The sequence below is a fragment of the Eubalaena glacialis genome, chromosome 3 (genome assembly GCF_028564815.1).
Source record: "Eubalaena glacialis isolate mEubGla1 chromosome 3, mEubGla1.1.hap2.+ XY, whole genome shotgun sequence".
NCBI lineage: Eukaryota > Metazoa > Chordata > Mammalia > Artiodactyla > Balaenidae > Eubalaena > Eubalaena glacialis.
Genome location: NC_083718.1, coordinates 22,797,879 through 23,032,221, shown reverse-complemented (window position 1 = coordinate 23,032,221; position 234,343 = coordinate 22,797,879). Strand labels below are relative to the sequence as shown.

General features: G+C 40.0%; 3 protein-coding genes and 1 pseudogene across 6 annotated transcripts; 2 read left to right on the top strand and 2 right to left on the bottom strand.

Moving 5' to 3' along the window:
- The first annotated feature begins 17,720 nt into the window (after window positions 1–17,720).
- On the top strand, window positions 17,721–18,486 carry LOC133087746 (large ribosomal subunit protein uL30-like; annotated as a pseudogene).
- A 13,660-nt stretch (window positions 18,487–32,146) lies between these two features.
- LOC133086920 (serine/arginine repetitive matrix protein 3-like) lies at window positions 32,147–141,951 on the bottom strand. Its single transcript, XM_061183671.1, has 3 exons — window positions 141,632–141,951; window positions 141,196–141,521; window positions 32,147–32,495 (listed from the first exon to the last, which is right to left on the bottom strand). Exons 1-3 carry the CDS (start codon window positions 141,949–141,951, stop codon window positions 32,467–32,469), a joined length of 675 nt encoding a protein of 224 aa, XP_061039654.1. The 3' UTR covers window positions 32,147–32,466.
- WDR26 (WD repeat domain 26) lies at window positions 141,274–183,340 on the top strand. Of its 2 annotated transcripts, none has more exons than XM_061187339.1 (14): window positions 141,274–142,374; window positions 144,227–144,326; window positions 144,427–144,483; window positions 150,134–150,270; window positions 152,621–152,718; window positions 154,443–154,599; window positions 159,807–159,945; window positions 165,449–165,589; window positions 169,313–169,432; window positions 171,311–171,456; window positions 171,764–171,842; window positions 172,112–172,241; window positions 175,809–175,994; window positions 178,678–183,340. In XM_061187339.1, exons 1-14 carry the CDS (start codon window positions 141,950–141,952, stop codon window positions 178,701–178,703), a joined length of 1,941 nt encoding a protein of 646 aa, XP_061043322.1. In that variant the 5' UTR covers window positions 141,274–141,949; the 3' UTR covers window positions 178,704–183,340. The 2 variants fall into 2 exon arrangements, with proteins under 2 accessions (XP_061043322.1, XP_061043320.1); XM_061187337.1 differs by having other exon boundaries at window positions 144,427–144,531.
- A 7,651-nt stretch (window positions 183,341–190,991) lies between these two features.
- Window positions 190,992–207,746, bottom strand: CNIH4 (cornichon family AMPA receptor auxiliary protein 4). 3 transcript variants are annotated; one of them, XM_061185347.1, is made up of 5 exons: window positions 207,631–207,746; window positions 204,127–204,195; window positions 198,611–198,723; window positions 194,288–194,428; window positions 190,992–191,185 (listed from the first exon to the last, which is right to left on the bottom strand). In XM_061185347.1, the coding sequence occupies exons 1-5, from the start codon at window positions 207,697–207,699 to the stop codon at window positions 191,158–191,160; spliced, it is 420 nt and encodes a 139-aa protein (XP_061041330.1). In that variant the 5' UTR covers window positions 207,700–207,746; the 3' UTR covers window positions 190,992–191,157. The 3 variants fall into 3 exon arrangements, with proteins under 3 accessions (XP_061041330.1, XP_061041331.1, XP_061041333.1); XM_061185348.1 differs by lacking the exon at window positions 204,127–204,195 and having other exon boundaries at window positions 207,660–207,725; XM_061185350.1 differs by lacking the exon at window positions 190,992–191,185 and having other exon boundaries at window positions 194,288–194,381.
- Window positions 207,747–234,343: the final 26,597 nt, after the last annotated feature.

The following is a 234,343-nucleotide window of genomic DNA, read 5'->3' as shown; positions in this document are numbered from 1 at the left end:
ATTGAAGGATACGAATGAACAGCCAGATCAAGAGATACATAGGACAAAATCTGAAAGGGTCCTGAACACAGTAACGTCTGTCCCCATGGAGTTTGGGATGCACCACCTACAGTGATGGATTCTGGTTCAGCAACCTGGAAGCTCTCCAAATCTTGTCCTCTTAGACTGTTGTGGAGGCTTCATTACGCAAGCATGATGGATTAAATCATTGGTAACAGAGTCAACCTCCATCCCCTCGCCCCTTCCCAGAAATCAGGGAGTGGGACTAAAAGTTCCAACCCTCCATTCATGGTTGATTCCCCGCACAACTAGCCCCCATCCTTATGTGCTTTCCAAAAGTCACGCCATTAACATAAACCCAGTTGTGGTGGAAAGGGGCTTGTTATGAATAACGAGACACGATTTCACCTTTCTGGCTCTGACGTGATTTCAGGAACTGAGGACAAGAGACCAAATATTATCACAAAAGATGCTCCCATTGCTCATCACTCAGGACATTTCAGGGGTTTGGGAAGCAGTGAGCTAAGATGGTGGACATTTGAATGACCAAATATATTGATATATTTCTTATAAATCATAATATCCTGCCAACCTACATTGTTTCAGCTACTGTAGACATTGAAAAGCCAATTACTTGATTTTTTTCCTAGCCACTGTGCAGGTAGGAGTGGCCATGTGACACAGCTTGAACCTGTGAGATATATACTTCTTTTTACCTGGAATGCAAACCTGATGCCTGGAGGCACACCAGCCATCTTGTGATCATGAGAAGGAAATCAACACATTAAGAATGGAGAAGCCAAGATGGAGAGAAGAGGAAGAATTCAAGGTATGTGTCAGATTTAGAGGAAAATTGCATGTTGGAAGTAAGGGAAAAAAAGAGGAATTGTCATCACCATATTTTAATATGTTTACTCATGTATCTCTTTTATACACTGTCAGCTCCTTGAGGTCAGAACCTGGTTCTTTAAATATCCCTTGCACATAGCACAATGTTTTGTATAATGGGTATATGCTGAATGAATGAGTAAATGCATGCATACATGTATACAAGAATACAAGTAGAAATAAATTACCTTAAGTTATTCTTTTCCTACTTAAAATTTACAAGTCCTAAAAAAAAAAAAAAAAAAGGAATGGAGAAGCCAAAAAGACAGAGGGAGGAAATACCATTGACATCATAACTGGGCCACCGCACCAGCCCTGAACTTCCTATTCCCTCTCACTGGTATAACTGCAGTGATTGTGATACTCTTGAAAGATTTCTGTTCCAATTGGTAAGTAGTATTAAAGTTGCTGCAGCAAACAGGAAAATTAATAAATAATTAAAAATTCTAAATTAAACTCATTCATTTGGGCCAGTTGTCATAGGATGTCACAAGGATCATTGATAAACGGGCCTCTCGGATGCTTATTTATCACAGAGCACACCATGCTATTGACATCCTGGTTTATCACTATACTGAAATCATGTGGTTGCCACTGATTCTAAATAGCTGTTACTTTAGTTGTATTTGTGCATTGTAATGCTTGTGTAAGTGGTAAATGTAGTGTTTCGATATTTATAAACTTAAGAATTTATAAATAAAATATTAAAAACAAACTCACAGAATAAAGAGAAAATCAACATGGATACATTTATTAATGTTCCATTTAAATATCATACAACTCAATCTTCTGAGTCTGCAAAGAACAAGCAATATTAATAATGAAGTATAGCCTAGAATACTTACTATGTGGAAATCCAAACGACCTGAACATTTTTACACTCTGCAAGAATCAGTGCAAATTCACACAATACTTTTTATTTCTTTAATGCAAAATAATTAGATTATTTTAACAAAAATATAAGTGTCTCATCAGTGCTAGGGATATAAACATGGGATGCAAATGGTGCTCTGAGTTGACTGTTAAAAGATTTAGATATTCATCAGAGTGGCAATCACATTTTGCCAAAGCTCATGGTTCAATAAAAGAAAATTGTAATTATCAATGAGAAAAACAATCAAAAGATCAGTTTCACACAATAATGTATTTGAAAGAACAAAATCTTCTAAGTTTAACAAAATGTTGATTAAATGATTAAAAATATTAAGAAAGTACCTTTTAAAAGGTTAACACTAGCCAGCATGTGCTTAAACACAATCAAGCATTTCCAAACATGAAATATTCAATAGCCATTTTAAAAAGGATAGTACCTATATAAGAATACATTACATTCTAGATTTATGTTCCCACTTGTTGGAAAACATATATCTACTGAAATGAGAAAACAACTTATTTTAAAAGTTATAAATCAAAAGAGTAAAATATTCACTTTCTATGAACCTTCAACTGTTTCATATAAAAGCATATTAAAATTTTATTTTAAAATGAGAAATTTTAAATTTTGTTGATCTTGTGGAGTTGGAAGGAATAATACTTGAAATAATGACCAAACTTTATTGTCAATGTTTAAGAAAAATGGTGTCAATGAGATATATTTTCATGGAAACTTTTTGTTCAGACAGTGCTAGTGCCTGTATGTTAGGGAGAAAGTCTGGTATTTCAGCCAAAATTTTAGAAATGTTTTTAAATGTTTTTAATTTGGCACTAAGTCACTGTATTCAATTACCCCTGGATGATGTAATGAAAGATGTAAAGTCAACAATTCACTGTAAATTTTTTTCTTGAAGCTTTGTATTTATTATTGTATTAGTCTGCTCCAGCTGCCATAACAAAATATCACAGACTGGGTGGCTTAAACAACAGAAATTTATTTTCTCACAGTTCTGGAAGCTAGAGGTTCAAGATCCAAGTACTGGAAAGTTTAGTTTCTGGTGAGAGCTCTCTCTCTGGCTTGCAGATGATCACCCTCTCACCATGTCTTCACATGACCTTTCTTCTGTGCACACACAGATGGGGAGGGAGAGGAAGAGGGAAAGGAATCTGTGTCTCTTCCTCTTCTTATAAAGACACCACTCCTATTGGATTAAGGACCCACCATTATGACCTCACTTAATTTTCATTACCTCCTTATAGTCCCGATCTCCAAACATTGGGGGTTAACGGCTTCAACATATGAATTAGTGGGGGACACAGTTCAGTCCACAACAATACCATACGTCAAATAAACAAAGAGAATTAAATAATATCTCTGATGATCTGGGAACTGAGGCTAAAACTGAAAGAATTTTTGATATCAATGAACAGTTTGTAATGCTGTAATGCAAAAAGAATTTAGAAAAAAATTTTATTGAAGTATAGTTGACATACAATATGATATTATTTTCAGGTGTACAACATGATGATTCAACAATTATATACACTGTGAATTGATCACCATGATGTCTAGTAACCATCTGTCACCAAAGTTATTTTGATATTATTGACTACATTCCCTGTGCTGTATATACATCACCCTGACTTGTTATTTTATAACTGGAAGCTTGTATCTCTTAATCCCCTTCATCGATTTCACCCAACATCCCCCAACACCCTCCCCTCTGGCAACCACCAGTTTGTTCTCTGTATCTATGAGTCCGTTTCTGTTTTGTTTTCATGTTTGTTAGTTTTGTTTTTCAGATTCCACATATAAGTGATATCATACAGTATTTGTCTTTGTCTGACTTATTTCACTTAGCATAATAACCCCAAGTCTGTCTGTCCATGTTGTCACAAATGGCAAAATTTTGTTCTTTTTATAGCTGAGAAGTGTTCCATTGCGTGTATATATATATATATATGTGTGTGTGTATATATATATATATATATATATATATATATATACACACACACATATATATATATATATGTCACATCTTCTTTTCCCATTCATCTGTTGATGGACACTTAGGTTGCTTCCATATCTTGGCTATTGTAAATAATGCTGCAAAGAATACAGGGGTGCATATATCTTTTCAAATTAGTGGTTTCATTTTCTTGATGTAAATATCCAGAAGTGGAATTGTTGGATCTTATGGTAGTTTTATTTTTAATTTTTGAAGGAGCCTCTATACTGTTTTCAATATTGGCTGCACCAATTTACATCCCCACCAACAGTGTATGAGGGTTCCCCTTTCTCCACATGCTCACTAACACATTTTTTTTTTTGCTGTCTTTTGATAATAGCCATTCTGACAGGTGTGAGGTGATATCTCACTGTGCTTTTGATTTGCATTTCCCTGATGATTAGTGATGTTGAGCCTCTTTTCATGTGTCTGTTGGCCATAAGTACATCTTCCCTGGAGAAATGTCTATTCAGGTCCTCTGCCCATTTTTTAATCTGACTGTTTTTTGGGGTTTTTTGTTTTCTTTCTTTTTTTTTTTTTTTTTTTGCTATTAAGTTGTGTGAGTTCTTCATATATATTCTGTGAGTCCCTATTGGATAAGTCACTTGCAAATGTCTTCTTCCATTCAGTAGGTTGCCTTTTGTTTTGTTGATGGTTTCCTTCACTGGGCAAATGCTTTTTTGTTTTATTAGGTCCCACTTGTTTATTTTGCTTCTGTTGCCCTTGCCTGAGGAGACAGATACAAAAAAAATATTGCTGAAACTGATGTCAAAGAGCATACTGTCTATGTTTTCTTCTAGGAGTTGTATAGTTTCAGGTTTTACATTTAATTCTTTAATCCATTTTGAGTTTATGTATGTGGTGTGAGAAAACAGACCAGTCTGATTCTTTTGCATGTAGCTGTCCAGTTTTCCCAACATTATTTATTGAAAAGTCTGTCTCTTCCCCACTGTATATTCCTGGCTCCTTTGTCATAAATTAATTGATCATACAAGCATGGGTTTATTTCTGGGCTCTTTATTCTGGTCCGTTGATCTATGTATCTGTTTTTGTGCCAGTGCCAGACTGTTTTGATTACTATAGCTTTGTAGTATAGTTTGAAATCAGGGAGCATGATTCCTCCAGTTTTGTTCTTCTTTCTTAAGGTTGTTTCGACTATTCGGGTTTTGGGGATTCCACAGAAATTTTAGGATTATTTGTTCCAGTTTTGTGAAAAATGCCATTGGTATTTTGATAGGAATTACACTGAAGCTATAGATTGCTTTGGATATTACAGACCTTTTAACAATATTAATTCTTCCAATCATGAGTACAGTATATCTTTCCATTTATTTGTGTCATCTTCAATTAATTTCATAAATGTCTTATAGTTTTCAGAGAAAAGGTCTTTCACCTCCTTGGTTAGATTTATTCCTAGGTATTCTATTCTTGTTTATGCAGGTGTAAATGGGATTGTTTTCTTAATTTCTCTTTCAGATAATTCATTGTTAGTGTATAGAAATGTGACAGATTTCTTTGAATTTGTTTGTTTTGTATACTGAAACTTTACTGAATTCATTTATTAGTTTGAGTAGTTTTTTGGTGGTCTTTAGAGTTTTCTATATATAATGTGTATTACTACTATAAAAAATAGTGACAGTTTTGCTTCCTCCTTTCCAATTTCTTGTCTGATTGCTGTGGCTAGGATTTCCAATACTATGTTAAATAAAAGTGGTGATAGTGGGCAACTTTGTCTTGTTCTTGATCTTAGAGAAAAATCTTTCAGCTTTTCATCGTTGAGAATGATGCTAGCAGTAGGTTTGTCATATATCGCCTTTATTATGTTGAGGTATGTTCCCTCTATACCCGCTTTGTTGAGAGTTTTTACCATAAATTTTGAATATTATCAAATGCTTATTCTGCAGCTATTGAGATGATCATATGATTTTTAATCCTTCCTTTTGTTAATGTAGTGTATCATGTTGATTGATTTATGGATACTAAACCATGTTTGCATCCCTGGAGTAAATCCCTCTTGATCATGGTGTATTATTCTTTTCATGTATTGTTTAATTCAGTTTGTTAATATTTTATGGAGGATTTTTGTATCTATGTTTATCAGGGATATTGGCCTGTAATTTTCTTTTTTGGTAGTGTCTTTATCTGGTTTTAGTATCAGGGTAATGCTGGCCTTCTAGAATGAGTTTTGAAACATCCTTCCCCTTCAATTTTTTTTGGAATAGTTTGAGAAGGATAGGTGTTAGCTCTTCTTTAAATGATGGGTAGAATTCACCTGTGAAGCCATCTGGTCCTGAACTTTTGTTTGTTAGGAGTTTTTGATGCAACTTCATAACTAGTTATCAGTCTATTCAGATTTTCTATTTCTTCCTGATTCAAACTTGGAAGACTGTGTGTTCTAGGAATTTATCCATTTCTTCCAGGTTGTCCAATTTGTTGGCATACAATTCTTCATAGTAATCTCATGATCCTTTGTATTTCTGTGGTGTCGGTAGTAACTTCTCTTTCATTTCTGATTTTATTTACTTGAGCCATCTCTCTTTTTTCTTGATGAGTCTGGCTAAAGTTTATCAATTTTATTTCTCTTTTCAAAGAACCAGCTCTTAGTTTCACTGAAATTTTCTTCTGTTTTTATCTCTATTTCATTTTTCTTCCAGTTTTATTGAGATATACTTAACATACAGCCCTATATAACTTTAAGGTGTATATCATAATGATTTGATTTACATAATCATAATCCACAATAAGTTTAGTGAACATTCATCATCTCATATAGGTACAAAATAAAACAATTTTTTTCCTTGTGATGAGAACTCTTAGGATTTTCTCTCTCATCAATTTTTTTTTTTTTTTTTTTGGCTGCATTGGGTCTTTGTTGCTGCGCTTGGGCTTTCTCTCTAGTTGCACCAAGCAGGGGCTACTCTTCATTGTGGTGCATGGGTTTCTCATTGCAGTGGCTTCTCTTGTTGTGGAGCATGGGCTCTAGGGCGCGCAGGCTTCAGTAGTTGTGGTACGCGGGCTCAGTAGTTGTGGCTCGCAGGCTTTAGAGCACAGGCTCAGTAGTTGTGGCACACGGGCTTAGTTGCTCCGTGGCTTGTGGGATCTTCCCGGACCAGGGATCGAACCTGTGTCCCCTGCATTGGCAGGCAGATTCTTAACAACTGCGCCACCATGGAAGTCCCTCTCTCATCAATTTTCATATAAAACATAGAGCAGTGTTAATGACGTTAAGCATATTGTACATTTATCTTATAAATGTTGTTGTTATCTTATAACAATGTTATATAATGTTGTACAGTTATCTTATTTATCTTATCACTGGAAGTTTGTACCTTTTGACCACCTAGTCTCTATTTCATTTACTTCCACTCTGATCTTTATTATTTCCTTACTTCTGCTAACTTTGGGCTTTGTTTGTCATTCTTTTTCTAGTTCCTTTAGGTGTAGGGTTAATTTGTTTACTTGAGATTTTTCTTGTTTCCTAAGGTAGACCTGTACCACTATAAACTTACATCTTAGAACTGCTTTTGCTGCATCCCATAGATTCTGGAACACTGTGTTTCCATTTTCGTTTGTCTCAGAGCATTTTTTTATTTTCTCTTTGATTTCTTTGTTAACCTATTTGTTGTTTAGTAGCATGTTGTGTAGTCTCCACATGTTTGTGTTTTTTCCAGTTTTCTTCTTGTAATTCATTTCTAGTTTCATATCATGCTTGATATGATTACTTTTTTAAAAAAATAAATTAATTAATTTTAAAAAAAGAATAAGATTTCAGGCATTTCACATTTTCTTGTGCAGTGACTAATCATAAATGTTAAATACTCTTTGCATTGATGACATTTATTAACCAATTTGTCATTGATGTCCTTGAGGTTGTGTGTTGAGTTTATAATATCTTCATTGATGCCTGTAAATTGTGTCAAATCAGCAAAGAATTTCAGCCTTCTCCCAGTGTGTTCATACAGTTCCCTCCTTTTCATTAATTGGTTTATCAAACAATCCAAGAGCCTATTCATTAGTTCTGTTCAAATGAATCTCTCCACCTTCATGAACTACTGCTTTTGCTTGATCTGAAAAAATGTAGAGACCGTTAAGTGTAAGCAGTGCTGCTTTCCTTCTGGAGGCTCTGAGAATCCGTTTCCTTGCCTTCTCCAGCTTCTAGAGGCCACCTACAGTCCTTGGCTCATGGCCCCTTCCTCCATGTTCAAAATCAGCAGCTTAGCATCTTTTCAGCTCTCTGACCTCTGCTTCCAACCTTGCATCTTCTCTAACTTTGACCCTCCTGCCTCATTTTTTTTTTAATTTTATTTTATTTATTTTTTTATACAGCAGGTTCTTATTAGTTATCCATTTTATACATATTAGTGTATATATGTCAATCCCAATCTCCCAAGCTTGATATGATTTCAATCTTAAATGTATTGAGACTTTCTTTGTGGTCTAATATGTGATCTATCTTAGAGAATGCTGCATGTACAATTGAAAAGAATGTGTATTCTTCTCTTTTGAGGTGGAATGTTCTATATGTATCTATTAAGCCCGTATACTCTAATGTGTTGTTTAAGGCCAATGTTTCCTTATTGATTTTCTGTCTGGATGATCTATCCATTGATGTAAGTGGGATGTTAAAGTCCCCTACTACTATTGCATTACTCTCAACATCTCCCTTTATGTCTGTTAATATTTGCTTTATGTATTTATATGCTGCTATGTTGGGTGCATATATTTCACAAGTGTTATATCTTCTTGTATATCTTCTTGTTGAATTGATCCCTTTATCATTATGTTAAGTGCCTTTTTTTCTCTTGTTACAGTATTTGTTTTAAAGACTATTTTGTCTGACATAAGTATTGCTACCCCAGCTTTCTTTTCAACCATTTGCATGGAATATCTTTTTCCATCCCTTCACTTTCAGTCTGTGTTTCTTTATATCTGATATAAAGAACATTATGAGGCTCATCTTCCCAGTGCAGGACACCTGGGCTAGGGAGCCCAACGTGGGGCTCAGTCCCCTCCTCCTCAGGGCCTCTGTGGTTATGATCATCCTTACCACCTGTGGGTCACCACAGCATGGGTGCAGGTTCAGACTAGACTGCAACTCTGCCCCTCCTGCCTGTCTTGATTTGGCCTTTTCTTTATATCCTTAGTTGTAGAAAATCTGTTCTGCTAGTCTTCAGGTCATTCTCAAAGATAATTGTTCTATATGTAGTTGTAGTTTTGCTGTGTCCATGAGAGGAGGTGTGCTCAGGATCTTCCTGCTCTGCCATCTTGATCCCACCCCTGGAGAATTTAGAAATTTTATATTCATTTTAATGTAACTTATAAAATGGGAGCAAACATTTTGAAAAAAATTAGAGAATTAGCCTTAATAAACAATATTCTAATAGTGATATCCACCCTTTCTGTGGCTTTATAAGAAATAAGTGTTTCTGTTAAATCAATTTAATTCAACAATTAATAAAAGTAATTAAGCCTATGAGGATAAGTAAAGGAAACACTAGTGAAACAAAGAAATATGATATACCACTTGAAACAAAACAAATTATAAATTCTAAGAAGGCTGTTTAAATATCTAGTGAATTATATAAAGTGAGTGATGACAAAAGTAAGATGCATGATGAATTTTTAAGTTGTTTCTATTTGTTAAATGGTGCCATTTTGCCAAATGATGTTTGCAAAGCTCCATGGATTGAAAGTAATAAAAATCCGTTTGACTCATTAAATATGATGTTCCATGAGGACAGGGAGGCCCAGCCAGCCCCCAGCTCTCTCCATACATGTGGAGAGGCCATCTTGGCTCTTTCAACCCCAAACCCTTGGGTTAAATGCAGTCAGCACCACATGGAGCAGAGACAGCGCCCAGCTGAGCCCAGCCCAGGGCTGAGTCATGAGCAAATAAAGAGCGGCTATTATTTTAAGCAACTAAGTTTGGGGACTGTTTGTTATGCAGGGATAGATCACTTCAAACGTTCTTTATTCACCAAGTAACTTTTTAATTTGGTGTCCACTGTGGATAGAACTCATGGCTTCTAGAAAGGGGAAGTGTATAATGAAGCAAACTCCCTTATAGCTTAGATAAGATATGCCTCCAGATACTATACCTCCATTTGCTCAGATTCCTACAGCCACCCAAGCCCCCTTCCAGACAAGCAGGGGCACAAAAGGCTCTGGGATCTGGGCCAAGCTTGGGCTCCCGGGGTCAGCTGTTCTCAGGCTGCAGAGTACTTACCACCCTGTTTGTTTAGAGGGGGTTTTTTTGTTGTTAAAGCATACATAAGATCTACCATTCTAACCATTTTTAAGTGTTCATTTCTGTGAAATTGAGTACATTCACATGTTGTACAACCATCACCACTATCCATCTCCAGAAATTGTTTTATCTTCCCCAAGTGAAACTCCACCCCCCACTGAACAATAACTCCCCATTCTCCCCTCCCCCAGCCCTGGCAACCACCATTCTACTTTCTGTCTCTATGAATTTGACTAGTCTAGATACTTCATATAGGTGGAAAACCATGCTGTCTTATAAATTCAACTTTTTAAATTTTATTTTATTGAAGTATAGTTGATTTACAATGTGTTAGTTTCTGCTGGACAGCAAAGTGATTCAGCTATATATGTGTGTGTGTATATATATATATATATATATATATATATATATATATATATACACACACACATATATAGGTGTATATATATATATATACACACACATATAGTCTTTAATTCAACTCTTTACATGTTGAATCTCTATCTTCTTCTATAAACTGGGAGATCCTTGACATTAAGACTCTTTATTATTCTTCTTTGACTCACCATTACCCCTCCCAGTGTCTGGCATATAATAGATGTCCAGTAAGTGTTCAAGAAATGGATGTGTACAGATGGATGGATGGATGGATGCAGTTATCGGTCTGAGTGGTATGGTAGTTGACTTAAACTAATCTGCCCCACTGATGATGAGCAACCTGCAGATGGACCATATCTACCTCTTACTTATTTACCTAAGAGCACTTACTACTCTGCAGGCCCAATAAACATGGCACAATCCATGCCTGTAAGGAACTCAGAATCTAACAGAGATGCACAGAGCCATCTATGATGAGAACCTCAACAGAGGAGTGCAAATACTTGTAGAGGCTCCTAGGACAAGGCTTCGGACATAGAATGTGTTCAGTAGGAGTATTTTTCACTGAATTGAATCAGATGACAAACTAGTCGGGAAGCTTTGAGCTTAAATTCCCACTTGCAAGCTGTGTGACTTTAGGCAAATTACTTACTTCATCTCTCCACACCCTGCAGATGTGTTTCAGTACTGACATGAACACCAGGTATAAGCCAGCTTGGCCTGTGCAGACAGGACCCAGCCTTTCACAGAAGCCACATTTTCACCAAAGAATGGTGGGGAGAGGGACAGAGGGGGACCAGGGAGGGACTTGAACCCCAAAACTGACCATTTCAGAGAGTCCGGGGGTTAGGTAAGCAGAGGAATGGGATGCCGCTTCCTGCTTATGTTCTGAACTCGTCTAAATGTCATCTTCCTGCCAACGCTGCCTTTATGGAAATTGTGATTTTGCTATTATTAGCAATGTAAAACAGGCACTGTAAACAGATCGCAGACAATGAGCCTTTGTTAGAAACACCCCATTTAGTTCTGGGCCCTGGCTCCTTCCACACCTGGATATATAACATCTATTTTAACAATACCACTTAAGAGGCAGCTGTTGTGTCAGGGGAAATTGTCTTACTTAGAAACTGTAGAGCTTTCAGGAAGAGGTTAATGGTACATGCTGGAGTCTGGCCCTTTATCCTCTTAAAGCACAGAAGTGGATGCCTCCACATACACGGCAGGCGTTATTATTAACATGGTAAGTCTGTGCTGCCATTACTTTTTTTCTGTTTGCTAATTCAGAGAGGAGACTTGAGGGTCTGAGCATTTCTGTCGGTTGTGAAATATATTCCCATGCTTCCCACGTGCTGTGAGCAGGCATGCCATCCTTAATAACAATTTCAGGAGTCCTGCAGAAAATCTGAGGCTACTAAGTTTAGCCCCACAGCTTATGAGTCTGTAACTCACAAGATTAATGTTGAATCTAATTTTGTGGAGTCTGAATATTACTGCCATGATTTCCTTTCCTTTCTTTGACGTGCTCTGAGAGTTCCATCTCTTCTCCTTGAGCTTTTCCACACCTCTGTGCTCTACTGGCATTTCTGTTTTTAAAAGCTGTGAGTCACCACAGACTTAGAGAACAAACTTATGGTTAGCAGGGGGAAAGCGTGGGGGGAAGGGATAGTTAGGGAGTTTGGGATTGACATGTACACACTGCTATATTTAAAATGGATAGGGACTTCCCTGGTGGTGCAGTGGTTAAGAATCCGCCTGCCAATGCAGGGGACACAGGTTCAATCCCTGGTCTGGGAAGATCCCACATGCTCTGGAGCAACTAAGCCTGTGCACCAAAACTATGGAAGCCCACGTGCCCTAGAGCCCATGAGCCACAACTACTGAGCCCACGTGCTGCAACTACTGAAGCCCGCATGCCTAGAGCCCGTGCTCTGCAACAAGAGAAGCCACCACAGTGAGAAGAGTGCGCACCGCCACAAAGAGTAGCCCCCACTCACTGCAACTAGAGAAACCCCACGTGCAGCAACGAAGACCCAATGAAGCCAAAAAAATTGTTTTAAATAAAAATAAAATGAAATAAAATTGGTAACCAACAAGGACCTACTGTATAGCACAGGACACTCTGCTCAATGTTATGTGGCAGCCTGGATGGGAGGGAAGTTGGGGGAGAATGGATACACGTATATGTATGGCTGAGTCGCTTTGCAGTGCATCTGAAACTATCACAACATTATTAATCGGCTATACTCCAATATTAAATAAAAAGTTTAAAAAACTAAAATAAAACACACACACACAAATAAATAAAATAAAATAATTTCATGGGGAACAAAAAAGCTGAGTCAGTTATTCCATTTTCTCAGTTCTTGTAAAGATTATCTGAAATTGTTATAAAGATCAGAGTGTCTGTATACATACATGCACACACACACACACACACACACACACATGCATTTGGAATGAAGGAAGTTCTGTCACATTTGGACAAAACAAGTCCTTGAAGCGTCACCTGAATGAGCACCAGATGTCATGATGACCCCACCATTTAACAACAGCAACCGTTTATGTGTTCTGCGAAAGTATTGATAAATAGTGGTTATTAAGAATCCTGGAAAGGGACCTTCAAGACGGTGGAGGAGTAAGATGTGGATATCACCTTCCTCCCCACAAATACATCAAAAATACATCTACATGTGGAACAACTCCTACAGAACACCTACTGAATGCTGGCAGAAGACCTCAGACTTCCCAAAATGCAAGAAACTCCCCACATATCTGGGTAGGGCAAAAGAAAAAAGAAAAAACAGAGACAAAAGAATAGGGATGGGACCTGCACCTCAGGGAGACAGCTGTGAAAGAGGAAAAGTTTCCACACACTAGGAAGCCCCTTCAGTGGCGGAGACGGAGGGGTGGGTCGGGGGGAAGCTTCGGAGCCACAGAGGAGAGCACAGCAACAGGGGTGCAGAGGGCAAAGCGGAGAGATTCCCGCACAGAGGATCAGTGCCGACCAGCACTCACCAGCCTGAGAGGCTTGTCTGCTCACCCGACGGGGCGGATGGGGGCTGGGAGCTGAGGCTCGGGCTTCGGAGGTCAGATCCTAGGGAGAGGACTGGGGTTGGCTGCGTGAACACAGCCTGAAGGGGGCTAGTGCGCCACAGCTAGCCAGGAGGGAGCTTGGGAAGAAGTCTGGAACTGTCTAAGAGGCAAGAGACCATTGTTTTGGGGTGCGCAAGGAGAGGGGATTCAGAGCACCGCCTAAATGAGCTCCAGAGATGGGTGCAAGCCGCAGCAGCACGGCTATCAGTGCAGACACCAGACACAGGCATGAAACACTAAGGCTGCTGCTGCAGCCACCAAGAAGCCTGTGTGCAAGCACAGTTCACTATCCACACCTCCTCTCCCAGGAGCCTGTGCAGCCCACCACTGCCAGGGTCCCATGATCCAGGGACAACTTCACTGGGAGAACACATGGCACGCCTCAAGCTGTTGCAATGTCACACCAGCCTCTGCTGCTGCAGGCTCACCCCGCATCCATACCCCTCCCTCCTCCCGGCCTGAGTGAGCCAGAGCCCCCTAATCAGCTGCTCCTTTAACCCCGTCTTGTCTGAGTGAAGAACAGATGCCCTCAGGCGACCTACATGCAGAGGTGGGGCCAAATCCAAAGCTGAACGCCAGGAGCTGTGCGAACAAAGAAAAGAAAGGGAAATCTCTCCCAGCAGGTTCAGGAGCAGCAGATTAAATCTCCACAATCAGCTTGATGTACCCTGCATCTGTGGAATACCTGAATAGACAACGAATCATCCCAAATTGAGGCAATGGACTTTGGGAGCAACTATAGACTTGGGGTTTGCTTTCTGCATCTAATTTGTTTCTGGTTTTATGTTTATCTTAGTTTAGTATTTAGAGCTTATTATCATTGGTAGATTTGTTTATTGATTTGTTTGCTCTCTTCCTTTTCTTTTAATATATATATATATTTTTTCCTTTTTCTCTTTTTGTGAGTGTCTCTGTATATGCTTCTTTGTGTGATTTGTCTGTATACCATTGCTTTTACCATTTGTCTTAGGGTTCTGTCTGTCCGTTTTATTGTTTTGTTTTGTACAGTTTTTAGCACTTATTATCATTGGTGGATTTGTTTTTTAGTTTGGTTGCTCTTTTCTTTATTTATTTTTAATTACATTTTTATTTTTAATAATATTTTTTATTTTAATAACTTTATTATCTTTTTTTTTCTTTCTTTTTTTTTCTCCCTTTTCTTCTGAGATGAGTGACTGACAGAGTCTTGGTGCTCCGGCCAGGTGTGAGGCCTGAGTCTCTGAGGTGGGAGAGCTGAGTTCAGGACCTTGGTCCACCAGAGAACTCCCAGCCCCATGTAATATCAAATGGCAAAAGCTCTCCCAGAGATCTCCATCTCAACGTTAAGACCCAGCTCCACTCAACGACAAGCGAGCTACAGTGCTGGACACGCTATGCCAAACAACAAGCAAGACAGGAACACAACCCCACCCATTAGCAGAAAGGCTGCGTAAAATCATAAAAAGTTCACAGACACCACAAAACATGCCCCCAGACGCAGTCCTGCCCACCAGAAAGACAAGATCGAGCCTCATCCACCAGAACACAGGCACCAGTCCCCTCCACCAGGAAACGTACACGACCCACTGAACCAACCTTAGCCACTGGGGCAGACACCAAAAACAACGGGAACAATGAACCTGCAGCCTGCGAAAAGGAGACCCCAAACACAGTAAGTTAAGCAAAAAGAGAAGACAGAGAAATACACAGCAGATGAAGGAGAAGGTAAAAACCCACCAGACCAAACAAATGAAGAGGAAGTAGGCAGTCTACCTGAAAAAGAATTCAGAGTAATGATAGTAAAGATGATCCAAAATCTTGGAAATAGAATGGAGAAAATACAAGAAACGTTCAACAAGGACCTCAAAGAACTAAACAGCAAACAAACAATGATGAACAACACAATAAATGAAATTACAAATTCTCTAGAAGGAATCAATAGCAGAATAACTGAGGCAGAAGAACAGACAAGTAACCTGGAAGATAAAACAGTGGAAGTAACTACTGCAGAGCAGAATAAAGAAAAAAGAAGGAAAAGAATTGAGGATAGTCTCAGAGACCTCTGGGAACATTAAACACACCAACATTCGGTTATAGGGGTCCCAGAAGAAGAAGAGAAAAAAAAAAGGGACTGAGAAAATATTTGAAGAGCTTATAGTTGAAAACTTCCCTAATATGGGAAAGGAAATAGTCAATCAAGTCCAGGAAGCACAGAGAGTCCCATACAGGATAAATCCAAGGAGAAACACGCCAAGACACATATTAATCAAACTATCAAAAATTAAATACAAAGGAAAAATATTAAAAGCAGCAAGGGAAAAGCAACAAATAACCTACAAGGGAATCCCCCTAAGGTCAACAGCTGATCTTTCAGCGGAAACTCTACAAGCCAGAAGGGAGTGGCAGGACATATTGAAACTGATGAAAGGGAAAAACCTACAACCAAGATTACTCAACCCAGCAAGGATCTCATTCAGAATCGACGGAGAAATTAAAACCTTTACAGACAAGTAAAAGCTAAGAGAATTCAGCACCACCAAACCAGCTTTACAACAAATGCTAAAAGAACTACTCTAGGCCGGAAACACGAGAGAAGGAAAAGACCTACAATAACAAACCCAAAACAATTAAGAAAACGGTAATAGGAACATACATATTGATAATTACCTTAAATGTAAATGGATTAAATGCTCCCACCAAAAGACATAGATTGGTTAATGGATACAAAAACAAGACCTGTATATATGCTGTCTACGAGAGACCCACTTCAGATCTAGGGACACATACAGACTGAAAGTGAAGGGATGGAAAAAGATATTCCATGCAAATGGAAATCAAAAGAAAGCTGGAGTAGCAATTCTCATATCAGACAAAATAGACTTTAAAATAAAGACTATTACAAGAGACAAAGGAGGACACTACATAATGATCTAAATGTCCATCGACAGATGAATGGATAAAGAAGATGTGGCACATATATACAATGGAATATTACTCAGCCATAGAAAGAAACAAAATTGAGTTATTTGTAGTGAGTTGGATGGACCTAGAGTCTGTCATACAGAGTGAAGTAAGTCAGAAAGAGAAAGACAAATACTGTATGCTAACACATATATATGGAATCTAAAAAAAAAAAAAAAAGGTACTGATGAACCTAGTTGCAGGGCAACTAGATTGACATAGAGAATGGACTTGATGATATGGGGTGGGAGGGCGAAGCTGGGGCAAAGTGAGAGTAACATCGACATATATACACTACCGAATGTAAAATAGTTGGCTGGTGGGAAAAAGCAGCATAGCACAGGGGGATCGGCTCGGTGCTTTGTGATGACCTAGAGGGGTCGGATAGGGAGGATGGGAGGGAGGCTCAACAGGGAGGGGATATGGGGACATGTGTATGCATATGGCTGATTCACTTTTTTGTGCAACAGAAACTCACACAGTATTGTGAAGCAATTATACTCCATAAAAAAATAAAAAATCGTATTCAGTTTCTTCCCAAGAAACCAGTACCCTGTATAAAAACATTGTGTGTCAACAGTTTACTTTGATGCAGAGCAAAGAATGGGGCACTGGTGTGATTCTTCACAAATCTTAGCTTGGCCACCAAGCAATATTACCCACCATCCTGAGAAATTTCTTACTTTCCCACCATGTCAAACATTTGGAGTTAATGCTGCAAATCAACAAACGAATTTTTAGAATTAGACATAGAGAACAATGAGATATAATTGAGAAGCCAGTACTTCACCTTTTTGGTCAAATGAATTCTGACAGGGTGCCAAGATAATTCAATGGAGAAAGAATAGTCTTTCAACATATGGTGCTAGGACAACTGGACTGCCACCAGCAAGAGAATGAAGGTAGACTCCTTCCTCACACCATATACAAAAATCAACTCTAAGGATCATAAACCTAATTGTAAGAGTTAAAACCATAAGACTCTTAAAAGAAAACAAACCTGCAAATACCTTCATGACCTTGGATTAGGCAATAATTTCTTAGGGATGACACCAAAAGCACAAGTAAGAAAAGAAAAAAATAAATTGGACTTCATCAAAATTAAGACTTTTTATGCTTTAACAGACACCATCAAGAAAATGTAAGGACAACCCACCAAATGGGAGAAATATTTGCAAATCATATATCTAAAGGACTTGTATCTAGACTGTATAAAGAATTTTTATAACTCAATAATTTAAAAAAATGAATAACCCAATTTAAAAACGGGCAGCTCTTTCCCAGCTGTTACCATGGAGGGTGCAGAAGAGAAGAAAAAGAAGGTTTGTGCTGTGCCAGAAAACTTTAAGAAAAAGTGAAAGAATTTTGCAGAGCTTAAGATCAAGTGCCTGAGAAAGAAGTCTGCCCAAAAGATGCTTCGAAAGGCAGGGAGGAAGCTTATCTATGAAAAAGCTAAGCACCATCCGAAGGAATACAGGCAGATGTACAGAACCGAAATTCGAATGGCTAGGATGGCAAGAAAAGCCAGCAACTTCTATGTACCTGCAGAACCCAAACTGGCATTTGTCATCAGGATCAGAGGTGTCAATGGTGTAAGCCCAAAGGTTCAAAAAGTGTTGCAGCTTCTTAGCCTCCATCAGATCTTCAATGGTACCTTTGTGAAGCTCAATGGCACCTTTGTGAATTCTCAGCATGTTAATTAACATGCTGAGAATTGTGGAACCATACACTGCGTGGGGGTACCCAAACCTGAAGTCAGTAAACGAACTCATCTGCAAGCGTGGTTATGGCAAAGTCAACAAGAAGCGAAGTGCCCTGACAGATAATGCATTGGTTGCTCCATCTCTTGGCAAATATGGCATCATCTGCAGGAAGGATCTGATTCATGAGATCTATACCATTGGAAAACATTTCAAAGAATCAGACAACTTGCTGTGGCCCTTTAAATTGTCTTCTCCACAAAGCAGAATGAAGAAAAAGACCACCCATTTTGTAGAAGGTGAAGATGCTGGCAACAGGGAAGACTAGATCAACAGGCTTATTAGAAGGATGAACTAAGGTATCTACCGTGATTATTTTTGTAATCTGGTCAGTTAATAAACAGTGACTGCTTTCAAACTGGAAAAAAATAAATAAAAATGGGCAAAGGATCTGAACAGACCTTTCTCCAAAAAATGGCTAATAATCTCATGAAAAAGTGCTCAGTGACATTATCCATCAGGGAAACACCAATCAAAACCACAGTGAGATGGCACTTCACATCCTGTCAAAAAGTAGATAATCACAAGTGTTGTGGAGGATATGGAGAAAATGGAACCCACATGCATTGCAGGTGGCAATGTAAAATGTTGCGTCTGCTGTGGGAAACACTCTGGCAGTTCTTCAAAAGGTTAAATGTACAGTTACCATAGGACACAGCAATTCTAATCCTAAGAATATACCTGAGAGAAATAAAAACATATGTCCACATAGAAACCTGTACACAGATGTTTACAGCAGCAGCATTCATAATAGCCAAAAAATGGAAACAACCCAAATGTCCATCAGCTGATGACTGGATAAATAAAATGTGGTATATCCATGTAATGTAATGTTATTTGACAATGAAAAGGAATGAACTTTTCCTATATAGCACTGATACATATTATAAACTGGAGAAACCTTGAAAACATTATGTTAAGTGAAAAGAGCCAGTCACAAAAGGCCACATATTATATCATTTCATTTCAATGGAATATCCAGAATGGGCAAATCTATAAAGATAGGAAATAGATTAGAGATTGACAGGGGAATTCCCTGGTGGTCCAGTGGTTGGGACTCTGCACTTTCACTGCCAGGGCCCGGGTTTGATCCCTGGTCGGGGAACTAAGATCCTGCAGGCCACACGGCATGGCCAAAAAGAAAAAAAAAAAAAGATTAGTGATTGACTAGGGGTGGGAGGTGGGGGGGAAATGGGAAGTGACTACTGGTGGGTGTGAAATTTCTTTTTGGGTTGATGAAAATGAAAAGTTGATTGTGATGGTTGCACAACTCTGTGACTACACTAAAGCCTATTGAACTGTATATTTTAAATGAGTGAATGATATTTCTATAAAGCTGTTTAAAAAGAAAAAAAAATTCTTAGGAATAAATTTAGCCAAGGCAGCAAAAGACTTGTATATTGAAAACTACAAAACATTGCTGAGAGATGTAAATGAACAGAAAGACATCCTGTGTTCATGGATTGGAAGAGTTAACATTATTAAGTGACATTGCTATCTAAAGCAATCTACAGATTCGATGCAATCCCTATTAAAATTTCAATGGTGTGTATTGCATTGTATTGTTTTGTTTTGTTTTGCTTCTTGAAGAAATAGAAAAATTCAACCTAAAATTTATATGGAATCTCAAGGGACCCCAAATAGCCAAATAAATCCTGAAAAAGAGGAACAAAGTTGGAGAATTCACGCTTCTTGATTTCAAAACCAACTACAAAGTTCTAGTAAGAAAACTGGTTATCCACATGCAAAAGAACGAAACTGGACTCTGATCTTACATCATATACAAAAATTAACTCAAGAAGGATCAAAGAGCTAACTTAAGCACTAAAAATACAGAAATCTTAGGAAAAATCATGGGAAATCTTCAAGACATTTGACTTGATAATGATCTTGGATATGACACCAAAGTCACAGGCAACTAAAGAAAACATAATTAAGTTGGACTTTATGAAAATTAAAGACTTTTGTGCCTCAAGGGAGAGTGAAAAAAACACCATAAAATATTTGCAAATTATATATCTGATAAGGGATTAATATCCAGAATATGTAAAGAACTCCTAAAACTCAACAACAGCAAAAACCCAATTAAAAAATGGGCAAAAGATTTGAATAGACATTTCTCTAAAGAAAATATACAAATGGCCAATAAGCACATGAGAAGATATTCAACATCACCAGTCACTAGGGAAATGCAAATCAAAACCACGAGATACCACTTTAAACCCATTAGGATGACTACCATAAAAAATGGAAAATGACCAGTGTTGATGAGGATATGGAGGAATTGGTGGTGCACGCATTGCTCGTGGAAATGTAAGATGGTGGAGATGCTGTGGAAAACAGTTTGTGGTTCCTCAGAAAGTTAAACATAGAATTACTGTATGATCCAGCAATTCCAATTCTGAGCATACACCCCAAAGAACTGAAAACAAGGACTCAAATAAATACTTGTATACCAATGTTCATAGCAGCATTGTTCACAAATAAGCCAAAGGGTGGAAACAACCCAACTCATCTGTCTACCCACAGATGAGTGGATAAACAAAAGGTGGAATATACATACAATGGAATGTTATTCAGCCATAAAAAGAAATGAAATTCTTACGAATGCTACATGGATGAACCTTGAAAACACCATGCTAAATGAAATAAGCCTGAAACAAAAGTACAAATATTGTATGATTCTACTTATCTGAAACACCTAGAATAGGCAAATTCATAGAAACAGAAAGTAGAATAGTGGTTACCAGGAGCTTTGGGGGCATGTGGAGTGAGTAGTTATTGTTTAATGGGTACAGAATTTCTGTTTGGGATGATAGAAGAAAAAGATCTGGATATATATAGTGGTGATGATTTAAAAAAAAAAAAGATAGTGGTGATGGTTACACAACACTGTGAATGTACTTAATGACACCAAATTGTAAAATTAAAAAGGGTTAAAATGGTAAATTTTATTGTATGTATATTTTACCACAAAGCGGGGCGGGGTGGGGGGGTGGAAGGGGGACATCATTACCATCCTGACAGTTCTTGTTACTGTCTTTTTCTAAATTAAAAAGAAAGTTTCCTGGGCTTCCCTGGTGGCGCAGTGGTTGAGAATCTGCCTGCCAATGCAGGGGACGTGGGTTCGAGCCCTGGTCTGGGAAGATCCCACATGCCACGGAGCAACTAGGCCCGTGAGCCACAATTACTGAGCCTGCGCGTCTGGAGCCTGTGCTCCGCAACAAGAGAGGCCGCGATAATGAGAGGCCCGCGCACCACGATGAAGAGTGGCCCCCACTTGCCGCAACTAGAGAAAGCCCTTGCACAGAAACGAAGACCCAACACAGCCATAAATAAATAAATAAATAAATAAATAAATAAACCAAAAAAAAAAAAAAAAAAAGTTTCCCTAATAATCCTATTTCTTGGGACTTCACTGGTGGTCCAGTGGTTAAGAATCTGCCTTCCAATGCAGGGGACACAGGTTCGATCCCTGATCCAGGAACTAAGATCCCACATGCCGCAGGGCAACTAAGCCCACGCACCACAACTACTGAGCCCGTGCGCCACAACAAGAGAGAGAAGCCCAAGTGCCGCAACGAAGAGCCCGCACACTGCAACAAAAGATCCTGCATGCCACAAGGAAGATCCCACATGCTGCAACTAAGACCCGAAGCAGCCAAAATTTTTTAATTAATTAATTAATTAATTTAAAAAAATAATAATCTTATTTCTCTACATCCTTCCTTTTTTAAAGGTTAGTGTTTGTGTAAAAGACAATTTGCATAAAGAAGTTTAATATTCACTATTAACCATGTTATAAATTTTAGAGGAGTTAAAATTTTTGCTTCAATAAGGGACATTAAAAAAAAAAAAAAACTTTCTGTGGGTTAATATTCAACTGGCCAGTATTGCAATACCTAGTTTTTACCTTATTTAAGTGATCTTGGACAAGTTACTTGAACTCTTCAATCTTCAGTTTCCCCACCTGTGAGTAGGTAGAATACTTCCCCCACAGGATTTCTATAAAAATTCAGTTATGTCAGAGTTTTTTGTGGAATTTGACAGACTAATCCTGAAGTTTCCAGAAAAGTGTAAAGGACCAAGACTAGCCAAGACGCACTTGAAGAAGAACAAGAAAATGAGTCTTGCCCTATCAAATATCAAGAATTATTATAAAGCTCTAGGAATGAGATAGTGGAGACACAGGGGTTACAAACTGAACAATGAAATAAAATAGAAGTTCCAAAAACAGAGCCAGATGTATATATATAAACTTATGACAAGGCTGCCATTGCTTATCAGTGAGGAAATTCATGGTTATAGGGACTACTGTCTATCTCCATGGGAAAAGAAAGACATATTGCCCTATTTCACACCAAACACAAAAATCAATTCCAATGGATAAAGAAGATGTGATGTGTATATATATGTATGTATGTATACAATGGAATACTACTCAGCCATAAAAAAGAATGAAATTATGTGATGTACTGTTTTGAAAATGATGATTTTTTTTCTTTTTTTATTTTTAAACATCTTTATTGAAGTATAATTGCTTTACAATGGTGTGTTAGTTTCTGCTTTATAACAAAGTGAATCAGTTATACATATACATATGTTCCCATATCTCTTCCCTCTTGCATCTCCCTCCCTCCCACCCTCCCTCTCCCACCCCTCTAGGTGGTCACAAAGCACCGAGCTGATCTCCCTGTGCTATGCAGCTGCTTCCCACTAGCTATCTATTTTACATTTGGTAGTGTATATATGTCCATGACACTCTCTCACCCTGTCACATCTCACCCCTCCCCCTCCCCATATCCTCAAGTCCATTCTCTAGTAGGTCTGTGTCTTTATTCCGAAAATGATGATTTATTCACTGAAGCAACAGCTTCAGGATCTCTATTTGCAATAATTTACAAATACTTTCTAATTAAGATATTTCACTTAAAAAATGAAATTTTGCCATTTTCAACAACATGGATGGACTTGGACTTGGAGGGTATTATGCTTAATGAAATAAGTCAGACAGAGAAAGACAAATACTGTATGTGATCACTTACATGTGGAATCTTAAAAAACACAATAAACTAGTGAATATAACAAAAAAGAAACACACTCACAGACACAGAGAACAAACTAGTGGTTACCAGAAGGGAGAGGGAAGCGGGGAGGGGCAAGATAGGGGTAGGGGATTAAGAGATACAGACTACTATGTATAAAATAAATAAGCTACAAGGATATATTGTACAACTCAGGGAATATAGCCAATATTTTATGATAACTATAAATGGAATGTAACCTTTAAAAATTGTGAATCACTGTGTTGTACACTTGAAACATATAATATTGTAAATCAACTATATCTCAATTTTTTAAAAAAATCAATTCCAGGTAGACTAGAGACTTAAATGTGAATGGCCAAACTATGAAATTTTTAGAAGACAATACAGGCCATATGTTCATAACCTTGACTGCACAGAAATGGCACAAAAAGCATAAAGCATATAAGGGAAAGTTTGGTAAATTGGACTAAGCTAAAATTAAGAATGCCTGTTCACCAAAAGACAATGTAAAGAAAATGAAAAGAGAAGCTATTAGTTGCAACACATAGTTGAGGTAATGTCTTGGTCCCTTCAGGCTGTGTAACAAAATACCACAGACTGGGTGGCTTACAAAAAATAGAAATTTATTTCTCACAGTTCTTGAGGCTGAAAAGTCCAAGACTAAGGTCCCTGTAGACTCAGTGTCTGGTAGGAGTCTACTTCCTAGTCCTAGACAGCCATTGTCTCCCTGTATCCTCACATGATGTAAAGGACAGGGGCTCTCTCTCTGACCTCTCTTTAATCCCGTTCATGAGGGTTCCACCCTCATGACCTACTCACCTCCCAAAGGCCCCACCTCCAATCACCATCACACTGAGGACTAGGTTTCAACCTCTGAATTTTGAAGGGACACAAACATTCAGTCTATAGCAGGTAGTACCTAAAATATGCAAAGAATTCCTACAAATCTATAATAAAAAGATACAGATCCCAATAGAAAAGGGTTGGCAAAAGATCTGAACTAGCTCTTTGCAGAAGAAGAAATATAAATAGCCATAGCCAAATGAAAATGTGCTCAACCTCATTCATAATCAGAGAAAAACAAAATTAAAACCACAACGAGATACCGTTTCACACCTACCAGACTGGCAAAAGTTAAAAGGAGAATGGCTACATCTGGGGAAGGAGGAGGATGCTTCCAGGGGAAGCACACAGGGGATTTCAAAGGTAAAGCTGAACACAGGTGTTTGCTCTACTATAGTTCTTTACACATAACATGTATTTTATGAATACTCTTTGAAGCTACTCAGTATTTAAGCAGAACAATTAAATGAGATGATGACTCAGTAAAATACACAGCACAGTGGCTGGCAGGTGCCCATTCTTCTAATTCTTGTTTCACTGTAAATATTTGAGAACAAATTTGAACAAAACTAAATAGCGGCTTTCTCGCAACTCCAGTACTTGTTGGTAGATTGAAGAAGACTACAGGATCAGATTTCAGATCTATTCAAAGAGGAACAAACAAGTCTTCCCACTCCCGGTCCCCCATCTTACAATCTCGTTATTTATTCCAATTTTACTGAAAATGAACATCTAAAAGTGTTTCATCCTTTCTCCCATCTCTTTAGATCTCTTTCTGACTAGAAAATAGTCCTTTTGTGAAATCATTATGAGAGAAGCCACAGCCCAGTGGTGGAATAAATGAAAATCGAGGCACAGTGGATGCCTGCAAGCCAGCGCACTGTCTCAACCTGGCCCTCCACATCACTACACGGTATATAACAGGCAGGAAAGGAGAAAAGCTAAAGGCTTGCGCCATGCCTGCTCTTGGATTATACTGCGGCTCACATGTTTTAAATCCCTAAATCATTTTGAAAATATCTGTCATGCAAAAGAGCCCCAAACCAAAGAGAGCTGCAGGTAATAGCAACATTTTAGTAATGAAGCCTCTGACATTGGTCTTCTCCCCACAGTTTTGCTTTTCTCCTTCTGTAACCTTGAAGCAGCTTGGAAAAACAAACAAACAAACAACATAAACAAGGTTTCATTATTTCATCCAAACAGACTTCAGACAAATGGCATCCAGGTATGACATAGAGACCAGGAATAGGATTTCTAAGTTAATGAAAATCAGGAGGAACAAAAAAACCAAGCCAGGCCAGGACTGTGTTTTCACTGGCGGTCTGGAAGAGGGGGTGAGTGAACCAGCGAGAGGAAGAAAGGAAGGGGAGCTGGCCAGACGGCAGCTGGGTGAGGGAAGCAGATGACAACCAAGACGGTTCGTCCCTTCGCTTCATCCCTGAGAGCCTAGTGCATGCCAGGCTTTGTGCTCGGAAACTTCAGCACAGTCCTGCCTCGTGGAGAACACAGCAGGAGAAAGAGAGGAGAAATGAGTAATAAACGGCATAAGAGGAGAAGCAGGGGCTGCCATGGGAGCACACGGCCCCAGGCTTGCAGGCTCCGCCTTCCCAGGGGGATCACCTCTAGCCTTGGGCTCTAAAGAGGAGCACGAGTTAGCCCGACACAGTGGGGTGGGGGCCCGGTGAGAAGCAAGGGGAGAAAGCCCCAAGCGGGGGGGCTGCGGGTGTGGAGACTTCGGAAGCAAGCAGAGTATCCAGAAGGCTCACTGAATAGATTAGAGGGCCTGGAGCAAAGAATACAAGAAGGGCAGAGCTAGGTTCACGCTCTCCCTGGGGTAAGGCCCACTGGACAAGCCCAGGAAATGTACAGCCTTAGCCCTTAAGAGCAGATGGCATGATCCATACACCTCACCTCTACGGCACTCTGGCAACAATAACACACTTGGCTGCAGGTAAGATGCAGGTCGGGAGGTCTGGCTGGGATATGACAGTGACTCAGGGAATGCAGTTGGACAATACACACTGAAACCACAATTACAAGACTGGTTGAAAATTTCTGCAAGAAAAAAATATTTGCAGTGTGGACCTTCCCATACACACACTCAGGTCTACGACTCCTGGAAACTCCCCTGCTGTATTTCAAGAGAAGCCTCCAAGCATTCAAAGTCTATGTTGGGAAACGGGTAAGAGTTTGACAGCCTGCCTGTTGGTCTTGAGAACACCTCTGCTGAATTGAAGAAACTGGACTTTTTTCATTTCGAAATCTGCTCACACACAGCCTTAGGGGCATTTGTAAAGTGAGACTGAAGAGGACTAGGAAGTGGGGCGATGTCTGCCCATCACACGCTTAGGCCTAAACTATCCCACCCCCCCATCCCCGCTCCCCACCAGCTCTTCTAGTACCGCAGCTGCTGCAGGATCTCTTAGCCAGAGACCTGTCAGGAGTCAATTGAGCTGTATCCATCCAGGTATTGCAATACATTTGTTTCAACTATAATTACTCCTCCTGGCAGACAGAGGCATCCTGGTGTGAGACAGAGCAGGCCAGAGCCACCCAGGCGCATGGACCAGGCAGCAGGCAGAGTGCAGTGAGGTAGCTCTGCCATCTGGTGCGTAGAAGAAAGGGCCTGAGGCTCACACCTCCACCCACAGCCTCTAAAGTCCAGACTTCCCATAGCAAACCCAGTGGTAACGCCTCCATTCAATTCTATTCAGCCCGTCCAGTCCCATGGGTCCATTTTTTGACTCCTCATCCTCTTCCAATTAGCCCTTGACATTCATTTTGACCTGATCTCACCAGCATAAAAATGCTGGGTTGTTAGGGCCAGGGGTTGAGAGTGGAAAGCAGAGAAAATTAATCGTGTAATTTGTCTCAAGGTCTCTACAAGCCCTGGTGACAGCCTTACCTCTTCTATCCAGACATGGTCCTGATGGAGATAATAATGGATTATTTTCCTAAAAATAATTATTGTTATGGTTAAAGCTAAATTGCTCTCTATTTTTGTCATCTTAGAAAACAAATGATATGTTCCAAACGCCAGTGTGACTGTTTCTTCTACCCCTTTTTGCCACCAGTGCCTTGCATGTAGCAGGCATTTATAAAAAATGTTTATCGATGCTATATGATGGATAATTAGCACCAGAGCCTGCTGGTTTGGAAAAGGAACTTTCAGGAAACCGAAGATCTAGAAGCACAGAAATGGACGAACCCACATAGCGCACACCTCAACACGTGACTGCTCAAAGGAGCCCACCCTATCGAATCAAACATCAACATGATTCACGTCACAAGGACCCTTTCAACATGGGGACCTATTCCTCCCCAGGATCCCCTTGTGGAAAAAAACATGTATTTACCTTATAGATTTTGTTGGAGATTCTGTCCTCTCTCTGGGAAGATATTTGGAGACATCACTCAGCAGGAGAGACTTGGAGGGACCAGATGGCTGGTAAATGAGAGGCTATTCTCAATCCAGGGCCAACAGGAAAGCAGAAAACCAGAGCTCAAATTTAGATTGAAACCTGGTACCCAACAGTATAAAGTTAGAAACTCCCTTGAACCATCTGGCACTTTTAAATAAATACCTGTCTGTCCAATCCTAGAATGGAAAGGAAACTCAAAGTCTAGCTTTCTTCCCAGAGACAGCCTCTGTACTACCGGTAGTGCCTAGCAGCCACAGGAGTTGCTTAAGATGGAGTAGCTGACTGAGGCTACATCAACGACTGCCAGTCTTAAGGATCTTAGAGTTCTTTGGAATCTTTCTGATTCCACATGTCTTTCATGCTTCTCTTCTCTCCACCTAATTCTTTTTTTCATTATCCTACCTGAGGCTAGAACACACACACACAGACACACACACACACACACACACACACTGTGCAACCCTATCTAAATGTTTTAATACATTATTGTCCTGCTGCCAATCCACTCATAATGGTCTTTCCTTCTCATTGACACTTTCCACTTTCCATCATGTCTCTCTCCCCTTCTTGACAATGACCCCTAAAAACCAGCATTTCACCTTCCTGTGTGAAGTCACCATCCCTGAGTATTATGAAATATGGGGTCTCCCGGCCAAATCAATGTATATCTCAGACCCTCCACCCCCATCTCCAACCACCACATGGCCTTAAGATCCCTCCCACCATACATGTTAGCCATGAGCTAACACTACCTTGACCTTTTACCTGGACTAGAAATGGCCTGACCTGATCAATTTCTTCAGTTGAATCTTCAGCCCTTGGAAAAAGAAGTGAAGAAAGAGTCTGGATCAGGAGGGCGGACAGTAAAGACCACAGGAAACAACGGGAGACAAATAGGACCTCCCTTACTTGTTTCCCTCTTCTCCCCTATTGTTAAAGAGTAAGTAAATGAGATAAAGTGCAAATGCACTCAGTAAACACAGTTAAACTCAATACAAATGTAATTTAACATTGCTATTAATTTTTTTAATCACAAAAAAATCCCTTCATTAGCATGGAGCTAATCTCATGGATGGTTCCCTCAAATAAGCTCCACCTCCATGACACAATGCTTTAGTCTCAGTCATAGTCATCTTCAGCTCCACCCCCTCCCCTGCCCTCCACATTGTCGGTACAGTTTCCATTCACTCTTTTTTCAGAAAATCCTTCAACCCAGTCTCTTCATCTGCTCTCTTTTGCCCTGAACTCAGCCCAGCTTTTTGTCATCTTGACACTAAAGTATGACTCCCTCTCACTCTAGGATCTGCCCACTCTGTGTCATTTCAGGTGCTCCAAGAAACAGATGCCAAAACAGGATTAGACATGCAAGATATTGACTGGAGAGAGGGCCAGTGGGGAGTTGCATGTGAAGGATAAAGAGGGAGGGAGCGGCGGAGGAGGGAGAGCCTTTGGACCACTGTGCAGGTCTGACACCTGTGAGAGGTGGAAGGAAGACGGGGTAGCACTCTGACCACAGTGCAGCCCTGAGAAAATCTCAGTTGACCAATGGGTAGCCTCCAAGCAAAGGTCCCCATTAGTGGAACCCCACATGGGACAGAAATGAGGCTTTAGTACCCTCTCTGTGCTCAGTCACTGACAGAAGTCAGCTCAAGAGAAGCGTGACCTCAGCATAAATAGCAAAGGGAGAAAGAGAGTCTTCTCAATAAAGGTACTGGGTCAGTTGGATATACATAAGGAAAAAAATTGAAAGTTCCTCTGACACCATTCACAAAAATTAATGCTGGGTGGATTTTAGACCTAAATGTGAATGAAAAAAAAGACCAAAAATGTGAAAGACAAAAAAAATTTAAGCTTTTAAAAAATAATACAAGAGAATGCATTTATGACCAAGAAAGGAAACCTACAAACTATATAGGAAAAGAAGGATTAATTTGAATACATTAAAATTAAGAACCTTTATTTATCAACATTAAGAACTTCTGTTTTGGAAGGCAGAAGAGAATGAAAAGACAAACCAGAGCAGGAGAAGGTAGCTTTAACACGTGTAACTGATAAGGGGCTCATAACCAGACTATAAATAAAACTACTAAAGTCAATTAAAATTTTTAAAAAGCAGCAGAGAACCCAGTAGAAAAAAATGGCCAAAGACTTGAACAGGTGTTACACAAAAGAGGATATCCCAATAGCCAATAAACTTATGAACAGTTTCCTAATATCATTAATCACGAGGGGAATATACATTAAAACCACAATGAGACATCACTAAACACTCACCTGAATGCTTAAAACTAAAAAGACTAATAACGCCAAGTGCTGGAGAGAATGTGGAACAGCAGAAGTTCCCAGGTGTTACTGGGAAGGGTGTATAAAATGGTTCAGTCACTTTGGAAAACTGTTTGCAATAGAGACTACTAAGCTCACCCTGTGACCCAAAAATTCCACTTGTAGGTCTGGAAGTACCTAGAAGTGGCATTACATATGCATAAAATGCACACCAAAAGACATGTACAAGAATGTTCATGGCAGCATCATTATCATGAGGCAAATGTCCACCATGAGTAAAATGGATAAATAAATTGTGGTCTATTCATTCCACGGCATACCATAGTGAAAATTAATATATCAAAGCTACACCTGACAATATGGATGAATTTCACAAATACAGTGCAGAGTGAAACCTACTCTAGGATTATACAAATTCAAAAACAAGTGAAACTAAAATTTGGTGTTTAGGGATTCATACTTATGTGGTAAAACTACTGAAAAAAATAAAAAAGCAAAGACATGATAACCATCAAAGTCAATATGGTGGTTACCTTCAGGGAGGTTGGGGGGGGGTAATTGGAAGAGGTATGCATGAGGTTTTGAGATGCTAGCAATGCTCTACTTCTGACCTGAGTATTTGATGTATAATAATTTTTAAAACCTTATTATTATCTTTCATGCATTTTTCTTAATTTTGTTATATTTCATAGCTTTAAAAAATGTTTCTTTTACAATAAAAAATAAGAAAATTTTACAAAAGAGGAGCAATATAGATAGGCCTAGCTCCTGCCCCTGAAAGCGTAAACCTGATTATCTGGCAGGGACTGTGTGAAAACCCTAACAAAGCGTAAGAAATAGAAGACCAATCACAAGTTAATTTCATAAGATGACAAAGCATTGTCCCCCCCCCTTTTTTTTAATAAAAGAAGTAGAAAACAGAAGGTGTTATTAACAGAAACATCCTTGGAAGCAAAACTGCATAGAACACCAACTGTCTGCCTAGCACCCCAACCATATAGAGAGAGTCGAGGTGACTCTGCCTCTCCTCCTATCAGATAAGGGATCCCTCTCTTCACCTGGCTGGCAGTTTGAACTGCAAGGAAGGACAACACCATGACTCGTACAAGCAAAAAGTGACTGATGGCTCATTTTCCCAAGGTACTTTTGGAGCCACCTTGCAAAGGGTACTTTCAGTACTCTGATAATTAATGGATAAGCTTGCAGGCACTTTTTCATTCAAAGACATTTATTTCTTAATTAAAATGACATGCAAATGTTAACATTTATTAATTACTTTACTAGTTCACAGCAGTGTAATTAACTGACTTTAAAAGCTGAAAATGATACTTCCATTTTTCAGAAATTGCAGCATTGGGTTGAAATGAAAATGTGAAGTAAGAAAAGTTGTTCTTGGGCCTTCCTCAGCTCCTTTCACAGTCTCCCCCCAACATCTCACCCCTGTGACCATTTACAAAGTGGGCCATAATGATTAGGATGTCTGATTCCCAAAGCCAGTTCGTAGCCACTGTGCTATTCCAGATTACCAGATAGAATACATAGTAAAGCAGAGAGGCACCATTACAAAGCTAAGAGCAAGTGATACAAAAAGACAGAAGAACCTAGCTATAGGCATGGCGGTTTCTCCCTTCATGATTCCAGGAAAGAAAGTGAATGCCCCATGACTGCAGGCAACGAACTGGAAGAATTGAATGAAGGAGCACTTTGTGACAACATCAACTGTGCCTGCTGTAAGGTACATCCACTCTTCCTATCAATCTCAGCTGAGTCCCTGTAAAACACCACCAGCAGCCAAAGAGTAACGCATCTGGGGCAGGAGGGGCCTTAGAGCCAACCACCTGGAGTTGGGGGTCAGTTATTCTGCCTACTTACGGTCAGCTGTAGGGAACAAGCAGATGTGGAGTATGGCCAGGAACATGGATGAATGGAAATGTTCATTAGGCCCCATAGCCACAGTGCTGGGTCTACAAGTCCATTCAAGGGCAAGGGAAAGGTTTAGGACTGTAAAAAAAAAAAAAAAAAAACTCTCTCTCTCTCTCTCTCTCTCTCTATATATATACACACACACACACACACACACACACACATATCTCACTCAAAACTATGAAAAGAACACTGGAAGACCACAATCAATAAATATTTAATTAAATGCCTAAAAAATGTAATATTATGTCAACTTCATTTATTAAATTAATATTCATAAAAATTTCATTACACTTAAAAACAATCTATAGGTTAGGCTTTCTTTCTTCACAAGAATTCCAAGTATGAATGAGAAATCATAGCCAATTGTGAATTAAGTAAATTGTTCATAGCCTGATTACTTCAAAGGCAAAATTATTTCTTAAAGGTCTTCCAAATATTTACAGACAAAAAAAAATTACATTTCATGTAGCATTTTATTTTTTTAAATGATATAGGATAGAGCCTCCAAAGGAAAGAGTTCCTAGGATCTTTAAACAGACCTGGCCAGTGTTGTCCTGAATCTGCAAAGAAGGACCATTAAAGGCATCACCGAATCCAAGTTCTTCACACAATGACTGAAATGTTGTCGGTGCTCATTAAACCCTAATTACATTTGGAGGGAACACTTTCCATGATTATGAGCACAGGATCTGGAGTCAGACTGCTCCGGTTCAAATCTTTGCTTCATACTTCACTGCGTGTCCTGAGGGAAGTGGCTCAACCTCTCTGAGCCTCATTTTCCTCATCTGTAAAACAAGGAGCACGATAGAACCCACTTTAAAAAATTGGGAGAATTAACTGCATTAATACTTGTAAAGCACTTATAACTGTGCCTGGCATATAGTAAATGTTGACTAAATGTTATTTATTCACAGAAGTGTGGATCTGCCATGAGAACCCCATCCCAGTGTTTAATCATTTTCATGTTGTTCCAAGGTGAGTGTGTACAAAAGCAGGCAGAGACACTTCTTCAACCACGTTTCTCCCAGACAAGGTCAGGGCATGTTTCCAGGCAGAACACTAGTGGATGTTCAGGGCCAGGGGACAGATAGGAATTGAGCAGAGAGCTAGAAATCCAGGGCACAAACAGGACTTTCACAATGGAGTCCCTTGCCCTGTTGTCTCTGAAATGCTTTTCTGGCCCCTTTGCAGTGGATTATTTATGCCTACGAGAGAAAAAGGAGAAATTTTGCAAAACTACATGTTTAATTAATCCTCAACAAACTGCGTAGTTGACCTGCGGCAAATGGATGCTTCCTACAGAGGTATCAATTATTTGAATGCAAATTAAGTATTTTATAGACCCTTAGAAGATCAAGATAATTATTTATAAACATCCATTTTATTAGGAGGGAAAGGAAGAGAGAGAGAGGAAGCAAGGAAGGAAGGGAGGAGGGGAGGGAGGGAGGGAAAGAAGTGGAAGAAGAAAAGAAGAAAAAGATGGAAGGAAGGAAAGAAGAAAGGAAGGGAGGGATGAAGGGAGGAAGGAAGGAAGGAAAAAAAAAAAAACCTAGAACCAAAGGATTTGTAGTATGAACTCATTTGTAAAAAGAAGAAAGAAAAGAAATCCAAACCCCATTTTTGTATGTTACATTTGTAAATGCATAGAAAAAGGACTGAAAGAATGCACATCCAATCATTGGCAATGCTACCTCTGAGAGGGGAGCAGATTTTTGGCAGGGGTTGTGGTGGGAGGACAATGGGAGCAGAGGGTACTAACAGCCTGGAGAGATGCCCACAAGCTAAAGAGAGCAAAACCTGGTGAATGAGCTGGGTCCCCCAAACCTCGAACTAACTCACAATATGGCCATCCTGCACTGGAGGTCTCCCAACCATATTTGGCTGTGGGAGTGAACAGCAAGGAATTCTTGCCAGGGGAGAAGAAACCCAATCTGCATCTTACAGGCTAAGAAGCATCACCAGGCAAAGATGGCTGGAAACAAGCCAACTAGGTGGGCTAGAGGCCCACCTGGCTAGAAGGGCCAAATAAGCTCATGAGAGTCCCCATAAAGCAAGCACACTTTTCACATCTCTCTCCAGCTGAGTATCTAAGATGGTACAAATCCCAGGACAGTCTGTACTCCACTTACCCGTGCATTCCAGACGTGTAATATTTGTGGGCTGGAAAAGCCTCAGCATCTCTGTCATCAAGGATGTGTCTGTCCTGTAACAGCTGGGTGAGCTAGTGTCTCAGCCACCCGCTCCTACTCTAATCCCAATGGTCTTCCTACAGGTACACCTTGAACGCTCATTCAGCATCACTATGTGCTAAGCATTTGTATGGTCAGGCCACTCAAGATGACTGTTCTCTTGGTCTCTGTACATCCCCTGCCCGACCGGTCCCTGCTTCACCTGCACCCTACTCACATGACTGACCTTCCCTCCGAATCATAAAGCTTAATCAGTAACTGCCCACATGCCTGCCCCCCCAGCCCAGCTAGTGATTGTTCTAATCTTTAGATCAGAACAGCCCCACTACGATAGTTGATCAAAGGGAAAACATCTGCCCAGGTCATCAACCCGAGGGGCAGTGAGGGATGTGCCCCTCTGCTGGTTTCCCTGGTAACTGATGAGCCAAACTGACATCAATTCCCACTACAACTGGTTAGCCTCCTTCTCCACCACAGCCCCCCACCCCCAAGTAGCCAAGACTGCTACCAGGTCCTGCCTGCTGTCTGCCATACACGGTCGCTCCAGGACCTTGCTTCAGACATTTAAAGATTCCCTATCCAATAAAACACTGATATCTCTGTTGCCGTCTCTAGGCTCTTCCTTTGGTCTTGCAGCTGGGCAATTACAAGGCTTGCAGGCCTGTGGGGTGCAGCCCAACAGCACTATATTCAGAGCTGAATAAGACACAGTCCCACCCCTGAGAGGGACAAAGCAGTAAATGGGCAATTATGGTTCAGTGGTTTTAGGGCTACAATATCAGGAAGCGCAGGGTAGTGTCGGAATGCGTAACAAGCACACCTGACCCAGCACACCTGGAGTGGAAGAGGTAAGTCAGGAGGTGATTACCCCTGGGCAGAGCCTTGAAAAGGGGTGAACAAGGGGAAGGGCCAGAGCTGATGTGGATGAATGAGGATGCGTGTCCATGCTCCCGCATCCCCCTCTGCCAGCATTCCTGAGGCCAGACCTCACTGACGGCCGGTGAGATTACAGTCTCTTTGCCATGCACAGTGGGCATTATCTCACTGTTCTTTGGCATCGGAATCCTTTGAGTTTCATCTGAACACTGTTTCATATAGGAACCTGGGCAGAACTGATTAGTCCCTAACAGAAGCCTGTTACTCCACTCCACCAAGAAACTGTAGCTGAAATAATTGGGTTCTAGGCTGCATTTAGAATGGGCAATAACTAAGTAATGCTGCTCAGATATACTCTGAGCAGTCATCATAATTAGTCTACTCACAAAACTTGGACTTTTATGCTCAATTTACATGTCTTGGCATTTTCATGTGTATTTTCCTTCTTGAACCACTAGCTCCCTTTCCTTCCCACTCGCTCACGTCTATCTTCCCCTGTGGCTTGGGTCGCCCATGCCTTGTAATATTAAGTGGACTCAAATAGGTTTCCAAATCCCCTTTTTTTAAGAACACATGGGGCATCAGTCTAGATCTGGGCATTCATATGGCAAAGAACAGAAGGAAATCAGGGAATCTATCTTTTTATTCCAATTGATAAGTATCGATTGAACACCTTCTCTGTATAAGATGTTGTGCTAAATACCGAGTAGAATTCAAATACATATAGGACATCTCTCAAGATAGGGACAGTTGGGAACAATAAGACCATTATTACAAAAGGAAACAAGCAGAACAAGGCAGGAACAAGTAACAAATAACAGGCAGGCATTCCGAGAAAGACGAGATCGTTGTCAGAGAGGCAACTGCCAAGTTCCTCCAAAACTGAAAGAGTAAAACTAACACTCAGCTCTTAATGGATGAGATTTGACATGTACCAAAAAAATATCTTAAAGATAAAGCATTGCTAGGACCAAACACTGTATAAACAAGCAAATTCTTGTGGTATTGTTACAGATCCAAAGTTGAAGCAGATAAAATGGTATAAATACGGAAGGCATCAAATTAGCAATGAAACAGACTAAACAAAAGTCAGAGGTAACTGTGGGCACTCACCCAAGATATCTAGGAAAGGAGATGCCTTGGCCCACAGATCCTGTGTACACACCATGGGGACAAATTTACAGTGGAGATAAGTGCTCTGAACCTGATGTCTTTAAATATTTTAAAAGCGCAACTCACACCCACAACTATCTTGCTGTGATTACACAAGAACCTAGAAGCTTTGGAAAAAATTTGACCTGCTGCGTAAACTTCCCTATTGAGACACAATACACTGACCAGAGAATATAAGTATCTTGGTCTTGAAAGGAGTTAAATTTTTCACTATAAATGAACAAAATAGCATACTAGATTTCTTATGAATCTCTCATGAAATTGGTCAATATGAGTCCACTTGGAGAGACTGATCCATTCTAGGTGTGCTTAGCCTAAAAGCTAAAAATATAAGCAAGTGCAAATTCACCAAGGTAAATGGCACAAGTACTCTGCCTTCGACAGTGGACTTCACAGTCAAAATAATGAACTTATGCAGGGAGAAGCCAAAGTATTAAAAAAAACTAGTGATGATCTGAATTCAGTTAAACATAGAAAAGAATCTTAAGTGGTAAATACAGTTACAAAACATGATGAAATCGTTATAAATCTTGAAAGAAGAGTTACACAATTTTAAAATAATAATCATTTGATGATAACATATTGGGGGGAAAAATTTCAGAATGTGCCAAAAACAGGAGATACAAGGGGGAGGTGCTACGCGAGTGCAAATGTTTTCACATTTCATTGGGAGAGTTAAGATGCTGATTCATTTTTGGAGTTGACAGACTAGGACATGTAAGTTTAGATATATTACTTAAAGATAAAAAGGTAACTGTAGATAATTTGACTTCCAGTTCCAGCTAAGATGGAGTAAAAGAGACCAGATTTATTTATTTTTTTCTGCTTGAACCAACCAGAAAAAAACAGACAAAATATGTTTTATAAAATGGTTTTCAAGAAACTGGACATCAGGCAACTAAGGACAGTGATCCCTGAGAGACAGAAAACAAACGTGAGTCCTACATTGGCGCACCTTATTGTCTTAAGAGAGTGCCCAGGCTGTGGCTCAGAAATGAGAAAGGGAAAACCAGGCAGAGCCCCATGGTCTCCCTGAGTTGAGGACACAAATATGGCCATACAGGAAGGCCAAGGTAGCTAGTGTCCACAGGACAAAGTACCAAAGATGAAAGAGCTGCACAGAAAAGAGAGTTTAAGAGACCCGCAGAGGGTCCTCTTCCAACCTTCAGCTGTGAGAAAAAACTAAGACTGGGAAAAGAATCACAAAAAAGTCTTAGAAAGAACAATCCCTAGACAATGACAGGAATAGTTCCTGCTCTTACCAGCCAGAGTGAAAACCCTCATGATTCACAGTGCCTCAGTATACAGAAGGGTTTTGTGTCAGTACTGGGGGGAAATTATCCCTAGATTAAATGCTGCTCTGGTCCCACCTAACAAATATTAAAAGCACATCTCAAAACAAAGTTCAATAATATTTAAAGGAAACATGAAAGTATCCAGGACCCAACAAGGCAAAATTCAGTGTCTGGTATCCAGTCAAAAATTACCAGGCATGCAAAGAAGCAGGAAAACACAATCCATAACAAGGAGAAAAATCAATCAACTGAAACTGATCCAGAAATGACAAAGATGATAGAATTAGTGAACATGGATATCAAAACACTTGCTATAAGTGTATTTTATATGATCAAAAAATTAAAGGGAATTTTAAACTTGTTAAATATAGACATGGAAGACATTAAAGATTGAATGTCTATAAATGAAAATTACAATGTCTAAGATTAAAAATACCCTAGATGACAAAATAAATGAGTCATGAGTATGAAATATACACTGTGGGGAATATAGTCAATAACTATGTAATATCTTTTTTTTTTTTAAAGCATAAGCAGGTTCTTTTTTTTTTTTTTATGGCTGGGTTGTGTCTTCATTGTTGTGCGCGGGCTTTCTCTAGTTGCGGCGAGCAGGGGCTACTCTTTGTCGCGGCACGTGGGCTTCTCATTGCAGTGGCTTCTCTTGTTGCGGAGCACGGGATTTGGCATGCAGGCTTCAGTAGTTGTGGCAGGCAGGCTCAGTAGTTGTGGCTCACGGGCTCAGTAGTTGTGGCTCACGGGCTCAGTAGTTGTGGTGCACAGGCTTAGTTGCTCCGCGGCATGTGGGATCTTCCCAGACCAGGGATCGATCCCTTGTCCCCTGCATTGGCAGGCGGATTCTTAACCACTGCACCACCAGAGAAGTCCCTATGTAATATCTTTGTATGGCGACATATTATAACCAGACTTACTGTGGTGATCAGTTTGAAATGTATAGAAATATCAAATCACTATGTTGTGTAACAGGAACTAACATAGTGTTGTAGGTCAATTATACTTTAAACACAAACAAACAAATAAACAAACTCATAGAAAAAGTGATCAGATTTATGGTTACCAGAGGTAGGGGTTGGGGGTAGAAAGAATTAGGTGAACGCAGTCAAAAGGGACACACTTACAGTTATAAGATAAATAAGTACTAGGGAGTTAACATACAACATGATAAATATAATTAACACTGTGGTATATTACATATGAAAGTTGTTAAGAGTATAAATCCTAGGAGTCCTCATCACAAGAAAAAAAATTTTTTTCTGTTTCTTTAATTTTGTTTCTATTTGAGATGGTAGATGTTCACTAAACTTATTGTGGTCATCACTTCATGATGTATGTAAATCATATCATTATGTTGTACACCTTAAACTTAAGCACTGTATGTCAATTATATCTTAATAAAACTGGAAGAAGAAAAATACCCTGGATGGGATTTACAGTAAATTAGAAATTGCAGAAGAAAAGATTCATGAACATGAAGTACCTGTAGTACAACTTCAAGCAGCCAAATAACTAGAATCCAAAAATAGAGGAGAGGGAGGGACAGAAAAAGTATTTTTAAAATGTTTTCCAAATTTGTTGAAAACTTCATAAACCCCACAGACCCAAGAAACTCAATGAATACCAAGCACAAGAATATATTGCGCTTTCGGTTTGAGAAAAACTTCCATAAAAGAGATATCCAAATATGCAAGAAGGAAGGAAAGGTTGGTGGTGTGATGTCATAGGCGGAATTGTGTTCCCCCAAAATTCATGTGTTGAAATCCTAACCTCTAGTACCTCAGAATGTGACTGTATCTAGAGTGAGGATCTTTAAAGAGGTAATTAAGTTAAAAAGAGGTCATATGGGTGAGCCCTAACTCAATATGGCTGGTATCCTTCTAAGAAGAGGAAATCTGGACACAGATATATGCACACATGGACCAAGGCGTGACCACGTGGGGACACAGTGAGAAGGGGGCCATCTGCAAGCCAAAAAGAGAGGCCTCAGAAGAAACCAACCCTGCTGGCACCCTGGTCTTGGACTTCAGCCTCCAGAATTGTAGGAAAATACGTTTCTATTGTTTAAGCCACTCAGTCTATGGTACTTTGTTATGGCAGCCTTAGCAGACTAATGCATGTTGTAGAAGCCAAATATTAGCCTTACAGAGGCCCATTGTTCAAGCTGATTCAGGGGAAGTTGCTCCCTGCTTCGCACCTTCATCCAACGCCACAGGGCCCTTACCCTCCTCTGTTCCCCTCTCCCCCCAGCCTGGGACTTTCTGATGTCTGTTCTTACATCTATTGCTGTTATGCCCTCCCTGATAGCACCTAGTTTCCCAACCTGGCCCCTAAACTTAATGCCACCTGAGATCTTCAAGGCCTGATGCTGGACTAAGAGGAAGGACACACAGACTTGAAAGTTGACCCTGAGTGGCAGGGAGTCTGGAGGGACTGAAATGCTCTGGAGTGTCACATCGTTGTGAAATGTGCATTTTTTTTTAAAAAAGGGTGATAAGAACCCTTCTAAACAGCAAACTTTCTTACTAATCGTCTCACAGTTCACTGTGGGGTTTGAAATATTATGATGGATGGAACTGAATTAAGACTAGAGGAGAGAGGATGATGAAGTATGAGCAGTAAAGTGTGGGTGTTTGGAGCTCTTCATTTATTCCATAAACGTTTATGAGTGTCTATTATATGTAGGCGCTGCAGACACTGGAGAGCAAAACTCACATAGGGCCTGCCTTCCAGAATCATCTATCAGGGAAAACAGAAACTGATATAAATACATACAAATATGAAATATACATACACATCTATGTACATATGCAATATAATATACAATAACAAACTATAGGAAATTCTTTGAGGGTTACGTCCAGAAAGTTTTGCAAGTGAGCACAGCTTGGTCTGCTGTGGTCTGGGTGGGCAAGGAAGGCTTGCCCGGGAGTGACCCTTGAGCTTGGGCCATGTAGAAGCTGTGGTCTCTCAGCTAACATTCACCCTGTTCCACTTCCTCTCCACTTCCAGGACCAGAAGCCTGAGGCTACATTTTCCAGACTCCCTTGCCAGCTGGTTCTGCCAGTGGGAATCACTGGGAGGAGACTGGAAAGTAGATGAAAGGTCTGGTGGCAGCGGCAGCAAGGGCAACAGAAACAGTGACAGCAGTGACGAAAGCAACAGTGGTAGCGGCGGCAGCAGTGACAGGAGTGAGGGAGGGCTCCTGGGTTCCTGCTCCGGCAGCCGGTTCCAGAGTGGCAGCCCCAGCAGCACGGCAGTCGTGGGCTTGGGTAACAGCGTGTTCTCTTTGTGCACCCAGCCCTAGAGGTGGAGCGCCTTCCTCAAATGACCAACTCAGCCTCCCCCTTTTTGCTCTGTCACTGCTCCAAGGCCTTTGTTACCAATTTCCTGGGTGAAATTCCCTCCATTTAAAAAACAAAGAGTAGTTTTTTGCTTCCCCAGCTAAACTCACGCTCAGCTCCTAAAATAGCCCCAGGAAACTGACTCAAAGATGGGAACCTGGATTGGTTATCTGAGCTGACTTGGCTTGAATGCAGTGATTACCTCAATGCCAGTGGGAAATGGAATACTGGTCTCCATGGTACACAGTGGCAAACTGTTACTTAAATTATCACCACTGGCTGCTTGGGATGAAGTGCTTATAGGAGGCTAGGCTTGCGGAGACCCGTGGCTATAATTGACCATTTGGGTGGGAATGATGAACGTAAAGGCTCTGGATGGGCTGGCTGCTTCTGAACACACTGGTGAGTTCGCAGAAGAAAAAAAAAAAAATGACAAGCTCAGGGCTTTACTATCTCAGCTAATGTCAAGGTTAGAGAACCATAAAGTTTCTATAACAGCAAAAGAGAACCTCTTGTCTTATAGCCACAGAGCCAATCTAGCTAAAACATTAGACCTCAGATTTGATCCTGTAGGTAGCAAAATCACAATGAACAGATTCACCGGATCTCTTATGTGACCTATGAGTCTATAATCAATCAACCAATCAAGTCACTGTTCTAGGTCTTGGGTACAGAGGTGAACAAGACCAACAGCACTTTCACCCTCAGAGAAGTCCAGGCAAAGATCTGGAGGAAAGGCTTTCTAGGCAGAGGGAACAGCAAGTGCAAGGCCCTGAAATGGAGCCAGCTTGGGGTGTATGAGGGACAGAAAAAAGGCCATTGTGGCTGGAGTGCACTGAATGTGGAGGAAAGTAGCAGGAGATGGGGCTGGAGAGGCAGCAGGGGTCAAGGCTGGCAAGGCCACAGTGAAGATGTATTTTATTCTGCTTTAGTAAAAGTCATGTGGAAGTGCTAAGCAGATAGAATACAGCAATACAATTCTGACACCAACCCCCAGGGTCAGCAGAGACACCATAGCCCCCAAGAAGACTGGCATTACTTCAGATGCCAGCCACAAGTTCAAGGGTCCCGAGGCCACCCACACTTCTGAATAGCTGGCTAAAAATTCAGGGGCTTCTATGACTCCCTCAGGTTCAATAATTCACTAGAACAACTGACAGAAATCAGGAAAGTACTAGACTTACACTTGAAGTTTTATTATAAAAGATACAAATCAGGACCAGCCAAATGAAGAGACACACAGAGTGTGGTCTGGGAGCGTCCCCAGGGAATCAGGATGTGTCACCCTCCCAGCACTTGGATGTGTTTACCAACCAGAGATGCTCATCTAAGCCTTGGTGTCCAGAGCTTCACGGTCCAAATGACTCCCAACCTGAGCCAACTCATTAGCATAAATGATCAAGACCCACCATGAATAACAACAGCATTTCTATCACTTGGGAAATTTTAAGGGTTTTTAGAAGCTCCATGCCAGGAACCTGGGACAAAGATCAAAGAAATTCTTCATTATACAACAGCAGCAGAGTGTCATAATCTGAGTTAAATTTTAGAAAGATCGTTGCAGCTGCTATATTGTCCTGTAAGAGACAAGACAGGACACGGAGCCTAGGGTGGCATTCCAACCAGATGGTCTCTGGGCAGACACCTTGGCTGTCTCTGACTGCCTAGTCTCCCCTGGTCCCTGTTCATTTTCCAAACCTGGCCCTCCAGCCTTCCCATTGATTCTAGGAGCTACATAATATCCTTGAAATAAATATTTTCTGCTGAAGTAAACTAGAGTTGGTTTCTGTTGTTTTCTACCAAGAACGCTAAGTGTTGCATACTCTCTCTTTCTACCATTAGGTTTCCATAGTCTCTCTTCCACAAAAGAGGATGTGGTTGACCCTCAGCTCCTGAGTTTACATGTTCCAGATCTAAACACTCAGACTGGGTTTCAGTTTCATTTCCAAACTCCCGGGAGAGAGAATCTGACCATTTCATCTGGGGTCAGATATACTCTCTTAGTCCAATCAAGGGTAACTTGGAAGGCTGGGCCAGGTAGTTCAAACATCACTACTAAGGTCTCATGTGCCTAAAATTATTATAAGTAGAATTAGATCCCCCAAACATTGTTTCCTACATGTAGGTGGAATTTAGATAGCCAGGGGAGGAAAAAGTATGAATTGCAAGAAGGAAAATATGAGCTGATGATACATAGAAGCTGGAATGGTTGTGGCATTTTCAAAGAACAGGAAAGATTCTGGCCAGATCACAGCAGAGAGATCTGATGGGAAGTGGAGGAGGCGTGGGCTTGGCTATGAAGGGGGAGGCCCTATTATGGAGAATCTGGACACCTGGCAGAAAAGTTTCCACTTGTGAAGAAAATGGGAAGCCACGGAATTCTTCTTGGCTGAAGAAAGGTCTGATAAAAGTATTATCTAAACAGTGGTAGCAAGTTGGATCTGAGATAATGGTTATGGAGAGTGAGAGATAGATACAATTTTTTAAAAAGAGAATACAGTAGTTTACTCTATGGAAAATGAAAGAGAAATAAATCACCATTGTAAAATCCAAAGTTGTTAGTGAGAGAGAGCAGTAAATCTCAAAGTTACAAACAACCGATGTATGAATGTCCCATAAAAAAGAATAGCCAGTGGCATGCTGTGTCCTTTCTGTGCTTGTCCCTGCCTTTCAGGAGGTAATAGCATGGCAGGGAACCATCAAATCGAATGAATAGCTCTTTTCTTCTTTAAGGGGGGAAAAAAAAACAAAACCTTTCATTTTTGCTGACTCAGCTCAATTTACCGATATGGGAAATTTTTCATATGCACACATACTCTTTTTAAGAGCCTCTTCTCCTTCTTTCCTCTCATGTAATTTTTCGTTCAGTTACCTCAGGAAAATGTCCCTCCCTTTTGTCCCCTTTTTCTTCCATTTGTGAGTCAAAGAAAAATGACCCTCATCATGAATGATAAGTTTAAAGTAGTGCTAGTGATACATTCATATGAGGAAAAAGGAAGGCCCTACATTTGGAAGTGAAATGTAATGTCATCAAGAACCAATAGCATCAAATTAGAAAGCCTGGGAAAGAGCCCAAATTTCCCTTCAGACTCTCCACTACAATACCAATCTATATTTTCATCCTCCTTTAATGAAATCTATTTTTCCACAGGCATTATCATTTAGTAAAGAGGAAAACCTTTCTTAATCAATTTCAAGGATGAGAGATTAAATTACTTACATAAATGCTAATATTGCAGTGCAAATATGTTTTACTAATTTTCCTTGCAAATATACAATATGGCATCAATATTCTAAGCTTAAATGGCTTTAGTGGGCCAGCCTGGGTACCTAGTTGCATTTATAATGGCATTTTAGGAGAAAATGCACTATATCTTCAAACAAACAGATTTCAAGTTGATTTCTGGAAATCTAGATTTTGAAAGTTGAACACTGCTTAACTCAACAAAAGATTCTAATGGGAAATATGAAGTTATATAATTATTTTAAGTATAGTAATGGAGAATACCAACATGCATGTTTAATGAACGTGACTTTCTTTTCTCACCATTTGATGTTTTGGTAGGCAGCCCATTCTTCATTTGTTGTTCTTAAGCTGTCGTGATGAATTCCGCTAGCTCACAGAGTGAAAAGAACATGAGCTGGAGGTATGAGTTTTGCTGCATGAGTTTTCTAAATATATTCATTAATGCTCCTTAAATTAGCCTCAAAGCTGGGTGTCTCTCTCAATTTAGAGCATCTTCCCACTTGCTTTAGCACCATCACTATCTCACTTTTATTGTCCGTATAGCCAGATGCAGCTGCATTTATTTACATTTTTTAAATGAATGAAACTCTTAACTTGTTGACATATTGGAGAGTCTAAAAATGTCCCATTTAAAGTCATCCTCACAACTACATCCGCATGGGTGGCAGTTGAATTAGCCCCACTTTGTAGCAGAGTTGATTTTCAAGAGAAATGTTTACGTGAAAATGAAGGGTTTCAATAGCCTTATTATTGGGTGACACAGAAGAAACTATTTTCATTGCATTTCAAGTTTCCAACTGAAATTTCAAGTCAAGGCCGTGAGACAAAAACCACAGGAACAAAATGAAATGGGAGTACAGCTGCGTTTCCGTTTCAGACTTCCCAGAGGCTACTTCTTCAGTGACTAAACCATCTTCTTTTGAACTTTTGGCTCCGGCGAAGAAAGATCAGGAATTCTGAAGCTATGATACAGCCTTCAAAATCAGCCTCTCAATGACCCACATTGTAGGATTTGAATAGTATTCATTCAATTGCTAACATTTATCGAGAGGCCACTATGTGTGAAGCTCTGTGGGATGGAGTCACAGGGATACAGAATGGAATAAAATTCAGTGGCTGCTCTTGAGAAGCATACAGTCTGGAGGGAAGGCAACTAGCCCGTGCTCCGCAACAAGAGATGTCACCGCAATGAGAAGCCCGCGCACTGCAACAAAGAGTAGCCCCCCATGGCGGCAACTAGAGAAAGCCCGCGTGCAGCGACAAAGACCCAACTCAGCCAAAAATAAATAAATAAATAAATTTAAAGGAAAAAAAAAAAGAAGAAGAAGTATAGAAGAGAAATAAGCAAAATACTGGGGAAAGATGAAGTCAGGAATGATTAATTCCAACTAGGGGGCTCACGGAAAGCTATGTGGAGACCTGGATTTGAATGGAAGCAAGGAGGAGTCCACAGACAGTATAAGTAAAAACATAGAGGTTTGCATGGCAAGTTCAGGGAAGGGTGGGGAGTGCAGTGTGACATGTGTAGGGGCAGAGACAGGCACAGTGGGTGAGGAAGCTGGAAAGACAGGTCGGGCCTCAATCGTGGAGGGCCTTAAAGCCACAGCCAGGAACTGAACCAGATACTTTGGGCAAGAAAGAGCCACTGAAGATATTGAGGGGGTAGAACTGTCTGACCTGTTTATAGGAAGATGACTCATGTGACAATGAAGAAAATGGGCTGGAAATTTGATATGTCAAGAAGCGATTGAAATAATCCAGAGAAAGGTTAGTAAGTACTTAAATTAGAGCAGAACCATCGTATTGGGTTGGGAAGGAAGCTCAAGGGAAGAAAGGACAGGACTTGGCAATTGATTATTTGGGTGTCAAGGGAGAATGGATTCTAGAGAGAATGGAAGAACAAACAATGGAAGATGACTGAGGTTTCCGCCCAAGTGACAACAAGGGTAGAAGTCCCAAGAGTCATGATAGGTAAATATGGCAAGAGAAGCAGTATGGTGGAAAGTGTGGTGTTAAATTAAATGTGGTCATTTTTAGTTACTGATGAGAAATGCATGTGAAGATATCCAGAAGACCACTGGAAATTTGCATTCACCGTAAGAAATTCAGCAGTGGATATAAGTGAGACCACCTCAGAAAGGGAAGCTGAGCAAGAAGAGAAAAGATGGGAAGATAAAACTTTGACGAAAGCTACATTTAAAGAGTAAGCAAAGAAGGAACCAGGAAAAATCACAGAGAAGGCATCATCCAAGATGCAGTTAAAGAGCCAGAGAATGTTCTTCTTGGGAGCTAAAGAAGGGGGAAGATGGAGGCATGGGATTTGAAATACCCTCAGTTGAAAGCTCTTTGAGATTGCTACCTATTGTTGCTATGGCCACACCAAAAAAATTAAACAGGTCTCTCCTTAGGAATGGAAGTATGGCCCCGGCTCTCCTCTGTATACCTGCTCATGAGATAATCAGAAGCATCTCCTCTTGGCCAGTCAGTTAGGTACTGAAAACTACCAAGTCACTGAGACTCTCGTAGGATGAATTAAACAGGGAACAAATCCAGGAGTTCGACAAAGCTGAAGTTGCAAACTTTTCCATCTCAATTGACTGATTTCTGTTCTTAGATCTGCCCTACTTTATAACCCAAAAGTCCTCTACTTTTAGTTGAGGGAATGAAGTCCCCTTTGTTTATTACAGGTGAAAATGGCAATGAGTAGTCATACGCAATCCATCAGGTTAGCTGAAATTGTTCAGGCATCTCCCTGTACCCTCAACTAGATGGTTATTATAGTGATTGTTGTTATACACTGTATATGTACAGTGCTTCATAGCTAAAGAGGACTTTTCCATCCATTGACTCACTTGCTTTCCACCACAACGTGGTAAGAAAGATACTACTTTGTTCTCTCCGTTTCTCACACTCAGAAATCCCTTGCACTGATTTCTCTCGGGATTGCATTCAGGTCATCTTTCCACGTCTTTCTCTAGCTCGTTCTCTCCATTAACTGGAATCCACCTCACCTTCTTTCCCTTAGCACATGATTTGTTTCTTTCTAACCTCACCCCTAGTCAGAATTTTCCTTCTGGCAATCCTTGCCTCCAAGCTAACAATCCACCATTACCTGTCCCATTTTTGTTAGGTTTCTCTCCCTCCCTCTCTGCCCCATCACCCTTGAGGTTTAAAAGAATCTGCATTAGAACCTAGCATTCAGAGACAGCTACTTCTCACATAAAAATAGGTGCCACCAAAATGCAAATAGGCTCGAAAGGGGGACTTGCATACCAGGCATATCCTTGGACAAGTGGATCAAAGCCGGGGAGGGGCCGGCTGCTGACAGCTGACTCCCTGCCCCATCTGGCATTGTCAGTGCACAGTCCCCACACTCACCCCCTCCTGGGAACCTCACTCTACCCTGCTTCACCTTTCTTTGTAGCCCAGGAAGACCGACATTTATAGGCTGCATCCCCAGGCTCTCTTGCCCTCCAGCTTCCGGTTGGGTGAAGCTAATAGATATCAGAAGATGGGAGAAGAGGACGAGCAGGAATTTATCCCTCTGGCTCCCTCCCTGCCATGCAGATCCTGCTAGGCAGCCACCTCCTATGGCCACAGCTACTGCTGTCCCTGGCTCTGGTGACTGTCCCTCCCCTGCCTCCGTCAGGCTAAGGGGTGGTAACGGCACCCTCTGTTACGAGCCCCAGTTGGTAGGAGTCATCCTTCACCATCCCTGTTAGTTCCCTTACCCCTGCCCACCTCTGTGTTTCCCTTCATTAAACTCTCCTCAATTACCACATTTGAGGGTGACCTGCCAGACAAGGTCCCTTTACAGAGCGTGCGGTTCTCAGCAACTCCCCACACACCCCACGATACCATCAACAACTGCAAATACCTTAGTAATAATTAACCCAACAGGGTACAAGGACCTAGAGAAAGGAAACTTAAGACAGATAAACGTTGGTGAAAGAAATAATGTATTCATTTCCTAGGGTTGCCATAATAAAGGAATACAAACTAAGTGGCTTAGACCAATAGAAATTTATTCTCTCACAGCTCTGGAAGCTAGAAGTCCGAAATCAAGGTGTCAGCAGGACCATGCTTCCTCTAAAGGAAGGGGAGAATACTTCCTTGCCTCTTCCAGGTTCCGGAACTGACAATCCCTGACTTTCCTTGGCTTGACCTGGAGTCCTTTAGTCTCTGCATCTGTCATCACATGGCCTTCTCTTTTAGTCCCTCTTTTAGACACACGTGTGTCTCTGTCTTCACGTGGCCTTCTCTTTTAGTCCCTGTCCAAATTTCCCTCTTCTATAAGGATGCCAGTCATATTGAATTATGGCCCACCCTAATGGCCTCATTTTAACTTGATTACATCTGCAAAGACCCTATTTCTAAATAAGGTCCCATTCTGAGGTCCTGGGAGTTAGGATTTCAATGTCTCTTTTTAGGGGACACAATTTAACCTATAACAGATGGGGTTCAGAAGCACAGGCTGCTAGGTGTCTATGAATGCCTCGCGTGTCTAAAGAGGCTGAACCTGCAAAGCACGCTGCCTACAGCCGATTAGTACCTGCCAGCACAGCACTTGTGCCCACCTACAGGGCCCAGCATGGTGGATTTGAGAAGAAACCAGCCTCCTAGATTTCTTCATTGCAGATTCAGTCCTACTGGTGAGCCAAAATATCAGCCCCTCTGATGAAGCTGTGAAAAGGTGAGAAATGTAATGGATCATGTTTCTGATAGACTTGAGGAAGCTCAGGGGGAAGATGCTGTCTATGGCGTTGATATATAATCATAGAGGCTATATTTAGACTCTTTGATTATAGAAAATGATGCTCGTCTTAACACTAGCTTTTTCCATGTTTGCTTTCCTGAGTCCATTACTGCCACTTTCAAAGACATTAACCCGAGAAAAATAATCTCTGTTCGGAGACCACAGATTTGCTTCTTGGGTGTTCCAAGCTGGCAAATGGTATTTTTAACAGTCATTTTTTACAGAATCAAGGGACAAAAATGTGGTGACATCTTTAGATAAATTGAAAATCTAAAATTCTTAAATCTCAAACTATAAGCTATAATTCTCCATTGTCTGGCCCTATAAAATCAAATCAGCATTTCAATCAACAAGCTTCGCCACCCTTGATAAAGCATTGTCCAAACTCCTCCATTTCAGATCAACAGTAGTCTCACGAAGCTAGGTACACATCTTATATCCAATCACATGTCATTCTTTTCATTTACTTATTCAGCAAATAATAATTAGTCAGCTATTATTTGCTTAGCAGGTGTTATGGGTTGAACTGTGTTGTCCAGAAAGATATGTTGAGGTTCTAACTGTACCAATACCTGTAAGGTAACTGTACCCAGTACCTGTAAATGTGACCTTATTAGGAAATAGGATCTTTGCAGGTGGAATAGAGTTAAGATGAGGTCATACTCTCACAGACATCGAAAACAATGTATGGTTACCAAAGGGGAAGGTGGGGAGAGGGATAAATTAGGAATTTGGAATTAACAAATACACACTACTATATATAAAATAGATAAACAACAAGGACCTACTGTATAGCAAGGGGAACTATATTCAATATCTTGTAATAACCTATAATGGAAAAGAATCTGAAAAAGAATAAATATATATATATTTATATTTATAACTGAATCACTTTGCTCTACACCTGAAACATTGTAAATCAACTATACTTCAAAAAAAAATTTTTTAAAGTAAAAAAAAATGATGAAGTCATCCTGAATTAGTGTGGACCCTAATCCGATATGACTGGTGTCCTTATAAGAAGAGGAGAAGAGACACTGAGACAGACAAAACAGGGAGAACACATGTGATGACAAGGCAGAGACTGGAGTGATACACCTACAAAGCAAGGAATGTCAAGGATTGCTGGTAACGAAAAATGCTAAGAGAAAGGCATGGAACAGATTCTCCCCTGAATCCTTCAGACAGAGAATGGCACCATCGACACCTTGACTCTGGACTTCTAGCATTCAAAACTGTGAGAGAATAAATTTCTGTTCTTTTAAGCTACGCAGTTTTGGGGAATTTGTTAGGGCAGTGGTGTTATTCTTATTCTTATTCTTGTTCTTCTTCTTCTTGGCTGAAGTATTTCAAGTTTATTCTCCCAAACTAGAATATAGGCCCACAGAGCAGGGATCTTGGTCTTTTTTATTCTGCAGCCCAAGTACTAGAATACTCCTAGGCACATCATGGTCAATAAATGTTTGTAGAATAAAGGATACCTTCTCTTCTCTCCCTACCTTTTCCCCAAGTAGACTTCATCCACTCTCTTGGTTTCACTTATGCCAAACCCTCTCCCATCTGCCTCTGTACCCTAGACTTTCTCCTAAGCTCTGGCTGCCCACCTGCCCATCAATCATTTGGATGTCACATAGCCACCTCAAACTCACCAAGTCCAAACCTCATACAGATATTTGTCATACACAGTATAGCTACAATAATACTTTGAAAATTCAAATCTGATCATGTCACACTCCTGCTAAAAATCCTTCAATTGTTTCCCATAACTTTTAGGATAAAGATAGGAGTTTTTACATTCCCTTCATAACCTTGTCCCAGCTCACTTTCATTGGTCTATATCCTTCTCTTTACTCATTCCAGCTGGACTGACGTTCTTTCAATTCTTCAAAAGTGTCTCATTCCACATGACCTAGAACTCTGTTTAGCTAATTCTACTCTTGGCTTGAACATCACTCTCTCTTGGAAGCCTTACCAGATACGCCAAGTTTGGATCTTCCTGTCTCAGACCCCGTATTGTATAAAGGTGCACGGTGCACCTCTTCATAGCATTCAGTAGGGTGAATAATGACTTCTTTAATACTTGTCTTCCCTGTGAGGCTCTAGGCTGCCTGAGGGCAGGATCCACATCTGCCTCATTCCCCACTGTACCCCCCAGAGCCTAGATCAGTGCTTGGCATAGAGTAAATATTTAGTCAATGCATGGAGAAACTAGCGTGGTTACAACTGAAGTACAATATGCTCTCATTCTCCCACCATCCTGAATCTCTCCTTGATATCTGCAAATCAACATGATAGGAAGAGAGAAAGATGCCCTAAGCTCTGAGCCACCAATTCCATGCTAGAAAGTCTGCCATATCCAGTTAGCCAGGGGAGAGTTCATTTTAAGCCCAAGAGGTAAAGGAGGAGAAGAATGGAAAGATGGAAAGAATGCTGCGTTTACAGGAAGAAATGAAGGGTTAAAAATCCCGGTTCTGATTCTTATTAGCGGTATGGTTTTGAATGCATCTCACCCTCTGAGCTTCACTCTCTTCATCTGTAACGCACGGATAAAAATCCCTACTTCATAGGCTTGCTGTATTAAATGAGATACAGTTTATGCAAATCTTTCATAAACTCTAAAACCTATAACCTACGAATGTTTTTAATACTGATAACTGTAACTTGTGAATAATTATGTTGCAACAACCAAATGCAATTTGAGACTTGATTTATGCAACTTAATTTACTCCATTTCATTAAAATAACTGGACAATCACTCAAGAATAGGGGCACATATCAACTTCAAAAACAAAATACAATGACATATAAATAATTATTTATATAAACCAGACTTTGCATCATATTCTCTAGCTCCCTCGAGCCTTCGTCCTGGAAACTCTATGCTCTGGAGGACTGCAGAGGAGGCGTTTGGCAGGAGCTTCACCTGAGTCCCAGGCTTCACAGAAGTGCAGACTCCACTGCCCCCGAAGAGGAACAGTTTTCCTCGCCTCCACAGCATGATTTGAGGACAGCACACAGCACACACTCAGCAAGGCCAAGCTGACTCCCCTCCGTGGATCTTCATGCAGAAATTTAGGATCTCTAACCCCTCATTTTGCCCATCACACCTGGTAAGGCATGAAGGCAGAGTCCATTATCAGAAAGAAGTCTTACTTTTAGCAGGTTAGGCATATCTATAGAGTCAAAAGGATTCTTTATTTTCACCATGGAATCCCCCCAGAGAACTCCTCGATGGGCATTGGAAAGTAATCTTCCCTCTCTGTCTCTCTATGTCTGACCCCATAGTTCCCTCTGTCTTCCTCCACCAACTGTCCCCCCAGTAGCATCTGAGCTTCACCTTGGAGGGGCAGCATAAGTCACTGAGTGAATCTGGTGGAGACCCAGGTCCTTCTGATTATTCAGAGGGGCACATCTCCAAGACAACAATTTCTTCTTGCTAATGCTGACCACTTTAATAGCATTCCCACCTCACATCAAAATCCCTGGACTGAGAAGATGGAATAATACAATTGCACACCTACCCACTGCCCATACCTGAATTCACTTCTTCTGCCACACTGTCTTTTGCATGCAGTCTTCCCTGCAAATATGCTGATAAATAAATACACCAGCAGATGGACAGATTTATGTATCAAAGTGAAAAAACTCGGTTTCTCTGTGCCAATGAACAATTGGATCCCAGCGTAACACAAAGAAAGAACAAAGCAGAACAGTCACTCTGAACTACAAAAAGCTGGTGACCAATATTCATGAAGCCTGTGACAAATCAGACTCATCCTGCATTCCATCTCAGGTGGGTGCAGTGAGAGCCGCCTGGGAGATACTTCCCTGGAAGATATTCCCCTGCAGCTTCCATCTGCTGTCCCCCCAAATGATACACACGCTGTGCAATAAGAGATGTCATCCGTCTGTCTTCTTTAGGCACGTGGGCAAGGGCTTGCCGGAAGACGGCCAAGTTCCTCAAAATTCCCCACACTTAATTATCAGTCCCACCATTAGCTTCCTGGATGACCATAACCAAGTTGGGCAGTCTCTAAAATATGGGATGTTTGTGATACGACCCACATGTGACATTATCAAATACATTATTATCATTTATAGGCTTCAGCTCATTTTTTTTATTTTTTTATTATTTACTTTTTTATAGAGAGGTTCTTATTAGCTATCTATTTTATACATATTAGTGTATATATGTCAATCCCAATCTCCCAATTCATCCCACCACCACCCCCTATTTTTAGAAACAATTGTGTCTTCATATTCTGATCATAAAATATATACTCATGTAGAAAAATAATACACAATCATTATAAAGCATTTGGAAATACAAAAGAAGAAAACCCAAATCACATCATTCCATGACCTAAGGGAAACCACTATTAACACTGGGCATTTCCTCTTAATTTTGTGTGTGTGTTAAGTATGTAGATGCAGATATAGAAAAATGTATATATGTGTGTGTACATACATATATATATAATTTTGTACATACAAACTTTATGTATTTGAACTTGTTTTTATCGCTTAACATTATATCAAGGTTAATTTTCTATGACTTTAAAAGTCTTTTTAGAAATCACTTTGCCTGAAATTTATATAACATTCCATCAGAGACTTTTTGTAAAATCATGTTGTGCTATAAATACAGAGTGGAGTTACTGGTAACGAAGTGTTCATCAAAGAGAACCTGCTATCAGCGATTCTTTGACCAGCACCAGCCCCTATCTTACTCAGTATTTATCAGCACAACCCCTGTTTTAGGGCCTGCTGCCTTACCAACAACCATTAGGCAAATTTCACAATTTTAGTCAACAGCCATTTCACTGCTGCTTTTGTGAAATGAAGAAGTCACGTCTCCTGCAGTAAGAAACAGTACTTTCTCTCTCTCTGTCAGGAGCAAAAAATTATCTTAGGAGCTCACAAGATTCCTTGAACAGATGGGTGGTAAGTAGAAGCCACTGTTGGCAACGTCCATCAGCCCAAGGATTGGCCGCAGGCTGGAGTCCCCTCCCCACACTTCCCCAAGTCAGCACAAGCCCCCAGTGGGCAGGCCTGTGCTGGATTCCGCTTCATTTCCCCCCAGGCACATACCCCACAGGCACCAACATGGAGTGAGCAGTCAGACTGATCAAGCTTTTTTCAGCACCTACTTTTGGTCTACATGGTGCCAGATGCTGGGGAGGAGTTGTGACTTCAAATTTGGTGGGATGATAAGATGCAAACATTCTTTTTTTTTTTCCATAATTTTTTAAATTGAAGTATAGTTGATGTACAATGTTGTGTTAGTTTCAGCTGTACAGCACAGTGATTCAGTTATATATATATATATTCTTTTTCAGATTCTTTTCCCTTATAGGTTATTGCAAAATATTAAGTATAGTTCCCTGTGCTATACAGTAGGTCCTTGTTGGTTATCTATTTTATATATATGTATATAATCCCATCCTAATCCATCCCTGCCCCCCCCTTTCCCCTTTGGTAACCATAAGTTTGTTTTCTATGTCTGTGATCTATTTCTGTTTTGTAAATAAGTTCATTTGAAGATACAGTCATTCTTAATAGAAAAAGCAGGAGAGAGACCTTCAAGATGGCAGAGGAGTAAGACATGGAGATCACCTTCCTCCCCACAAATACAGCAGAAATACAACTACATGTGGAACAACTCCTACAGAACACCTACTGAATGCTGGCAGAAGACCTCAGACTTCCCAAAAGGCAAGAAACTCCCCACGTACCTGGATAGGGCAAAAGGAAAAAGAAAAAACAGAGACAAAGAATAGGGATGGGACCTGCACCAGTGGGAGGGAGCTGTGAAGGAGAAAAAGTTTCCACACACTAGGAAGCCCCTTCATGGGTGGAGACTGCAGGGGGGCGGAGGGGGGGAACTTCGGAGCCACGGAGGAGAGCACAGCAACAGGGGTGTGGAGGGCAAAGCGGAGAGATTCCCGCACAGAGGATCGGTGCCGACCAGCACTCACCAGCCCAAGAGGCTTGTCTACTCACCTGCCAGGGCAGGCGGGGGCTGGGAGCTGAGGCTCCGGCTTCTTTGGAGGTCAGATCCCAGGGAAAGGACTGGGGTTGGCTGCGTGAACACAGCCTGAAGGGGGCTAGTGCACCACAGCTAGCCGGGAGGGAGTCCGGGAAAAAGTCTGGACCTGCCTAAGAGGCAAGAGACAATTGTTTTGGGGTGCACGAGGAGAGGGGATTCAGACCACTGCCTAAACGAGCTCCAGAGACGGGCACGAACCGTGGCTATCAGCTTGGACCCCAGAGATGGGCATGAGACACTAAGGCTGCGGCTGCAGCCACCAAGAAGCCTGTGTGCAAGCACAGGTCACTCTCCACACCTCCCCTCCCAGGAGCCTGTGCAGCCCGCCACTGCCAGGGGCCGTGATCCAGGGACAACTTCCCCGGGAGAACACACAGCACGCCTCAGGCTGGTGCAACGTCACGCCGGCCTCTGCCGCCGCAGGCTCCGCCGCATCCGTACCCCTCCCTCAGCTGCTCCTTTAACTCCTTCCTGTCTGAGCGAAGAACAGACACCCTCAGGTGACCTACACGCAGAGGCGGGGCCAAATCCAAAGCTGAACCCCAGGAGCTATGCGAACAGAGTAAGGGAAATCTCTCCCAGCAGCCTCAGGAGCAGCGGTTTAAATCTCCACAATCAACCTGATGTACCCTGCATCTGTGGAATACCTGAATAGACAACGAATCATCCCACAATTGAGGCAGTGGACTTTGGGAGCAACTGTAGACTTGGGGTTCGCTTTCGGCATCTAATTTGTTTCTGGTTTTATGTTTATCTTAGTTTAGTATTTAGAGTTTATTATCATTGGTAGATTTGTTTATTGATTTGCGTGCTTTATTCCCCTTTTTTTTAATATACATATATAGATATATTTCTTTTTCCTTTTTCTCTCTTTGTCAGTGTGTATGCGTATGCTTCTTTATGTGATTTTGTCTGTATAGATTTGCTTTTACCATTTGTCCTAGGGTTCTCCCTGTCCGTTTTGGGTTTTTTTTTTTTTTTTTTTTTTGTATAGTTTTTAGCGCTTGTTATCATTGGTGGATTTATTTTTTGGTTTGCTTCTTCTCTTCTTTCTTTCTTTTTTTTTCCCTTTTATTTTTAATTTTTAACTTTTTTTATTGTTTATTTTAATAACTTTATTTTGTTCTTTCTTCATTCCTTCCTTCCTTTCTTCCTTTCTTTCTTTCTTCCTTTCTTCCTCTCTCCGTCCCTTTCTTTCTTTCTTTTCTTCCTTTCCTTCTTTTTCTTTCTTTCTTTCTCTCTGTCTTCCTTCCTTCCTTCCTTTCTTTCCTTCTTTCCTTCGTTCTTTTTCTTTCTTTCTTTCTTCCTTCCTTCCTTTCTTTCTTTCCTTCTTTCCTTCTTTCTTTCTTTCTTTTTCTTCCTACCTTTCTTTCTTTCTTTCTTTCTTTCTTTCTTTCTTTCTTTCTTCCTTTCTTCCTCTCTCTGTCCCTTTCTTTCTTTCTTTTCTTCCTTTCCTTCTTTTTCTTTCTATCTTTCTCTCTCTTCCTTCCTTCCTTCCTTCCTTTCTTTCTTTCCTTCTTTCCTTCTTTCTTTCTTTCTTTTTCTTCCTACCTTTCTTTCTTTCTTTCTTTCTTCTTTCCTCCCTCCTTCCCTCCCTCCCTTCCTTCCTTCCTTCCTTCCTTCTCCTTTTTCTTTTGAGCCATGTGGCTGACAGGGTCTCGGTGCTCCGGCCGGGTGTCAGGCCTGTGCCTCTGAGGTGTGAGAGCCAAGTTCAGGACACTGATAGACCAGAGACCACCCAGCTGCACATAATATCAAACGGCAAAACTCTCCCAGATATCTCCATCTCAGCGCTAAGACACAGCTCCACTCAACGACCAGAAAGCTACAGTGCTGGACACGCTATGCCAAACAACTAGCAAGACAGTAACACGACCCCACCCATTAGCAGAGAGGCTGCCTAAAATCATAATAAGGTCACAGACACCCCAAAACACACCACCGGACGCGTTCCTGCCCACCAGAAAGACGAGATCCAGCCTCATCCACCAGAACACAGACACCAGTCCCCTCCACCAGGAAGCCTACACAACCCACTGAACCAAACATAGCCACTGGGGGCAGACACCAAAAACAATGGTAACTACGAACCTGCAGCCTGCAAAAAGGAGACCCCAAACACAGTAAGCTAAGCAAAATGAGGAGACAGAGAAGCACACAGTAGATGAAGGAGCAAGGTAAAAACCCACCAGACCAAACAAATGAAGAGGAAATAGGCATTCTACCTGAAAAAGAATTCAGAGTAATGATAGTAAAGATGATCCAAAATCTTGGAAATAGATTGGACAAAATACAAGAAACATTCAACAAGGACCTACAAGAACTAAAGAGCAAACAATGATGAACAACACAATAAACGAAATTAAAAATTCTCTAGGGCTTCCCTGGTGGTGCAGTGGTTGATAATCTGCCTGCCAATGCAGGGGACACGGGTTTGAGCCCTGGTCTGGGAAGATCCCACATGCCGCGGAGCGACTAGGCCCGTGAGCCACAATTGCTGAGCCTGTGCGTCTGGAGCCTGTGCTCCGCAACAAGAGTGGCCGCACTAGTGAGAGGCCCGCGCACCGTGATGAAGAGTGGCCCCCGCTTGCCGCGACTGGAGAAGGCCCTCGCACAGAGACGAAGACCCAACACAGCCATAAATAAATAAATAAATAAATAATATTAAAAAAAAAATTCTCTAGAAAGAATCAATAGCAGAATAACTGAGGCAGAAGAACGGATAAGTGACCTGGAAGATAAAACAGTGGAAATAACTACTGCAGAGTAGAATAAAGAAAAAAGAATGAAAAGAATTTAGGACAGTCTTAGAGACCTCTGGGACAACACTAAATGCACCAACATTTGAATTATAGGGGTCCCAGAAGAAGAAGAGAAAAAGAAAGGGACTGAGAAAATATTTGAAGAGATTTTAGTTGAAAACTTCCCTAACATGGGAAAGGAAATAGTCAATCAAGTCCAGGAAGCACAGGGAGTCCCATACAGGGTAAATCCAAGGAGAAACACGTCAAGACACATATTAATCAAACTATCAAAAATTAAATACAAAGGAAAAATATTAAAAGGAGCAAGAGAAAAGCAACAAATAACATATAAGGGAATCTCCATAAGGTCAACAGATGATCTTTCAGCAGAAACTCTGCAAGCCAGAAGGGAGTGGCAGCACATATTTAAAGTGATGAAAGGGAAAAACCTACAACCAAGATTACTCTACCCAGCAAGGATCTCATTCAGATTCGATGGAGAAATTAAAACCTTTACAGACAAGCAAAAGCTAAGAGAATTCAGCACCACCAAACCAGCTTTACAGCAAATGCTAAAGGAACTTCTCTCGGCAGGAAACACAAGAGAAGGAAAAGACCTACAATAACAAACCCAAAACAATTAAGAAAATGGTAATAGGAACATACATATTGATAATTACCTAAAATGTAAATGGATTAAATGCTGCCACCAAAAAGACACAGACTGGCTGAATGGATACAAAAACGAGACCCGTATACATGCTGTCTACAAGAGACCCACTTCAGACTTAGGGACACATACAGACTGAAAGTGAAGGGATGGAAAAAGATATTCCATGCAAATGGAAATCAAAAGAAAGCTGGAGTAGCAATTCTCATATCAGACAAAATAGACTTTAAAATAAAGACTATTACAAGAGACAAAGACAGACACTACATAATGATCAAGGGATCAATCCAAGAAGAAGATATAACAATTGTAAATATTTTTGCATGAAACATAGGAGCACCTCAATACATAAGACAAATGCTAACATCCATAAAAGGGGAAATCGACAGTAACACAATCATAGTAGGGGACTTTAACACCCCACTTTCACCAATGGACAGATCATCCAAAATGAAAATAAATAAGGAAACACAAGCTTTAAATGATACATTAAACAAGATGGACTTAATTGATATTTATAGGACAAAAACAACAGAATACACTTTCTTCTCAAGTGCTCATGGAACATTCGCCAGGATAGATCATATCTTGGATCACAAATCAAGCCTTGGTAAATTTAAGAAAATTGAAATGGTATCAAGTGTCTTTTCTGACCACAAGGCTATGAGACTAGATATCAATTACAGGAAAAAATCTGTAAAAAATACAAACACGTGGAGGCTAAAGAATTCACTACTAAATAACCAAGAGATCACTGAAGAAATCACAGAGGAAATCAAAAATTACCTAGAAACAAATGACAATGAAAAAATGACGACCCAAAACCTATGGGATGCAGCAAAAGCAGTTCTAAGAGGGAAGTTTATAGCAATACAATCCTACCTCAAGAAACAAGAAACATCTCAAATAAACAACCTAACCTTACACCTAAAGCAATTAGAGAAAGAAGAACAAAAAAAACCCAAAGTTAGCAGAAGGAAAGAAATCATAAAGATCAGATCAGAAAAATGAAAAAGAAATGAAGGAAACCATAGCAAAGATCAATAAAACTAAAAGCTGGTTCTTTGAGAAGATAAACAAAATTGATAAATCATTAGCCAGACTCATCAAGAAAAAAAGAGAGAAGACTCAAATCAATAGGATTAGAAATGAAAAAGGAGAAGTAACAACTGACACTGCAGAAATACAAAGGATCATGAGAGATTACTACAAGCAACTCTATGCCAATAAAATGGACAACTTGGAAGAAATGGACAAATTCTTAGAAAAGCACACCCTTCTGAGACTGAACCAGGAAGAAATAGAAAATATAAACAGACCAATCACAAGCACTGAAATTGAGACTGTGATTAAAAATCTTCCAACAAACAAAAGCCCAGGACCAGATGGCTTCACAGGCAAATTCTATCAAACATTTAGAGAAGAGCTAACACCTATCCTTCTCAAACTCTTCCAAAATATAGCAGAGGGAGGAACACTCCCAAACTCATTCTACGAGGCCACCATCACCCTGATACCAAAACCAGACAAAGATGTCACAAAAAAGAAAACTACAGGCCAGTATCACTGATGAACAGAGATGCAAAAATCCTCAACAAAATACTAGCAAACAGAATCCAACAGCACATTAAAAAGATCATACACCATGATCAAGTGGGGTTTATACCAGGAATGCAAGCATTCTTCAATATACACAAATCAATCAATGTGGTAAACCATCTTAACAAATTGAAGGAGAAAAACCATATGATCATCTCAATAGATGCAGAAAAAGCTTTGACAAAATTCAACACCCATTTATGATAAAAACACTCCACAAAGTAGGCACAGAGGGAACTTACCTCAACATAATAAAGGCCATATATGACAAACCCACAGCCAACATCGTTCTCAATGGTGAAAAACTGAAACCATTACCACTAAGATCAGGAACAAGGCAAGGTTGTCCACTCTCACTGCTATTATTCAACATAGTTTTGGAAGTTTTAGCCACAGCAATCAGAGAAGAAAAAGAAATAAAAGGAATGCAAATCAGAAAAGAAGAAGTAAAGCTGTCACTGTTTGCAGATGACATGATACTATACATGAAGAATCCTAAAGATGCTACCAGAAAACTACCAGAGCTAATCAATGAATTTGGTAAAGTAGCAGGATACAAAATTAATGCACAGAAATCTCTTGCATTCCTATACACTAATGATGAAAAATCTGAAAGAGAAATTAAGGAAACACTCCCATTTACCACTGCAACAAAAAGAATAAAATACCTAGGAATCAACCTACCTAAGGAGACAAAAGACCTCTATGCAGAAAACTATAAGACTTTCATGAAAGAAATTAAAGATGATACAAACAGATGGAGAGATATACCAAGTTCTTGGATTGTAAGAATCAACATTGTGAAAATGACTATACTACCCAAAGCAATCTACAGATTCAATGCAATCCCTATCAAACTACCAATGGCATTTTTCACAGAACTAGAACAAAAAATTTCACAATTTGTATGGAAACACAAAAGACCCCGAATACCCAAAGCAGTCTTGAGGGGAAAAAAACGGAGCTGGAGGAATCAGGCTCCCTGACTTCAGACTATACTACAAAGCTACAGTAATCAAGACAGTATGGTACTGGAACAAAAACAGAAATATAGATCAACGGAACAGGATAGAAAGCCCAGAGATAAACCCACACACATATAGTCACCTTATTTTTGATAAAGGAGGCAAGAATATACAATGGAGAAAAGACAGCCTCTTCAATAAGTGGTGCTGGGAGAACTGGACAGCTACATGTAAAAGAATGAAATTAGAACACTCCCTAACACCATACACAAAAATAAAAAAATGGATTACAGACCTAAATGTAAGGCCAGACACTATCAAACTCTTAGAGGAAAACATAGGCAGAACACTCTAAGACATAAATCACAGCAAGATCCTTTTTGACCCACCTCCTAGAGAAATGGAAATAAAAACACAAATAAACAAATGGGACCTAATGAAACTTAAAAGCTTTTGCACAGCAAAGGAAACCATAAACAAGATCAAAAGACAACCTCAGAATGGGAGAAAATATTTGCAAATGAAGCAACTGACAAAGGAATAATCTCCAAAATTTACAAGCAGCTCATGCAGCTCAATATCAAACAAACAAACAACTCAATCCAAAAATGGGCAGAAGACTTAAATAGACATTTCTCCAAAGATATACAGATTGCCAACAAACACATGAAAGGCTGCTCAACATCACTAATCACTAGAGAAATGCAAATCAAAACTACCATGAGGTATCACCTCACACCAGTCAGAATGGCCATCATCAAAAAATCTACAAACAATAAATGCTGGAGAGGGTGTGGAGAAAAAGGAACCCTCTTGCACTGTTGGTGGGAATGTAAATTGATATAGCTACTATGGAGAACAGTATGGAGGTTCCTTAAAAAACTAAAAATAGAACTACCATACGACCCAGCAATCCCACTACTGGGCATATACCCTGATAAAACCAGAATTCAAAAAGAGTCATGTACCCCAATGTTCATTGCAGCTCTATTTACAATAGCCAGGACATGGAAGCAACCTAAGTGTCCATCCACAGATGAATGGATAAAGAAGCTGTGGCACATATATACAATGGAATATTACTCAGCCATAAAAAGAAACGAAATTGAGTTATTTGTCGTGAGGTGGATGGGCCTAGAGACTGTCATATAGAGTGAAGTAAGTCAGAAAGAGAAAAACAAATACCATATGCTAACACATATATATGGAATCTAAAAAAAAAAAAATGGTTCTGAAGAACCTAGGGGCAGGACAGGAATAAAGACGCAGACGTAGAGAATGGACTTGAGGACATGGGGAGGGGGAAGGGGAAGCTGGGATGAAGTGAGAGAGTGGCATGGACATATATACACCACCAAATGTAAGATAGATAGCTAGTGGGAAGCAGCATCATAGCACAGGGAGATCAGCTCGGTGCTTTGTGACCACCTAGAGGGGTGGGATAGGGAGGGTGGGAGGGAGAGGCAAAAGGGAGGAGATATGGGGATATATGTATATGTATAGCTGATTCACTTTTGTTATAAAGCAGAAACTAACACAACATTGTAAAGCAATTATACTCCAATAAAGATGTTAAAAAATAAATAAATAAATAAGAAAAAGCATGAGTGGTAAATGTGGGCAAGTGAATCTGCTGTTCCGACACCCTGACCTCTGACCAGAGCACCCTGTGGTGTTAGACATGGGCCCATCAGCTGAAGTGGAGAACGATAGGGATACCTGAGTGCCCTCCAGGCCTCTGGTGATACCTTAGTGGCAGCACGGAGCTTAGGCAGATGCTTCAAAATAGCCTTGAGCAGCACAAACCCCATCCCCCAGGACATGGCCGGCCTCCCCAGTGTCTCCTCAGAGCATCCCTGCCTCAGGCCTTCCCTGTCTTGCCAGTTCCTGATTCTTGTTTGATGCTTTCTGGCTCCTATTCTGATACCTCTTCTACTCAGCCTTTGGTTCCTTCCACTCGTACTTCCGGGAACCATCATTCCTTAATCTCACTGCTTTACCCCCTTGTTCCTCAGTCCACAGATCCCTGAGCCTGCGCACCACTGGTCTTGCTATATCCCATGTCATCCTAGGTCTAATGGTCATGGCTGATACACCTACCGGCCTCCACCCCTCTAACATGGGTGGGACATGCTGCTGGCACGTGTGCATGTGTGGAGCAGAACATGCCACCATCATTGTGACATACATGCGTCGATGGACTGACTCAGCTGAAGTTCACAACGGGATACCCAGACTGTGGGGGGCTGGACGTCATTCACCTGGGAGGAGGGGAGAAAGGGGGATTCATAGTACCAAGCAGTGTGCTTGTGATGTGCCGAAGGACAAGTCCTCTTAGGCCTTGGATGCCAAACCAAAGAAACAGAGGAATATATTCAACTAGGTCTTCCCTTTACTGCGTTAATTCCTGAAAGATAGCTGTTTCAGTAAAAGCCACTGCCTCCCTTTTAGTTAAGGAAAGCTGCAGGGCACCAAACATACCCAAAGCACACAGAGGTGTTTATGCATTTCCCATAGCTGATTGTGACTACAGGATTCTCAGTTGCAAGTTTCAGAAACCCAATCACATGGTCTCACGCAAAATATGACATATTTGTGGCTCATGCAATGAAAAGTTACGGGAGGGTAATTGTCATCAGACCTGGATGAGGCCGTAAAACTTGGTCTCTCTCCATCTCCTGCCCTGTTTTCATCTTTATTGGCTACATTTAGGCAGACACTTCCCATGCAATGCAGGACAGCCCCCAACAGCTCCAGGCTCACACCAGTGCAAAGGGAACTTTTCTCTCCCAGGAGATTCTTAAAAGTTCAGAAATTGAATCTCATGGCTTGGGCTCCTGGCCTCTGTCACTGGTTGATCTCCAGATCAACCACTATGGCCAAGAGAAAGGAATAGACTGCATGGTCTGAGAATTGGGAAAAGGACAGTTCTTCAAAAGAAAATCTTGTTATTATCATAGAAAGAGGAAATTGACACTGGAAGGCAAAATAACAAATGTACTCTACAATCTATCCCTACCCTCTCGTTATCTTTATACAACTTTCTTTCCATTTGTACAATTTCTATAATCTATATTCTATATAATATAATCTATATCTTTAACATAATATAACCAAGCCACATACGTCCAAAAATTAAATCACTCCCTCTCCAGTCATAAACAATCCAAAATTATGTCCTGTTCTTGTACCCAGCTCCAAGACCAGGGTCTCTGGGTCATGTGGACTCCTCTCAATGAGGTCCGGATATAGCACCTAGAGTTTGACATCCTTCGGACTAAAAGATAGACGTAAACACTCCCAACATATACAGCAGTGTTCTTGCCTACAAGAGTGAAGAGGAAATAGGATAATACAATAGAATGTCTCATTTGGAAATGAGAAGGGGAAACAGATGCCATGATCAGCAGCCCTCTTCCTACACTGTGTTCTGCTGGACAAAAAGAGAAAGGACTCGTGCGCTAGCAGCGAGTGGGGTCCTTACCAGCCCGTCTGACAACCACAGTTCTGCTCTCTGAGAGGATCCCCTCTGCCCATCGTCCTCCATTCCCATCTGAGGAGGGACACTGGGGAGGATCTTTTAGGACCCGCTTCCAGATGGCGCAGGTTGGGGAATCCAGGCTTGCCCCAGGGCTGAGCAATCGCAAGCCCTGTTAGCCGTGCTGAGAGTTCTCTGGCAAAATAACTCCCTCAGAAGGGCACTACTTAGTACTCTTTCAGTCAATTTGCATTTGGCCATTTCATGGGATATTAACCGAAGCAAGAGATAGTGTCCTTAATCTAGACTCTGGCCTGGGAGTTTGGTTTCTTAGCAGCAGCTTGAGGGCTCTACCCTCCTTCTCAGCTTAATGGCCTCCATTTTCTCCTCTGCATCAGTGAAATTCAAAACTGGAGCCTCGGATGGGAAGGCTCAGCTAATCTGCTTCTTGCCCTGCAGCTCAGGGGATAATTATTATTTTAATGAATCATTGATTTGCACTCTCACAACCATCTCTCTTCTTCCATAGTCTATGATTAGAAGATTTTTTTAATGTTATTGACAGATAGAGAAGTATTGAAATCACACATGAATTATCACAAAGTGAGCACACCAGTGTAACCAGTGCCAGGTCAAGAAATAGGACAACATCAGGACCCTTGAAAGCCCAACCAGACCCCCTCCCCTTCTCCCTAGGGTCTCCATTCACTTCATTTCTTTTTATTTATTTATTTATTTATTTATTATTATTATTTTTTTTTTGGCTGCATTGGGTTTTCGTTGCTGCACGCAGGCTTTCTTCAGTTGCAGCGAGCCGGGGGTACTCTTCGTTGCAGTGCACAGGCTTCTCATTGCGGTGGCTTCTCTTGTTGCGGAGCACGGGCTCTAGGCACATGGGCTTCAGTAGTTATAGCACGCAGGCTCAGTAGTTGTGGCTTGCGGGCTCTAGAGCGGAGGCTCAGTAGTTGTAGCGCACGGGTTTAGTTGCTCCGTGGCACGTGGGATCTTCCTGGACCAGGGCTCGAACCCGTGTCCCCTGCATTGACAGGTGCATTCTTAACCACTGCGCCACCAGGGAAGTCCTCACTTCATTTCTAACCCCACACATTGTTTTTGCTTGTTTTTGAAGCTTACATAAATGGAACCCTAAGGATGTGTTCTTTTATGTCAAGCTTCTTCACTCAAAATTATATCTGCCAGATTTAGTCCTGCTAGTGACTATAGCAATAGTTTGTTCATGTTCATTGGAGTATAGCGTTCATTGCAATTATTTACCCATTTGCTGTTGATGGGCGTTTAGGGTTTTTCAATCTGGGACTGTTGTAATATTGTCGTGCCTTTTGGTACATATGCACTCATACATCTAGGAGTGGAATTGCCTGGTAATAAGATATGCACACATTCAATTTTAATGGATAATACCACATTTTTCCAAAGCACCTATTTACATTTCTACCAGAAGTGTCTGAGGGCTCCAATAGTTCTTCAACAACACGGGTATGATCTTTTTTATTTTAGCTGTTCTGGTAGAATCTATAGTGGAATCCCCTAGCTGTTTTCATTGCATTTCTCTCATGACAAGTGAGGTTCGGCATTTCCCCATGTTTATTTGGATATCCCCTTTTGTGAAATGTCTATTGATCAATCCTGCCCACTTTTCTATTGGATCGTCTCTTGTTTGCTTATTGGAGTTCCAGATATGGGTGCTTTGTCAGTTGTATGTGCTGTAATATCTTCTCCCATCCTGTGGCTTGTGTTTTCACTCTGCCATGATGTCTTTTGATGATCATGAGGATGAATGGCAATCAAGCTCAGGCTCCTTCCTGGTTTTAGTCTCATCTTCTGTTCTGTTTCTAGTCTTCCTGCTTTTGCTGGAACAAACTTCATCATAAGACAGAGAGCTCACCTCTCCCAATCCTGCAAGGTATACTTTTACCTGACTCTCAGCTATGAAAGGCAGAAAAGACCTCTTTCATCAGACATATTTTTCTTCTTTTTCTACTTCTACTTGGACCAACTTTGAGAGAAGCTTGTCTCTTTCTCGTAAAAACTCACTGAGAACTTTAAGAAGCAGCCAACACATTCTACAGCCTGAAAAGTTCTACTAAATAATGATTCAGTTTCAAATGGCACACGCTCTGAGTCCCAAGAGAGAACGGGCAACAATTTAACTAGCTGCTTTGTTAGCATAACAAAAACAGCTAACTTCTCAGCCAGGGATAGACAAATCCTCGCTGACCTTTGATGGTACATTTTAAAGTCTATCACTTGTAAGACTTCACTGCTAGGCACTGATAACTATCAGGAATCATTCCCAATTCAAACTAGCTTATGTGAAAAAAAGGAGGGGGGCAGATTTATTAGGTCATGTAACTGACAGGCTCCCGGTCTGTCATAGCTGCATACAGGGGCTAAAGCAATTTCATTTAGACCAAGTTTCTCCTATCATTCCATTTTACTTTCCTCTGTGTTAGCATTGTGTGTCATTCATGGGAATTTTCTGGTGGTGCAGTGGTTAGGACTCCACGCTTTCATTGCCAAGAGTGCCGGTTCAATCCCTGGTCGGGGAACTAAGATTCCAGAAGGTGCATGGCGCAGCCAAAAAAAAAAAAAAAAAACAAAGTAATCATGTGTCATTCGTTGTATTAGCATGTGTATCATTCATGTGTTCAGGCAGGCAGGCAAAATAGCCACCAACAGTTTTAACTGGCATGCTATCTTCGCAGACTCCCAGGGTAAGGAGAACGTGTCTTTTCCTAATAGTTCAAACAGAAGTCCTGAAATTGAGCCTCAGATCATGTTCCCACCCATGGAATTTTGGAAAAGAGTCCCTTCCCCCTCCCTCCACACACAGAGGAGAACCAGTGTGCATCACTGAGGAGGCCCAGTGGATGTCAGGCAGGTGAAAACAAAACATATTCTCAAAAGTCATTTACCAATTGAAAGCATCTTAATAACTTGGGGCAAATAGTATGACTTGCCTACCCAGAGTCCGTTTCCCCTATTCCTTCTTCCTGGCTGATGACATCTCAATTTTGTTTGCTTGGAAATATGCCCAGTTTCAGGCCATGTTTAAACTGAGATTAATAAACACATTTCCCTTTTCCAGATTATTTAATGAGTAGAGTCATAACAAACTCTGGTCGAAAAGACAGAGAGAAAATCTGCTGGGGAGGTGTGGCTCTGGGAAAGATTTTTCTCCCTTAAAGGAAGAGAGGTCCATGCAGTGAGCTCACCTGCTGTCCTGCCCACCCCTGAGCCCACTCTCAGTTCCTGCCTCTGGACATCATTACATGAGGATGTGATGCCTGGAGTTGCTGCAGCCATCTTGTGAACCATGAGGGGAAGGTCAAGAGAATAAGCAGACATGTCAATTCAGAGCCCTTGGTGTCATGGAACTACTCACCCAGCTCTAGAGCTACCACATCCAGGCTGCTTGTGAGGAAAACAGTAGGTATGAAGCCAAGTTTTCTGTTTCTCACAGCTGTATACTTCCATGACTCTTTGCCACAAACTCTTCCATGACTATTTGCCACAAACACACATAACCCTCTCTTTATGCAGCAGTAGCAGGCAAGGAAGAAGCAGGCATTCAGTCAACCATCCATTGTTGAGTTAAAACTATCTGTATTATCGCCAACCCATAGCATACAAACAGAGGACTAAGAAAGGAACACAAGCCACAGATGCTCTTCCTCCCCATTTCTCTACCACTCTTTCCCTTTCCCTTGAATTAGGTTGAACCTCATGAATTTGATGATATTTAGCCCTTCCTCACCTACAAAAAAGGGATTTCATATGGTTCAACCTAATATAATCTCTTAACCAGTCAGGATGCCCTTTTACACCCTTTTACAAGGCTGTCTCTATGTTAACAAGTGTAGAAACAGAGAAATTGTTTCCTTCGTTTCCTAGCCATGGTGATTTTTTGAGTAGCATTTGGAAAAAATAATAATAGTAAACGGTGCTAGAAGAGATGCGACAGAAGTGCAGCTCTTGTTGAGTCACCCTGGGGAGTAAGCTTCCTACTCATCAGCTGGGTTCCCAGCCTCGGTCTCTGGGCACTCTAGACTAGCACTGTCCGACAGAACTCTCTACAGTGATGGAAACATTCTACTCTGCACGGTCCAATATGGTAGTCACCAGCCATGTGTGACTACTTGAGTCATATGAGCACTTGAAATGTGGCCTAGTATGACTGAGAAACTGAATTTTAGTGGTATTTAATTTGAATTAATTTCAACTTCAATAGCCGCATGCTGGCTAGCGGCAACCATACTGGACAGTGCAGCTCTAGATTTTAAATAACTGTCTCCACGGCCTCTTTTCAATGGCAGAAACTGACCTTGGTCCTGCTCCATCATTTCTAGTAAAGCTAAATCTTAAGGTAAATATGAGCTAAACAGCAGACTACAGAAAAAGCAATCACCAGCCTGAATCCTGAGCTAAGTCTGGATGGAGAAGGCCATGTTGTGCCCTAGTCACTCGATAGGAAGGAGGCCCACTGCTGAGCAGGAGGTAATACACAAAGGCTGGAAAACCAGCAAGCGTTTTGGCTCACTTCTCCCCAGAAATCGACTTTGGGGAAACTTCAGGCACTAATATCATCTCTTCTGTTTGGACTTTTATTTAAGGGTGATGAGGAATGATGGTGACCATTCATTCAGTTTGTCCACAAGTTTCTCAGCCTCAACTGGGGTAAAACCAGATCTGTTGCCAGAAATGAAAGTGTCTGTAAATTTCTGTCGTCCTCTTTCCCAGCACAGAGCTCTGCTTATTGCAGCAGGGGTCTCAGATGGAGCTAAAAGAACCTCATATTCATCCAGTCATCTATTAGTTTAATGTATTGCGTGTCTCCTACGGACTGAGCACTGTCATATGTCCTGGAGATACAGAGACGAGCAGAGCAAAGTCCCTGCCGGCATGCAGTTTCCTTTTGAGTGGCTCATTCTAGGAAGGCTTTTTGAAAATTATACCTGGAATAATCCTGCAAACTCAACACAGATTCTTACACAAGTTACCCTGGTAGTTTTCCTATTGAAAACTAGGTTCCTTTGGAGAAGAGCTTAGTATTCTAAGTAATTTGGCATATGCTCTATTCATTTGCACCCCTTTCAATTCCAGGATCTCTCCTGGGCTATCAGAGCAGGTTTCTAGTTTGGGGTTTCATTTCAGAGAACTCCTGAGATGTGTTGCATGTATCATGGCAAGGAAGGTGATGACTACCTTAACACGTGTTCCATGCAGGACCTAGGAATAGCTTGATTCCTCAGAACACCCAAGGAAGTAGATGAATGTCTCAAAGGCTGTGTGGTGAGCAGCTCAAGACACAAGCATTCTCTTCTGATCTTTCCAGAGTCTTAAACAAGCTCATGCTTCTAAACTCTGATCAGAAGACTCCAGGACTAGATATCTCTACGAAGTACTTAAGACTTCAGGCTTATGCTGAGAAGAGTCCTAAAAAAAGACATGATACGTATAGATCAAAGGGTACAACTGTGGGACAACTTGACTTACAAATTGACTGCAGTGACTTCCTGGTCAATCTGTGTGTAGCCTTGTTACAGAATTGGTCGACTGGACCCGCGCCAGAGTCCTAGCCTGGGCAGAGAGGGAGGTTCTTTTTCCAATCGGATTCTCATAGCCAATAACAAAATGGATGCTGAGACTGGAACAGCACGAGCTTTATTCAGTGGCCAAAAAAATGGAGAAGCAGGAACCTTGTTCACAAATCAACTTCTCAACCCAATTCAGGCGGAAACATCAAATATATAGGAGGATCGCAGTAAAAGGGAAGGGTGTGTGGGGGGAATATTTATGAGTTATCCAAGAGCAGGGGTGTGGTTTAGACCTGGAACTGATGCAACTCTCCTTTTCAGTCCTTGTATGGGCTTTTCCAGTTGTCCTGGCAACTCTTAACTGTCATGGTGCTGGTGGGTGTGTCATAACATGCTAATATATTACAATGAGCATATAATGAGGCTCAAGGTCTACTGGAAGTTAAATCTTCTGCCATCTTGGGCCTAACTGGTTCTAACTAGTTCTTGTTTTTTTCCCTTTGCAGCTTCCTCCTGAAACTTAGATAAGTGTAATTGGTTTCTATTCAAGGGAAGGGCAGGGGTATGACTCTGGGGCAACAGCCTTCGTAGCAGTTTCATTCATTCACTCACCCAAAGAACATTTATTTGGTGCAAACGTGCCCAGAAATGTACTTAGTGCAGGGGGCTCAAAGATTTTTAAATATGTGGTATCTGATCTTAGAAAGTCCTTAAAGAAGACAGACTAATAAATAAATTATAACAGAAGGGAGACAACCACCAGGAACAAGACACACAGAGACTGGGTACCTTTGGGAGCAGAGAGGAAAAGCTCTGAGCTGAGGTTTGTGGGGAGAGGGTGTCAGAAAAAACTTCTCAGGGGAAGCCAGCCTGAGCTGAGTCTTGGAGAACGGTCTAAAAATGGTGTGATTTTCCAGTGGTTCTTAACTGTTTTAGTGCATCAGAACCAGCTGGGAATGGGTCAAAGCCTGAGCCCATTCCAGGACAATTAAATAAGCATTCTGGAAGGGAAGGCCCAGGCACAGGTGTTTTCTAAAGCTCCCAGAGGATTCTAATGTGCAGCCAGGGTTGAGACCCACTATTCTTGGAACTAGAGTGACAAGCAAGTGATGCCTCCTCTCTGCTGACCTTCTCGGGTTAGCGTGAAACCAACACAGAATTAAAACTAAACAAACAAACAAAACTGTAGCTCACATTCATTGCAATGAACTAGCACAGTAGAAGCAAACAATTGCTTCACACCCCAAAAATAGGCCCTTGCATTGGCAAGACCAAGACACAAGAACAATTCAGCAATGGATGGTTTATGTGGACAAAAATTATGGCTGAAATTAAATGGTTCTGGAAAAACTTGAACCCCTTAGTCTGGAGGAGATGCTTTACAGATTAAATGTACTTCCAACTTAACCCTTAAAATCAAGGCAGCACAAAACCAGGGAAAGAAACAGAAGTCCTGGCCTATCCATATACACCCCAAGTCCCACATTCTCTACCCCACTGAGAAAACTTATACTCAAATGCAACCAAACTAAACACCTAGAGTCTGAAAGAAGGAAAATTGGGGAAGGAATGAAGAGAAGGACGTAAAGTACAATAAGAGGTTCAATTTTTTTTTTTTTTTTTTGATTCTGCATGTAACCCAGCATATTCCTCTTTCTATTTTGTGTTATGTACCTTTACAAAAATAGAATTTGCCAGCCAGGATCAGCCCATGGCTTATGTTGTTTGAAATCACGGTTCCTGCAGCGAGGGCCCATGGCTAGAGTGCCAAAGAAAAAGAGCGAGACAATTCGACGGGAGTGAACCGTGTGGGCTGCAAGAAGAGCTAGCCCCTCCCGGACCCCCTGGCCAAGCAGGTAACTGATGCCCTGCTCTTTCCCAGGCAGGGTGTCAGTCCCCTACTTGGCCAGCCCCCATACAAAGGTGCTAATGGGTCTCCTAACAATCCTTGGCTCTCTTTAAAGTACAGCTTTAATATTTACATCCCAATCTTCTTTCTGTACCTGCCTCAAATTGAGTACACCCAATGAAGAATACCTGTCTTTGGGGTGTTCATTTGATAACTTTTCTTCTTAGCGAGAATCCTTGGTTATTAAGAACCTGTTTCCCCATCCTAAATCCTGCACTAGGGCTCTTCAATTTTTTTGTTGTTAACCTTACCTTCCTAGGGTTTGCCGTCTGCGTCACAGGGTTTTTTTTGCAGGACAGGAGTAAAGAGAGGCTCTCTTCCTATCAGAGAATAAAGATGCCCCATGGATGATATAAATTCAGAATCAAAGACCCTGAATAAAACATTAGATAAACCCAATCTGGTCCTTATGAATTGCAGTGTTCTCCTGCCCTGGGAGGTATGGGTGATACCTAGGGAAACTTTAATAATAATAGTAACACCAATTAGTAGTAGTATAGCTGTTATCATCATTGTCATAATCAATAATAGCACTAATACTAATAACAAGACTGCTTTGCCTTCCTCACATAAACCGCAGTCAACAAAGTAAGTCATCCGCTTTAGTAAATGGGCACATCCTACAAGTTTTGAAGGGTTTCACTGAAGTGGGTGTTGAACATTGGAAACTTGTTTAATGGTATAGTATTCAATATATGCATTACACCTATAAAGTCTCCTGGGCTCATCTCTGGTATCTCCAAATCCGGAGTCAGCAAGTCATACAATAATAATCATAGTAATAACTGCCATTTATTAAGTGCTTACGGTATTCAAATGCTAAGCTAAAGGGTTACAAACCTTATCTCATCTGCAAAACAACCCAAGGGGGTAGGTATTATTATTAACTCCTTTTATAAATGATGGAACTGAGACCTCCCTGGTCGTCCAGTGGTAAAGAATCCGCCTTCCAATGCAGGGGACGCGGGTTCGATCCCTGGTCGGGGAAATAAGATCCCCCATGCCGTGGGGCAACTAAGCCTGCGCGCCACAACTACTGAGCTCGTGTGCCACAAACTACAGAGCCCACACGCCCTGGAGCCCGCGCTCCACAACTAGAGAGAGAAAACGCGCACACCACAACTAGAGAGAAGTCCGCGGGCCGAAGCCCGCATGCCATGGTGAAGAGCCGGCACCGTAACGAAAGATCCCTCATGCCTCAACGAAGACCCCGCGTGCCACAACTAAGACCTGGCGCAGCCAAAATAAATAAATAAATAAGTAAATAAATGACGGAACTGAGGCTGAAAGGGTTAAAATAACTTACACACATGTCATATTTGGTGACATGGAGCGATTAGACCCAGATCTGCCACATCTGGATCTCAAGAGACATGAATGTGGAAAGCCTAGAGAGGACTGAATTTGGAACCCGAAGGCTGGCTTCTGGCCCTGCGCAGGCTGCTTTGTGTCTCCAAACCTCCATTTCCTCATGGTAAAATGAGGCCAGTCCTCTCGCCCTGCCTGTGTCACAGTTATTGCAGTGACTGAATGAAAAAGGACAGCTCTGAGAGCAGGTACCAAGTCTGTCTTGCATCCCCAGTGTTTTGCACTCAATAAATGTTTATTGCAGTAATAATGCATCCAAAAGTGCTTTAAAAGCTGTAGAACATCATAAAGTACAAACGTATGAGATTCCTGAAGCACTACAGTCTGTGGCCCCCTTTGGTGAGGGCTGGCTCTGCTATTGCAGCCTCCTCGGAGGGCTTGTGGATTCATGGCCAAACCTCAGGCCTCCAAATGTTACAAATGGACACCCTCTCCAGTCTACAAATTACAACAGGGAACCATCATCCTGCCGACTTCCTAGAGGATGGCCCCAGGTCTGGTCCAGATTCCTTAGCCCCTTCCAAACGGACCCATCATCCCCAGGGTCCAGCAGAGTCATAACATCTTCATTGGATTGTCAGTAATGACATCCCAGTAACTCCTCAGATATGCTCGGAAAAAGAAAAACAAGAACACATTTCTCCTCAGAGAGAAATGCCCTAGATGCTGAGGTACCAAATGCCTATCCAGGGAGGTAATTCAACCCTCATGAGGCTGAGACAAGCCCCGCCCCAGCCTGACAAAAACACTGTGTGTAGTGTGAGTTTATGCATCTTGGTTTACAGGACAACTCAGATAAATACGTTCCCGGCCTGTCATTTCTGCACACTTCACAGGCTAATGCCCTGAGAACAAGCCACCCTCTGAGGTCTGTTCAGCACCACAGGAACTCAGGTCTGTAGGGTGCATAGGGGTCACCCTCCACCCATCAGCCTCCATCAGATCAGGAGTGCTGAGAGGATGGGGGCGGGGGAGCAGGGAACACAAGAGACTGAGATGAACACACAAAACCCAAATATATCCCATAGCCAGAACACTCATATTTGCCCACCACAGTACCTGGGATGAGCCATCTCCAGGATCCAGGTGAAATCTGCCCCACCCCACTCTAAAAATAGCTCCTCACTTCCGAGGCCCTAAAATAGAAGCTGGGCTGGCGGGAGTGGGTGGAGCCATCAGGCTTTATACCTCTGTCTCCTAAAACACCCCTAGGGGGCCCAGGAAGGCCTCAAAGGAGAGAGGGTGTCACCCTAGCGCTGCCTGGGGACAGATCATCTAGTGGGGATGATGCCAGGATGGCAGAGGGTAAGAAAATGTGCTGCAGGGTTTGTAGGCTGCCCCATCTGTTCAGCGCTGTTCTGTCCACAGGCGCCAAACGGCCCATCAGCTCCCGCCGTGCAGGCCAGTGCCAGGGCCCAGGCACCTGGAGAAGTTTGTGGAGACCTCTCCCAGGAGGGCCAGGCCGCACTGTCTGGGGAGGTGCAGAGGGTTCACGCAGGCCCAGCCCAAAAGGCCAGAAGCCCATGACTCTTAACGGCAGCACTTTTGCTTTGAGATCTAAGAATTTGCCGACTGTGGTCTGTGGCCTTGAGCTGGGCTCTGAAAATACAAGGATGAATAGGATGCCACGCCCGCCCTCAAAGTTCATGGTCTCATGTAAAAACCACAGATGGGGCCAAATGGTAGGGTTTGTAGGTGAATATAAACTGAGGCTACACTGTGAAGGGCTTCATGTGCTAAGCCAAAGCGCCTGGATTATATGTGTACACTTGTGATCTCGAGATTTTGTGGGTTGCAAAAGATGATCCAGAGGGTGAAGGAAGAAAATATTAAATTTTCCATATATTTATTTTTTATATAATTAAATACAAAAATCATTCATTAATATTCACTATAAGCAACGACTTTCACACCTTCCCTCAGTCCACTCCTCAGTGATGATCACACATCACTGAGGGTCTCTAGGGATCTTGGGAACGTGTGGACATTGGCTGACAGTGGCAACTTCGTTTCTAGGTTCTCTTTCAGCACCACGTGACCTACTCCAGACGAGCCTAGGTCAGTGGAATTACAGAGCGGATCCAATTTTTAACTAAACTAACCATTGCAAAAAGGGGCAAAAGGCTTACATTTTTTTTCTAAAAAGAAAACATGGATTGAAGTAACAATGCAAGACAGAGAAAAACGAACACCAAGAAAAAGGCAGCCCTGACACATTGTCAGCCAGCCACATTACAAGGGAAAACAACGACAGTATAATCAGATCTCACACGTCAGCCAGAAAGTTTTTAAGTTACCCAGAAGACGATTTGAAACGTAGCTTTACATTTACTGTTGGTAATTGAACCCAATCTTAAGCGTAAATGGTGCCCGAGATATTAGCGAATGACTGTAGAGAAACTGTTGCAATTAACAAAGCATTTAAAAATACTGTTTACATTATCTTTAATATGTCTTTTCTGAATTTTTATGCATAATGTATTGGTACTGTAATGCATGTATAAAATTACAAGTAAATGAGTATACATCTGCTGGGAGTGCATACTCAACACATTTCACTGCCAACAGTGGGCATTCAAAACGTCTTGGAAGCCGCTGCTCTAAAAGATACAACCTAGAGCTAGCCTAGATCCCCATCCAAACCCCCCTGACTTCCCGAGGACTTCTTTGGCTTTCATACTCAGCAACAGAAGGAAAATTGTTAAGAAGGGAAGCTAGGCACTGCCATGTTCACAACTTTGTCAAAGACCATCCCGAAGCATAAGACCTACCGGTTTAACCAGACTGTTTGTTTCCGCCATGGCCACGTGCCAGAGAGGAAACAGACCCAGCTAAATTCAGCTCTGCAACTCACAGAGATTTGGGGCAATTCACACCAATTCCACGCATGCAGAATAAAGGCTATGTACTGGGTGCTTTTATTTTAATGTTAATTCTTTATCTTAACATGTATTTGAGGAATATTAACTTTCCATTTATGGTCATGGTTTTCTTTTAAAATCAATTCATGTAAGTTTTCTATGAGTGGGTGTTAGAATACTAAGCAAATAATTTAGCTGGAGTGCAAATTCATATGTCAAAAATTGGAGAGGTGGGATGGAAATGACTGTAGATTAGGAAACACTGGACTAGATAACCTCTATCCAGTGCTCAGGTCTGAAACTCTGACTATCCTTATCTCATACAGATAAACTCAAATACTGTAAAGCTTTTATAGCAAATAATAGGACTTAGACATGTATGGTTCAGCTCAGGTTTTACCCATGTCTTAGTCCATTCAGGCTGCTATAAGAAAAATACCACAGACTGAGTGGCTTAAACAACAAACATTTATTTCTTACAGTTCTAGAGGCTGGGACCTCCAAAACCAAGGTGCCAGCAGATCCAGTAACTGGTGAGGGCTTCCAGGTTCTTCTGGCTGAGTCCTCACATGGTGGAAAGGGCTGAAGCCTCTATTATATGGGCACTAATTCCATTCATGAGGGCTCCACCCTCATGACCTAATCACCTCCCAAAGGCCCCATCTCCTAATACCATCATATTGGGGGTTGCAGTTCAACATACAAATTTTGAGGACACAAATATTCAGTCCATAGCACTTGGACCCAAGGAACTCTGGCTCTCGATTTAAGATGAAAAAAATGCAAATCAAAGGATGATGAATGACATGGCTCTTTGTGGTGACAGCTTCTGTGGCTTGGAGGCAGGGCCCCTGATCTCTGAGCCCAAGACCCTCACAGGACCCTCCCAGGAATTCCTAATATCACTGGGCAGCTTTTTGCTTCTTTTTCCAGAAAAGGGGAAGGGGTGGTTTGTTTGTTCTTTTAACAAAGAACATTCTCTGCTGTTCTGCTGTGGAATCTATTATAGAAAGAAATGACCAAGTCCCAGGAAAGAGAAGATAAGCAAACAGACTAATAAGAACGTGAGCTGGAGGCCCTGTCGCTCATCCAGGCTCCATCTCCCAGCAGAACTGTGCAGGTTTGGTGCCCCCTGCTGTCCCCTTCCTGCCTGTGTCTGTGTCCTGTGTTCCCTGTGTCCTGTGTCCTGTGTCTTGTGTATCCCATGTTCTGCCAGAAACAGACATCCCAACCATGGTGGGCAGGAAAAATCACTGCAAAATGAGCATTTAACAGTGGAATGAGGGCACAGTCTTGGGAAAATGCATCTGAAACATCAACGATGTAAAATCCATGACTGTAAAGAAAATCGAGTGCGGTGGGGTAGCTCTGCATCTCCATCCCTCACCACTATAGTGAACTGCTGTATGATTTGAGACGACAGCAGAACCTGGTGAATGTCCTCAGCTAGGCAGCCCCAGCGTCACCTGGGTGTCCCAAGAACACAATTACTGTCGTGCCAGCCCCTGTGTGCCTTGAAGAATCATCTCTTCAAGAAATTAATAAGGTTCTACACTGAGCTAGGAGGCACTGTAAATAATACAAAGGGTATTTAATACAGACTAGGGGCAAGGGTCCTGCTCTCAAAGGTTTTCCATCTAGGAAAAAAAAAGATAAAAACATAAATGGCTAAATAATACTAGTAACCATTTATTGCCAGCCATTTACCATTATCCCCCGTGTTAACAATGCTGTGAACTAATCATTGCCCAGGTTACAGATGGGAAAACTGAGGCTCAAAAAGGCCAAAGGACACAGGCCAGAAGTGGAAGAGGCAAGTCTCAATCCCTGGTCGCCTAACTCCAAACTCCACGCTCTGCACTCACATCCTCTATGGCTTGATTCTGCCACACAAGGGGTCGGGGGGACTACAGCCACCGATGCTGGTGCACACAGGCACACACTCGCATATCCATGAGGGTGCATATCCATGACAGGGTCACCTCGGGAGTTAGAGGAAGGTCAATGAGTGAGATGGGAAATATCCAAATGTTTTATTTCTTTTCTTTTCGAAACAATCAAGGTTTAAAACCCACATATAACTCATGGTGTGTTGTTAGATAAAAATAGTTTTAAATGCTAATAAAAATTGTTAATTATAAAAAATGTCAATAATTGTTCATTTGGTTGGTGGTTACGTGGCTCTTCATGATATCTGGATGGCTCCATATTTTTAAAGCATTTTCCTAGATAATATTTTTAAAGAAGAAGGAAAGAAACTGGAAGGGAATAAAAGTCCTCCAAGGATCAGAATATGAAATCATGAAAACCAGTCTACCCACTTAACAATCACATCTGAGCTTGACTGTGAAACCACAGGTTCAATCCTGATGGAGAAAATTCAGCTATTTACACAGCAGCTTTCATCTGGGGACCTCTGAGCACTTCACAAACACAAATTAATTGCACCTCCTGTCACCTCCTAAAAGATGGAGGAGTATTTTACAGATGGTTAAAGAGAGTCTGGGGAAAATGAAGCGTCTTGTCTAACATCACACTGTGAGTTGCACACTGCATTGAGTCTAGAGATTTAGAAACTTGACAAGCAGCCCTCTGGCCTCACCCCAGCTGTGATGGTATCCCTGATAAAGATGAACGGGCTACAGCACGGGCCGCTCCCGTTCTCTTCCTGATAGAGTCTAATGCACTGCACCTTGAAGGAACAGCCCTTACAGAGAGGTCAGCCTCCCTTTCTTCACATTAAGCCTCATCTGAAAATATCCTTCCACACATAAATAGAGATCTTTTTCAGGGACAACCCAAACCACATCCTCTGGCTTTTATTTTACATGTCCAGCCAGGCTTTTTTAAGCGCTGGGCTTAGGGTGGAATGAGGCAGCTCACCTCCTTTCCCATTTCCCCTTCTCTCGGCAGACTGGGTGTGGCGGGAACAGGGTAAGCCCTCAGCCTCAGGCCTCCACTGCCAGGGGAGGTCTAGTCTGAGCGGAGCCAGTACAGAGATCACTGGCTCCAGAATCCCCTTTGGAGCCATAGGAAACATCTCTCAGTGTTGATCCTGGAACCCATCACCTCTTACGGGTTCCTCTTTCCTGCCTACCTGATTCCCACAGCACCAAGGGCAAGGGATGGGCCAGGACACTATAAGGTTCTGGTCCTTGCCGTCTCAATTGCCTCAATTCTTAGCCTCCTGACTGGCCTCGGTGGCTCCAGGCTGGGACTGCAATAGTTCTAAAGCACAAATCTGACCATGTTGGGCCCCCACTGAAAACTTGATGCCTCCCCACCAGTGGAGGATGGAATCTACAGTCCTTCCCACGGGGCAGGCAGCACCTGGCTCCCACCGAGCCCTCCAGCCTTGCCTGCCTCTGCTCCCCCTTCCCAGAAGCAGAGTCCCCATGGAGAAATTCCCCGTGGAGCATCCAGACACTTCATCCATGGATTAGTCAAGAGGGAGGAATGCAGGGTCCAGTGATCAAGTTTAAGCAAGGCAGGAGGAAGGGGGTGGGCCAGCAGCAAAAAGCCAATGGAGTCCCAAACTGCAGACACCACTGCCTGCTCAGGTCTCCAGACCCCAGGGAGGGTGGCCACGGCTTCCTGGATTTGCCCCGGGAGACACTGGCGCAGTCCACTGAAGCTCTGAGCATGCAACGAGGCCTCAGGATGCCCCTCAGGCCCGGATGCTGCCCTGGGAAGGCCAGGCTTCCGCACTGCCATGACTCCAGCACTGAGACTCCTGGGTGAGGGAAGCCCAGAGGCGCCCAGAGCCTGAGCACCTGCCTCATCACTTGGGCACCTCACGTGCACAGCTTTAGATTCACCTTGTGACCACGAGAGAGCCATGGAGGATTCTCCCCTGGAGGAGTAACACGATCAGATGGGGGGTTTGCAGAAAGACCACTCTGGCAGTTGCTTGGGGGCAGGGAGACGACCTGGGAGATGATAACAGGAGTCTGGGGGGAGACGGCAAGAGCCTGGACTGTGGCAGGGCCCCCGGAGTCAGGGAGAAGGGTGCTGGGTCTCCAGGGCGGGGTGATGATACATGACGTGGGGGAAGCATGGAACCAGAACAGATAGAGGGAACTGAGAGGAATACCCATGGCCAATAAACCAGCAGTGATGGGGGTTTTACTTACCATAACATTTGCCCAGCAGTAACTAAGGGTACTCTTGCCTTTTATTATCTGACACATTTTACCGCCAGTTTTTGCTCCGATGCCTAGTTCCACTACTAAACTGTAAGTTGCTTTATGATAAAAATCTTATTGTATTGAATTCTCTGGCAGTCCAGTAGTTAGGACTTGGCGCTTTCACTGCTGGGGGCCGGGGTTCAATCCCTGGTCGGGGAACTAAGATCCCAAAAGCCACACAGTGCAGCCAAAAAAATTGTTTTTTAATTTAAAAAAAAACCTTTCCTTTCAAAAAAAAAATCTTATTGTATTTATGTCTGAACCCCAGGGTCTAACACTGTACCTCACATTTAATATAATAAGTGTTTAATAAATAAAGTCAATAAGGTCTTACCGGCATAAGAGAACATATATAGATATAAAATTAATGAGAGAAGCTGGAAGGTAGATTTAAACCATATTTTAAAATGTTGAATTAAAGGGATAGCTGTATATTTGATACTGTAAGTAATGGGGAGTCATGGAAGTTATATGAGAAGGACAGTAATTTGATCAGAGCTATGCCTAGGAAAAGCAAACTGGCCAAGATGTGTTCAGGAGATTAGAGCAGGGAGGAACTGGAAGTGAGATCAGTCAGAAAACTACAGCAATATTTTATCAAAAAGAGCTCCAGCTGAGAGTGTCACTCATGGCCTATGGCCCCATTCTACAGAGTGCAAGCCAAGTCACTGCCCATTAACTTGAAAATCACATCCCAGGAATTCCAATTAGGACAGACACAAATGCAATATAAAATCCAACTGTGCTAGTTTGAATATTTGTATTTGCTGGGAAAGCCTGCTCCTTCAAATGCCAAAAGCATTTACAACTCTCCCATGTCTGAGCCTGTGCCACCTTGGGAGTCTGAAGAGGCCACATCTGGCTTTAATGACCACTGTCTGAAAAGAAACATAGAGAATTGGAAAGGAGGGAAAAGCTCGTGTTTGGTGGTAAATGGGAAGGATAGGTTTTATGTCAAACCATCTAGCTTCTAGTTTTTAAGACTCCCCATCACCAAACACATTTCAGGCCTGGAGTCTCACAGTGCTTACATATAACAGAAAATAGGGGCTAAAGTGGAAATACCTCTCATTTGTTACTCGGGTACAGCAGATGGCCCGCTCCTGATATTCAGGGAAATGGACTTTGCTTTCAGAGAGAACAGGCTATAAAACAATGAAGAGCTGTCCAGGATGTGCAGAAATGTTTAACCCCTCGTGCACAGGCATCAAACGTGTACACGGACCACAAGCAGCATTCCTGGCCCATCAGGGACCGAGCCTTGTTCACCTTCATATCTCCACAGTGCACGCACATAGCAAACACCTCTAAATGTGAATGTATATATAACCAGTTGAAGGAGAAGTCTCGACTCCAGGTATAAATTTAAATTGGTCTCTCGTACTGGTAAGCCTATGAGGTTTCTGCAGTTCAACAAGAATCCAACTGGGAAGCAAGATACCAGGTAGCTGCTTTTGCAGACACCCTTTGATAAAAGAGCAGGGATGGGGGTGAGTTTGAAGTTCAGACTGTGTTATACTCAAAGCCTTTTGGTTCAACAATGGGCCCTAGTTGACAAATCAGGCTGCAGTGTCTAGCATCATGGGGGTGTATTACATCAGAGAAACACCAAATATATGCATTTGACAAACATTTATAGAGAATTTATTATATTCCAGGCACTATTTTAAAATATGCATTTAATTTAATGCTTGTAATAAACCCAGAAGACAGGTGCTATTATTAACTTCATTTACTGACGAGAAAACTGAGGCACAGAGAGGATACTTAGCCTGCCCAGGGTCACAGTGCTATTAAGTAATAGACTCAAGATTTGAACCCAATCTGTTTGGACCTAAATTCTGTGTCTTAACACTAACACCTGGCCTCACACATGCCTATTTTTTGGGTTGATTAAAACGTGATCATTTTCTCCCTAGTCCAATGCTGGGCATAGTCTGATGGCTAAATACATGCAAAATTCCAGTACAGAAAAAGGTCTAATGTAAAAACGACTAATTCCATTTCCCAAGGATGGCTGCTGGACATGGAGACTTGGTGCTCCCCTTCTGATCTCACATTGTTCCCCGAAAAGGGCTAAATCAGGTTTAACTTCAAGGGAGGCCTTAGAAGTAGGGATGAGGCAAACCCCATTCTCATTCATCCTCCCCCATGCAAATGCCCCCGGGAGTAACACGCACACTGAAACTCAGTGCGCTGAGCGGCAGAGTCCATGACTGGCAACAGATCCCTTACTACCAGAGCCAGGAGGAGGGAGGAGGGAGTTACGGGGCAGAACCCCGATGCCCGGCAGAACAGAGGCCAAGCCTGAAGGGGAAGGAGCAAAGACAGTCAAAACGGAATGTGCTCCGTTCAGAACTCTGCCCAGAGTGTTTCACATTCCACTGTTCTGGGACAAAGAGGAGCGGCTGTGTGTGCAGAAGATGGGAATGCAGCCCCTGTCCTGGTGACTCACACCAACACCGTTCCACTGCTGAGCTTTTGTTTCTGTTCAACATCCAGCTGCCTTTGTCACAAAGGAATTTTATTCCCAAGAGATTCACTCATCCCGAAAGCTTCATGCCCAAAGGATCATAATAAATCAAAATTCTATGAACCAGGATTCCTAAAAATAACCAAACTTCTCTAGACCTTGGGCACCAACATCTTGCCGACTGGGGGCGGGAGAGAGGGTGTATTTTCAAAGTGGCAAACAAGACTAAGCCTAATTCAAGCCAAGCGCTTCAAGAGATATAACCAAACTTTTAGTGCAACAGGTCACAGGGATCAAAGTACTACTCTCGGTTAAAGCTCTGACATATCAAAGTATTATACTTTGCACCTGCAGATTTTTTTGTCATCAGTTGACAGTTCAATTTTGTCGAACACCAAGAGTTCGTATTGTGTCAGTATAACCAGTAAATGAAATTAAAGTTCAGAATCTGTTCTGTAAAGGCAGTGTGACTAAAAGGCACAAACAATAAAAATAAAATGAAATGAGACCTTAGAGTCAAACAGACCTGCACTGGATTCCCAATCCTGGCAGCTGTGTAATCTTGGTTAACTTAATCTCTTTGAGCCCCAGTTCTCTTGTTGGTAAAATGGGAATAATTATAACTGCCCTAGGGATTTGATCTTCCTGTAAAAGTTAAATGAGATAACCTGTACAAAGTGCCCAGCACCGTGCTACATACAGGTGTTTCTTTTCCCTGTAAAAGCAATATGCCAGAGAAGCAATATGCCATCATTGTGAATCTGCACATTTACAGACGAGTCAACCAAAATGGGGGGAAAATGTATTCAAGGTATTTATTGATTACCCAACACACGTACACCACAATTCATGATATGATGAGAAAACAGAAGACATGCCTGCTTTTAAAGAGCTTACACTCAAGACAGGGAGACAAAATGTTCACATTAGGCACTTAGCAACATAAAAGTCATAACGAACCTCGACTGAGCACTTACAATGTGCCGAGCATGGTGCTGACTTCAGGAATAAGGCTCATCGAATCTGCTTAACAAGCCAATGAAGTAGTTACTGTTATTCCCCATTTTCCAGATGAGGAAACTGAGGCTTAGCAAGGTTCAGTTGCTTACCCAAGGTCACAGAGCTCATATATGGGCTTTGAACTCAAGCAATCTGAATCTATAGATATGACTTAGATACAACAGAGTCTTGGGTGAACTCGGAGGTAGATTAAGGTGGAGTTAGGCTAGTGACACAAGGCTTTTTGGAGGAGTTGAGCTGGGCCCTAGAAGAAAAAATGGGATTTGGACTGGCAAAGGAAGCAGAGTGAGTAAAGCACAGGAAAAGCCTCCCACTGAAGGCACCAAAGGACCACAGGAAGAAAGGGAAACTTTCTTAGGCGGAAAGGAAACTAGAAAGGGAATCTCTTTACAAAATGCTGCTTGGAACCAAGAATTTCAGCTGGCCTGACATATAAGAATAATGTCGGACTTCCATGGTGGCGCAGTGGTTGAGAATCCACCTGCCAGTACAGGGGACACGGGTTCGAGCCCTGGTCCGGGAAGATCCCACACACCATGGAGCAACTAAGCCGGTGCGCCACAACTACTGAGCCTGTGCTCTAGAGCCCGAGCTCGGCAAGAAAGAGAAGCCACCGCAATGAGAAAGAAGCCCGGGCATCTCAACGAAGAGTAGCCCCCGCTCGCCACAACTAGAGAAAGCCCGCACGCAGCAACAAAGACCCAATGCAGCCAAAAATAAATAAATAAATAAATAAATTTACAAAAAAAAAAAAAAGAATAATATCTCACATCTTTAAAGAACACACCAGGGTGTACAAAATGCTTACACAAAATCATCCCACTTGGTGATGACAAGAAGTAACATTTATTTAGCAACCTATAATAAACCAGGCACTGTACTAAGCTCATTCCAGCCTCAACAGGACGGTATGAGTTAGGTTCTATTATTGTGCTCCCCAGATGAGAAAACAGACGCCAAGGTCAGCTAACATGTGGCAACAGTAGGGTCTGAACCCAGATCTAACCTTGGGAGGCATCATTCAACCACGTGGTCCTCAGAACAACCCATTTAGTAAGCAGGGCAAGTGTTACTGCCATTTTTCAGATGAAGAAAGTGAGTCTTAAAGAAAGGAAGTAGCTTAAGTTCACTCCGTTAGAACCAAACCAGGTCTGGTGGCACCTACTCCCCGATATCCCCTCCCCGGCCCAGTCCCCTTCCTCCTTCCCGTGACCAGGTGTAAAATGGCACTCCTCTTAAAGAAGGGAGTGCCTGTTTGCCTTCCCAGGACCGAGGGGTCTCCGGCTTCCCCGCGCCCCGCCCTCCCGGCAGCCGGTTGCCTGGCGGCCGCCAGGGTCCCGTGTTTGTGCCTCTGGGCCGGGCCTGTTATTTCACAGGAGTTGGCACTCCCGCCGCTGCCGCTGCCTCTGCCAGAGAGAGGGCTGGGTCGGTTTTCCTGTCTATCTCCCCTGCAACAGCTGTGTTTTCAATAGGGAGACTCTCCTGCTCGCCTCTCCTCGTGGGAGGACCGCACTCCAACTCCACTTATTAAATGCCAGGCCCCGGTGTGCAGCCGTGGCAGGGCTGTGCGAGGATAAGATTAGGAGGGCCCCCCCCCCCCCGGCCCTGTGCGGTGGGCGGGCACCGAGGAGGCGCCGGGCTGCGGCTGGGTCTGGACCGCCCGGAGCACAGGCTTCCCCTGGGCCGCCGCCTGTGCTGCTTTGGGGGCTGGGAGGCCCGGGCTGTCAATTTCAGCACCAGGAGACCCAGGGGCTGCGGGCAGCATGGCCTTCCCTCTGCAGGGGACCCCGGGGCTTCGCCCATGGCGGGAGGAAGGAAATGAAAAGGGGGAGCGAGACAGAGACAAAGGGAATGAGGAAAAGCCAGGGAGGAAAAGACAGAGAGGAATTCCGGGCCAAAAGACTAACACGGGAGAAAGAGGCCGCTGAATGTGCTGCCCGCCTGGCTTTCAAACAAGTGTGAGGCCCGTGTCTCAGACCCTGCTTAACAAATAGGAATTTTAATTATACAACGTTACGTTTTACACAAAATGTACTACGTCGTGGACTAAATAGTGTACTGGCTTTGAATGCAAAATAAAGACCGTTCTCTTATCCTCCCCCCAAAAGGGCGGTGATTTCACCCTTGCAGAAGTCTCCCGGGTTTCCGGGACCAGGTTCTCTCCCCGGAGCCGTGTGTTTTAGAACAGACGCTCTTCCTCCTCCTCCCGAGGCGGGCACCTGGCTTGCTTCCCGCCTCGCCTCTCTCCCTCCCCAGGCCCTACCCCCCCTTCCTTTGCCCCCCACCACTCTGTCAACTCACACATTTTCATCATCCACCTCACCCTCCCCTCTACCTTTTCTATCTCTCTGGCTCTGGTCCTCACCATTCATATGGGTTTTAAATCCACCGCTTCCTTTCAGTGGTTCGAGAGGGGATAAAAAGCTTTCCTTTATGTTTGCCGGTGTTTAAATTGCTTTTGAAAACACCCAGTGGTAAAGACTATGAAAAGGGGACAGTCTGTTTCAACTGATTGTTTATGTAGAACTCAGAGGGACTATAGCAGGGGGTGCTCGGTAATTACTAGACTCCATGCACCTGGCCCGCATCCTGGCCCTCCCCTAACTCTTCTTGGTGGAACAGCCATCCAGCTCCCCGGGGCTGGCTAGTGTAAGGTCACCTCCACCGGGGCAAAGGCTTTGCCCTCTGCTCTCCCAAGCCAGGGGTCTCTGAAGCGGGCAATGTGGGCTTAGCTATGAAGGAAGGAGTGAGCCTCCAGATCAGACGCTCTCAACTCCTGCTGCACTGCTGCCACCTTTCAGGAGACCTGGGCTTTCTGCTTCCAGGGATGCCCCTCTTCTCTCCCCGCTACGTCATCCACATGGAGTTTCTACAAGGAGAGGCCCTCCGCTGCCCAGCTGCTTTCTCATAGGTAATTTCTGGCCACAGTCTCACCACTTATTTTATCTTTGCAGATATTCACTTGGGATTCTAATTTCCATTTCATCGAGCCAGTAGAATGACTTGATTCCCTCATGTGTGAGGACTCCAAGGAGACAAGAGCCTCAGTCAGGGTGCTGTATTCAGCAGCACTTTGGATTCTGCCCACAAGTGGTATCCCAAAGGAAGACCCTTCTCTGGCAAACCATCCTGAACAAGGCCCAGCGTTTCCTCCACTCGCCTGATCCCCGCCCCACACTCCTCGACACCATCCCTCCGGTTTCTCAGGGAGCCTGAAGATCCTTGTCCGTCTCCCCTACCTTCTCCACTCAGAGTCACCTTAACAGGGACTTATCTTCCAGGAAAGCATCTCTTCACAAATTTCTGCAAAACGTGATAAACGCTTTAGAACATGAACTTTGGAGTAGGAAAAATCTGGGTTCAAGTCTCTATACTAGTATCTGCTGACTGTGTTGTCAAGACTAAAGGAAACTAAATAAGATTATCTGGGAAGCATTCTTCACAAAGTGCCTTTCACACAGAAGGCTCTCAATAATGCTATTGTTATTACTCATGACCATTCAACACTGCAATGAACAAAATATGAATCCCCCTACCTCAAGGGTCTTCCTGTTCACTGGAGGAGCTAGACAAATGAACAGTTGGACATAATGCTGTAAAATAGTAAGATATAGATATAGATGATATAGGTAATGGATATAATGTCTCTGCCTCTGGTTTCTACTAATATTTGGTCTTTGACCTCTGTTCCTGACATAGAGCTCCTAAAACACTTGGAACTCCTTGAGTGATAGGAGTGTCTAATGCAGAGCTCCTAAATCCCTTGGAATTTCCTAGGAGCATCTTTTGTTCTAATGAGGTGAATCTTGGTGGACTCCTGGATGGGATGTTGGTCATCAGGAAGACTAAGCCATGATTAGAAGCTTGGAACTTTCAGCCCCACCCTCATTCCCTGGGGAAGGGAAAGGGACAGAAAATTAGTGATTGATCATGCTTACGTGATGAAGCCTCCACAAAAATCCCTAAAGTACAGAGTTCTGAGAGCTTCCAGGCTGGTAAACATATCCATGTGCCAGGAGGGTGATGCACCCCAACTCCACAGGGACAGAAGCTCCTGTGCTCAGGACCCTTCCAGGCCTCACCCCATGTACCTATTCACATGATTGTTCATCTGTATCCTTTATTATATCCTTTATAATAAACTAGTAAATGCAAGTGTTTTCTTGAATTCTGTGAGCCATTTTAGCATATTGTCAAACCTAAATAAGAGGTCATGGGTACTCCAACTTACAGCCAGTTGGTCAGAAGTCCAAGCGACAGTCTGGGATTGCAATTAGCATCTGAAGTGGGACAGTCTTGTAGGACAGAGCCCTTAATTTGTGGGGTCCAGAAGATAGATAGTGTCAGAACTGAATTGAACTGTAGGACGCCCAGCTGGTGTCAGAGAATGGGTTGGGGTGGGCAGAAACCGTGCATCTGGTGTCAGAAGTAACTGAGTATGAGAGTACAGGGAAATATAGCACATTTTCCCCAGGCAAATGCAAAGCAGAATTAATAAGTGCAGTTACATATGAGCTAAAGGCATGGTGTGCCCTGGGGAGGAGGGGGATAGAAGAAGGATTAATCTTACCAGGAGAACAGAAGAGACATAGCATTAGAGGTGGCACCTGAGCGAGGCTTTAAAGCATGTGTAGGACTGTGGTCAGTGGAAGCAAATGGTACATTCCAGGAAGCATGAGCTTGGCCGGGGGGCGGGTGGGAGCATGGAAATGTGAAGGTGCAAGGTATATGGAGTGAACAATGCTGGATGCTTCCCTAGGTTCTAGCCCTACTTCCTTCTTCCCGACAGTCCCAATGTGCATTTAGGTGTCCATTCAGTTCTGGGGGAAACTTTTGATGTCAAGAGGAACCTTGTAGCAGCACATCCCACTACCACCGGGTTTGGTGCAGGAGTAAACAGATGACATAAACAAGTCTAATCAGATTGAAGATGGGTTAGGAATGCTGGGGCAAAGACATTCTGTCTTTCTTTAGAGACATGAACAAAGAAGCACAAAGCCCAAGAGTTGCTGGCAATCATCTTGGGACCATGAGAATCAGATAGAAAGAAATTGGGTCCTTGGGGAAATTGTTGAGCTGCTGGATCAAGCATTGCCTGCAGCTTACACTGATAATGGCCTTTTTTTTTTTTTTTTTAACCCAGGAGCAAATAAATCCCTGTATTGTATAAGCCAATTTGAGCCTAGCTTTTCATTTCTTGATGTTCAAGAGATGACCAGAAATCATGTATAGCAGGAATTTGGGGGGGACATGGAGGGATGTAAAAGACATTGAAACTTGAAAGGTATTAGAGGGTTAAATCATGAGAGGCTTTCCTTGTCCCATGCTAAGGGACTGGACTTCATGTAGGCAGTGGGAAGTCCCACTGAAGATTGTTGAGGAGAGGAGGTGGCACGATAGACTCTGTTTAAGGAAATTTACTCTGATGGCAGGATGAATGATAGACTGCAGGGAAGAGAGATTAGAAGCAAGAAAATGTGATTAGTAATGAGTCTGGGAAAAGGACATTTTATCAAGTAACCCCAGATGTCAACCTTGCCAGGAGTGGGGAGGGGTAAGCAAGCAAAGATACTCCTACGGCAACCCCTCTGACCAGTACCAAAGGCCTTTCCTTTGCCCTTAAGGGCATACAGTATACAGCTGAGGGTCCAAATCCTAATATTGTGATGCCTCAGAAGGCTATCCAGTTGTCTTAGAAGTTTCAAATAACAGGAATTTTTAAAATTTTAAAATCTAAAACAAAGTTAATTTTAATTTACTTAAATGTTTAAACTAACAATACTTTTAAAGGGTAGGGAAAAGAATACACCCCGAAACAACAAGCTATAACAAAGTGTCTTCACTCCCCAAGTGTGTGAATCACTGATCTAAATCATGGTGCTCCCAGGTCCCTTCCTGCTGGGAGCATCCATCACAGCTTGGGTTCCCAGGCCCCTTGGCAGCTGCCAGTGTGCTAGGACCTTCTAGAGCCTGTGCACAGTAAGGGGCCTCCAGCACTCACGTGGCTCCATCCCTTATATCCATGAGAAGATAGAAATCTCTCCTGGAGCAAAGTAAGCATCTTCACTTTCTCATACTAGACCTAGAGAGCCCCCGTTCCCTGCTGCCCTTGCTGCGCCACCGTTTCAGCGCTGCCTTGGGCTGATAATGCCAGGGCAGTGATGGTCCACACCCCCATATATTGCCCCCTGCCTCACAGTTTCCTCCCCTGTGCTGTACCGGTGCTTGATAATCTGGCTGTTCCCATCCTGCCTCATTCTCCAGTCTTTCCCACAGGCAGACTGCCACCTGCATTCCAAAGCGACTGTTTAATTTACATAATTCCAATAGCTTTCATTGCCAGCTTCCTGTTTTTGTAAACTCCTGGACAATTTTTTCGTTTCATAAGAAACGAGAGCCTCGGCTCACAATCCACCCTCAACCAACCTAGTCCCTCTGCATCAAAGGAGACAGGGAAGCTTCTATCTGATGGTTTCCCTTCTTGTTTTAGAAATAGAAGCTTAAAAAACACCCAGTGGTTTCCAATCCCGAGGGTTTCATACAAGCTTTTGACTTCACTGGTTACTGGCTTCCTGTTAACAGAAAGAAGTTTCAAGCTGAGTCAGAGAAGAGAGCCAGGCCCAGCCGTGATTCATTAGTGTTACTAATGACACCCCTGCCACCACCAACGACCACCATCAACGCTGCTTCTGCTGAGGCTGCTGTGGCCTCCACGTTAGCCTAAACCTAGGAGAGCAAGAAACTGAAGCTGTTTCCCTGATTTTCTCTTCCAGATGGTATAGCAGTCAGCACAGGCAAGCAAGGCTGGCCTTGGGATAAGGAGACCAGATGGGCCCTGAATCAGGGTGATTGCAGGGATGCCCAGGAAGGCACCACTGCTTCAAAATAACTTCCCACTTCACCCCACCCTCCCTTTTCGCAGGGTCTGATGATTCCTCCCTCTGAGCTTTTTTGGTCTTCCTTTAAGATACAAAGACGGCTTAAACAGGCCACTCACACCCTAATATGATTAATGTGATGAACTCACTTTGGAAAACACTGATCACTTGAGAAAAGCAGATGGAAGAGACGCAGAAATAACCCAAAAGGCGACCAGGCCAGGAAAGTGACCCAGATGTCAATTACTTCTCAGTGTTGCCCAGGACCAGGCTTGGCTGCAGGGTCAGCAGCTGGGAAATCACTCACCCCTTTGCCATGACTCTAGTTTGGGGATTTCTCCTAATTCCAAGGCCCTCTCAAAGAGCCCCAGCAAAGAGCAATCCATGCAGAAGTTGCTTAATAAATGCACGAATAAAATGAGGGGGTTCCACTCCTGCACTGTTGGTGGGAATGGAGAACAGTATGGAGGTACCTCAAAAAACTAAACATAAAATTACCATATAATCCAGTAATCCAACTCCTGGGCATATATCTGGATAAAACTATATTTCAAAAAGATACATGCAGCACTAAAAAGATTCATAGCAGCACTATTCACAGTAGCCAAGACATGGAAACAACCTAAACGTCCATCGACAGACGAATGGATAAAGAAGATGTGGTACATATATACAATGGAATACTACTCAGCCATAAAAGAGAACAAAATAATGCCATTTGTGGCAACATGGATGGACCTAGGGATTATCATACTAAGTGAAGTAAGTCAGAAAGAGAAAGACAATACCATATAATATCACTAATACGTGAAATCTAAAATATGACACAAATGAACTTATCTACAAAATAGAAAGACTCACAGATATACAGAACAGACTTGTGGTTGCCAAGGGGGAGGGCAGGTGCGGGAGAGATGGATTTGGAGTTTGGGATTAGCAGGTGCAAACTATTATATATAAAATGGAGGGCTTCCCTGGTGGCACAGTGGATAAGAATCTGCCTGCCAATGCAGGGGACACGGGTTCGAGCCCTGGTCCGGGAGGATCCCACATGCCGCGGAGCAACTAAGCCCATGCGCCACAACTACTGAGCCTGCACTCTAGAGCCCGTGAGCCACAACTACTGAAGCCCGCGTGCCGCAACTACTGAAGCCCATGCGCCCAGAGCCCGCGCTCCGCAACAAGAGAAGCCACCGCAATGAGAAGCCCGTGCACTGCAACGAAGAGCAGCCCCTGCTCAACGCAACTAGAGAAAGCCCGCGCACAGCAATGAAGACCCAAAGCAGCCAAAAATAAATAAATAAAATAAATTTATTAAAAAAAATAAAAAATAAATAAAATAAAATGGATAAACAACAAGGTCCTACTGTATAGCACAGGGAACTATATTCAATATCCTGTGATAAACCATAATGGAAAAGAGTATTAAAAAGAATGTATGTATATGTATAACTGAATCACTTTCCTGTACAGCAGAAATTAACACAACATTGTAAATCAACTATACCTCAATTAAATAAATAAACAAATAAATAATAGGGTTCCAAACCATGCCATAACGATACATAACGATAAAGAAAGCTCCCAGGTCTTCTTACAGCCAAGTCTATCCCATGGGTTGTCCTGTCTAATCTTCACAGCCACCTAGGAAATATAGCTTCTCCTGATTCTAGAGGTGGAGGGTGAGGATGACTCCACAAGGAAATTTGACCCAGGTTTTCTGACTCAAAGTATCATAATACATCGCAGTATAATTGATGAATTCCTAGATTTATTACAAATCAAGATATAACTCACACAACATAAAAGTCACCATTTTAAAGTATACCATTCGGTGGTTTTTGTAGATTCACTGTTGTGCGACCACCACCACTATCTCATCCCATGTGCCAGCGGCACCCGATGGGCAGATGTGAAAGTCCTTCCCCAGGCCCACCCGTGGCCAAATGGGCCAATCAGGTCCTCCTCCTCAGGTAGACGGTAGTGGGCAGACGCCAGAAGACACAAGAGAGGAGGCAATAGCAGAAGCCTCGAGGAAGCAGAAGTTCTGAGGTACCCAGAAGAAGGGAAAGGCGTTGCCTGGTAACCATTTTGTTGGTGCAGGAGATCAGAGATGAACAAACTCCTGCAGCCGGAAAGCCAAGGGCTGACTCTCTGGAATTACATGAGCTCTCCAGTAATTTTTCACTTCCCAGATGGTGTCCACTCCGCCTAAAAAGAGCACGTCCTACTGCTTAGCTGGTATGTCTCTACCCATGGATATCTCATAAACGTCTTCAACTTGACTAAATACAAACTCAAATTCTCCATTTTTCTCCTCAAAGTCTGCTCCCTCCTCCTACCCCCTTCCACTCCACCTTTGTCCTCCAAACTCGCTGGCCTTCTTTCATCTCCTTTGACTCGCCCTGCTCCTCTTGCACCAGAGAATCGGCACATGCTGCACCTCCACCGGGGATGCTACTCACCTTGTCATTTCCCTGAGCCCCGCTTCTCACCAGTGCCCAACAGCTCTTCAACTAGAATGCCCGCTCCTCCTGGGAGCTCAGCTCAGTGTCACTGCCGCAGGGAGCATCCCTTGGAGCAGCAGTGCCCCTTCTAGGCTCTCACGGCTGCTCTAGGCACAGCTTCTTTGTAATAGTACATGCAGGGTGTGATTACTACACTAACATCTATGGCCAGCTGAACTAAAACTCCACTAGAGCAGAGACCCTGTCTATTTGCCTCACCTTTGTACCCCAGCACCTGGCACAAAGCCTGACACCCAGCAGGGCAATAGATATTTGATAAACAAATGAATTCAACTGGGGTCGGTAGGTATTACCTATCTATCTATCTATTTATTGATATTTATTGAGGTATAATTGGCATATAACATTATGTTAGTTTCAGGTGTACAATACAATGATTCAATATTTGTATATATTGTGAAATGATCACCACAATAAGTCTAGTTAACCTTCGTCACCATACATAGTTACCAAAAAAAAAAAGGGTTTTTTCTTGTGATGATTAGGACAGAATCCCTCAGAGCTCTCTAAGATAAAGTGGCTGCAAAAAGAACCTCAAAAGAACCACAGGAGTTAAGCTATAGAAACCGTATTTAGTACTATCAAGCTGCTGACCACATTGCTTCAGCTACAAGCAAAGGTTCAGCAGGAATGCAGATTCAAGAACAGGGGTTATCAGGCAGTGGGTTGATCAAACAGTGACTGCTTTGGTCTACTTTATCACCCTCCCCTTTCTGCTTTCAAAATGTAGGTTGAAGGAGGACCTGAGTATGTGACATTGGCTACTGTCAGACATATATTCTCTCAGCCTAGTGGTCTGAGAGCATTAGAAGGACACAGGGATAAAGTGGCAGGACTTGGCCTGCTAAGGAGATGTGAGCGGAATTTGTTCATTCTAATCACTTGGACTACACAGCATTTCAAGGGGCTTGGCGATTTTTGAAATTCTGTATGAAAATGATATGAGATCTAACTTTTCAAGTCCTTTTAGTCAATTTTATCAATAAAGGATGTGAAATACCAACACGGTTGATAAAATAGAGATTATATGACCACAGCTTTTGACCCAACATCTACGATAAGACATTTAAAAATCGACCCTGGTGACTTTTAAGACTAAAAGCCTGAAAGACACTATAACTGGTTTTGCAGTTCATCTGAAGAACCATACCTGATTTTACATTGTCCTTTCTCATCAGATCAATATGTTCAAGTTTATTGTCTGTTAAAATGCTGCAGTACAGCAGCTAATTTACATGGCATTTTGGTTCTAGGGCAGTGATAAACACGAAGCAGAGTTAACGAAGGAGCTCTAGCCTGTCCTTCGCAGATTGGAGAGGAAGTATATGAGTCTCCATAACCAGGGGTGCCAGAGGAGAAAGGAATTGCATTCTGTCCTTCCTCACTCTCTTGGCCTCCAACCCCTACATACAGCTTTAGTCCTACCCTTGTTACTGGGCTCCCAAAAGCACTCGGGAGGGCCAGGTGTGAGAGTGACCTGAATTATCTCTAATACATGATGAAAGCAAATCATTCACAAATTACAATATTTTGATTATAACGTTAACAAATCACTTGTGATGCACCTTGCAACCCATCCAGACACCTGGCTGAGAAACTTAATAAGGAGTTGATTGCTTTCCTGGGGGGAAAAAAAAAATAAAGATACACTTGTTTACCAGCCCATGTTTACACGTTACCACGCCCTGCTAACAAAGGGGGTAATTCTGCTTCTTTTCAACCTCTTTGTAGTTCTATCTCACTTAACACAATAGCTATGTTCCTGGAAACCTGTGGGCATTTCATGTCTTGTGAACAGTATCATATCTGAAAGGCACTAAGGGAGCTTCCTATTTAAAGGAATTCCACATTAAGCAAATATCAGAACTATGGCTACCAAGACTTTGTGGCAACATGAAAAATACTTATGACTCAGTGTTAGGAAGAAAACACCATAATCAAAATTGTGTGTACACAATGATTAAATTTTTTACAAAACAGATGTACATATGACAAATTTTGGAATAAAATTTACCAAAAATGATAATAGCTACATTAGAGAGATGGGATATGGGTTATTTATGTCTCATTCTACTTTCAAAACTTTCTGGAATGATGTTTTTAAAACTGAAAATGTAAAGTAAAAAAATTATGTGCTAAATCTTATTTATAGAGTTGAACAGTTATTCAATTGTGCTATCAGTTTAGATCTTTCCACGATGAACTTCACTTAAGTTCAGGCAAATCTGTATTTCAAAAGGTTTTAAAACCATTAATTTAAATACATTTTAAATTTAACAATTAGAACAACCCTAAAGTCGATCAAAATTTGCTAAGGACAATTTTAAAAGCCAAAAATGGCTTGTAAACGTCCTTTATGTTCTGCAAATATAAAATTTCCGCATGTCTATTACATAGATCAGTCACCTACCCACCTCTTTATTACCACCATATCAAGTTGATATACATAGACTAACCAAATAACTTTCAACAAATTGATTCCTTTAAAAATAAATAAATAAATAGAAGAAAGATTGTATTAGTAGGCTCAAAATGCCCTTGTCAACTGATGACAAATAAAACACATTTTATGGGCTGAATTAAAGGCCCTGGGGTTAATGCCCTCCCTACCCAGGGAAATCATTGACTAAATCTTTGTAAACTGATGAGATGGCTCACTCTCCTCCATTCTGATATTGTTGGATATTATAATAAAATAGTTGAAGTCATTCAATCTTGTCATAAACAGATGGCAGTCTGCCTTTCCCTCATACTTGCCTAAAGGCCTCTGCTATAAACTCAGAAGAAAAATTGAAACTTTTGGAAGTAATCTCAAAAAGAGATACAATAAAAACTGTAACAGGTACTCCTAACTATTGATAGTACAGTGAACAGACTCATAAGTGCAGGCTTCCCAGTCGAAGCTGACATCCACAGACACCTGTCCAGTCTGTGTCAAGGACAGAAGGCCTCCAAGCTCAGAAACACATGACTCCATGAAAGCTCCGTGACAGCTTAGTCTGAGATCGGCAAAATAAAAATGAATTTCCTGGGATTAAGGAAACTGATTTAATGGTGGTTGATGTTCTATTTTTAGTAGGTATATGAGGAAAACTCCTTTTCTTTCTCCTTTATCTCTATCAGTTTAAGAGGACATACTTTCATAAACTGGAGTGAAACATTCTTTAAGTGGTAAATTATTCCAACATCCCTCCTTAGAATTCAGAGGAAAAAAACTTCTTATGAAAATTTTTAGTATATATTTTCAACTTAAAAAAAAAACTTAGAAAAACTCTGAAATAGTGATTCTGTAGAACACATTAATAGACTTTATGCACAAACTACCCAAAACAATAGTAAAAATGATTAAATATTATTCAAAATGCTTTTTTCTAAATTCCTTTACTTTTTGTGATAATGTAGTTGTTTACTCAGGCTCAGTAAAAATCCATTCTCCTTCCTGTAAGATTGAACTGGATAAATCAAATTTGCAACAATAAGACACAACCTCATTTCATTTTAAAGATATGACAAGCTGCTACTAGGACCAAGGACTGTGCTTTACAAGTTGAAGGGAAATGCGTGTAAACAGTAGTAATATGTTGGTAAACATTTAACAACTGGCTCTCTAAAATAAAAAGAAGTACTTCTTGGTAGCATTTGCCAATGTCTGTGTTGTAAATAGTCCCATCATGGCCAATTTTAACATGACATCACTGAACATGGAATTGGGAAGGGACATGCAATAACACACCATTATATAGTATTTCCACCACAAAGATACAATAGATATATAAAAAAACCTCAAGAGCATACTTTTCTTTTTAATAAATTTTTTTTTTTATTTATTTTTTTTTGGCTGCATTGGGTTTTCGTTGCTGCTCAAGTTGCGGTGAGCGGGGGCTGCTCTTCGTTGCGGTGCACAGGCTTCTGATTGCAGTGGCTTCTCTTGTTGCAGAGCACTGGCTCTAGGCGCACGGGCTTCAGTAGTTGTGGCTCACGGGCTCAGTAGTTTTGACACGCAGGCTCAGCAGCTGTGGCTCGCGGGCTCTAGAGAACAAGCTCAGTAGTTGTGGCGCACGGGCTTAGTTGCTCCGCGGCATGTGGGATCTTCCCGGACCAGGGCTCAAACCTGTGTCCCCTGCATTGGCAGGCGGATTCTTAACCACTGCACCACCAGGGAAGTCACAAGAGCCTACATTTTTTTAAAAAGGTCATACAGAGAGATTGGTTCAAGATGGCAGAGTAGAAGGACATGCGCTCACTCCCTCTTGTGAGAGCACCGGAATCACAACTAACTGCTGAACAGTCATCAACAGGAAGACACTGGAACTCACCAGAAAAGATACCCAATATCCAAAGACAAAGGAGAAGCCACAATGAGATGGTAGGAGAGGCGCAATCACAATAAAATCAAATCCCATAACTGCTGGGTGGGTGACTCACAAACTGGAGAACACTTATACCACAGAAGTCCACCCACTGGAGTGAAGGTTCTGAGCCCAACATCAGGCTTCCCAGCCTGGGGGTCCAGCAACGGGAGGAGGAATTCCTAGAGAATCAGACTTTGAAAGCTAGTGGGACTTGATTTCAGAACTTCTACAGGACTGGGGGGAACAGAGACTCCACTCATGGAGGACATACACAAAGTAGTGTGCGCATCGGGAACCAGGGGAAGGAGCAGTGACCCCATATGAGACTGAACCAGACCTGCCTGCTAGTGTTGGAGGGTCTCCTGCAGAGGCAGTGGGTGGCTGTGGCCCACCATGAAGACAAGGACACTGGTAGCAGAAGTTCTGGGAAGTACTCCTTGGCGTGAGCCCTCCCAGATTCCACCATTAGCCCTACCAAAGAGCCGGGTAGCCTCCAGTGTTGGGTCACCTCAGGCCAAACAACCAACAGGGAGGGAACCCAGGCCCACCCATCAGCAGACAAGCAGATTAAAGTTTTACTGAGCTCTGCCCACCAGAGCAACAGCCAGCTCTACCCACCAACAGTCCCTCCCATCAGGAAACTTCCACAAGCCTCTTAGATAGCCTCATCCACCAGAGGACAGAGAGCAGAAGCAAGAAGAACTATAATCCTGCAGCCTGTGGAAAAAAACCACATTCACAGAAAGGCAGACAAGATGAAAAGGCAGAGGGCTATGTACCAGATGAAAAAACAAGATAAAACCCTAGAAAAACAACTAAATGAAGCAGAGACAGGCAACCTTCCAGAAAAAGAATTTAGAATAATGATAGTGAAGATGATACAGGACCTCGGAAAAAGAATGGAGGCAAAGATTGAGAAGATGCAAGAAATGCTTAACAAAGACGTAGAAGAATTAAAGAACAAACAAACAGAGATGAACAATAAAATAACTCAAATGAAAAATACACCAGAAGGAATCAATAGCAGAATAACTGAGGCAGAAGAACGGATAAGTGATCTGGAAGACAGAATGGTGGAATTCACTGCCACAGAACAGAATAAAGAAAAAAGAATGAAAAGAAAAGAAGACAGCCTAAGAGACCTCTGGGACAACATTAAATGCAACAACATTCGCATTATAGGGGTCCCTGAAGGAGAAGAGAGAGAGAAAGGACCAGAGAAAATATTTGAAGAGATTATAGTCAAAAACTTCCCCAACATGGGAAAGGAAATAGCCACCCAAGTCCAGGAAGCACAGAGAGTCCCAGGCAGGATAAACCCAAGGAGAAACACGCCGAGACACATAGTAATCAAATTGACAAAAATTAAAGACAAAAATATTATTGAAAGCAACAAGGGAAAAATGACAAAAAACATACAAGGGAACTCCCATAAGGTTAACAGCTGATTTCTCAGCAGAAACTCTACAAGCCACAAGTGAGTGGCATGATACATTTAAAGTGATGAAAGGGAAAAACCTACAACCAAGATTACTCTACCTGGCAAGGATCTCATTCAGATTTGAGGGAGAAATCAAAAGCTTTACAGACAGGCAAAAGCTAAGAGAATTCAGCGCAACCAAACCAGCTATACAACAAATGTTAAAGGAACTTCTGTAAGTGGGAAACACAAGAGAAGAAAAGGACCTACAAAAACAAACCCATAACAATTACGAAAATGGTAATAGGAACATAGATATCGATAATTACCTTAAACATGAATGGATTAAATGCTCCAACCAAGAGACACGGGCTCACTGAATGGATACAAAAACACAACCCATATATATGCTGTCTACAAGAGACCCACTTCAGACCTAGGGACACATACAGACTGAAAGTAGGGGATGGAAAAAGATATTCCATGCAAATGGAAATCAAAAGAAAGCTGGAGTAGCAATACTCATATCAGATAAAATAGACTTTAAAATAAAGAATGTTACAAGAGACAAGGAAGAACACTACATAATGATCAAGGGATCAATCCAAGAAGAAGATATAACAATTATAAATATACATGCACCCAACATAGGAGCACCTCAGTACATAAGGCAACAGCTAACAGCTATAAAAGAGGAAATCGACAGTAACACAGTAATAGTGGGGGACTTTAACACCTCACTTACACCAATGGACAGATTATCCGAACAGGAAATTAGTAAGGAAACAGAAGCTTTAAATGACACAATAGACCAGATAGATTTAATTGATATTTATGGGACATTCCATCCAAAAACAGCAGATTACACTTTCTTCTCAAGCGCGCATGGAACATTCTCCAGGATAGATCACATCTTGGGTTACAAATCAAGCCTCAGTAAATTTAAGAAATTGAAATCATATCAAGCATCTTTTCTGACCACAAAGCTATGAGATTAGAAATCAGTTATACGGAAAAAAACGTAAAAACACAAACAAATGGAGGCTAAACAATACGTTACTAAATAACCATGAGATCACTGAAGAAATCAAAGAGGAAATCAAAAAATAGCTAGAAACAAATGACAATGAAAATACGATGATCTAAAACCTATGGTATGCAGCAAAAGCAGTTCTAAGAGGGAAGATTATAGCAATACAAGCCTACCTCAAGAAACAAGAAAAATCTCAAATAAACAATCTAACCTTACACCTAAAGGAACTAGAGAAAGAAGAACAAACAAAACCCAAAGTTAGTAGAAGGAAAGAAATCATAAAGATCAGAGCAGAAGTAAATGAAATAGAAACAAAGAAAACAATAGCAAAAATCAATAAAACTAAAAGCTGGTTCTTTGAGAAGATAAACAATATTGATAAACCATTAGCCAGACTCTTTAAGAAAAAGAGGGAGAGGACTCAAATAATAAAATTAGAAATGAAAAGTAGAAGTTAAAACAAACACCGCAGAAATACAAAGCATCCTAAGAGACTACTACAAGCAGCTCTATGCCAATAAAATGGACAACCTGGAAGAAATGGACAAATGCTTAGAAAGGTATAACCTTCCAAGACTGAACCAGGAAGAAATAGAAAATATGACCAGACCAATCACAAGTAACGAAATTGAAACTGTGAGTAAAAATTTTTCAGCAAACAAAAGTCCAGGACCAGATGGCTTCACAGGTGAGTTCTATCAAACATTTAGAGAAGAGTTAACACCCATCCTTCTCAAACTCTTCCAAAAAATGGCAGAGGAAGGAACACTCCCAAACTTATTCTATGAGGCCACCATCACCCTGATACCAAAACTAGACAAAGATACTACAAAAAAAGAAAATTACAGACCAATATCACTGATGAATACAGATGCAAAAATCCTCAACAAAATACTAGCAAACAGAATCCAACAACACATTAAAAGGATCATACACCACGATCAAGTGGGATTTATCCCAGGGATGCAAGGATTCTTCAATATACGCAAATCAATCAATGTGATACACCATATTAACAAACTGAAGAATAAAAGCCATATGATCATCTCAATAGATGCAGAAAAAGCTTTTGACAAAATTCAACACCCATTTATGATAAAATCTCTCCAGAAAGTGGGCATAGAGGGAACATACCTCAACATAATAAAGGCCATATATGACGAACCCACAGCAAACATCATTCTCAATGGTGAAAAACAGAAAGCATTTCCTCTAAGATCAGGGACAAGACAAAGATGTCCACTCTCACCACTATTATTCAACATAGTTTTGGAAGTCCTAGCCATGGCAATCAGAGAAGAAAAAGAAATAAAATGAATACAAATTGGAAAAGAAGAAGTAAAACTGTCACTGTTTGCAGATGACATGATACTATACATAGAGAATCCTAAAGATGCCACCAGAAAAATACTAGAGCTGATCAATGAATTTGGTAAAGTTGCAGGATACAAAATTAATGCACAGAAATCTCTTGCATTTCTATACACTAATGATGAAAAATCTGAAAGAGAAATTAAGGAAACACTCCCATTTACTGCAACAAAAGAATAAAATACCTAGGAATAAACCTACCTAGGGAGACAAAAGACCTGTATGCAGAAAACTATAAGACACTGATGAAAGAAACTAAAGATGATACAAACAGATGGAGAGATATACCATGTTCTTGGATTGGAAGAATCAATATTGTGAAAATGACTATACTACCCAAAGCAATCCACAGATTCAATGCAATCCCTATCAAATTACCAATGGCACTTTTTACAGAACTAGAACAAAAAATCTTAAAATTTGTATGGGGACAAAAAAGACCCCAAATAGCCAAAGCAGTCTTGAGGAAGAAAAACGGAGCTGGAGGAATCAGACTCCCTGACTTCAGACTATACTACAAAGCTACATTAATCAAGACAATATGGTACTGGCACAAAAACAGAAATATAGATCAATGGAACAGGATAGAAAGCTCAGAGATAAACCCATGCACCTATGGGCAACTAATCTATGGCAAAGGAGGCAAGGATATACAATGGAGAAAAGACAGTCTCTTCAATAAGTGGTGCTGGGAAAACTGACAGCTACATGTAGAAGAATGAAATTAGAACACTCCCTAACACCATACCCAAAAATAAACTCAAAATGGATTAGAGACCTAAATGTAAGACGGGACACTATAAAACTCTTAGAGGAAAGCATAGGAAGAACACTCCGTGACATAAATCACAGCAAGATCTTTTTTGATCCACCTCCTAGAGTAATGGAAATAAAAACAAAAATAAACAAATGGGACCTAATGAAACTTCAAAGCTTTTGCACAGCAAAGGAAGCCATAAACAAGATGCAAAGACAACCCTCAGAATGGGAGAAAATATTTGCAAATGAAGCAACTGACAAAGGATTAATCTCTAAAATTTACAAGCAGCTCATGCAGCTCAATATCAAAAAAACAAAAAACCCAATCAAAAAATGGGCAGAAGACCTAAATAGACATTTCTCCAAAGAAGACATACAGATGGCCAAGAAGCACATGAAAAGCTGCTCAACATCACTAATTATTAGAGAAATGCAAATCAAAACTACAGTGAGGTATCACCTCACACCAGTTAGAATGGGCATCATCAGAAAATCTACAAACAACAAATGCTCCAACAAATGCTGGAGAGGGTGTGGAGAAAAGGGAACCCTCTTGCACTGTTGGTGAGAATGTAAATTGATATAGCCAATATGGAGAACAGTATGGAGGTTCCTTAAAAAACTAAAAATAAAATTACCATATGACCCAGCAATCCCACTACTGGGCATATACCCACAGAAAACCATAATTCAAAAAGACACATGCACCCCAATGTTCATTGCAGCACTATTTACAATAGGCAGGTCATGGAAGCAACCTAAATGCCCACTGACAGACAAATGGATAAATAAGATGTGGTACATATTTACAATGGAATATTACTCAGCCATAAAAAAGAATGAAATTGGGTCATTTGTAGAGACATGGATGGATCTAGAGACTGTCATACAGAGTGAAGTAAGTCAGAAAGAGAAAAACAAATACCGTATATTAACACATATATGTGGAACCTAGAAAAATGGTAAAGATGAGCAGTTTGCAGGGCAGAAATAGAGACACACATGTAGAGGACAAACGTATGGACACCAAGGGGGGAAGTGGCGGGCGGGTGGTGGTGGTGTGATGAATTGGGAGACTGGGATTGACATATATACAGTAATATGTATAAAATAGATAACTAATAAGAACCTGCTGTTTAAAAAAATAAAATAAAATGTAAAAAAAAAGAACTTGCTGCATAAAAATATAAATAAAATTCAAAACTTCAAAAAAAAATAAATAATAAAAATATTAAAAAAGTAAAAAACAAATAAAAAGGTCATACAGAAAAGATGCTCAGGACTTCCCCAGTGGTCCAGTGGTTAAGAATCCGCCTTCCAATAGACACGGGTTTGATCCCTGGTAGGGGAACTAAGATTCCACATGCCCATGAGGCAACTAAGCCCTTGCGCTGCAACTACTGGGCACACGAGCCACAACTAGAGAGCCCACGTGCCACAACTCCAGAGCCCATGCACTCTGGAGCCTATGTGCCACAACTAGAGAGAAGCCTGCACGCCACAACTAGAGAGAAGCCTGCGCGCTTCAACGAAGATCCCATGTGCTGCAACTAAGACCCAACGCAGCCAAAAATTAAAAAAAAATAAATATTTTAAAAAAGAAAGAAAGAAGAAATGCTCAACATCACTAATTATTAGAGAAATGCAAATCAAAACTACAGTGAGGGGCTTCCCTGGTGGCGCAGTGGTTCAGAATCTGCCTGCCAAGGCAGGGGACACGGGTTCGAGCCCTGGTCTGGGAAGATCCCACATGCCGCGGAGCAACTAGGCCCGTGAGCCACAACTACTGAGCCTGTGCGTCTGGAGCCTGTGTTCCCAGCAAAAGAGGCTGCGATAGTAAGAGGCCTGCGGACCGCGATGAAGAGTGGCACCCCCTTGCCGCAACTAGAGAAAGCCCTCACACAGAAACAAAGACCCAACACAGCTAAAAATAAAATTAATTAATTAATTAATTAAAGGGCTTTCCTTCCAAAAAAAAAAAAAACTACAGTGAGGTATCACCTCACACCAGTCAGAATGGCCATCATTAAAAAGTCTATAAATAATAAATGCTGGAAAGTGTGTGGAAAAAAGGGAACCCTCCTACACTGTTGGTGGGAATGTAAATTGGTGCAGTCACTATGAAGAATGGTATGGAGGTTCCTTAAAAAACTAAAAATAGAGTTACCATATGATCCAGCAATCCCACTCTTAGGCATATATCTAGAAGACAAAAACTAATTCAAAAAGATACATGCACCCAATGTTCATAGCAGCACTATTTACAACAGCCAAGAATGGAAGCAACCTAAGCGTCCATTGACAGATGAGTGGATAAAGAAGTTGTGGCATATAGATATAGATATATATCTGTGTGTGTATAGATAGATAGATAGATAGTATATGAATACTATTACTCAGTCATAAAAAAGAATGAAATAATGTCATTGCAGCAATATGGATGGATCCAGAGATTATCATACTAAGTGAAGTAAGCCAGACAGAGAAAGACAAATATCATATGATATCACTTATATGTGGAATCTAAAATATGATACAAATTAACTTATTTACAGAACAGAAACAGACTCCCAGACATAGAAAACAAACTTATGGTCACCAAAGTTGAAAGGTGGGGGGAGGGATGAATTAGGAGTTTGGGATCAGCAGATACAAACTACTAGATACAAAATAGATAAACAACAAGGTCCTACTTATATAGGACAGGGAACTATGTATGGCACAGGGAACTATATTCAGTATCTTATAATAAACTATAATGGAAAAGAATATGAAAAAGAATATATACATGTATAACTGAATCACTTAGCTGTACACCAGAAACTAACACAACATTGTAAATCAACTATACTTCAATTTTAAAAAATAGTTTTAAAAAAGGTCATACATAATTAGGAGGTGATAAGTTCTGAGTATTTATTATCACTGATTTAAATATAATTTATTTAATTGTAAGTTATAAAGTTTAATTTCCAATAATGGCCATGTTTAACAAGCAGCTTACAAAATTCCTATAAATTTAACAACGAGTTCTCATGAATCAGTAGGAGCCAGTTCCAGTATACCAGTCCCAGGAAACTGTCCTGGAACTTATCCTATGGCTTAAAGAATATCAGCTTTACAGGTAATAAAGAATTTTCTAGCAGGTCAGGAATTTGACAAACTTGAGTGTCTCAGACAGACAGGGACCCTTACAGGCTACTATAGGTAAACCTCATAGAAGCAAATTGGAAGGTCCTTGTTCCTTAGCTCAGTAGATGAGCAGATAAAGGCAATAAAATAATTCTGATACATAAAAGTAAATTACAACTGTAGAGGATTTACAGGTTAATTCTTAAACCAGAACTGCTCTGGTTTTATTAATATGTAACAAGGATGTCTTTGTATATTGACATCTCTTATATGCTATATAAATAAAACCAGTTAAATAAAACAAATCGAATGAATAATACTAATCAGATCATCTCTAAACAATTTATGAGGTCAAATCTGCATGCGAGAGTGGGAGTTGACCATAAAGAATCCCAGTGACAAAACACACACAAACACACACACAAAACATACACAAAAAATGTGATCACTGTGTATAATTCTAGTCCTCAAAATATGAAATCTTGATTCTTTCCTGTAGGTTAATGCCTCCCTAACAAAAATATCTCTATTCCTAACTTTTGTAATATCAATGTCTGAAGATATATCTCTACCTTTGTAAATGTTAAAGTCATGCAAGAAAACTACTGTTTTCCACCATAGACAGAATGACAGTAAACTCAATAATTTGGTAATTTTTTTCCTTTAAATTCCTGCTGCATTTTTTTACTTGATAAGCCTGTTTTTCTGAAGCCTGGACTCCCTTGCAAACCTCTTCATAAGTAAAGTTCTTTTCTTTTCTAAATGCTTTTGTCTCTGAGTCTTTATTTGACAGTAACTTGCTTATTTGTCCCTATGTTTTTTTGGTGCTACATACCTACCTAGGTACTGCTCCTAGTCATGGCCATGTGGCTCCTGTGAGACCAACCTTCTTGCAGATAACAAATATAAACTCTGAGCTAAATATAGAAACAACTATCTGAAGACATTGAAGAGCAACCAAAAACAGGTAGATACTGAAAGGGAGTCAACATCTGGATGAAGAGAAAAGCACTGGTGAGTTTCCCATTTTTTATGACTTTTATCCTGAGGGAAGTCCTCAAATTGCACTACACAGTGCAGCTAAAAGTCAGAAAGAAAAACCCAAAATCTTACTGGCTTGAAAAACCATAAGACAGAGTTTGAGGGAAACACAGCTGCTGGAAAACAAAGGGAGAAATCCTAAAAAGTAGAGAGCCAGAAAGGAGGAGCCCCAAATCATGCGTATAAATTCTAGCCAGATCTCTGGCAGTTGTTGGAACCATACATGTGTGAGGCAGACTTCAAGTAGTCTAGCTAAGACTGAAAGCACTGAGCAGAAATTTGAGCCACCATTCACTGCAAGGAAGATAAAGTTTACAGTTTGAATTCAGCCAAGTTAACTGCCTACTATTAAAAAAAAGAAAAAATACTCTTCAGGGGAACACAGCAGAACTGAGAATCTCTATAACATATCATTCACAACATCCAGGACTCAGTTCAAAATTATATAACAGTCAAAGAAACAGGAAGACATTACCTATTCTCAAGAAAAAATAAAATCAATGAAGGTCAATCATGAAATGATTCACATATTGAAATTATCAGACAATGGTTATAAAACAATTATTAGAAATAAGCTCAAGGACATAGGGGAAAATATGCTTGTATTGAATGAAAAGTATCAACAGGTAACTAGAAACTATAAAAAAGAACTAAATAGAAATTCTAGAATTTAAAAATATATATCTGAAATGTTAAAAATTACTGGATGGGCTTAACAGAAGAATGATGATAGTAGAAGAAAGAGTTAGTGAATTTGAAGAAAGATTAATACATTAATTATCCAATCTGAAGCACAGAAGAAATGATTGAAATAATTAACAAGAGTTTCAGGAACCTGTGGGACATTATCAAAAGATTTAACATGTACAACTGGAGTCCCAGAAGGAGAAAAGGAATAAAATGAAGTAGACAAAATATTTGAGGAAATAATAGCCAAACATTTCTCATAATTGCTATGTCCCCATCTAGACTGCAAGCTCAGTGAAAGCAAGGAATTCTGAGTTATACCTCTTTAGTAGTACACATAGCACCTAACAAAATCAGGCTACATAGTAAATTCTCAACTAATACATATTTATACATTCAGCATCAAAAATAATTATTTATTGAGTGCCTACTGTGTGTAAAGCATGACAAAAAGTGCTAGAGACACAAAGATGCTTTAGTTACAGCCACTGTGCTTAATGAAGGAAGAAGATTTTGAAAAAGATAAAAGGAGAAGCCCCATTGTTTCTGAGGAAGGAAAAGGTTTCCAATGGCTCTTGTTTTTCATTCTTTCTTTTCTTTTTCAATTCATCATGATTTTAGTTAACTTGCTTATAGTGATCCCTGCTAAAAGGAGAATGTAACATTGTAAATCCAGAGTGAGAGGGGATCTCACATCAGAGGCCATGGTTACAGGTATATCATTCCAGAGCCTCTTTAAACAGTCCTTTTCTTTGTTTTTTTTAATTTTTTGGATGCGTCAGGTCTTAGTTGTGGCACACAGGATCTTTCGTTGCGGCGCGGGGGCTCTTCGTTGCGGTGTACAGGCTTCTCTCTAGTTGTGGCTTGCAGGTTTCTCACTAGTTGGGGTGCGCAGGCTCTGTAGTTGTGGCGCACGGGCTCCAGAGCGCGTGGACTCAGTAGTTGTAGCGTGCGGGCTTAGCTGCCCCGAGGCATGTGGGATCTTTGTTCCCCGACCAGGGATCAAACCTGCGTCCTCTGCACTGCAAGATGGATTCTTAACCACTGGACCACCAGGGAAGTCCCTAAACAGTCCTTTTCTCCCCAACTTTGTTCAATTAGGACAAAAAGGGGAGACTCCTATATAATTTTCACTAATTTTTTACATTTGCCTTTAGCTTTTCGGCAGAACTTATGTCCTCTAGACACTTACAGATGATTAATAAGGACATATTTTTATACTTCAGCAAAATATAGTGGGAAACAGCTGAGAAAGACATTTCTCCACTTTGGGAAGAGTACACAGAGGTGTGCATATGTCTCCAGAACCTGGAGAGTATAAGATCAAAAGAATTATGTGTGTGTGAGAGAGAGAGAGAGACAGAGACAGAGAGATAGAGAAAGAGAGACAAAGAGAGAGTCAGAGAGACAGAAACACAGAGAGAGACATAGAGACAGAGAAAGTAGGACTCAACATTCCTTTCTCTGTGTGAAAGCTTGAAGCACTTTGCTCTGTCTGTTTAAAAACAATCCACTAACAGTCTGTGATTCTGAGAACCAGTCTGTCCACAAATAAACTCAGCAAAACACCACAACAGAGATGTGCTGGTCTGATATGCTCATTTCAAATATTACTGTGGATGTAAGGACATGATTTGGGGCACAAAGCCCAAACCTAGATGCCTGGAACCATAAATTTAGTAAATCCCCTTGAAATGAGCTGCTGGAAATGTCTTGTTTCTGTTACAAAATAGAATTCACCCATAAAGATATAAGAAGAAATTAGATTTTGGTATGTTTGCAGGAGCCTCTGAGTCCAGGAAGTGGCACTTATGACTTTGGTTATGGATCTGTCTGTGACTTTAGTCAGTATTTTAGTCTCTCTGGTGCCTATTTAGTCAGTCAATTAGGGATAATACTCTTTGTTATCCATTCCACAGCACTGCTACATCTGTCATAATCATAATAGCTGTCATTTATTGAGTTACTACTATGCATCAGGCACTGTGATAAACACTCTAGTTGCATTATTTCTAATCCTAACAATCATCCTGAAGGTGGATGTTATTCAGTTTACAGATGATGATACTGAATCTCCGAGAGGTTTAGCAATTGGAAAAGTCACACCAACTAGTAAGTAGCAGTGCCAGGATTCTACCAGAGACCTGTCACTACATTATGCTAACTTGCTTTTATTCATTAAGCATAATTGTGCTATATAAAGAACACTCTAGGTATGTGTCTGTGTATATATATATACACACACACATTTAGGGGGAAAAAATCTTAGAAAACTTAGGAACTGTATTCAAGGAGCGTAAACATAGATTAAATATGAGATATGACCTAAATCAACCAGAGACTATAAACAAAGCACAGAGCAAAGGCTACAGGCTGCGATTAAGGACTATGTATAAAACACAAAGTGAGAGAGTATTTGAGATGCTTGGGGAATCACTGGAGACTCTTAGTCTTCATGTTGTATGCATCCTAACCTGGATAAAAGCCAAGAGTCCTACACACACACCCCACAAGACAAAATGGGTTGTGTATTCCCTACCACATGATTTCTAATGTAACTTGAAAATAAGTTTCTAACGTTTGTAAATCAGAAGCATTAGAAAAATACAGTTTCTAAATCAACTATACCTCAATTTTAAAAAGAAAACACTTTTTTTAAAAAGAAAAATACAGTTTCACAAGTTAATGATTATTGATTGGTATGTGGGAATACCTATTATACCAGTCTCTCTATCTTTTTGAAGGCTTAAAATTTTCCATAATTAAAGTTTTAAAAGAAAGAAAAGGGGGAAAAAAGAGAGAAAAAGGAGAGGAAGAAAAAGAATGGCAATCTGCCTAAGATGGAAGAAGAGTGATGCCTGAAAACAGGGAAGAAATTCTAATAAAATAAATGACTTATGAAGGAGCTTCTTTCGCCCAGTTCACCAATAGTTGTAGGATTTCCAGAGGAGAAAACTCAGGGAAGAAAGTGAAATATCCTCCTGTTAAAACCTGAGAGTGTTCTTATAAGAAATGAGGGACTCTAAATGACCAAGAATAGCCAGTATCTTGGAAGATAGATACACCAGAGTGGCCCAATAGGGAGGAGCTGAGAGTGGCTACACAAGGAGTTCATGAAAAAAGGGCAGGTTTGTAACAGAGGACTGTTTCCAATGAACTTAACAGTATCTAAGAACAAAGTTCAAAAATATTAATAAAATATATTAATATATATGTATATATATCAAAAATATATCTATACTGATTTCTCAGTCCATCAGTCTGTTTAAGCACTTATCAGGGCTTCCACACGGTTGTTTATTTTGCCCTAGTTGATGTTGTTTGCTGCCACTGGCATGAAATGGCCAATTGTGGCTGTTACAGTTGTTCTTTCATTCAATTCTAACTTGTAAACCAGTGATTTCCAAACTTTTTCAAGTTAAGACACATTGCTTATTTGATTTTATGAAACTTGTTCCTTTTTTTCTCCTTAAAGGAAAAAAGCTATATGACATATTTTTAATAAAACTAAGCAAAAGTAACAGTCCTGATAATTCTTTAAAAAATTTTTTTCAATATTAATAGGAATATAAAAATACCCAGCATTCAAAATGGTAAAATTAACAATGTCTGGCATCTAATCAAAGATTACCAGACATACAAAGAAATAGGAAAACCTTACCCTTAAAGAGAAGAATGATCAGTCAAGATAAACTGAGCCAGAACTGAACCAGATGTTTTGTGTCCAAACAAAGACACAAAAATAGTCATTATAGTTGTAGTACATATGTTCAGAATTTAAGTAGACACATGAAAGATATTTTTTAAAGATCCTTAGCAAACTTCTAGACACACATAGATCAATAGAACAGAATAGAGAGCCCAGAAATAAAACCATGCATATTTTGGCAACTAATTTGTGACAAAGAAGCCAAGAATGTACGATGGAGAAAGAATAGTCTCTTTAATAAGTGGTGTTCAGAAAACTGGATAGCCACACACAAAAGAATGAAACTGGACCACTGTCTTACACCATGCACAAGTATCAACTCAAAATAAATTGAAGACTTAAATTTAAGACCTGAAACCATAAAATTCCTGGAAGAAAACATGGGAAGTAATCTCCTTGACATCACTCTTGGCAATGACTTTTGGATTTGACACCAAAAGCAAAAGCAGCAAAAACAAAAATAAACGAGTGGAACTACATCAAACTGAAAAGTTTCTGCACAGGAAAAGGAACAATCAACAAAATTAAAAGGTAACCTACAGAATGGAAGAAAATAATTGCAAATCTTATATCTGATAAGGGGTTAATATCAAAAATACATAAAGAACTCACACAATTCAATAAAATATCCAATTTAAAAATGGGCAGAGGAACTGAATAGACATTTTTCCAAAGAATACATACAAAAGGCCAACAGATACATGAAAAGGTGCTCAATATTACTAATCATCTGGGAAATGCAAATCAAAACTACAATGAGATATCACTTTACACCTGTTAGAATGATTTTCATCATAAAGACAAGCGATGGGCTTCCCTGGTGGCACAGTGGTTAAGAATCCGCCTGCCAATTCAGGGGACATGGGTTTGAGCCCTGGTCCAGGAAGATCCCACATGCTGCGGAGCAACAAAGTCCATGTGCCATAACTACTGAGCCCACGTGCTGCAACTACTGAAGCCCATGCACCTAGACCCCGTGCTCCACAACAAGAGAAGCCACCGCAATATGAAGCCTACACACCGCAATGAAGAGTAGCCCCCACTCACCACAACTAGAGAAAGCCCATGCAGAGCACCAAAGACCCAATGCAGCCAAAAAATTTTTTAAATAAAATTTTAAAAATTAAAAAAAAAAAAGACAAGCGATAACAAGTGTTGATGAAGACATGGAGAAAAGTGAACCCTTGTGCACTCTTGGTGGGAATGTAAATTGGTGCAGCCACTATTGAAAACAGTATGGAGGCTCCTCAAAAAATTAAAAGTAGAACTACCATATGTTCTAGCAATTCCACTTCTGGGTATATATCCAAAGGAAATAAAAACAGAATACCAAAGAGATATCTGCACTCTCATGTACACTGTAGTATTATTCACAATAGCCAAGATATAGAAATAACCTACAGAATCAACAGATGAATGGATAAAGATGTAAGATACATATTATAAAAATGGAATATTATTCAGCCATGTGAAAGAAGAAATTCCTTTCATTTGTGACAACATGGATGGACATTGACAGCATTATGCCAATGAAATAAGCCATACAGAGAAAGACAAATACTACATAGTATCACTTATATGTGGAACAACAACAACAAAAAGTCAAGCTCATAGAAACAGAAAGTAGAAAGGTGGTTTACCAGGTATAGTGGGGTAGGAGAAGTAGTGAGAAGTTGGTAAAAGGGTATAAACTTTCAGCAATAAAATGAATAAGGTCTGAGGATCTAATGTAATGCATAACATGATGACTATAATTGATAACACTGTATTATATAATTGAAAATTGAAATTTGCTAAGAGAGTAGAACTGAAATGTCCTCACCAAAAAAAAAAAAAAAAGATAAATAAATATGTGAGATCAATGTATTAATTAACTAGATGGGAGGAATCCTTTCATAAAGTATATGTATATCAAATCATCTCAATGTACACTTTAAATATCTTACAGTTTAATTTTTCAATTATACCTTAATATGCTGGAAAAAGTAAAATAAAATAAAATACCAATCTACCAATCAACATCTAAATAATCCTGGTGGGGAGGGGGGTCTAGAGATGAAAACTACATTATGTAAGATAAAAAAAATTGGTTGGATGGAATTAATGGCAAAGTAGATACTGCAGAAGAAAGAATTAGTGAATTTGAAAACATAGCAATAGAAACTATTCAAAATGAGGCAGGGAGAGGGGAAAAAAAAGAATTTAAAGAAATGAAATCATCAGTGTGCTGTGGAATAACTTCAAGCAGCCTAATCTACATGTAATGGGGATCCGCAGAGGACTGTCACAAGGGAGACATGGGGACGCAAAAAAATTTGAAAAATGATGGCTGAAATTTTTCCAAATTTGATGAAAATTATAAAGCCACAGATAAAAGAAGTTCTATGAATCCCAGCACATGAAATATGAAGAAAGCTACACCAAGACACATCAGATTCTTAGCCCAAAACTAATGTTGAAGGGAAAATCAAATGGATGTCCATAGGCCAAGAAAAAAAAAAAAAAGAACTTCAACCTAAGCCTCACACCTTTTACCAAAAATTAACTCAATTAACTCAAAATGGATCATTGATTTAAATGGAAAGAGTAAAACTATGAAAATTTTTGGAGAAAATCTTCAAGATCTAGGACTAGGTAAGACATGCTTAGACTTAATATCAAAAGTATGATCCACAGAAGGTAAACTTGATAAGTTGGACCTCTTAAAAGTTAAAAATTTTTGCTCTGTGAAAGGCCCTGTTACAGACTGGGAGAAAATATTTTCAAACCACATATTCAACAGAGGACTTGGTATCAAGATGATATAAAGAACTCTCAAAACTCAACAGTTGACAAGCAAACGATACAATTAGAAAATGGGGCGGTGGGAGAAGGATGGACTGGGAGTTCGGGGTTAGCAGATGCAAACTGTTACATTTAGAATGGATAAGCAACCAGGTCCTAATGTATAGCACAGGGAACTGTGTTGAATATCCTGTGATAAACCATAATGGAAAAGAATATAAAAAAAAGAATGTCTATATGTGTATAACTGAGTCACTTTGCTGTACAGCAGAGATTGGCACAGCATTGTAAATCAACTCTACTGCAATAAAAAAAATTTTTTTTAATAAGTAAAGTAAAACTCACCCTCAAAAAAAAAAAAAGAAAAAGAAAATGGATTAAGAATATTTCAGTGAAGGGGATATACAGGTGGCAAGTAAGCAAATGAAAAGATGTTAAACATCAGCAACTAGGGAAATGCACATTAGAACCACAATGAGACACCACTTTACAACAGCATCAAAAAAATATGAACCAGTAGGGATAAATCTGAAAAAAATTATTCAAAACACGTACACTGAAAACTACACAACACTGATTAAATTAAATGAAAGAAATTAAAGAAAAACTTTTTTAAGTAGTAGAGGGAGAAATAGACTTTGTTCTTGGACCAGAAAACTCAATATTAAGACATCAATTCTTCCCAGATTGTTCTATAGATTCAATACAATCACAATGAAAATCTCAGTGGGATTTTCTGTAGAAATTGACCAGCTGATTTTCCAATTTATATTAAAATGCAAAGAACTTAGAAGAGCCAAAACAACTTTGAAAAAGAGTATAGTTGGAGGACTCACACTACCTGACTTTAAGATTTATTTAAAGGCTATAAGAGTCAACAAGTGTGGTTTGGTGTAAATAAGGCAAATAGATGAATGGAACAGAATAGAGAATCCAGAAATAGATCCATACATACATGGACAACTAGTTTTTGACAAAGGTGCCAAGAGAATCCAGTGGAGAAAGAACAGTGCTGGAACAATTGGATATCCATATGCCAAAAAATGAACTTTGATCCATACCTTGCACCATATATAAATATTAGCTCAAGATGGAGCATAGACTTAAATGTACAACCTAAAACTATAAAACTTCTAGAAGAAAATATTGGAGAAAAATTCTGTGACATCAGAGTAGGCAGAGATTACTTAGATATGACACCAAAGTGTGACCCATAAAAAGAAAATTTAATAAAATGGACTTTATCAAAATTTTAAACTTCAGCTCTTAAGAGAATGAAGACAACCCAAAAGGTGAGAGAAAATCTTTGCAGAGCATATAGCTGATAAAGGACTTACATTCACACTATGTAAAAAACTCTCAGGACTTCCCTGGTGGCCTAGCAGTTAGGATTCTGGGCTTTCACTGCCATGGCCCAGGTTTGATCCCTGGTCAGGGAACTGAGATCCCACAAGCTGTGCAGCGCAGCCAAAAAAAAACCCTCTCAAACGTTGACAAGAAAACAAACGACAATTTTTCTTAATGGGCAAAGGATTTGAACATATACTTCACCAAAGAAAATATACAGAGAGCAAATAAAAAACAAAAAGATGCATTAGGGAAATGTGAATTAAAACCACAACGAGATCCCACTACACAGCTATTAGAATGGCTAAAACTTAAAAGATTGATCATCCCCAGTGTTGGAAAGGATATGGAGGACTTGGAACTCCCGTACACTGTTGGTAGGAATGTAAAATGGTGCAATCACTTTGTAAAACAGTTTGGCAGCTTTATAAAAAGTTAAGCATAGCACAGATGACTTTCAGGGCAGTGAAACTATTCTGAATGATACTATAATGATGGATACATGTCATTATATATTTTTGTCCAAACCTAGAGAATGTAAAACACCAAGCGTGAACCCTAATGTAAACTATGGTTGAGTGATAATGGTGTGTGAATGCAGGTTCATAGATCGTAAAAAATGTACCGTTCTGGTGTGGGATGTTGATAACAGGGGAGGTCGCGCATGTGTGTGGGCAGGGAGTTTAAGGAAAGTCTCTCAATTTTGCTGTGAACCTAAAACAGCTTTAAAAAATAAAGTCAATTTTTTAAAAAAAGTAATGAAGTACTGATACATGCTACAATATGGATGAACCTTGAAAACATCATGCTAAGTGAAAGGAGCTAGTCACAAAGGACCACATATCAGACTTCCCTGGTGGCGCAGTGGTTAAGAATCCACCTGCCAATGCAGGGGACACAGGTTCGAGCTCTAGTCTGGGACGATCCCACACGCCACAAAGCAGCTAAGCCCGTGTGCCACAACTACTGAGTCCGTGTGCCACTACTACTGAAGCCCGTGTGCCTAGAACCCATGCACCACAACAAGAGAAGTCACCACAGTGAGCAGCCGGCCCACCGCAATGAAGAGTAGCCCTCGCTCGCCGCAACTATAGAAAGCCCGCGCGCAGCAACAAAGACCCAATGCGGCCAAAAATTAATTAATTAATTAATTAATTATTTTAAAAAGGACCACATGTTTTATGATTCCATTTACATGAAATGTCCAGAACAGACAAATATAGAGAGATAGAAAGTAGATTATTAGTGGCCAAGAGCTACTAGAGGAGATTGGAAGGAGGAAACAGGGAATGACTGTTAATGGATACAGGGTTTCTTTTGGGTTGAATGCTCTAAACTTAGATTGTGGTGATGGTTGTATAACTCTGTGAATATACTAAAAACCACTGAATTGTACACTTCATAACGGTAAATTTTGTGGTATGGTAATTAAAATCTTGACAAATAGGTTTTAAAAATTAAAAACTCACTATGATACTTGAGAGAAGAAATTATACATATGATCATTTTGGAAGGCACATACATGTGAAGAAACAAACACAAATGTCCACAGATTCATTAAATTCCTTTCAGCTGTGATCTCAAGTTACAGGTAGGAAAAGGAAAGCAGGTGTACCTTGTATGCGGATATTTTTTAATAGAATATTGGTATGGTTATCTTCCCTTGGAAGAAATGAAAGTAAAAGTCATACTGGCCACAAAATTGTCTTCTCTTCAAAATATACAATGAATCAGGGACTTCCCTGGTGGCACAGTGGTTGAGAGTCTGCCTGCCAGTGCAGGGGACACGGGTTCGAGCCCTGGTCCGGGAAGATCCCACGTGCCGCGGAGCAACTAAGCCCATGCGCCACAACTACTGAGCCCGCATGTCACAACTACTGAAGCCCGTGTGCTTAGAGCCCATGCTCTGCTACAAGAGAAGCCACCTCAATAAGAAGCCGGCACACTGCGATGAAGACTAGCCCCCACTCGCTGCAACTAGAGAAAGCCCGCGGTCAGCAAAAAAGACCCAACGCAGCCAAAACTAAATAAATAAATATATATATTTTTTAAAAAATACAATGAATCACAGATAAATCTGTATTAAATATCTTTTGTTTAAAATATACAATGAATCAAAAGTAACTTGTAGGGACTTTCCTGGTGGCGCAGTGGTTAAGAATCCACCTGCCAATGCAGGGGACACGGGTTTGATCCCTGGTCCGGGAAGATTACCACATGCCACGGAGCAAGTAAGCCTGTGTGCCACAACTACTGAGCCCGTGCTCTAGAGCCTGCCAAACCACAACTACTGAGCCCGTGTGCTGCAACTACTGAAGCCCGTGTGCTGCAACTACTGAAGCCCACGTGCCTAGAGCCCATGCTCCACAACAAGAGAAACCACCACAATGAGAAGCCCACGCACCACAATGAAGAGCAGCCCCCGCTTGCCGCAACTAGAGAAAGCCCGTGCACAGCAACAAAGACACAATGCAGCCAAAGATAAATAAATTAACTCAGTTTTAAAAAAAGTAAGTTGTAAGTGTAATAAGAATATTTGATCAGGAAAAAAGAAAGTTAAGCATACTCATACCATGTGATCTAGCCATTCTAGTCCTCTCTATACATCCAAGAATAATACAAAGACCTGTACACAAATGTTCATAGCAGCTTTAATAGCCAAAAACCAGAAATGATCCAAACATCTATCAACAGGTGAATGGATAAACAAAATGTGGTATATCCATACAACTGAATATTATTCAGCAATAAAAAGGGATAAATTGATACATGAAAAAGATGGATGAATCTAAAAAAGATTATGCAAGTAAAATAAGACAGAAAACCAGAAAAAAAAAGAGTACATGCTATACGATTCCATTTACATAAAACTTTAGAAAATGCGAACTAATCGGTCATGACAGAAAGTAGTTCAGTGGTTGCCAGGGGTGGCATGATGGATTACAAAGAAAACTTCAGAGGTGGTGGGTCTGTTCACTCTATTGATTGTAGTGACAGATTCACAGATGTAAACACATGGCAAAACTTACCAAATCATCCAGTTTAAATAGGTGCAGTTTATTGTATGTCAATTATACCTTGATAAAGCTGTTTGTTTTTTTTTTGAGATGACTCAAAGATCAAGAAAAATATGGGTCATCTGACACTAACAAGCTCACCTCCCTGGTGTGCAGGGGAACGGAACCAAGGGCCTCACCTCTGCTTTCTCTGAGCTCAGTACCAGAGCTTTTTACAAGCTCCAAACATGCTTGCAGGATCTTAGTTCCCTGACCAGGGATTGAACCCGGCCCACGGCAGTGAAAGCACCAAGTCCTAACCACTGGACCGCCAGGGAATTACCCAAACATGCATTTTACAAAGGCAATGAGAGCAGCCTGGTCTTCTCCTCTGCGTCCTTAGGAGCCTTCGTCACTGCTCTCCACCGTACTTAAACCAAAGCTAAGAAACAGGAATGTGTGCTTTTGAAACTCCAGCTCTACCCCACCCCTACTGTGAGAAAGACTTAAAATCAATAATTCTAAGAACAACAGCACAACCAGATCTATTTTACTGTGTGCACAGAGTCCAACCAGAGGAAAGCCCCACCAGAGACTCAATTTGTATTATTTCTGCTCTTCATTAAGAACTATTTGCCCCTATGCCATAGTATAGATGAGAACAAGAAAACACCTGGATATCACGGAGGGTCGCTGTGTATGTTACAATTAGGTTTGGCTGCAGATAATAGAAAGCCCAGTCATTCACATAGGTGGGGGATTATTCTCCTACTTTATTGAGGACATGAAGTAAGTAGTCGAACTGTTTTGGCAGCTCCATGTAAGTCATCAGGGTCTCAGCCTTTTTCTGTCTCCCCAGGCAGGTGGTTTCCATCCTCAAGGTTACATGGTGTCTGCTGGAGAGCTTTGATCTGAGCAGTAGGAGAGAGGAAGGAGGAAAGGAGAGGTACCCTGATTGTCCTGGAAGGTAGAAGGGTGCTACCTGGAGGAAGGAGAGGTGGATCACCAGGAGGTCAAGTGCCTGGCTTTGGGAGTCCAAAAGATGGTGGACACCGGAACCGATCCTGGCAGAGCACTCATGCCGTCTTGCGCCTTGAGGTGCGCCCCAAAAGATTTAATCACTGGAGCTGAAATATGTTCTCTGGATATAAACACCAACAATTGAGTGGGGTGCTATGATTTTCTTTCCCGGGAGAGCCGCTTCAAAAGAGTTCCACTCCTGTGTCCTGGTCCCAGCCTCAGGGACTGCGTTACAAGTACAGCAGGACCTCTCTCCTCCCTGTAGACCAAACCTGGCCCTGGGAGACTCCCCTGGGGCTCTGCCCCTGAATGTCTTGCATCTTCCTCTCAGGTCACTCAGCCCCCCAGTGTTTCTGGGCTACTGGTTGGTAAGCTGGGCGAACGGGCACAGTCAAGCGAGAGGAGGGTTTGCTGTCCTGAGCACATATTTGGAAACTGGTTACGTGCAACACATTCGTAAAAGTATGTTATCTTTGCGGGGGGTAGTGGGAAAGCAGTGGGAGGTCTGTTCAAGAATGGAAGGAAATGTTGGTATCGCACAGTAAGAGACATAGAGAAGCTAGTCAGAAGGTAGCCGCTTTCATCAGACCGGACTTTCCTGCCAGCCAGCCCCAGGCCACATCCGCCCCCAGCCCTGCTCTCTGATGTTAGAGCCCGGAGAGCTTCTGCCTCACACCCCGAGTGGCCTCACCACGCCTTGTGAAACTTGGCTCCTGGCGCCTCGCACCTGTGAGGCATCGGAAACTCGAATGAATGGTTGGCTCTCCAACCACTGCTGAGCATGACCTTGGGAAGTGGGCAGCCCACACCTGACAGGAGCACTGCTTCCTTCACTCCTGTGACCACCAAGGGAGCTGGGAATTTTTCCCAGCTTCAGCACTCCGGCCAGACGGCTCCCCAGGACCAGTTTCTACTCAGCTGCTGGGCTCCTCCACCACCATCAGTGAACAAGATCACAGGGAGAAATGGATACAGCCACTATGGAGAACAGTATGGAGGTTCCTTAAAAAACTAAAAATAGAACTACCATATGAGCAAGCAATCCCACTACTGGGCATATACCCTGAGAAAACCAAAATTCAAAAAGAGTCATGTACCACAATGTTCATTGCAGCTCTGTTTACAATAGCCAGGACATGGAAGCAACCTAAGTGTCCATCCACAGATGAATGGATACAGAAGATGTGGCACATATATACAATGGAATATTACTCAGCCATAAAAAAAACGAAATGGAGTTATTTGTAGTGAGGCGGATGGACCTAGAGACTGTCATACAGAGTGAAGTAAGTCAGAAAGAGAAAAACAAATACCGTATGCTAACACATATATACGGAATCTAAAAAAAAAAAAAAAAATGGTTCTTAAGAACCCAGGGGCAGGGCAGGAATAAAGACGCAGACGTAGAGAATGGACTTGAGCACACAGGGAGGGGGAAGGGTAAACTGGGACGAAGTGAGAGAGTAGCATTGGCATATATACACTACCAAATGTAAAATAGATAGCTAGTGGGAAGCAGCTGCATCACATGGGGAGATCAGATCAGCTTGGTGCTTTGTGACCACCTAGAGGGGTGGGATAGGGAGGGTGGGAGGGAGACGCAAGAGGGAGGGGATATGGGGATATATGAATACATATAGCTGATTCACTTTGTTATACAGCAGAAACTAACACAACATTGTAAAGCAATTATACTCCAATAAAGATGTTAAAAAAAAAAAAGATCAGAGGGAGTCCAGCTGTACTCCATGCCCTCAAAACACATGAAAGCACTACAGGTCCTTGGACACAAAACCAGGAGAGGGTAGGAGCCCTGGAGGGGAATATCCTGGACTTGTGGACCTCCTGCCCAAGTGGGGTACTTCAGCCACAATTAAAGTAACATATCCTTTTTGTTTAAAATTAATCTCAAAGAGAACTAGAAGGTGTAAAGTAAAATAAGTCTCTCCTCCCCCGACACCTAGCTTCATTTCCTAAGGACTATGACATGAAGTTTCGGGTATATCTTCACAGAAATTTTCTATTCAAGTGTATTCTGTTGAATGCATTTGCAAGAATTTTACTTATAAATAATTCAATTAATAATAATAACTAATGTATAAAGTACATGTTATTTACATTGAAATTGTAACTGGAAAAACAAAAATAACTAAAAGTGATCAAAGTGGACGTTGGATCCTTCCAGAGTGCAGTTTTTGAAGTGACCACCAGGTGTCAGAGTTATCAATAGTATTCCCCAAATCACACTGGAAAGTTACAAGAAGGGGAAAGTGCCTGGCTGGAAATGAGATGGCGAGATCCTAAACAGGATTATTTGGCCCTTTGGCCCAATATTTTGTCTACTTAGGGTTAGGTAGGGAGAGAGTAAAGGGAGCTGTGGAAAAAAATATTACATTCTCCGACCATAGATTCCCATTCAGTTGGGCACCCCTGGATCTTTAGAGAAGCTGTCAAAGCGCTGGTGAGTTTCACGTAGGAAACGTAAAAATGGCTGGGCAGAGTCGGGCCTCCTATAGTTGTGAGGCTACTTTTGGAATCCAGGGCCATCTCTCCTCTCTTCAATCAGGAGACCAGAGGAAGGGTGACCACAAGAGGAGGACACACACACGAGAAGGGTTCAGCTATGGCCATCCTTGTTTTAAAAGGGAAAATCCAGTTCTGTATCAAGAGCTCTTCCTACCTAACCTTGAACATCATGGTCTCCTATTCACTTCCAATTTGATCTCCTCACGTATACTTCCTTTACCAGGCCTGACCTGGCTGTTGTCCAGAGCTGCTGGCCTAGAAAACATCCGCCCTCCATGCTTGAGAGCTGCGGGCAGGGCACCTGCCATCGCAGTCTTGAGGCTGTCAGCCAGGGGTAGTTACACTCCTCTTCCTCCAGGGGCCCAACCACTTCTCTGGCTCCACCCATCTGGCTCTAGAGGAGTCAACATACTCTGGAGGATTCCAGGCGCCACCCATGGCAAGCCTCATCCTTCTTGAATCACCAGCGTGCACCCCAGCAGAAAGGGGGATGTTGATGCAGTCACAACACAGACTTGCGCAAGGAGGATGACCTAGGCTCCTCTTCCCTGGGAGGGCACAGCTGAAGGGTGTCAAAAAGGAAGAAGAACCCTTGCCACGTGTCCCAGTTGGCACTTGTCTAGGCTGTTCCCTGGACCACATCCCATTTCTGGCCATGGGTCCAGGGAAGGGTTCAGACCCACTACGTACTGGGGCTTGTCACTGGTGGAACTGTACTGTGAATAACAATGCCAAGCTTGTGGAAGGGGTAGGAAGTGGTGTAAGGAGAGGGGAGAAGGAAAGAAGGATTCAACATTTCATGGACAATGTTACTGATATTTAAATACTTCTCAAGACTTGTGATTTCCATGAATTTGGACAGGCAGATTAAGGGGACTTTTTATGTGACCTGAATGACATCATCTGCTAAATTGGTACATCCTATATAGGCCACAGGAAGCGACAGTAATGATTTCAGTCACTATACACCTTAAATGCTATATACGTAATTTAAAATGATACACCTGTGGTGCCATACACATAATAAAAATCCCAGTTATCATTAAAACATAGGTAGTATTCATATTCAAATATGATCATGCATTATGTTTGATGTTTCAAACAGAATATACAAGCCAAATGCTTCATTTAAAAACAAAAATGGATAAAACAATGTTTGTATTGGGATCCATGTTAATTTACCATGACTAGTATATTAACTGTTGCTTTGATGTGGCCAACACTGGTATGGCAACTGAGGGGTTTTTTTTTTTTTCCATTATCCTGTTACATATGATATAAGAAGGATGGAATAGAAAGAATCTCTCATAATGCTAACCATAGCCTGACTGTTTCAAAGGCAATGCTCTCCAGACTAAAGCCAAGGATAGGGACCATGAAGCTCCACCCTAATCTGCTCTGGGTTTATCTACCTCAAGGAGACCCCAGTCATTGTGACTCCTGGATAATCCTGGGCCCACTGGATCCCCATAAGTCAAAGAGCCTCCCATATCCCTGAAAAGTCTGGCTATCCATCACATGTTCTACCTCATTCGGCCACTCAAACAACAAGCGTTTCACAAGTCCAGGACAGACTTCACTGGTCAAGGTGTATCTTGAGATCCCCAGACTTCTAGGTCCTCTGGAAAAGGAACAATCAATGGGGTCCCCAGGCTGGGAAGGGAAAGGATTCAGGCCCCTGCCTCACCAATGCCTGCTTGCCACCCGCCCCCTCCAGTTTAATCATGCTTTGTGTAGGTGAGTCACAGAGGAGATGGGGGCGGTTGTGTATGGTCTGGCCATGCGTGTGGTATTCTAATGACAATGACTCTTCCCTCTACTTAATCCTTCTTCCCAGCCCTGCACTCAGCCAGGCAAAAGGCCGGATTCAGAATCTCCTCACGGGTACCCAAGGCTGTTTCCCTTTGATAAAGCGAGTAAGGAAATCGTTGATGTGAACACACAAAAATAGAAGACTTCCTGAATCAGACGTGAGTTTGGGTGCAGAGTAAGGCCAAGCTAAAAGCTCAAACTCACTGACCATAATTATCCCTCCCGTAGGGCAGCCTCCTTACCTGTAGCGAAGCAGCTTCCGAGGCTGTGACAAATAGCTGAGCCTGTCGGAACTCCGGAAGAAACATTCCTCACCAGGCCTCCCAGCCCCAGTTTCAGCGACAGGGCACCAGGAAAGTAAACAGACTAAACCCATCGCAACAAGAGAGAACTGCTTCTTCTGCTCTCCAGACACTGTTCATGACACTTCAATCAAGTTCAACATAATATGGCTGAATTATTTTTAACCTTTATGGAGCCTCCTGGCTTCACAAACGAAATATTAGTCGGTAGAGTCAGTATAAAAATCTCTTTTCAAAACTTGTCAAGCGTATACCACAACCTCACAGTGAAAAGACGTATCCAAAGTTCTTCTGATCATGGTATTAGATCCTTCCACAAGAGTTGCAACTTCCAATGCCTTACAGATGCCAAATAGATTTGCTTCATAATGTCATCTTGAGCTGTATTCTTTTGGCCTCTATAAAGGTAGAAGCCACTGTTAAAGCCGATAGTCCTGCAGGAGTATGGACTCAAGTCTTTCTGGAGAAACCAGAAATCCAGATTTTTATGTGTAATCTCCCAATTTTTAAATATGGACTACTAGCTTAAAAAAACACACTTTGGGGCTTCCCTGGTGGCACAGTGGTTGAGAATCTGCCTGCCAATGCAGGGGACACGGGTTCGAGCCCTGGTCTGGGAAGATCCCACATGCCGCGGAGCAACTAGGCCCGTGAGCCACAACTACTGAGCCTGCGCATCTGGAGCCCGTGCTCTGCAACAAGAGAGGCCACGATAGTGAGAGGCCGGCGCACCGCGATGAAGAGTGGCCCCCATTTGCCACAACTAGAGAAAGCCCTCGCACAGAAACGAAGACCCAAATAGCCAAAAATAAAAAAATAAATAAATAAATTTTTTAAAAAACACACACTTTGCTACCTCCCTTCAGTGACTAAAGGCAGTATGACTGGGAAGAGAAAAACCACCATGGGAGTCAGGAACCCAAGACTCTGAGACCTAGTTCTGACACCAACTTACTGTCTGTCCCTGGGAAAGACACCTAACTGTCCTGGGCCGCAGTCACCTTGTCTGAAAAGTTTAGACACCCAAAATTCCTTTCAATCCTAAATTATTAACACTGTATAGTTAAGTAAGTTTTCTAGATGGTCAATTCTCCCAAGAACAACCAGAAACATAATTAAAAGGAAAAAAAAAACACAAAAAATAGATCACTGTGCCATAGCGGGGTCTATTATGATGTCTAGACATGGCCTTGGTGTGGCCAAGCCACTTGGTTAATATATCCACAAGAATGTGAACACTTTTATCAGACCAGATCTCCTCTATGATGGCCACCCACCCACTGGGGAAGATAAAAATTGTATTATCACCATGACTGTGGCCGGGAGCACCTCTCTATGAAACAGAACTCTCTTGGGTCTTTTGAACCCAAACCCAAGGTTTCAAGGGAACATTTTGAGTTGGGAAACAAAGCTGACCTGCAGGCTGCCCTGAGCCATGACTCCTGATTTTCAAGTTCATGCTCAGCCTACCTGCGATGAAATTTGGAGTTGCCAGATTTGGAGTTGCCTTCACTATGAGCCAACTGTACTCGGAACAGTTTTGTTACATAACCCTCAGCCGTGCCCCACGTGTGTACATGAGCACACGCTCACCCTGTACAAAAGCACACAGATCTTCAGATACAGCACCGTTTTTTTCAGCACAGGAAGGGAATAAGAAATATTAAGCTGGAAAATAATGAGGGATGGGTAAATTAAGGGCCCTTTCCCACTGTAAATGTTAAAAAATAGACACATTACAGAGCAAATAAATGTATTCACAATCTTTTGGTTATGTTAACTGTGGCTTGGGCAAACTGAAGGCCCAAAGAAGAGAAAGCCAAGTGGATTACAACTGGGCAGTTTCTTCACACAGGCCACCTTGACACAGATAGCTTGGCTCCAAGTGAAGCGGGAAGGGGTATTCCGCAGGCACCTACATTCCTAAGGGTTTTTGTGCATCAGTTGTGAACAACAGGGCCTTTTTATTTTGCTATTAGTAGCTGCCAATAAATAGTATGGTGTAAAGAACCTTTGACTCCTAAACCAGCTATGACCTATCGCTTCAGTTCTGCCTGCTGGAGACACTTTCTTCGCTGTGCCCCGCTGTTGCCCTGGCTTTAGGTAACCAGTGTTTATTCTAAGTCAGCTTGCTCTTACCCTAAGGCCTTTGTATTATCCGTTTCCTCTTCTTAGAATGTTCTTTACCCTGATCTTCACAAGGTAGTTCATTCAGACCTCAGCCTCCAGGCTGCCCTCAGAGAGGCCCTCTCTGGCCATCCAACATAAAGTACACACCCATGCATTCTGTGTCACGTGACCCTACTTTAATTCTCTGCCTACACTTCCTACCACCTGATTTATTTCCTGTTTCTTTCTTTCTTTCTTGCCTGTCTTCTCTCGCTGGTATATAAGCTCCACGGAAATAAGGATGTTGTGTCTTTTTCAGCACGCTTTTGTAGCAACTAGAACAGTGCTTTGCATGTAGCAGTTGCTCAATAAATATTAGCTGAAAGAAAGATGGATGGTTGGATGAATGGAAGAATCCTTCCAGCAAATACCTGTGAAGCATTTATGGTGCACTGGGAATAGATGAAGAATGAAATCCTCCTTCAAGGACTCCACAGTCTACCAGGGAAGACATATGTTTACACGGCGCAATACTGTGAGAGAACTGCTTTTAGAAGCATACCATGCCTTCTACCCAAGGTGAGTACGAAGACAATCTCTAAGGAAAGTTAAGAGTTGGCCAAAAGGGCAAAGGTGCGAAAAAGGGTGGCAGGGAAGTCACCCTGTTGAGAAACATCACAACAAAGGCACCAAATCTGAAAACAGGCCGCGAGTTCCAGGAGCCCCAGGAGGTCTAGGACGGGTGGTGCCACAAGTGACAAAATGAGGGAGGTGGGACCTCGAAGGAGAGGTCTGGGCCAGTTCTTAAGGAGCCTTGTAGACCAGCCTCTGGATGTTAGATTTTAATCCTCCGAGCAGTGGGAGCCATTGACATGACGGTTTTATGCTTTATAAGGATAATGTTGATGGCAGTGAAGGCAACTAGTTAGAGAAAAGAACAAAGCATTCAGGAGGTTACTGTCCAATCCAGGTGAACAAACGTCAAGGATCCCAACTAGTGGCAGCGGAGAAGGAAAAGAGAAGACAGATGTGAAAGCTATTAAAAGGCTAGAGGGCTTCCCTGGTGGCGCAGTGGTTGAGAATCTGCCTGCCGGTGCAGGGGACACGGGTTCGAGCCCTGGTCTGGGAAGATCCCACGTGCCGCGGAGCAACTGGGCCCATGAGCCACAACTACGGAGCCTGCGCGTCTGGAGCCTGTGCTCCGCAACAAGAGAGGCCGCGATAGTGAGAGGCCCGCGCACCGCGATGAAGAGTGGTCCCCGCTCGCCGCAACTGGAGAAAGCCCTCGCACAGAAACGAAGACCCAACACAGCCAAAAATAAATAAATTAATCAATTAAAAAAAAAAAGTTAAAAAAAAAAGGGTAGAATCAATAGAGCTTAGTGACACATGAAATGTGGGAGGTGAGAGAAAGGACAGGGTCAAAGGAAACTCCGGGTCGTGGTCAGTGTCATCAAAATTAATGGTTCTCCTGCTTCAGGCCTGGGAAGCCCTAGGTTCATTCTGTTTGTGATGTGACTGGATCTGACTCTGCTCGCTTACATGAGCTCATGGACACTTGCCCAGGTGGCTATCTACGGTCCTAGCACAAAGGTTCATTTCCCTGCTTAACAAGTAAATTTGTATAGAAGTCCCTCTGATGTGTGTGCATCAAATCTACAACGTCAGTGATTTATTGGTTCACAAAGAACACATGTTATTATTTCGATGCACGGCCATTTTTGGAGGCACACACTTATCCATCACCACAGAAGCATGACTATTGGTCTAAATATAGATGTGCCTGTCACCTCAGAGAAAGAACAGACCAGAAGTCATGATTCCACTTATTCCAAGGAAATTTTAAAGTGATAAAATTGAGAAACAAATCAGTATCATGTTTTGAAGTCTGTAAATCTGATCTAAAGATCCAATTATGATTACCTCACCTATGTTTCACTTCTCTTGACGTTAATTGCTAATTTAGCCCCCAGACCCTTCGAAAGCAGCCCTCACCCCCACCCCAAGATATTGCTTACAGCCCTCACGGGCTATCTCACAGGTGCTGAAAAACCAGTAGAGTAGGCTCCTGGCCAGACACCCTTCAAGGATCCCCAGTTTATTCCTTTTCTCCTACTCTAGCCCCCATCCGCTGCTGCCACCTGAGAGGCTATATAATGTGAAGAGATTGGGCGCTGGTGCCTGCTAGCCTGAGTTTGAATCCTGGATTTACCATTTATAAGCTGTGTGACCTGAGGCAAGTTATCTAGCCTCTCTGTGCCTCAGTTTCCACCCTTGCAAAATACAAATAATATTATCTAATTTACCTCATGGGGTAGTTGTGATGATTAAATGAGTTAATGTTTATAAAGTGCTTAGAACAGTACCTAGCACAGTAACAAGTAACAAGCACTCAAAAAATGTAAGCTATTACTCCTAATACCACTGCTCCTACTGGCACTGGGGAAGCCTCTGGTAACTCCTGCCATAACGTGCCAAAGCGACAGACAGGAGTTCTGTTATAAGGTAAGGGACAATGTCCTCCTTTTGTAATATGATATCAAAGGGGTCGCAAAGCAGTACAGCGCATGCCCAGTGCTTTCTGAAATTACCAGTAAAAGAGTTCTGTGCATTTTTCACTTGCAGCCCTCCCTCCTCACACCAAAGGACTGAGACATGAGTCCAGGAGCACCCAGGCTAGAAGACACATGAGTGACAGACACCACGCGATCTCCCTCCCTTGGGGCAGGGCTTTGTTACAGGGTCAAGTGGGTCCAGCCTGGCTTCCACTCCCTTAGGATGAGCTCTTCCCAGGAGAATCCTTCAATCCTCGCCTAAATAGCCTTCTGGAGCCACCCACTTCTCAATCCCTCCAAAGGAAGCGTTTAAATCTGATCCTTTAAAAGAAGGAGACCAGCTGTATTGTTAAATTATTTGTAAGTAGAAAGCAAATATAAACTGTAAAAACATGCTAAATTCAAGACTAGAGAATAGTTCTGATATGGACTTTTAATTTATCTTTGATGATAAAGTACCTGTCAATAGTCTTAACATTAGGACAGGCAGAGGAAAATCAAATTTTAAACATGATGCCATTTATATTAGCATAAAAAAATCCAATACATGGAACAGAATTGAGAGCCCAGAAATAAACCCACACATATAAGGACAATTAATTTACGACAAAGTAGCAAAGAACATACAGTGGAGAAAGGACAGTCTCTTCAATAAATTGTGTTGGGAAAGCTGGACAGCCACATGCAAAAGAATGAAACCAGACCACTATCTTATACCATGCACAAAAATTAACTCAAAATGGACTGAAGACTTCAATGTAAGACCTGATACCATAAAATTCTTAGAAGAAAACACAAGCAGTATGCTCTTTGACATCAGCCTTAGCAATATTTATTTGGATCTGTCTCCTCAAACAAGGGCAACAAAAGGAAAAATAAACAAATTGGAGCTAATCAAACTAAAAAAACCTTTGCACAGCACACGAAACCATCAAAAAAAAAAAGAAAAAGAAAAAGAAAAAGCAACCTACTGAATAGGAGAAGATATTTATAAATGATATGTCCAACAATGGGTTAACATCCAAAATATATAAAGAACTCACACAACTCAATAGCAAAAAAACAAACCATCCAATTAAAAATGGGCAGACAAACTATTTACAATAGCCAAGACATCGAAGCAACCTTAATGTCCACTGACAGTTGAATGGATAAAGAAGATGTGGTATATATATACAACAGAATACTACTCAGCTGTAAGAAAAGAATAAAATAATGCCATTTGCACCAACATGGATGGACCTAGAGGTTATCATACTAAGTGAAGTAAGTCAGACAAATACCATATGATATCACTTATATGTGCAATCTAAGAAAATCATATAAATGAACATATTTACAAAACAGAAATAGACTCAGACATAGAAAACAAACTTATGGTTATCAAAGGGGAAAGGGTGTAGGAGAGGGATAAATTAGGAGTTTGGGATTAGCAGATACAAACTACTATATATAAAAGAGATAAGCAACAAGGTCCTACTGTATAGCACAAGGAAACATATTCAATATACTGTAATAAACCATAGTGGAAAAGAATCTGAAAAAGAATATATATGTGTATACACACACACACACACACACACACACACACACACACAGACACACACACATATGCATGTATAACTGAATCACTTTGCTGTATACCAGAAACTAACACAACATTGTAAATCAACTATACTTCAATTCTAAAAAAATGGGCAGACAAACTGAATAGACCTTTTTCCAAAGAAGACATACAGATGGCCAACAGACATATGAAAAGATGCTCGACATCACTAATCATCAGGGAAATGCAAATCAAAACCACAATGAGCTATCACCTTATACCTGTCAGAATGGCTACAATCAAAAAGACAACAAATAACAAGTGCTGGCAAGGATGTGGAGAAAAAGGAATGTTTGTGCACTCTTGGTGGGAATGTAAATTGGTGCAGCCACTATGGAAGATGGTATGGAAGTTCCTCAAAAAACTAAAAATAGAACTACCATATGATCCAGCAATTCCACTTCTGGGTATATATCCAAAGAGAACAAAAACACTAATTTGAAAAGACACATTCACCACAATATTCATAGCAGCATTATTCACAATAGCCAAGGTATGGCAGCAACCTAAGTGTCCATCAACAGATGAATAGATAAAGAAGATGTGATATTGAGATAGATAGATAGATATACACAATGGAATACTACTCAGCCATAAAAAAGAAGGAAATTTTGCCATTTGCAACAACATGGATAGACCTGGAGGGTATCATGCTTAGTGAAATAAGTCAGACAGAGAAAGACAAATATTGTATGTTATCACTTACACGTGGAATCTAAAAAATAAAACAAACTAGTGAATATAACAGAAAAGAAACAGACTCATATATAAAGAATAAACCGCTGGTTACCAGTGCGGAGAGGGAAAAGGGGGAGGGGCAAGACAGGGTTAACAAATTAAGAGGTACAAACTACTGTGTATAAAATAAATAAGCTACAAAGGAATATAGCACAGTGAATATAGCCAACGTTTTATAACTATAAAAGGAGTGTAATCTATAAAAGTTTTGTATCACTGTGTTGTATACCTGAAACTAATATAATATTGTAAATCAACTATACCTCAAATTTTTAAAAGATATATGCACCCCTATGTTCATTGCAGCATTACTTACAATAGGCAAAATATGGAAACAACCTAAGTGTCCATCAATGGATGAATGAATCAAGAAGATGTAATACATGTATACAACGGAATACTACCCAGCCACAAAAAAGAATGAGATGTTGCCATTTGTGACAACATGGATAAACCCTGAGGGTTTTATGCTAAGTAAAATAAGTCAGATGGAAAAAGACAAATACTGTATTATTTCACTCATATGGAGAATATAAAAAAAACAAAACAAAAAAACTCACAAATGGAGAAATAAAACACATCAAAAACAAACTCATAGATACAGAGAACAGATAGGTGGTCACCAAAGGGGAAGTGGGCTAGGGGGTGCATGAAAGGAGTGAAGAGGGTCAATTGTATGGTGACAGACGGTAACTGGACTTTTGGGGTGAATCACTTTGTAATGTATACAGATGTTGAATTGTACTGTTGTACACCTGAAACTTATATAATTTTTTTAAATCCAATACATAGGAACCCAGCAATTCCACTCCTGGGTATATATCAAAAAAACCAAAAAACACTAACTTGAGAAGATACATGCACTCCAATGTTCATAGCAGCATCATCAAGTAATGTGGATGGACTTGGAGGGCATTATGGTAAGTGACATAAGTCAGAGAGAGGAAGACAAATACTATATGATATCACTTATATATGGAATCTAAAAAATACAACAAACTAGTGAATAAAACAAAAAAGAAGCAGACTCATAGATATAGAGAACAAACTAGTGGTTACCAGTGGGGAGAGGGAAGGGGGAGGGGCAAGGTAGGGGTAGGGAATTTTTAAAAGGGGTTACTACGGTATATGAAATCATGTGTGTGAAACTCTTGAAAATTGTAAAGCACTATAGAATTTAAAGAATCTTTCATTCAATTTAAAAAATCCAATACATAAGAATAAATCTAGTAAAAGATGTACAAGATCTACCCAGAAAATCAAGAAACATTACTAGGAAAAATTAAAGACCTATATAAATGGAGAAATATGCCATAGTCCTAGATACAAAGATTCAATATTACAAAGATATTTGTTCTCCCCAAATCGATCTACAGATTTTACTTACTTCCAGTCAAAATCTCAGAAATTTTTTTGTGTAAACTGACAAGATGATTCTATTTTTCTATGAAATGCAAAGGGCCAAGAATAGCCAAGACAATCTTGAAGAAGAAAAACAGTTGATAGATTCACACTACCAGATGGCAAAACTTATTATAAAATTATAGCAATTAAGTCAGCATGGTATTAGCACAAACTTTTGTCAATTAAAGCATAAAGATACACAAATAGACCAACAAAACAAAGAGAGTTGAGAAACAGACCCACACATGTACAGTCCTCTAGTTTAGGATAATGATAGCACTGCAGGACAGAGGAGAAAGGAATCTTTTCAACATGGTGCTAGATCAGGAATTCCTTGGCAGTCCTGTGATTAGGACTCCACACTCTCACTGCGGAGGGCCAGAGTTTGATCTCTGGTCGGGGAACTAAGATCCCGCATGCCCTGCGGCATGGCCAAATAAATAAACAATAACCAAAAAAACGGTGCTAGATCATCTGGGTATCCACATGGAAAAACAAATTAACGGGGGCTTCCCTGGTGGCGCAGTGGTTAGGAATCTGCCTGCCAATGCAGGGGACACAGATCCGAGCCCTGGTCCGGGAAGATCCCACATGCCGCGGAGCAGCTAAGCCCGAGCGCCACAACTACTGAGCCCACACGCCACAACAACTGAAGCCTGCGTGCCTAGAGCCCATGCTCCGCAACAAGAGAAGCCACTACAATGAGAAGCCCCCGCACTGCAACAAAGTGTAGCCCCCGCTCACCACAACTAGAGGAAGCCCGTGTGCGGCAACAGAGACCCAACGCAGCCAAAAATAAATAAATAAATGAAATGAAAACAAACAAACAAATTAACGTTGACCCCTATCTCACACCTGTCACAAACCTAAATTCTAGAAGGAGTGTAGACATAATTTGGAAAAGCAAAACATTGAAACTTCCAGAGGATAACTTAGGAGAATATCATCATGCCCTTGAGGCCAGGGGATGACTTCTAAAGCAGGACACGAAAAGCACAAATCATAAAGGGAACAATTGATGAATTGGATTTCATTAAGAACTTCTGCTCATTAAGACACCATTAAGAGAGTGAGGGCAAACCACACAGTGGGAGAAGAAATATGCAGTATATACATTCAACAAAGGACTCATATTCAGAGTATATAAAGAATTCCACAAATCAATAAGAAAAATGAAACACAATTTTAAAAGGGAGAGAGAGGAGCAAAAGATTTTTAAAAGGCACTTCATTGAAGAGAATATACACATGGCTCCAAAAAAATATTTTAAAAGGACTTAGCGTCATCAGTCATCAGAGAAATGCAAATTAAAACTACAGTAGGGTACTACTGGGGTTCTGGTAAAGTTCTATTTCATAGGTGGTGGTTTCATAGGAAAAACTTCACTGAGTTGTACATAAGGATTTGTGCACGCCTCTCTGTATATTATACTTCAATTAAAATGTTTCCTTAAAAAAAGTGAGATTTTAGAAATACGTCAACCAAATGCAACGCGTGGATCCTGTTTGGACCTTGCTTCACACAAGCCAACCATTAAAAAAGAATATGTGAGACAGCTGGGGGAATGTGAAGACTAACTGCATATTTGATGATAATTAAGGGATTACTAAGTTTTTTAGGTATGATGATGGCATTGTGGCAATGTTTTCAAAAAGAGTTCTTATCTTTTAGCACTACATACTGAAGTATAAATACATATATTATAAATAAAATAATAGCTTGGATTTACTTCAAAATAATCAGAAGAGGGAGGATGGAGGAAATGGGAATCTCTGTACTATTCTACCTTTGTGTATGTTTAAAATCTTGCATAATAAAACCTTTTTTTTTTAAAGCTATGGCATAGCCAAGGTTTTATGCTTTGGGGCTATTTATGACTCCTCTCTTCTACCCCTCTGCAACCTAACCAAGTAATATTATGTAGTGACGATGGAAACCAGAAACATTGAACCCTTAGGCTACAGGGACCTCAGAAGTCATCTAGGCCATTTCCTCCTTGCCAAGCGGAGTATCTGAAACAGAGGAGAGCCCACACCACGTCTGCTGCACAGACTGGCATAGGAGACACAGTGTGACTACTCTCAGAGAAGCAGTTAAAAAAGAAACTTTACTAGGGACCTGGATATGGCAGAGCAATCATTTACCCACATTCTTTGGGGCACATGCCAATGTGAGGTCTCTAAGCAGACTGGCTGCCCTCCCTACAAAAGTAAACTCTCAACGGAAGCTCTGGTAGCCTCCCCAAGCTGGCCCTTCCTGTCCTACCACTGGATGCTATGCATATGCTGTCTGACCTCATCTCAGTTAGATATCTATCTTCCTTTGCCAGCTGACCTGGCTGGAGCTGTTAAAGGAGTAGAGCAATGAAGTATGAATTCCTGTATAAATCAAGGCTGGTTCTTTCTTATTCCAGGATCCTAGACTAGTACAGGCTTACACGGTCTAGAAACCCTCACTAGATAGATACAAGTAGTTGCAAAAACAAGCTGGCTGAGGCCTCCTGACTTAATGTGTCTCCCAAGAAGCCCTCTAGGTTTGGAGCTTTCCCGCTTTGAAAGGAAATTAAACTCATTCATTCCTTCTGGCCCTCATTCACTATTTTAAGATGAAGTCGTTTAAATGGATAAACAAATCTCCAGGTTACACCTAGTTTTAGTGTGCTATCCCTTCTAGGCAAAACGCTGCATTTCAACAAGGACTTATTGGAGAAATGAACTCTATCTTTGATAAGGAGCTTTCAGGCACTCTCAGTGGTAGCTTCTGGAGGGAGGAAAACCTTTTACTGGCCCTCACATACTCACTTATCTACCACTAATTAGGCCGATGAGACGACTAGGGCTTCAAAGGTGAGGGACCAAGTTTTCATGTACACAAAAAGGGCAAAGTTGAAAAATCAGTTTATAGGATTTGTTTATTTCTTCTTTTGGCCCCTTTAAACAAAGGGGACTTTTCAGACTGATACCAGTTCTGAAGCCTGTGCATCCAGCTCTCCCACACACCAGTTATGTGACCTCAAGTTTTCTGTACCTCAGTTTACCAACTGTAAAGTGGGGGTAATAATAGTACATACCTCATAAGGTTGATGAGAAGGCTAAAATAGTACAATGTATGTAAAGCACTTAAAACAAAGGCTGGTTAGTGTAACTCTTCGTATTTTTTGATTATTACGGAAGCCCTGCCGTGGACATGTGCCATCACAGGAAAGAAAGGATAAGAATGGAAAGAGTGGACACTAGGAAACAAAAGGAAAAGAGCGGTGTTGTTGAAACTCTGTGGCTAAACCTTACAAACACACCTATTTCTAGCTATTTTTATAACATATGTCAGTAATTCAGGGATAGAGAAAAAGATACTCCGAGATAAAGGGTCAGAGGTATAGCAAGAAAGTGGACATCCCTGTATTTCAGATATGTATATAGAAAGGGTACTCTTATGTGAAGATACAAACCCCATTAGTATTAAAAGGGACCAGCAAGTCCTAAAACCCTGTTGGTCTTGATTTAGCCAAGGACCGCTCCACAAGCCACAAAAAGAAGCTAAGAGCTACTGTTTTGCTCTTTTGTTGTCAATGACTGGCATTCACGAGTTCATTAAGCTTTTTTTTTTTTTTTTTCTTATTTATTTTTTGGCTGCCTTGGGTCTTCGTTGCTGCACGCGGGCTTTCTCTAGTTGCGACGAGCGGGGGCTACTCTTGCGGTGCGCGGGCTTCTCATCGCAGTGGCTTTTCTCCTTGCAGAGCACGGGCTCTAGGCGCGCAGGCTTCAGTAGTTCCGTGGCATGTGGGATCTTCCCGGTCCAGGAGGCAAACCTGTGTCCCCTGCCTTGGCAGGCAGATTCTTAACCACTGTGCCACCAGGGAAGTCCCTCTTTTTTTTTTTTTTAAATTTAGGCTACTATGTCACATTTGCATATACATTTAGTATTATTTAGTAAAGAGCACAATTTTGAAATAAAATTAATTGAAGAAATGCAGGGACTCTTTCAACAGTTTTCTTTTCAACTTTATGAATAATCACCTACTACAGTCTTTAACATTTTTAATTTTTAAAAGTCTAGTCATTAGACCATTACTTCTATATGGGCTGTGTATACCTAATCAGAACACATATTTTCTCATAATAATTAGCATTTGTGTGTTAACAATCATAATTGTGTTTTCCCATTGATTATTATTTACTATTATCATAGTGCCAGAGGGATGAACCGCATATAGGAACCTGAGAAGAAGGAAGACCGCCCAAAGGGCCTGCTATCCACTGTCCACGGACTCTAGGGGCTATTAATTATTTATCTACTTCTCAAACTTAATAAATAGGAATGTCTTTTTGCCCTTTATTCCCCAGATGAATTTAACCAAATGAGAGATGGGGGTGTGTGTGTGTGTCCAGAATCTGCAGTCAGAGAATATAGGAGGTGCAGGTAATGGGAAAGAAGGAGATGTTTAAAAAGCAAATATATTTAATGTCATCAACTATACACAACACTGCTTCGTCTGGCATTTTTTATTATGATTAATTTTCATGAATATTTTGATTGGTTTTGAGTGTACTTTTAAGAACATGAGTGCTTTAAAAACATGATACTTATTAATACCAAAAAAAGCAAAATCCAAATAACCCTTATTGACACTTAAAAAATACTTACATATAGTTAGAAAATGCAAACACTGCAGAAAAGTATCAAATGGAAAAATAGGAACCTCCCTCCTCAACCACCCCAGTCCTTCCACCCAAAGGTAAACCACTGTTTTATGCTCTTCTATCCTACCAGAAAAAAATGTATGTATATATATTCATTTATTTACCCAAATGAATTACATTATGCACACTTCCGTTATAGGCATTTTTTACTTTCTATATCTTGATACTATTTCCATATCAGCACATCGTGATGACCACATTCTTTTTGCTCCTACAAACAGTGCTTCAGTGAATATCTTTGCACACACAGTGAACATCTTTGCACACCCATCTTAGTGTTACATGCATTTTGTTACAGTCAGGGCAGCAAGAACAAGCTACTCCAAGCAGTCTATCCCAGCTGTGTGGTGGGAGAAGAACAATCTAGTTTTCTTGGAGAAAAGGACGGTATTCAGCTTAGAGGACAGTGAATACTTCCACCTGTTCATTTCTGAATATAAGGCTCCTGTCTCTGCACTTAGATCCACCCAGTGTGCCACCCCTTCTCCACTCACAGGAGGATACTAGATTCTTGTGGCATGAGTGGAATGTTTGTAGAAGGGGGAAAATAAGCAAGCGCTGGAGAGACATGTATGGAACAGTGGGTAAAACTGCCAGGTAACTGTGCCCTTCGCTCTACTACATAGGTATTGGAAACTCCCCGTTCATGGAAGACCAATATAAAGACAATATTCAGATTTGTCTGGCTAGAGGTACACAGGAACACAGTTGAGTGGCAGAGTTGGGGTTAATCAGTGACTAGAGTCCACAGCTCAGATATATGAGTAATTATAAAATCTTCTTATATCTTTGAACTTCATTGCCTCAAATCCTTTTTGAAATGATGGAGGATTTAAGTTATATTTTGAAACCTTTCAAGATAGTCTTTTCCCAACGATCTGTTATATTTGATATCTCATTTGACTCACAGATCAATTCTCTGAGGCAGGTAGGCCAGTGCCATTATCCCCACTTCATTCATGAAATGAGTGCAGGGCAGCGAAGTTAAATGACTTGCCCAATGTCAATCAGATGACTAAGTGTTCTGAGTTCAAGAACAGTGCTCTTTCCTGAATTCTCCCAAGTTCACCCAAATCCAACAAGTCCAGCTTCCCAATTTTAGAACCCCAAACAAAGAAAAGCTAGGAATGAAGCTAGAAATGTAAACACAAATATGTCCCTCTCCAGGGATACCTGAGATTCTGAAAACTACCTCTTCAAATAGAAATTTAATAAATTGAATAATATTGAGGTTGCTAAGTACCAGGTTGAGACACCGAACTTAAAACTTGACAGAACAACAGTCTCTTCTAGTTTTTTTACAAAGTCTTTTGTGAAAATTTGGTTTCATGTTTTATTATAAACACCTATACTATCTCAGCTTTTTTCATCTAGTAGCTTCTAATTTTTACAGCTAAGACACTGCCGTGGACAGAACTTGTGATTTGTCATTTAGATATCTAACACCAATTTCCTGAGTTGCCTTTTTGTCAGTCAGGAGTGTCCTAGATGAGTGTTTTGGAAACTTTTTTGAGAATGGCCTACAGAAGAGATATATTTTACTTTGTAAAGCATAGATATATATCTGTCATTGAAACAGAACTTCCACAAAATAATAATGACCTTTCCTATGGGTGACTGACTTGGATGTTTTCTACTCTTATTCACTTTTCCATTTCATTTTAATAAATTGTAATCATGACCAATACACTGATTTCATGAATCACCCACAATCTAAAAGCACTGGCTTAGACGAACAATACACAGATCCTACCTCAAAGAATTTATACTCTAGTTGGGAGATGCATATGTACATAACTCACAGATATCTTGTAGTTGGAAAGTCTTTAGACATCAATTAGTTCAACTATCTACTCTGTAACATCCCTGAAAGCCTTTGCTTGAATATCTCTAGGACAATAAGTTGCCTCTTATTTGGAACCTAGCGCAGGCTTGGTCATATAAAGACTTGTTAAAATAGCACAGAAACAAGATAAATGAATCAAATACCTGAATATACATTCAATTTTTTTTTTCCCTAAAAGACAGCTTGGACCTTTATTCATAAATGCATCTCAGTTTTTTCCAGGATGAGGGTGAAAAGGGGAAGGCAAATCAGGGGGACAGCAATCTAGAAAGGCTCCTCTCTGATGACTTGAAGAAGGGGTTTTAGCAAGTTAAAAAACATTGCAAGCAAACTTCAATATTGAAAGACTAAATAAATGATACTCAGAAGGAGGGCAAGGAGGCTGGAAGTCAGGAAAGGCTCCCCCGAGGAGGTGAGAAAGGAGCCAAGTCTTGGATCAGAAGGATGGAGAGAAGGTAGGAGGTATGGTCAAACTCAGAGGAAATGAGCCCAGCACATCTGGGGGACAGCAGTGAAGGGTTCAGAAAGGGGGTAGTAAAAGACAAAGTCAAAGAGAAAGATTGAGGTCAATCTACAGAGAGCAAGATAAACTCTGGATTGTATTCTCTAGGTGATACGGTGTTACTGAAGGTTTCTGAGTGTATGTAGAGTGGTATTTCAGAATTATTCATCTGCAATGGACTTGAAACCTGGCTCTAAAAAAATCCACAGTTCAGACAACAGAGTCTCCAGCTGTATTTTAGTTTAGAGAAAAATGTGTGCACACGTGGACTTCATAAATTCAGAATTCTAGTAACAGCAGTCTCGGTCTCATAAAACATAGACAAGCTGGGGTATATATATTGAGTATAGACACCAGTTGAGACCAGTTTCTTTTGCCTTTCATCCTTTACTTTTGTTCATGAAGTGTAAGCCGTGTCTGTGGCTACCACTAAGTTATTGTTTCCTTTATGAAAGCTACAGACTTTATTCAGAAGCTTGTCCTCAGTACTGCTATGGGCCTCATAAATTATTACAAATGACTCTGCAAAATATAATTTTGTATAAACAATAACAACGCTTTTAATAAGAAGGCTAAAGTTAACATACAAACAGGGATCTCTGAAGTGTTAACTACCTAGTAATTCAGGCTCCGCTGGATACGGTGGCAGTGCCCTATGAAACTTAGCTAGAACTCAGGTCTCTCTCAGGTGAATAATAAAATTGAATGTGAGTCACCTTAAAATTACACCGCCACCTGGAAGCATATTTAAGAGATGAGACTAAAAGCTAAATCTCTGTCAGATCTTGCAATGGTCTTCCTCTCCCTTCCTCTAGCCTGCGGATCAATAAAGCTCAGGATTCTTTAATAATTTCTCATAAGCATTATTTTTTAAATTATTTTTCTAAATTTGAAAAGTAACCAAAGACCTCAAAGTTACTTTGAGCTATAAAATTTGAAATTTCAGAGCTATAAGATGCATTAGGGACTTCCCTGGCGGTCCAGTGGTTGGGACTTCGTCTTCCAATGCAGTGGGTACGGGTTCGATCCCTGGTCGGGGAGCTAAGATCCCACATGCCTTGAGGCCAAAAAAAACCACAAAACATAAAACAGAAGCAATATTGTAACAAATTCAGTAAAGACTTTAAAAATGGTCCACATCAAAAAAAAAAAATCTTAAAAAAAGTGGTTGAGAATCTGCCTGCCAATGCAGGGGACACGGGTTCGAGCCCTGGTCTGGGAAGATCCCACATGCCGCGGAGCAACTGGGCCCGTGAGCCATAACTACTGAGCCTGCGCGTCTGGAGCCTGTACTCCGCAACAAGAGAGGCCGCGATAGTGAGAGGCCCGCGCACCGCGATGAAGAGTGGCCCCCGCTCGCCGCAACTAGAGAAAGCCCTCGCACAGAAACGAAGACCCAACACAAGTAAAAATAAATAAATAAATAAATAAATAAATAAATTTATAACATTCAAAAAAAAAAAAAGAATGGAATAATACATACAGCGATATTTAAAAAAAAAAAAAAAGATGCATTAGTTGAGTCCATGTTTTTGCACAGGAAAACTTCTTCAGAGAAAGATTGTTTAAATTTCTGAGAAAATGTCTGTACATATCCGTGTATATGCTATCGACCACACACCGGTAAATAATTGTTTGGGGTAATGGAGACTATTCACCAATGATCAAGATTCAGCCCAGCTCTTCCTTGCCTCATTTCTACAGCCACATAAACGAGTAAATTACAGCGACGCTGAAGCCTCACAGTTCACCTAAACATTTCAAGCCTGGATCTCAAGTTGAGTATGAATTCTCCTTAAGGTGCATGTTTTGGAGGCAACTGCTCGGTCTGTATTACTGCTGCCTAAACTGGGCAGTGACTCAAGAGGCAGCTGGAAGGAGGTGCTGGGCAATAGCTAAAAAAGAGTGAAAGCCCCTCAGCAAAGTCCCGCCTTGCTACACCCACAGTCTTTTCCTGACTCCTTGTCCCCATCAGATATTGCTCTTATCCATTATCCCACCTTCCCGGGGTGAAGCACAGAGTCTCCTAGGCTCATCATCTCAAACCTCCTGGGATGGCCCGGGCACGACAACTGTGTGTGGCACTTGGCTGTGGAAATTCGAGTTTTTCACACTCAAACGAAGAGCTAGTCAGTCCTGGTTACCATTAAGTGAGTCGACAAGGACTGCCACAGCCCTGTGCCTGGGAGTTCTCGTGACAAAACCTCGCCACCTGCTCGACCCCATCCTCGGCCGGGGATGGAAATCTGCAGTCCCTCCGCACGCCTGGCGTTTCTAGGTCACCCTGGGGTCCACACGCACACGCGCACGCGATCGCCGCCCTCCTGTGCACGCCCGGCTTCGGAGGGACGGAACAAACTTACTTCTCGCCGACGCAGCCCAGCCAGGGCGCTGGGGGCGAGACCTAGCCGGCCAGGCCCGAGCTCCGGGGTGGATCGGGTCGGATCGGGTCGGGGTCGGGGTCGGCCCCCGCCGGCCCGCCGGCCTCCCTCCCCTCGCGCCCAGCCGGCCCCCGGCGCACGTGCCGGGTGACAGGCCCCCTATAGGTTCCATACCTGCCACCGGAAGTGAGTGAGGAGGGCAGTATAGGCATTTCCTGTGACGCGAGCGCCTGGACTCCATTAGGCAGCAGCTGGGGGAAGAATCAACACACCAGGGAGCAGAGCGGAGCGGACCCGAGGACAGAGGCGGCAGCTGCCTCCGCTGCCGCCCGCCGCCGCCGCCGCCACCGCCGGGGCTCAGCCCAGCGGCGGGCCCCACGCCCCCGCAGCCGCCCCGCGGCGCCCCCCGGCCCGACCCCCGGGCCGCGCACCCCGAGCTGCCTCCGGGAGGGGGGGGGGAAAGGGCCCGGATCCTCCTTCTCCCCCTCCTCCTCTCCCTCCTTCTCCCCCTCTTCTCACCCCTTACCCTGACCCCCTCCCCGCCTCCCCGGCCCCCCCTCACCCCGACCCTCTCCCCGGCCCCCGCCTCCCCTCCCCCGCCTCGCCCCACCGGCTTCCCACCACGGCCTCTCTCGGCGAGGAAACTCTGGCCTCCGCTTCCTCCTCCTCCGACTCGGACACCGGCGGAGCCTCCCCGCCCCCGCGGAAGAAACCCCGAGCCTCGGCGGCGGAGGGAGCAGGAGAGCCCGGGGCTTCGGCAGGCAGAGCAGGCCTCTCCCCTCCGTCCTCGTCGTCCTCGTCCTCGTCGTCGTCGTCCTCCTCCTCCTCCTCCGTGGTGGTAGTGGTGGGACTCCCCCCGGCTGCCCCTTCCGCCGCCGCTGCCGTCCCCCACCGAAGTAGCGGCCACAGCCTGGTCAGCGGCAGCATCATGCAGGCCAACGGGGCAGGAGGAGGAGGAGGAGGCGGCGGCGGCGGCGGTGGAGGAGGAGGGGGCGGCGGGGGCCAGGGACAGACCCAGGAACTCGCCTGCCTGTCGGCCCAGAACGGGGAGTCGTCCCCCTCGTCGTCGTCGTCGTCCGCGGGGGACCTGGCCCACGCCAATGGGCTCCTGCCTTCCGCCCCCTCCGCCGCCAGCAACAATAGCAACAGCCTGAATGTCAATAACGGGGTCTCCGGCGGGGCCGCCGCCGCAGCCTCCGCCACCGTTGCAGCTGCCTCCGCCACCACCGCCGCCTCCTCTTCCTTGGCCACCCCAGAACTGGGCAGCAGCCTCAAGAAGAAGAAGCGGCTCTCCCAGTCAGATGAGGATGTCATTAGGCTAATAGGACAGCACTTGAATGGCTTAGGGCTCAAGTAAGTATCCCTTCCAGGCAGCTGGTGTGGACGGACCGAGGGACGGAAGCTGGCGGGAGGGGAGGGCGGGGGGTGGCTGGAAAGAGCTCAGGCAAAGAGAGAATTACTGCTGGGCCCAGGACACAGGAGGACGCAGCTCAGACAGGCTGACCGGGGAGGAGGAGCCGACCTGCAGCGAAATAAGGGGAAATCAATCAGTCTGACAAATTGTGTGGTTGGGGGTTGGGCAGGGGGCGTAGAAACCAAAAGAGTCACCCCTCCCCATACACCTTCAGAGCGTAATTGTCTGTCAATAAAGACAGATGCGGGAGTGTGTCTCTGTGTGTGTTGGGGGAGGGGTGGATTAGAGCTGGTGGAAATAATGAACCTTGGAGGATTTGTTTTTCAAGGGTACCTCAGAGGCATCTTTGTGGGACACCTCCCCCCCCCCCCCCGCCCCCAGCCATGACAGACAACCCAGGCAAACTACCAATCAGGAAAGACAATCACTTACAAGTGTTTATGGGAACTGAGGGGCTGGGATAATTTGGAAGGAGGCTGCTGAATAAATCTGATGGGAATAATGGAGTAAGTTACCATGTTGATGTCATTTAAAGGCCCTTGTGTGTGTACAAGAGGCCTGCCACTAACTTGTCTGAAATCCCACTGTAATACCAAGAAGGCGACTGCCTCTGAAAAAGGGACATCTGATCTGGTGAATCATTTGTTTTCAAATACAATTTAGATGACCTTGTGTACCTAAAGTAGGGTGAAGGTAGACAACCTTGGCCCCAAACCCCCGTTTTGTATACACACAAAGGAAAACCAAGGGGGTGGAAAGTAAGATTGGTGGGAGTGCCGTGGAGCTTGATGGAGGATGAAGCAGAACCAGAGAGAATAAGACTAGAGAACAACATGCAACAGTCAGTTTCCAGCTTCAAAGCATAGATTAAAATAAGTTCTTAGTATTTTTTGGATTTATAGATTTGTTCTGGGGAGAGGGAGAAAGAGCACTTTTTAAAAGTGACATAAGTATTTTGATTCTCAGGCAGATTATTGCACTGTTTTTGCTGAAAAATAAATGGAGCTGAATAAGAAAGCATTGAAACAAACAAATATGTAAGACTGATAAAGATTCTTAGATATCAAAATATCTGATGGAAGAAACCACATGTGGTGAATCGTTTAAGCTCTGAAAGAAATATATCGAAGGAAGATTTCACTTTGTTCCCTAAGGAAAAGCATTTCCTAAATGCTAACAGAACATATTACTGAGACAAGAAGCAAGCTGACAGCAGCAGGAGGAAATAACTCGTGACTGTTTGGAACCTACACCATAGTAAATTTGCTATTTTTAGTATAGAGAGAAAGCGAATGATTTTTTGCTGCTGGATTTATTTCAATTTTAAAGATTGACCTATTAGAATTTCTTTGCAAACATAATATCTGGATGTAAGGCTCTTACTTAATACAGGTCATCTCCATCACCTTGTATGTAACCAACAGTTTTTATCTTTCCAAATGTAGTAACATGGTTAGTATGTAGATCATGGTTTTTCACTTTTTTTAACCGGTTGGTTAGAACACATTTTTAGAAATTTTATACTTCATTAAAGGCATTAAATGGAAAAGGAGGAAGAATTTATTTTGATTCTGGTTTCAAGAACGTTTTTGACTTGACTAGATGTAAACCTAGGTGGCAGTTTAAAAATCAAGTTTGTTTAGCCAAGCACATCAAAGCTATTTATTTCTTTTTCCTTCATCATGAGGTTAGCTTAAGAACTTTTGCAACTGTTTTCATAGACAGTAGTTTATTTGGAAGAGTAAACCCTAAAGTTGGTCAGGTCTTTTTTACACTGTATCTCTCCTGCAGCCAGACTGTTGATCTCCTCATGCAAGAGTCAGGATGTCGTTTAGAACATCCTTCTGCTACCAAATTCCGAAATCATGTCATGGAAGGAGACTGGGATAAGGTAAAGTAGGGCATATAGAGCTGTGTAACTGCTGCTAAAATTGTATATTTGATGTGCATTTTGTGACATTTCTGTTTTTCTCTTATACCAATTTTTGCAGGCAGAAAATGATCTGAATGAACTAAAGCCTTTAGTGCATTCTCCTCATGCTATTGTGGTAAGAGGCGCACTTGAAATCTCTCAAACGTTGTTGGGAATAATTGTGGTAAATACACTTTTGTTCTTAGTTTCACATTTATGCTTATTTTAGTAGGTTATTGATAACTCTAGGCTTCTGCCTCTTTTAAAAGATAAGGCCTTAACTTTCAAATAATTAAATTTGTAAACTAAGATGAGTGTTGATGTTTTAAAGTTTGAGTTTTATATTTTTAAAATCACGTTTAGTAAATGTGTCCTTTGAACCTTTGAGTTTATAAATTAAGCTTTTGCTAAATTATGTTGAAAGATCTTTATGCTTTTGGTACTATTAATAGGAGTTTAATATTTATAGAATCAGGAATAAATTATACTTTTATTATTTAAAATACTGAATGTGCTGGTAAAGAAAACATGTTTGGGTGTATATATATCCGTATAGCCTTAAGTAGCTGACACATTAATTATCTTTTTTTAAAACCAGTCTTTGGGAATTGTAGTTAATTCAAACCAACTCCATTGGTGTGCTCACCATTTTCCATTCTTGCATTCCAGTTGTGTGAATTGACAGTGTCCAAGTTTGTATAATAGATATCACTCTGGTGGAGGTTTAGTATGCAAATTTGACCATTGGGCTCTGCTTACTGGCCTTATTTCCTGACAAGATCAGTTTAGTAGTTTAATCTGTTAGCCTCTTTCATAAATCTTAATGAATCTTTTTACTGATAGGCTTTAATTCTTCAGTAGATGTTGGTGAGGGAGAGGAGGGGATGAGTTTTTCCTAAGTCCTTGTGATTGGAAACCATGAAGAATCAGCTGCTGGCTGCTGGCTTTTTAACTTCTAGCTGATTCATTTGTTGTCAAAAGCAGTTTCCTGTCTGGTGGGGGAGGGAAAGAAGGCAAATAGGAAGTGAAGTAGGGAAATCAGCTGTTTGTTAAATATTAGTAAATGCCTGTTACATTTTGATTTTTTTTTTAATTGGGTCAAACATTAATCTTTCTGCCTTTGTCTATAGACCTAATAGACTCTCCTGTTTCTGTTTTGGGGTTTTTTTTTTAAAAAATCTTAATTACAAGAGTTTTCAAATTCTTAATATAATTGTTTACAAAAATATCCTAGAGAATGGACTTCAGGTGAATTAAAGGAGCAACCAATATGAACAAATATGGATTCAGTTAAATTGACGCTCTAGTGTTTTGTGGGGTTTTTTTTTCCGTAAATACTTAAAATACTAAAATTTTTAACTTACTATCAGGCATCTGATTCAATAGTAACTCATGGAATAATCAATTCCATGGTAAATTTTTAAAATGAAAACACAGAAGTTAAAATAAACATCTATATTCAAAAGGATTGCAAATTTTCTAGTAATTAAATTTTCCCCAATCCATATGTTTGGGGTTTTGTAAAAAAAAAAAACAATACCTAAGTAAATTTTTATTGGGCAGTTTTTCGTAAATTGTTAGCCCTGACAGAATGGAAGGTGACCCTAATATAAAGACAATTACAAGGCCAAAATAAGAATTGGGTTTCCTTTCCCACTGGACAAGTTAACACTGCTTATATGGTGACAGTAGAGAACTTGCCCATGGACTATTTTAAAATAAGTGTGTGATTTCTTGGAGGATCATTATCCTTTTTTAAGCTTCATCCAAATTATATCTGTAATTTAGCAGTAAAAATTATTAATTAGGCACACTTTTTTTCTTATTTGTTTATAGTAATTTGAGACTTCTGTATTGGATTTAGATTATAACTATCTCATTAGAAATCGTCATTAGAAGCAACATGTAAACTGAATAGAGGTAGTTGTAGATAATAAGGAGGAATCCTTTCTTTTTACAGCCTGTTCAGTATGTAGAACATTCTAGGATCTAATAAGAGATGAAGATTAAATCTCTGGCTGAGCCTCACACCATCAAACTGTTTAGGTATTTATACACAGAAAGGGGTTCCAACTTTATCTCACTTTAAACATTAATGAATCAATTGCTTTTAAAGATTGAGGTCAGCATTTTTTCACCTAATTGTGTTTAGATTTACTCCTCTCCCCCACTCCACCTCCAGAAGATAATCTAATGTAAGCGTAAATTTGTAATAATACCTTAGAAGACAACTATTTGGCTTTTGTTTAGCATAATTATTTTAATTGTATGCCCAGACACATTTGATAACTTAGTCTAGACTAAAATTGTATTTTCTTTTTTAAACCTGAATGTTTCTATTGACCCAATCCACTCCCCCCCTTCAACCCCCATATTTTTAAATGGTTTCTAGTCAAATGATACTAGGAATAGCAGAATTTTTTCTGGAGTTTCTGGAAGCTGAGCTTATGAATCAACATATTTTAGTTTGGGTTCAGATATTCTTAGCCATGTCTGGGGAATTTGGGTGGGTATTTGAGATCAATAACAAAACTTTTATATGTCTAAAAATGTTTGATTCTTATTTTAATAGAATAGAAACATGCTTAACAAAAGTGTTCAAATATTAACTTGATCTACAAAAATTTACTAGTATATTTTAAAGTCAAATAGGGAGGAGTTTTGAAAGCCATGGTTTAAATATAATTCATTTCCCCTTTGCTCTGAGTCATGATTTAATTGATGTAACTTGGTTATAACCTTATCTCAGAGTTAGTCAGAACCACTGCTAAGTTAGCTAGGAGCTAACTGCCCTTGATAACCAGACTTCCTGTGTATCATAACTTTCTGAGTTTCAGAGCTTCACATTGAGTTCAGTATAATTATATGGGAGGAAACAGTAAATCCAAATACTGGGTAGGGTGGTGGGGGACAACAGCTGGATTTACCACGTGCACTATCTTTCAAACTATCCTACCTAGTCACTTACCAGTTTCAAGTTTTTATCAGATAGTAAAAGAGAAAAAATTAGTGCTAGGCCCAAAGATGCTGAAAAATTATCAGAGATCAGGAATAATCTCTTACAGAGGTCTAGTTAGGAGTTGGGGAAAGATACAAAGGAGAGTTTATTATCTCAACCTGTTTTCTTTTTTTCTTCATTTAAGAAGCTCATGATCTTTTTAAAAAAACCATAGTAAAGCCCTGTCCCCACCTCAGCAAACTTCAGTTTTGCCTGACTCTTTAAATTTTTTCAGTACATAATTAACATCTTTTGTGACAGATGTTCATTTTCTTGAAACTGTATTTACATTTTTGTGCTTTAAGTTTGGGGAAGTAAAATATAGCTTTACTTTCTCCATCTTTATCATATGTGTCAAATACTTGAATTGAACTGATTTTTAGGAGAATAAACAGTTTCTCAACCAAATCTCTAGCTATTCTTGGCCAGTAGCTTATTAGTTGCCATGCACACTACCAGGAATTGGTATCTGTTTGAGGGTATTCTTTGTCTTAATCTGGATAAAATGACTCATAGGGAAATGTTCTTGCGCTGCTTTTATAGCATTCCCTGTATATACAGAAATATGTGTGTATATTGGCTTCTCTCAAAGTTTTACTCTGCCTTCCTCTTCTCTCCTGCCCTGCCTCTGCTCCATAGAAAGAGAGTAACATGTTCTAGTAGGATCTTGATGGGAAAGTAAGGGGGAAATAGGAAATAGCAACTGGGGCACTGTCCCTACACACATTGGAATGGGGAAGGGGGCGTGCATAGGACTTAATGATTGATATCCCCAAAGTTAAGACTTGCCCTGAATTAAAACAGACAGAATTTTCCCCCAGATTCCCAATTATTAAGAAAATTCAGTGAAGAAATTAAATACACATGCTTCCAATGGCATTTAAACAAAAAAATTCTGCAACTAAATGATACTCAAGTTTGATTCAAAAATCCTAAAGTGAAACTCTTAACATTATATTGACAAATGGAAGTATATGAACTTTTCATTTCATAAAGAGTTGAAGTTTTTTCAGAAGATAAAATGGTGAGAATATCCATAATAACTTTGAATATTTGATTTTTAGATTTTGTTCTATTTAGTCTTTTGTTTTTGGTTTTTGTCACCTGATGGACTTTAAAGTATTTTTTTATTTGACACCTAGAGGTTAACGTTAGGTTACATGTGCAGTAACGTGTTTTCAGGGCATCTCGGTAACCTATTTCCGAAACATTCATTACTAAATCTAACTTTACATGTAAAATTTGGTAAGTGTAATTTTTCTAGAGTTATAGGAACTTACCTCATAGTTTGAAATTTTTTCTATTCTTTAGCTATCGATTTAAGATTAGATTATTACCAAACATAAACAATGTATCTTGTAAAAGATGTATTTAAATGTATGCCTAACTTACATGGGAGGGTTTGTTTGGTTTACTTTCTCTAGAAACCATTTTTATAAGCTTGTAGGTTATGCCTGCCTTCCCAATACTCCCTAAAAGAAAATCTTACAGAGCAATTCGTTATACTCTTAATTTTGTGAATAAACAATAATTTCTCCACACCATTTTTGACAGCAGTTTATTTTTAATGTCTTTTAAAGTAAGCATCTTAATGTAGAAGAAAAGGCTGTCATTTGGGGTTTTCTTTTAAATGGATTTGAAATCTTTACCTCTATGTTCCTTGGAATCTCTAAGTATGATTAACATTTCCTGTCTACTAAATTTTCTACCTGCATCAGTTGACTTGCTCAAGCGCCACAAGTAGCAGATTTGATAAATGAGTCCCTCCAAGCAGTGGTCTTTAATTAGGTTTAAGGTTTAAAAGAAATTGCAAGCTTAATATTCGTAAAAGCTCTTTTGTCTAGCAAAAAGCTGCTAAAACCGTGATGATCACTTTCAAGTCAAAAGTAAAGCAACAGAGTAAAGGAACATTAAAAGTATTAAAGCTAAACACATTTCAGAAAAAAACTAAATGTGAAAGGGCTTCACAATAAGCTGGAAATGGTTTGTCCTTTTGGGGGAAAAAGAGTTGATAATAATTGTGCTTCATAGTGAAATGCATCAGTGATCAGATAGTTACCAATACACAAAGACCTTTGAGTTCAGCCTTCGATTGTTCAACCTTCTATGGCATCCCTTTATTGCCACCTAGAGACAGTGAGTCCATCAAGCTCATGCTTGTCCACTTTAGTCGTAGGAAACTCAGTACTTTGCACACCAGCCTCTAATCCAGTTGCTGGACAGCTCTTCTTACCTTTGATAAGCCAAAATATGACACTTTGTAACTCTGACCCAGTGGCTCCAGTTTTGCTTTCTGGTCTACTTAGTCCTTCTTTCACATTGTGGCTTTTAAGTAATTCCTCCATTAACTGGTTTTTCTGCTGTCTTTTTAAAACTTGTTGCATGAAACCCCCCAACAGCCATTATAGAAGGCAGACTTTTTAAAAAGCAAATTTAGAATACTTGGAATAGTTCTAACTTTTCACACAAGAAGTAACATTCTAGGTGAATGTTTTGAGGGCAGAATTAATTTTCTCCTATGTTGATGCCTTGGTCACTAATGATCTTTTCTAATTTGAGATTATTTGTTCAAAGCAGACTTTTATGAATATGTGAAGTGGAGCAATAGGGTCACATTTAATCTGCTGTGACCCTATTAAATCAAAATATTTGGAGTCTTTTTAAAGCTTTATAAAAATTATTTTTAAAGGGCATAGTAGAATGGTTTCTACTGTTCTGTTTAGGCACAAACATTTTCTGAAACTTCCATCAACTTTTTTCCCCTGACTGCTGCTTTCTGTCATGTCAGAGGATGAAGTTCTTGCTGCTGCAGCAGAAGTACCTGGAGTACCTGGAGGATGGCAAGGTCCTGGAGGCACTTCAAGTCCTGCGCTGTGAATTGACGCCCCTGAAATACAACACAGAGCGCATTCATGTTCTTAGTGGGTAAGAAAGCTCAGTGCTCTGCTCCAGGTTGAGGAAGGAGCTATTTTTATCAAGGTTACCATTCCAAAGTTGCATTTCTTTTAATATTTTCCCAAGATGTGAGTATTGCTAAATTCTTGGGTAATATTTGTCTGGGTAATTTCACTTATGTGTGTACAAACTATTTTTGTCATCCTAGGAAGCTTTCCATATTGGAATAGAGAGATGCTTAAGTGGGTGAAGGGAGAAGAAATATGTATTAACAGTGAAATGCCATTTCATGATCTTCTATAAAAGCCCTGTGGCATAATCTTCTATTAAAAAAACAAGCAATAAAGTTTCTAGTGTTGATGCATACAGACATTTTTTTTAAACATATACTTGTCACGTACCAGGTCCTTGCTAAGCATTTCATAGACACAATCTCATTTTATCCTCATGTCGATCCCTTAAATGTTAGAGTGCCCAAACCCTTGGTTTTGGACCTCCCTCTCTTTGCTGTCTACACACGCTTCCTAGGTGATCTCATTCTATACTATGCCTTCACATACCACCTACATGCCAGTGGCTCTTAAACTTACCCTCTCATCTGAACTCCCAGTGTATATACCTGATAGCCTACTTGACAGTCTCCATTTGGATGTCTAAACAGTATCTCAAAGTTACGTGCTGAGAACAAAAATGCTGAATTCCCATTGTCCCTCCCCCCACCCAACCCGCACAGACCTGCTCCTCCTCTCGTTTTCCTCATCTTAGGAAATGGGGAGACCTTCTACCCACTTCTTCCAACAAAACACGTAAGCCTCATCCTTGCATTTTTATCTTTTAACTGTGACAAGTATTGTTCACGTAAGGAAATGGCCCAGAGATGACAAGGTGTTGAATTGACGTGGTTTCTTCCTCTTAGTCCAGTGTCCTTTGAGTTATACCACATGACTTCCCATAAACAGACACGCGTTTGAAACCTTAGGGTGTGATGTGTATTTTCAAAAGGGAGCAGAGCAACCATGGGTAACTTTTGCAAAATTCTAAAAGTAAACAATTTTTCGTAAAATTGATAATAACTCCTCAAAAGTTATTTTAGAAGCCAAATTTTTGCATTGTCCAACTTCTTTTATAGGGTTTTGTGAGTGTAATTACTTATACTATTGAAAAGTAAGTTCTCATCAGCTAAGGCACTATTTATTTAGTAAATAGCAAGAGAACAAGTAGTTCTGCTGTTGGGTAAGAGTCTATTAAATTATTTAGATGCTAAATGTAATATGCAAAATGCAATATGCAATTAAGAAAAGGAGGTGGTGATACTCAAGTTAACTGAGAGGTTTCTGATACTTACATGATCATTTATCGATCTCCACCTATATACCAGGTAGTAGACCAAGTACTTCATATACTCCATCTTATTTAATCCTCACTACCCTACTTAATACCCTTTTTACAAATGAGAAGAACAGATTGTCTGAGACCAGAGTACCAGGCGAAATAGCAGGAGAGTTACTTGCCAGGTCTAATCTCCAGGTTTGAATAATTCTTTCACTTCTTTTACTTTTAAAGCCTGTTCTTCTGAGAAGAGCCAGAACCAGGTCAGGGTCACACTTCCAGCAGGGGGCCCTCATGTATTCTCCAGAATCCATGAATTTAGCATTTATGCCTCCTTCGGCACATAGAGTGAGTAATAAAACAGTTCCCAAATGTTCTGCTTTGGGATCTCAGTACCTTTCACAAGATGACACAAGGATGATTATCCAATTATACCATTTCTTGAGTGGCATTTATGAAAAACTTTTGAAGGTATGTTGTTTTTGTTTAGTTAACTGAGTATGAATATCTTTGAAGGGTTTTTTTTTTTGAGTTTTGTTTTGTTTTTGAGGAGCAGTTAGGTTAGCATACTGGTTAAGAGCAAGTTCTGCAGCTGCAATGCCTGGGTTCATTTTCTACTTTGCTGCTTAACTCTAAGCCAGTTACTTAAGCTTTCTGTGTCTTGGTTTCCTCATTTATAAAAATAGAATAATAGTGTTTACTTCATACAGGATTGTTATGAACATAAAATGAACTAATATATGTTGAGTGCTTAGTTAAGAACAGAGCCTGGCACCCAATAAGAGCTACATATGTATAATGATACATAACAGTAAATGTAAGGATGCATTCTATTAATAGATAGCATAACAATAATATTATCTACTATTCTATTATTGTTATATTCAGGTGCCAGGTTGTATTAATGAATTGGGTCCACTGTAGAAATTTCTTCTTGATTTATATTTCTTAGTAAGAACTAGATATCCAAAGTATAATCAGTATTTTTCAATTATGTTTTATCCAGAGAAAAGGGTTTGATATTTGGTGCTTTCTCTTGTCATATTTTTAGGTATCTGATGTGTAGCCATGCAGAAGACCTACGTGCAAAAGCGGAATGGGAAGGCAAAGGAACAGCTTCACGATCCAAACTGTTGGACAAACTTCAGAGTAAGAGTCTTAATTTTTGATGTTTCTGTATTTTCTCTTAGAAATGATATTACGAATCAGTTAGGAAGGCTTGTGTCTAGACATACTCTTATCAAGTGGTTATGTAAGAGGAGTGAGGGGGAATCCATTAAGAGGCCCTTTATTTATTTATTTTTTTGGTAAGTTTTTTTTTTTTTAAACATCTTTATTGGAGTATAATTGCTTTACGTTGTTATGTTAGTTTCTGCTTTATAACAAAGTGAATCAGCTATACGTGTACTTATATCCCCATATCCCCTCTCTCTTGCGTCTCCCTCCCACCCTCCCTATCCCACACCTCTAGGTGGTCACAAAGCACCGAGCTGATCTCCCTGTGCTATGCGGCTGCTTCCCACTAGCTGTCTAGTTTACATTTGGTAGTGTATATATGTCAGTGTAAGAGGCCCTTTGAACCAGAGACTTCAAATTCCACCATGGAGTCTAAGACGCTAACTTCAGAAGTCAGTGACAGGATGCTGGTCCCAGAGCAAGTCTCCTTTCATTGCTTTTATGCAGTGATGCTCCACTTAAGATTCTGTTTGGGGGAGAAGTGCTGTGGTTAGAGAAAAAAACATGTAAACCACAGCTTTAAGCCACAAGTGTTTTAGATAGAGGGAGACCTCGTTTTATTGCTCTTCACTTTATTGCGCTTCGCAGATAACTGCAGTTTTTACAAATTAAAGGTTTGTGGCAACCCTGAGTTGTCAAATGATGGTTAGCATTTTTTAGCAATAAAGTATTTTTTAATTAAGGCTTGTACATTTTTTTTAGACATAATGCTGTTGCACACTTAACACACTACAATGTAGTGTAAACACAGCTTTTATATGCACTGGGAAACCAAAAAAATTTTTGTGACTCGCTTTGTTGTGATGTTCCCTTTATTGCGGTGGTCTAGAACTGAACCCACAGTATCTCCGAGGTATGCCTGTTTTTTGTTGATTTCAACAGTAAGGCACAGATTTCTTTAGGTAAAATGTTTTACCCTCCCTCCAAATATTTTATATAACTTCCAAATTAGAGTAGGGGTTTCATTTTTGCCACATCTTTATAATAAAAGACCCTCTTTCCCTCTCTGGTTAGACCATATTCTGTGTTTTCATGTTGAGGTGGGAGTGGAGATCCTAAGAATCAGAAGACCATGTGGTTGTGGAGGTGTAAGCCTTGAAGGATTGGAATAGATTGGTATCTATAATCAAAACTCCAGTTATATTCCCTGAATTTTCACAGTATCCTTGGCATTAGGAGCAATTTGATGGGACCTGGAACTTGACTTGTTCCAACATTTTGGCCCACTCTTTGTTAAGTGGGTATTTTTCCTATACTTCTAGTGATGCTTCGTCTCCCTGTGGGACACAGTTCTCTCTAGATTTTCTTTTTGTCATCACTGCCCTTTTATTTTTTGCTGAGTAGTAGTTGTTGTGGTTGTTGGGTTTTGTTGTTGTTCTAGGAAATCCACATGCAAATTAAAACCCTCCTGCCCAAGTGTATTCCATTCTAGTGGCAGCCTAGCTGTAGGTGCTGACAGATATTCATGAAGCTTACATGTTATATCACCCAGAACTGCTCTATTTAAAGGACACGATATTATTACAGTAAGGGCAAGTAGAGCAGAAGATGAGTCAGATGTCCTAAATAAAAGTAAACTGTTTTGTTTATTTAATTTTAATTTTTATTTCTCTTTTTAAAAATATCTTCTATTAAAGCCTATTTACCACCATCAGTGATGCTTCCTCCACGGCGTTTACAGACTCTCCTGCGGCAGGCGGTGGAACTACAAAGGGATCGGTGCCTATATCACAATACGAAACTTGATAATAATCTAGATTCTGTGTCTCTGCTTATAGATCATGTTTGTAGTAGGTAAGAGAAAAACTTCTTACATTCTAAAGTAGGCTAACCTTTTATGGTCTCACTTATGAACTTTATTAAAATGGTTTTTTAGAGTTTTATCCTGTCACCATAAAACAATTCATGTTTGCTTTAGCATTCACAAGTACAGCTAGAACTCTTGAAGTTGACAATTAAGAGAAATTTGTATATGTTTATATAGGAAACCAGTCCTTGAGAACTGAAGCTGGAAAGCCTGTTTTGCCTTTATTTGCCTGTGGGTTTGGTTGGACATTTTCTGTATCTGGCCATTTTTTTAAGGATTTGTAAGTGATACTGTATAAGAATGCCAGTGATTGAAGTGTTTACTGTCCTTGGATGCCAGAGATCACTTAGTGATTTTTTTTCTTTTCCTGGACATTATGGCTGTTTTAACTATGGCCCAAATTATTTTCTGCTCGTAAAGGTCATGGAAATACTTTTTTCATAATGAAAGTTCTGCTTTTTAGTTGAAAGTGACCTTTCAACTAGAAATGTTTAGAGCAACAGGTATTAACTTTCTGGCTTGGGTTTTGTTATCATACCTACCCATCTACATAATTTAACTTTGAAGAATTTGGGCTTCACTTTCGATGTTAGGAGTGTTTTGCGTAAAAAAGTCCCTACTATTTGAACAATGATCTCCAAATTTTCAGCAGAGCTTTAATTTTTAAGATACTGAAAAACAAATTGTGAAATCTTTCAAACTCCAGGAAGAAAATTATTTGGGTCTGGTGAACCAGACATAACAGCTGCAGTGCACATGCTCAGTTTCTTTTGTCAAATATCCTCAGAGAACTACTGAAAATAACATGCATAGGAAGAACAAAAGTGTATAAGTATGAGAGCTTTGGAAAAACAAGGAATTTCTGAATAACCATAAAACTCATATATGTGTGCATATATGCACTACGATTTAAGATCATCTTTTACTTGGGCATAAACTACTTTCAAATGTAGTTGAATTCTCACTTCACCCTCCCCCATTGCAATTTAAAAAATAGTAATAATTGAACTACTGGCCATAAATTACTTAAGTCTTAGTTATCTTAAAGTATTGGATAATTACTTGGGGCACTTAAAGAAAGTGATTAGAGATCTTTTTTCCTTTATCCCTTGTTATTCTTTAACATTGTTCTTTGATTTGCTTATGAGAATTTTTAAGTCTTTTCATTTAAGTTGAAGAGAGGTAGGAGGAGATAATAGATTAAAAGGCTATCTGGTTTCATATTTTATAGCTCCTTTAGGGAATTTGAGATCAATGTTAAAATTAAGGCGATTGTGAACCCGAATTTTTTTTGGTTCATGAATTTATTGCTGGTGGAATACATTGAAAGGTATATATGGTAGACTTCATGGTTCAAGAGGTGTCAGTAAGTTGAGAGCTTGCCTTCCTGTTTGGAAACTGCAATGTTATGAGCACATGACCTACATTTTTCTTAAGTGCTTTAATTTCTATACCAGTACCTGTGAAAGTAAATGATGGACAGTATTTAGTCTGACTTTTTCCAACCCTCAGATCAGGGATCAAACTCCTATAAACCTGCATAGAAAGCACTCTGAAGTTTTACATAGGAATGAAAGAGTTCTTGCTCCTCAGAAATAACCATTGATGATTGGAAGGTCTTCCCTATAGTCTTCTAAAAACAAAACAAAACTTTGATTCTGTGCTCTTCCTGGTTATTACTGCCCACGCCCCCCCGCCGCCTCCGTAGAGCTAACTTCTTAAAATAGTTGCCTTCCTTACTACTTCTTCACCCTTCAGGTTTCTGTAGTATTAGGGTTTATGCAGCCAACACAACACCAGAACTGTTCCTGATGTTGGTAAAGAACAACATCTTTATTAAATCCAATGGCTACTTTCCAACCTACATCTTAGCATTTCTATAGCATTTGACTGCTTTGCCTTGAAGCTTTTCCTTTGACTTCCAAAACATTCCAGACTCGGTTTTACTCCTGGCTACTCCTCAGGCTCCTCCTCTTTCCCTGTCCCTTTAATAAGTTTGTGTTCCAGAACTATGTTTCTTTTCTCACCCTACTCTTCCTGTTTAGGTTATACTTACATGATCCTAATGACCCCTAGGTCTGGGCTAGAGCTACAGAACTATCTCCTAAGCCTTAGACCTTAATACAACAATGTGGATATTACTCAAGCACCATAAGTGCAACATCTCAAACAAGAATTTCCCTCTTCTCTCACCTATCCCTGCAAAGTCTGTTTTTCCTATTGAATTCCCTCTCTCAGTGAAAGGCTTCCATCTACCCAGTTTCTCCAAGGAGTCAGCCTTGACTTTTCACTCTGGGGAGACACTAAGTGGGGAGATAGTGCCTGACATCTAAGTCAGTATATATAGTCTTTAGAGTGAGTTGTGCCCTTTATTGCTGAACTGGGAAAATAGAACCTAAATTTTATGTAATTGCTGGTGTTCCTGACTCATCTGAAAGTCTTCAAAATAAAAGTTGATATTTTTTATTGTTTGTTTTACTCCCTTTTAGAAACTACATTTTAGCACTGAAACTAGAAAACTGTATTTTCGGAATTAAATCTTAGCATTTAAATCTAAATACCAGCCTTCTTTAATCTCTGGGGAATAAAGAATTGATTATGAAAATGTGAACTGTAACTTTTTTTTTATCTTGATCAGCACTGAAGAAATTTCATTAGATTGTATATTATTTATATTTTTCACAATTCATGCATACATGTTTTTGGTGAAATTTGATCAGTAAGGAACGGGAATTTTCTTGTTAAATAATTCTGTGGGTTTTTTTCCACCGGCAAACAGTGGAAGAATGTTTCCACAGATAGCTGCTTATAAGTATTATTTTTTAGTAAAGGATCATAAAATATTTATAGTGTTAAGATTTATAAAATGTTAAGGTTTAGCTTGATTAAAATGCTACTTTTTTTTCAGTTTGATTTGGGAAGGTACTGATATTTTTAACAAATCTTAAAATTTTAAATTTACTTGAAAACAAAGACATGTAAACTCTATCACTTTATATACTCTAAAATTAGCCTTTTAATAAACTAGGGGTTGTTAATTAGTCTTTTTATAAGATTATTTAAGTAATAATAAAATAATGACAATTTAAATACCACCTTGACATTCAGATACAACTGACTGTCAATAATCTGGTTGCCTTGCACCCTGCAATTTTGATTATGAATCATTCCTTCCTTAAGGACATTTTGCTGCTCTGATTTTAGATATATCTTCATTCATGATCAACTTTAGCCATTTGAATTATTGTGTATTTTATGCCTAGATATAAAGTGTTTCTCACTGAATAAATATTGACTATTACCCATAGGAGGGGGAAAAATCATTTTTGATTTAGAAGTACTTATTTGATTGAAATTTTATCCAGCAGTGTCTTGAAAAATATGATATGAAAAATGATATTTGGAAAGAAAACTGACCCTGGAGTCAGCCATAGGTTTAAATCCTAATTCAGTTATTTATCAGTTTGATATCTGTTAAGTTACTTGCTCTCCTTGAGCCTCCTGAAAATGGGGCTATTACTTGCCTTGCAAGGGAGTTTTGAGAATTAACACTACTGTATGTAAAGCATGTAGCGCAGTCCTTGGCATCTAGTAGGTGCTTAATAAATGTAAACTGGAATTGACTATGTTTCAGTTCAGATATAGACTAATATTTTAATATTAAAGCAATTTATAGTTAGACAGTCTAAAAGTTTAAAGCAGTCTCCAAGTAGCCAACTGCTAAGGTACATTACCATGTGTGCCAGATAAAGAACGTTAACTTAATTTACTTTTAAATACATATTGCTGATCAGGCTGGTGAATTGACAGAATATGTTTTTAAATTATAGATTGGTTGGGGGAAAAAATAGAGAAGACCATTTTTTAAAACAGACTTAAAAGTTTACCCATTAATGTTTAAGTAACTTTTTTATAATACAGATCTGTACTGTCCCAACAGTAGCCATTAATTACATGTAGCCATTTAAATGTAAAGGAAAAGTCATTCAAATTAAAATTAAATGAAAAAAATCTAAGTTCCTCAAGTGTGCTAGCCCCCTTTCAAGTGCTCAGTAGCCACATACAGGTAGGGTTATCAGATTGGACAGTACAGTTATATAACATTGGTATTATCACAGAAAGCTCTATTGGACAGTCCTGATGTAGAAACTGGAAAAGGATAGAATGGTTTTTAAAAGTGAGTGCTTAATGAGAATAGTCATTCTTAGGATAACATTATCGTCTTTAACTTAGGAAAGTTAACATAGAATTCTTTACCCTTAATGTATAAAAACTGCAACTTACAAAGTACTGGCTAAGCGTCAGACTCAGTCTAAACGCTTTACATTCATTATCTCATCCTTGTAAAAGGAATTCTATAACACAAGTACCCTTGTCTGTCTTTATTTTATGGCTGGAAAAATTGAGATTTAGAGAGATTAAATAAGTTTCCCAGAATCACAGCTAGTAAGTGGCCAGGATTTGAACCTAAGTCTCTCAGACTCTACTGCTCCCATTCTTAAGGCGTTACTCTTGACCACTACAGCCTCTACCATGTATTGCACTTCTCCTGTGCTGTCCCCAGAATAATACTAGTAATCACTTTTGAATAGCTGTTACATTCCAGCAATTTCAGATGTGTTTCTCATCCTTACAGGAACCCTAAGAACCTTGTTAGGTATATATTCATCTCATTTTATAGATGAGAGAACTGAGACTCAGAGGAGTTAAATGACTTGGCAAAGATACTAAAGCCTGTGACCCAAAATTGTCTGGCTACAGTGCCTGTGCTGTTTGTTATGCCAAGTTGCTTTTATATAAATGAAAATGTACATTATTTCTTCTAGAACAACCTGATGCCAGCCCACTTATACAGACAAACATGAAGCCCTGATTGTTAATTTGTATTTATATGAATTGACTTAATCAGACCAAAAATTCTCTTTAATCTTGAGGGCGGGGGGAAAGGATAAATTGGAAATTGAAGCAGACTTTAGGTTACGGATTTCCCCTAAGATTGCCTTGACTAATGTTATAATATTTTCTTTTTCAATATAACCAATATAAATGTGGTTCTTAGGATTTACAAGTGCATTCATATCTTATTTTGAAAGTTTTTGGTCTTCAAAGAAGTTTCATCAGTTTAACCTTTTTCATTATTATTACTCTTAATCTATTTTAAAAGAATAATTATTTGTGGACTTATTTGTTTTAGGAGACAGTTCCCATGTTATACTCAGCAGATACTTACGGAGCATTGTAATGAAGTGTGGTTCTGTAAATTCTCTAATGATGGCACTAAACTAGCAACAGGATCAAAAGATACGACAGTTATCATATGGCAAGTTGATCCGGTATGTACTCCAGTATGAATGTTTAGATTGCAAAAAGTAGTTTTTAATCTAATTGATTGAGTACGTATTTTTAAAGTATGTGTATATAAATAGCATTCTTTTCCAAGAGCATTTTTTGTCATCTTTGTCATGTCTTATCTCTTTCTATGTTGTTTAGGTAATATATACAGATTAATATTATCAAAATTGTTGAGCGTTATGTGCTAGGATTGTACTTAGTCTGTGCGTGCATTATCTAGTTTTATCCTCTGAATAACGCTGTGAGATTCTAATATCTCCTGTTTTCAGATGAGGAAACCAAGATAAAAAATGCCCAGGCCCTCACGGCTTATAAATGGCAGAGTTAGACTTAAATCCAGGAATACTTTTACTCCAGACCTACTGCTCTTAATGTCTCTGCCAGTTTGTTATCTTTGTTAATACTTGATTTACAGATTAATACAATGTCCATTCTGTCACAGGTTAGAAAAGACTCGTTACCATTTTGCCTTCTGAAACCCTTCATTATCTTCTGTAATTCGTGGAACCTCTGTTAAACATCTCCCCCTATCTCTTCCCCCCCACCCCATGATGCACATGAAAAGTATTGTATTCTGGATTTAAAATTCTAAGTTCTCTCTAAAATTAGATTTGTCTTTGTTTATAACCAGGTGACCTACAGATTTGTAGAAATAAGTATTTCCATTTCTTTCAGCCAATTAAACATTTATCGAGCAATCAAGGAAGCACATGACTTCACATAGTTTAGGGAGATGTATTTGGTATAGGAGTCATTCACCTAAAATCAGAAATTATAAATAATCTTATTTTAAAATTTAGAATTAGAATATGATAGTAGCCCACAATAAAGTTTTGAACTCCTATGTTGAAAAAATAGAGAAAGGGGGCCAGAGAAGGAAATATTTTAAAAAGAAGAGAATCAAATTTGAGAGCCTACATCAATTCTTGTGTACCTGCAATATGCTATGAATGAAGAAAGGCAAATAAGATCTACTCTTTGCCTTAAATCAGGCATTCTTTCCCTTTTATTGTACCATGTACTCCTCTGGCAGTCTGAACCCTGCGGACCCCCCTCCTCAGAATAATGTTTTTAAATGCATAAACCAAAACACATAGGAAGCCCAAGTATATATTATATATTAATTACAAAGGGAACCCAATTATATTGAAATATAGTTATCAAAATAGTACAAAAACAGATACAGTATAGTAATAATGCTGCTTTTTTATTAACATATTAAGTAACAAATTCTAGCAGCAGATCTGATAGCTACAAGAATTTTGAAGTAGTGACAAGCATAAATAATATTTTGAGATATCTGCAACAACTATAATATGATGTGAAGATATTTGAGATTTCCATTATTAACAGTCACCTAATACGACCTAATATAATACTTGATACTACCTTGCTTGTTAACTGCCTGCATTCAAGATTGAAGGAAATACTGAACTTCAGTCTGTGGTTAGTGAAAATAAAGGTGTGCATTTTCAAGTACAAGGACTGCTGCTTCTATCCCTGGATGACTCCTTTAGATCTCAGGTTAAGAACCTCTGTGAAAGGAATGCACAGTTTAGAAAGGGAAATTAAATACATTGAAATAAGAATCATACAATATATGTAAAGTATTGTGAAAGCACAATAGCTTCACAGGTTAGGAGTACCTCATTTGAGGCTTGCTGTGCATAGCACAGGTGGAGACAGGAAAAGGAAGAGAGGGACCTTCCCTTCCTTTCTCCCCATCCCCAAGTGAGAGAATAGGATGACTAAGGCAAAGCATGGGAAAAATGACTAGAAAAATAGGTTGGGATCCAATCATAGCCTTTGAATACTATTATGAGGAGTATTTTCGTTCAGTAGTTATTTGCAAGATGTCTGAAAAGAAAGCAACAATATCAAAACTTTTTTTATTATGTTTTTTCTTCTAGCAGCAGTGTGTAAGAGTCCCTTTTGTTTAGCAAGTATTTATTGAACACCTGCTGTGTGCCAGGCCTTTTGATAGAAGTCACACTGGGCTCCTGATAATACAGTGTACTGGAACTGGGAAGCAAGGGAAAGTTAAGACAAGTTAAGTCTTGGGTGAAGGAGAAGTAAATAATTTTTTAGGTAAAACCAGTTACACCTGGTCCTTGGGTGAAAGATAATGTGGCTGGACATTTGGGCAAAGAGATTTTGTAGACTAGGAGATGAGGTTAATGAAGTAAGTAGCAACCAGATCGAGGAGGATCTTGTATACTGAGGAGTTCAGACTTTTATGCCAATGTTTCCCAAAGTGTTTCTGTGAGAATACTGCTTATGCAAGATGTTAATAGGTGTTATGTGTAAAGGGCTTTTATGGCCAGATTAGCTTGGGAAATGCAGAGTTAATGCTTACATTCATAGACTTTGGTATCATGATATTTTATTATGTCAAATACTATTTGAAAAACTTGTTAAGAAAATTGGTGCTCTTTTGGAATATGTGTTTTGTGTGTGTACTTTTAATGGATAGAAAAAAAGAATGTATAGAGAACCTTAAGATTTCAACTGATGTGATTCCAATGCCTAGTTTCCTTTAACAGGTTTTCTTACCTTTGCCCCCAAAAAGGAATTTTACCCATTCCCCTGCCCAAAATCCAAGCAAAGTTAAGTGGGTTCCATGAACACGGTATTACCACTTGGAATATCTTACTGTAGAGATATTGTACTTCGGAAGATACAATATTAATATTCTCATTTGTTTTCAGCCTCTTCTTTTACAGCAGCGGTCCCCAGCCTTTTTGGCACCAGGGACCGGTTTCGTGGAAGACAGTTTTTCCACGGGGTGGGGGTGGTGGGGGGAGGATGGTTCAGGCGGTAATGCGAGCAATGGGGAGCGGCAGGTGAAGCTTCGCTGGCTCGCCCGCCGCTCGCCTTCTGCTGTGCGGCCCGGTTCCTAACAGGCTGCTGACCAGTGTCGGTCCGGGGGTTGGGGACCCCTGTTTTACAGGGTTGTATTTTTTAATTAATGTGCATGAAACAAGTTAGTTTTTGGTTTTTTTTTTTTATTGGAGTGTAATTGCTTTACCATGTTGTGTTAGTTTTTCCTGTACAACGAAGTGAATCAGCTATATGTATACATATATCCCCTTCCTCTTGGACCTCCCTCCCATCCCCTGCCCCATCCCACCCATCTAGGTCATCACAGAGCAACAAGCTGAGCTCCCTGTGCTATACTGCACGTTCCCGCTAGCTATCTGTTCTACACATGGTAGTGTATTTATGTCAAACATAATCTCCCAATGCATCCCACCCTCTCCTTCCCCACTGTGTCCACACGTCCATTCTCTACGTCTGCGTCTCTATTCCTGCCCTGGAAATAGGTTCGTCTGTACTATTTTTCTAGATTTCACTAATATGTGTTAATATACAATATTCGTTTTTCTGACTTACTTCACTTTGTATGACAGACTCTAGGTCCAGCCACATTTCTACAAATGACCCAATTTCATTCCTTTTTATGGCTGAGTAATATTCCATTGTATTATGTGTACCACATCTTTATCCATTCATCTGTCGATGGACATTTAGTTTTTGAGTTAAATACTTCTGTAGTAGTAGTAGTTTGTCATTAGTTTAGAAGCAAATCTTTGTGTAGAACTAAAGCACCACTATGAATGAAAGTTTGTTCCTAGAAGATCTTGAAAATAGTCCAAAAGACTTGACTTGCTTATTAAATTATGCAAGCCACTTTGACCTAATGATACTGTGATCTAATACTCCATACCTATTGTCATCTTCCCGAAGAAGAATCAGAAGTAATTACATTGTGAACTGTTGAATTTTGTCAAACAAATTCCCAATCTTGTTTTAGCAAGCTAGTTCCAGACCCATTTCTAACTGCTTGTGGGTCATCACCATTGGAATTTCCCCCAGGCTCAAAACAGGTCTCCATAAGTCTTCAGTCTAGCCAGATTCCTGCTTCCTCTATTCACTGCCCGTATCCATCCTTAGCCCCTCAAACAGAAACTTAGAGGTTGTCTTTGAACATTTCTTGTCTCATCCTGTCATGTCAGTTTTACGTCCCATGTATATTTTGATCTGACCTCTTTCAGTCCTGACCATGTTAGTTTAGGGCCTCATTTTTTGTCTTAACTGTGTGGCTGCTGTGCTGGCTCATTAGGGGTGTCCTTATCCTGTGTCTCTTCGTTCTGATTCATCTTCCACACTGTTGTATGAGTTCTGTTCCTAAAACCAAGTATATTATATATTCCCAAGCTTAAAAATCATAAGTGGCTCTTCACTCACTGGATAAAATTTAACGCTTTAGCCTAAAATAATGATGTCAGGTTTTCCAGTCTTGTCACTGGCCACTTCAGTGTTTGCACTATATATAGTTCATCCTGTAAAGCTTCAGAGTCGGGCACCTCAGGTTCAAATCCCTGGTGGCACCTGGTAATCAACAAAGGCAAGTTTGTAACCTTTCCGAACCTTCAGTTCCTTCCCTGAAATATGGGGGAGGAGAATTAATACTTAACCTTTTAGATGTATGAGGTTTGAATGAGATAGTGTTTGTGGATAGTGCTATTACTGATCAGCACTAAATAAGTGATAGCTCTGCTGGTGGGAATGTAAAACGGTTCAGACACTTGGAAAACAGTTTGGCAGCTCCTCAAAATGTTTAGCACAGAGTTGGCATATGACCCAGCAATTCTACTCCTACATATAGACCCAAGAGAAATAAAGACAGGTCTGCACAGAAACTCGTACATAGTTGTAGCAACATTATTCATAATCGCCAAAAAGTGGAAACAATCCAAATGTTGCAAAGTACGGTGTGGTCGTAAAATGGAATATTACTCAGCAGCTAAAAGGCATAAAATACTGTTATATTGCACAACATGGATGAACCCTGAAAACATCATGCTAAGTGAAAGAAACCAATTACAAAAGACTTAGATGTTGTATGATTTCATTTATATGGAATGTCCAGAACAGGCAAATCCATAGAGTAAGTCGGGTTGCCAGCGCTGGAGGGAGGGAGAATGGGGAATAACTGCTAATGAGTATGGGGGTTCTTTTTGGGGTGATGAAAATGTTCTCAAGTTAGATAGTAGTGATGGTTGCACAATCTGTGAATATACTAAAAGCCACTGAATCATATACTTTAAAAAGGGTGAATTTTATGGTAAGTTATATCTCACTAAAACTGTCTTAAAAAGGAGGGGATTAGCTTCTATTACACCTATTTTCAGTTTCCTTGAAAGCCTCATAAGGACAAAGTCTGTGTCATCTTTATTTCCATCTAGCACACAATGCCCTTGTGTGTAGTAGACGCTTAACAGATACTGCAGCATGAACGAGTCTTTATGAAGCAAGCTGTTAGAGCTTCAGGTGGGGGGGAAATTGGTGAAATCTGTGGAAATGTCCACAGATTAAATTATATTATCAAAGTGCATCTTTGCAGCTGTTTAAGTTCTTGTGCCCAAAAACCAGGGACTTTAGGAATTGGAGTTAACTAAGTTGTCTTGTTTTCCCTCCTAGGATACACACCTGCTAAAACTGCTTAAAACTTTAGAAGGACATGCTTACGGTGTTTCTTATATTGCATGGAGTCCAGATGACAACTATCTTGTTGCTTGTGGCCCAGATGACTGCTCTGAGCTTTGGCTTTGGAATGTACAAGTAAGCAAATTTCATCCTTGGTTTAGTCTTCAAAGTATAGTCATACTGCATGTATTCATTATAACTTTATTCATGATCTGTAGACCAGCATCATTCAACCTAAATTACCATGATGTATCTCTTGTAAAAGATAATTCGTCAAATGGAACCCAGGTGTCCAGATTTATACTAAATTTAAATATTATGTTGAGCATAGTAGCATTTTTGAAAGAATGATCAGTAGGTATTTTTAGGGATGTTGTACTTTGTAGTGTATAATTTGTACTATTTCTGTAGTCCTTTATACCTCAAAAAGACTTTACAGTTGTTTTACAGTTGCACAGTTGTACACGAAACTTATCTTTCAAGTGTGAAGACATCGACATTATACCAAATTTTCCATTCTGATGGCAATTGCACCATCTCCTTGCCTATATTTAATGTTCCAATCTCGTTTAGTAAATTTAAATTATGTTTTCAGTACTTATTATTAAGGGTTTTATTACAGTTTCTAAATGAAAACTTGAACACTTTATCTAGGGTCCCATTTTAGAAAAACTCAGCACTAAGTTCACTCCATTATCTACAGACTCTTATTTTGGAAACCTTGTAGTTATCATTTAAAATTATTTTTTAAACTTCTGTAAGGTGACTGGTTAGGTGATTTTGCGGGAGGGGGGGTTGTTTTGGTTTTTTTTTTTTTTTTTTTTTTTAATAACAGACATTTCTTTTCTGTTTTTTTTTTTTTTTGCCGCGCTGTGCGGCATGCGGGATCTTAGTTCCCCGACCAGGGATCTAACCCCTGCCCCCTGCAGTGGAAGCACTGAATCTTAACCACTGGACCACCAGGGAAGTCCCGTTCTTTGGTTTTTTAACGTCTAGGCAGGGGAATAGTTCAGGCTGTGGGTTTGGGTGTAAAAGTGTAAGTTGATGGGATATGGTTTTGAGTTTGAGGACCTATAAGTAAGTTGATTTTTACCAAGAGAGTGAAGATAGAGCTCCATAGAAATGACTCAAACAATAAGATGGTATAGAGGACAGATGAATACTAAGATGTACCTGAAGATGATGTGCCATAAATCTAATTCTACAGTAAGATTTCTATTTCAACCCAGCTTTTTATTAAGAAAATTTCCAAACACTGAGAAAGGTTGAAAGATGAGTACAGTGATGACAGTGATGGCCTGTATGCCGGCCACCCTAGATTCAACAGATGTTGCTAACATTTTGTTACATATTGTGTGTACATACATACATGCATGCATACAAACGTACATACTTATATATATATATCCATACCCAAAACATCTGGAAGTAAATTAAGATGATATTTTACTCCTTAATACTTAAGCACGTATCTCCTAAAAAATAACGTTCTCCTACGTAATCAAATGCCATTATCTTATCTAAGAACATTAACTTTAATTCTCTAATGTCTAATATTCATTTCATAATTTAAAAATCGTCAGTTGTTCCCAAAATGTCTTTATGCCATTTTTATCAAACCGGTGTTGAATCAGTGTTGTATTTCTGATTGGGCTTGGGGGGTGGCAAAGCACAGAATAGATTGGATGGCTTCTCAATTAAACAGGCTTGAAGTGAATCTGACCTAAAAGACAATTTTTTTTTCCATTAAAGTTTTTTTCCCCCCTCAAAGGGAGGAGAGGTACATAGTCATAATCCTATAATAGAGACTCAATTTATAGTGCCTGTGTAGTCTTCCTTTGAGTCAATTTTGAATTTCTGGACAGTTAAACTGTGTTCTAGCTTAACTGTTTTACTGTGCATTACGTTACATAGACTTGTTCTAAAAGAGTGGTCCTTTTAACTCAGTTTTCAAATTGCTCCTTTGTGTTTTTAGGTAGATTCCTAATTACAGGTTTCCCCTGCTACCTGAAAGTAGAGTATTCCTGTGGAATGTTTCATAAGCTGAAATGGCGTAAAGCAGCGGTCCCCAACCTTTTTGGCACCAGGGGACCGGTTTCGTGGAAGACAGTTTTTCCACGGGCTGGGGTGGGCAGGGGAAGGGGATGGTTCAGGCGGTAACGCGAGCCACGGGGAGCAGCAGACAAAGCTTCCCTCGCTCTCCCGCCGCTCCCCTCCTGCTGTGCGGCCCCGTTCCTAACAGGCCAGGGACCGGTACTTGTGCGCAGCCCGGGGGTTGGGGACCCCTGGCGTAAAGTGAAGAAGCAGTTACCTTAGGACACATCTTACTAATGGATGCACAAAATAAATCAAGATAAAGCACAGATGCTTACATAGTTCAAAGCCATGGCAGCTTGATGCTGAGATGCTGAGAGCAGTTCCTGGGAAGGAGCTTAGCGATGCCACTCTCACTCTTCAGGGTGTGTGCTGCCTCTGTGACAACTCATTGCAAAACACTGAACACTATTTTCCCTTTTCACGGACTTTTTTTGTAAAAGCAAAAATCCTCTTCAGATGTCTTTTGGTTAGCAAAAACAGGTAAAAATGTAGGTCTTCGTAAAAGCCACTTGGCGGAAAGTGAACTTTCGTAAAGCAGGGGATACCTGTAATGGCCTCATACACTCGCGGTCCTGAGCATAACAGAAAAAGACCATTTCTGCCTTCAGAACTTAGTGTATTAACACATTTGTGAATAGAAAATGCTGAGGATTTAGCTGTTGCATGTGTATTTGTGTTTCTAAACTTTTATTTTTTACCTGTTTATAGCGAGCAACCCCCAAAAATAGTGACTTGAGAACAGTTAACAATATGGGGGAAGGATTTAAGATTGCCAATTTTTTTTTTTCTTTTTCAGTGTAAGGAAGACATTCTGGTTTTTGTGCCCTCTTTGCTTTTATTACTTGGCCCCATTTCCTGATCATGCACCTTTTTTTTTTGCTTTTGATTACCCATTTATCACAGGAAAATTATGCCCATGTACTTTTTATTATACCAAGGGCAGCTATTATCTCTCAGATCCTGTTTCTAATCCATGAACAAAATGGAATCAAGACTAAATTAAATGGTATGTGTCTACCTTCTAAGTTGGATAACTTAGAAAAAATAACAGGAGGATATCTGAGAGTTGTAACCAACTAAATAGTCTTCTGAGTTGGGAATGCTTTAAAATGACTGCTAAAACAGTACAAAAGTTCTTCATTCTTTTCTGTTACTTTTAATTGAAATAAAGTTGTAGATCAGAAAAATAATTTTTGTTTTTCTCTTCCCATTTTCCCTACTACATTTTGAGCATCTTGAATATGAAGTTTAACATAATTTAGATTGCCTACACTCTTGGCCTAGTTTAAGGGCATAGTTTTTCTGCCTATTAATCATGTTCTTAAGGAGTTGCTAATTGCATGAACTGCAATTTTAGAATAAAATTTATAAAGAACTGTGAACTAAGGAGAAGTGGAAACTCAGAAGGAATAGGTATGTAGTACTGGGCATTTCATTATCTTACTTGGGAAAAATTACATGTTTTAATTTATGAATGTAATTGATTTAAGACAAGAGTTCTATTGAAGTTTATCTCATATCTCTTCTTTGGATCACATACGCCAGGCATTGTTTGACTCCTGAGTTTTCCTTCAAGTCCTTAATTTCTCTTCTGAGTGCTATAGTCTCTTTCTATGAGGGCAATTTAAACAGTTTATTTCTCTAATTAGAAGTATTAAACTAACCAGATATCCCAGTTACTATCTTTTTTTTTTTTTTCTTTGTACATTTCCTTTAGAAGAGTATCTTGAAGATCTCATCCACAGTTTTATTTCCTTGTAGACGGGAGAGCTAAGGACAAAAATGAGCCAGTCTCATGAAGACAGTTTAACAAGCGTGGCTTGGAATCCAGATGGGAAACGCTTTGTGACTGGAGGTCAGCGTGGGCAGTTCTATCAGTGTGTGAGTATTTAGTGCCCTCTTTCAAATGTTTGCTTATTTAAAAGCAGACTTAGTTTTGTAAAAATAAAGAATTCATTTGACTTGATATCTTTTATAAAATATACTATATGAAGACCTACTTTGCCATCTTTCTAGAAAAGCACTGTCCAATAGAACTTTCTGTGGATTTCTTTTTTTTTTTTTAAACCATTTCAAGTGCTTATACGAAATACAGGCTTTGAGTTTAGTAAAACATGAAAAAAATTGTCCTACTAAACATTTTGTTCTTATAAATAAGTTTCTAATGTATAGGGACAAAAAGGTTTAGTATTTAATTTCTTTGGGGTTTTTTAGCCCTTTGGATTTTTTTGTATCCAAAAAAAAAATGCTGAATTTCATGAGGAGACTGTCTTTAAATATTTGAGGAATAAAAGTGATGATGAGTGTTACCAGGAAACTTTGCGGGCTTTATTTGAGGTATCTTCTAATCATTACCTGCCCTGTTAATCTTGGAGTGTTGGGATAATAAAAAATTAATAGGTAAAAAGTCTTATGACAAGGTAAACTGTGATACAAATCCCATGTCATTACTCTGTATCTAGATTCCACATCTCATATCACTACCTAGCATGGTTCTAGTAGGCCCTTCTAGATTTTTAAAACTAAAATAAGATAATAAATCCCATCAAATCATTCAGTGTAGGTCATTTATCATAAAGACTTTTATGTAGCCACTACAGATTAATCAGTTTCACTGAGCTGGCTGCTAGACTCGTGGAATCTAGTGTCATATTATCTCAGCATGGTTGTAAGCCATTTCTTTCTTTTTTTGTTTGTTTTTTTTCCAGGTGTCCCAACACTGTTTATTGATATACCCATGATTTTCCAATTCTTTTAAAAAGTTATTTCAAGTGGTCAATACCATTGTAATATACTAATTTAAGCATTTTATTTCTGGACTTTCTCTCCATGGGCTAATACTGTACTGCATTGATTGATTGGTCTAATTGACATACAACATTATATTAGTTTCAAGTGTACAACATAATGATTCAGTATTTGTATGTATTACAAAATGATTACCATAATAAGTTTGGCTAACATCCATCACCATACATAGTTACAAAAAATTTTTTTTGTTATGATGAGGATTTTTAATATTTACTTTTAGCAACTTTCACATATGCAATACAGTATTATTAACTATAGTCACCATGCTGTACATTGTAGCATTTAAGCCATTAGTTCTTAATTCCCTGTGTTCAAGACGCATATATGTTTCTGCTGACTTTGCCATCCCATACAGTGTTTAAACCTTCAGGATACAGGACTTTGGTAGTTCCCTAATCTGTAAAATGGGAATGGGAATGCCTCTCAGAACTTTGAATGTTCAATAAGATAATGATCCTAAGAGCTTTGCTCAGCACGTTACAAATTTGGTGACTTTTTAAAAAATGTCATAACAGATTCCTAAGTCCTATAAAGTTATAATTAATGTTTTAGTAATCGTTTTCCATATCACAACTTGTGAATATTATAGGACAAGTCCCAGTATAGTGAATTTTAAAGGAATGTTTGAATTCTTTTCCAAAAGTTGTGAGACCTTAAAACTTAAGGATTCTTTCTTTCTTTGTATTTATTGTACTTATCTATGCATGGTAGGTTATTGAAGGGAAGATAGATTTACTAAGATTCTCCCCTTCCCCCTTAGGTATTGTTGTAATGAAATTTGACCTATATTCAAATTCTGATGATTAAAAACACTTACGGAACAATTAGGTTGAGATCAGTCTCAGGAAAAGACAAACATTACAGAAAGATATGCTAAGAGATTCTTTTGGTTTTGTTTGCTTTCTGAGTGCTGTTCAATAATGGAGTTAATAGTAATTTTCTCCTCAGGATTTAGATGGTAATCTCCTTGACTCCTGGGAAGGGGTGAGAGTGCAATGCCTTTGGTGCTTGAGTGACGGGAAGACTGTTTTGGCATCAGATACACACCAGCGAATTCGGGGATATAACTTCGAGGACCTTACAGATAGGAACATGTAACTATATTTTGTATCCATTAAACAACAGTTATCTGATTTATATTAAAATAATAGTGGAACTTGCTTCTTCAGAAGAAGAGTTTTTATTATGTTTTTGGTTTTGGTTTGATTGGTAATTTGGGTGGATAGTCAGGTGGTACTTAGTAATTATTAACTCAGATTCTTTTTCTTGATTGAAATATTGTATATAATAGTGATTACAGACAAAATTTGTGATATTTAAGCTAGAACATTTTGTATTTTGATAATTTCAATGTCTTGATTCTTAGTATGTTTCTTTTGACAAATTATTTTTTGGTTACAGAGTACAAGAAGATCATCCCATTATGTCTTTTACTATTTCAAAGAACGGCCGATTAGCTTTGTTAAATGTAGCAACTCAGGTGAGTTTATTAACATAATTCTCAGAAAAATGTAGCTTAGTTAAAGTTTATTGTGATTTTTAGTATATATAAACAAGTATTTCTGTGAATTCTTAAATTTCACTGCATGTGTTTGATCCTTAAGTTTGTAGAGTCAACTAGAAATTTTTCAGTTGGCATTTCGCATAAATAGAAAATGAAAATGTTCATCAGGCAAAGGGATAGTCACAGGTAACTTTTTAAAATTCTTTTGAGTTAGAATAAATACCTAAATTCTCTTTTGCTTACAGGGAGTTCATTTATGGGACTTGCAAGACAGAGTTTTAGTAAGAAAGTATCAAGGTGTTACACAAGGGTTTTATACAATTCATTCATGTTTTGGAGGCCATAATGAAGACTTCATCGCTAGTGGCAGTGAAGGTAAATTGTGTCTCTGTTGGTTCACATATATTGATGGACTGAAAGTTCTATAATTCTCTCAACTTGTGAACATAGTCATGTCTCCAAACAAATTCAAGATGTTAAATCAAAAATTGTATGAGCTGTTTATCCAGTGCACTGTTAATTTCCTTTTCTTGGAATGATTTGAGTCCTCCTGTTGTCACAAATTAATAGTGCCTACTTTGGCTATGGGGCGGTGTGTTTGGTGCATGTGTCAAATCAAGATTTAGTTAAATCTTTATTCTCTCGTATGTTGACTTTTTTTAATAGATTTGTTTTATTTATTTATTTTTTGGCGTTGGGTCTTCGTTGCTGCGCACGGGCTTTCTCTAGTTGCAGCTAGTGGGGGCTCCTCTTCATTGCAGTGCGTGGGCTTCTTGTTGTGTTGGCTTCTCTTGTTGTGGAGCACAGGCTCTAGGCGTGTGGGCTCAGTAGCTCCGTGGCATGTGGGATCTTCCTGGACCAGGGCTCGAACCCGTGTCCCCTGCATTGACAGGCGGATTCTTAACCACTGCGCCACCAGGGAAGCCCCGACTTTTTTTTCATGAGACTGATGGTTTTCAGATGTTAGTAGTATCTTAAAGATCAAGGTTAATTATGTTTTACCTGATCTTGGACAAAATTGACTATAGTTAGATCTTCAGTGTTTCTTTAGTGACCAAAGAAAATAATTTAGGATTCTTATGGTCTTAGAGAAGCTGAAATTATAGAATTGTGTCTACCTTTTTGAATAAACTTATTCTCTGGTCTGATAACATCGGTATTTCAGGCAGGCATGTGCCTAAACTAGTCAGTCTGATTTAAAATAGAAATTGTTTAAAATATGCAAGCACAAATAAGTGAGGCAGTATTAAAAGTTGGTATACGTTTTAAGGTGATAGAAACATAAATAATGGCAAATTATTGAAAATTTTCATTCAACACATTTTCTTGAGTAGCCACTATACTGTTCTAGTACTATAGAAGCAAATTATTTAAGTCATTTTTTAAAAAACAGAATCTAGTTTTCCAAGGTAGACCAAGGAACTGGATTATGTTGGTAAACACCTGGTAATGTTCAATTACTGTGTAAGATGTTTCTATTATCCCTTTCTTGACAAAAAACTGATCTCAGTAGCTAAGAGGATCACAAAGTGACACATGAGTTTTTCCTTTGTGTATAAGGTGTATTTAAGGATTAAGACAAAGAGACATATAGGGATTTAGATTTTAACATGAAGCATATGAATTTATCTATTCTTTCTTTTCCCCACAAAAATCAGTCAGATAAGATTGAGAAGAGTGGTTTGCTGGGTAACGATTGGGAGTTCAGTTCTTTCCCGTCAGAAAATCTTTTTTATCTGTTAGTTTAATCATGTTATTTTTTTCTAGGTTCTCCATTGGCTTCTAATTTGATATGACCTAAACATATTAAGCCTTCTACCTGCTTTTTAGCTCTTCCTACTCGAAGATCTCTTTCCCCTTGCTCTATTTAATCCTGCTCCTGGTGGGTTTTTTGCCTCTTAATTATGCCTCACAATCCCCTATAGCTCTTTCTAAAAATACTATGTAACCTAGAAGTGCTTTAAAAATATGTGTTGCTACCATTATCCCTAGTGATGCCAATCTTTCTTTTTTTAAGCCCAAGCTAACTTTAGAATTAAGCCACACATTATATTCTGCTTAGGGATAAAATGAAACATAACTATGATGGAAAGAGATTAGCATTCTCATGATTCAGGTGGTTTAGAATGGTTCTAAAAGTGTTTTCAACACCAAGTGGATATAGCAACTATATTATCTCCCAAGATGACCACAGTAATCCATTTGTCATTTATTGTCAAATATATTCCAAGAACCTTCCAAATCCCCAAATATATGAATGTCAGTATAAAATAGAGCAATTAGGAAACCTTTCCCCCTAAAAGTTATGCCATTACTCCAGCCTTTTCATTGTGCTGGAAATATATAGAAAAACTTATTTTTTACCTCTGCATAGGCACTGGATTCCCTAAACTGGTACAGTAAGCAGAGCTTGATCATAAAGCCTGTCATTCTGACCTTGACTACTTCACATCTTAATTTTTGCTGACTGTTCAGCAAATATCCTCCTCGGGTATGTGTTCACAAATCCAAATGTAGGCAGATTTCAGTTGCATTCACACTTTTCAAGCCTGTAATCTTTCTTTGTGGACTTGCTCTGTCCAAGGGGAAACATAGCTAGTCTGGGTTTTTTTTTTTTTCCTTTTGCTAATTTTATTTTATTGCAAGAAAATTATTTTCAGAAATGATTGAACAATAAGTACCCTCTAGGAAAGATAAATTCAGTACTTCAGTGAGTGCCTTTTAGCTTTTGCTTCACATACTCAAAAAAATGTTCAGAAACAGTTCCAACTTTTTATCTTTATAAGTTGAAACCAGGGCATGTTGTTTTTTTTTTACCACAAGTTTATTACCTTTTCACCACTCTGAAGTTTCCTCAGTTGGCAGCACATCCACTGAAAGTTCCCACATTGATCACATAGTTGATTGACAGATCTTCAGATAGGACGCTTTTCTAATTTACCCTGGGATTCTACCTTCTGCTGAAAAGCCATCACTTCTATTTCGTTAACTCTTTGTGGTAATACATGGTGTTTACTACGTGCTAGACTCTGTTCAAAACACTTCTTCATGTACAGACTTACTTTATCCTCATAACATGATGAGGTAAGTACAAATCCCCATTTACAGAGGAGTTGCAAAGAGTGGGTAATGTGCCCAAAGTTACACTGCTGGTCAGTGATGCAGAGAGCGTGTGGACTGGCTAGTCTGACTCTACAGCCCGTACTCTGAACTTCTACTCTGTACTAGTCCGTTGTTTTGTTTTGCTTTGTTTGTTTTTGAAGATTAGTTTATCACAAAGTTGTCAGGGTTTTTGTTTTTTATGGTCACTTCATGGGATTACAAATAGACTACTACAAAGTCATATTATTATGCTGTCTAGCCTCACAAGTAAACTCTTGAGCAGGGCCTCCTGGATTTCAACCCCAGTTTCACCATCTACCGGCTGTTAACCATGAGCAGATTGCTTAAACTTGCGGTTCTTCAGTCGCCATCCATAAAGGGGATAAGCATAGTGCCCACCTCATGATGGTGGTGAAGATTAAATAGTATACTTAGTGCATTATAAGCACTCAATATGTAGCTATTATAATTGCTGTATTTGAATTTGGATACATTGCTTTTCTGTCACCTCTCATTTCCATAGAATCTGTCTCTATCCTAGATTTGTTTATATTCAAAGATCTTGACTGTGATTATATATTATGTATTACAGGATATTACAGATAGATTTTGTGGTGACTTGCAAGCTAGTCAGTCATCTGTAACAGGGAAAAAAATGTGTATTTTATTAAAATGACTTTTTTCAAAAGGTAATTTGTTAAATTATTCATTGTTTTTGTTGTCCTTTCAAGTTCTAATAAGTTACACGTTCTATGTGTAATGAGCAGTAAATTTAAAATCAGTTGGTTTTGTTAATATGTGACAACTCCCTGACTTTTCTCTGAATTACTGTTTATTCAGATCACAAGGTTTACATCTGGCACAAACGTAGTGAACTGCCAATCGCGGAGCTGACGGGGCACACACGTACCGTAAACTGTGTGAGCTGGAACCCACAGATCCCATCCATGATGGCCAGCGCCTCAGATGACGGCACCGTTAGAATATGGGGACCAGCGCCTTTTATAGACCACCAGAATATTGAAGGTAACCATCACACAGTATCCCTGTGTTTTCTCCAGATGAAACGTTGCCCTGCTTATCATAAAGTTGTAGCATTTTTAAGCGGTACTTTATTTAAAGTGTAGGATACAATCGATTTTTTTCCCTCATTTAGAGATTGTACACTATATCTCACTCCACAGAAGTTTAGTTAATCTAAGACACAGCAGTATTTTTTTTGTTTGTTTTATTGGTGACAGTGGGGAGAATAAGCTGGGATGTGCCACCTCATTTACATCCAGTTAGTATTGCCACTTTCAAAATTTATTGAAAATCTTGCTTCATCAAGCAAGAAGTATTTTATACTTTCATACCCATGAAAAATAGCTAGTATATGAAATTTGAACAACTTTAGAATGATCTTGATTATGGTTTTACCCTTAAAAATAAATATCTGTTAATACCGAAAAAGAAGGGAACTAAAATTTATCATGTACCTATGTGCCAGGCAGCCTGCTAGGCCCTTTATATACACTGTCTTGTGTAACATCTTCATAGCCCTGTAAGAGAAGTAGAGAAGTGTTTTTATCCTCATTTCTGTGGATGTAAAAACTGAAGCATGGCAGGACTAGTTAACTTGTTGAGAGCTGCCAGGTCTTCAGATCTAGGTCTGAAAGGTTTTTTCCACTACTTTCAGATACTTGAAGAAAGCCCAAAGCCAAAAAGCTTAACAGTTAAGGACATAGCTTAATTGAGCAAGATATTGGTACTAGAGAGAGGAGATAACGAGAGCAAAAATATTTAGTTTGCTTAGAAAGAAGTAATTTACCTAGAAACAGATAAACAGATTTTTTTGTTCACAGTGTCCCACCTAAATGTTTTAGTAAGAAAGATGACCAACTGTTCTCAGTTAAGTTATTATTAGAGGAGGAGGGTTGTCAGGGCAGCATGTGTGGTTTAAAAGCATATTTTCTGTGCTTTTGTCTTTGTGGTACAAACTGTAAAAGACTTGACCAGATCTCACTGGTCGGTGAGGATGTACAGCCAAAGATGAGAGTAAAAAGCATGAAGAGCACACAGGTCAAAAACTTTGAGAATTACTGTTCAGTTATTCAGAACCTTCAAGGACCTTTTTGTATTTGTACATCACTACATGACATTCTAAGATTCCTCTGTGAAATCAGCTAAAACCAAAAATCTTGTTCATCTCCTATTGTTCGTCGTTGTCCTTCTTTAGGTTTCAAGCCCCACTCTCTTAGATGTTTTAGAGATCTATAACTGAGATTATATGTGCTTTTCTAATTTTAGTAGTCATTTTGGAAGTTATTTCTTCAAATAAACATATTTGATTTGAAGAAGCAGGAAAACATTAGGTATATAGTAACAGATTTACCTTGTAGGTGGATTTATTTTAGACATACCTTTAAGGGTATGTTTATGCTTCCACTACTGTGAAACAAAAGTTACACTGCTATTTGGTAACTTAACTATTGTGGATACTCATTATCGTGGGTGAGCCAAACTTGGCCCAATTGTAAGAACTGGGTCTAATTCAGCAATTTTCAGCTGTGCTTTGCAACATAGGTATAGCCCTAAAATTTCATTTATACCTAAAATAGGAAAACAGCGTCTGTATAACTAGAAATTTGGTTAATGCCTTTTATGCAGGCATCTTCTGGGTTCTTTTTCCCCCCCTTGAAAACTTTTTTTTCTAATTAATACCTGTTTGGAATAGACGTTTTGGAAAAATACAGATGAGGCTAAGGAAATGACATTCAAAAATCATGATATCCTAAGATACTATAAGTCATTCAAGTAAAAATATTTCACTTAACTCAATTTCAAAAAGAATTGCTGACCTTTTATTATAACAGTAAAGTTCCATACTGCATATTTTTGAGGACTGTATAAAATAGAATAGGATCAAGTACTAATGCATGCTACAACATGGATGAACTTTGAAAACAATATGCTAAGTGAAACAAGCCAGACACAAAAGAGCACCTACTGTGGTTCCATTTATATGAAATGGTCCGGAATAGGCTAATCCATAGAGAAAGTAGACTAGTAGTTGCTTAGGATTGGGGGGTGAGGGTTTGCTTATGACTGCTAATGGTGATGAAAATATTCTAAAATTGATTGTCATGATGGTTGTACAATCCTGTGAATACACTAATACCTATTGAATTGTCCACTTTAAATGGGTGCATTGTAGAGTGTGTGAATTTGTATCAGTAGAGCTGTTGACACATTACCCCTCCCCCACACACACAGAAGAGTAGGGTGATATTGCAGAATTTCAAACTGAGCCACTGAAAGGAGAATTACATACATAGTTATAATGCACAGTTTACCTTGGACTGCCAGATCTTCTTTATTCTCTTCTATTGTAAACTACCATAAAGATTTTTCTATTCTGCATAAGTATTTCAAGGTTCATTTTTAAAGTATGAGATTCCAATGTGATTATTCTCTTGGATTCTCCAATATTCAAAATAATCCTGAGTTTAGACTGTAATATATAGCCTAAGATGTGATGTGGACACAGTTTTAACGATAATGATGAAAGTATCAAGAATTTGCCTTGATATGATTGTTTTCTAATGTTACGATATTTTGTAATGTCATGATGCTGATTTTAAAACTTTCTAACTGGTAACTTTTTTCTCCCCCTCCCCTCTTCTTCCTCTTTTCCCCCAATACACATTTTCATCTTGTCTTCATTCAGAGGAATGCAGTAGCATGGATAGTTGATGGCGAATTTGGAGCAGACGACTTCTGTTTAACTTAAAATTAGTCGTATTTTAATGGCTTGGGATTTGGTGCAAACAAACATGATTGATAGCTGGACAGACATGCTCGTCATGAAAAAAGAACCATTTCTGAAGCCCGACTGGGGCCAAACATTTACACCTTGCTTCATAGTAACCAGTTGAGATGAAGCACGTCGTTAGAACGTTGTTGGACACCATGTTGAATTATCCCCCCATCGGTTGTGAAGAACTGTGCTACATTCAGGCTTACCCATTGAACTCAGTATATATAATTTTCTCCCTCCTGCCTTTTGTCGGGCAGGATCCATTCTTGTTGCTCTTCTGTGTAATGAAGTTTAAATGCTTGTTTGGAAAACTTTATTTAACAGTTTAGAAGGCTTGATAGAAAGAGTGCATTAGTCTGAAGAGTATACATTGGATAGGAAAGAATTTCCTTCTTTTGTTTCTCCAAATCTTTCCGCCTTATTTAGCTTGAGATCTTTGCAGCTTGGTTCATGGATTCTAGCCTTGCCCGTTGCGCAGTATATACTGATCCAGATGATAAACCAGTGAACTATGTCAAAAGCACTCTCAATATTACATTTGACAAAAAGTTTTGTACTTTTCACATGGCTTGTTGCCCCGTAAAAGGGTTAACAGCACAATTTTTTAAAAATAAATTAAGAAGTATTTATAGGATTAAAGTGACTTCATTTGTATACATTTGGAATCTAAACCAGCTTAAAAAGAGTTTCCTCTATGACTTAGATACGCAGTATAACTGATGCTCTTCTGGAATACCACATGAGACCTGGTCAGAAACAGTGCTTGGAAGGACATCACACAGGAAGTTCAGAGTAGCGCTTTGAAGATTTTCCCCCTTTTGTTTTATTCCCGAAGGAACATCAGTACCTGATCTTCAAGAAATTCAAGATTCATAACGAGAATTTTAAATTTATACCAACATGAGAGATCAGTAGTCAGTTTAGGTTTTCAACAAAGCTTGTTCCAAGTTGTTCTCAACTTGGGGAATCGTTTTGGTGTGATCTAGCAAGAGAGTAGAAGTCAGCAGATATAACCACTTCGGAAATTCATAGTATAATTGAGCTTGTTAGAAGAATTCAGCAGGTTACAGACATACTTAAACTGGGTTTAAAACCTAGGAGTCATTTCTCTAATTGCCCTTAATATTTTGACATATAGGGATACGTAAATTTAAAGAATATTTCTTCTCAGTCTTTCAGATATTGCCATACTGAACCTCATTCTAAACTGGTGCTGTGGATAGTCTCCCTCTCCCCTCCCCTTTTAGTTTAAGGAAGGGTTTCCTTCATGGAAAAGCACTTTTAATTTTGAGAATTTCACGTTTAAAATAAGCCAAAAGCCTGATGTTCACGTTGTGCTTTTAAACCCCGTAACAGCTGAGTACAACATACTTAGTCTCCTTTGAAATTCCCTCCCTTCTTTAGTAGAGGATATAAATATGGTGACCATAGCTGTTATGTTGGGAAGAGGAGTGGGAATACCCCCAAAATAAGATTCTGGTGAAGAAAAAATCTTACACTGTTCCCTTTCGGCCCAGCCAAGTCTATAATATATTATTACCATGAGTAGACTCCTTCAGGATCCACAAAGAAGAGAAAGGCTTGGATGTTAGGAGTTCTTCCATCGGGGGATGGGTGGGTAGGGGAAGGTAGCAGGGAGAAATGGTAAAGTCAGGGAAGGGGAGAAGAAAGAAAAACACAATTGGCCTTAAAATAGCTCGGATTCTCCCAGAAGCTCATAGTAAGAGAAAATGACAGATCGTGGTCAGATTATTTTATCAAATTGGTAATGTAAAAGATTTCTTTAAGCTCCATTTTGCAGAGACCACCACTTAGAGAATCAAGAATTCCTGTTTTGATACTTCTAAGTTAAAATAACTATATGTTACAGTTTATCTGGTACTTCATTTTTCTTAACTAAAATTACTTTTTACTTTAAGCTTGAATAAAATCTTCATTGGTAACTGTATATAATTAAGTGGCAACTTCTCTTTACCTCAGTACAGTTAAATCCATTCATATTTTAAGTGATTCATGTATACCCTGAAGCCGTTAATACACCCCAATCTCTATGGTAACATCACTAACAAAATGTGGGCATAGAAACTCCACAGCTGTTTACAAATTTGGTTACAGTGTGCTACGGTACATTTGTAACATTCACGGAGATTTGTGCCCATTCAGGGGCAATTTGGCGCTCAGAGTCTACTATACTTCACCCAGCCACCCCTAGATCTGAGTTTTCAGAGTGCTTCTGAAGTACAGTTAAAAACACTTTAAAAAAGTGGAGTAAAAGTGAGGCACATTTTACAAGAACATAACTCCATTAAAACGGAGTAACAACTATGCAAAGGTTTCTATAGCAGCTAGGTGAGTTTGTGTTCCAAGTCTGTCTTAACTGGCAGCTTCCTATATATACTGGTACTTTACTGTGCCAATTTGCTGTAAACGTCTACTTCATGCATGTGCCATGCAGCGACTGTGCTAGAAAGGTAAAATAAATGAAGATACCTAGGATTTTATGGTACAAAGAACCTGATAGCAGGATGGTCTAACTCATAGCTCTTAACTGAAAACTTCTGACAGTGCTGTAGTCTCTATATAGGCTTGAGGTGAGAATATACAGAGTGAGAATACTACCAAGCCAGCTGCAAGATACTAACAAATGTATAAACTGAAAAGTACCAATACTTTTTGCACATAGATCAAAATAGAGTGGAGAATTTTGGCTCCAAAAATCAGGTTAGTAGGCTCATTTCCATGTGCTTAAAAATGTTTTTTTGTTGTTACTATTCATTGATTAAGGGCTAGAGCACGTATGAAATTAAATGTCTTTTTCCTCCAAATAACTGGTTATTAGTAGTACAGTGTTGGATTTGGGGATTCCTAAGACTGGTGTGTGGGTGGTGAATTAGAGTTGGGGAATTAGCTGGGAGGGATGACAAAGCTTCAGTTTGGGTTTTTGTATGTTATTAGTGTTCATTCTAGCTAGCTACATTTCTTTTGCTCTTATTGGCCAGGTAAATGTTACATTTAACCAGGTAAGTAGTTTAAACAGGAAATTTTTTTTGCAAATGCCCCTACACATTGGCCCATTTCAGTGGGTGGGAGAACAGAAAGGGATTACCTAACTTTAAAAATAAACTTAAGTAATTAAAATAACTTGCTAATTGAAAGGAAGAAAATCAATTTTTATCAGTATTTTCTTAATTCGAAATCACACTAGTAGTAGTATGGTAATTTTTATTATTAGGAGTGTTCTCCCTCTGGAGTGGCATTTCATGACATTAATAGAAAACCCTTTTTTCCCCCACCCCTCCCCATCTTGAAATTTTCTTTTTTAGGATGTTGGTTCCTGCACACAAGAACTGACCCTATCACCTCTGCTCACAGTGGTAAATATAACGTACATCTCTTGAAAGGGAAATATCCATGTCAGTTCTTTCACAGCAGAAGAATGGCTACTTTTGAATGGGGAGGAAAGAAGACATTTTTCTTAATATCCTTTTGGTCCCATCTCTAAAGTGTATAAATACCTTTATTTCGTTTTAATTTCTCATTTAGATTTTAGCAACTTCTCTTTCAGGGTGGTTCTCCAAAATATTACTTCCATTTCAAAAACCATATCGGATTTAATTTAAACCGCTCACTTTAAAAGAAGAGGTGAATCTGCATTTATACTTAGACACTTTCTAAAAACAGGGTGAACTTAATTGAAAATTTTCAGTGTTGTTAAGCTATTGTTATAGTAGCTGCCCTATAGTTGCAAAAACAAAAACTATAAAAACCCATCCCTTATCTACTTAATCCAGATAGCCTGGATTTAATGAAACTAAGAGAATAAAAATGTGTGCGTGTGTGTGTTGTGTGTGTGAAAGAGATGACTTAATTCATAAAAAGTCCTGGAAACAGCTGTTCTGGGTTCTTGTCAGTTTCACTAAAAGTCTCGTGCACACGTGAAGTGCCCTCTCTGAATTTAAGGTTTGGTTAATACTGGTATATTTTTATAAGACTGAAATTGTGTCCCCATCTTTAACTTAAAACATTTTCATCATCAGGGTCAATGTGCTAAAAGCTGAATCGGAACATTTTTAGGCACAGATGGAAAAAAATGTTATTGGCTCCTTGAAAATGTGTGTGTGTGGCGAGGGGAATAGATCCACAAAAGCATGTATGTACTTACAAACCAAGCTGTAGAGATCAAGAAAAGAACTTAAGTGTTGATCTCAAGATTTCTAAATTGTCAAGATTTACATGGCATTGTGGTGGAACTAGTTAAAACTTAGAGCTTTTGATATATAATAACTATTTGCTATGGACTGATTAAATGTTTCAAAGGATTGTGTTCTTAAATATTGGGTTGTTTTTTTTTTTCAACTGCCTCTCAGATTATATTTAGTAGTTTAAATTTCTTTGCTTTATTATTTCATTAAAGCATAAGAAACTTCAGGTCTCTGATATATTTATTTTCACTTGTTCTACTAATTATTTACAAAACACCCTTTGTTAACTTTTATTTTATAAATGTGTAGTATTTTAAATGTCTTTAAATTTTTGTTCAATTGAATCTACATTAACTTTGATTTGCTTTCCTGGGATTTTTTTTTTTAATACACCTTTTCCATGTCAGTGCATAGCACTTAACCAATCGTTTGTATTCCCTTTCAATCCAATAAACAGAATGAATAATTAAGTAATTGTTGCTGTGTTAAATCTCCTAATACCTATTAGCCTGAGTGTCTAACTAGTACTATTTTTACCTAAAACAGTTGATTTGCTGAATTTGACATCCATAGATTTACCTGGAGTTTTTTTAGTGGTGTCTAACGGAGCACTGCTTTGCCAGTTGAGATATCTTTTTTTTAAAGAGCTATTGTGTGTAATCATGGATTAATTTAGAAAACTCTCAGGAACATTTGCATTTTTAAAGGAATCATATGCCACATGTTCAAAAATATTACTGCGTCTGAAATTATGCGTTTAGGCAGTGGATATGCTGGCAAGGGGAGAAAATATATTTCCAGTTTGAAATTAAAATTTATTTCATAACAAATATATAGTTATTTAAAGATATCCTTGGAGAAAGCATTCAATGTATACAAACCTATATAGTACATTTGTATTTATGAAAAAAAGGAAAAGAAAACCAGTTGCCCATCAGGGTGAATTATTACAGAAGTAGGCTTTACGATTTTTACTACTAAGTGGTGTTCTGCACAGTAAAAGGAAGTTCAAATGTGAAAAATTAGTATTTGGCAGGCAATCAGTGGAGACTCGGCTTAGGATAGCAGACCCACTGATGAGGCAGAGAGAGGTAATGCTTCTACACTACTGCTCACCACCTTAAAGGTACGGTTTGCCACTTCCTCTGATCAACAGGCAAGAGAGAAGTTTTTTCTACTTGGAGTCTTTAAATACAGCTGTACTTTGCAGATTTAGCTTAAAGTTTCATGCCAGATCGCAGCACCAGGTATAGAAAATTTCCCAACCTTAATAAATCTTAAGAGAGTTGTATTTTAAAAACACAATTCAATTCCCTTTCATTTAAGCAAAAGAAAAGTTGATGGTCTTCAGTTACATCATTTCATGACTTCTACTTGAAATTTTTTCCAGAAAACCTTAAAACTGTTAAAGAACATTCAACAAACAAAATGACCCCATCATCCTGTCACTACTTCCAAGAATCTTAAGTGTCTGCCATTGGTTCTGTGGCAGGGCTCCTCTCCCTCAAACCTGACGAGTGTGCTTAACGTGGGCCTGCCGTATAGGAAACAGTACAATCACGTGATTAACAAAATACTAAATCGGCATGTAATGTAGAGCTAATGATGGGAACAGGGAAGAACAAGAACAAATTTTCAGCAAGTTTTAATTTCCTTTTCTGATGCGAGGATTAGTGGCTTCTTTGGTCACTATTAAATTGATGCAACTCGAGTCCCTCATACACAATTTAAGACGTTTAACATCTTATTCAAGACATAATTAGCCATGGTGATATGCCATATCTAGAATTCAAATAAATGAATGTGCTAATGTTCTTCATTTAAGTTCTCCTGTGTGGCTTTTTCCTCATTTTGAATATAATTTTAAAATGCAGCTACACATTGAATTGGGAGTTGTATACCAAATAGTTTCCAAATATTGAATAACTTTCCCTCATCCCCCAAATGGAAAAATATCAGTGTGTGGCCTATGAATTCAGAAAAGGGGTCTTGATTTTATTATCAATGAAAAACTTGTTCTAAAAGTTCTTTCACACTATGTGTAAATGGGCTCTTTTTCCCATTAATGGATTTGCATGAAAAAAACTTTTCAGTAAGATTTTGTTTCCTTTTTCCCCTGTTAATGGGTTTGCATGAAAAAAACTTTTCAGTAACATTTTGTTTTCTTGTCCACAAAGAACTGATACTATTCAACTGGTTTGGTTTTAATTTCCTTTTTCTTTCTATGCTTTCTCCTAGTGTTTGTATAAATAACTGGAGTGCTTATTGGGTACCAGGCACTTTATGTACATTATTTAAACTTCTATCATCTATCTCTGTAAGCAAGTATTGCTCACTTTTTTTCAATGATAAACTCAGGCTTAAGGAAACTGAAATACAGTTAATAGATGGTAGTACTGGGATTCAAACCCCCGTTTGATTCCAAAGCCTGTGCTTTTAACTCCTAAATCCAAGGGCATGTGAGACTCAACTGAAGACTTTTTTAACTTTTAGATTTCGAAGCCACCTTCCAGATCACAAGTCAAATTTGTTAACACGTCAGGTAATTGTATGTTGTCAGCTGACACTGATCCACTTACTGGTGGTTTTTGAAAACCGTGGGACTATGCTATATTATTACTTCAGCAATGAGACCAAGAATTAAAAGCAGGAGCAAGAATGGTAATGAGAGGGACTAACCACAACGCACACACTATTTGGTCGTTGAGTAACAAACACGAGTACAGAACAGGTATTCCTTTGGGCTAATATACTGGGTGCTTACTTTAGGCCAGTCTCTATGGATGAGCCACTCATTCCATTCTCATTTAATTCTCAAGGTACCTTCATGGGGCAAATACTCTAATTTCCATTTTACAAATGAGGGAAGTAGCCTTAAATAAATTAACTGGTATGAAGGAGCTGGGATAGGTGCCCCTGAGCTTATGCTATTAGCCACTACACCACATAAACCTCCCTTGGTCTGTAGATGGCCACTTATACCCTAGATTAAAAATTGACTTAAAAACTTGTCAAAGATAGGTAAAACATTTAAGGGCACACTTTACTGATTCTAGTTAACTGTGTAGTTCATAGAAGAAAATGACACTTTTGAAATTATACAGATTTTTCTCCATACAATTAAAGCAACCAATAAAACAGACTCATGAAGTTTCATAAAAGAAAACCCCCACCATAAATTTGAATGTCTTTAAATTGTTTTATAAAGTAGTGGTTTTGGATTTAAATATAAATCCTATCACTTGGTGTGCCACTTTAGACAAATTACTGATCTGTCAGAGTTCCCTCAACTATGAAAGAAGCTAACAGTATCTTCTTACCAGACAGCATTGTGATGGGTGAGAATGCACATAGTAAAACCACAAACGATTTTTTTTGAGTTTATGGCAGTCAGCAAAAGCCAGAATACTGGAGGTTCTACACAACAAATGATTGCTATGTCCAATGAAACAGTTTCTTCAACAAATTGCAAGGAAAATAATAGGGAATTTAGTAGATTAAGAGACTTAAGGACATTAACCAAATGAAATGTACAGATCTTTGCTGAATCCCAATGTGAACAAACCAACTATAAACCTTGAGCCAATGGGGGAAATTGGAGCACCCATTGGATATTTAGTACTAAGTAATTACCAATTTATGTATGATGCTGGGACTGTGTGTGTGTGTTTTAAGAACCCTTATCTTACAGAGATAGGTGTAAAAATACTACATATGTACTGATGTCTGGTATTGGCTTCAAAATAGTGTGGGAGAGGGAAGGTAGTAGGTTATAGATAAAACAAGAATGCCCGTAAGTTTGATTATTGTAACTGGTAAAACAGAAGATTACCAACTGACACGGATTAGTCCTGTTATTGTCTTCCAAAAAGTTAGTATCTTTATACAGAGCTACACCAGAAGGTAGCCTTGCCCGGCAGGTCACTCTGATACAGTAGATGCAGTGGCAGCCAAACTTGTTGCTTTTTAATTGAGCTGTCAAGTTCAACCCTCACCAGCTTTGCATCCAACCTGTGAAATAGGCTGCTGATCAGATAAAGTGATAAGATCAGGCTCTAGAACTTGATTTCCACGTTACATCCTCTCCTTCGGAGATTATCAATTTGAATGAATTGAGCTGTGAAAACAGACGAAGGATTCAAGCTCCTTCCTTGTTCAAGTGCCAGCCTCTTGCCCAAAGAATATATGGTACTTAGAATAGCAGATTTAAGATGAACCAAGTCCCCCGGATAAATAACAAAGTGGGGATTCTGACAAAGCACCGGGTGCTTAGAAGGGAAGCAGGAATCAGAGAGATGGCTGGAGAGTGATGGTATAGCAGTGTATAACTCCGCGTCTTTACTAGTCCTCTCCACATCTACACACAAGGTGCTCCACTGGAGAACAGCAATTTCAGTATTTGCTAGACTGACTCACAGTCTGACTAGGCGCTAATGTTGAATGGGAACTAATACAGGTGAAACCAAGACTGTTCCATAACGGATGTAGCAAACCAAATACACAGCAGGGGAAGCCACGGTCAAACCTCTGACAGCTAGCTGATTCTGACCACCCACCCACCCACTCACTCCTCACCCAGCCTCAGAGGGAAGCCATTGAAAACAAAAACAGCTTTTATCAAGGAATTTATTCTAAAGAGCAACTTGAGCTCTTAGTGATCAATCCCTTTAACGTCTATGTCCTGACGGTGATTATTACTGTGATTACTGCAGTTCACAATGCTAACCCTAAGGCTCTGAATGACCCTCAGTCCTCAGATTGTATTTAGAGCAAAACAATTTGACTACCTTTTAGAATTTTCACGGTAAGTATGGCTTAAAACCAAAAGGCTTCACTGACAAATGCTCAGATAGAATAGCCCATTCTTTGAACAGCCTTATTAACTGTAGTTTCACTACACCAAGAATATTTCGATCTTTGTTACACTACATTGCAAAATAGTATTTTTGGCTTACAGTACACAATCTCAGGTGGCAGCAATCTAGATAATAGGCATAGAATTTCAAGACTTCCCTTCTCTATCTTGCTGCCTGTTTCCATGTATTAGAACAATTTTACTTACATGCAGGGGGTGATTAATTATACCTAGTACATAATACTTTCCATCACAATTACTTCTGACAAAATATTACTTGTGAGTAAAGTTGACTTCACAAGTCTCCAGTACACCAAATACAGCAGCTTCCTTTCCTAACCTAGCATGTCTTAGAACATTCCATAATGTGACTGCCTCGAAAACAGATGGTAGACTTTATGTTGCTCCATTGCTTCTTACTTCCCTGACGTAAAGGGCATTAGTTAGACTTCATGCTGAAAGAGCAACAGAACAACCCAATCAGATTTATGTATTCATTCAACAATCATTTACTGTTTCCGTGCGCAAGGCATGGACTGCGTTAGGTGCCAGGAGCAACAGGAAAAAGATACAAATATGAATAAGAGGCTACTCTGCCCTCCAGGAGTGTACAGTCTAGTAGGAGAGATTAACTGCATACAAATGACCACAACACCACACAGAAAGTGGTAAGTGCCGCAGAAGAAAAAGTTCCATGGGGAGCTTTCTTATCCCTCAAATTCAAAGTAAGCTCAGATGAGAGGAAGCAGATTTGGGTTATTATTCCATTGTCACCTGCGTGGCATGAAAAGGTGGCTGTCAGGCTTTGATGAACCGAGCTGCACCTTAGATCTTTCTTCCTCGGCTCTCTCAGCTGAGAGTCCAGCGATTAGCAAGCGCACCTGCTAACCACTGAAGGGATGGAAGGAAAAGGGCAAAGGAAAATGACAGAATACGCAGATAAAAATATTCTGCACCCAGGAGCATGCCATAGTAGTCTGCACTGGCTGGGCCTGGGTACTACCTTCACAGATGGACAGGGAAGAGAAGTGATAAGGGAGAGAAAGAACACTGGACTAACCCGGAGGATTCCAGACGCAATCCCCAGAGCTCAGTTCTCTCTAAGAAGAAGTTAGACCAAATGATCTCTAAGGGTCTCTGCAACTCTCCAATCAGTTAAAAGCACAGAAAATTAATCTTCAGCATCTTAACCGCAGCTTTTAAAGTCAGTGCTTTTTCCCTCTTTTCATAATTTGTAGAAGAGCCCCTAAAAAATCCAAACAAAAAACTAGTTACCCCCTTTCCTGCCTTTGATTACAAACAAGCAATACAAGGTGGTTTTGTTTTTAACCACGGTTAATGTTTCAGAAGTAAAGAGCTCCTGTCTTTCGTTATAAACAAGGCAACTTTCTGATCTGCTCAGCCTCACCAACCTGTGCCTGACGATATGTAAACTGACAGCCAGATGCTCTCAACTACACAGGTTTCTATTTTGGTTACTAAGAATACTTGTATATTCCAGATCTTCTAATAACCTATGATGGAATATAATCTGAAAAAAATAATTGAAACATTATGCTGTACATCTGAAACTAACACAATATTGTGAATATTTCAATTTTTTTAAAAAAGAATACTTGAATGAGAAGATAAAACATTTTGGTCAACAGTCCTCCACCACCTTTGAGCTTCCTGAAGTAGCTTGTTTATCTCTCAGTTCTAAGGATTTAAGTTCTCCAACAGCTTCATTGCTTTCAAAGCTTCAGCAGAACATTTAGAGGCACTGGAAGTTAGGGATAAAGTCAGAGTTAAGTGACTTTTTTTTTTTAAATAGAGGAAGGTGCCTAAGAACGAAAGGGTAAGAGAGATGCATCAAACTAACTTCTATGTTACAGCTTCTTGGCTCTTTGCCTGGAAGAAATACAAGATACCCCCAAGGAGCAATTTCTGAGGCTCCAAGGAGGCCAACAGAACCAAGTTTACTTTGCCTACCATTTCACCTTCCTTTCACGTGTGGCCGGGGTATACCACCATCCTCAAAATGTGGGTCTATCCGTAGAGGGAGTTTTGCTTAGTGCCTCTCCGGCTTCTGCCAAGGCTAGACCCAGTCCAGGGCCGAAAGGACATGCAACATTTGATATTTAGTGACCACACACCTTATGTGGCTATCCAATTCTGCCTCAACAGAGTGAATAACCTCTTTGGACTCTGCCATAAAACACAGCCATGTTTTGCCTACATGCCAGCGCCTAAGATGGCCACATTAAAACACAAACGAGCACTGAGAATAAACTGCCAGGTTCACTTCACCCAGCAAACAGAGCCGAAGAGCTTAACTGCTCTCAACAACTGCAAGAATTGACAAATATACCTCCAAGGAATCAAGTCCGGTTGGATACTGCTATGTCCATGAAATGGACAAAGTGGGCAGTGCAGCAGGACCGGAGTGCTACGGTTAATCAGGCACCAAACAGAGCGCGGACAGGCTCGGTTTCACCGACACCGAACGAATGGCTGCTCCTGCTTCTAAGCTGATGAGCATCTTCTACCAAATCACCTCTCCAAACCCATTAAAAAACATATCGGACAGATCAAATACAACTGGACCGATGAGAATACAAAACCAAGACGCAGCAAGAGCCAGTGGGAGTAGATGGGTTTGAGGGCAACTGTGGAGGCAGTGGCTTTTAAATGAAAGCTCTTGATAAAGTTTTGCTTTTTTGGTTTATTTTCCTTTCTATAAGCAGGAATTACATCGTACGTGTAATGGCTTATAAGGGTTCACAAATTCAGCAAAGAAATATATATTTTTTGAAACGTCATTTTCTGTTAACATTCTTGTGAAAAGACATTTGGCTTACAGTCCCATAAATCTGTAAACCATATTAAATACAGGAAGCTGCCGCAATATAGACAAAAGGGTAGCTTAGTTTCTTTCTTCCTTTGCCCAGACTAACAGTATTGCTTTGTACTCTGACTTTTCAGTAGACCTGAAGAGCCACTTTGCTCATCTATTACATTTTCCCTTTAAAGCGTGTCCTCTGTTTCTTTGGCATGCAAGGCTGGAATGACAGTCCTGTTCCTACATACAAATAACTATCTTCAACATACAGATGATGAAAAACACCTTCACATGTTGGGGGTTCAGGCTAAAGTTGAGAACCAGAAAGCTACAAAAACTCAATTCATGTTTTTTAAATACTTTATATGGTAAAAATACAGCAAAAATATTTTTTGTTCAAAGAGGAAAAAATATACTGCTATGGTCGTGGTTCTAAGGATGATTTAAGTCGTCTCTGGCTCCTCAACTGTGCACTGTAGTGTAGGCTGACTTCAACTACCGCTTCTCCAGCTTCAGTCATTTATCAAAGCTAAAATCATACTGTGGAGAGAAGAAATTAATGTTACTCATGTTTCCTTAGGAATGTTCCTACAGAGTCTGGTCTGTCCAGACTTGCATCCCTAAGGCTCAGCAAGGAACACTCATTTAAGTAAAAAGCAAAAGCAATCATTTACACCTAAAGGAAAGAATATCTATATTAGGGCATCAAGAGGCCCTAACATTTTCACTTAAAAAAAAAAAAAAAAAAAAAGAAAGAAAGAAAACTGGGGTAGAGGTGGGGGTAGGGAGTATAACCTAAAACCACTGTTGGACTGAAGTTTAGAAAAAACAAGCTATGTCTAGGAGAAAAACTTTAATTCTCCATGGAGATCTTTGCACATGTTGTTCCTGCTCCTGGAACCCCTCCTCTCATCCCCCATCAACCCAGTAACTTCCTCTCAGACTTCACGATCCGTCAGGCTCCATCAGGCTCCGGCACCACCTCTGGGAAGCCAGCCTCTCGGCCCAGGGCCATTGCCCCGCCTCTTCCCACACACCTCAGCTCACACCCACTTTCATACTCCAGATGACACCCCCGTACTGCAATCAGCAGGCTCCCAGCTTTGACACAGGGGGTCTGCGCTGCTCCTTTTGTGTCACACGCAGTGCCTTACACAGTGTCTGACACATGGCGGTCACTCAGTAAATACTCTGTTAAAACCACCACACTTAACAAGAGTAACAAGACTATCATTTTTTTACTGAAATCAGCCTTGCTATGCTGAGATCAAATGACTAAAACACAGAAATTCCCTTACACTACTAATGGTATAAGCGACGAGTTGTCCAAATTTAAACAAACTAAGGGTACGCGGGGCACAGCACAAATTAATGGTAGTAACCAATATTTTTGAACATTTTGTTAGAGCTTCCTAGAGGTCAGCACAAACCAAAGTGCTTTATGTGCATTATCTCATTTAATCCACATCACAACCCCATGAGGCAGGTACTATTATTATCCCATTTTCAGATGAAGAAATTGAGGCACAGAGAGGATAAGAAACTTGCCCCAGGTCACACAGTGAGGGAGTGGTAGATTCCACTAGGCTGGCACCTAACCAAACACCAAAGGCATAGATTCCACCAATCTCTAAAGAAAATGGGAATTTTTTCCTTTAATTCTATTTAACAAACCCTGAATGTCTGCTATGTGCAAGGCACCATGCAAGTGGTGGCAGGTGATACAGAAGGAGCAGCATAAATCCCTACATTAGGAATCGGATGATTTAGAATAGTAAACACTTTTTAAAAACAGCAACCAAAAGCTAAGAGAAAAATGTTACAAGAACATCTGCGATCACTCTTCCATCCTGATCCCTTGAGCTACAAGGAACGCCAAGGGGGAAGGAAACAGCAACATGGCTAAAAATGACAAGCTGAGAGGGGAAGGGAAAAGAAAGAAAAAGAAAGGATGCATCCAGTGAGCAATGCAGCTACTCAGGCAAACCAGTAATATTGGTTGCCTATCTTTTATTTCATTGTAAAGCACCATACCTTAAACCTGCCCCAAAATTGCTTCCTGATTCCTCCAATCCCCAGTCTTCAGTCCATCTTCCCACTGCTTTAAATTCAACAACTGAGAGGTAAGAAACTCTTGTCCATTTTTAAATCCTAAGACTTTGGGTCTACTAAGCAAGATACTGCTCCCTAATCCTACATTTACACCCAAAAGTGTGACTACATTAGCTTTGCCCCCAGATGTCTCAAGAAGCTCATGTTATCAAGACCTAGGGGATGTCCACTCTAGTTTACTCTCCAAAGCATAAAACCTGGAGGGGAGAGAAGGATGAAGAAAGGATAACCACCTTGCTTTTTGTCTCTGACAAATAGAAGGGAACATATATGATGGTAAAGATACCTTCATATGGTTTGACTTTAAAAAGTAATAGAAATAAGAACAGGTGTATCATTGTATTCTTAAGGTTAAATTCTGCTCTTTATTCTCCATCTTTAATGCTAGGATTAAAAATTAAGCACGTTAGCAATGAGGTACGGTATGAGAACCAGAAACTGTTATTAGTGTGGTTTTTCTGTCCTATTTTTTAAAATACAGAAAAGCAAATAAGATAAATGGTAAAAAGGAAACCACCTAAACTCTAATTTCAATCTAATCTGTGGGTGGAATTAGCGTAGCAAAAGGATTTTAGGAAGCCCGCTTTTTCAGGCAGAGGCTAAAATGGCTCTGACTTCTAAGCTATTTCAGACAAAATAGCAGTTTTTTAAAAAACTCTTATCTTTGTACAGTTTCTAATTATCAGGACTTTTTTGAGTGAAAGCAGTTTAGTTCAGTACAAGTTTTTTCCTACTAGTCTTATGCCCATGTGAAAATTAAAATTTACCTCGGAAAAAACCAGGAATGATACAATTAAGCTTGGATACAAAAGTTAAGCCTGACTTTTAGCCTCTTAAAGGCTTAATCAAATCATACACACATGACAATTTTTCTCTCTTCTTTGCTGTATTCTATGGGTCTATAATGGGTAAAGGAAAAGGTGGCATGTTATCTCTAAAACTTAAGGTAATAAATATAAGTTTAAACAGGACTGCATGAGGCTTCCAGTGTCTGATAGCCAATCCTTCATATTAATTCTTACTTCCAATCTAACTGGAAGACTGATGAAATTTTACCCGAACAGATCACTTGCATCCCGGAGAAAAGGCATCACACCTGAATTCCTTAACGTCAAGAAAGATCAGCCCAACGTGGATACAAGTTGTTGAGAGCTGCTGCCAGTGCTCTGATCCCCAGAAGACCCAGGAGTGGGAAACTCTCGGGGGGTACATACAGTAATGTTTACAACAGGCAGTGAGACCTCACAGCTGGATACCAGGGGAGGGAAAGAACAGCAAAGACAGTTTTAAGCATGCTGACAGCCTCAACAGCTAAGGAATAACTAATAACACGGAGTAACTCTACTCCAGGTCAGACAGAATGGCATGCTGATTCAATGACATGACATAAAAAATCTACACAGCCACATGAAATTCACATAATCCCCAAAAGCTCTGCAATGTTGATACAAAATCCTACAGTATAGTAATACCTCACCCATCAAAAGCAGGCATATGGCATCCAGGAAAACGCCAGGACTGTAAACTCACCTATAAAGATACATGAAGAAACAGAGCAGGTGGAAACCAAGCTTGATCATGGCTTCTTTCATGTGTGACTTCAGCTGCCCTCGATTGTGTATTTCTGTTGGATCAAACACTCCCATGTTACCACTTGGCACCATAATGAACCTAGTAAATTAAAGGATCCACACACATTAGAAGGAAAATCAAATCATCAGCATAAATATTCAAAAATAAGTAAACCAGTAATAATCAACCTTCAAAAATGAACCAATCATAGCGGCCTTATATGACCAGATATGGACAGGGTATTATAATGATGTCACAGGCCATGACTTAGTCTTCCTTGGAAAATACAATACTATTAATTTTAGGTGTAATTTCTGCCCTCTGAAACAAACACATTAACACTCTAGAGAAGGATATTTTATGCACTGAGACCCTTTTACCCATCTTCTGTAGAAAAGTACTGAATCGGTAATACCTATAGCTGTCTTCCATGAGACAAAAATGAAGGGGGCCCCAAAACCAAACCAACTTTATCAACATCTTAGAAACTTCTTTATCTACAAAGTTCTAACTTAATTAATGCAATTCCCTTCACCTTCACAACATCTCTGTAAGTTGTCTTTATGTTTAACACTTACATCTTTGTGTCAAACATAATTATTCCCATTTCACAGATGATACTAAAAAGAGAGATTCTATATCCCAAATAGAATCCTCATCTTTGGTGCTCCTGCTGATCAACAGATATGTCTCAATCTGCATGGTTAATAAACGGTACCTACCTTAAAAGAGCAATTTAAAGAAGACAGAACAGAAATGATTTAGAATAAATGCTACTGTGGTAAAATAAAACTCCTCTTCAGTTAAGACAATAAATGGAGAGTTCTGACGCAAACGCAGTGCCTAACTTTACATGACTTAAAAAATGCAGATTAAATTTAATTAAAATATAAATTTTATTTTAATTTAATTTTAATGTAAATATTAAATAATAATATTTTGAAAAATAAGAGATGTACATTTTATAGTGATGGAGGTATGACCACAGTGAGGGAATGAGAACAGGGCTACAAAGTCAATAAGCAACATAAAGGGCACAGTAAGCACACACCGAGTTCCAAATCCAGACCAATTCAACTCAGTGCTCCCACAGACTCAGACTCAAACTTAAAAAAAAAAAATCTTGAAGATACTGTGTTTAACACACTATGGAGTCTTTGGGGCTCTTGAGATAACATATAACATTTCATATTTACTAAATACCACTGTGTATATAGTATTACATATGATAATCTTCTCCTTCTTCCCCAAATGATTCATTTTACAAGTAAGAAAATTGGGTTACTTTGAGAGGATCAGTGAGTTTAAGCGTCTAGGCTTCCGCATCCCGACTGTGCCATCTGCACAGCATGCATGTCCTAACCTAGCACGGATCATGACCTCTTCCTTCTCTCATGTCCAAGCTTCTTCTAGTCCAACCTTGGGTTCCTCACTCTCGCCACACATTTGGTTTCTCAATTATGACTTCTGTGAAATGCAAATGGCTCTCTGAGTTTCACAAATCTTAAATTCTCCCCCAAATCCTAGTAGCCCATCTATGGCTGAATAAACGGTATAAACGGTATTTACAAATGAATATCTGGACAGCATCTCAACTCAATACCTATTTTCCTCGACTTACAATGGTATTATATCATGATAAACCCATCGAAAATTGAAAATGCATTTAATACACCTAACCTACCGAACATCACAGCTTAGCCTAGCCTACCTTAGACATGCTCAGAACACTTACATTAGCCTATAGCTGGGCAAAATCGTCTAATACAAAGCCTATTTTATAACATCACAAGAGAGTTTCATACTGCATATCGCTAGTCCAGAAACAGATCAAAATTCAAAATTCGAAATACGCTTTGTACTGAAATGCGTATCATTTTCACACCATCATAAAGTCAAAAAATCAAAAGTCAAACTACTGTAAATCAAGGACCATCTGTAGTCTCAAAGAGTCTTATCCTTCTCTGACTACTAGCTTATCTAACAGGAGTGTCACCACTTCCTCAGTAGTCCTTAAAAACTTTCTCTTACTCAATTTTGACTTCTCTCTTCATCTTTCATAGGCAGTAGGTTAAACTCTTGTCTATTCTTCCTTCCTATCACCACTTACATAGCCCTATATTTTTCATTCCCACTATCACAACTCTATTCCAGTACTATATTATCTCACCCCCATCTCTGAACTGGTTTCCCTACCTCCTGCCTCTTCTCCATCCAATCAATACTATTAAATGCTTCCAGAAAAATCTTCCCAAAGCATAATTTATATCATGCCAACCTAGCTAATCAAAAACATATGCAGCAAATGTATAAAATAAGCTACAAGGATATACTGTACAACACAGAATATAACCAATATTCTATAATAACTATAAATGGAGTATAACCTCTAAAAATTGTGAATCACCATACTGTATACCTGTAATATATAATATTGTACACGAACTATAATTTAGTAAAAAAGAAATTAATTAAAAACATACAGAGCAAAGAAGATATATGAATGGCTAATAAGCACATTAAAAAATACTCAACATCATTAGTCACTAGGGAATGTAAATCGAAACCACAATGAGATACCACTTCACATTCAATAAGACGGCTAAAATAAAAAAGACACAACAAAAAGTGTTGGCAGGGATGTGGAGACACTGTAACCCTCATACACAGTTGGTGGGAACGTAAAATAGTGCAGCTGCTTTTGAACACTCAGGTAGTTCCTCAAAAGGTCAAACCATAGAGTTACCATATGACCCAGTAATTCCACTCCTAAAAGAAATGAAAATATATGTCCACACAAAAATATGCACATGAACATGAAAGGATGCTCAACATCACTAATCATTAGAGAAATGCAAATCAAAACTACAATGAGATATCACCTCACACCAGTCAGAACGGCCTTCATCAAAAAATCTACGAACAATAAATGCTGGAGAGAGTGTGGAGAAAAGGGAACCCTCTTGCACTGTTGGTGGGAATGTAAATTGATACAGCCACTATGAGGAACAGTATGGAGGTTCCTTAAAAAACTAAAAACAGAACTACCATACGACCCAGCAATCCCACTCCTGGGCATATACCCTGAGAAAACCATAATTCAAAAAGAGTCATGTACCACAATGTTCATTGCAGCTCTATTTACAATAGCCAGGACATGGAAGCAACCTAAGTGTCCAACGACAGATGAATGGATAAAGAAGATGTGGCACATATATACAATGGAATATTACTCAGCCATAAAAAGAAACAAAACTGAGTTATTTGTAGTGAGGTGGATGGACCTAGAGTCTGACATACAGAGTAAAGTAAGTCAGAAAGAGAAAAACAAATACCATATGCTAACACATATATATGGAATCTAAAAAAAAAAAAAATGGTTCTGAAGAACCCAGGGGGAGGACAGGAATAAAGACACAGATGTAGAGAATGGACTTGAGGACACGGGGAGGGGGAAGGGTAAGCTGGGATGAAGTGAGAGAGTGGCATGGACATATATACACTACCAAATGTAAAATAGCTAGCTAGTGGGAAGCAGCCGCATAGCACAGGGAGATCAGCTAGGTGCTTTGTGTCCACCTAGAGGGGTGGGATAGGGAGGTTGGGAGGGAGACGCAAGAGGGAGGAGATATGGGGACATATGTATATGTATAGCTGATTCACTTTGTTATAAGCAGAAACTAACACACCATTGTAGAGCAATTATACTCCAATAAAGACGTTAATAATTAAAAAAAGACACATGATTACATTGCATTTTGGTAAATTAAAAGAATAATTTTAATGAAAAAAATTATGCACATGAATGTTCATAGCAGAATTATTCATAATAGGCAAAAAGTGGAAACAACTCAAATGCCCATCAATTGCAAATGGATAAACAAAATGTAGTATTGCCATACAATGGAATATTATTCCACAATAAAAAGGAATAAAGTACTGATACATGACACGGCATGGATGAACCCTGAAAATATTATGCTAAGTGAAAGAAGCCATAAAAGATCACATATTGATCTCTTTTAAATGATATGTCTGTCCTGAACAGGTTATTTTACAAAGACAGAAAGTAGACGAGCAGTTGCCTAGAGCTGGGGGAGGGAAGTGACTGCTAAAGGACACAGGGCTTCTTTTGGGGGTGATGAAAATGTTCTTAAATACGTTGTGGTGATGGTTGCTTACATCTATAAATATACCAAAAACATATTGGATAGTATAGTTTAAATGGGTGAACTTTATGCTACCAGTACTCATATGTATAAATAAACAAACTGTACTCACCGATATATATTCCAAGTGGCAACAGGCAAGTTGAGAAGGAAGATGAACCAGTGCAATGAAATGAGCATTAACACAGTGACAATAGTATGGCCAACCAATTCTGGAATTACCCACTGCAAGGGAAGAACACAGTATTACATCTCACTGCTGTGTCCTTCCTGAATGTACATGTTACTTGAAGTTAAATCAAAGAAAGTACAGAGAATTTCCAAGCTAGTGTTTCAAGATTATTTTTAGGCTCGGATGTCCCAGATTTGCATACTGCTATCACTGCTTACCCAGTGCAAATAAATCAGGACACAGCTTAAAAATAATGCACTTAGTCTTTAATTACATTTTATCCTAAGCAAAGATTCAGATTCATTCTCTAAGCAGGCACAAATGACAACTAGAGAAAAAACAGAGTATTATTTACTTTCTATTCCAATATCTGTGCTAAAGCCTCTTACTCTAATTTGGGATGGTTTATATCAACATACATGCTGCCTTTCAGGTCAGAATACCGATCCTAAACATTTCCAAGCTCCAGAACCCTGAGGGAAATCATCTCACATCCACCAAAAAAAAAAAAAAAAAAGTACTTTAACAGTTTACAATATCAGCTCAAAGTTAAACAAATATGATAATGGACCAGGATTACAGAATCCCAGACTATTGGCTTTATAGCACCCAGTGCCCTTATCTATGCTCTTTGTTTATTGTGCAATATTCTAGTTCTCATAGATAACAGCTATTGTGGCAGGTTCTCAATTCACCAATAGTGTTCCTCTCCTATGAGTAGAGATTTTTCTTTTAATGGAAGTTAATAGCTAGTATTTATGGAGCCAGAAACTGGCACTCCCAACTTATAGAAATTAGGAAAATAAAATTCAAGAGAGATTAAGTAACTTGCCCAAGGTCACACAGCTACTTAGTGGCAGAGCTATATAACAGAAGCCCAGACACACTGGCCCCAGGTCTCTTGCATTTAGATTTCAGATACTTTTTTTTGGGGGGGTGGGGGGAGAGGGTGTCACTCTGCGAGGCCTGCAGGATCTTAGTTCCCCAACCAGGGACTGAACCCACGCCCTGGGCAGTGAAAGCACGGAGTCCTAACCACTGGACCACCAGGAAATTCCCTTAGATACTTTTTTTTTTTTTTGGCTGCATTGGGTCTTTGTTGCTGCGCGTGGGCTTTCTCTAGTTGTGGCGAGCGGGGGCTACTCTTCGTTGCGGTGCGCGGGCTTCTCATTGCGGTGGCTTCTCTTGTTGCAGAGCACAGGCTATAGGCTTCAGTAATTGTGGCTCGCGGGCTCTAGCGCTCAGGCTCAGTAGTTGTGGTGCACGGGCTTAGTTGCTCCGCGGCACGTGGGATCTTCCCGGACCAGGGCTCGAACCCGTGTCCCCTGCATTGGCAGACGGATTCTTAACCACTGCACCACCAGGGATATCCCACTTTTTCTTAATAAACAAAGAAGAAGGGCCTTAAACCTAATTTGCAATCAACCAGAACTTTTTTTAATATGTGAATGCATTTTTAAAGTGTAACCAATTTAACATAATGCTAATATGTGTAAGCTGCAAAATCAGATAAACCTGGAGTAAAACCCATGTTCTATCCTATTTATTAGCTGTGCAATTTTAGGAAGTTACCTACCCTCTCTAAATCATGATTTTCTCATCTATAAAATGGAGATAATAATACTTACAGCTCATGAGGTTGTTTTAGAGAATTAGACAAAATAATATATGTAAGCCACACACAAAGTAAGCACTCAATAAATGTTAGCTGATGTTACTACTACTCCCCTCCATGCTATCAGACCCACATAGAAGTAGCTTTCAAACTCTGGATTTCTTACTGTGGGCTGCATTTTGGTTTACATAAACAAAAACCTAAAACAAAAGTTTCAGAAAGCGATACTTGACCTTATTATACTTGGATACTAACTTTCTACCAAGCCCTCTGTTCTCTTTCTCTTCCCTCCTTAATAATGTATTCTTCCCCTAACTTAGGGGTAAGAAGCACTAGGCTTATTTCACCCAGGCAGGAGTTTGGAAGATTATTCTCTGGAGTAACTTAATGGCACAAGAGAAAACACCTACAAAAAAAACTGCTATTTCAGGTACCCCCAAAAACGGTAGACACCAACTACCCTCAGTGAAGTCTTACCTACCAGTCAGTCAACAGCCTGGACCACCCAATGAGCTTCCAATGAGTATTTTAGTGCCTTACCCTAAAGTATGACTAGATAGCCATGTATCAGAAATTAAGGAAAGCCCTCAATATGAAAGAAGGGGGAAAAACAAAGAGAAAGGAACTCGGAAAAAAACAGGTATAATGTAGGAAGCAGAAGGAAATTTCAAAACTACTATAATCAATATCCTTGAGAACGAAGAGAGTCAAGCATGAACCAAGAGAACAAAAAGCTCTTAGAAATTAAAAATTTGACATAAATGATATACATATGAGAAAATTCAGAAGATAAAACAGAGGAAATCTTAAAACAAGAAGGTAGAAAAAAAACAAAGGGACAAAAATAAGAAAAAAGAAGAACTGGGAGATCAATCCAGCAGATAAATTATCCAGCAAATCCAAGTTGCTGAAAGAGAAGAGAGAAAATAGAAGGGGAAGACATTATCAAAGAAAGAAGTAGAAGAAAATTTCCCAGATTGAAAGAACCTCTCAGATGCCCAAAACAATGAGTGAAAAAGGCCTAAACAAAGGTATACCACTGCAAAATTCCCAAACACCAAGGATTACCATAAATAAACCCAAACACCAAGGATAAAGGTTAAGATTCTAAAACTTCTGGAGAGGATGGAGGTAGGGGTGGGAGGAGAGGGAAGAGAGAGAGCCCATCAAAAGGATAAGAAATCAAAATGGCACCAGACTTCCCAACTTGAACAACACTAGAAGTTAAAAGACATTGACCAAGCAAACTCTGAAAAAAAATCTTTTCTAACCTAGAATTCTATACTCAGAGAAACTATCAATCAAGGGAAAGGATAAGACATTTTCAAACATGCAAGTTCTCAAAATTTAATTCCCATGTACCAAATCTCAAGAAGCTACTCCAGCAAAATGAGGTAGTAAGCCAAGAGAAAGGAAGACATGATTTCCAAGAATCAGGGGATCCAACCAGGAGTCCGAGGATGGAGGCTGTGAAACAGGCCTAAAGAGCAACCAGTCCAGACTATAGCAAGAGGATATAGGTCTTGAGGAGAAATGTCACCTAGAAAAAAACAACTGACAGATTATTTTAGCATGTTTGAACCATGCAGAAAATAGTACTGAAGGGCTTTAAAGATGTTATCTGAAAAGACAAAGCTATGCAGAAAAAAAAATTAGAAAGAAAAATATGATCACTGTCTACCATAAGGCTTGGCAATAAAAAATGTTTATATAATAGTACATCATAATCATATAAACATTGAATATGAACTTAAAAAGAAAATAGAAAAATAGGAGAGATGTTTAGAAGGGGGTACCTAAGAACTAAATCTACCATATTGACTCAGAAGTCAATAGGTAATATGTAAAATTGATAAATCAAGAAATAGTGGGAGGGACTACCCTGGTGGCGCAGTGGTTAAGAATCCGCCTGCCAATGCAGGGGACATGGGTTCAAGCCCTGGTCCAGGAAGATCCCACATGCCGCGGAGCAACTAAGCCCATGTGCCACAACTACTGAGCCTGCACTCTAGAGCCCATGAGCCACAACTACTGAGCCCACGTGCCACAACTACTGAAGCCGGCGCGCCTAGAGCCCGTGCTCCCCAACAAGAGAAGCCACTACAATGAGAAGCCCGCGCACCGCAACGAAGAGTAGCCCCCGCGCACCGCAATGAAGAGTAGCCCCCGCTCGCCACAACTAGAGAAAGCCCGCACGCAGCAACAAAGACCCAACACAGCCAAAAATAAATAAATAAAAATTTATAAAAAAGAAATAGTGGGAGCTCTCTGGTGGCCTAATGGTTACGATTCTGGGCATTCACTGCCGTGGCCTGGGTTCAATCCCTGGTCGGGGAACTGAGATCCTGCAAGCCACGCAGCACGGCCAAAAAAAATGAAAAAGAAATAGTAATGCAAGCACATAGAGAAATATGGATATAAATATAAGAAAAAAATTAACAGCTCAAGTGTTGAACTCAGTTGCCCCTAAAAATCAAGACAGATAGGATTTAAAAGGGTCAGGAAGGGACTGCTGTTTTTCACTACAAGCTTTGTAATACCTCTGACTTTAGTTGTATGCAAGTATAACTTTCACAAAAACAAAAATTAACGTTAAAAAAACTACTTAACTTCAAACTGAAGGAGTAACTTTCTCAATAGAAGAATCCAGGTAATCTTTTTTTGTGTGTTTAGATTTGTATTTTTGTAAAAGAAAACCCACAAAATACCCACCTAAAATACTGAGTAAGCAAGAAATATAAAAAGAAATACAATCCATCTGAAAAAATATATATATTATTAGATGGATCTATCTATCAGTATAAAATCATTCTTCTAAAGATGAGGAGGCCTAATCAACCATACTTCAATTTTTTAAAAAAGCAGAGGGCCCTGCCTGGCACACAGCAGGAACTCAATTTGTTTAAAATTAATTAAATTTCAATTTTTAAAAAATTAAAAATAAAATAAAGATGAGGAGGCCTGAAACTAATGCAATGTTACATGTCAATTATATCTCAAGAAAAAAAAAGAACTCTGAAAGCATAGTAGATAAACAAAATCTTTTATTTAAATCTATCACTGTATTAAACCATGTTCTGGAAAATTGGGAAGGAAGGAAGGGAAGGACGGAGGGAGAGAAGGAGAAAGGAAGGACGGAGAGGAGAGGAATATAATTTACTAGAAATTTTAATTTTCCAAGTGTAACTTCATTTCCCTCATGGGCCAAAGAAACTTAAGTAGACTGAAGATGTGAAAAGACCCATGAAAATCATTTTTAGGTCAAGCCAAAAAGCACTTCTCAGTATTGTATTTCTATATGAATTTTTATATCCAGAAAACTTTTCTGTCTGCTCATCTCATAAAATGAATCAGGACCAACTGGTTTCCCCATATCTAAACGAGCTGGGAAATTCAGAGTTTTATTGCCAATATAAAGTTCCGACTACATACTAAAGGTAAAATGGCCTTAAAACAAATCAACTAATTCCATCTCTCAAGGAGCCACAAAAAGGTCCTCTTTCATTCAACAAAAGACAGACTGAGCTTTTTCCCATGAGCAGGGAGGAGGGGGTTTGGACACAGAAGACAAAAACAATTAACTGATAAGGAACCTTTACCTAGTCTGAGTAATGATGTTGTCCATTCTGGACAAAGGGACAAGGAAAAAAGAGTAAAGAAACAAAATTTCAAGTTAGGTCTTCTGGTATAGTTTCATGATCTAAAAATATTGCAAAGCACAGTAGTTCCACCAACATTCCAATGAATATCAAATACACATATGTTGACTATCTATAATTATCTCTAACAGAAAATGGAGAACTGCCTTCAATGCCAGAAAATGAGGAAAGAAATGTCTTACCTTGTTTAATTTCGAGCAACATGATCTAGCATTAATGTAATCACATTCTAAATCAGACAATGTAATTATCTGACAATCAAGATAAGGAATTATTAGACTTCTTTTATAACAACTATTTAAGTTTCAGAAAACAATCCCAGTTGCAAAGCAGAATTAGATTTGACTTGAAAAGATTAAGTTATTTCCTTAAAGTTTACTTACTAGACAACTAAATTTTCTCATTTATGTTCCTTCAACAAGTGATTTTCACAAAATAATCCTCTTATTATGCGCAATTTTAATGTGACCCATACCAGAACATTCAACCTGGATTCCTCAAATGTCAAAACAGTGGCTAAAAGAAATGGAAAATATGACCTAAATAAACAGTTTAAATGTTATAAACCTGAATTCCCAATAGTAGAAAAATAGTGTTTATTTATGATATATACATAAAATGTCTTTGAAGACTTAAGATATAAAAAAAAAAATAGGATACAAAACTATAAACTCAGCTTGGTCATATGTTAGCAGTGGTTATGTCTTGAAAGTTGGATTACAGATGGTTTTCCCAATACTTTTCTCTATAACCAAACTTTCCACAGTAAACATATAATATACTGGACTTAAACAAAAAATGGGTTTTAGTACAAAATATAAACTTACAAATAAAAATGTGAGGGACAGATAGACATAAAAAGTCTTCAATTGAATGTGTGGTATTTACTTTAAAATGCTCCCCCAGCCTCCCCACAATAGTTGGGAAAAAAATGAAAAAGAACGGCAAAATGTTGAAAATCACTGAAGGTGAGCAATAGAAACATGGGGTTTATTACACTACTCTCTCTACCTTTATGTTCGAAAATGTCCAATAAAATAGGTAAAAAGAAATGTTCTCAACTAAATTCTATACATTTCCATATGGATAGTCCCCCTATCACCTCAACCCAGCCAAAGTCAAAAGCATCACTTTCTCCACAAATTGTTCCACCTCCAGTTTGTCTTATTTCTGTCAATGACACAAGCATCATTTGCCCAGGCTCAAAATATGGAAAGTTATTTCTACCTTCTGTTTCATATCTCAGAATCAATCGTTACCAGGTCCTATCAATCATTTCTTTCTAACACCACTCACATTAATCCCTCCTTTCACCTGTCCACAATTAGTATCCCATTCCAGATCCAAATGAACCCATTCCCTAATGGTTTCTTACCTTCCAATCTTTCCTGTTTCCAACCCACTCTACAGACTTATCTTCATAATACACCACTTTATGTCAAAAATTTTCAATGGCTCCCTATTGCCTAGAGGATAAAAATGAAAGCCCTCCTCTCCTTAACATTCAAACCCTCCAAAATCTAATCTAATCTGGCCTTTCCAAACCTGACCTGCTGCTGCCAAAATCAACCTTGTGCTCCAGATGGCCTATTCCTCCATCACCCAGAAATGCCATGAACACACCTTTCTCTGCACCTTTGCTCTTGCCTATGTCTGATTTTGAATATCCACCCCTTTCCTTCTCTGCAGGTTTCCTTATTGGTTCAAAGTCCAGAAAAACTCTTATCCCTACAGAATGTATACCCGATGATTTTCCACCTCTTAGCTCTAATATTAAGCTAGTACAACTATCCAATAATACAATATGCTGAATTTCATCAAAACACGTCCTGAATGTACCTTAATATCTAAATCCAACACTCCACCTAACATGTTTCTATGTACATAAACTGGTATAAGCCAAGGCTTTTTTTTTTTTTTTTTGGCTATGCCGCCCGGCTTGCAGAATCTTAGTTCCCTGACCGGGGATGGAACCCGGGGCCCCCCTTCAGTGAGCGCATCAAGTCCTAACCACTGGACCGCCAGGAAATTCCCTAGCCAAGGCTATTTTAAATTATCAAGACTAGTTTTCCAAACTGCAGTAAGATAAATCCAAGTTTCATTTCTCTGAACTTAAGCTCCAGTTCCTTATGCCACAAGAGATGTAGGTCATCAAAACTTCCTAAGTGATGCTGCCCTTTCAGTCAAGTTCGCCAAGCCTAATAAAAGTCAGGGTTCTCCTCGTAAGAAATCATCAGTTAAAGTAAAAACTGCTGTTCAATGTGGGGTACGGAGGGAAGGCAGAGCAATATCTACTAAACATTGGCCATGGGGCAGGCATTGGGCTGCTAGGTGCTTAACACGCCCTCATTGTGCACACACCTATCTGGGAAGTAAACATTTCCCCCCATTTTAAAGATAAGAAAACTGAGGCTTAGAGAGGTGAAGTAACGTGCATAGCAAATAACTAGCTGAGCAAGGAGTCCTGATTCCAAGTTTTGTCCCTTCCCACTTCAACAAGTTGCCAGGCCATAACAAAGTATAAAGCCACACTGAAAACATACTCTGTACAACCATCCTAAAGCCAGAATGCTCTGGCAAACAAAAAGTTTAATTCTGTCAGAAAGGGACACATGTAATTTTCAAGGGAAAAAAATACAATGCAGAGCTTCTCATTGTTTTTTCTTTGCTTACATTTAATTACTTAAAATTGGACTGTGCATTGCATCATTGGGTGACAACTAAGACTAGAAGCTCCCTCGAGAGTACAGTTGTAGCCCACCCGCCTTCTAGAGTGCTAGGTTCAACGACCATTTATTAGCCTGGAAAATACAGTTTGAATACTGTAGCACGAACAGCGATACAAAATACGGAATTTTAAACATGGGTCGACACAGAAAAGTGTAAAAGCTGATAAACGACTGAGAACTAAATTACGTGTATAGTTACTGAATTTACAGATCTGCAACCGACAGGGGCAACCAAAAAAATCAGCTGCAGCTGGTTTCTAAAACAAACCCTTCCCAACACTCCCTACAAAAAGGCATCGCGAAGGAAACATTTCACCCGTTTTTGAAATCAGTCAACTCCTGGATGTGAAAGGTCGCTACACCAACACCCGCGAGAACAAAGGGGCGGGCAACGGGGGTGTTGCCCAGAGAATGACAAGAGGCGCCAAATCGCCTCCGCCGAGCTCAGCGCGGGACAGTCCACTAGCGACCACCCCTGGGACGTGAGCAGTCGTTCTCGGGACCCCCGGCATCCGGCGAAGGGCCCGGACTAGGGGAGCTGCAAGAAAAACCACAACCCTGATCTCTCCAGGGCCCAAAAGGAGGAACACCGCGACCCCTCTCTCCTGAGGACCACAAGGGGAGGCCAAGTGCCAGCCCCCGCGCAGGGCAGAGCGGGTCCGGGCGTCATAGGGGCGAGCGGTGGCGGGCAGGCCAGGCCGGGGCGCTTCGAGAGAAAGGCCCGCTCGGACCCCCGGGTGAGGGGCGAAGTTGGGCAGCCAGGGTCCTCCTCCCGCCCGGGCTCGCCACATCGGTCCAGCGGGCCGGGCCAGCGCCCAGGGTAGCGCCGGCCGCCGGCCGCCGGCCGCCGGCCGCGCTCCCTCGCACCTGCCCTGGCCCCCACCCAGGCCCACCCTCAGCCTACTCCCTCGGGTGGAGGGCCCCAGGTCGGCCTCCGCCCGCCTCAGGCAAGGATACGAAGTACACTGAGAGGAAGATAAGCGCACAACAGTCAAGGAGAGAGAAGACGAACACCACCGCCTCCATTCTCCTCCGCCACAGCCGCGCCGCTCCTTCCGTCAAACTGGCTCTGGTGCCCTGACCAGCCCCGCCCCGCCCCGGCCTGCCCCCTGATAGGCCCTTGCCCCTGCTTGTTGGGGCAACACAGTCCCCTCCGCCGGGACGCGGCATGCCGGGAGTTGTAGTCTTTTTTTTTTCCAAAAAACTCTACCACCGTAAATCTGATGCATGCTGGGAAATGTAGTTCAGTAGTGCGAATACCTATCAAAGCGGTGGGCCGGGTCTCTATCCTAAATCTGATTGATTATTTCCAAAAATGTGACAAGCAATTAGTCAACGAGTATTTACTGATCGCTTGTAATCTGGATACGCGGTAGAACTTCTTTGCCATGTGCTAAATTTTCTTTAGATTCCGCACTGGACCCACTGGATCCCCTGACTTGGGAATGGTAAGAGGTTTTCATCTCAAAGCACAAATCTAACCTCAACACTCTTGGCTTGACAGTTGAGACTTGCCCTTCCTGACCTCAATTTCTCCGGAGATTTCACAATCCCTTGCTTGTTCTCTGTTACAGCAATGTTTCTCTCCACTCTAGATCTTAAGATCTTTGAAAATTGTATATATTGTCTTATCCATTCATTTAACACAGGTTTACCAACTCCACTTCTACTATATGCTAAGAACTGCTCTAGACTCCAGAGATACAGAAATGAATAAGGCAGACAGATGCTGCTCTTATCAGGTGGGTGGGTGGGAGGAACAGGCAATAAGCTAGCAACTAAATACAGGAAAAAGATAATTTCAAAGGGTTATAAGCTCTATGAACAAACTATATCAAAGTCATACATTCATTCAACCAATATTTTCTGAGCAGCTAGTATATGCCAAGTACTGGACCTTAGAGATACAGAATGAGTAAAAGAGAAAAAAAAATCCCTACATTCCTGTAGCTTACTTTACAGTGGGGGAGACAGACACATACATACAGGCACAGATACATACATAAGTAAATATCCACGACAGGCAGTTTTAGTACTTTGAAGAGGATGGGGAAGTCTCCTCAGATTGGAGACTGACTGATCAGAGAAGGCCAAGCTGAGGAACTGATATTTAAGTTGAACAATAGCTATGAACAATAAATCTGAACAATAGCTATGTAAAGATTTGCAGGCAAAGTGTTTCGGACACTGGGAACAGAGACCGCAAAGGCCCAGTTGCTCATAGAAACTTCGTGTGTTTAAGCAACAGAATAAAAGCCAATGTGGCTGAAGTACAATGAATAAAGGTGAGAGAGTTTTGAGAGGACGTCAGAGGTGGGCAGGGCAAGGTCACATGGGCCTTGTGGACCCCTGGCAAGGAGTTTAACTGTTATTCTAATATGATGATAAACTGCTGGAGAGTTTTAAGTATAAAAGTATCAATACCTTGATCTGATTTACATTATTAAAATATCTTTCTGTTAGGTGCACTGAATGTATGAAAGGGCGACAAGTTTGTCTGCAAGGTGATCACTTAGGGGAGAAGAGGATGAATAGGGAAATTAGGATGAAGGCAAAACCAACTGGATTTGCCTGACACAGCATAGGTTCATAGAATCATAAAGGGTTCATAGGTTAAAGCTAGATGGACTGCTAAAAGATTATTTATAAACCAGCTATCATTACACTCCCACTGCACCTTGTACGTACCTCTATCAGAGCACTCATTACGTTAACTGTCTTCCTTACATGCCCACCATGCCTTAAATTACAATAAAAGTAACATATTTTATTAGTTTTTGTACCTCCAGTATCTTCTATACTGCAAATAGCTGGTGTTTGATAAATGTTTGCCAAATGAATGACCCATACTGACTATAAGAGAGATTTTATTGAAATTAGTCCAGATTTTATTAAAAACATAAACCTCATCTCACACACATTTCCCTCAAGTAGGAACAGAAAACACGGGCTATCCTACATTCTCTATCTGCCGTTTTATCTTGAGTTAATAAAAAAGCTGGCACCATAATCAAGGATTAGAAATATCAGTTCTAATTAAGATACTTCGTCTCATCTTGTGAAAAGTTAAAACGTGGTTGCAGTGTCAAAACTATGGGGAACGCAAAATTTAAGAGAGGGAAATAATCAGGATTAAAAAAGAATAAGTAGGCTGTGTGTTTGTGTGTGTGTGTGTGTGTGTCAGAGAGAGGGAGAGAGAGAGAGAGGGAGGGAGGGAGAGAGGGGGAGAGAGGGGGAGAGAGGGGGAGAGAGGGAGAGAGAGAGAGAGAGTTATCAAGACTTGTGGTTTAGGGAATTCCCTGGTGGTCCAGTGGTTAAGACTCTGTGCTCTCACTGCAGAGGGCCCAGGTTCAATCCCTGGTAAGGGAACTAAGATCCCACAAGCCGCGTGGAGTGGCCAAAATAAAACAAAACAAAAGACTTGTGGTTTAAAATACATGTTAGAGATTTCCCTGGTGGCGCAGTGGTTAAGAATCCACCTGCCAATGCAGGGGACACGGGTTCGAGCCCTGGTCCGGGAAGATCCCACATGCCACAGAGCAACTAAGCCCGTGCGCCACAATTACTGAGCCCACGTGCCACAACTGCTGAAGCCCACGCGCCTAGAGCCTGTGCACCGCAGCAAGAGAAACAACCACATTGAGAAGCCCACGCACCGCAATGAAGAGTAGCCCCTGCTCGCTGCAACTAGAGAAACCCTGCACCCAGCCACGAAGACCCAAAGCAAGCAGCCAAAAATAAATCAAAATCAAAAAAAAAAATAAAAAGAACAGATGGATAATGTAACCAAAGAGATGGAAATTCTAAGAAAGGCTCACAAAGAAATGCGATAGGTCAGAAACATTGCAAGAGAAATGAAGAATGTCTTTCAGGGCTTCCCTGGTGGCACAGTGGTTGAGAATCTGCCTGCCAATGCAGGGGACACGGGTTCGAGCCCTGGTCTGGGAAGATCCCACATGACACGGAGCAGCTAGGCCCGTGAGCCACAACTACTGAGCCTGCGCGTCTGGAGCCTGTGCTCCACGAGAGAGGCCGCGATAGTGAGAGGCCCGCGCACCGCGATGAAGAGGGGCCCCCGCTTGCCGCAACTGGAGAAAGCCCTCGCACAGAAACGAAGACCCAACACAGCCAAGAATGAATAAATAAATAAATAAATGTACTATTCAATATAAAAAAAAAAAAAAAAAGTCTTTCATAAGTTCATTAGTAGATTGGACGTCACTAAGGAAAGAATGAGCTTGAGAATATGTCAATAGATATGTCCAACACTCAAAAGCAAAGCAAAAAAAAGACTGAAAAAATGGACAAAATATTCAAAATCATGGGACAATTACAAAAGATGTAACATCTGTATAATGGGAATACCAGAAGGAGAAGAAAGAGAGAAAGTGAAGAAATATTTGAAGCAATAATGACTGGGAATTTCCTTAATATCAGACACCAAAACACAAATCCAGGAAGTTCAGAGAATATAAGGCAGGATAAATGCCAAAAAACTATGCATAGGTATATCATATTCAAATTTCAGAAAATCAAACATAAATTTAAAAATGATTGAAAGAAGCCAGAAGAAAACAGCGCCTTACCTACAGAGAAGCAAAGATAAATATTACATCCAGCTAATCAGAAACTATGTAAGCAAGAAGAGAGTGAAGTGAAATATTGGGCTGGCCAAAAAGTGCCTTCAGTTTTTAAGTAAAAATAAAAGAAACATTTTTCATTTTCACCAAGAACTTTATTGAACAACATATTCACCCTTTTGTTCCACTACCTTCTGCCATTTTTCAGGCAACTTTATAATTCCATCTTCCCAAAACCTTTTATCTTTTTGAACAAAGAACCATCCCCGGTGCCTTTTACAGTCTTCCAGGGAATTGAAAGTTTTTCCATTAAGAGAATTTTGTAAAGACCTAAATAAATGGAAACCCAAAGGTGCAATGTCTGGTGAATACGGCGGGTGAATCAGAATTTCCCAGCCAAGCTGTAACAGTTTTTGCCTGGTCATCAAAGAAACATGCAGTCTTGCATTATCCTGATGGAAGATTATGCGTTTTCTGTTGACTAATTCTGGACGCTTTTCACCAAATGCTACTTTCAGTTGGTCTAACTGGGAGCAGTACTTGTTGGAATTAATCGTTTGGTTTTCCAGAAGGAGCTCATAATAGAGTACTCCCTTCCAATCCCACCATATACACAACATCACCTTCTTTGGTTGAAGACCGGCCTTTGGTGTGGTTGGTGGTGGTTCATGTCACTTGCCCCACGATCTCTTCTGTTCCACATTGTTGTACAGTATCCACTTGTCATTGCCTGTCACAATTTGTTTTAAAAACAGAACATTTTCATTATGTTTAAGTAGAGAATCTCATGCAGAAATATGGTCAAGAAGGTTTTCTTCGCTTAACTTATATGGAACCCAAACCTCGAAACGATTAACATAGCCAAGCTGGTGCGAATGATTTTCAACGTTGGATTTGGATATTTTGAGCATGTCGGCTATCTCTCTTGTGGTATAACATTGATTGTTCTCAGTGTCTCGATTTGATAGCTATCAACTTCAACTGGCCTACCCAACTGTAGAGAATCGTCCAGCGAGAAATCTCTAGCACGAAACCTCGCAAACCACTTTTGACCCGTTTGATCAGTCACAGCACCTTCTCCATACACTGCACAAATCTTTCTTTGTGTGTTTCGGTTACGTTTTTACCTTTCTTGAAATAATAAAGCATAATATGCTGAAAGTGCTGCTTTTTTTCTTCCACCTTCAATATTAAAATGGCTACACAAAAATTCACCAATTTTGATAAGTCTTTTTTTAAATGCACACTGACATGATAGCTGTCACGTACAATCTAACAAAATTGTTTCAAATGAAGTTAAAGACAACTAAGTGCTACTAGAGCCATCTTATGGAAAAAACCGAATGAACCTTTTGGCCAACCCAATGCATCTTTCTCCATCCCTATCCCCTTGCTTTTTTTTCCTCCAATTTTATGAGATATAATTGACATATAACATTGTGTAAGTTTAAGGTTTACAGTGTGATGATTTGATGCACATATATACTGCAACATAATTACCACAATAAGGTTAGTGAACACATCCTTTGCTTCACATAATTACCATTTCGTCGTTGTTATAGTGAGAACATTAAACCTCTAATGTCATAGCAACCATGCCTTTACTTTTAATCTATATGTGTTTTTATATTTAAAGTGGGTTTCTTGTAGATGATATATAGTTGGGTTGTATTTTTTGGGAATTCCCTGGTGGTCCAATGGTTAGGACCCTGCACTTTCACTGCTGAGGGCACGGGTTCAATCCCTGGTCGGGGAACTAAAATCCCACAAACTGCGCTTTGCGGCCAAAAAAAATTTTTTTTAAAGTGATGATTATTGATATAGTTGGACCAATATTATATTGGATTCATATTTGTTACTGTTTTCTTTTTTTTATATTTATTTATTTATTTATTTATTGGCTGCATTGGGTCTTCGTTGCTGTGCGCAGGCTTCCTCTAGTGCAGCGATGGGAGACTACTCTTCATTGTGGTGCACGGGCTTCTCATTGCGGTGGCTCCTCTTGTTGTGGAGCACTTTTAAATAACACTATACCATTTTGTGGCTAATGCAAGTATCTTATAATAAATTATTCCTAACTCCACTCTCCTGTCCCTTGTATCATTTTTTTGTCTTTTTTATTTTTTCTTGAATGAAACAATAGTGCTTTACAATTTTCAAAAGTTTCACACACGTGATTTCATAAAATCCCATAATAACCCTTTTTAAATCCCCTAACCCTTTATTGCCCCTCCCCCATTCCATCCTGACTGGTAACCACTAGTTGGTTCTCTGTATCTATGAGTCTGCTTCCTTTTTTTTTGTTTGCTTTCCTATCTCTTTTCTTTTCTTTTTTTTAAACATCTTTATTAGAGTATAATTGCTTTACAGTGGTGTGTTAGTTTCTGCTTTATAACAAAGTGAATCAGCTATACATATACATATATCCCCATATCTCCTCCCTCTTGCTTCTCCCTCCCACCCTCCCTATCCCACTCCTCTAGGTGGTCACAAAGCACCGAGCTGATCTCCCTGTGCTGTGTGGCTGCTTCCCACTAGCTATCTATTTTACATTTGGTACTATATGTATGTCCATGCCACTCTCTCACTTAATCCCAGCTTACCCTTCCCCCTCCCCGTGTCCTCAAGTCCATTCTCTACGTCTGCATCTTTATTCCTGTCCTGCCCCTAGGTTTTTCGGAACCTTTTTTTTCTTTTTTTAGATTCCATATATATGTATTAGCATACAGTATTTGTTTTTCTCTTTCTGACTTACTTCACTATATATGACAGACTCTAGGTCCATCCACCTCACTACAAATAACTCAATTTCGTTTTTTTATGGCTGAGTAATATTCCATTGTATATATGTGCCACATCTTCTTTATCCATTCATCTGTCAATGGACACTTAGGTTGCTTCCATGTCCTGGCTATTGTAAATAGAGCTGCAATGAACATTGTGGTACATGACTCTTTTTGAATTATGGTTTTCTCAGGGTATATGCCCAGTGTTGGGATTGCTGGGTCATATGGTAGTTCCATTTTTAGTTTTTTAAGGAACCTCCATACTGTTCTCCATAGTGGCTGTATCAATTTACATTCCCACCAACAGTGCAAGAGGGTTCCCTTTTCTCCACACCCTCTCCAGCATTTATTGCTTGTAGATATTTTGATGATGGCCATTCTGACTGGTGTGAGGTGATACCTCATTGTAGTTTTGATTTGCATTTCTCTAATCATTAGTGATGTTGAACATCCCTTCATGTGTTTGTTGGCAATCTGTATGTCTTCTTTGGAGAAATGTCTATTTAGATCTTCTGCCCATTTTTGGATTGGGTTGTTTGTTTTTTTTGATATTGAGCTGCATGAGCTGCTTGTAAATTTTAGAGATTAATCCTTTGTCAGTTGCTTCATTTGCAAATACTTGCTCCCATTCTGAGGGTTGTCTTTTCATCTTGTTTATGGTTTCCTCTGCTGTGCAAAATCTTTTAAGTTTCATTAGGTCCCATTTCTCTAGGAGGTGGGTCAAAAAGGATGTGGCTGTGATTTATGTCATAGAGCGTTCTATGTTTTCCTCTAAGAGTTTTATCGTGTCTGGCCTTACATTTAGGTCTTTAATCCATTTTGAGTTTATTTTTGTGTATGGTGTTAGGGAGTGTTTTAATTTCATTCTTTTACATGCAGATGTCCAGTTTTCCCAGCACCACTTATTGAAGAGGCTGTCTTTTCTCCATTGTATATTCTTGCCTCCTTTATCAAAAATAAGGTGACCATATGTGTGTGAGTTTATCTCTGGGCTTTCTATCCTGTTCCATTGATCTATATTTCTGTTTTTGTGCCAGTACCATACTGTCTTGATTACTGTAGCTTTGTAGTATAGTCTGAAGTCTGGGAGCCTGATTCCTCCAGCTCCATTTTTCTTTCTCAGGATTGCTTTAGCTATTCGGGGTCTTTTGTGTTTCCATACAAATTGTGAAATTTTTTGTTCTAGTTCTGTGAAAAATGCCATTGGTAGTTTGATAGGGATTGCATTGAATCTGTAGATTGCTTTGGGTAGTATAGTCATTTTCACAATGTTGATTCTTCCAATCCAAGAACATGGTATATCTCTCCATCTGTTTGTATCATCTTTAATTTCTTTCATCAGTGTCTTATAGTTTTCTGCATACAGGTCTTTTGTCTCCTTAGGTAGGCTTATTCCTAGGTATTTTATTCTTTTTGTTGCAGTGGTAAATGGGAGTGTTTCCTTAATTTCTCTTCCAGATTTTTCATCATTACTGTATAGGAATGCAAGAGATTTCTGTGCCTTAATTTTGTATCCTGCTACTTTACCAAATTCATTGATTAGCTCTAGTAGTAAAGAAATGGATAAAGATTGATTAGCTCTGGTAGCATCTTTAGGATGCTCTGTGTACAGTATCATGTCATCTGCAAACAGTGACAGCTTTACTTCTTGTTTTCTGATTTGGATTCCTTTTATTTCTTTTTCTTCTCTGATTGCTGTGCCTAAATCTTCAAAAACTGTGTTGAATAATAGTGGTGAGAGTGGACAACCTTGTCTTGTTCCTGATCTTAGAGGATATGGTTTCAGTTTTTCACCATTGAGAACAATGTTGGCTGTGGGTTTGTCATATATGGTCTTTATTATGTTCAGGTAAGTTTCCTCTATGCCTACGTTCTAGAGGGTTTTTATCATAAATGGGTGTTGAATTTTGTCAAAAGCTTTTTCTCCATCTATTGAGATGATCATATGGTTTTTCTCCTTCAATTTGTTAAGATGGTTTATCACATTGATTGATTTGCGTTTATTGAAGAATCCTTGTATTCCTGGGATAAACCCCACTTGATCATGGTGTATGATCCTTTTAATGGGCTGTAGGTTTCTGTTTGCTAGTATTTTGGTGAGGATTGTTGCATCTATGTTCATTGGTGATATTGGCCTGTAGTTTTCCTTTTCTGTGACATCTGGTTTTGGTATCAGGGTGACGGTGGCCTCGTAGAATGAGTTTGGGAGTGTTCCTCCCTCTGCTATATTTTGGAAGAGTTTGAGAAGGATAGGTGTTAGCTCTTCTCTAAATGTTTGATAGAATTCACCTGTGAAGCCATCTGGTCCTGGACTTTTGTTTGTTGGAAGATTTTTAATCATAGTCTCAATTTCAGTGTTTGTGATTGGTCTGTTTAAATTTTCTATTTCTTCCTGGTTCAGTCTCAGAAGGGTGTGCTTTTCTAAGAATTTGTCCATTTCTTCCAGGTTGTCCATTTTATTGGCATATAGTTGCTTGTAGTAATCTCTCATGATCCTTTGTATTTCTGCAGTGTCAGTTGTTACTTCTCCATTTCTAATTCTATTGATTTGAGTCTTCTCCCTTTTTTCCTTGATGAGTCTGGCTAATGGTTTATCAATTTTGTTTACCTTCTCAAAGAACCAGCTTTTAGTTTTATTGATCTTTGCTATGGTTCCCTTCATTTCTTTTTCATTTATTTCTGATCTGATCTTTATGATTTCTTTCCTTCTGCTAACTTTGGGGTTTTTTTGTTCTTCTTTCTCTAATTGCTTTAGGTGTAAGGTTAGGTTGTTTATTTGAGATATTTCTTGTTTCTTGAGGTAGGATTGTATTGTTATAAACTTCCCTCTTAGAACAGCTTTTGCTGCAGCCCATAGGTTTTGGGTTGTCGTGTTTTCATTGTCATTTTTTTCTAGGTAATTTTTGATTTCCTCTGTGATTTCTTCAGTGATCTCTTGGTTATTTAGTAGTGTACTGTTTAGCCTCCATGTGTTTGTATTTCTTACAGATTTTTTCCTGTAATTGATATCTAGTCTCATAGCATTGTGGTCGGAAAAGATACCTGATATGATTTCAATTTTCTTAAATTTACCAAGATTTGATTTGTGACCCAAGATATGATCTATCCTGGAGAATGTTCCATGAGCACTTGAGAAGAAAGTGTATTCTGTTGTTTTTGGATGGAATGTCCTATAAATATCAATTAAGTCCATCTTGTTTAATGCATCATTTAAAGCTTGTGTTTCCTTATTTATTTTCATTCTGGATGATCTGTCCATTGGTGAAAGTGGGGTGTTAAAGTCCCCTATAATGACTGTGTTACGGTCAATTTCCCCTTTTATGGCTGTTAGCATTTGCCTTATGTATTGAGGTGCTCCTGTGTTGGGTGCATAATATTTACAATTGTTATATCTTCTTCTTGGATTGATCTCTGATCATTATGTAGTGTCCTTCTTTGTCTCTTGTAATAGTCTTTATTTTAAAGTCTATTTAATCTGATATGAGTATTGCTACTCCAGCTTTCTTTTGATTTCCATTTGCATGGAATACCTTTTTCCATCCCTTCACTTTCAGTCTGTATGTGTCCCTAGGTCTGAAGTGGGTCTCTTGTAGACAGCATATATATGGGTCTTGTTTTTGTATCCATTCAGCCAGTCTATGTTCTTTTGGATGGAGCACTTAATCCATTTACATTTAAGGTAATTAATGATATGTGTGATCCTATTACCATTTTCTTAATTGTTTTGGGTTTGTTATTGTAGGTCTTTTCCTTCTCTTGTGTTTCCTGCCAGGAGAAGTTCCTTTAGCATTTGTTGTAAAGCTGGTTTGGTGGTGCTGAATTCTCTTAGCTTTTGCTTGTCTGTAAAGGTTTTAATTTCTCTGTTGAATCTGAATGAGATTCTTGCTGGGTAGAGTAACCTTGGTTGTAGGTTTTTCCCTTTCATCACTTTAAATATGTGCTGCCACCCCCTTCTGGCTTGCAGAGGTCCTGCTGAAAGATCAGCTGTTAACCTTATGGGGATTCCCTTTTATGTTATTTGTTGTTTTTCCCTTGCTGCTTTTAATATTTTTGTTTGTATTTAATTTTTGATAGTTTGATTAATATGTGTCTTGGCATGTTTCTCCTTGGATTTATCCTGTATGGGACTCTCTGCGCTTCCTGGACTTGATTGACTATTTCCTTTCCCATATTAGGGAAGTTTTCAACTATAATCTCTTCAAATATTTTCTCCATCCCTTTCTTTTTCTCTTCTTCTTCTGGGACCCCTATAATTCGAATGTTGGTGTGTTTAATGTTGTCCCAGAGGTCTCTGAGACTGTCCTCAATTCTTTTCATTCTTTTTTCTTTATTCTGCTGTGTGGTAGTTATTTCCACTATTTTATCTTCCAGGTCACTTATCCATTCTTCTGCCTCAGTTATTCTGCTATTAATTCCTTCTAGAGAATTTTTAGTTTCATTTATTGTGTTGTTCATCATTGTTTGCTCTTTAGTTCTTCTAGGTCCTTGTTAAACATTTCTTGTATTTTCTCCATTCTATTTCCAAGATTTTGGATCATCTTTCCTATAATTACTCTGAATTCTTCTTCATGTAGACTGCCTATTTCCTCTTCATTTGTTTGGTCTGGTGGATTTTTACCTTGCTCCTTCATCTGCTATGTGTTTCTCTGTCTTCTCATTTTGCTTCACTTACTGTGTTTGGGATCTCCTTTTCACAGGCTGCAGGTTCGTAGTTCCCGTTGTTTTTGGTGTCTGCCCGCAGTGGGTAAGGTTGGTTCAGTGGGTTGTGTAGGCTTCCTGGTGGAGGGTACTGGTGCCTGTGTTCTGGTGGATGAGGTGGATCTTGTCTTTCTGGTGGGCAGGACCACGTCTGGTGGTGTGTTTTGGGGTGTCTGTGACCTTATTATGATTTTAGGCAGCCTCTCTGCTAATGGGTGGGTTTGTGTTCCTGTCTTGCTAGTTGTTTGGGATAGGGTGTCCAGCCCTGTAGCTAGCTGGTCGTTGAGTGGAGCTGGGTCTTAGCGTTGAGATGGAGACCTCTGGGAGAGCTTTCGCTGTTTGATATTACATGGAGCTGGGAGGTCTCTGGTGGACCAATGTCCTGAACTTGGCTCTCCCCCCTCAGAGACACAGGCCTGACACCCAGCCATAGCACCAAGACTCTGACAGCCACACGGCCAGGTATGTGGGACGTTTCTTGCCTTTTGGGAAGTCTGAGGTCTTCTGCCAGCATTCAGTAGGTGTTCTGTAGGAGTTGTTCCACAAGTAGATGTACTTCTGATGTATTTGTGGGGAGTAAGGTGATCTCCACGTCTTACTCCTCCACCATCTTGAAGGTCTCTCCTCCCTTGTATCATTCTTGTCATTCATTTCACTTATACGTAAGCATGTATGTATGTATATATACACATATATATGTATGTATATATTTGAATACATTGTTGCTATTATTTTGAACAAACTTAGAACAATCAAGAATAAGAAAAAGGTTTTATTTACCTTCATTTACTCCTTCTCTAAAGATCTTCCTTTCTTTATATACATCTGAGTTTCTGACTTATACTGGTTTCCTTCTCCCCGAAAAACTTCTTTTAACATTTCTTGCAAGGCAGGTCAACTGTCAACAAATTCTCTGTTTCTGTTTGTCTGAGAAAGTGTTTATTTCTCCCTCACATTTGAAGGATAATTTTGCAGGATACAGAATTCTAGGTTGGTGGTATTTTTCTCTCAACACTATTACTATGCTAACACTAATCAAAAGAAAGCAGGAGAAGCTATATTAATTTCAGACAGAGAAGTCTTCAGAGCAAGAAAAATTATCAGAGATAAGGGAGAGCATTGCATGATGATAAAAGATCAAGTCTCCAAGAAGACACAACAATATTTAATGTGTATGCACCGAACAACAGAGCATCAAAATATGTGAGGCAGAAATTGACAGAATTGCAAGGAGAAATACGTGAATCTACTATTATAGTTGGAGACCTCAACAGCTCTCTAACAGAAATAGATAGATACAGCAGGCAGAAAATCAGTAAGGACATAGCTGATCTCAACAATACCATCAATCAACTGTATGTAATTGATATCTAAGATCACTTTAAGAGCAGAATATACATTTTATTCTCAAAATGAGAAGACAAGAGCAGAATATACATTTGCTTCTCAAATTGAACTGTTCCCTCACTTGCTGGATGGTTTCTTTCAGTAGATTCCAGAGAAAGGATACATGGATGTAAAGATACATAGAGGCTTAGTATGTCTAAGGATAGCTTCGTTCTACCCCTACCTTGATTGATAGCTTGAATTAGTACTGAATTATAGGTTGAAAATTATTTTCCAGAATAATTTTGACACCATTGCTCTACTGTTTTCTAGCTTGTATTAGTGCACACATTGAAAATTTTGTGCCATTCTAAAATTCTTGATACTATGGATGTATCCTGTTTGTTCTCCCTGGAAGATTTAGGATCTTCTCTTAGCCCTGACCTTCTGAAATGTCAGTGATAACATGTCTTCTTCATTGTGCAAGGCACTCAGTAGGCTTGTTGACTGTAAATACTCATGCCTTCCAGTTCTGATACATTTCAAGGGTTGCTTCTTTGATTATTTGTTTTAATAGTTCATTTGTTTTCTTTTTTTATAAATTTATTTATTTTATTTATTTATTTTTGGCTGCGTTGGGTCTTCATTGCTGCGCATGGGCTTTTTCTAGTTGTGACGAGCGGGGGTACTCTTCGTTGTGGTGCGCAGGCTTCTCCTTGCAGTGGCTTCTCTTGTTGCGGAGCGCAGGCTCTAGGCGTGTGGGCTTCAGTAGTTGTGGCATGAGGGCTCAGTAGTTGTGGCTCATGGGCTGTAGAGCGCAGGCTCAGTAGTTGTGGCTCATGGGCTTAGTTGCTCCGTGGCCTGTGGGATTTTCCCGGACCAAGACTCGAACCCATGTCCTCTGCATGGCAGGCAGATTCTTAACCACTGCACCACCAGGGAAGTCCTTACTTCTTTGATTATTATTTTTTATTTCTGCTTTCTCCCTTCTAGCTTCATAAAATTTTTTTTTTTAATTTTTTATTTATTTATTTATTTTTGGCTGTGTTGGGTCTTTGTTTCTGTGCAAGGGCTTTCTCTAGTTGCGGCAAGCGGGGGCCACTCTTCATCGCGGTGCGCGGGCCTCTCATTATCACGGCCTCTCTTGTTGTGGAGCACAGGCTCCAGACGCGCAGGCTCAGTAGCTGTGGCTCACGGGCCTCGTTGCTCCATGGCATGTGGGATCTTCCCAGACCAGGGCTCGAACCCATGTCCCCTGCATTGGCAGGTAGATTCTCAACCACTGCGCCACCAGGGAAGCCCCATAAAACTTCTTTTAATTTTAATTGGGACCTCCTAGATTGAGGCTGTTTCCTCTCCTCTTTCCATCCCTGTGTATTTTGTGTTTTGTCCTCTGATTGTTCTTTCTTATAGCACCCTCTTCTTATTTCAGTGATACAGAATCTTCTCATTTCTATGAGGGTATAAATTTTAGTATACTTTAAATATTTTGCTCTGTGATTTTCCTCTGTTTCCTCTATTCTTTTCCCCCATTACTTTGTTTTGGTCTGTTCAGTTCATGTTGCTGATTACTGGCAAGCACACTTTGATCCTTGACAGTCTTTTCATATGTTAAAAAAAAAACCCAAACACTAAAAAGGTGGTTAGGGGAATTCCCTGGCAGTCCAGTGGTTAGGACTCCACGCTTTCACTGCTGAGGGCCCAGGTTCGAGCTCTGGTCAGGGAACTGAGATCCCACAAGCCATGTGACATGGCCAAAAGAAAAAAAAGGTGGTTGGAAGCTCAGTGTGGACGGGCAGGGCTGGTTGATTAATGGTTTCATGTGTGTTGATCAGTCGTGACCTAGTTGATCAGTGGTTGACCCTCACCTCCTCAAATGTGGATCTTTTCTCTAGGGCCCTGCAGTTATTCCAGAAAAGAATCCAAGCTCTTGACTACAGTAGTATAAGCCAGGCTGCTAGTGTTCTGAGAGACAAATGGGGAAATGGAACTGTGGTTTCATATTTGAAGACTTTCACTTAATCTTCTTGTTTTCAGTGTTATGCCTCCTTTCTGTTCTCTGCTATGTCTAGTCAGTACAATAAGGGAAGAAAAAATACTTATGGGCTGGAAAGGAGGATATTAATTTTGTCTGTGTAGATTGTCTTATTAACAAGGTTGGAGGACACAAAGTTAATACACAAGAACCAAGTGCATTTTTATATACTACCAATTAACAGTTAGAACTGAAAATTTTAAAACAGTACCACTTATAATATCACCAAAAAAGCATGAGATATTTAGGGATAAATCTAATAAATTATCTCCAGGATCTTTTTGTGATAATTACAAAACACTGATGAAATAAATCAAACACTTAAATGAATAGAGAGACAAAGCATGTTGTGGATTAGAATACTCAAAATGGTTAAAATGTCAATTCCTCCAAAACTGGTCTATAGGTTCAATGCAATTCTAATCAAAACCATAGCAGGTGGCACAGTGGTTAAGAATCTGCCTGCCAATGCAGGGGACACGGGTTCAATCCCTGGTCGGGGAAGATCCCACATGCCACGGAGCAACTAAGCCCATGTGCCACAACTACTGAGCCTGTGCGCCACAACTACTGAGCTCCCATGCCTAGATCCCATGCTCCGCAATAAGAGAAGCCACCGCAATAAGAAGTCTGCACACTGCAATGAAGAGTAGCCCCCGCTTGCCACAACTAGAGAAAGCCTGTGTGTAGCAACGAAGACCCAACGCAGCCAAAAATAAAATTAAAATTAAAAAGAAAAAATAGCAGGATTTCTTTTATAGAAATATCAAGCTTATTCTAAAATTTATGTGAAAACGCAAAGGAAATATAATAGCCAAGACAATTCTGAAAAACAAAAACAAAGTTGAAGAATTCACATTACCTGATTTCAAGATATGCTAAAATCTATAGCAATCAAGACTTTGTGGGACTTCCCAGTGGCACAGTGTTAAGAATCTGCCTGCCAACGCAGGGGACATGGGTTCGAGCCCTAGTCCGGGAAGATCCCACATGCCGCGGAACAACTAAGCCCGTGCGCCACAACTACTGAGCCTGCACTCTAGAGCCTGTGAGCCACAACTACTAAGCCTGCATGCTGCAACTACTGAAGCCCATGTGCCTAGAGCCTGTGCTCTGCAACCAGAGAAGCCACCGCAATGAGAAGCCCACGCACCACAACAAAGAGTAGCCCCTGCTTGCCGCAACTAGAAAAACCTGCATGCAGCAACAAAGACTCAACGCAGCCAAAAATAAATAAATAAATAGATAAATTTTTTAAAAAGACATTGTGATATTAATAAAAATAGAAACACATAGGTAAATGGAACAAAATAGAATGTTCATAAAAAGACACACATATATGTGGTCAATATATCTTTTTCGATAAAGATGCAAAGACAATTCAATAATCTTTTCCAGAACATGTTATTCTGTAACTATTGGATAACCATAGGCAAAAAATGAAACTTAGCCCATAATCCTCACCTCATTCACAAATTAACTCAAAATGGAACCAGACCTAACTATAAAACCTAAAAGTACAAAAGGAAAAGACTGTGATGAAACTTTTCATTGGTGACCCCATATGCAGTAAAGCAGGAATGCAACATCCTCAATATTCTAAGGGAAAAATTCAACTGATATTGATTGAACATTATATCAATTAACCAAGCTGACACATAACTTACATGTCTTCCATCTAGTGCCAAACACAAAGAAATGTCACATAAAATGAAGCATAAAAAATAAACACTAAGGTAATTAATTAAAAGGTGGGATTACCCTAGTTTCATAAACCCAAATCACAGTAAAGCAGTAAAACAGAGCTGAAAATCTCATGAGAGAATTGTAGCTATGTGTAGACTGCAATCATCGCAAGCTGGGACTTCAATGTCCAAGTAGGAAAGTAAATCCAAGACCAAAACCTCATATGCAGGAGAGGAATGGCATACATTACAGGAATCCTATAGAACAGCTCCATTTATAAGCAGAGTTGAGGATTAATAGAGATATAAAAAGCATATGGAAGTATCAAGGAAGCTTGACTTTGGGTAGAAAAAAAGAGTCACCCAAAAGGAATCAGAATTCCCATTCAGGGCCATGCTTATATTTGATCTCATTCACACTCACATTTACACTACACACACAGGATAGATTTCTAAGGTCTGAACTTAATAGGGAAAAAATTTGTTCATGAATGAGGGAAGCACTGACAGAAGCAAACTACCAACTGAACAAAATAAAATATAAAGAAAAGAGATTCGAATATCAGAGGTAATGTAATATTAAAAAGGTGCACTTTAAAATAGTGGAGAGGGACTTCCCTGGTGGTGCAGTTGTTAAGAATCCGCCTACCAAGGCAGGGGACACGGGTTCGAGCCCTGGTCCGGGAAGATCCCACATGCCGCGGAGCAGCTAAGCCCGTGAGCCACGACTATTGAGCCCACGTGCCACAACTACTGAAGCCCACACACCTAGAGCCCATGCTCCGCAACAAGAGAAGCCACCGCAATGAGAAGCCCACGCACCGCAACAAAGAGTAGCCCCCGCTCGCCGCAACTAGAGGAGGCCCACGTGCAGCAACAAAGACCCAACACAGCCAAAAATAAAAATAAGTAAATAAATAATAAATTTTAAAAATAAATAAATAAATAAAATAAAATAGTGGAGAAAGCCAAAAAATGGAAATCACCCAACAATTGTGAATAGACAAATGGGTAAGAAAAAACTGTAGTGTAACCATACAATGGAATACTACCCAGCAATAAAAACAACAAACTACTGATATTATGCAAAACATGGATAAATCTCAAAGATATTACATTGAGCAAAAGAAATCAGAAACAAAAGAATACACACCATATGATTCTATTATATGAAACTTGACAAATTAAAATCTAATATAAAGTAACAGAAAGCATTTCACTGGTGGCCTATACCTAGGGGACAGTGTATTGACTGGGATGAGGCATAAGGTAATATTTCAGGGTTGATAGAAATGATCTCTATCTTTGTATTGATTATACGGGTCCACATATTGTCAAAACCAATCGAATTTGAGTGACATCAGTAAAGCTGGTAGAGTAAGGAACTCCAAAAATCTCTCTCTCCACAAAATATCCAAAAATAAACTGGCAAAAACTGTCAGAATCAACTTTATCAAAACTTCAGAAATTAGTCAGAAGGTTACAGCACTGAGACAAAAACAACAAGAAAAAAAAACAGCTAAATCTTGGCAGTTAAGAAAATCTCTGTTGAATCACTAGCTGGCCACTGAACTAAAGGAACGGAGACCTTAGTTGCCACACATAACAAAGAATACAGACTTAATAAAATTAGTTCAGAAAAGTACTAAACAAGCAAATAACAATTACAACAAGCTGCAACAATAAAACGTGGGGAGGGAGTTGTCATATTATAACATTCAGAATGTCCAGTTTTCAACAACAACAACAAAAAACGAGGCATGCAAAGAAATAAGAAAGTAGGCCAATACACAAGATGAAAAGAAATTAACATAAACTGTCTCTGAGGAAGCCCAGACATTGGATTTAATAAACAAAGACTTTAGGGACTTCCCTCGTGGCGCAGTGGTTAAGAATCCGCCTGCCAATGCAGGGGACACGGGTTCGAGCCCTGGTCCGGGAAGATCCCATATGCCGCGGAGCAACTAAGCCCGTGCACCACAACTACTGAGCTTGTGCTCTAGAGCCCGTGAGTCACAACTACTGAGCCCACGTTACAAATACTGAAGCCCGCGTGCCACAACTACTGAAGCCTGCGTGCCTAGAGCCCGTGCTCTGAAACAAGAGAAGCCATCACAATGAGAAGCCCGCACATCACAAAGAAGAGTAGCCCCCGCTCGCCGTAACTAGAAAAAGCCCGCGCACAGCAATGAAGACCCAATGCAGTCAAAAGTAACTAAAATAAAATAAATAAATAAAGATTTTAAATCAACTATTTAAAATATGCTCAAAAATCTAAAGAAAACCACTTACAAAAACACTAAAGGACACTGTGAGAATGATGTCTCACCAAATACAGAAATTAATAAAGAGATAGAAATTATGAAAAAGAATCAAATAGAAATTAAGGAGTTGAAAAGTAAAATAACTGAAATGAAAAATTCACTGGAGGGTTTTAACAGCAGATTTAGGCAGGCAGAAAAAAAAATGAGCAAACTTAAAGAAAAGTCAATTGAAATTATCTACTTGGAGAAGCAGAAGGAAAAATGAATAAAGAAAACTAGTCAGCTTATATGAAACCTGTGGGACATTATCAAAGGTACTAACATATGTATAATGGTAGTTCCAGAAGAGGAGAGAGAGAAAAGAATAGGAAGAATATTTCAAAAGATACTGACCAATGACTTCTCAACTTTGATGAAAGACATGAATCTACACATCCAGGGACTTCCCTGGTGGTGCAGTGGTTAAGAATCTGCCTGCCAATTCAGGGGACACAGGTTCGATCCCTGGTCCGGGAAGATCCCATGTGCCGCGGAGCAACTAAGCCCGTGTGCCACAACTACTGAGCCTGTGCTCTAGAGCCCGCAAGCCACAACTACTGAGCTCACGCACCACAACTAATGAAGCCCACGTGCCCTAGAGCCTGCACACCACAACTACTGAGCCCACACGCTGCAACTACTGAAGCCTGTGTGCTCTAGGTCCCACGTGCTGCAACTACTGAGCCTGGGTGCTGCAACTACTGAAACTGTGCACCTAGAGCCCGTGCTCTGCAACAAGAGAAGCCACCACAGCAAGAAGCCTGTGCAACACAACAAAGAGCATCCCCCATTCACTGCAGCTAGAGAAAACCCACATGCAGCAATGAAGACCCAACACAGCCAAAAGAAAAATACACATTCAACAAGCTCATCAAATACCAAGTAGAAACTCTGAAAGAAAACTCAAAGAGATTCACACCAAGACACATTGTAATCAAATTATTTAAAGCCAAAGGTGGAATTCCAAAATCAGCAAGAGAGAAGTGACTAGTCTTGTACAAGGGAGCCTCAATAAGATGAACAGCTGATTTCTGATCAAAAAAATCACAGACACCAGAAGACACTGGGATAACATAATTAAAGTACTGAAAGAAAAGAAACAAAACACAACAAAATTCTAAATGAAGAATTCTAGATCCAACAAAACTATCCTTAAAAAGTAAAACATGGGCTTCCCTGGTGGCGCAGCGGTTGAGAATCCGCCTGCCGATGCAGGGGACATGGGTTCGAGCCCTGGTCTGGGAAGATCCCACATGCCGCGGAGCAACTAAGCCCGTGAGCCACAACTACTGAGCCTGCGCGTCTGGAGCCTGTGCTCCGCAACAAGAGAGGCCACGATAGTGAGAGGTCCGTGCACCGCGATGAAGAGTGGCCCCCGCTTGCCGCAACTAGAGAAAGCCCTCGCACAGAAACGAAGACCCAACACAGCCATAAATAAATAAATAAATAAATAAAATTTAAAAAAAAAAAAAAAAAAGTAAAACATAAGACCTAAAAATATAAAATGCCTAGAAGAAAACATATAGGAAAGCTTCATGACATTGGATTTGGCAAAGATTTCTTGCATATGACACCAAAAGCACAGGAAAAAAAGCAAAACAATAAACAAATGGAACTATATCAAACTTTAAAACTTCTGTGCATCAAAGGAAACAACAGAGTGAAAAGGTAACCAATGGAATGGGAGAAAATATTTGAAATCATATATCTGATAAGGGATTAACATCAAGAATATATAAAGAACTGCAAATCAACAACACAAAACCAAATAATCCAATTACAAAACAGGCAAGAACTCAAACAGACATTTCTCCAAAGAAGATATACAAATAGCCAACAAGCATATGAAAGGATGTTCAACATCATTAATAATCAGTATATGGCAAATCAAAACCATAATGAGATATTTCTTCACACCCATTAGGTTGACCACTGTCAAAAAAAAAAAAGAAAAAAACAGAAAGTACCAAGTATTGGTGAAGATATGGAGAAAATGGAACTCTTGTGTACTGTTGATGAGAATGTAAAATGGTCCAGCCCCCATAAAAAATAGAATGGAGGTTTCTCAAAAAATTCAAAATAGAATTACCATATGATCCAGCAATCTCACTTCTGGGTATATATACAAAAGAATTGAAAGCAAAATCTTGAAGGGATATTTGCACACCATTGCAGTATTTTTCACAGTAGCAAAGAGGTGAAAACAACCCAAATGTCCCTTGACAGATAAATGGATAAAGAAAATGTGGTATACAATAGAACATTATTCAGCCTTTCAAAAGAAGGATATCCTGTCACATGCTCTGACATGGATAAACCTTTAGGATATTATGCTAAATTGAAATAAGCCACCACAAAAAGACAAATACTGAATGATTCCACTTATATGAGATACTCTAGTAGTCAAACTCATAGAAACAGAGAGTAGAATGGTGGTTTCCAGGGGCTGGGTTGAAGAGGAAATGGGGACTTTTTGTTCAATGCATACAGAGTTTCAGTTTTGCAAGAGGAAAAAGTTCTAGAGATGTGTCGCCCAACAATGTTAATATGACTAACACTACTAAAATGTACACTTAGAAATGGTTAAGATGGTAAACTCTGTTACACGTTTTTTACTAAAATTTAAAATGTTTTTAAATGAAGCAAGAATAAAGACATTCCCAGATAAACAAAAACTGAGAGATTTCTTTGCCAGTAGACCTGCCCTACAAAAAAGGTAAAGGGTGTCAGTCCTTTAGGCTGAAATGAAGGACATTAACTTGAAACCATATGAGGAAATAAAGAATTCCGGTAAAAGTAACTACATAAGTAAATTAAAAAGTTGGTATTAATTTAATTTTGGTTTGTAATTCTTCTTTGTTTCCTATATGATTTAAAATACAACTACATAAAACTATAATTATAAAGCTATTGATGGGCACACAATGTATAAATATGTAATATGTGACAAGGTAATGAGGGGGACAAAGCTATATATATAGTAGCAGCAAAGTTTATTCAAAGTAGATTGTTATAAATTAACATGTTTAATTGTACTTTCCAGGGTAGCCATTAAGAAATTAACTTTAGGGAAATGCAAATCAAAATCACAATGAGATTATCATTTCACACCCACTAGGATGGCTGTAATTTAAAAAATAAAAAGACAGAAAAAAGGTTTGGGCAGGATATGGAGAAACTGGAACCTTCATACACTGCTGGTGGGAATGTAAAGTAGTGCAGCTCCTGTGGAAAACAGTTTGGTTGTTCTTCAAAAAGATAAACATTGAATTCCCACATGACCTAGCAATCCCAATCTTAGGTATATATCCAAGAAAACTGAAACCAGGTATTCATAGAAAAATTTGTATACAAATGTTCATAGCAGCATTATTCTTACAAGCTAAAAAGATGAAATAATCCTAAATGTCAACCAACTGATTAACTGATAAGTAAAATGTGACATATCTATACAATGAAATCTTATTCAACCACAAAAAGGAATGAAAAAAAAAAAAAAAAGGAATGAAGTACCAGTACATGCTACAACCTGGATAAACCTTGGAAAGAAACTATGCTGAGTGAAAGAAGCCAGACACAAAAAAGTCACATATTGTATGGTTCCATGCACATGAAATGTCCATAATAGGCAAATCCATAGAGATAAAAAGTAGCTTAGGGCTTCCCTGGTGGTGTAGTGGTTAAGAATCCACCTGCCAATGCAGGGGACACAGGTTCGAGCCCTGGTCCGGGAAGATCCCACCTGCCGCGGAGCAACTAAGCCTGTGCGCCACAACTACTGAAGCCCATGCGCCTAGAGCCCATGCTCCTCAAGAAGAGAAGCCACTGCAATGAGAAGCCCGCGCACTGCAACGAAGAGTAGCCCCCGCTCGCCACAACTAGAGAAAGCCCGCGCACAGCAACGAAGACCAAACACAGCCAAAATAAATAAATAAAATAAACAAATTTATTTAAAAAAAAAAAGTAGCTTAGTGTTTTCCAGGCGCTGGGGAAAGGGAGGAACTGGGAGTGATTGGTTAAGGTATATGGGGCTTCTTTTGGGGATGACGAAAATGTTCTCGAACTATGTATTCATGATACTGGCCCAACACTGTAAATATACTAAAAGCCACTAAATTTTATCTGTGATATAGTTTAAATGGTGAATTTTATGTTAATTTTACCTCAATTTTTAAAATATTGAACTATACACCAAAATGGACACATTTTATTATAGATAAAAGATACATCAATAGAGTTTTTTTAAAAGAGTAATGATATTGAATTCTTATTCAAGAATCTTTTGCTCTTCTTGACCATTTGTTCTTTCACATTAATCTTAGACTCAACTTTCGAAATTCCTCCAAATTACCCATATCCACTCAAATTAATGTTGGTTGTCAATGACAGAAACCTCAAATACTGATGATTTAAACAAGAAGAAAGTATATTTTCTCTCTTTCTCTTCCTAGAACAGGTCAACTTCTTTCCTGCTTTAGGGACTTTGCCCACCCTCTCTATCTGAAATTCTCTTTCAGCAACCAGTTCTGCTATCCTTAAGGTTCTCACATGTCACATTCTCAGAAATTCTTCAGCTAACTACTGAGACTGAGGTAGGCTGCCTTTGCTATTCTTTATCACAGTACCCTGATTATTTATGTCACAATTTTCATTCATTTACTTAGCAATCATTCACTGAAAACCTTCTATATAAAAGGTACTGTTCCAAGGGCTATGAAATCCTCATTATTTGTCATTTTTGTAATTATATGTTAATTGTTTTGCCAGCCCACCGCTTGACCCTCTCACTAGAACATAAGTTCACAGACCATATCTGTTTGATCATCACTGTATCCTCTGACTTTAGCATAGTAACTGCCATATAGTAGACAAACATTTGTAGATCGAATGCATAAAATACCAGCTCAGATATTATTTTTATTCTGTTCAAGATTAGGGACATGAATGAGGCATTCATCTCAAAGGAGAACAAACTTGATTAGAAATTGGAATTATTGGCCTTTACAAAATAAATCAAATCAAGGATTTTTTTTCTTAACCTCAGAAAACATGGATACAGACTCAGTCTGCAGCTCCCAGCAAGCAGGCAACCTCCCTTCTGAACCTTGGTAAGGAACCTCGGTCATGCACACTCTCACCGTTTTTCTCCATGTTCCTATTATACATTGATGACCATATAATTCATTGTCCAAACTGGAACCCTTATGAGAGATAAAGATGAGAAACTGAATATACAAATGAACAATGGCCAGACCCTGTAAAAAAAAATAAAAAACAAAACAAAACAATACTCTGACTTATAATCTGCAGCAACCAGTCCAGGAAACCAAGCTACTATCTGCAGGTACCAAACCAGGAAGCCAGCCTGCTATCTACAGGTTGGACTTGTAGGAAGTCAGAACAATATCTCTAGCAAACAATCCAGGAAGCCAAACAATAAACCCTGTAGCATTGGCCCCAAATGTCCAGAACTCCACTGACAGCTTCTCTAATTTTCGTCCCTGCTTCAAACTTAGGACTCACCAGAGAAAGCCAAATATACTCCCCTAACTAGTCACATAGGATGCCCTGCTTTTAGTTGGCCCTCCTACAGCTTCCCCATACAAACAGTCTTTAATCAGGGCATATCTGAAACCTTCCCTTTTTCAGCTATAAAGCTTTCCCAATCCTTTACCTGCCTTTAAGTCTCTGCCAAAATGCAAGTGATAGTGGCCAACTCCCTTGCGCTTATTGCAAGCTCTGAATAGTCTTTGCCTGTTCTCATTTGGGTGACTTTCATTTAGTTCCACAAAAGGAATACTGTTAATAATTGTGTTTGATCAAGAGGCAAAAATCGGGTCTGTCTTGAGTAAATCAGGACATAGATCACCCTAATTAAGAAGCAAAATTAGACAAGAGGCTGTTTGCTAGTGAGATACAAAATTTGGGAGGGCAAAGGTATGATGAACAGAAGGTGAAATGTGCCACTACCACTAGGTGGGGTTGCACCATTAAAGAATGGAGGACAATTCAATTACTGCAGGAAGTTCTTGAGATGTATATGCACTCAAGTTACTATTCGGTAATGTTTTTGGTTTAGGTGTATGGTACTGTAAAATCTAAACACTGGAATTAAGGTAAAATTGTCTTCAGGGCAATGATTACTGGAAATAATTCCAATGGAAAATGTTCTAGCATACAGTTATTGATGCCTAGTATTAACTTACTTTCAGTTATTGCCTACTGCACCTGATGCAGTAAATAGGTGAAAAACACACCCCGTGCCCTTAACAAGTTTGCATTCTACAGTACTTAAGGTCCAAATGAGTTACATAATTTTCAGGGCCCAGTGCAAAATTAAAATAAGGGGCCACTTGTTCAAACAGTATTAAGAATTTCAAGATAGCAACTGCAGAGCATTAAACCAAGCGTGGAGCCCTTCTGAGCACAAAGCCCTTCGTGGCTGCACAGATCACACACCCATGAAGCTGACACTAAGTGTAGAATAGTCCTCTCCAACAGATTATAGACTAATACACTATGCTGCTTGGTATATGTTGTAATGCTGCTGGGCCCTTTAGCCTGTTTTATTCTATGTGGTACATTTGGTATGCACAGAATAAAATTACATTTAAAAAGTTACTGGGCAATGAGTATATTTGTGCTATTTGCTATAAGGAATCTTCACTAAAGTTTAATCAAGCACGTAAGTACTTAATCTAATTTAAAATATTATAAAAGTTACATTTATAATTATTTTGCTTTTCCCCACAAGACTCAAGGGCAGGGCAGGGACTTATACTGGTAGGTATTCAGTAAATACTTGTTGAATGAATGAAAGGAGGCTTCACTGGGTGGAGATTTTAATAAAAGGAAATAGCAGGAAAGGCTGTAAGGGAGATGGTTAGCTAGGATGCTGAAACTCATAGGCTGGCCAGGAAGGACATTGTAGATAAGAGGAAATGTCAGTGAAAGCAAAGTGCTGTGTAAAATTTATTTATCTGTTTATCATTATTACCTTCCAACAGAACTATAAGTCCCATAGAAGCAGGAATCTTTTCTGTTTCTTCATAGCTGTACTCAGTGCCTGTGACATAGTAGGTCTTCAAAAATATTCATTGGCTGGATAAATGCAGGCAATGCTGCTTAGCTAAAAGCAGAGTACCTATATAGTGAAGAAGTAGGAAATGAAGTTGGAGCCACGTTGCCCAATGTTTTGAATATCAGAGTGAGAATCTATACTTCATCCAGTGTACAGATAAGAACCATTAAAAAGAACAGTGTTATACTCCAAACTCTGAACAGAAAGTAAGTCAGTGGTACCCTGGCTAGAAGATTATCTGTTGTCGACTGAAAAAATGCATACCCTAAAAGTTGAGGATTATGTTTTATTTGGCAGACTTACTGAGGACTATAGCCCTGGGAACCAGCCTCTGCGATAGTTCTGTGATCCAAAGAGGTAAGGGAGGAGCCAGGATGCACAGGAAGTTTTGCTGAAAACAAAAACAAAAACCTTTAGTTGAACATCAAAAGATTACTGCTAATCACAAAAAACAGACATCTCAAGTCAATGATTTTAGTGCTTTTTTTATGTACGGGAAGATGCAAGAGTCTGGCCTTATTGAAATTATACCTTTGATATGCACCTTAACTATCTAGGGTCAGCATCCTGTTTTTCTCCATCCTGAATTCCTCTCAGGGTGCACCACTGGGGGCAGCAAGAGTGGCTGATGGCTTTATGGCCACATCCTTTGTTTACTAAAATGTCAGGCAACATTCTTTATCCACACTCTCAACATCTCACCATCTTCTCTTAATTCCATCTCCTCTCCACACCTCAATACACTACTTAGGCCACACTTAATATTGTCATAAGCCAAGTAAGACCTCAAATAAGAATATTGAAAACACGATTAAAAAACGCAAACAAACAGAAACTAAAGCCAGTAAATTTTTTGATAATGGTTCCTTTATTTGTGTCTCCTTCGCTGCAAGATAAACTTCTTGCGGGCAAACACATACGTTTAATAAAATTCTGGGCAGTTTCTAAGCCAAGATGGAGTCTGCCACTGGATGTGCTCAATGAATTATCTGTCGAAAATACCATAATAGCAAGTGATTTCCAAATGTAACAGATGGTTTGGTTATCTGGGTAAGCTAATCTTTCCTTCTCTTTTGACACCAAGCCCCTTTGTCGGGTTTCAGTAATGCGCGTCACTGGGTGGGAAAGCAAGCAGCAGGGTGGCGGTGTGTTTTTATCCTAATCTAATCGTCTCAA

Coding starts and splice junctions, on each gene's coding strand:
- LOC133086920 (XM_061183671.1), bottom strand. CDS start 141,951: ATGATGCTGCCGCTGACCAGGCTGTGGCCGCTACTTCGGTGGGGGACG. Junction 141,522..141,631: donor GAGGCCGTGGTGGGAAGCCG/GTGGGGCGAGGC, acceptor GAGGGGGAGAAG/GAGGGAGAGGAGGAGGGGGA. Junction 32,496..141,195: donor TCACTCACTTCCGGTGGCAG/GTATGGAACCTA, acceptor CTTGTTTTACAG/ATGAGGAAAATGAGGCTCAG.
- WDR26 (XM_061187337.1), top strand. CDS start 141,950: ATGCAGGCCAACGGGGCAGGAGGAGGAGGAGGAGGCGGCGGCGGCGGC. Junction 142,375..144,226: donor TTGAATGGCTTAGGGCTCAA/GTAAGTATCCCT, acceptor TCTCTCCTGCAG/CCAGACTGTTGATCTCCTCA. Junction 169,433..171,310: donor GTGGGCAGTTCTATCAGTGT/GTGAGTATTTAG, acceptor TTTTCTCCTCAG/GATTTAGATGGTAATCTCCT.
- CNIH4 (XM_061185347.1), bottom strand. CDS start 207,699: ATGGAGGCGGTGGTGTTCGTCTTCTCTCTCCTTGACTGTTGTGCGCTT. Junction 204,196..207,630: donor TCTTCCTCTCAGTGTACTTC/GTATCCTTGCCT, acceptor CTTGATTGTCAG/ATAATTACATTGTCTGATTT. Junction 191,186..194,287: donor TTCTTCATGTATCTTTATAG/GTGAGTTTACAG, acceptor TTCTCTCCACAG/TATGATTTTAGCTTTGATAA.